The following is a 288,358-nucleotide window of genomic DNA, read 5'->3' as shown; positions in this document are numbered from 1 at the left end:
GGCGCCATGGCAGTGAGTTGACCCCATTGCACAGTGGCAGAGTTGCAGCACCGCGTACCATTTCCAGTACAGCGCTCTCTCTCCAGATCTGAAGTGGGTTGACCTGTCCATGGGCAATCATCTAAGAAACTATTTTGTTAATCTTTAAAGTGCTACAGAACTGCTTTTGTGTTTTGTTAACCACCGCTGGGGGATAGAGGGTTGACCTCGACTTGCAGTACTGAGGGCAAAAATCTACGGTAGCCATCTCCATGTAAAATCCTAGTGGACATGGGGCTATTTCCCCCTGCTTTCATCCCCAGTGAAGGAGAGGTGGGGGAACCCGAACACCTCTTCACTGCCTCCCTGCCTCCTGGGAACTAGACTTCTGGCTGAAGAATCTCTTCTCACTGGCTGTATTAAAGGAAAGGAGACCCAGAGCACGGAGATCCTGGCTACACTAAGACAAAAATAAGGCACAAACAAGCACTGACTACTTTGGACTCCTGGAACTTACACAATGCTGTACATTACAGAACAGCTATCCCAGGCATTTGCAACTGTCCACTACAACCAGCTATTGTAAACATGCCTTTGAACAAGTCTTAAGCTCATTTCCAGCTGCATTGGGGCAGGCTGCATGAGTTTCTCCCCACTCTGTATTTCTGGGTTCTGTCCAATGTCTGTATTAACATTCCTAAATCCATTCTCTAATACAAGGCCTTGCATCTGGAAGTCCCTGCTCCCAGCAATAGCGCTGGGCACTTTAGGACAGTTATTTCAGGAATCCTCAGAATGCACTGGCTCGACAAGAAGAAGGATTACTTTGGGCATCATTATGTGGAATTTCACAGCTCTTCAGTCTGGCTTTTTAGCTGGGATTGTAGAGCTCTTTTATTCTGAAACTTAAGCAAACTGCCACCACTAAAGGTTAAACTTTTTTTTCACACCCAGCTATGTCAAAAGTGTCTGGGAATTCTGTTTAGAATAACTTAAGTCGGCCCAAAAATCATACAGACTATTCTGTATTTTCGGACATTAGAGAGGTCTATAATATCTGCCATTAGCTGTAATTGTTTCCATATGAGCCAGCAATATTCAGCTTTAACGTGTAGCTTCATCCTTAGGTTTGCAATTTGTTTTGACAAATCCCAAAGCATGTAGTCTTTAGCACATGATAAACTAGATTAAGAGAAGACACTATTTTTGTTCAAAGCCCCCAACACTGTTGATTGCTACATGATGGCAAACCCATGAAGAATTGATGCCAATTGCTCCTTTCCACGCCACCCGCCCAAGATCTTGTTTCTTGAAGGGAAAAAAAAGCCACCCACACAGTTAAGGCGTTCTCTGTGACTTTCACAAGATACTGGAAATACAACTGCACAACAGGAAAACAGAAGCCCATTCAGCTTGTCAGAAGAGAAAGGGCCCTCTAGTATGGCAACAATTTCTCCCATGATGTGTCCTATTCGCAGTGCTTCTCTTTTTTGTGCGTGTGGAAAAAGAAAGTGCGGGTACTCACCCCCGGCCAGGGGGACCCTGCAGCCAGGAGGGGCATGAAGCCTTCCTGGCAGTTGCAGCTGCAGGACTCTCATCTCTCCACAGCTGGGAGCCAGCTGGAGTGCGGAGCCCTGTCAGCAGCCCGAGCCACAGGATCCCCAACCAGGGTGCTCTGAAAAAAAGGTGCCGGAATGCTATATTGGCGCACACACAAAAAGAAATAGCACTGCCTACAATAAGGTCCAAAGATGAATCTAATTTTCTTTGAAATCTCACTGACTTCAGTGGAGTTACACACCAAAATTAGTTAGTTTTGGTCTCAGTACACTAGGTGGGCTTCAAGTACTTTTAAACTGGGACGAAATTGAAGGCTCAGTTTATGGGATGAAATCACAGGTAGAGAGACTTCATTCATAAAAGAAGTGTTGATCCGAAACATGGAATTGTTTCTAAAGAGACAAGAAAACTATCTGGTCAAAAAAAAGAGAGCTACTTTTGGTGGGTTTTTTAACAGATGATTTTTTTTTTTAATTTTTTCAGAGGAAAACCACACAGTTTTCAGTTTTTAGAGATCACGTTCCATAACATTTGTTGGTTGTCAACTGGAAAATTTGACCAAAATGAACATTTTCATTTGACTAAAAAAAGTCAAGGAAAAGGGGTTTCAACAGCAGAATTTTGACCAGATTTATCTATCTTCTTGCTCGTTGAACATTCTTTGGAATGAATCCAGCACTCTGTCACAACCCAGAATTTGTGGCAAATGTAGAGGTGAAACATGAGTTTGTTTTCAAGATCAAAAAATCAGCTCCAAGGGCCCCTATTCTCTGTTCTCCGTCACAGTGCTTTCAGCAGGAGCATCACTAGGAAGGGAAGGATGAAACTTAGCTTTAAGTTACACCAATCACATGACATTTAGGATTCATGTAAGGAACCCCATTAGTGTGTTTCACACTGAAGCAAAGAGAGCTTCTATTTAAACTATTAAATTCCTTTTATTCAAAGATTGTGTAACCCATCTGCTAGGTGGAGCCAGCAGCACCTAGGGCCAGGTTAAATATCTTGGGGTTCTTTCTATCCATCCAACATAGAACGGGCTTGAGCCCTTAGCTGGTAACCTGGGAAATTCACACCCCTCTGGAACATCTGAGAGGCAATGCTTCCCCACTCCCAAGCAGAGTCTGTGTGAGAAAATAAACTTTTAATAAAATGGAGGGAAGTAACTTGTGTTAATCCAGAAAACCACAAAGAGGTTTCAAAAACATAAAGAAGGAGTAAAATTCCCACCCCAAGCAGGTTGGACAATGTCCTCTTCCTCTCAGATTCTTGAGTCCAGCAACCTAAATGTCCTTCGCATGCTCCACCTTTCAATGCACCCCTCACAGTTGTTACCCAGGGTCAGTGCAGACCCAGAGTTCAGAGAAGCAGCCACAGACTTCACCCATCATGGGTGGAGGAAAGAAGAGGAGTTACATTGATGCCACTGCTCACTCGCCATCCACCTGCTCCCTGCTGTCTGCCACTGCTCTGCTGGCCGCTCCTCACGCCTTGCAGCCGCCACCCTACTAGCTGCTCACCACATCTCTCCGCTATCACCATCTGCTGCCATCCACTCTGGCTGTAGCCTCTGCCCATTGGTATCAAGTGACTTCAGGCCCCTGTGATTGCTACTTGTCGTGATCAGGGTAGAAGAAACCACCCTAAACAGTTAATGTCAGAAAAAGGCTCGTAATGATACCTGGTGGGGGAGGGTGGAGGAAGAAACAAGTCAAACCAGTTCAGGCAGGGGAGGGTATGCAGTCTCCTGACCAGAATAACCTTCCCTCAGCCCCTCTATTTTCACAGAGCTCTGAAATTCAAGTCCCTGCTTGGCAAGGTTCTCTCTGCTATGACCCCTCCCTTTGGAACAGATTTAGCACAGTCCTGCTTTTCTGCATTCCCTCAAAATCACAAACATCGGTAACCCTACAATCAGATATCCCTACACTTACTACAAACATAGATGGTGTTAGGTCACAAATCAAGTTGACTCCAATGAGCATAAGACCATTCCATCTGGATCTCTAACAAATTCAAGCAAAACAAAAGCAAACTATATTTACAGACAGATCCAGGGCCCCCCCCCCCACCCGCAGCTAGGTGTAAGCAGCATTCCCTCAGAGCCTGCTTACAGCCGCAAAGTGGCTGTTTTCTGGAGTGTTGCACGTTCCTATTCTGCCCTGCCACCCAGAAACCACCCACTCCATCATCACCACCTTCCAGTACAGAGGGTGACCCAGCTCATCTGCACAGCCACAATGGCTGCTCTACACAAGCATGCCTGCCTCACACAGCACTGCATTTTTAACAGGAGACAAAAATCAGACAAGCTCCCTCCCCCACTGAGGTACCTGCAGTTGCTGTGTACGGTACCTCACTCATCCCAATTCATAGGGGAGCTTTGTTGGGTGAGAAGGATCTATGACCTCTGTGGCAATGCAACTGCAAATAGGCTTAGGGGTTCAGTAGGGTTCCAGGCAGGCACCACTTCCTCATCCCCACCAGGAGCCCAGTCAGGGGATTGACCAAGAGGAACTAAGGGAGCTAAGCCCTACAGGACGTCCCGCTCACAAGAATGAGCAGCAGCCCTCTGCGATCCTTGATTGGCTGGCACTCACCTTATAAACTAGACAGCCATTTGTATTGCTCAGACAAAGCCCATAAATCTCTGATGCGTTTCTGTCTTAGACTCTGCTGAAGGCAGTTTGGTTTGATCTCAGACTCCTGATTCATGACCCAGGCTCAGATCCTAATTTATTGTCTCCAGCTTAAAATCAATACTGACCCTAGTGAAAGAACATAGCCTGCCCTTGCTCTCATTCTTGCCTCATGCTTTCAGTTTGGTAATGGACAATCCTGAATTGATCTCTCACCCTCAGTCCTGTTACTTGCTCCATGCCCACAGGTTGCCCATGACCCAGCCCTGATGCTACCAACCCTAGGAGGTGAGGAGGAGAGGTGACAGCTGTTGATCAGAGCACCCAAGTGAATGGGGACGGACAAAGATATATTTAGGCAGGAGGCTGAAATATTATTAATTTAGTGTGTGGGAGAAGTGTCTCTGTCTGATTTCCCTCACACTGGGCATTTAAATAAGTCTCATGCAGGTGATAAGACTCCCACCATATAACCTGTAACTCTGCTCAGGCTGTCCCTAGAATCTGACACACTTCTGAATTTTCTCAGCCTGCTCCTGCAAAGAGGATGGCTGGTACCACAGAGGAAGGACCTCTGTCTGTGCAATCACCACATCTGTGTAACAGACATGAGTTTCACCAGCAAAGTCCCAGATCTTTTCTAGGCACTGAGTCTTTTGGCTTTTTATCTGTGCTGGACCCAGGCTGCAAGTTGCCATGAACTAAACATTCTTAAAGATTAATATCGGCAATTTTTCAGTCCTACTCAGCCTACAGGATGCAGTGAAAAGGGAGAAAAATACCACCATGTTTCAGCCAGTGTGGCCCCTCCAGTGGGAGAAGTTCCTTCCTTATCCCCAAAACAGATAATCAGTCATGCCCACAGCATCCTAAAAACAGAGCCGTAGTATTAGGTCTACAAGGGGTAGGGTTTAAAAACAGAGCTAGACACATCAAGATGCTCAGGCAAAGATTTAAATTAAAGGGCTGTGGATGGAAAAGCAAGTCAGCAAACATCTCCCTCTGGCTGGCCATTAGGAGAGATCCTGGAGAAAGGAGGGGACCATCCAGGCATTCAGCGTGTGCTCCCTCCACATTTGTCCACCACTCAGTGTTCAACTTTCTGTTATGTGAAGTAGGTGGCATTTTATTTTATACACTGAAGCAGCAGCCTTTGCCCTCACAATTCCTGGACAGCACTCCACACACAGCCTGATTATCTGAGCTTTGTGCCAGAAGAGAGAATTTCACCCCGAGGAAAGAGTCTACAGTTTAAAGAAAAAAAATTAACTAAGCCTTTTGCATAGAAGAGATTGCACCTAGGAAAGTTTAAATATAATTTTTTTGTGTTCTTTTACACATAGCTAATAAATCCCTACAGTAGGATAATGTGAGGGAAGGGAACATATTCAGTGAGCCACAGGATTAGAGTAGGGAGAGCAACAAGTTAAACTGGTTTCTACTCATTTTAGTAGACCAACTTAAAAAACCCAACTTCATGACCACGTCTGTCCCCTTAAGGTATCTGCTTTGTAGAAATGGCTCCAATCTTATTTACAAACATGGGAAGACCTTATTCCGCCAGCAACTGAGTTCCCACAACTCCCCATGAGGGAAGGGCAGGCAACTCCCAAATTAACTGTCATAATGTAGTAAGAAAAGCCAAAAAAGAGTTTGAGGAACAGCTAGCCAAAAATTCAAAAAACAATAGTAAAATGTTTTTTAAATACATTAGAAGCAGGAAGCCTGCTAAAAAAGCAGTGGGGCCCTTGGATGATAAAGATATAAAAGGAGCGATCAAGGAAGACAGTGCCATTGCGGAGCGATTAAATGATTTCTTTGCTTCAGTCTTCACGGCTGAAGATGTTACCGAGGTTCCTAAATCTGAGCCAGCCTTTTTAGGCGACAAATCTGAGGAACTCACTCAGATTGAAGTGACATTAGAGGAGGTTTTGGAATTAATTGATAAGCTGAATAGTAACAAGTCTCCAGGACCAGATGGCATTCACCCAAGGGTTCTGAAAGAACTCAAATGTGAAATTGCGGAGTTATTAACAGTGGTTTGTAACCTATCCTTTAAATCCACTTTGGTACCAAATGACTGGAAGACGGCCAATATAACACCAATATTTAAAAAAGGCTCTAGAGGAGATCCTGGCAATTATAGACCAATAAGTTTAACATCAGTACCAGGTAAATTAGTAGAAACACTAGTAAAGAGTAAAATTGCAAGGCACATAGAAGAGCACGAATTGTTGGGCAAAAGTCAGCATGGTTTCTGCAGAGGGAAGTCGTGTCTGTCTAATCTATTAGAATTCTTTGAAGGGGTTAATAAACATGCGGACAAGGGGCACCCAGTGGACATAATATACCTAGATTTCCAGAAAGCCTTTGACACGGTCCCACACCAAAGGCTTTTATGTAAATTAGGTGGTCATGGGATAGGAGGAAAGGTCCTTTCATGGATCGGGAATTGGTTAAAAGACAGAAAACAAAGGGTTGGAATAAATGGTAAATTTTCACAATGGAGGGGGGTAACTAGTGGTGTTCCCCAGGGCTCAGTCCTGGGACCGATCCTGTTCAACTTGTTCATCAATGATCTAGAAAATGAGGTAAGCAGTGAGGTGGCAAAGTTTGCAGATGACACCAAGTTGTTCAGGACAGTCAAAAGCAAAAGGGATTGTGAAGAACTACAAAAAGATCTCAGCAAACTGAGTGATTGGGCAGCAAAATGGCAAATGAAATTTAATGTGGGTAAGTGTAAGGTAATGCATGTTGGAAAAAATAACCCAAATTACAAGTACTACATGATGGGGTCAAATTTAGCTACGACAGATCAGGAAAGGGATCTTGGAGTTATAGTGGATAGTTCTCTGAAGACATCCACGCAGTGTGCAGCGGCAGTTAGTAAGGCAAATCGGATGTTAGGAATTATTAAAAAAGGGATCGATAATAAGACAAAAGATATCATACTTCCCCTATATAAAACTATGGTACGCCCACATCTCGAGTACTGCGTGCAGATGTGGTCTCCTCACCTCAAAAAAGATATATTGGCATTAGAAAAGGTTCAGAAAAGGGCGACTAAGATGATTAGGGGCTTGGAAAGGGTCCCATATGGGGAGAGGCTAGAGAGACTGGGACTTTTCAGTTTGGAAAAGAGGCGATTGAGGGGCGATATGATAGAGGTATATAAAATCATGAATGGTGTGGAGAAAGTGAATATAGAAAAATTATTTACCTTTTCCCATAATACAAGAACTAGGGGACACCAAATGAAATTGATGGGTAGTAGGTTCAAAACTAATAAAAGGAAATTTTTCTTCACACAGCGCACAGTCAACCTGTGGAACTCCTTGCCCGAGGAGGCTGTGAAGGCCAGGACTCTATTAGGGTTTAAAAAAGAGCTTGATAAATTTTTGCAGGTCAGGTCCATAAATGGCTATTAGCCAGGGATAAAGTATGGTGCCCTAGCCTTCATAACAAGGGCAGGAGATGGATGGCAGGAGATAAATCACTTGTCTTCTGTTCTCCTTCTCTGGGGCACCTGGCATTGGCCACCGTCGGCAGATGGGATGCTGGGCTTGATGGACCTTTGGTCTGACCCAGTATGGCCATTCTTATGTTCTTATGTTCTTATGTTCTAACTCAGTCCAAGAAGCATCGAACATTACAACAGATTCAGTATTAGATCCAGAGCAGAACCACTGATTTCACTAGGGTTAACCAGGTTTCACAACAGGATAAGGTGAGTTCAGAGCTTGTTTTTTCACCTCAGCTATATTGAAAGCTCTGGGTCGCTATAATAGATTTCAAATGTTTATATGCTAATGGAGGCTGCTGTGCAATAGGATATAGACTGATTAAACATAGTTAGTAGGTAGTTCGTCATGTCCGACAATTACATCTTGAGCTTGCAGAGGCTCATCGGTTGTGGACTCGCATGTGGCTGAGGAGTCCAAGCTTTGAACAGCCTGGGCGTTCACAGTGGGGTCAAGGGAATTGTCCTGGCTCTGTTGGTGCGGCTGCTGCTGTTGCTTTCTCCCTCTCACAAGCATCAATGAGGCGTACACGTCGCTGCTCTTCAAAGTTGTTGTACGCATGTTGTAGGAGAGCACATCAGCCTGTTTGGTCTTTTGCATGCTGCTCTAGCTGATCATAAAGGGATATTTAGACCCTTTTTACAGCAATGAGTAAAGATCATGCTGGATCTGAGTCGAAGTAGGCCTGGCTAGACCCCAAGGAGACCCCATTGAGATATACACTGGATGTGATAAGCAGAGAATGCTAGTAAAAGGTAAGAGACTTGTGTTATGACAGGTTGAGCGAGCTCTGATTTCACTGCCCAGCTGTTAATTACACATTCACTCTCATATCATGAGAAGCGTCTCATATGCAGTGACAGGAAGAGAGCTTCAATATTTGCACAGAATGAGAGCCACAAAGATACATGTCAGCAGTGATGTATTATTCAGAATATCAACAGGGCAAACAGAGAAGCATGAAATAAAAGCTGAGATTTAATCAAAGGCACAAATGCTGCTGATTTATTGTGTGGGACATGTAACAAGTTTTAGGTTATTACCTTTCTGATTTAAGACCTCTACTTTTGTGTTTTGGAGTTGGGGGATAGGGAATTGATAATAGGACATGGATAGTTTCACTTTCATGTGAGAAGTTCAAGTGACCTATGTATCTACAGTTGGCACTGCTTGGAACTCATACTGGGAATCTTTGGAGATGACCTGGAGTCAGCAGGCCTGGAGACTGAACTACACTCTTTCCTCGAGACAAGCTTCCTCCAGAAGAAGGTCAATGCAAATTGGGGAAAGCTAGTATAGTTACCCCTTGTTGGTGTCCCAAGGGCATCCACTTCAAGAGCTCCCCATCTGGCTCCTGTCGTGAGACCAGGCAATTTTTTAAAAAAATGTTTCAGCCATAATTAGAAAATTTTAGACTGCTTGGAAACTTGTCTAGCTTTTTCCAGGAATTGTTAAGCATTGCAAGTGAACAAACATTTGCAAACTCAGAACATACTGATATCAAACACTTCACCTCCCCACACTATCAGCTCAGCGATTATATAGTGCTTGTTGATGGGCTGGGTGTCTAGACACTGCCCAGAAATTGTCAGTCAGGAGTAAATTCTTTCCCTTTGGTTAAAGAAAAATCTGCCAATGGCTTCATAGAAGTCCTGCTCCAGGAACTATTTAATTTAGTAGACAGATTCCCATGGAGTTCAATAAGCATGGGATCAGGATCTGAAGGGATCTTGGGCAAGTCACGGACAGCCAAACCTAGTAGTCAGAGCCAGACAGAGGTGAAAATAAGCTGGTGTGCCATTCTTGTTAGCCAGATGGCGAGGTTGGCTGCAGAGGAGGGATGGCTGCCAGCCGGGCTCCCAGGACTCTCCTACAGGCTAAGCAGGAGGCAGGGGAAAGGCGCTGGACTGAGGAAATGCCCCATACCATTCTAGAACTGCCCAGTCCTCTGCTCCAGGGCTCCACTAAGACGGACAGCTGGAGGAGATAACATAACAGTACCAGTAAGAAATGTAAGCTACTTTCACCCCCGCAGCCAGGGCCCACAGTCTTCTCTCCCATCCTGTGTCGGCCTGGTCAGGACGCTGGAGGCCAGAAGGAGACAAACCAGAGATCAGAGCTATGAGTCAGACTTCAAGAGTCATGGTCCAGGAACAAGGGAAAGCCAAGCTGCATGAACAATTTCCTGTTCTTTTGCTGAGTTTTAGGTAAAAGCTTTGGACCCCTGATATTGTCCATCAGGCTGTGGGATTTAATCCTCTGCGGAGGTTCAGCTTCTGCCTAGTAACTGTCAACAAGTCACTGGGTGGCAGAAGGGAGCTTACTTATGCCTGGAAGGCATGTAGATTAAGGCTCAAGAGTCCTGGTCACTTATGGGACACCATAAACTTTGGAAGGGGAGGGATGGTGGTGTTGTTGTCATCCTTTGTATAAGCACAGGGCTTCAGGCCCCTAAGCTCACAGGTTCAAGCCCTCTTGCTGACAACCTGGGTCCACCAGCCTTACAAGTGGGGGTTTGTGTGGGATGAACTGCTGGAAGATCTCAGAAGCTTGGGATGCACTTCCTCAGCTGAGGGAAGTCTGTAACCCCCTATTTTCATGTGCCTGTATATTTATACCTGCCTCTGGAAATTCCACTGCATGCATCTGATGAAGTAGGTCTTCGCCCATGAAAGCTTTTGCTCCAATAAATCTGTTAGTCTATAAGGTGCCACAGGACTGCTCATTGTTTTTGTGGATACTGACTAACATGGCAGCCCCTCCAATACTTGTCACTATGCAAGGCGCTGAATTTAGCCATATGAAGTGGAAATCCATCGGCCTCATGAAAAAACGTTCACAGATACAAACAGATATCTTCCTCTCCAAGTGCAAATAGATGGACATCATACCTAATGGATTGAAGGTGAAAAATCCATTGCAACTGACACACTACACAGACTGTGGTGAAAAGTTGTGCCATAGACTCCCAAAGAAACTGCAGAACCACCTGATCAGCATCCTGTGCAACTAACAGGAAAACATCCAGAAAGAGCTCTCAAAACTGGAGACTCATTTAAAAACAAAAACAAAAAACACAACAACTTCCACCTGGCTAGATGTTACTAAAACAAAACAAGAAGTTTACAACACACACTTCACTTCTCTACAGAGGAGAAAGAGTGATCTAAATGCCTGCTTGTCACATGGGGCTATAATAGTGGTACCCTTAACTCACAGCCAATATTGCTGAATCTAGCCAACTACACACTCAGCCCGGCAGAAGAGTCTGTCTCATCTCAGGGACTGTTTTTGAAGCACCACCCCCACAACTATGATACAGTTCTGCAGTGACCTGGAAGCCTGCTTTTGACATTTCTGTCTCAAGGAATACTTGCAACACAACCCTGAATAGCGCACCCACCCACAGGTACCCTCTTAGCTACAGTACAAGAAGAAAAATTTGGATGAAACAAAAGACTGAACCTATACACAGAGTGCTTCCACCAATGTGCACAGGCAGAAATCAAGGAAAAACTGCAACGCTTGCCCCATAACTTCAGCCTTGCAGACTGTGATGCCATCTACAGCCTCAAACAACTGACATTATAATCAAAGCGGCTGACAAAGGAGGTGCTGTTGTCATCATGACTAGGTCAGACTATCAAAAGCAGGCTGCCAGGCAACTCTCCACCACCACATTCTACAGCCTATTATGCTCTGATGAGTACCTAAAGAAACTACACTATCTGCTCAAGATAACCTCTACAAGAGCACAGGAACAATCGACAGTCACACCCCTAGAGCGCCAACCAGGGTGACTCTATCTACTACCCAAGATCCATAAACCTGGAAATCCTGCATGCCTCATCATCTCAGATGTTAGTACTCTCACTAGAGGACTATCTGGATATGTAGACTCTACTCAGACTCTATACCACCAGTACTCCCAGCTGTCTTTGAGACACCACCAACTTCCTGAGGAAACTACAATGCATTGGTGATCTTCCTGAAGACACCATCCTGGCCACCATGGATGTGGAGGCTCTCTACTCCAATATCCCACATGAAGATGGACTACAAGCTGTCAGAAACTGTATCCCTTATGATGCCATGGCACAACAAGTGGCGGAGCTTTGTGACTTTGTCCTCACCCACAACTACTTCAGCTTTGGGGAGAATTTATACCTTCAAATCAGTGGCACAGCTATGGACACCCGCATGGCCCCACAGTATGCCAACATTTTTATAGCTGACCTGGAACAACGCTTCCTCAGCTTTCATCCCCTAGCACCCCTCCTCTACCTGCACTACACTGACGATATCATCATCTGGACCCATGAGAAGGAGGCTCTGGAAGTGTTCCTCTGTGATTTCAACAGTTTCCACCCCACTATCAACCTTAGCCTGGACCAGTCCACACAAGAGATCTACTTCCTGGGTACTACAGTGCAAATGAGTGATGGTAAAAACCACCACCCTATACTGGAAACCTACTGACCACTGTGCTTACCTACACGCCTCCAGCTTCCATCCAGGGCACACCACACAATCCACTGTATACAGCCAAGCATGAGATACAACTCCATTTGCTCTAGTCCCTCAGACAGAGACAAACACTTATGAAATTACAATACCCACCTGAGGAAGTGAGGAAACAGATTGACAGAGCCAGGCCGAAGCAGGGAGATAACGGAACACCACTGGCCATCGCCTGCAGTCCCCAGCTAAAACCTCTCCAGCGATCTACAACCCATCCTGGGCAATGGTCCCTCACTCTCACAGACCTTGGGAGACAGGCCAGTCCTCACCTACAGACAGCCTGCCAACCTGATGCAGATTCTCACCAGCAACTATACTGCACACCACAGTAACTCTAACTCAGGAACCAATCCCTGCAACAAACATCAGTGTCAACTCTGCCCACATATCTGTACCTGCAGCATTATTACAGGACCCAACCACATCAGCAGCTCATTCACCTGCACATCTGCCAATGTAATGTATGCCAACATGTGCCATCAATACCCCACTGCCATATACATTGGCCACGCTGGACAATCGCTTTGTAAAAGAATAGAGACATGCATCAGACATCAGGAACAGTACCATACAAAAACCCATGGAAGAACACTGCAACTTCCCTGGACACTCAGTAACAGATTTAAAATTAGACATCCTGAAACAAACACACTTCAAAAACAGACTTCAAAGAGACACTGCGCAGCAACAATTCATGTGTCAAATTTGACACCATCAATTCAGGACTGAACAGAGACTGGGAGTAGCTGGCCATCTACAAAAGCAGTTTCTCCTCTCCTGGTGTTCACACCTGCACATCAGCTGCTAGATGTGGGCCACATCCTCCCTGACTGAATTTACCTTGTTAACTGTGGTCTTCCTCTTGATTGGTACCCCCTTCTTTTCATGGGCCTGTATATTTATACCTGCCTCTGGAATCTCCACTCCGTGCACCTGATGAAGTGGATCATTGCCCATGAAAAATTATGCTCCAATAAATGTTAGTCTAAGGTGCCACAGCATTTCTAACTGTAACACCAGAGGCACTGAGACCACTGACAAGGGAGCACAAAGTCTCCGCTCTACTAGCCTTAGCTGAGATCCAGCCAGCTTTTAGCTCATTTGGTAGAGCACAGGGCTTTAGCCCCTAAGGTCATGAGTTCATTCTCTCCTGCTGGATCCATCAGCCTGATGTGTGGAAAGTTAGGGCTGGAGTCTGAGGTAAAAAGTAGGAAGTATCTCTAGGAAGATGACTAGAGAAGGACCTCAGTTGAGACTGAGTAATTTAATGAGCTGCTGTCAGCTCTCACAATTAGACTTTAAACTGGATTAGTTAACACAGGTCCCAAATGAAGCAGCACCGGCCTTATTCTTAACCGATATTTCTTTATAATGCAAAACCCACACACATTCAGTAATATTACTGGTCTCTCCACAGGAAACCCAAGACAAGAATAGGAGGTATTTTAGCCCACGGCTGAGGTTTATTCATTTCAAAGGAAACAAACATATTTATCCACCACCACTTCATCCTCTTAATTTTCCATCATGTACTTTGTCCGCTGCTCATGACTAGCACCGTGGCTGGGGGCATGCAAGCATGCATGACTTCTTACATATAGATTCGCCTCGCACAAGCACCAGATTCTTTCCCCTTTTCATAAATTCCACATTAAAAAAAATCTGTTCAGAACATTCAGAGCTCTGGCTCATTAGCAGGAGCCCTTTATGCAATGTTTAATTAAATGATCACAGTGTTTATTTGCCAAGATTCCATCTCACTCAGAGAAGCATCCCTTTCTTGTGCACTATCAATATGGCCACTTTTAACTTCGTTATTCTAAGTGTGATTGTCAAATACATCACACACCTTGCAACCTCCCCCCCATTAACATTCACTGGACCAAGTAAAGCAAGGTTGTACAATCGGCACAAGGAATGAAGCATCAATTCTCTAGAAAGAATTGAAGTGGTCAGGTAGTTCAACTGAAATACAGACACATTCAGAGGACAAAGTGTAATTTGCCCAGGCAAGCTGAACTTTGGCATTCCCAGACTTCTGATCATTTGCAATCCTGACATTTGTTCAGGACAGTTTCTTGCCTAGAATTTTCTTAAAGAGGGGGGAAAAAATCCCATCGTGTGAAATAGTAACAGAGAAGGAGCCGTGCTAGTCTATACACTATCAAAACAAAAAGCAGTCAAGTAGCACTTTAAAGACGAAAGCTCACCTAATAAACTATTCTGCTAGTCTTTAAAGTGCTACTTGACTGCGTTTTGTTTTCATCATGTGAAATGTGTGTGTTCAGTGTGCTGGACAGAAGCAAAATGGTCTCTTCTACGCTACATAGGCTCACAATAAAACCAGGTCTCCTGCAAGATGAGCCAGGGCTCTCTGGAAGCCCTACCTTCTGCCATATGTTCTCAGACTACATTACAAGGGTCTTGGCATATTAAAACTCAACATTCTTATGCATGCCTGGGCAAACACAATGGAATAGAGAGATTGTATATTCAATGGAAATGGCCACCCCATTTATATATGCATGCATGAGCAGTGCTAATGGAAACAGGGAGCACTTGTTTTTACCATACAGCAAAAGCCCTATACACAAAGATGCACTTTGTAAACCTTATAACTCAGCCCAAATCAGAACCTACAGTATTTTCATCTTACTTGTCCCGAACTACAAAGAGGACAGGGTAATGAGGGTGATGGGAGATTATTAATGAAGTGCTGTGATGAATATGCTGTGCTTCATTAGGCTAATTCTCCCGTGGCAACTTTGAAGCGTCAGACTTCGCAGTGGCGGCATGCCGTATAGCACGGGCACTTGGAAGTGCCTTTACTCCCCAGGAGTACGCTGACGTGCCTCAGGAGTACTCCTAATGCTAATTCGAAGTGCCCATGGGTACACGGCATGCTGGCACTTTGAAGTTTGACATTTCGAAGTTACGAGGGGCTGGTGGGGAGAATTAGCTTAATGAAGTGCTGCATATTCACCGCACTACTTCATTATTAATCTCCCATCAGCCTGATTACCATGCTCCATTCAAAGGAGGGGGCAAGTGTAGATGTAGCCTTGGGGTATATCTACACTGAAGCTTGAAGTATAATTTCCAGCTTGGGTACAACGTATCGGTGCTAGCCAACCTGTGGCATTTATTGCCAGGGGATGCTGGAAAGGGCAAAGAATAACTAGGTTAAAAAGGGAATGACATAAGTGGGTCATGTAGGCACAACCTCATGTTCTGGGTCTCTCTAGATCTGACAGGCAGAAGTCAAGACTGCACAACAATCAGTTTCCCAGTTCCATTAATTTCCTCTGAAACATCAGGCACCAGGTGTCAGAAGGCAATTTGTGAGCTAGATGGATTATAGGAATGGCCATACTGGGTCAGACCAATATTCTAGCTTTGATTAGGCTAACTTGGTAAAAGTAACAGTGCAGCCATGGTTACCTGGGACGGACTAGCCACCCTAAGCACAAACCCTAGGTACCTATTTAGGGCAGTTGGCCCATCCCACTCTCCTCACAGTCATGGCTACACTGCTATTTTTGGCACACTAGTTTGAGCAGAGCAAGCACAGTATGTTGGTCCAAGCTAGAAATACACCTCCAGCACCACTGTAGACATATCTACCAGCATGTTAAGTCCATTGCTATTCAGTAAAGCACCACAGCACCATTAAGGTCATGTGTTTAAGTGTCTGACTAAAAGTTGCTTTCCTGAATTGGGACCTCGTCCAACATTATGTTTCTATCCCTTGTTGCTGAGGGTCTGTACCTGTCCATTGAAATGTTGGAAAATTTTGGGGTTTTTTTGCGGGTGGGGGAGGGAGGGAAGGGGCAGGAGAAAGAAGCATTTTTCATTTATGCTTGAAAATGGCCACACTGAATCACGCACCAAGAACAAGCGTGAAGTAGCCAAAGGACATGTGCAATACAATTCTAAGAAACCGAAGCACACCCTTTTGAGTAAAATGACTAACTTTACCGATGGATGTTACTCCATCTGTGATGGGAAAAATGCAAAGATAATGAAACTCTGCTTAGCAACCGTTCGAGGACTTGCATTCTCACAGCTGCCAAAACAAACTAGCATGGAAAAGAACAGCCATTTCCCACGTTTTCTTCAAACATCACTATTGTTTTCACCATTTTGCCTCTTTCCAAAATTTAGCCTCTTTTTTCCTTCATGATTTTATGTCCTGCCATTATTTCCTGCTAAATTCAAACAAAATTGTGTTGAAAAAAATCTGCATGTCAAATGATGGGGAGAGGACTGATTTTAAAATATGCCTCCTAATGTGCAACATTTATAATATTACGAAAAGTCCAGCTGAAAACACACCTGGGAGACAAACATAGGAAGTTGGAGACTTCAGTTTTTCTCTTCTACTCTGACACTGACTTACTGTATGGCCTTAAATCCCTGGAGGTACATCTACACTGCAGCTGATAGAGGGTGCTTCTCAGTGCAGGTAAATGGACACAGGCTAGCTCTGTTTGGACTAGTGGGCATTGTGGTGTAGGCAAGCACATGGGCTATCCAATTACATCCAAGCCTGCTCAGTCCATGGTGCGCTGCATAGTCCAAATCACCCATGCCGTAACAGCCATGCTCCTATGTTTAGGATACATCTACTCTACCAAGTTTTGTTCACAAACCTTATGGCGACACCAAAAATCAACTAATTAAAAACCACCAGAGGGTGTTCACACTTGCTGTCTCAATAGATCATGTCCATAGTGGGGGTACCACCATGGACAGTGTGAGCAATGCACTGTGGGTATTTATCTCCCCACTGCAGAGCTGTAGGAAGACAGAGCTAACCCCTGCGCATCTCGAGATTCACTCAGCGTTCTCCCACAGCCTCCTCAGATCCTGAGAGCAGGACGGTGAGTAGCTCCGTGAGCTCTCCATGCTGAGGATTGTCAAAACAGCCCAGCAATCTGTCCCACTTCCCCTTGAAGGAGCTGTGCTCCTTGTGAAGGGCAGAACAGGAGCAAGCCAATTATTTGCTCTGTCTGTTCCCCAGAACAGCACATTCAGCTGTCAGATAGTTCCTGGAGCTTTGAAGAGGGAGGGGCACGAGCCCACTGGGCAGCAGAGATAAAAGTGACTGTGCAGCGCCAGCAGCACAGGCATTGTGGGATACTGGCAGAAGCCAGTTCTGCCAACACAACTAGAGTCTACACTGCCTTGTCAACAACAGAGGGACGGGAAAAGGAGGGAAAAAACTGTCTTTTGTAGGGATGGAAGTTGTGTCACCAAAACGGGGTGTTATGCCCAACAAAAGTCTCACTGCAGCCATGAACGCTCAGGCCATGTCTACACTAACCCCCTCCTTTGGGAAAGAACATGGTAATGAGGGATTTCAGCAGATGTTTCAGTGGTTTTCAAAACGTACGCTGCCCATGTAGCCAGGCCTTTCGAAAGCCCCTTCTTCCTATTTGGTTTTGGGAAGAAGGAGCTTTCGAAGTCCGGGGATCCTTTCAAAAGGCCCCCTGTCTACACGGGCGGCGTACACTCCAAAAGCATCACTTTCAAATTGTGCACGGCCGCCATTATGTTAATGAGGTGCTGCATGTTCATGGCATCTGCCGAAATCCCTCCATACCATGCCCCTTCCAAAAGGAGGGGGTTAATGTAGACGCAGCCTCACTGTATATCACCAGAAGGCAGTTTTGGTGACAAAACTTGGTAGTGGAGACACACCCTTTGTGCGCTAATTCAAAAAGAGCAAGCTGCGTTTCAGTTTACCCAGGCAGAGGCCTGCTCACAGCTGCAGCATAGACATTCTTTTCTGGACCAGCCCTGCAAGGTACAGAGCATCTTCTAAGGAGGACCAAGCACCCTCATTTCCCTCTCAGGAAGAGGGTCTCACTCTGTTTGCTTCATGTTTCACCAGCTGTAAAAAAGGAGTTAATTGAATATTCCTGCTAGCACACTCAGTAACTAGTCTATTAACAGGGGAGCAGGGGAACCACATAATGAGGGGATTGATCAGAATCAAAATGAGCGTGTTTAAGATTCTGAACAGCTACTCATGGAAGACGTTTTGCTACTTTGCCCTATCATTTGGTAGCTACTGTTTGTTTTGGAATTTCTGCTTTTCCAGACACATTGAGGACCATTTAGCACAAATAATCTAAGGATTGACCCGTAATGGAACTGGAAACACCTGGATACCTACACTACTCAAACTGTGGTCCATGTTTATTAGTCTCTCGATACAGAAATCTAGATTCAGTTTAAGCATCCAAAAAAAGAGCATCTCCAAAAAACAAAACAAAAACACAACACCACACACACCTGGTAATATAAAGGGTGGAGGGAAGCGGGACAAGGAAAAGTTATGGTGTGTGCGCGTTTGACAAGGTAACCTTTGAAATGTGTTTTCCCTGAAGCAGAGATGGGGAAAACAGCTGAAAGTAAACAGGATTAAAATAGGGAAAGAAAGCATTGGAGCTAGATCTTATGCTGCATGCCATGGGGCAAGTACAGCCCATCATCTTGAGGGCGGAACAAGGGCATAGTAAGCCCACAATTAAGTCAGTAGGATTCCCCTTGACTGCAGGGGTGCGCTGCCTAAAGGCCTGAGTCAATAGGAAGGAGGATGGTGGGCCACCCTCTTTGGACCTGGGTCCCCCTGCTCCACAAGGGCCCAAGTAGCAACAAATGGTTTCACCACTAGGTCAGCAGAGAATGCACCCACAACACACTGTCTGCTGCAGGAACACTGCTTAAGCTCTCCTTGGGCTACGTCTGACTCCTACAGTTGAAGTCAGGATGTCTTCAGAGTCTCTGGCCTCCTTAAGTGGCAGGTACAATCTCCCTGGGACATTCACAAGTACCTGGGCATCTACCTAGATCTCAGCAACTCCTGTTCTAGAAGTCCAGGATCCTGGCTGCACTTCAGCTGGCACCAGACAGGCACATCATCCTTCCTCCACGGTGCACCCAGACTGAACGAGGCTGCCCCCTTTTATACTGCCGCAACAGCTGGAGCATGGCCAGCATTTTGGAGGAGGTGTGGCTTCTGCTGCTAAGAGTGACGCCTTAATTCTCCACTCCACTGTGGGATAAGTACACCCTACCACAGTGCGATCTAGGGAGCAATAAGTGCAGCTGTGCAGCACACAGATGGTTTTACATCCCATTACGTACACTCCCAAACTGGCTTGGGGCAAATGTAGCTGCAGCTTCCTCAAGGGTACTCTGGCAATCCCCCTACTCCCACCCCGCACCACACACGCTTATTCAGGGGCGAGGAGTTGGCCTACTGTAGAGCCAGAGTAGTGAGCTCTGTGTCTTCTGGATATTTTCCTACTCTGGGAGAATCCCTGTGTAGTTATTAGGCCAGGAATACGGCTACTTTCCACCACTGATGCAGGGGAAAGCTGCTTCAACAGGGACCAGAATTTCACCCTCTCTCTGGAAGATAAAGTTTTCCCTGTTAAAAGGCCCATTTGGAACAAAAATTCTCGTGGATGGGAAACAACAGAATTTTGGAAGAGAACAGTGCTAAACTTTCCAGAGACATTCCAGGCAGCTGAAAGGTCCAGGCTCACCCAGGCTTTATAGTCTTTGCAGATGATTTGCTGTCTAGTCCCAAAGCTTTGGATATGAGAGCCCCTGTTTACTTCAGATATCGGAGGGGTAGCCATGTTAGTCTGGATCTGTAACAGCAACGAAGGGTCCTGTGGCACCTTATAGACTAACAGAAAAGTTTTGAGCATGAGCTTTCGTGAGCACAGACTCACTTCATCAGATGCTGTGATGCTTCATCTGACGAAGTGAGTCTGTGCTCACGAAAGCTCATGCTCAAAACTTTTCTGTTAGTCTATAAGGTGCCTCAGGACCCTTCGCTGCTGTTTACTTCAGAAGCACTCTTATAAATACATTATAAATAAACTTTTAAATACCCAGCATGAGTCTCTCTCAATCTGCAATTCCAAGTGGGAAGCAACCACACCTAGTTACCACTGCTGCTGACGAGACTACCTCAGAATGAGCTGGACCAGTGCAAGTCACTCCTTGCACCAGTGCATCATGTCTACATTAGTGGTTTGCATTTGTGCAGCTACTTTGGAGTAACTACACCAGCGGCTAAAAACCCCAGAGCAGATAAACCCTGAATTCCTATTGTCCTGCATTTTGTTCAGTCCTCACTGATACCATTGGAAAGATACCACTCTGCTTCCGTACAGCTTTACATCCAGTCTGCACTGACTGACGCAAATGACGACGCAAATGGCAAGACAGCACTGAGCCACCCATGTCTACACGGGCACGTTTAGCCACTGAAGTTGCTATACCAATGTACCTATCAAAGTGCAAACCCCACAGGTGGCCGTGGAGCCCTGGTGTCAGGAGTGACTAGCACTAGGTCAGATCATTCTGAGACTACGAACACCCAGGGGCAAACCAGCCTCAGACCCAAGTCCACCAGTTTTGGGGGCAGTGGCTGACGGTGCTTTCCGCTTTTGGAGACCTGGTTTCACATAGGAATGTAGGTCAGATGTTTATTTAGGATGAAATTCCTGCCTGCTTGAAATCAGTGGCATAACTCCCCATTGATTTCAACGGGACCCTAATCTCTACTGGACACACACGAGGAGAGGAGACGAATACAGGCCTGCCAACTGGGGGCAGTGGGGGAGGTGGCAGTTGCCCTATGGCCTGACTCTGGCTGCCAGAGCTCCAGGCCCCTGTGAGGGAGTGGGGTGCAGGGGGTGCCAGCATCTGACACTACCAACACTGAGGGCCGACTGGCTTAGGCCCCTACACTTCTGCCTTTGGTCATGCCCCTTCCTGGGCACAGAGGTAGACCCCCTCCCACCTCGCTCCAGGGCCCGCGGCAGCTGTTGACCCTGCTACAGGTATAGAACAGAGCTATTGCATGTCAAGACCAAGAAGACAAACCTGCACTAGCTCTGATCAACCTAGCATGCTAAAAATAGAACAGTAGCAGAAGGTCACCACCCCAAACACGCCTGTCAAAGATGTGAGGCGCATGATCCAGCAGCCAGCCCCTCCCACTGCTTGTGCCATTGCAGCTAAATGTTAGTGACAGATTTTAAAAAATTCATAAATCACTGTGTGAAACATATATGCCAATAAAGGCCAGGGTTTCAAAACATGCTAGGGAAGGGATAGAGTCAATGAATGCCCATGTTGAATAAGGATATCTATACTGCTCTGAAGGTACCCCCAGACACAACCAAACCAGTCCCAATTCCCAGATACACGAGCAACCCAGTTTGGTGGAATGAATCTTTCCGAGTGTGGGCACATTACAGATTCGGGCAAGTTATCATTCAAACATCAGGATAAACTTAGACCCACTTCTACCTTTGGTAACTGCACTGATGCCTGTAATGACAGGCTACAGAGTGGGAGATTTATAGCCATTATAACCATCTGTGTATTGGAGACTGCTGAACAAAAACATTAACTCCTAAATATTTGGCTTAAATAATTCAGGACCCCATGGCTTCTCTCCCTCCCTAAACTGCCCATTGTGTGGTTTTATTTCATTGTTGTTGTTTGCTTCCTTCCTTCCTTGTCATGAGAAAAAAGCTCTTCTCAGTAAGTATTTTTTATTTCAATTTAAGAATGTAACTCCTGGGACTGGGAGCTGAACTCTGATTTCTGGAAATCTGATGTGTATGTTTTACTAGACAAAACTCACCAGAATGTCTCCTTGTGACTTAGGAAATGGATCCCTAAATAAAGGGGAAGGGAGTAAACTGGGCCTGACCTGGGAAATGCTGAGTATTTGCCACACCTTGTAAGAGCAGCACTTGTGAACAGCGGGCTCCCTGCTGAATCTAAAGTGTCTGGGAACTGTTCTGTCCGTGTCCAGACACTATACAAAAACCCTTTCTACTTTGTCTCAAAAACAGGGTTCAAACAATTCTCGCACCACACCAGCAGGTGAAGTGTCCTTTTAAATCTCTGCTGCAGAACATTTCCACTTGTTCCCAGTCTGTGGCATGTATGTTGGTAACTACTGGCAACTTGGACGTGAATTCCTAAATAGAACTATTGGCTTCTGAAGAAAAATAAAAATCTATTTTTTGTCCCCGTTGAGCTTCCAAGAACGGATTGCACTGCTGCTTCACAAGTGCCACGCAGCACAAACTGTGTTTTGGCAGCCTTGACCTGTCTCCTACTGTTTACTTTGAGTCTCCCAGAGGCTCGTTGCTTGAAGCCAGCTAATTATTAACTGCTGGGGTAGAGGAGGCAAAGATTAAGGCCACAGACTCCCCTGTCCCACAGTGTGGCAAGTTCACCAAGGAGACTGTTCACGAAGGAGACATAGTACATGCTGAATTTACATGCTGTAAGAGAAGACAGAAAGCACAAAGTGCACAAAAACTTCTTTTATGAGAAAAAATATGCCAGATTCAATAGCACAGACCCAAACACCTTAGCACTGGCCTGATTCACCTCGCACACACAAACCAATGTAAAATGAGCATTACATCACTGAAGTTCACCCAGATTTACAGTAATATAAATGAGAGTAAAATGAAACCCCACTTCCTACTCTAATGGAGTCACCATGTTTGGGACTTATGACCTATGGTTCCTGGAGAGGCTACTCTGAGAACAGTTATTCAGGGCAAACTGAAAGAGATAGAACAGACTGGTGGTTTATTCTGTAATTAGGTTTGACCCAGCCAGTAATCACAAAGCTTCTGTGATACTGCTCTGGTGACCAAGAAGCCAAATACAGTCCCCTTAAAGCAATCCAGGCTTTAGCTCCCACACAAATAGATAAGTCTAATGCAGTAAAAGTGACTACAAACCTTCTTCACAATACATAATGTTCTAACAATGCCAGGAGGCTGGACACATTGGCCCCCAGGTCAACGAATATTTCAGATCTCATGCAATATATGCTTACAGCCAATCCTTGTAAAATAAAGCTACAATTTATGAAGAAAAAGCAAAAGAGAGAATTGCTATGGATAAAGACCAATAGACAGGCAAATCTGAGAACAGCTTTAGGTCAGTTTCATAGCAGAGATGGTTAGGCTGCTGATTTACACAACTTCTAGAATCAGTTTGATGGCTTATAGCCCAATATGCAGCCCACATGCAGAGCTTGTTCAAATTCTTCCATGAGAATTCCAGGGTTAACCTCGAACTCGCTCTTGTGGGCTTAGACGTTCCCCACCCAAGTTTAAGTAGCTCTGAGACAAAAAAAGAATGAGGCCAAACCCTTTTTCTAATTTTATAGCTGAAGCAACTCATGCTTACAGCAGGGCCTTTCTTGGATGAAGACTAATGCTTCATAGGCACTGACTCTGGGACTGGAGCACCCACAGGGAAAAAAATAGTAGGTTCTCAGCACCTACTGACAGCCCCCATCAGCTCCTCCCCTTGCCTCCTGCTGGCTGTGGATCAGCTGTTCAGTGATGTCTAGGAGACTTTGCCAGGGAGGGGAAGGAGCAAGGGCAGGGTTCACATAGACAAAGGGTCAGGAAGAGAAAGGACAGTGTTACAGTGGGGGAGGGGTGGGAAATGTCAGGACAGAGTGGGGCTGGGGCTGGGGCAGGGGATCAAGCATATCTCAGCAACTCATCAATATGCCTCTAAAATACTGTTGATTTGCAGCTAACATCGGTTTCCTGGGCAAACACCAGACACTAGCTGTATTCATTAGTGAGCCATCAAAGAGTTCACCATGATGTAGGGTTACCAATTTTTTAAAAAAAATGAGACAAATAACATCATACCACAAATCCCATCTAAATGATAATATCCTCTTTTGATCTCTGAATCAACAGAACACAGTAATGAATCTTACAGACAGGAACATCTACAAGATAATTAAGCACATTGTTAAACTTCTAACAAGATATAGGTAACTACACAAATACAATTAGTGCCTGATTATGAGTCTCTAACAATACAGGCCTACATGTCAAGGATTCTTAATGGGGATTCACTAATTATTCACAAGGAATGACCCTATTTACCATCTCAATACTCTTCTAAAATATCTCACAGAGGTAGCCTGTTACTCCACATCTTCACAAAATAGAAAAGCATTTATGTAGCACTTTAAAGACTAATAAATACAAAATAAGATATTCAGTGATGAACTTTCCTGGGGCAGACCCACTTATCTGTAAGGCTTGTTTCCAGGTCACTCAGCCTGTTGGTGGCGTAACTACAGCTGGCCCAGTGTCACAGGGCTATTGGTATTGAAAATGATAATAAATGAAATACTAGTTATTTAAAATTGACCACAGACTGTATCTTCACTGGGACAAGAAGCGTGTTCTTACACTAGCTAACACTGGGTAACTAATATAAATTAAAATCCTTCTGAAGACAAGGCAGTTTGTAGTTCTCCCACGAGTTAGCAAATTGACATAAAGACTATGGGAGAGCCTAGGGTTTAACTTCAATACTAATTTACATGGCCAAAGAATCCATCCTCAAGGCCTCCATTCATTGGCTACGTCTACACGTGAAGCCTACATCGAAATAGGCTATTTCGATGAATAACATCTACACGTCCTCCAGGGCTGGCAACGTCGATGTTCAACTTTGATGTTGGGCAGCACCACATAGAAATAGGCGCTGCGAGGGAACGTCTACATGCCAAAGTAGCACACATCGAAATAAGGGTGCCAGGCACAGCTGCAGACAGGGTCACAGGGCGGACTCAACAGCAAGCCGCTCCCTTAAAGGGCCCCTCCCAGACACAGTTGCACTAAACAACACAAGATCCACAGAGCCGACAACTGGTTGCAGACCCTGTGCATGCAGCATGGATCCCCAGCTGCCGCAGCAGCAGCCAGAAGCCCTGGGCTAAGGGCTGCTGCCCACGGTGACCATAGAGCCCCGCAGGGGCTCGAGAGAGAGCGTCTCTCAACCCCTCAGCTGATGGCCACCATGGCGGGCCCCGCTATTTCGAAGTTGCAGGACGCGCAACGACTACATGGTCCCTACTTCGATGTTGAACGTCGAAGTAGGGCGCTATTCCTATCCCCTCATGGGGTTAGCGGCTTCGACGTCTCACCGCCTAACGTCGAAGTTAACTTCGAAATAGCGCCCGACGCGTGTAGCCGTGACGAGCGCTATTTCGAAGTTAGTGCCGCTACTTCGAAGTAGCGTGCACGTGTAGACACGGCTATTGTGTCATATAGTGCTCACACTGTGTAATGGGGATATTTGAATGAATATTGGTGATTTTAATAGTAACTTCTGTTTTTATGCTCCCTAAAGTAGTACTGGGCCTGATTCTCCTCTCACACTAGTTTCACCACTGTGAAACCCTTGTTGTCTTCAGTGGAATTACTCTTGCTTTTGTTCCTATTTTCTGTGTTCAAGGCCCTCCATAAAAAGGCTTGACATCAATGGAAATCCTTGAGGACATCACATGGAGGCAACCTTTGGGGATGAGGCCTCTTCATATGAGCAATAAAAAAGTGGGCAGCTGAATTCAAGCCAGGGAGAATCAGTTTGGAGGATAAGCCAAAGACAGGACACCCCACAGAGGCCCCAGCAAGATGGTGGTGAATGAAGAAGAGTGCTGCAGGGCTCAAAAGCTCAGTTCTCTCACTAACAGAAGCTGGCCCTATAAAACATATCAGCTCACCTAGCAGATCAACAATCAGACAAATAGCTGAGATAGTGGGCATCAGCACTGGGTCAGTGCCAGCCATACTCAATAAAAACTTGGGGATAAGAAAGGTGTCAGCAAGCTGGGTTCTCCGAGTGATGAGAGCAAATCAGAAGAACGTGCAACTTGGCATTTCTGGTGAACTGTTTTGCTTCTCCGTGGCAATGCATCAGCCCTGACATTGCAGCTGCAGTCACCACACCAACCACATGCAGCTTTTGGTTGCTTCCCCTTCCAGCCTATTCACCAGATTTGGCTCCCGCAGACTTCCACCTCTTCTCCATGGGCAGAGAAGACCTTAGTGGAAGGAACTTCAATGGCGACAATGAGGTAATCACAGCACTCAAGTTATTTCTGGCCATGCCTGGGAATGACTTCTACAAGATGTGCATAGCCAAACTGTGGCCGCATTGGAAAAAGTACATTAACAAACAACTGAACGTAAAGTTTGGGTATTTTTTCTTTACCAGGCTAGAAACATTCAAAATTTCCCTTGTTCCTTCCTCATCTCATTCCTTTTCCCTGCTTCTGCATCTGTCTACCTCCATTTCCACAATACGATCTCCATAAATTCTCCCCTTATTCTTCTATAATCTGACGCCTGCCAGCTCCACTCTGTTGAAATGCTCCTTACAAAGATTGTGAAAGTCATTTTCCTGATTAAAGTGCTGCTCCTCTTTTCCAGTCTCGTTCTTAGCCACTGCTTTCAACATAGTTGATGATTTTCTCTTCCTACATACTCTCCGCCCTAGAATCTGTGTCACTGTGCTTTTCTGGCTCTCACCCAAACTCTCCCATTGTTCCCTCAGTGTCGTCTTAGGGAATGTCTACCCCTGCCCTTTGAAGCACAAAAATTCTCTTTTTTTGTACAAAAACCACAGGAGCATCTACAGTTGTCAATGACTTTTTGCGGTGAAACTTGGAAGTTTGACAGATACATTACTGGGTGTGCCTCGGCTTCCTTTTGCCTTTACTGCCTGCTTCTGTCATTGTCTCTGCTGCTTCTTCTCCACATCGAGGCTTACTTGCAGCCAAAGCAAGCCAATACCCATGCCATTATTTTCCTGCGTGGCCTTGGCCAAGTTATAAACAGCTTCATTTCTAGACAGGAAGGTTCCAAGGGCCATGCACAGTTGCAAACCACATTTTTTTCACATTCCCAGAAATGACACAGAGACGTGCGCATACACACAGAGACAGAGAAACGATGTTCAGGTTGAACCTCTGCAATCTGGAACTCTCTTGTCTGTCATCCTCCAAAATCTGGCCAGACAACCACTTATATCATATGTGTGGCCCAGTTTGCTGTGCTCTCATGAAGTTTGTTCACAGCCACTGGCCCTGGCTCTCAGTGTTCTGTGCTCTTATTTAGCTGTAATTTACACCGAAATGTCTTCTCAGAGCCAAGTAAGCAGTCAAAGTGCTGGTAATGGGACAGAAAATACTGACCTCCCGTCATCTGGCAAATTCTCTTGTGTGGCACTGGTCAGGTCCTGAGGGTGCTGGACGAGAGAGGTTCAACATGTACTACCTACCCATTTGCAAACACTTCAGTTGTGTGTGTAATGGCACAAACATTTTCACACACAGCCACCAACAATCAGACTTTTGTTTTCTAATTAAATATTTCTAGAACCCAGAGGCCCACCAAGATTCAGGGATCCATTGCATTAGAAGAAGACACAGTCCTGGACCCAAACAGCTGGCAGTCATACCCCAATGTCTTTGTACAAGTTTCCTTATCAGTCAAATAGAGCTTAAAATATTTACCTTCTGCATCTATTGCTTGTAAAATGCTTGGAGAATCCCAGAGAGAAATCATAGCATAGTCCCAGTCATCAAACCACTTAAGCATGTGACTAACCTACGCATGTGCTTAAAGTTAATCTGGGGCTAATCAAGTGCTTAAAATTATTCACACATTTACTGATTTGCTGGGTTGGTGTCCACTATGTGTGAAGTAAAGCTCATAAAAGAAAATCTAGCATGATACATAAAATCCTGCTTCTTTGGGCATACAATGGAGTTGTCGTTATTTGCTGTTTGCTACAAGTTCTGCAGGAAAGAGCTCCCGTTGAACCAGAAGTCAGTTCCTATGTTTTCAGATGAGAAGGAGTAGATGAAGCACATTAAGTTTAGGCAGACATTTTAAGTTAGGCCGCATATATTTTTAATATTTATTAGTGACACTAACTCCTTTACATTGGGAGTGTTTTCCCCATGTACGATGACACCTTGAGGGACATCAGCTTCCCTCCTAAGTGGTTAAAAAAAAGACAGAGAAAAAACATACACATCTTCTCTGAAGCACTCCCGCTAGGAGCGCTGAAAACCTAAGCTGTCATAATTGCGCTTAGTGCTACAGATGTGCTACACTCCATTGCTTCCTTGTTAGGAGCATCTGGTCCTTTCAGACAACACTTGAACCATTTTCATTTCCTTTCAGCTTTGCTGTTTTGCAACCCACAACAGAATCTGATTTTCCACCCATGCATTTTGCCAGCACTGTGTTTTGTTTTGTTCCTTAAACCCACACAACTTGTCAGCCTGCTATATAGGAACAGCTGTAGCTGTTTCCAAAAAGTACTTATACAACCCTTCTCTTCTTTGGCTGGATGACAGTTTAATTCTTCTCTTTTGCAAACTATCAAATGTAGTAAAAAATTAATGCAACTTGCCATCATTTAATCACTTCAAACATAAAATTACAAAAGGAAAAGAGCATTAGTACTCTTTGCATAATTAATGATTAGGCAGAAAAATAAATGGTTAACTTCCATCTATTGATCATGTTCACAGAGACAGGGATAAGCAGATTTGTGTACTGCTCCCGAACACCCAGTGGTGAATGTGCGCACGGGTTCAAAAGTGAACAATAAGATGCTTTCATAAACCAGCTAGGGACATGTAAACAAAACAGCAGTGCAATTATTTACCCAAGAAAATAGGACAGGCTGGGCCATCTGGATAACATAGGCACACTCTGTAACCTGTGCCAGATTTGTCATTGTTGCAGTCAAAATCCTTGCCACTTCCCAGGGCACGGTTTAAAGGATAAAAATTGGTCAGGGAACTGTGAGGCTCATGTGTGTTAATCCTTTGAGACCCAGTGAGCCTGGGCAATTAACATAAACGAGCTCGCCCCTGTTTTCACTGTTCAGGACAATGAGTCAAATCAATCAGTACCATTTAGCACATGAGACGTTACACTGCACAAAGAAACAGCTGGCAGCAACAAATCTGAAATGGATTTTTATAAAGATAGAAATAAAAATGTGTTGTGATAGACTGTCATTCTAATGACTGCCTGGTTCGCTTGGATGAAGAGTGAGCATTTGAAGCTCTCTCAGTGAAGTGACACAATTTGACAAACGCTGGCTAATGAATGTAAGAGCAGTAGAGGAAGCAGCAGAGAAAAAACACAAAAACACAACCTCAGAAATCAGCCCTTTGTTCAGCTTGACCTGTGCTAACCTTTCAGTTGTGTTCACACCCAGGTAATACTACCACTGCTGCATCACAATCAGCTTTCATTTGGACAAATAATAATAATAATAATGATGGAGTGGTTACACTTATACAACCCTTTTCATCAGCAGATCTCAAAGCACTTTACCTCATTATCATTATTCCTATTTTACACGTGATGAAACTCAGGCATGGACTGCTGAAGCCACTTACCCACAGTCACTGAACTGGTCTCTCTCTCTCTGAATGACAACCATTCTAGCCAAAAATGTGCTCTAATCTAGATTGACCCATGTCAAGGGCTCCTCCCCACTCTACACTCCAAAAACAGAGAGTGGGGCCCCACAGAGACTTAAAACACACCTTGTCTGTAAATAGGGTTTACCTTAAAACTTCCCTAGGTCACAGATTCCCTGGCCCTGGGGGTAGTTTGCTGCCAGCAATGAGTGAGAAAAGACCCCCTGGCCCAAGACGACACACTTGGACATCTTCCTGTGGGGGGTACCCCAAGCTTTTAATCCCCCTTCAGGAGAGATCTCGGACACAAAAACCTATAATTCAGTAGTTGACCATTTGGACTGAAGCACAGACTCTTCTTAGGACACAAAAATCAGATCAGGTACATACAACAGTGATTTATTCACAAAACAAAAGAAAAATAAATCACAGGGTTGCACACAGAGAAAAATATTTCCCTGGGATTCAGCTTAAAAGTTACAGGGGGAAAAATGTCAAGTCAAACACCACCACAAAAGAGAAAAAACAAAGCAGCCAACAACAAAACAAGGTAACAAGCCAACAGTCCATCCAAATTTAAAATAACCAGAAATGTGAAACATCTAACTGTACACTCCTCTTGCACTTACACCTCTGTGGTTGATTTTGCAATGGTCAGGGTATTTTTGATTTTATTTCAATTGCCTGGGAGCCATCTCCCCTCTGGGTCTTTCTCCCTGTTGCAGTGAAAAAAACCCAGGAACTGCAATTGTTTTCAGTTTAAACAAAGCTACTTCACTCCCATTGGCTCACCTGGGATTCAGGTTACCATAGAAGGTTAACCCCATTCCTGCACTCCTTCATGACAACCTGAAAGGGAACTTATAAACTGATTTTTGAACATGGGCATTGTACTTAAAGAAAGTGCAGAGAAGGGCTACAAAAATGATCCCACTGCTGGAAAAAGTCCCTTGCAATGAGGCTGGGTCCATAGTAGGCAAGTAAATTGATTGCAGATATGCAATTGTGCAGCTAGAATTGGCTTACCTGCAATCAACTTACCTAGCCGTCCACATAAAGGGAGGTCAACGGGGAAAAACTCTCCAGTCAACCTCCCTAACTTGTTGTGATAGTGATGGGTACAGGGTCAACTGTCGACTCCAGATAGTTCAATTTTGTGCATCTCTACCAGACACGTGAAATCAAACTCAGAATGATACTCCCTGTAGTACAGGCAAGTCCTGACACGAGACTTAAAAAGGATTATAAAAATAGTTGAGATGACTGGATTATGGTGTACAGGTACCTTCATAGGGAAAAGACACTACATACTAGAAGGTTCTCTAATCTAGCAGAGAAAGGCATGAAACGAACAAATGTTTGGACAAATGAGAATCAGAAATACACAGAGTTTTAAAAGTGAGGTGCTAACCCTCAGAACAAGCTATCTATGGAAGTATTAGATACTTCTTTCGATAGCTTCTTTTGATAACTTCAAACCAAGCTTAAAACAGTTCTGGAAGATATACAGTTTGAACGAAGGCTCGTGTGGAGGCACCATGTCTTTGAATCGAACTCACTAGCCTCCAGAGGCTGACTGGCACTGCTGCACCACTCTCCCACCTCCCTGCCACTCGCAGGACCCAGGAAACTGACCAGCGCAGCACCTGGCTTTCTGCCGCGCCTGCTCCCAGCTCTTGCAAGCCAGGCACAGCAGCACTGGTCACTTTCCCAGCTCTCCCAAGCCACAGGGACCCAGGAATCAGGCAGCAGCGTGAGCACTTCCAGTGGTGGGGGTACAGCAGGGCCCAGGGGGAAGGCTCAGAATGCAGGGCTGCGGGAATTAGGGGCTAGGTTCCCACAATGCACTGCTGCAACAGTCGACATTTAGCCACTCAGTGTGGCAGCACTAACTCAACTTTGTGGGGAAGTGAGGACACTCAAAATTGAATTTATAAAACCCAGCATTATAAAATCAAATGTATCTGGTAGTGCAGATGTAGCCTAAAATTTACTTATGGTTAAAAAGCCGGTTTTTTTAGCATTCCAGATGATAGAATGCCAGTTGAGAGAGAGTTTACTGTGTTAGGGTGTAGTTTCATTTCAGTTCTCTACTCATATAGAGATAATGTAAATTATTATATGGACAGCCAAGCATTTTTCTAACTCCAATCTTTTAACGTGTAAAACACTAACCACTAGCATTCCCACTCCTGGAACTAAAAGACAGCAGGAGATCCTACCTCACAGCAGCAAAAACCTCAGAACAAACCACTGAGTGATCCCAATGAAATGTCCCGTGGCACCTAATAGACTAACAGACTTATCGGAGCATAAGCCTTAGTGGGCAAAGACCCCCTTCGTCTTTGCCCATGAAATCTTATGCTTCAATAAATCTGTTAGTCTGTAAGGTGTCACAGGGCTTCTCATTGTTTTTGTGCACGCAGACAAACACTGACACTCCTGCTTCTGTTCTGGACTTTATGGTATCTCCTTGAGGGTGGAGGGGTTTGGAGCCTGGGTCTGAAATAGGGAGGTCCTGACTACTGTGGGTGACGAAAAAGATGCGACTTCATTGAAGTGTCTCTGTGCCTTCCTTAAGACAAAATGTCAGGTATTAAAGGGCAGTTTAATGACACAGAGAAAAGTAGACTAAGACCTGTGGCTGGAAGGTGAAAACAGACAAATTCATATTCGAAATAAAGGACAGATACAATAGTCCCTTGAGTTATGTGAGGGTTATGTTTCCACACATCCTCACATAACTCAAATTTCACCTAAGTCAGTGGGAGGGCTTTTTCCCCAGAGGAATTCATGTTCTGCAGCCAGGGAAGCAGCAGGAGCACCTGAAGCTCCTTTTGAAAGGTAAGTCCTGGGGCTTGGGGGGGCAACTGGGGAGGGTCAAGCCCGGCAGTGGGTTGGGGCTGCAGGTGGGTGGCGTTGAACCAGGGCTGTGTGGCCCTGCGGGGCAAGATGAGAGCTGGGGCTGTGCATGGGGGGCTGAGCTAGAACTGCACACGGGGAGGGCGGTGAGCCAGAGGCAAGCATGGGGAGGTGAGCCAGGGCTGTGCAGGGTTTGACCTGTGGCCACGGGATGGGGTTGAACTGGGACTGGGGGAAGGTTGAACCTGGGACAGAGGTGTTGAACTGGGGATGTGCAGGGATAGGGGCACTGAACCAGGATCGGAGGGACCGGGATTTTGAGTTGTGCTTAACTTGCATTAATGCAAGTTAAGCACAACTTGAAATCATGCATTTTGAGGGATTACTGTATTCACGAGTGAGGATGATTCACCATTGAAACAAATGACCAAAGCAAATGGAGGATTCTCCATTCCTTGAGGTCTTCTAATGACGACTAGATACCTTTCTGGGGTGTGCTTGGGTCCAAAATTAGCTACTATGATCTTCTGGAGCGCTGGGATATGTAGGGGGTCAGAATCAATGTTCTAATCAACTCTTCTGTTCTTAAAGTCTACTAACGAGTGAGAAACTGAGCGTGGCATAGGGAGCAGTCTCTGGTGCTTTACTGTGCAGCCAGCTTGATCCTCAGGGTCAGCTGTCACTAAGTGGGATGATCCAGGGGAAGCCACTCAAACATCCAGGGCCAGGACACTAGCCTTTCAGAGGAAGGGTGGGTGCGGCAGTGACATCACAAAGACTTGTTGCAGGACCTCAGCCTATTGGGGGACAGGGGTAGGGAAGTGATGACCTCATAGAGAGACCCTGACATCAGCCAGGCAGTACAGAGGTGCTAGGCAGGGGCAAACTCAGAGACCCCGCTGGCTTTGCAGCAGCAAGGCTCATTCTCCGGGTCACTCCTTGGCGACTGAGAGAGAATTAGGATTAATGGATATGAGCACGAGGTGGAACCTTGTTGAAGTTTTCTCCTTCCCTGCTATTAATTTTGTCATCCCTGTTTAGAAGGTAAGAGCCTCAGAGAGATTTTAAACCTGTTCAGTCTGATCCACCTGGTACAAGTTGACTTCTAGGCACAGAAATCACTAGGTTAATATGATTTGTGTTCCTACCAAGGACTCTGAACTGTAGAATCAATAGAGGGAGGGGCCATAAGAGATGACTGATATGGACTTCAGCTGCTCAGGTACTATGACTATTCAAGACTAGGGGCTCAGCTCTAGCATTGTTAATTATATCCCATCTTGAACATTACTGTGATGAATTCAGACAATGGGAGCAGCACACCTTGCCATAGGGAGTGTGTTTATAAACAGAGGCACAGAAGCATTGTCAGGCACTCCAGTCGAATAGGAAACAAAAGGTTAGCTAACAAGGGAGTTTTGTGAAAACCATACTAAGGGAACCAAGAAAGTTCACCATGGTTTAACAACCAAGTAAAAGAAGCAGTGAAATAGAAAAAGCCGTTGTTTAAAAAGTGGAAGTTAAATCCTAGTGAAGAAAACATAGGAACATAAACTCTGGCAAATGAAGTGTCAAATATAATTAGAGAGACAAAAAACAATCTGAAGAACAGCTAGCTAAAAACGTAAGAAGTAATACCATAACTTTAAGGACATCAGAAGCAGGAAGCCTGCTAAACAAACTCCCTCCCAGAGCCTTAGGTGAGGTGGGAGGGGGAAGAAGTTTGGATGGGGGAGGGGCTTGGGCTCTGGGCATTCTGGCACCACCAAAACATTGGCAGACTTGCTGCCCATGCTGGGAGCACTGGGAATCTGTCCTTTCAGGTTTCCTTTTCCTCCTTCCTACCCTCATTTTCTTCTTCTCTTGCTTTCCCTCCACCCCCTTTTCCATTCCTTCCTCCCCCCACCTGCCAGGCAGGTTTAACTGATCCTCTCCAGTGGTGACCTGGACCATCCTTTTGGATTTCTGCTGAGACCCCTCTGTCTCCCAGCTCTGCATCCAGATGCAGATTGGCCAAGTAGATGACCATTGATAGGGAAAACTCAGGTCCTTTTGTTCTAGTTTAAGATCAACTAAGTCACCAGCAATCACATATTTGATTGATTGTGCTGCTTCTCTGTAATTATTATCTCTGCCTACTTCCTGAATCTCTCTAATGTTTCAGTTCTCAAATACTTGCTGAATAATGGCTATGAGCAATTGTTGGTCTGTAGCTCATTTGAGAGCACTGTGTTCTTGTCAATGTGCCCAAAGGGACTGGTTAGGGGCAAAACATCAGCCTTGCACGAAACGTGTGGATATGGGACGAACATCACAAAGGCCAGTTGTGGTGACCTCACAGAGAGAACTGACATCAGCCAAGCAGGACAGAAGTGCAAGACAACAAGTGCAACCTCAGAGACTACCCCTCAGTCATGATGGTTTTGTTGGAGGTCTTCCCAAAGAGGTGGGACTGGAATTGCCCTGAGACTGATCCCCTCTGGTGTGTCAGAAGAGCCCCCCAACTTAGATGCACACGACATGCACAGAAGGAGTTTTTTTCCTACTAGCATAACAAAAATACATCCCCAGACAAAGCCTTCTTAGACTCATAGTTCAGACAGTCATGCCTAGCCCTCAGAGCAGTGGCAGTCAGCAACTGGGATTCAGAGACATGGGCAGAGCTGGGGTAAGGAGTCTCGTCGCAAGCAAGCCTGTCTCATTGACTCAGACTTTAAGGACAGAAGGAATCATCATGATCATCTGCTCTGACTCCCTGTATGCTGCAGGCCACAGAACCTCCACCATCCACTCCTGCCAGAGACCCGCTGTCTTTGATGGTGATACCAAAGTCCTCATATCATGATTTAAAGATGTCAAGTTATGGAGTGTCCAACATTTATACTAAACTGAAACCAGTAAGTGCCCTATGCCCCATGCTGCAGGGGAAGGCACCCTGGCCCACCCAACCCCCAAGATCTCTGCAAATGACCCATTAGAAATTCTCTCTCAACCTCAAACATGGGATTAGTTAGACAAGGAGTATTTTGGCAAAACCCACCAGCCAAACACCTGGGAAAGAATTTTCTATAGTAACTCAGATAGATTGACCATATTTCCCATGCTGAATATGGGACACTTGGTAAAATTACTCATACTCGTACAATCACAATCAATCAGAATGTGCAGCACACGCATTTAAATTAACATCAAGTTGACTGAGCTCCTGTTAAACATAAATACTGTGTAGCTGGAGTATTTTTACTTACCTTCTTATCTTTAAAGTTTGCGTGGAGAGGACACACACAGTCTCACATACCTCTCTCACATGGAGATGGAGGTGACTGACCAACCTGACCCAACCTTCCCTGTCCAGCTCTCCACCTTCCATGCCTGGCTGGACCCCTGGGTCAGACCTGCTTCTCTTGGTACTTGGTGCAGCACCTTCTTGAGGCAACTTGTAAGGGTATGCACGGTCAGAGGCCCCCCGCCCCAGATTTTTGTCAGGGTTCACACCAGAGGATGGCCAGCAGCAGCCTTGATGCACTGTGTGGGAGGAAAGGGATGTGAGCTGCTTCCAGCTGCAGGGAGGCAGGTGTGGGAGATTGGGATGACAGCCTGTGTATTTGAGAGGTCATCTCTTCTGTCCTGTCCCCACCCTGTCCTGCTCTGCTCCCCTGTGGCTGGACAGAGCTTGTCCATTCCTGCCCACAGGGTTGATAGGCAGCAAATATCTCCAAACTGCTGCTAACCACTGACATAACCCATCCCTCTCCTGTTCCTTGGCTAAAGCACAGGCAGGAAGGGGTTAAGCCCTAAGGATGCACTATGCTCCAGGGCTCAAAGAATCCATCTGCAGGATCTTCAGCCAACCTAGCAAGGGAGGTGGCTCAGCAGGGCAAGGTGCCTAAGGGGCAAAGCGGCCCTGCATGCTCTGGAGGCAGGACCAAGGGCGGAGGCAGTACATGAAGAGGTTGCTGTGTCTTTGCCTAGGAGGCTGCTGCAGAGCCTGCAGACTCAGGGCACAAACAGGCTGGAAATAGCTTTCCCCCTGCTGCTGTACATTTCAGCTGAGAGGCAGAGAAGCTTCCCCATGCCCATGCTGTGCCAGGCTTGGGCGCATGCAGGGCTTGGCTCCTCCTGGCCAACACCCTGGGACATAGTGTCCTGAGCTTTCCCTGGCTGCCCAACCCAGCCAGAGGCAATGGGGAACGGAAGGGGCCTGCTACCTGGGGTGCTGGTGAACTCCATCATCCGACCAGGGGCTGGTTCTCTGCACAGTGACCGGGAGCAGAACACGCCCCACTGGTGGGTATGAAGAAGCAGCGAGAGCTGGGGAGGGAGTAGGCACAGCAGGGAGGAGGTTGTGCGAGGGGGATGCATGTAAAGGGCCGATGGGCAGACAACAGAGGTGACACATAACTGGCCACCCTCAGCCCACACTCTCCTGTCACTGCAGAAAGCAGCCAGAGCTGTCTGGAAATGGGACAGGAGGTGAAGTGGGAGGGGCGGTCTGCTGGCCAAGAACCTGGCACATGGCAGGGACTGCACCGATAGGCCAGCTGAGGGAGTGGCCAGCCCCCCATCACACACTGCAGCTTTGTCTGACAAGCAGTCATGCACCCTCAACTGCCTCAGCTGCCACTGGACCCTCCCCCGCCCCACTCAACACACACACACACACACACACACAGCGCTGGGGGGCGGACAGCTGATGAGCAATGATCCAGCCCTCAGCAGGACCTACCAGTCCGGATGGGAGGAGGGAGACAGATAATACGGGACAATTGGCCCATCTAAAAAAAAAATGACACCTGAAGGAAGGCTTAAATACCAGACTGTCCCTTTAAAAACGAGAAGAAGTTGTTCTTAGCTGAACTTGCAGAGTGCAGAGATTTTACTCTTTAACTACAGCCAGTGAGGGGAAACTTTGATTCCTGTCTTTCCATCACAGGCAGTAACAGAGAAGGAGCCGTGTTAGTCTATATATTATCAAAGCAAAACAGCAGTCAAGTAGCAAGAAAGCGCATCACCTAATAAATTATTTTGTTAGTCTTTAAAGTGCTACTTGACTGCTTTTTTGTTTTCATCACAGGCAAGTTTCACTTCGCTACCATTATGATGTTACAGCAAACCCTCAATTCTACAGACCCTGATTTAGCAGACTTTGGCTGCGTCTACACGTGCACGCTACTTCGAAGTAGCGGCAGTAACTTCGAAATAGCGCCCGTCACGTCTACACGTGTTGGGCGCTATTTCGAAGTTGAAATCGACGTTAGGCGGCGAGACGTCGAAGTCGCTAACCCCATGAGGGGATGGGAATAGCGCCCTACTTCGACGTTCAACATCGAAGTAGGGACGTGTAGACGATCCGCGTCCCGCAACATCGAAATAGCGGGGTCCTCCATGGCGGCCATCAGCTGGGGGGTTGAGAGATACTCTCTCTCCAGCCCTTGCGGGGCTCTGTGGTCACCGTGGGCAGCAGCCCTTAGCCCAGGGCTTCTGGCTGCTGCTGCTGCAGCTGGGGGTCCGTGCTGCATATACAGGGTCTGCAACTAGTTGTTGGCTCTGTGTATCTTGCACTGTTTAATGAAAGTGTGTCTGGGAGGGGCCCTTTAAGGGAGCGACTTGCTGTTGAGTCCGCCCCGTGACCCTGTCTGCAGCTGTGCCTGGCTCCCTTATTTCGATGTGTGCTACTTTGGCGTGTAGACGTTCCCTCGCTGTGCCTATTTCGATGTTGGGCTGAGCAACGTCGAAGTTGAACATCGACGTTGCCGGCCCTGGAGGACGTGTAGACATTATTCATCGAAATAGCCTATTTCGATGTTGCTACTTCGAAATTAGCTATTTCGATGTAGCGTGCACGTGTAGACGTAGCCTTTGTGAACAACAGATGTCCGCCAGCTCCCCCGCCGTTGTCCCCAAAGTCCTCTAAATCAGTGGTTCCCAAACTTTTTGGCATCACGTCCCCCTTTTGATTTTTGAGAAACCTTCACACCCCCCACCACCGCTTCTTTACCATCATCCAACCCCCCTTTGACAAAAAATTCAATTTGTAAACACAAAAGCTTGATATAAAAATATTATTTAAAATTAAACATAAGCACAAATAGTAACAGAGAAGCACAAATAATTTTTCTTGGGCCCCTTGTGGTTGCCTGGTGCAGCCCCAGCTGGCCAGCTCCCTGAGCCCTATGCCAGCCTCCAGAACTGCCCATGCCAGCTGCCCGCCCGAGACCTGTGCTGCCAGAGCCCCACACTGCTGGGACTAGACACCGACTCACCCCCAGCTGCTGGGGCTAGCCGTCCACCTACCTGCCATCCACCCAAGCCCTGAGCTGCTGGGACCAGCCGCCCAGCCACCAGCCACCCACCCCAGCCGCCTGCCCAAGCCCCATGCTGCCAGGGCCAGCTGCCCACCTGCCATCCTGAACTGCCCAAGCCCCACACTGCCAGCGCCAGCCACCCGCCCACCAGCCCAAGCCACCCAAGCCCCACACTGCTGGGGCCAGCCGCATGAGCCCCATGAGTCTCACAAGCTGGCCAGCCGCCTGAGCCCCGCAAGCGCTGCAAGCTGGCCCCCCAAGCCCCTTCCCTGCCCTCCTACAAAGCCAGGCACCCCCAGCCCCCCATCTAACCCCATCCTCCTCCTCCTCCCCCACAACCCACAGTGACTCTCATTTGCAGAAGGCAGCCAGCTCCATGTGGGTCTTTGCTGGCTGCCTGCTTTTAATAGCGGCTGCACCCACGTAAAATGACAGGGGCCGAGAGCCAGAAGCAAAGGCCGGATCTTTCTTCGGGGGGCGGGGGAAGAGGGGACGATGTGGAGGCTGGGTCAACTCACACACCCCCGGAATTTCTTCACGCCCCCCCAGTTTGGGAAACTGTGATCTAAACCCACCAACACCACCCCCCCGCCCCCACAAGGATAGTAATAAATGCAACTCACCAGAGATGCTTCTAGAGCCTCTGGAAGAGCTGCCATGGCTGAAGCCTCTGCCAGCTGGAGTGGCCGGAGGAGCTGCCACCACCACCACTGCTGGAGCTGCAGTGGCCCGGACCGCCACTGTTTCTGGAGCAGCCGTGTGCTCCTCCCACTGGGGTGGGGCAGGTGGGAGGAGCATGTGGCGGCTCCAGCGGCAGCAGTCCAGGCCGAGGCAGCTCCAGTGACGGCAGCTCTAGTGAGTCGCCCATTTGTTGGGGGGGGCTGGGGGACGCACTATGTCAAATACAGTAAACCCTCGCGTTTAACAGACAGTCAGGATGAACAGACTCCCTCCTTCTCATTAGTCCATTAAACTGAGGACTTACTGCATTGGCCATTGTGAATTTCAGGGCTTTTATAAGTGGTGATGGACATCTTTGCAGTTTCTGGCTCTGTAAAAGCCATCAGCAAGCTCCCAGAGGATGAGTCCTGCATGGGGGCTAAAGAGAAGAGCTACATAAATGTAAACTTTTCATATGATCTGTTATTTTGTAGATAGCAGGGAGCAGACAGGTCTCACTGAAAGGAAAGTTGTCAAGTTTTTGGAGAATGAGTCTGTGAGACAGGAGTTTTGGGCTCTACTCCTAGATTCTACCAGTAGCTCGCATTGTAACCTTAAATAAAAGTCATTTAAGGTAAAGTTTTCAAAACTGTCTAACTGATTTAAGAGCCTGTGTCTGAATTTCAGGTGACAAACAGGGAGAGGCCTAACTCCTGTTGAGCTCAATGAAGCTTAAATGACTCCCACATGACTAAATCCCTTTTGAAAATAGAACTTTGGCTCTCAGGTCACTTAGAGGCTTTTAAATATTTTACCCTTAAACCTGAACTTTTAAACTGATGTATGTCTACATGGGGGTATACAAGTCCCCTGCTGTCTGAGTGCAATCCTGACCTTTTCCTAACATATATCGGGAGATTTTTTGTACCTGAGCCATACAGCAGTAAAAGCGCATTGGCATCTGTGTATAAGGAATAATTGCTTTCTCCCCAGGTTTTCCCAGCTATAGGCAGAGACAATAAAGGCTTGTCTACATGAGAAAGTTACATTAGTTTAACTGAAATGTATGCAAATTTCTGAGTGCACACTCTGATAGCAGTTTCGAACCGGGTTTTATGTTGATAAACTAAAGAAGGCTCAGAATGATTGGAACATATGACTAATAGTGACAGAGTGAGGGACCTTAATCTAAATTAACAAATTAAAAACTGAGAGGTAACTTGATCCCAGCTTGTTCCACTGGAAACAAAAACATGATAATTGGCTGTTCAGCCTGGCCCAGCGGTTCTCAACCTTTCCAGTAACATGGCACACTTCAATTAGACAATCCATGCCACAGCACACCCATGTTATTTCAGCTGAATAAATTGCTCATAAATGTCGCATTTACTTACATTTACTATGGTTACGGTCTTACTGTTCAGGTTTACAACACAGTAGTCCACACGACAAGCTAAACAAGGATTAAATGGGATGCTGAGTAATCAAGTAAGAGGGCTTGTGCCTTCTGTCTCTGTGTCATTTCCAGTAGCTTCTGTTTCCTCAACAGGCCTTGCTGAGCAGAATCAGTGCTAGAAGATTCCTGCCCAGTGAGTGTTGGGGTAATTGACAGGAGTGTTGTGACCAAGGCATGAGAAGTCATTCTTCTCTCCTACTTTGTGCTGATTAGGCCTCAGCTGTAGTATTGTGTCCAGTTCCAGGCACCACATTTCAAGAAAGATGTGGAGAAATTGGAGAGGGTCCAAAGAAGAGCAACAAGTTCCAGAGAACATGAGCTATGAGGGAAGACTGAAAGAACTAGGTCTGTCCAGTTTACAAAAGAGAAGACTTAGGGATGACTTGGTAGTGGTTTTCAAGTACCTAAAAGAGGGTTACGAGGAGGAGGGAGAAAAATTGTTCTCCTTGGCCTCTGAGGCTAGGATGAGGAGCAATGGGCTTAAACTGCAGCAAGGGAGGTTGAGGTTGGACATCAGGAAAAACTCCCCAACTGTCAGAGTGGTTAAACACTGGAATAAATTGCTGGCGGGGGAGGGGGGGTTGTGGAATCTCCATCACGGGAGATATTTAAGAGCAGGTTAGACTGACACCGATCAGGGATGTTCTAGATGTGCTTGGTCCTGCCTTGAGGGCAGGAGGCTGGACTTGATGACCTCTCAAGGTCCCTTCCAGTTCTGGTGGTCTACGATATGACTCTATGAACCGCTGAAATGTACTTGCAGGATGGGAAGGCAGCTCCAGGGAGCAGCTCCCCTTCCTGCTGGCCCCCTGGAGCCAGGACAGAGCATTTAAATTGCATCCCAGCTTCAACAGGCTCCTGCCCTCCTGCCTTGCAACCGCAGGGATGGGGGCAGGCTCCCTGCCAGCCTGTTGGGGCTGGGAAGCAGCATTTCAGCTGCCTCCCAGCATGAACAGGCTCCTGTGGGTTTTGGATTTCCCTTCGTCCACAAAGAGCCGTGGAGATGGGAAGCTGATGAAATTTCACAGCACCCTTGGACAGCTGTCACAGCACACCAGTGTGCCACAACACACTGGTTGAAAACTGCTGGCCTAGCAGACAAAGTTGTAACAAGATCCAGCTGAAAAAAGTCCAACTGGAGGCAAGGTGTACATTTTTAACAGCCAAGGTAACTAACTGTTGAAACAGCATACTAGGGGTTGGGGTGCATCCTCCACCGTTGGCAATTTTTTAAACCAAGCTGGAGATGTTTTTCTAGGAGACACACTTTAGTTCAAACGGGGATTAATTCAGAGAAGTTCCATGGCCTGTGTTCTGCAAGAGCTCAGAGCAGACTATCACCACGGTCCCTTCTAGCTTTACAATCCACGCACGGTCAATTTAGTTTACATCTGTAAATTTATTAACAGCAGCTAAAGCAACGTAAACCAAGGTTAAACCCAAATCATGGCCTCTGCTACACTTTTAAAATTACAGTGTAGCTCCAGCAGCACTTTACAATGAAAATATGGCCATGGCAAGAGGGCTGGGAGAGAGCTCTCCCAGTGTTCTAAGCAACCATCTCCACAAGGGGAGTAGTTAACAGTGCTGGGATCCCATATACACTGGTGCTTTACTGCTAGGGTGAGCATTAATTCCATATTTGGCGGGACAGTCCCATATTTGGGATGCCACGAAGGCATCCCAACTTATTTTTTAAAAGGGACTGAATCAAACTGAATCAAACTGGTGCCATTTGCTTGTAGATACCCTTAACTCCCCCTCCCCCTGAAAATGACAAGAGCTTTACCGCAGAAAGTGCAAGTGTAAATACTGCTTTTTTTGGCACTGCGTTTTAGCAACACACAACCTTGTTGCTAAAAGTTGCACAGTGTAGAGGCTGCCTAAGACCTACATGGAAACAGAGGAAATAAGGTCTTTGCATAAAAGAACTTACAATTTGCTTACTGTTACAGCCTCAGCAGAGGCTAGTAGTGGTGCTTTGTGTAACTAGTTCTGTATAAATGGTCTTTTCTGACTGGGAGGGAAGGAGAGCAAATTGGAGTACCAAAGAAGGTTTGTGTGTTTAACTCAGTTTTGCTTCCACTTAAACTGCTTAATGACATTCATGCACTGAAACTATTTCCCCTATTTTTATTGCTGCTAATTTCAGCTACCTCAATAGTAAAAGTTACTCACATAAGAGTTATATACATAACTTGTGCATTTAGATGTAAATTAGAGATACCACATTCCAGGCATCCTTTCCAGATTTTCTAGGAATTGGAGTTTAAAGCAACTATGGAAGAATTGTCAAAGAGTTTCTAATTCATGCAAGTACCTGCTCATTCATCTAGTTGTCTTTCAAAATGTTTTAAATTAGCAAACGGTAGGGAAGCCTTGTGTAAGTGACGTTGGACCAATAAATGATATTTCTTTCCCCCATCTTTTCTCTCTAATAATCCTAGGCCCAAAATAATTACAAAGGCCACTATAGTCAATGCCTACACCCATACTAATTACTTTTTGAGACCAGTGAAGAGGATCAAAACTAGAGAAAGAGAACTAGAAGCAATTTCCATTAGATTATGCCATATTCTTATAGAGCTACCACTCAGAAAGATACAACTAAGCACTCACTTCACTCAACAACATCTGTTCTGTCAAAGACTGGTAAACACACAAGATTAGAATCTGGATTCCTAAAGTACCTTTTATTCTCCAGACAATTCATAAACTGGTACTTTAGTCTTTTTAACTAACCAATGATGAACAGCTATGCCTCGCTGTAATCATAATGCAGTTACCAAATCCATGAAAATTAAAACATTTTTTTCTAAAGCCTATTTTTTTTTTTACTCAGGACCCAATTCCTAAACTTCCATCAAACTTGCAAAATACCCTCGGCAGGCAACAACGAGATATCGGCATATTACAACTGTCTACGAACGCCTTCTTGGCCAGACTCCCTAATGATTCAGGCTGTTCTCCTGTCTGCTTTCACAAGGTACCTACAGTTGGGCCTAGCCAGTATTTGCACAGGAAGTTCCAAGAAAAAGCCAGGATTCTACAAGAAGTGGTGTCTGATAACTGACTAGGTAGTATGCCTCTCCCTTTGAGTCATTACTGAATCAATGCCAAAACAAGGCATCAGACGGCGTAAAGGTGAAATCACAAAAGTATCATGTAAGACTGAAATCATGCCCATTTAAGGTAATCAAAAATCCCCCCACACTTTTTGCAAAAACGGGGCTGTTAAACTGTGTTCTGGCATAACCCTAAAAAGAGAACGTAGACATCTAAGGAGCTTTGTGGATATGACCCTAAAATTTCAAGTACAAGTGAAGAACTACTTTGACTCCCCTTCGTATTCACGTGTATCTTCCCTCACAAAAAACAGGACAAACTAGTCGGTACTTACCTCTCTGAAACTGATGAGATCATTGCAAACTGATGAGCTACGTCTACACGTGAAGCCTACATCGAAGTAGCTTATTTCGATGTAGCGACATCGAAATAGGCTATTTCGATGAATAACATCTGCACATCCTCCAGCGCTGGCAACGTCGATGTTCAATATCGACGTTGCGCAGCACCACATCGAAATAGGCGCAGCGAGGGAACGTCTACACGCCAAAGTAGCACACATCGAAATAAGGGTGCCAGGCACAGCTGCAGACAGGGTCACAGGGCGGACTAGCGCTTCCGGGGCAACAGCTAGCCGCTCCCTTAAAGGGCCCCTCCCAGACACACACAGCCTGCACAGCACGCGGTCTGCAGAGCCATAGGCACGCACACCTCGGGCGACGCAGTCATGATGGACCCCCAGCAGCAGCAGCAGCAGCAGCAGCAGCTGCCAGAGGTCCACCCAGCCGCCCCTGTAGGAGCAGCGCTCGCCCTGCTCCATGCCATGCAGGAGACAGCTCAGCACCTCCTTGCCACAGAGGAGGAGATGCCCACAGGGGAGGAGGACGCAACCCCCAACCCTGCAGCACCCCGACCCCCCCACCGCCTCATACGCCACCGGCTATGGAGCTACCCCACCAGCACCGACTGGTGGGAGCGGCTGGTGCTTGGGGAGTGGGACGACGACCGCTGGCTCAGGAACTTTCGGATGAGCCGGCAGACATTTATGGAGCTATGCCAGTGGCTCACCCCTGCACTCAGGCACCAGGACACCGCCATGCGGCGTGCCCTCCCTGTGGAGAAACGAGTCGGCATCGCTGTCTGGAAGCTGGCCACTCCAGACAGCTACCGATCTGTGGGCCAGCAGTTTGGCGTCGGCAAGGCCACCGTCGGGGCTGTCCTCATGGAGGTAAGAAGACCCATGGGGGGAGGGGAGGGAGGCAGCCCTGGCAGGGCAGTGGGGCCCGGGCAGGGGAGGGGGGCCCTGGCAGGGCAGGGCAGGGCAGGGGAGGGGAGGGCCACACACACCCTGCTCACCCCTCATTGGTGCTCTCCCATGTGCTTCCCCTGCAGGTCGTCTGCGCCATCAACGCCATGCTCCTCCACAGGCTCGTGAGGCTGGGGGACCCAGATGCCACCATCGCGGGCTTTGCCACCCTGGGCTTCCTGAATTGCTTTGGGGCTCTGGATGGGACACACATCCCCATCCGTGCCCCGGAGCACAGTGGAGGACGCTACATCAACCGGAAGGGCTACCACTCAGTGGTCCTCCAGGCCTTGGTGGACAGCCGGGGCTCTTTCCAGGACATTTATGTGGGCTGGCCTGGCAGCACCCACGACGCCCAGGTGTTCCGGAACTCTGGCCTGTGCCGCCGGCTGGAGGCGGGGACCTACATCCCCCAGCGGGAGATCCATGTGGGGGACACCACCATGCCCCTCTGCGTCATCGCAGATGCGGCATACTCCCTCCGGCTCTGGCTCATGCACCTGTACACGGGCCATCTCTCTGCCAGCAGGAGCGCTTCAACCAGCGCCTGAACCACGCGCGCCAGGTGGTGGAGCGCTCATTTGGCCGCCTCAAAGGGCGCTGGAGGTGTCTCCTCACCTGCCTGGATGTGGGCCCCACCAACATCCCCCAGATTGTGGGTGCATGCAGTGCCCTACACAATCTGGTGGAGAGCAAGGGGGAGGCCTTCTTTCAGGGCTGGGCTGTGGAGGCCGGCAGGGCCGATGTGCAGCCACCCGCTGCCTCCAGTCGCCAGGTGGACCCCGAAGGGACCCGGGTCCAGGAGGCCCTGCGGGCCCACTTTGATGAGGCCGCGGGGTGAACGCTGGCAGGCCCCCCACTGCCCCCCCCATCCCCCACAGCACTCCCTGCCCCTACGCCCACACCACGGAGCACCCAACAGCACACACCCTCCCCCCACTTTTCTTGTACAAATAAAAGCAGACACTTGTTTGTGAAATCAAACATCTTTACTGCAACTCTTCTTTCTAGTAATAACTATAGGAACTTCTAACTAACTTAATATTATATATGTATGTATATTAACCAAAAAAACCAGGGATAACAAGGAAGGGGAGAACTATTTACAAGGGGGGGGGAAGGATCAGACAGTGAAAACAGGGGTCACAAATAAATAAATACAAACTATGTACAAGGCCGAAAACCAAAAAAGTGGGGGGAATATATACAAAGGGGGGGGGCACATCCTGGGCCCCACGCCCCTACAGTCCAGCACTGGGGGTAGGCGGCCGGGATCCCCGCCTCGGCCGCAGCCCTGGCCATGGCTGGCTGGGGGCCAGGCGGACCGGAAGATACGGCCGGCGAGTGTCAGCTGGCCCCGGGTCTCCCTCGGCGGAACGGCCCTCGGTGGCGGGGCGACGGCGGACAGCACGGCGACTGGAGCAGCGGGTGGAGCACACAGGGCGGGCACAGCGGCAGCCGGCACGGCATGGGGGGCCAGGTAATCTGCTATGCAGTTGAATGCCTCCATGTAGGCCCCCCATGCCTCTTGGCGCCAGGCCAGCGCCCACTCCTGCAGGTAGAGGAGGCATTGCTCCACCTGCAGCCGCTGCTCCGCGACCTCCACCTGCCGGCGGTGGAGGGCCAGCAGCTGGGGGTCCGTCGCCGGCGGCTGCTGCTGCTGGGTCCGCCGTCTTGCCCACCGTGGGGCCGGTCGTTGCTCCTCCGAGGGGCTGGCCTGGAGCGATGGCCCCGGAGGGGATTCCAGGACCACTGAAGCCTCGCTGACGCTCTCCGGTCCTTCCGATGGTGCAGCTGCGGAACACGGGGGGGGGAAGAAGAGTGGAGACAGGCGTTAGTGTGGGCCCCGAGCCGTGGCCCTTGTCCCCCCACCCCTGGGCTGCAGGTTCCCCATCCCCGTCCCCGGGAGATGCTGCTGTGATGGGGTTCAAGGGTCCCCCTGCACTGCACCCTGTCCCCTGGCGGGAGTGACTCTCACTTCACTCAGCAGGTATGACAGGAGAGGTTTCTTAGGCAACAGATGCCCAGTTTCTCCCAGAAGCAACAGTACAGCAGTCAGAGACAGTCCTTCCAACCCGTCCTGGGGAGAAGACCCCGAGGGGTGCCCCCTGGGGTGTAGCTTTCCCCCTCCTCAGGCTGGCTGCCTTCTAGCTCTCCCTTCCCCTAGCCTCTAACTGCAGCCCCCGATTCAAAGCCAGCTCAGCTCCTCCCTCCTCTTTGTTCAGGGCAGAGGTGTAACCTGCCAGTTGTAGCCCCAGGATCATCCTTAGCCACTGGGAGCTATTCTGCTTGTTGCTCATGTCTATCCTGAGTCTCGCATTTGCACTCCCCCCACTCCATCACATGCTGCTGCTGCTGCTGCTGCTGCTGCTGCTGGCTGCCCCACCCGCTCCTCCCGGGGGACCCTAGAGGTTCCGCTCCCCCCTGCCCCGGGGATGGGGCATGGCACTGTTGTGCTGGAGGGGGCAGGGGCTGATGCACTCCTGTGAGGGACATGCCACTGCTGTCCTTGGGGCCATGGTCATCTGGGTATGTGGAGGGCCCTGGCCATATATCTATTACCCCCGCCCCTCAACCCCGGGGGTGTGCACTGGGGGGGGTACATACCTGACGGTCCACTCCCACGGTCGGGGGACACCCGGGGGGCAGACGCCCGGCTGCTGCTCCGGGATGGCAGGAGGAGGATCTGGAGCCCGGTGTCGGTGGAGGAGGAGTCCCCCTCCTCCTGGTCCGGTGTCCCAGGTGTGGGCTCCAGGGGGGGCCCCCAGGGTGCGGGGCTTGCCTCCAGGGCGGACTCCGGCTCCGGGGCCTGCTGGGGCTCCTCAGCCGAGGTGTCAAGCGTGGCCGGACGGGAAGAGGTGTGCCAGGGGCCCAGGATGTCCCTGAGCTCCCTGTAAAAGGGGCAAGTGACGGGGGCAGCCCCAGATCGGCCGGCTGCATCCCGGGCCCGGGCACAACCCTGCCACAGCTCCTTGACTTTACTCCGGACATGGTCCGGAGTGCGGGCAGGGTGACCCCGGGCGGCCAGGCCCTCGGCCAGCCGAGCGAACACATCCGCATTCCGCCTCTTGCTCCCCATTACCTGGAGCACCTCCTCCTCGCTCCAGAGCCCCAGCAGGTCCCGAAGCTCGGCCTCCGTCCAGGAGGGGCCCCGCTGCCGCTTCCCGGCCTGGCTCCTGCCCTGGGAACCCTGGCTCCCCTTCGGGGGGGGGGTTCCCTGAGGGCGCTGGGGGGGCTGCCGGGCGGCCATGAGGTCCTTTGGGGGTCTGGGTGCCTGAAGATGAGCGTGCAGGTGAGCCGCGTGTTATTGCTGCTGACTGCACGCTCTCTCAGCTTCCTACACAGAAAGGGAGGGGGTGGGGACCTTTAAGGGGCCACTCCACGCGGCCACCATTGAGCTGAGGAGCTGGAGAGAGCGTCTCTCAACCCCTCAGCTGATGGCTGCCATGGAGGACCCCGCAATTTCGAAGTTGCGGGACGCACAACGACTACATGTTCCCTACTTCGACGTTGAACGTCGAAGTAGGGCGCTATTCCCATCCCCTCATGGGGTTAGCGGCTTCGACGTCTCGCCGCCTAACGTCGATGTTAACATCAAAATAGCGCCCAACGCGTGTAGCCGTGACGGGCGCTATTTCGAAGTTAGTGCCGCTGCTTCGAAGTAGCGTGCACGTGTAGACACGGCTATAGATTCCTAGGAGGCAGTACTGAAGTGGACAGCCATCGCCTCCTACGGAGCACAAAAATCACAGGAAAATGACCTGGCTTCAACTACACCTTACTATATCAATAGCGGAAAAACAGAGATAGTTGTCAGCGTAGGGGGCAGAGCTAAAGCTTCTGTTGCCCTAATCAACGTAGGGCAATATAAGAACACCCTTAGTAACGTATTAGGCAATGTGACTAAGGTCTAGTCTACACTAGGGGATAGAAGTGAATTTAAGGGTCTTGGGTCAATTTTATAAACCAACAGTCTTTACCACAGTGCTCGATATGTCAATTTTAAAGAGCTCTTAAGGTTGACTTTTGCACTCCCAATTTCACCCGGAGTAATGCCAAAAATCGATTTTTCAATGTCAATGTCAGCATTATTAAAATTGATTTTATTAGCCTCCCAAACTATCCCACAATGCCCCTCAATGTGTCTTTTCTGGTCGTCACTTCACTTCCACTGCTCTCCAGGTGGGCAGGAAGTAGGTGACGGGAAGCAGTGGTTACCAGCCTGGGAATTTTGAATTAATTTCCTTTCCTCTCTGGCCAGCGTGGCAAGCAGATGTCAATTCACAAAATTCCATGAAAGTGGCCTTATACACGTGGAAGTTTTGCAGCCACTGCTGATCATCCCATACCCGCAAAATGACACAGTCCCACCAGTCTGAGCGGGGTTTTGTGGGTCCAGAACCTGCACTCCACAGAGTGCAATGCATCCAGCACTGCCACCAACTCTGTGTTCCTCCTCTCCTGATCTTGACATGCGTTAATGCCCCTCATCTCAATGCACTCACACTCCAGGCCATTAAGTTCAGAGTATACAGCACTGTAGCGTGGGAAGTCAGCATAAAACACTGTGCCAAACATTGAAGTGTCTGTAGATCTATTTTATCCTTTGCAATAGCGTGTGGCAGGCAATGTAAAAACAGCATGACCTTGGCCGTTTTTTTTTTTTTTTCAAATGGCAAGCAGAAAGCAAGGGAAATGCACTGCAGGATGATGACATCAGACTCCCAGAACCACTTTTGATGATTTTTTTCCCCCCCTCACAAGACACTGGCACAGAGACCCAAAACACAGCAGGGCTGCAAGACAGTGGGATAAGCATCCACAAAGCACTGCTGCCGCAGTCAAACTAGGAAATTTAATGGGGACACACTAAGCCGACTTTGTTAGCAGGTGCGGACACTCAGCTTTGACTTTATAAAAATATAGTGTTAAAAAGTTGACTTTAATAAATTCCACTTTACTCCCAAGTGTAGATATACCCTTACATATGTAGCATATAATTTCTTCTCTCCCTAATCCCTTTTCTCTGAGGGGGAATTGTGTGTGTGGAGCAGGTTATTTGTTTTAAAAAAAACCAAAAACCTGCTATGTTTATGCTAGAAAGGGAAAAGTGCATCTTGCATTTGGAAATGGGGGTATGGTTTGCAACAGACCATAGCTCCCGTTTGAGTGACCTTATCTGTAGAGGTCTGTATTTTCAAATGTTGGAGTTCTGCTGCGGTTTAGAATCATAGAAGTAGAAGACTCTGAGAGGTCATCAAGTTCAGGCCCCTGGCCTTGTGGCAGAACCAGACACCATCTAGACCATCCCTGACAGGTGTTTGTTGAACTGTCTCTTAAAAATCTCCAATGATGAAGACTTTTGAACCTCCCTAACCTTAACTCTCCCTTTTGCTTTTTGATAATCTTAAAGGAGATCTTCAATTATTTGTCCCATGAATCATAAATATGTTCCCTAAACTAGGGGTGAGCAAAGTTTTTATGTCAGGCCCCATGTTTTGTCCCTGCAGTTATCAGCCCTCCCCCCATCAACCTGTCTACTGTCCAGAAGAACAGACATTTCAGTTACATTCACATGAAAAAAACCCTTTTGGCATGTACAAGAAAATAAGTTAGTAGAATGTAAAAACTTTGTGAATCAGTATATAAATTTACATTTACATAAAATAGTAACATTTTAATACTTTTAATGAGATGGACGAGCCTGAGAACCAGCAGCTGATCATGCTGCACTCCCCTTATGAAATTTCATGCCCCCACCTGATGGGGCCCTCCCTCCCCTTGGCACACCCACTCTAAACCTTGAATTCATCTTACCAGTTTTGCCAGAATTTAGACCCTTCCTGCCTGAAATGAACAGGCATCTCTACACTTATGTTAGTAGATTTCGCAGGGAACAGAACTCCTCATTCAAACTGCTACGTAAACATTTCACAAGCAGAATGGTATACATCAACTCCTCCCTATTCTCTACTACCGTATTTGTAAAGCAGAAAATAACGTGTGCATACTCTGGTGTTATAATTTACTTGTTGGTGCAACAGAAAGGTATCACATTAGGTGTTTGTGTGGATGTAGCAGTTGTATTTCCTGTGTAATATTTATTACTATTAACAGATGCTTCAAAGTCTCCAATGGCAAAGAACTATGGAGTAGTAGCAGCAAAATATTCATGGGATATTGAAGGTCTGATTTTCATTCTCTCAAAAAAAAAAAAAACCCACCAATTTTCTGTAGCAACTGCAAAGTAGACAAAATACAGATAATTTAAAATCACTTAGGTTGTGTTTACATTAGCTCTCTACTTCAATGGGAGCATAGTAAATAGGGTGGTGGGAGACTATTAATGAAGTGCTGCGGGGCATATGCAGCACTTCATTAAGCTAATTCTCCCCCACAGCAACTTTGAAGCGTCAAACTTCGAAGTGGGGGCTCGTGTGTAGCCATGGCTAACCTGCTGGTACTTCGAAGTGCCTGGGCAACATCAAAGTCCCTTTACTTCTCAAAATTTTGAGGAGTAAAGGGACTCCAAAGTTGCCCAGGCACTTCGAAGTACTGGCAGGACAGCTGTGGCTACACCTGAGATGCCACTTTGAAGTTGTGGCGGGGGAGAATTAGCTTAATGAAGTGCTGCATACGCCCAGCAGCACTTCACGTATCCAGCACTTCATTAATAATCTCCCGACACCCTATTTACCATGCTCCCTTTGAAGTAGGGAGCTAGTGTAGCCACAGCCTTATGTCTTTAAAATCAAGCTTACCTGATGTGTTGGCTATATTTTTATTTTACCATTGATTAATTTCTGATGACACACTTATAACATATTCTGGAGTAGCCACGGAACACTGACATATTTTCTCATAGAACTAATTCTGAGAGCCAGTGCATCATCAGATTTCACTTTCAATCATTTACTTTTAAAAAAATCAGGTACCTCTATAAGCAGCTTTCAGACTTAGAACACAATTGGTTCCGTACAACTGAGTTGTAAGTCACAATGTTGTAATTTGGAGCTGCAATTTATTCCATTGGGGATGGAGCATCATAAAAGCAAAAGTCATAATCTCAAGTCAAAGCAACTGTGCCAATCTAGAAGTGTTGTGAGCGCCATTTAACTTAAGTCAAATGTTGTAAGTTCGAGGACCACTATTTAAAATGAGAGAGAGGACATCCAAGAACCCATCTGGAGAATTCAAGGCACATAAACTGGCATTTCAACAAATTCCCCCTTTCACTGGCAAATTCCCTAATTTCTACTAAAAGGCAAGTCGGCATGAAGTAGTAGGAAAACAGGACTGAGATTCTCAGACCACATGTAAAACAAATTTCCTGACTCATTGCATTCCGTGCTCCTCTCAACAAAACCAGTTATAGCATACACTTTACTACAGTGTACATGAAGCTTCCTGGCAGGACCAGTGTGAGCCTCAGGTTAAATCACATTTGCCAATCCTTTTTAAATCTTCACTGGATCAATTTGTTCTCCTCATCTGGCTGACCTACTGTGTGTAGCATACCAAAATAGTATTAAAAGAGTCCTTTTTTTTATTAGCTGCTCTGGTACACATTTAAGCATGAAGAACCTAACTTTCCACTGGAAATGGTTTGAGGCTAAGAGTGGGCTGGGTGACAATTAATTAAGTTTCTGAACTGAGGGGGTATTACGTGCTTCTGAAGGAGATGCTTGTCAGGGGAAGCATAGCAGCAAAAACTAAAGCCAAATGCCTTGCCAGTGTGATGTCAATGCACATGGAGATCCAGGCTCTTCTTCTGAATGCTATACTATAATGGAAACTTACCAGCACTCATTGGGAATAAACAGCTATTATTGCTAGAGGCTGAACATCTCTAGTCCAGCACGCCTCGGGACTTGACCAATGCTGAACCACAGGAGGTAGATATTGTCTAGCAGTATTACCAACACTTCCACAGCTTACTGGGCTCTTAGAAGACATTTAGGGATAAATAACATCACAAAACACTGAGATCTAGGACTGGTGGCCACGAAGAAGCTATGGGACCACAGGAAACTTGGCCACACCTCTGGTAAGTGAGCATCTGGCTAACTAAAATCACACCGGACCATGGATGTTGCCCGACAAGAGTGCCGGACTAAAGAGGTTCAAAAACCTGTAGTGACTAGAGATCTCAACCAAGATCAGGGCCCCACCATGCCAGACACTGTACAAACATGTAACAAGACTCAGTTTCTGTCTGGAGATCTTATCTAAGAGAGACAAGACAAAGTGTAGGAGACTGAAAACCAAAAGATGAATTTATTGAAAAAAAAAGTGTGTTTTGACTTTGTACTTTAAACTATATTCTCATCATTTATGGATTAAGATAAAAGACCTGGATTCCAAAACAAGAATTTAAGCCATGAGCCAACGACTGTCAGTATTCTACACTAAAACACAAGATCTGTTGCATATTTACTCTGGGTTTCATCCTGCTCCCATTAACCTTACTTCCTTACATTGACCTATACTTAATGTTCACATTAAGTTCATACAAAGAGTTTAAAATTAAGTTAAGAATATCTTTAATGCTCCAATATATTTTGCTATGGAATACAATACCTGCAAGTTTAACTTATACCATCTTATATGGTTTCTTTAGTTGCTTTTTTCTGATATGTAAATTGCACCAATATAGAATCTACATGGCAGTTGATTTGAATAAGCCATACTCTTCAGATTATATAAAATGATTTAGTTCAGCAACATTTCAGGTCTTGGATTTCCAAATATAGAAGTTGAAGAAACAAAAATTTGTGCTGCCAGAGAAAGAAGTTTGTGAGACACACTTTAAAATTCACCACTTTGTGGACAGGTGTCATTGCAAATTTAATCCTACCATTTCCCATTAACTTTAACCATCACCATTCAGGTGATGCTAAGGGTCTCTGCTGAATTCAAGACACAAACAGGTTTTACCCATGGCAGCTAAAATAATTACACATTGCTGTAACTAGCTAGAGTTACCCCAAAGTTTTATTTTAGTCACAAATAAAAATTAGACTAGTGGATAGAACTCAGATATGAATTTACACATTCTTCTAGTTCCTTTATTACAAATTATACCATCTTAGGTTATATGTCCACACTGCAGCCAGGGCAGTATGATTTGAAGCTTGTGCAGACATAATTGCATGAGTTTTAATCTAGGTACCTCACAAAAAACTGTGGTGATGACACAGCAGCACAGGCACCATAGTAAACTATACATACCCACCTGATCCCCTGGATACCTACTTGCATTGTTAGCACATGCTGAAACCTTCAATACTGCAGTCTCATTGCTATTTTCAGCATGCTAGCTTGATTAAAGCTAGCACAGGACTGTTTAAACAAGCAGAATATATACAAATTACACAGAACATTTTTCAGATCCTTATGCTTATAAGTGGGTAATTGGTATAATGAAATTGTGTAACAAATACACCTGTAAAATGTTTTTATGTAAATAGCACTTTCCATGCATGAAACAGAACTCTCATTGAATTTAGTTACTTGCGCATAAGATCCTACTTAATTAGCAATATTAGGATTATTCCACAATTTTGATAGCAGGAATTCCTGTTCCCATAGGTGGGCTCTCACTTTGTGCTCAGGGCTGCCAACTATGAAAGACCTTGGAAAAGTAATAATGGATCTTAACAGCATAAACAATAAAGGTCCATGTGATGGAGTGGACTAGGCCCTAAGGCCTAAAGTGGTTGTATGGGAAGCAGCCAATCAGGAGACAGAAGGACATATGAGCGCTGTAGGGCCAGAGCAAGGACAGTTCCTTGCCAGACCTTGGAAGAACACGTGGCGTTCTGGGCTAGCTGCTAGCACAAGGCCCTGAGGGAAGGTTGAAGAATGTGCTGGAACCATGGGCGAGTGGCCCAGGGAATTCTATCAGTCATGCAATTAACTAAAGGGATATTGCAGACAGGGTCCCTTTGTTGGAATCAGGACCAGAGGATGGGCCTGGGTCCCCTCCAACCCTCACTGGGAGAAGAGACCTGGACTCTGAAGCACTCCAGAACAGGAACATAACTATAGAGGCCCAGCTGGCGTGTTTTAGCCAGAAAGGCCCTAGGAGAACTAAGACACTATGTCCTTTGAAGGAACCCCCAGGCTCTTCTCTACTCTGGAGCAGAGACAAACTGAAAAATAATAAAGGTCCCTTTTGGGCTTGTGTCCTAGAAGGGATTTGCTTTGTTATTCCAGACTGTATGGGACTTGGCTAGATGGCTGAATCACCAAAGAGCCACTGTAAATAGAGTGAGTACAGGCACATATATGTGGTTGGGGGGTGGGGTGGGCACTCAAGAGAGGTAAACAACCTGTTACAATCTACAACTACTTTTATGTGACAATTTTTGGACAATCATCATTATTTGTTGTTGTATTTAAACTTTGATCCTGCATACTTTAACACACATGCTAAGCTTTCAAGCTATGAATGTTCCATTGAAGTCAATGGAAGCACTGTCACTCCCAAAGTTAAGCACGTATGGAAGGCCAGCATTAGGATCTTGTAACAAATAAAAGAATTCCAAACTTTGCAATTTAAACTAATGCAGGTAGTCTTAATGGAAATTAATGAATTTCGTAAAATTAATAAGTCTGATTAGAATCAAGGCCAACATGTCACAAAACTGACAAATCAGTACGATGATTGAAAATAAAATCACAATATATGGTAGTAAAATTGCAGCAGCGTATTTTGTAAATTATTGTCATCATGAGAATCAACTGTAGTGCCCCACTGTTAAAACCTTACTTGACAGGAGAAGAATCCGACAAATTTTTGTGCAGATAGTGTAGTTTGCGCACCTGCCAATGGGGGAGGGGGGCAAAGAGGGCAGTTGCCTCAGGGCCTAGGTTTTCAAAGGGATCCAACACTCCTGGGACTGCTACTGCAGCAGCTGGAACCCAGCATCCCACTGAATTGCTGCTGGACCGCTGCTTTGTGAGACTCTGAAGACCGGGGGTAGGCCAGTATTGCAGTCTGGGCAGTGCTGAAGGCTGATTGTCCTTGGCCCCTCCCCTTCCACCCAAGATTCCGCCCTTTCCAGGGGAGTGGAGCCATCCCCGCCCACCTTGCCTTGGGGCCCCTAGTAGCTGTTGGTAGTTTGGTGAACTGCAGATTAGCAGTATTCTGCTCTAGTTCTGTGCTGTCTTAGGTGACAGAAATATTTATTTTTCTGATGCCCTCCTGTTCTCTTTTCTACCTCATACAGTAGCACAAACATCATTCTTGTAAATTCCAAGTGGGTATCCATCTGCTAATGAACATGTCCTCTTTTTATCTCAGTTTAGAAGTGACTTATCTGCTCCAGTTCTTGAGGGGTTTGTTTGTTTTTTTTCTCCCCCTGGACAATGTTTGGATTTCTTCATTTCAGTGTAGCTGTCATGAAGATTAGAAAGACATTTTTGTTCTTGTTCCACTATTCAGTTACTGCAAAGCTCACAGTGTAGCCTAGGCGTTTACTCTAAGTTGATGGCGATATAACACCCTTCCAACCAAACCAGCCAGCAAATAGGTTTTGTCTGCTATACCCATCTCAGTTTAAACCTTTGCAATTTAAATACCATTTGCCTGTGGGTATTTCACCTAACATACAATGTTCAAAATCATAACATAAAATATTTATTTTTTGTAACCTTAAACATCATTAAATTCTTTGTATCATAAATCAAAATATATTTAACCTTTACCAAAATTACCTATTGCTTGGAGGGTTACCATATTAGAAAAGAAGATACCCCCGAGACGGGGTGTCTCTGTATCAGTATCTACCAGCTCAGTGTAGTAATGTGTTACAGTATATGTAGTACATTAATACAATGTGAGTTGGTAAATATCGATACAGAGACACTCCTTCTCAGGGGTGTCCTCTTTTTGAAAAGGTCGAATACGGTAATCCTATGTCTTGATAGGACATGCAGTACTTTGCTGGGAATGATTAAATGAATGGGAAATGGCTTAAGTAATATGGCAGTTTTCAAATGGGGGTTGCAGGACACTATGAGCAAACTGTCAGCAGAAATCCAGGAGGAAAAGACCTGGTGAAGATGATGCAACAGTAGGAATAGACTCCCATTCACTGAAAGAACATGTTTCTATGCATTCAATCTTAGTCCCAGTGCCTCATGACACACATGCATCATCTCAATCTCCCCTCAAGTGTCTTAATATTCACCCTCTTCCAGTTCTACATGCCCTCCCTTTCAGCCTGTACAATATCAACTGAAATTAAGCAGAAAGAGAGAAAGTTGTTAAAAACATCGATTGAGACTAAGCTGATCATTAGCTCGTCGTATCAAATGACTCCATTTATGAGAGAGACTTTAAATATCTGGCCTCTTATGGATGGATGAGATTCAGAAGCAGTGTTCCTTCTAACTTTTCCAAACTGATGTGCCTAACAGGGGCGGGGTGGGAAGCACAGGGCTCAGAGCATGGGAGAGGACTCAGGGTTGGAGCAAAGCATTGTGGGGAGGAAGGGTGAGGGCTCTGGCTTGGTTGCAGGCACTGGGGTAGGGTTGAGGATGAGGGATTTGGGGTGCAATGAGGAGAGAGGACTCCCCCCAGTCCTCTCTCCCTGCAGCAGCCCAGAGTGCCTGGATGGCCACACAGCTTAGAGGGAATTTAGCTCAGGAGTATGTAGGAAACAATCTTTTATTTAAAAAAAACCCAAAAAAAACAAAACAGTTGTACTGAGTTAAAAATAAATCTGTCCAAGCCAGGGGGACTATTTATACTTAACAACTATAAGGGCATATTTCACATTTGGAGGGCCTCTCACTTGTGTGAATCCTGAATGTCTGCTCAGAGTTTGCATCAACTAAGGCATAAGAGATTTCATGTTTTGAACAGCTTCTCACCTATCAAAATATGGAAAGCAGTGGACATGCGCACATACATGAGGAATGGGGCAGGGTGGGGTTCAAAAGGAAATTACCAGAAGATTTAAAAATTAATCCTTACACTCAGTGGCCTGTCTTGTACATAGCCACATCTGAAATAAGACCACTTGAAAAACCTATGCCAGCCAGGACACAGAAGATTTGGCCTGCTAGCAGCAGCTTACATATCAGGTTACTTGTGGGGTGTCTAACCGCAATGTAGCTGCATCAACAAGAACAGGATTCAAAGGTAGCCAATGTGCCTGTGTTGTTACAGACCTATTAGTTCAGCCCCCGTGTTTTGAGCTTTCATGCCATCTGAAGATAAAATTCAAATTGCTTCAGTTGTAGAGTGAGCAGATGTACTGAAAATGACAAAATGTGGTCTTTGTGACCCTCCTCTTTGCCACTGGGATGCTAACAAGATATAGATAATATACTTGCAGGCAGCATCTATGGCAGGAGCGATCTTGGTTCCCACATGGACTTGCGCAATGCCCTTTCCTCAGGTCCTGAATGGCTACAGGATTTAATTTAATACACTTTACTTTACTTGAATATCTATGTAAAAGCTGTGGCAATCAAAAGCTGAAATAAGTAGTATGTTTTTACACAACAAGACAATTCTAGGTCTAAATATCACTTCTTGACTATATAAATCTTTGACCTTCAGTCAACACACTTGAATATAGCTTCCATGAGAAATCTACTAAATCCATTTCCAAATTTAAAATCAGTTTACTTTTCTGCTAAAAAGACTACTTTACTGAATCAGACCTATGAATACAAATGACTAATTCTCAGTCTGCTTTAAGTCACTTGGTTAAAGCCAGTTAAATTGTTTCTTGCAAACTGAAAAAGATGTGGAAGAAATTCTCAAAAAGCAACAGGAAACAGCGTTACCAGTGAAGCCAGGATTATCATCATTTGTAAAAGATAGTATGGAAGCCTTTTAATAAAAGTTCAAGCAAATAATGCTTAAAAGCAGAGGACATAAAGGATTTCCTCCTTATGGTGTATATGGAAATTTTGCATGCACACCTATCTGTGCACATGCTTCATCTAAACATTTACCTGCATATTTTACAATATTTATCCAAAGGAGGAGACCAAGAAAGTGAAAGACTACACAGAAAAATTAAAAGTATAAAGAAAAATTAAACTATTTTCATGGTTCAAACCCACATGCAAAAACAGCCAATTCAAGTTAATGGTGAAAAGTTAGATTTTTAAAGTAAACTTGTTGAAAATGAAACAAAAATAAATCGCTATTAGTAAGGGAATAGTTCCCCCTCACTATATACACACATTAATTCCCAGGGGAAACTGAATCTCAGAGGCTAAAGCCAAAATTTTCAAAATCGTTCTCAGCGATTGTCTACACTTGATGTTCTACAGCAGGGGTGAACAAACTTAGCCCCGCCCCCCTCAACCTGTCTAATCTAACCTGTTGCTTGAGATGTGGATTTTTCACATCCTTGAGTGATGTAGTTAAGTCAAAAAATTTGTAGTGCAGGCCAGGCCTTAGAGCACCTAGTTCCCCTGGAGGAATTCTATGCCACCGCAAAAGTGCAGAATTAATGTCCGCTACAGATTCCGTGCCCACCCTCCTCTCCAAATAATTGCTTTTTACTGGGGAGGGAAAGAGACACTGAGAGAAGGATCATGCTGCAATTACTCCTTACACCCACCAGAAGCTGCTGTGGTGCCAGAAGAGAAGGCAGTTGGCTCATGGGCTGGAGCAGCCAGCCACCGTGAGGAAGGGAACACAAGCTGCCTTCCTCACAAGTGCCCTGGACGACGGTCCAGGTGGGGAGGCATGGGTTGTCAGTGGAGGAGGGGGAAGAATGGAGCACAGAGGACTGCTTGTGGTGCAGGGGGGGTCGTGTCACACAGACTCTGCTTCAGAAGGGCTACTTTGGGAAGGGGAGACAGACCAGAGTGGGAGCACAGGAGTCAGTGGGGTGACAACACTGAACCAAAGGCTAAATAGTAGCATGTGACCACATGTTGTCCAGGGCAGAGGGTTTGTAGGGAGACACAGGGACGAGGCAAACTGAATGGGAGAGACTAGTGGACAGCTAGTATGTGCATATGGAAGGCTCCCTAACTTTCTAACAATCCTCCTACCCCCAAAAAACCCTTCTTTCATACTTCTCCCACCCACATCCAACCACCATCCAGGCTCACCCTCAGCCTCTTTTCCAGCAACTGCTTCCCTCTCCTTCAGCTTCTCCACTGCTCCTCATGCCCCCAAGCTCTTGCATTTCTTCCGAGAGGTGATGGAAATATGCATCTGTATTTTAAATTTCAAGGAATTGTTACTTGGAGAGTTCTGCAATAATATGCCTAGTAAGAATCCTATATGGCAAAAAACTTTTCCTGAATCTTTTTTGTCTGATCGCTACAGACATATTTCCTGGCAGGTATTTTGAAATTAATTACCAAATAATTGAAAGTAATTACATTTTGTTTAGACAAAAATATTCAGAATTTTAAAATATTTTTGCAATATTTTTAGGCACAGAATTCCTCCAGGAGTAACCTAAAGCTATTTTTAATCATCACACCTAAGTGACTTGCCAAAGCATGTTAGTGGCAAAATGGGCACCAGGCACCAGGTCTGATTTCTAATTCCAATTCCATCCACGAAACATCACATCCTACCCTCCAGTGGTATGTTTGGATAGTGTTAAATTTTTCACAACATTCATTGTCTGTAGAAGTTTGGGAGTTATTTAGAATGTTTTTAGAGATGTGATGACTCATGTATCTGGCATATCCAAAATTTACCCCCTTCAAGTACCCACATAGACTCCAGGGATTCACCACCATAGAATGTGGAGACCCAAAATTGCATTAAACACATGTCAATCAAGTGTCAGCGCTGTACCCTGGCAAGCCACTGAAAGCATTTTTGTTTTTAAAATTTTCTTAATTTTACTGTTCTTAAGGTGGAGTGATGAAGTGGATATTACTACTCAGATTCATTGCTAGGTCCCACACAAATTCTTCGTGCACTGGGTTAGGTAAATATTGTCACAAGCTGCTAATTAATTAGCTCTCTCATTCTGCCTGCCACCCACCCATTGTACATATGATGTGGTAGATTTAGGAATGCCATTCATGTAACACAGAACATGTCATTGTATTGTAGAATTCAAATTCCTACTTCATGACCTCTTAATTGCCTGCTATATGGAAAATATGCAAGAGTCCCAAACCAAGGTAGACAGAGAAAACACTTGTATGGTACCTCAGGATTTGTAATACAGTGTCTTTTATGGCAGGATGATGGACTCAGTATAACCAGGGCCACATAAACTCCATGGGTTTCCTAAAGCAAAAAGAACTCAACAGTATCAGTGAAAAAGGGACGCCGAGACCTGCAGTGAAGAACTTAAGAGTAATAAACCATATAACTGAAGGAGAGAGATTTTTAAAAACTGAACCAAAACCTTACACAGTCAGAATATTGTTACTTTTATCTGAGGCAGACTTTGTTTACTTTCAGGGGAAGAGTGGGGAACTTGCAAACTAGTTCAGAGGAACTTTTAAATACAAAAATTAATAGATGGATTTTAGTACTTCTTGGGGACTGATGCCTCAGGCCAGGTCTACACTAGAGGATAAAGTTAAGGGAATTTTAAGGGACTTTGTTCAATTTTATAATGTACCTGTCTGTCTTCACTACAAATATCATTAGGTTGATTTGAAGGGTGCTAAGGTTGAGTCTTCTGCCCCACCCATTTCACAAGGAGTAATGCCAAGTTTGAATTTACAAAGTTGGCTTCAGGCTAGCATAGAAACAGTGCCATCTGATTTGACTGGCCTCCAGAAGTACCCCACAGTGCCCCCAATGTGTCCATTCTGGCCATTGCTTTCACCTCCACTGCACTCCAGGTGAGCAGGAAGTAGGTAACAGGAAGCAGGTAAGAGGAAGTAGGAATCCACCCAGGGAATTTTGAATTTATTTCCTTTCTGGCCAGCATGGCTAGCACACCTGGCCCTGAGTTCACAGGGTCGCAAAAGAGCCCCAGCCCGAAGTAATTAGGAGATCCAGGATCTCATTGCTGTGTGTGGGGACACATCTGTCCCGCAGCAATTGCGAACTAGCAAAAGAAATGTGGATATCTGTGGCAAGATTTCACAGGGCATGCTAGAGAATGGTTATACCAGGGATGCTCAGCAGCGCTGGGTGAAAATTAAGGAGCTCAGGCAGGCATATCAGAAGGAAAAAATCCAATGGGAGGTCTGAATCATCTCCAAAAACATGCTGCTTTTTATGAGCAGCTTGAGGTGATTCTGGGGACTGACCCAAGCACCATTGCAAAAAACTGCCCGGATTCCTCAGGAGAGACTGCTTGGCTGCCCTGTGAGAGCAGCAAGGAGGAGATGGTGGTAGGTGACAAAGAGGAAGATGAGCAAACCAGCCAACAGGCAACCAATGAAGCTTCTCCCAGAAATAGCCAGGAGCTCTTCATTACTCTGGAGGTGGTTCCTTCATTGCAGGAGGCTCCAGAGGCAAGTGATGCTGGAGAGGGCACTTCTGGTGAGTACCCTTTTTCTAAACTGCTATTAACTAGGTTGCCACTGGGGTGCTGTGGATCTGTGCATGTACAGCCCCAGGCCCCTACAACAGCTTGTTAATGTTTCTGGGGATGTAACACTAAGCCCGTTTAGAAATCTCCATTAAGGTCTGACAGTCACTCTTATTCTTCTCACGAGGTTTTTGACACACACACCAATAGCACACCTTGCCCATGCCAGGCCACCAGTAAGTAATCTGCAATCATGGACCACACAGCATTCTTGCAAATTTCCCAGCCCTGTGCCCAGGAAGTATATTATTCTTAGGAGACTGATGTCTCTTTTTGCAACCTAGAAAAAACATGGGAAGTTTCATGGAAGTTTGGCCCTTGAACATCATCACATTGCTCCCTGTCCATTTAAACTTCCCAAGACTTTCCCCGCCTTCATGTAGCTGGCAGGCTCTCTGACTCACATCCTGCCCCCACATGCAAATGTTAGGCTCTCCAGATCGCCGCGCTCCATGCGACTGGTGCTTTCTCCAGGTCTCCAACCCTCCACTCAGCTGCTGGATTCACTCCCTTCCAAAACCCCCCATGACACTGCCAGGCTGTCCAGACCCTGCTTCCAAACACCACCCTGTCCAGTGAGGGAATTCTGTGCTTTTAAATGCTTTTGGATATGGAAAAAAAAGTCAAAGTTTATTTCTGAGCTTTACATTTCACAACACTGGCTCACTGCAGACTGACAGGTGGTTGCCACGCTTGCTCCCTCTCCCCACGGCACATGGCTGCCAGGCTGTCTGGACCCAACCTGCTGGACACGAACATATCCAGTACAGGGTTACAATGCATTAATGAGAGCCATGCCTACCTCCCTTCCTTACCCGCTAGGCTCTTCCCATGTTTGCAATGTGAAAATGCTCTGGAGTAGATGTAACTTCTTTTTTGTAGAGACTGATTCATTCTCAGTCTTAAGAGGTCAAAAGCGGCCTTGTAAAACAAAAGATGCTGTTATTGTTGAACAGACACCCATTCACTAGATGGCTATATGCATTGTTTCAGATTTAAAAATTCTATCTACATTTTGATCTTGATTTTGTTTCACAGGCAGTGCAAGTGGGAGGGTGACTCCTGTCCCATCCCTGCCTGTGGACAGGTTCACCCTGATGTGCCACAGGAAGAAATAAAGCAAGACCTCATCCTGCAGCAACTGTAAAAGGCTCAGAAAGAAGGAGTGCAAGCCGCTATTGATAGAAAGTGAACACAGCGATGGCAGCAAAGTATGCTCCAGCATAGGATCCAGAACTTGGAAAATCAGGCAGAGCTCCTGTCAGCAATCAGAGACCAGACCAACATCCTCTAGTCCCTGTTGCAATTGGATAGGGGTCCCCTGCACATCATGAAAAAGTTACCCAACTTCCTCACCATGTTCCCTGGCCTCCCCTTGTTGGGGGCCCAGAATGAAGGGAGGAAAAGTAAGAAGAGCCTTGTGGTATACTGCCAGGGGTGTTCCACACCATAGTAGAATGCTTACATTCCCCCACGAATTATGGCAGGATTCCATTGCTTTCACACCCTTTAACCCTCAGCCCGATTAAAAATTATGTAGGTCAGAATAACAGTGTTGTTTATTGGTTAACCTGGATTGGGGCTGGCGGGGTATAGTTGAAGTGGTTTCATCAAGGGAAATCATATCATTGGTGAGGGGGCACACTACTTAAAAGCAGCAGATCCATCTTTCTATTTGCTCATTCGTAGAGCTGTTTTTCAAAGCATCCCTGATTTTCATTGCACTATCTGTGCTTGCCTGATTGCCCTTATGTTCGGCTGTTCATAAGTACTGGCCAGGACATCTGCTTCTGCCCTCCAGCTTGGCATGAAAATTTCTCCCCTTGCCTCCTCACAAAGATTATGAAGCATGGGAATGTTGGCTTTCCTGAGGTCCAAACAGATCAGAAGGCACCTGAATCTGGCTTTTAAATGGCAAAAGGCACATTCTACCACCATTCTGCACATGCTTAGCTGGTAGTTGAAGTGCTCCTTGCTGTGGTCCAGGGTGCCTGTGTGTAGCTTCACGAGTCAAGAGAGCAGAGGGTAAGCAGGGTTGCCCAGTATCACTGTGAGCATCTCCATGACTCCAATAGTGATTTTCTGGTCTGGGGAGAAAGTCCCACCTAGAGTATTCTGTACGGACCTGGATTTCTAAAGATGCACACGGCATGCACCTTTCCCGACCATCCCACGTAGATGTCGGTGAAACAAACTTTGTTATCCAGCAGCTCCTGAAACAGCATAGAGAAGTACCCCTTGTGGTTTATGTACTCTGAGGCCAGGTGGTCCAGTGCCAGGATGGGGATGTGCATTCCATCTATTGCCCCACAGCAATTAGGGAACCACATGGCAGCAAAGCTATCCATTATGTCCTGCACACTTCCCAGAGTCTTTCACAGCAGAAGGGGATTGATTGCCTTGGCTACCTGGATTACAACAGCCCCTACTGTAGATCTGCCAACTCCAAATTGATTTCCCACTGACTGGTAGTTGTCGGGAATTGCAAATGCCACAGAGCAATTGCCACTTGCTGTGCTGTACAGCCAGCAGCTCCGTATTCATACTCTCTAATCTTTCATTGTGCTCTGAATCAGGGTCCTTCTCCTCCTCCTGGTTGCTTAACCTCCCAAGATACTTCAAGTGTCCTGCAGTGACCATAACAAACTGTGCAACAGATTTAAGTCTCTCCAGATCCATGTTAGCTCCTTGTAATGCTGTATGCCAGTGGCAAGCTTTGGAAAAGTGGCCAAAAATTCCTTTGGCAGTTTAGTTCCAATGGGAGCAGGGAGTAAGGGCAATGCACTCTGCAATGATGACATCAGACACCCACAACCACTTGCTGTACATTTTTTCCTCATAACATACTGGCACAAAGCCAGAATGCAACGAGGCTGCACGAACTGTGGGGAAGGTACCCGCAATGCATTGCCGACAGTTCAAGCTTGGCAAAGGTAATGGAGACACACTATGTCAACTTTCTGAACAAGTGTGGACACTCGCCAATTGAGGACACTCACCAATTGACTTACCTTTTTATGGCTAGATTTTGTAAGCTTTAATAAATTTGACTTTATTTACTAATGTAGACGTAGCCTGAGTTGCATCTGCACCAGGCATTATGTTGATATTTCTATAGTGCTAGTGAGTGTGAAGTTTTCACATCCTGGAGCGGCATCGCTATGTCCACCTAAAATTTAAGTGTACACCAGACCTAAGTCTAGATATAAGGGGAAGGAGTCAAAAGTACCTTCAGGAACTAAGAAGTCTAAAACATGGCTGTGAATAGGAATATAGACCTCAATCAGCAATGCACGCAAGAACATTCATAAGGACATCCTGATGCAGGGAAGCTCTCACCCACATCCTTAACTTCAAAGGCATATTTAAGTCCCATAGAACATAAACGTGCTTAGAAGCTAAAATTTTTGGATACTTAGATATTTGCTTACCATTTTTTAACACTCAGACAAAGCACATTTACCAACACCTCTCCAATTCTGAATATTAACATTTAACAGACCAGGCATGTCTAATCAGAGATTTAATTTAACAAAATCCACACGACACTTGGCATAAACATAATAATGCTCTCTCTGTAATATATAATAAACAGATCAGATAACTACAGTAAAACCCCAACTTACATTCAGGTTGAGTTTCTGGACAACCACACTTGAGCTGAATTTTGCGCAAATTGAAGTCTGCATGGGGATGGGGAGGAGCAAAGAGCTAGCCCAGGAAGAGAATGTACTGCCATCTTTGGGTCCCCACAATTGAGCTGCAAGTGGTGGAGGGGCTCAACAGTCATGGCAAAGATGGTTTTTGCTAACAGGAGGGAGTTTTGAGAGGAGCTCTCCTGGTGGCAATTTACAGCACCTTAGAGTAAGGGGCTGTCTGGAGTGTGTGGGAATTTGTGTTTGGGGGTTCTGGGCTTGTGTTTGTCTGTTTTGAGTGCTGAGCTGTTTGTTTGAAAGCTTGTGTGGCTCAGCCTGACAGTTGGAACCTGTGAGCCTTAATTAGGATTTGAAATCTAGAACTCTCTGCTCCTTGGTTGAGCTGTAGCCAGAGAGAGGGACTATCAGAAAGGCTGGAGCTTTAGCAACCCTGCTAGTAAGTGACCAAGGAGCTGCTAACAGGAGGGAGTTTTGAGAGCGGAGTTTTGAGGAGGCGCTTAGAGAGTGCTAGTTACTTCTGACCACCTCTAGATGTAAGACTTTTATAAACTATATATCCCAAACATTTAAATAAAAGCCCCATATATAATCAAATTTATCCTTCACAGAAAATGCAGGCAGAAGCCCAGCAGCAGACTGGGGACGACCCTGTTTATTGTGTTGAGTGTAACATGTACGATTACCTGCCCTGTGGACGGGTGGCGTAGGTGTGTACGTGGTGCCAGGAGCTCCTGACCCTCAGAGACCAAGTTTGGGCTCTTGAGGCCAGACTGGATGAACTGGAGGCCCTAAGGGAGGCAGAGAGATTTGTTGAGGAGATTTCCAGAACACTGTAGTCTTGTCCCACCTCCCGTCTGACAGCCTCGGTGCTGTTAAGGAGGATGAAAAGCTCAGAGGAAGAGAGCGTCAATGGGAGCAGAGGGAAATCATCCCATAGTTGGGACCCTCCTTCCAAAGGGTGCTATGGTGCTATCCTCTCACACTGAGGATACCTCTCCAGGGGAGGGAACGCCAGGTGTTAGGAAGTGGAGTGATTCAATCATTAGAAACATAGATAGTTGGGTTTGTGAGGACCAGGAGAATTACATAATGACTTGCCTGCCTGGTGCGAAGGTTGTGGATCTCTCGAGGCATTTAGATAGGCTTATGTGTAGTGCTGCGGGGGGGGGGGGGCGGGGGGGGGGACTGGTGGTTGTGATACATGTAGGTACCAATGACATAGGGAGGGGTAGGAGATATGTCTTGGGGACCAAATTTAGGCCGCTAGGAAAGAGACTGAAATCCAGGACCTCTATGGTGGCACTCTCAGAAATGCTTCTTGTTCCACGCGCAGGGCCAGGTAGGCAGGAAGAAGTTTACAGTCCCAGTGAGTGGATGAGATAATGGTGCAGGGAGGAGGGGTTTAGATTTATTAGGAGCTGGGGACACTTTTGGGATGGGGGAGCCTATACAGGAAGGATGGGCTCCATCTAAACCAAGGTGGATCCAGACTGCAGGCACTAAACATTAAAGAGGTCATAGAGCAGTTTTTAAAACAAAGATTGGGGAAAGCTGATTAGTGCGGAGGAGCACGTGGATCGGATGGAGACTTCTCTTAGAGTCCATTAATAGAGATTATCTAGATTTTAGTCAGAAATAGAGGAGGGGAGATGATGTGTGTGACGGATCAGAGAAGAAACACTCACATATTAAAGAATCTAATACATCAGGGCAGGGCAGACAAATAAACAGTGGCATTTTTAAAGTGCTTCTACACAAATGCTAGAAGTCTAATAAGGTGGGTGAACTAGAGTCCCTTGTATTAAGAGGAGATTGACGTAATAGGCATCACAGAAACCTGGTGGAATGAACACAGTGGGACATAACCATACAGGGATATAAAATATATCAGAAGGACAGACTAGGTCGTGCGGATGGTGGTGTGGCACTGTATGTGAAAGATGACATAGAATCAAATGAAGTAAAAATCTTAAATGAATCAAAATGTTCCATAGAATCACTATGGATAGTAATTCCATGCTCTAATAAGAATATAACAGTAGAGATATATTATCGACCACCTGACCAGGACAGTGATAGCCATGTTGAAATCTTAAGGGAGATTAGAGAAGCTATCAAAACAAAAAACTCAATAAGGGATTTCAATTATCCCCATATTGATTTGCTGCATGTCACCTCAGGACAAGATGCAGAGATAGAATTTCTTGATGCCTTAAATGACTGCTTCTTGGAGCAACTGGTACAGGTGCCCACCGGGGAGAGGCAATGCTCAATTTAGTACTGAGTGGCACACAGGATCTGGTCCAGGAGGTAACTATTACAGGACCACTAGGAACAGCAATCATAATATAACAACATTTAACATTCCTGTGGTGGGAAGAACACCTCAGCAGTCCAACACTGTGGCATTTAATTTCAAAAAGGGGAATTACACAAAAATGATGAGGTTACTTAAACAGAAGTTAAAAAGGTAGTGACTGGAGTAAAATTCCTGCAAGCTGCATGGAAACTTTTCAGGGACACCATAATAGAAGCCTAACTTAAATGTATACTACGATTTAAAAAAACATAGTAAGAGACCTAAAAAAGAGCCACCATGGCTTAACAATCCTGTAAAAGGAGGAGTGGGCTTTTCTACACTACCTCCTTCCTTCAAAGGAAGGATGGTAATTAGGGTGTTGGGAGTTTACTAATGAAGTGCTGCCGTGTATAGGCAGCACTTCATTAAGCATATTCCTTCCCGCCCCCCCAACTCCAAAGTTTTAAACTTTGAAGTACCGGCATGCGTCTACTAAGAAGTAAGGGGACTTCGAAGTTGCCTCAGCACATCGAAGTACTGGCAGGTGTGCCACAGCTAGGACGTGTGCTGGTACTTCGAAGTTTAAAGCTTCGGAGTTGCTGCGGGGTGGGGGGGTGAATTTCCTTAATGAAGTGCTGGCTATGCACAGCAGCATTTCAGTAAACTCCCAACACCCTCATTACCATCCTTCCTTTGAAGGAAGGTGGTAGTGTAGGCACAGCCAGTGAGAGATAAAAAGGCATCTTTTAAAAAAGTGGAAGTCCAATCTTGGTGAGATAAATAGGAAGGAACATAAACACTGCCAAATTAAGTGTAAAAATGTAGTAATAAAAGCCAAAAAAGATTGAGGAACAGCTAGCCAAAAACTCAAAAAGCAATATCAAAATGTTTTGAGTACATTAGAAGCAGGAAGCCTGCTAAAAAAAGAAAAAAAAACAAACAGTGGAGCCCCTGGACGATCGAGATACAAAAGCAGCAATCAAGGACAATAAAGGCATTGCGGAGAGACTAAATGATTTCTTTGCTTCAGTCTTCACAGCTGAGGATATTTGGCAGATTCCCAAACCTGAACCATCCTTTGTGGGTAATGAATCTGAGGAACTGTCCCGGACTGAAGTGTCACGAGAGGTGGTTTTGGAACAAAGAGAAAAACTTAACAGTAACAAATCACCGGGACCGGATGGCATTCACCCAAGGGTTCTGAAAGAACTCAAATGTGAAATTGCAGAATTATTAACTGTGATTTGTAACCTATCCTTTAAATCAGCTTCTGTACCCAAGGACTGGAAGACAGCTAACATAGCACCAATATTTAAAAAGGGCTCTAGAGGCGACATTGGCAATTACAGACTGGTAAATCTAATGTCAGTACTGGGCAAAGTAGTCAAAACAATAGTAAAGAATAAAATTGTCAGATGTGAGGAAGAACATAATTTGTTGGGCAAAAGTCAATGTGATTTCTGTAAGGGAAATCACGTCTTACTAATCTATTAGAATTCTTTGAAGGGGTTAACAAACATGCAGACAAGGGGGACCCAGGAGACATAGTATACCTAGATTTCCAGGAAGCCTTTGACAAAGTCCCTCAAAGGCTCTTATGTAAATTAGGTTGTCATGGGATGAGAGAGAGGGAGGACCCTTTTATGGATTGACAACTGGTTAAAAGACAGGCAACCAAGGGTAGAAATAAATGGTAAATTTTCTGAATGGAGAATGGCAATGAGTGGGGTTCCCCAAAGGTCAGTCCTAGGACCAATCCTATTCAACTTATTCATAAGGGTAAGCAGTGAGGTGGTAAAGTTTGTGGATGATACTAAACTGTTCCAACATAGTCAAATGAAAGCAGACTGAAGAATTTCATAAAGATGTCACCAAACTGAGTGACTGGGCAACAAAGTGGCAAATAAAATTTAATGTCAATAAGTTTAAAGTGATGCACATTGGAAAAAATAATCCCATGTATACATACAGTATGATGGGGGGTAATTGCTGCAACGAATCAGGAGAGAGATCTTAGGGTTATCATAGATAGTTCTCCGAAAACATCCAGGTAGTGTGCAGTAACAGTCAAAAAAGCAAATAGGATGTTACGAATTATTAAAAAAGGGACAGAAAATGAGACAAAGAATGTCTTACTGCCCCTATATAAAGACTACGGTATGCCCACATCTTGAATAGTGTGTATAGATGTGGTCTCTTCACCTCAAAAGAGATATTTTGGCATTACAAAAGGTTCAGAAAAGGACAATTAAAATGATTAGGGGTTTGTAATCGGTTTCATTTGAGGAGAGGCTAAAGAGACTGGGACTTTTCAGTTTAGAAAAAATGAGACTGGGGTGGGATATGATAGAGGTATATAAAATCATGAGTGGAGTAGAGACGGTGAATATGGGAATAAGTAAAATACCTTTCCTTTATTCTAAGAGGACATCAAAAGCAATTAATGGGTAGCAGGTTTAAAACAAATAAAAGAAAGTTCTTTTTAACAAAGCACACAGTCAACCTGTGGAACTCCTTGCCAGAGGAGGCTGTGAAGGCTAGGACTATAACAGAGTTCAAAGAAGAGCTAGATAAATTCATGGATAGAAGGCTATTAGCCAGGGGGTAGGAATGGTGTCCCTAGCCTTGATTTGTCCAAGGCTGGAGAGGGATGGCAGGAGACAAATCGCTTGATCATTGTCTTTGGTCCACCCCTTCCGGGGCGCCTGGCACCAGCCACTGTCAGCAGATGGGATACTGAGGTAGATGGACCTTTGGTCTGATCTAGTAATGGCTGGTTTGGCAGCATTGCTTGTGGCGCTCACCATGCTGTCTGGTTCCCAAGTCTCTGCAGCATGAGGAAGATGGGAAACTGACTGGAGCTGCTACCCCCGGATCCTGGCTCTGCCTGGCTTACAGCTCCTGCAAGTGGTGGAGAATCCAGAGCCAGATGCAGCAGTGCTGGTCAGTTTGCTGGCTCCTACACTCAGAGGGGAGCTCAGAGCTAGGCACAGCTGTGGGGCGCACAATGGCCCAGCTTCTGCTCGGTTCCCAGCTCCCCGCTGCTTGCAGGATCTGAGAAACTGACCAGTGCTGCTGAGCCTGGCTCCAGGCTCCCTGCTGCTCTCAGCAGCAGGGAGCCAGATGCAGCAGTGCCAGTCAGTTTCCTGGCTCCCCACCACTTGCCCTTGTGCTACCAGCAGCTATGCCTGGCTCTGGCTCCCCGCTGCTTGCAGCATCCAAGAAACTGACTAGTGCTGCTGCACCTGACTCTGGGCTCCCTGCCACTCACAGGAGCCCGGAGCCAGGCTCAGCAGCACTGGTCAGTTTCTTGGCTCCCGCAAGTGGTGGAGAGCCAGGAAACTGACTGGTGCTGCTGCACCTGGCTCCCAGCTGCTGAGAGCAGTGGGGAGTCTGGAACCAGGTGCTACAGCGCTGGTCGGTTTCCTGGCTCCCCCAGGCTGAGGGACCTAGGAACCAGGCAACAGCATGAGCGCCATGAGCAGCACTGCTGCACCAGCCAGCAGGTGCATAGAGCCACCATCGTCATTGCTGCAGCTGCCCATCCCCTGAAGTTTTCAGATGGGGTTCAGCAGGGCCTGACACAAGGGTCGGCCAGGGCACACTGCGGGTGGCGAAGATGCAGCAGGGCCCGGCGGGAGGGCACAGCAGCCAAGCAGTAATTGTTGATTTGAAATCACATTGTTCCAAGAAATGCGTAAGTTGAAATTGTGTAAAATCGGGGGTCGACTGTACATTGTTGAATAATGTCTCTAAACAGACCTTAGACTTATGATTATTGTAACGTGTTTAATATTTACAAGGCAAAGATTTGTAAGTGTGTAATACTTTTTAAATAAAGTTTAAATACTCTGTTAACTTGGATGTTTTCTTAAATGAGGGCCACAAATTGAGTGCTGTCTATTCACTCATAGCCAGAGTAATTAATGGGTGAAAACCTTATTTTCTTTAATAAAAGAGAGGGTCCAAACACTCCTCCTGTGAGGCAATCAACCCTTCAATTTATTGTGAGAACATAACACACACAGAGAACTTACCCGTATGGATGTGTACAGGCAGTACTGCTGAGCCCTTTAGCCTGCTTTGGTGGGCAACGAAAGGGTTTGATGCCAGCATGTATTCCCATGTATCTCTACAGAGCCAGTTTTGAAGAACACTTCGTGCCAGAGAGGAAACAAGCCTTGCCACAACAGGAAAAAAAAAAAAATCTCTTTTTCCCTAGATAAATGCTCCAGAAGGATGATATTTCTCAGTTATATAGTGTCCAATTGTGGTGTTTTATAACAACTTTTATGACTGGTACATACAGCTATTAGTTTAATAGGTAAACATTAACATGAGAGGGAGAATTAAAGAACAAAGATTTATTTAAGTCCTTTAAAATATCAATACACACAGTGACCCAGCTATGCATAATCAGTGCACAGGTAATCCACTGGCAGCAAATACACACCATGTAACGTTCAATTGACAGTACCAGACAGCAAAACACAGAGATCCATTCTGACCATCTTCTGGAAACTGTTGGTGTGAGTACCTATGTTAGGTAGTTGGAAAGGTAGAACATAACCCACATCTTCATTGTTTGCAGTTGTTTAAATTGAAGTATGCAAAGTGTACCTCTGAATAATGTGTTTATACTTCAAAGGCAATTTTTCTACTTTTAAACAGTTGTTTATGTCCACATTACAGTACTGTGCAAATATTGTAGGCTCTATTACCTTTCATGTGAATTCATGGATCTGACACTTCTAGAATCACCAATCCTTCATGCGCATAAACTGCCTGTTTTGAATACCTAAAATCCCTACTCCCGGCAATATTAGCGAGAACTATGCTGAGCAAGTAGTGCAGGATTAAACCTCTACTGCAGTCAATTTATTTGGAATTAAAACTTATAATTGAGGTATATATTATTTAGAAAAAAGTAGAAAAGAGATTTGGGTCAAATCCTGGTCCCACAGAAATCAATAAGTATTTTCCCAATTGATTCCAGTAAGTCCAACATTTGTCCTTACACATTTTCCAGTTTTTTGATCAACACTTATGGAAAGAAATTTTCATTTTAATACATTCCCATATATTAACTGTTCAGGTAAATATTAACCCCAAAATACATGCACTAAACTCATATACAATACCCATATATTATTTTACTTACATCAAGTATATTGAAAATAAAGCTATAATATATCATTCAGATTTACTATTATATTTTAAGTCTAATACTGTGGTACTTTCACTGATATCTGAAATTCACTATGTACAAGCAGTGTGTCTTATCTGAGATGTCTATCATGCAAAAACAAACAAACAGATTAATAAAAATATTCCAGTTTAAGTCTCAATTTATAATGACCTTTTGAAAGGATGTTTGGTTGCATCAAAATTTTAAACAAAAAGATGGAAAAATGGACTCAGCTCTCAGACATGTAATTTAACACTTCCTTGCAGTGAAGAAATAAAGCTTACATCATTTAAGGATAAAAGCCCATCATTTCCACAGGAAAGGAGAACATGGTTAAAAAGCAAATTGCATATATTCTGTGAACAGCCTGGTTTTTAACCTTCTTGAATAAAACAATCATTTTAGTATCAGCATTTCAGAATCAAAAGCTTGAGAATAAGTGGATTTAAATGTCAGATTTTGGTAGGACAGCCATCAATGAAAGCAAGCTGTTCCAAGCAAAATGATATTCACCAATTTTGTCTTTCCACTAAATATTTGTAACCTTTCAATGTAAAGCCTTATTGCAAACAGAGTTTTCACACATCTAGAATTTGAAGCATATTTAAGAGCTACAAAATAGATACATAGCTCTACAATGCAGCTGCTGTCTAATTTCCATAAAGCCTCTTGGAAAGCAACAGTCATGCACATACAGTAAATCAAAGTTTTAAGCACTCTCATTCACTGAATAGGCAATGATTCTTGCTCATTGCTTCTGCTCACTGCAGTCACAATCAAAACACTATGTATTTAAGAATACCTACTGCACAATGATTTAGTAGAGCAACCCAGCTCTGTAACCCCATCATGTGTCTTGAAAAGTAGTACACCTATCAGCCATACAGATTGTTTCACTACAGTTCATGCTACAACACAATTTGTATGGTTCTAACAGTTGTAGATGGTTTAAGAGGTCTGATCTGTTCCTGTGATGTAGAATAAGCCAAAGATCTATAGATCTATGACTTTTTTAATGTAATACTAGAGGTGATGGTTTATGAATGTAGGAATAAAGAGTGAAGTCCTGAGATTCTGTGTAATTGCAGCAGGGACAACTTATTTTCTCCCTTAAAAAGAAAACAAACAGTACACCAGAGATTTTATTTTGCAGGTGGGATATTTTTTATTTTTTTAAAAAAAAAAAAAGGTCCTGTGTCTTTAACGTAAGATTCCCCTGTCTCTTTTCACAGCCTCATGGGTTGCCATGCCTGGCTGAAAAAATCTGAGGACCCATAAAATTTCTACATGCTCACTGTAAGGTATATTATGTTTTTAAAAGGGCAGTGTAAGATGAAAACATAATACACAAATGTCATATCTAACAAAAGAGCTAGGCTTTGAATTTCTCACCCTGGAGAATTAGTGTCCCCATTCAAGAACCCTGTTAGCAGGTAACCTGGCAGCCTTCTCCTTTATATAAGAGCTGGTAGTTAAAGCTCAGCAGGGAGAATTGAAGTTTTGGGGCATATCTACCCTTGCAACTGATTGTCAAAACTTTTGTCATTCACAGGTTCTCATCCCTCTCCCACCCTTGTTCCAACAAGTGCAAGTACAAATGCTGCGAAAGCCACTTGTGGTTGCTAGAAGAAATGTCAGCAAAAATGAAGACCACTCTTTTGTTCTTTGAGGGGTAAGACTAAAAAGCTGAGGAAAATAACTTAATTCAATAGAATGCAGGTCCTTGCTTATTTGGAAAACGATGTCTTACCAAAAAAAAAAAAATTATATTATATAATTACTCCCTAGTATGATCTCCCTTCCCCTAGGTTGCTCTCTTATTTTTATTTCTCTTAGTTACTTATCCTTCTGTGTCGTCATAGACTCCCCAGTGAGTCCTCAGGAGCTGGTTACTTCGAGACCAGCTGAGGGGTGTTAGTCTGCAAGAGCACATCTATACTTATAAGATCCATGCTCTGGGGGCCAATCCTCCATGGTTCAATTTAGCTCGTCTAGTAGGGATGTGCTAAATTGAATGTTGAGGGCACACTCCCATTGACTTCAGTATTCCTCAAAGTCACAAGGAGTAAGGGAAGTCTACTGGAGAGTTTCTCCTGTCAACCTCAACTCCACCCATGCTATTCTCATAGCTCAAGTTACGTATCTTCAACTGACTTCTTCCCCTACTTTAGACCTGCCCTTAGTTGCAGATAAGGTAGCTTAGCAGGTAGCCACTGCCTAGCTGAAAGGAACTATGCCCGTCTACGCTGCACAGCTTTTAGCAACAAGTCTGTGTCAACAAAGTTGGTGCATGTAAAAAGTGTGTACGTTCTGGTGAATCTTAGATGTCCATGACAATATTTTCATAACTTAGTGAGTGGGAAATGTCCATATTTATGCTAATACTTTTGATTAGTAAAATTTAAAAAACAGTCTAGTGTACTTTTCATAATTTATGTTTATTTGTTGACTGTCTCTCAGACTGATCAATGGAATAGACCAAGGTAATTTGTGCTGCTGGTTTTCAGTCAGGTTTACTTTCAGGATATCATATATTTGCATGATATTGCAATAACTGTTGGGCTAACCCTATAGGAAAAATAGTTTTAAAAAAAATGTTTCCACTAGAACTAAAAATATAACCATTTCGTTTACTCAGACTTCATGAAGACTTTTTTAGCGTAAATTAGATAATTATATATAATTTGTCAAAGCTGACCTGACACTGGGCCTCATCTTGTTCTCATTAGCTTCAACAAGAGATGGATTGGTTCCAGGCCACCTTTAAATGCAACCTTGTGACCTGAAATCCAACTTCTCTACCACATGAGTTACAGAAGTTCCAATTTTGGAAACTTAAAATTTTTTTTAAAAGTATGAATATGAGAATTACTGATTGCGATGTGCTAAAAACTCACAGGCTATTCTGCAAAAGTAGGTTTCTGGAGCAAAATGTAAATACGTTCCTTTCAGCAGAATATCATGCATCAAGATAATCAGGAAAAAACAATCTCTCGGGCACTTAAGAAACGTACCCCATTGAGTATCAATTAGGATTTGCTACAGTGATCATTAAACAATATTTACACTCTGCATTAATGATTTGGTTAATTTCTATAAGCTGTCCAAGGACTTGTCCACATGGAGACTTACTACATGGCAAGGCAGGGTTTGAAGGAACTGCATGCTCATGGATCGCACATTAAGTTACCCTGACTCAGACACACAGTACTAGGGAAAAAATCATTTATGAGCCCACTGAAATACAAAGACTAAATGAAAAGAAAGAAAAGCAGTCAAGTGGCACTTTAAAGACTATCAAAATAATTTATTACGTGAGCTTTTGTGGGACAGACCCACTTCTTCAGACCATAGCCACATGGTCTGAAGAAGTGGGTCTGTCCCACAAAAGCTCACCTAATAAATTATTTTGATAGTCTTTAAAGTGCTACTTGACTGCTTTTTTGTTTTGATAGTATACAGACTAGCATGGCTTACTCTGTTACTATTCACAAACGAAAAGAGTGCAGACAGACATCCTTAACTCTGAATCGTCTTAAACTGGAGCTTGGGATTTGTGTGTGTGTTTTTTAATTTCGATTTACATAACGAATGAATGATTAAATTAAAAACAGCATTTGTAAAGTCAAAATAAAACAATGCTAGCCCTTTGCCGCCCCCTTCTGGAATATACAAGAATTCTCTCACAAAATACAGTATTAAGGAATTCAGCAACAAAAAAAATAGGTGTAGATTTCAGCCTCTAGCTTACACCAGGCCTCAAAGGTCTCTCTTGCTTTTTCCAAGGTCACATGCCAAACTGTTTCTTAGGAGTCTTGTCTTTTGCCTCCGTCTTCCTTTCTCACCTCCTCCCTCCTCAAAAAAAAAGCCTGCAAAAGCTGCTCTGCCCACCCAGTCTAAAACCCCTGGGCAGGTTCACATAGCTGTTTTAGATTGTGGGGAACTATCTAGGATTAATTTGTTATGCTAATTAAAGAGTGAATTCATACCCATTTTCATGGGCTCTTTAAAAAAATTCAGTTCACAGCAAAGTTTCACTCTGCACATAACATTATTTAAGATTTAATCTAATATTATAAACCAAATATAGACACATTTGTATACAAAGCCATACCATGAGTGGCTATTTTGAAAGGTTATGTATTGGCTACTCTTTTTGAAAATACCATCAGTGGCAAATAATACTTGAATAACAACCCCAAAATGGAAGTCTATACGACAATTTGCAAGCATAAAGCTGAATGTGAACCAAAGGCTGTGTCTACACTATCTCCCTACTTTGAAGGGAGCAGTAAGTAGGGTGTCAGGAGATTATTAATGAAGTGCTGCGCTACCTGTGCAGCACTTCATTAAGCTAATTCGCCCTTGTGGCAACATCAAAGTGCCAGCTTGTGTGTAGCCAAGGCTAACCCGCCAGTTCTTTTAAGTGCCTGGGCAAAATTGTGAGGAGTAAAGGGACTTCAAATTTGCCCAGGCACTTCGAAGTACTGGCAGGTTAGCACTTCGGAGTTGCCGCAGGGGCAGAATTAGCTTAAGAACATAAGAACAGCCATACTGGGTCAGACCAAAATGTCCATCTAGCCCAGTATCCTGTCTGCCGACAGTAGCCAATGCCAGGTGCCCCAGAGGGGGTGAACTGAAGACAATGATCAAGCGATTTGTCTCCTGCCATCCACCTCCCACCTTCGGCAAAATGCGAGGCACCATACCTTACCCCTTGCTAATAGCCATCTATGGACCTAACCTCCAAATATTTATCGAGCTCTTTTTTAAACTCTGTTAGAGTCCTGGCCTTCACAGCGTCCTCTGGTAAGGAGTTCCACAGGCTGACTGTGCGCTGTGTGAAGAAAAACTCTCTTTATTAGTTTTGAACCTGCTACCCATTAATTTCATATGTAGCGCAGCACTTCATTAATAATCTCCCGACACCCTTCTTACCATGCTCCCTTCGAAGTAGGGAGCTAATGTAGACACAGCCCAAGTGTAGCACAGGCCTTTCTGTTAAGATGCTGCACACCAATTCGTTTCAAATCTTTTTTCTTCTAAGTACTCAAGACTATACTCTATTCTCTTTTATTCATCTTTCACTTTCTCTCTTGGGGTTTTGTCTTCTCATTTGACGTCTGTATTTAAATGCATTGCTACATTAATGGATATAGAAAGGCTATGGGAGATTTGTGTTCTGCTACATCCTCTTATTTCTGGAGAGACAGTAAACACACACACACACACACACACCCCCCAAAGCCTGAATTAGAGTCAAATTAATTTCCCCACCCACCCACACACCCCAAAAAATTGTACATAGATCATAATGAATTGTAATGTCTTCATCTTATTAGTCTGGGATAAAATACTCTGAAAGATACATGAAGATATAATGGTATTTTAGAACTGTTAGTTTCATGAATCAACTATACTCAAAAGAGCCAATGACTTATTAACATATCACACTTTCATACTATATACATGAAGTTAAATAATACATTTTAAAAAGACTTCCCCATGCTACTTGATGTTCAAACATTTAATGGTTAGCCACGGGACAAAGTTATATTTAACTTGTTTCCTTGAAATTATCTAGTAACAGTTTCTCACTTGGAGGAGCTAATTATTTCAGCAACAAACAAAAATCTTGAAAGTGTAGGAAGTAAAGAAAACCAAAAAAGGAGATGTTAGCTGTTACATAATATAACCAACCCCAAGACCACGCAGCATTAGGTGACCTGTAAAATTCCATCAACGTTAGGAGTGTGTGCTAAATGCCCCCAAGAACTTCAAGAAGAGAGGCATTCAGCACATTTTTTCCCTCAAGGTAACAATGTCTCCTTTCTCCCTCACCTCAGTGGGACTGTCAAATTCTCTCGCACTAGGGCTACACGGTAGCTCTAGATTGAAGTAAGTTATGCAAGTTGCACTGTGCACATTACATAACTTATTCCAAGGCATCTTATTTTGAACTTGGTGCAGGCTACAACGCACTGGAGTCTCAACTCCCTGGTAACCCTTGTCATATGTCATGAGGGTTACCAGAAATGAAATACCCCACTCAAAATAGCCTTGCTATTTCAAGCACGGTGTTTGACTGTGCAGTTTCTATTTTGAAATACAAATGTATCCTGAAATAGAAACAACAGCCTAGGCTTAGCCTCGCTGAATAAGTTGGTGCCCCAGCAACCACTGTACTACCGTCACCAAGGCTGGATTACTCAGTCTACGACTTAATCAGATGGGGCAAAAAAAGGTACAGGTTTTATGCACCTCTCCAGTCTGGGACCCAAAAGGGGTAAGAGATGGAACTATTCGGGACAGCATTAAAAATAAAAAGGTAGTGACCTGACCTTCCATCCATACTATATGCCAGCTCCACGTGTCAGTGGGGTGGGCAGGTCAATGTGAGGTGGGAGCGACCCCACACCCCTCCCCTACCTTTTTACCCTGCTCCTGAGCAACAGGGGCCAGGGGATTACCTGGGGCCAAGGACTGCACTCAGCAGCTACAGAAGCGGGTTACCCCACTCCACTCACCTTGGGGGTGGTAGGAATAGCAGCTCCCTCCACTCCACTGCACCAGCCTCTGGGCCCACTGAGCCTGGGCTCTCTACAGCTGGCAGGAGCCGGGGGCACTCTGCTTCCTGTCACCTGTGGAGAAGTGAGGCGCATCGAACTGGAAGGGCAGAGCGCCTGCCATACTTACCACACACATGGCGAGTGCAGGAGGCCTCACCCTGCTGCTGTGCACTACTCCTGGCTGTGTGCGATACCCTAGCCCAGCCCCACGTAATCTTCCCCCTTCCCTTCCATACGCTGACTGGGGCAGGACCACTAAAAGGGCAGGACCGGGGGCAGCTGACCCAGTTCATCCAACATGTCACAGGGCGTAAGGAAGAAATACACAAAGTTAAGCACTCAGAAGAGAAAGTTAGAAAAATGCCAGAATCCCCGTCAGGCTAGTCTCATCCCTCCAGACTTCCTGTCCCAGTCTCCCTCACACAATCTACTCCCAACCCTCAAGTACCTTGTCCACTGATCCACTTTCCTCCACAGCCTCTCCTATCATCTCTCTCCCCCTTTACCCTGGTCACCTGTTGCCCCCATATGACCATATGTCCCATTCCCGCTGGCTCCCAGTTTCAAACTTTGTCCCCATCCAGTTCTTTTCTCAGTCTATTTAACCAGTCCTAGTTCTCCCCTTATCAAAAAAATCTACTTCCTTAGTTCTCTTCCCTCCTTCCCAAACCTCTCTGGTTCCCGGTCTGCTCATGCCCCCAGTCCCCAGTCTACTCTCTCCCCAACAAGACCACCTGAGTCCTCTGCATTTGTATAAGACAGCATCTTTCCTCTCACTGTAACTCAGCAGGAAGGCACAAGATAGAACGGTTCCTTGCTCTCAATTAAGGTGTCCAGAGCCAGACCCAGCAAAGTCTGCAGCAGCCCATAGCTGAAATTGCCAAGAAAGTCCTCCTGAGCACTGGACAGGTGCATGCCCATAGTAGGTGAAATTTAATAGCTAAAAGTGAAGATGTTTCTATTGAATTTAAGTCCTGCCCAGCCATCGTGACTTTTGTGGAAAAACTGGGCATTTGTTCCACTTGTTCTTGTGCGCATTAGCTGGCAAGAACACACAGGATAAATAGCCATTTTTGCCAAAAGAGTTGGGTACAACCCTCTAGCAGTCCACAAAGGAGCATGCAGGGGAGGGCTCAGGAAAGCTTCTTAGTCCAGGCCAACCCCACCATGTGGGTGGTAGAGGGTCTTGGATCAGACTCAGGCAAGGCTGGGAAAGGCGGGGGAGCAGCTAATTGCAAGGTCAAAAAGCAGGGGTGCAACCTAAAACATTTGCTCATCCCTGTTCTAGAAAAAAAAAAAAAAAAGTGGGTTCTTATTGTACCAGTTATACAATGTCATTGGAACTGCAGACTTGGCATCAGAGTAAACCCCATTATCTGCTATGAGCTATTGTAACAGACATCATAATCTGAAAAACCTTTGTGATTCTTATATTGTTTGCCCACTGCAGCGTCTTCAGAATTCAAACAAAATATAATATCCTTTTCAAAGAGCTCAGTTTTATGATCACTTTGCATTTTTGAGAAGAATGGAAATAAGTAGTTATTAAACCTGTTATAATGCTACATAATGACTGTGTCTATGTTAGCTCCCAACTTCGAATGGAGCATGGTTAAGTAGGGTGTTGGGAGATTACTAATGAAGTGCTGTGGTGCATATGCAGCACTTCATTAAGCTAATTCTCCTCCACAGCAACTTCGAAGAGGCAAACTTTGAGGTGCCGGCTTGCATGTAGCTGCTGCTAACCTGCTGGTACTTTGAAGACTTTGAAGTCCATTTACTCCTCAAAAGTTTGCCACTTCGAAGAATTAGCTTAATGAAGTGCTGCATATGCAGTGCAGCACTTCATTAGTAATCTCCTGACATCCTACTTACCATGTTCCCTTCAAATTTGGGAGGTAGTGTACACAGCCAATATAGTTTAGTCGTAAGTGGTTGCGTGTGCTGACATTGGTGGCATCTTTTAACAGGTAGGTCCACTTTAATAAATTAACATTAAGTGAAAAATTTTTTGCAAAACACAATTTTCACCAAAGTTATGTATCAGAGCAGAACTCAGTTTTAAAACGTTTTAGCATTTGCTTTAAGTGACTAGTGGTGGTTTATTTTTAAAGTGAAACAAAAATACCAATTGGATAGAGCGTGTATGTCAAGCATGCAGCTCCAGGGACCAATCGAACTTTTTTTGCAACTACATGTTGATAAAATAAGTGTGGCCTGCAGCCTGCCCTGGGCCTGTGGCAGGGGAGCCTGGCTGCCCCACCTGCCTGGGCAGGGAGCCAAAAGCAATCAGCTGGGGGCTGCAGCAGCTCCTCCTCCTCTCCCTTCCCTCCCATTGGTGCAGGCAGCGGTGGGCTGAGGAGCAAGCCTGGAGCTGCTGGGTGCAAGGAGCCACAGGCAGCCAGCTCTGGAGTCATATACTCTGGGAACAGCAGCAACCCTAGCTGGGCACCTGCCCCGGGGCAGCAGAAGCAGCACAGGTACCTGTTCCTCTTCAGCACCAGCACCTATGAGCTCCTGGCACTGCTCATTGCCACCATTTGCAACCCGGGCTTGTGCTGCAACCTGCTGGTGCTGTATGCCCGCTTCCGGTGCCTGCACATCCCCATCCAGCTCCTCTGCTGGGCATGAGGAGCAGCTGACTGCTGCCGGGACAGCTGTAGCAACAGCCTCTTAAGCAACACAGGGAGCCCCTCTGCCCCTTCCCTACTGTGTACCCCCACTACTGGCCTCCTCCCGTGATGCTCCACCTTCCTCTCACCATTGCCACCCTCCCCAGAGGTAGATTAGTGGATTGCAAGGCCCTGGGTCAGAGCACCCCTACTTTTTACTCTTGCCAGGGAGACGGGGTCAGAGTACGAGGGCATGCCCCACTCTCCAGCAGGAGCACCAGGCAGGTAGAGCAGGTTGGGTACAGGGCTGCCTATTTTACAGGGGCTCCAAACTGGTTGGGACGCCTGTTCATAGCATGTTGGCTCAGTGGCTAATCCAACACTGCTCTCTATCATCCACCTCATCATGAACTCACTCCATTTCCCACCAGCCTCTCTCATGTTCTTTCCCCAGCCCCATCCTCCCACAGCCCTGCTACACACCTATTGTACAATCATCTTTCCTCTCATTTCACTTTCTAGTTCAAACCTGCAACCACACTTTATCCTCTGCCTTCTGCCACCACCTTACTCCAACTCCAGCCGCTTCCCTGATCCTATGACATCCCCATCTTACCTTCCCCCTGCACCCACTCCAACCTCTCCATTTGAGCCACCGGCTCTCCAGATCAGTGTATTTTCCCCATACCCCTACTGACTCTCTTCCATTTTATCTGTCCACCAACGTATTCCACCAGTTTCATTCTCTTATTGATAGTTTCCCCCACCACCTCTTCCTTCCACTTTAGCTCCAGCACCTGACATTTAAGTTAAAAAATACTATATATGAGCAAACAATTTCATATATCAAATTTTATTTTATGCACTATTAATAAAGTTATAAAACAATAGCATTCATATTAAGTATTAAATTCTCAGTTAAAATCATCATATACCTAAAACATATTCTGTAATAATAAATTATGACTTTCTGATAGAAGTATATTTTCTTTGGTGGCCCAGAAAGCTATCAGTTTTTGTTTAGGCTCTAAGTTTGACATGCCTGGGATAGAAAGTCTCAATTAAAAAACACAAAATTAACATTTGAAATTAATAGTTCATTACACTGAATGGATAAAGTTGTATTAATCACCCTTTTATGGTGGAATTGGAGAACCCCAAAACAGGAAACTATAAACTAAATCAAGATGTTTCTCTTACAGAGGAAAATAAATTGTTTGTTTCATAGACTTCTTGTTTGTTTACATTTGTGTATGAATGAATGGAGGTGTTGTGTATTTGTGTGGAAAAAAAAACCCTACCAAGTTTTGAAATTGATTTTGAAAGTAATAAGATTCAGTGGGTTTCTTAATTTCTTGTAGGAATTATGCAGATGAGGACCAGCTCTTAACACTTAAACAGGTACATGTGATCTCAAACAATAACGCAACAGACAAAACTAAGACCTCACCCTTACATGGATCAACACAATCTGGGGGCTATAAAACCTTTGCTATCCAAGATGTTATCCCAGGCAATTTGTCCACCCTGATCGTTATGACAGGAATCTGTTTTACAGGTACTATCATACTCACCTCAGTTCCCAACAGATATTGTAATGCACTACATTTACAAGCTATTACAATGACGACAGCTACAGCCCATTCTTTAAGACACCTCTTCAGAGACAGCTTCAGTTTGCACTTACAAACTGCAACGGGAAAAATGGGAGAAAGAAAACTGCCTGACAAAGAATTTTTGACATTATGTCATGATTTTATATCTGAAGTCAGAAAAGGCAATGTTTATTGGAATAAGAACCAGTCTGGAAGCTAAGAGATCTGTCATTCTGGGTAAGTCAAGTGGTCTTCGTCAGTTTCCCTACTGAAAAGAAAAAAGAGCAGCATCACACAGAGGCTATGTCTACACTAATCCCCAAACTTCAAAATGGCCACGCAAATGGCCATTTCGAAGATTTTACTAATGAAGCGCTGAAATGCGTATTCAGTGCTTCATTAGCACGCGGGCGGCCGCGGCGCTTCGAAATTGACGCGCCTCGCAGCTCGTCCCGACAGGGATCCTTTTCGAAAGGACCCCGCCTACTTCGAAGTCCCCTTATTCCCATGAGCTGATGGGAATAAGGGGACTTCGAAGTAGGTGGGGTTCTTTCACAAAGGAGCCCTGTTGGGACCAGCCGCACGGCAGTGAGGCGTGTCAATTTCAAAGCGCCACGGCCGCCCGCGTGCTAATGAAGCACTGAATATGCATTTCAGCGCTTCATTAGTAAAACTTTGAAATGGCCATTTGCGTGGCCATTTCGAAGTTTGGGACTAGTGTAGACATGGCCTAAGTGTTACTTAACGTTTACAGTTGTCAGGTAGTGGTTTCAGGATGAAAATAGTGTCTCTAGTTTATTAGAGACAGAGTAAATCTACATAAAAGGTACTTTTCCCATAAAATGGGACATGATTTTCAAGTCCTAAGATCCCAGGAGAATTTTAAGTCCTACTTTTTAAACACCTACAAACATCTGTAGAACGCTAATAATTTTCATACAAATACATTTGCAAAAGCCTATTCACAGATTTTTGTTGCTCCTCCCTGTAACAAATTTCTCAGCAACACTAAAAGTATAACTCAGAGATGGTGTCCTACTACTAAATGCTGAAACTCCATAATATACATTATTCTTACTGATAGTTTTACAATGAGGGTACGGCATAAGAAAAATGTTTGAGACTTACCAGTAAAATCACACTGCACAAATTTAAACAAGGCACTCTGACAAGATACATACAGATTTCTCACTTCTCAGCTTCAAAAAGAGATGAATGCTTTGTGCATTGAAAAAGATTGTTTTCCATTATGGTTGTTCTTGTGTATTTTCCTTGCACTGGGCGACAACTCTCCTGCAAGTCAGACATTGATAGCTTTTACTTGTTTGTGTGTTTTTAAATTATTTTCAATTAAGTTCCATTTAGTCATGCATAAATTACAGTAAATATATTTGAAGTCCTTGTCCCCATCATGATATTCAACATGGATTTTTAACAAGCACATTCTGACGAGTTTTTGGTCACATATTGCAGCTTTGTACTCTCAGCACTTGGTTTTAAGCTGTAAAAATACCTTTCAAAGGCTGAGCTAAACCACTCTTTTCAGGTCTGGCCTTCTGACTTTTTCTGTTTTCATGTTTCACTTCAACTTCTGGGTTTTTTTCCATTTAAAACATGAGATGTTCATATTGGGCTTCTGCCTCACCTTTGCCCCTGATTCAGTGGGATCTGTGAAATGAGAGATGGAATAAAGCACTACACAGCAGGACTCCTCAAGTTAAAACTGGCCCACTTCTTTTTCAACAGTGTGTTTTATCTTCCAATATTGAAAGAAGTGAGGATTATTCTGTCATTCCTCAGGTTCACATCACAGTACAGGGCTCATACTAAGCAGCACATGTTAGGTGCGCAACAGAAGTGGTATCTTTGCTACGTTTTCTTCATTTTCTTTGTTTCTTGGCTGATTTCATCCCCTGTGCTGTATGAGTCATTTTTATCTTGATGTGTGCCTATTTCAAGGCATTCATAAATATGGCAAAGTTTACCCTGTTTATGACCGTTTGTCATATGAGGTCTAAATTTATTCTTGATACTGCTTGTGAACTGACAAAGTTTGGGTTGTTGTGGTCTTCTCTCATAAACATGGGCTTGTGGGAAAATATATTGGTATTTAAACTCATTCATCTTCAGAAAGTGTAAACACCTGCCTGTAATAGAAACATAAATAAAGCAGATTACAGATGTTCTACCATCTGCAGAACTGATAGGTCTGCTATTTTCTGCAGAAGAATAAAGTATTACTGAAGGTTCAGAATAAAAGGAGATATACGTAAAGCACCTATTTACATTTTCCCAACAAGAGACTGATGCATACTATGCTGCAGTATACAGTCAAAGCTCTGTTAAGTGCAATTAGCTGACATTTCTGATCTCTCCCAGTACAAATCTTCAATCTAGTCATGGGGACTGCTCAGGAGGTTGTGTGACTACACATTCTGCATTCTTAAGGGAAAGAGGCAGAACACTTGTAAACAAATTGAAATCCAGGATTTATTCAAAAAAGCAGCTTCAAGAGTGCTTTTTTTTTCCAAGCATCATTACAGATTCAGCCTGATCTCCTATACCTTCTACATCTGAAACATTGATAATGATCCTCAGGCACTGCAAGATCCTGAAGTGCCTTCTGCATCAAAAATTAAATTACGTTCAGTACAGTGTTAGCTCTGTGTATTTTAATGACCTGGATGTAGATTTAGAACATACACTGCCCATAGCAATATGGAGTGTCAAAGTTTTCTATACAGTACATTATCTTATCTGTATACACCAAGGTGCTTCAGGAAACCAACTACTCCTACAATGTAGTTCTATTAGGATTGGTGAGTACCTGTATACAGTACTATTTTAGTTAATTTTATTATCATCTCTCTGTCTCTAGAAACTGGTATTTCATCAGTTAAATAACTCTCCAATAACCAGCATGTTCAAATAACTGGCACCACTATCTCCAACATGCAGGATAACAGTGCTTTAGATGTATTGATATTATTTTTACCTTATCTCAGAAGTGTGACAAGAATATGTAGAATTAGGTTCTGATCTAAACTGCATCAGCGTATATAAAATTCAAGGGTAAAAATCAAAACCTCTTGGAAGACAATGGAGATTTTGCCAGTAGAAAGTTTAAACACAAAGCAGTTCTAGAGTTTCAACATTCAAAATTTTCAAACAGGTTATAAAAATCCCAACTCATTTGCTTCTCTATTGGGTTTTTGTTATGTATTCATTTTGGGATTTGCGTAACACAAATCCCATGGCAAAACCTTTTCTACAGAAAAATGCACCATTAAGATACTAACTTCTCAGCATTAGCCTTTCACAAATCTACAGAGCTAAAATACATACACACAGTACACACTATTGAGAAAGGACTCTGTCTTGTTATACAAATCTTTACAGTCCAAACACCCCATTTTTTTACAGTAAACAATAATCCCTAGAATGCATCATAGCACCTAGAAGCCCTATAGATGATCATTTGTAGAACATCTCTTTGCATACCCTCCAGTCCTCCCACCAGTGTAAAATTGCTCCTTTATAATCAGTCTTGAAAATCTGCAGCTATCCAGTGACCATGCTTACAATTCAGGGATCAGGTCCTATTTTTTTAATCCAGGCAGGACTCTACTTACTTGTTGTTCTCCAGTGCTCTGAATTCCCCTTGCACAGAGGATAGGGAAGAACGGACCACACCTGCTACAATGATTCAACAGCAAAAGCAGGGAGGGAGAAGCCACAGAAGCTAGTGCTAGAGAAAGACAACCAGTGGCGAATCCCTCCTGCACCTGGCACGCTGCGCCCAGCCAGGGGCAGCTCGAACCTACTACCTACTCTTACATTGTACCATAGCTTCCCAGCGCACACGTTCGCATATCAGCCCCATTTATACACACCACAGCTACGCCTGATCCTCCCCTACCCACCCAGCCACCTTCCCTACAGCTGCAGCTGCTGACATAGACCCTCCGCTGCACACACGTGCCCTTCGTAGCCAAGGCCAGGGAGGACAGTTCCATTCCGCTCTGTGGGGGTCACTGAGCTACAGTTGCTGACTTAGTCTCACCCGGATTCCGGACCTGCGCGGCTCACACCCCTCCGCTAGCTTTCCAGTTTCCGGCCCGGAAACTAGAGGGCGGTGCTAGAGTGCGCGCCCCCCGCTCCGCTCCGCTCCGCCCCGCCCGCTCCCTTCACTACGGCAGGTGGCCGCCCTGTGAGGGACCGTGTGTAAGCTGACGCGCAGAAAACGCCGAGCTGGGGAAGGATTGATTCTTCTGAAACCCAAATTTCAAAGCTTTAAGACACCACTGCCACCTCAAGGCCCCCCGGTGCCTCTCCGTTCCTACCCCTGCACATTGAGGACTCCCTGTGCGAGTTTAGCGCACAGCCTTTTAAGCCTCTTCATTGTTGTAATCCAACAGGGGGTTATTTGAAGCAGTTGTTGGACAGAACGGTGTTACTGTCTGATACTGTGTACAGGGCCTAGCACAGTTCATGGTTAGGCTTTCAAAACATAGTCATAGCAGTGCAGGTCTGAAAAGGACTTCAGTAGTTCATCTAGTACAGACCCCTGCACTGAGACAGGACTAAATTGCAACTTGTCCATAATCCTGGAACCCTAAAATGAAGGGGGTCCTGAAAGATTGTCCTGTTGTCCATCCTTTTCCACTGTCAAAGCAGGACTAAGTGTTATCTCCGTAGGTAATAACAGTGGAGTACCACTGATTAACACCTGAGATTATTGCAGCTGAAACAATTTAGAAAATTGTTTTAATTTTCTGTGCATATGCTTTTTTCTTACTGCATTTCTTTGCTTTCTCAAAATGGAAACAGGCATTGTTGTACCAACACAGCTGTACCATTTTAAGATTACTCATGTAGCCACCCTTAAATTAATGGGACCTTGCATGTGGCCACTGATACAATTACAAAACCATCTCCAACAAGCTATGTCAAGAGAAGAGCAGTCTCTCACTGCTATAGTGCTGTCCCCATTGGCTCTTCTGTTTGTGTAACTTATGTTTCTCAGCGGCATGTTTTTTTCTTATCTGCAAGCAACACAAGAGTGCCAGTGTAGACAGAGACTCGCTGTTTCCTTCTAATGCAGCAGTGAAAGGCAGGAAAGGACCTGAATATAAGGGTTGGAGGTGCTCATTGGTGCCCGCTCTTGACATTAACACAATTGAAGCCTTGTTTACTAGCTACAAAGTTTTATAAAACATAATTTAAAGATAGCTGCACTTGTGCTTTGGGGTTAAGGTCCCCAGCCGTTCCTCTTTTACTTAACTCCCCACATACACAACTTAATGCAGCTTCTATTGCTTGGGGTTGCACTGCTGGTTTTCATCATTTGCTGTCTCTGGCCACACACCCCAAGGGGTCCTAAGCACCTGCCCGTTCACAACCCTCCCTTTCATAGAATCATAGAACATTAGAACTGCAAGGGCACTTGAGAAGTCATTGAGTCCAGCCCCCTGCACTCACAGCAGGACCAAGTACCCTTTAGACTATCCCTGATCGGTGTCTATCTAACCAGCTCTTAAATATCTCCAGTGATGGAGATTCCATAACCTCCCTAACTTATTCCAGTGTTTGACCACCCTGACAGTTAGGAAGTTTATCCTAATGTCCAATCGAAACCTCCCTTGCTGCAGTTTAAGCCCCCTGATCCTTGTTCTAGCCTCAGAGGCCAAGGAGAACAATTTTTCTCCCTCTTCCTTATAACCCTCTTTGAGGTACTTGAAAACCACTGTCATGTTGTTTCATCCTGTCCCCAAATGCCCTGTCCCGACCCCCAACATCGTCCGTCTCTCAGAAGCGGAGCGTCGCCGGCCCGCCCCATGCAGCTTCCAGTCTCACCGCGTCCACATCACTTGAGCCGCGGAGACAGGTTGAAACGCTCCCCTCCCTGACCCAGGCCTTCTAGCCTTGCGCTGGAAGAGGAAGAGGCACTTGACAGACGCTCCCTGGAGAAAAGAGCCACCGGAAGAGACTCGCGCCCTCGCGGGAGGGTGAGGTTCGCTTCCGGTGGTCGCCGAGTTGGTGCGTTTCCTGGCTTCGACCCTTGACGCCTCGTTGCGCATGCGCTGCGGCCTCGTCTCGCTAGCGGCAGCGAAGGAGTTTGGAAGTTGAAAATGGCCGCCGCGGTGGAGTCTGTGCTGCCGGAGCCCGAGTAAGAGATAGGGCGGCCCCTGGGGGGAAGACGCTTGCGGGGGAGGAGGCGAACGGGAGGGAGAAGCGACTAGGCGCCTGTGCTGCGCGGTGGTTGTAACCGTCTCTAAGTCTCATTTTCGCGGGTGAGGCGCGAGGGCCTCGGCCGGGCCTTCGCCGTGGGACCCAGCGTGAGCCGGGGTAGGGGCACTGCACGTGGGCGTCCGTTGCCCCGGCCAGCACGAGCCAGGCCACGAGGGGAGAGGCCGCGCGTGCGCGCGCTTGGAGTTGCGGCGGGTCCCGGGTTCTCGTGCTCCCTTCCCGCGGTGGGGGCTGAGGGGAAAGCCCCGTGTTCGGGCCTTTTAAATACAGGCGCATTGTTCCCCGCGCACCGCCCTCCCGATTTTATCCCGCTGGCTGTTTGCTGCCCCTGAGGAGGACGTTGCTAATTTCCTCTCACCCTAGAGCTACTGGCGCGGTCTGCTTGTCCCTAGCGGAACTGGGCCCGGCTCTCCCCGAGTTGGGGTATCCAACAGTTTGGAGGCTGTTCCCTCGCAGCTGCCCTTGCGGACCGCAGGCCGTGCATGGGGAGGGGTGTAAGACCAGCCTTGTCTTGTGTTTAGTGCTGCGGGTGTAAAGCACGTTGTGAGAGAACAAGGATCTTTTGGACTTTGTTGCGCATTAGAAACTTTTATTTTGAGTTTAAAAATGGCTGGCTGAACAGTCGCTGGCAGGCGTTGAGGTGCAGGCTAGGCCTGCCACACGTCTGTGGAGTCTCCAAAGAGGCATTTAAATGAATTTCAGCTACTGTACTCTAAGATCGTGGGCAGTCCATTAAATAACGTTGCCCCCCCCCCCCCCCGAAAAAACAAAAACAAATCAACCTTACAAGCCACACAACTCCTTTGTGGGCATAGAGAGAGTTTACACTGGCAGCTTACGTTAGTATAGGTGTGTGTCAGTGGTGTGAAATATCTGCATCTCTGAAAAACATTATTATGCTTTCCCCCAGTATAAACAGTGCTACTTTGATAGAATTCTTCAACATAGCTATTGCATGTTTGGGAGAAGGCTTATCTATGCTGATGGGAGAACTTCTTTCTTAGGTGTGGCTGGCATCTGCTCTAAAACACTACAGCACAATATTTGTAGTTATGCTACTGTAGTGTTTTAATGTCTGGTTACTCTAAAAAGTTAGGTTAAACAAGCAATATTAGTAAGAGATGTCATTAAGCAAACCTAGCACTCTGTGTGGACAGCGTGAAGTCAGTGGAAGAATTCTTTTTTTGATGAAGCGGTTGCTTGTCAGGGAGGTGGAAGAACGCTGATGAGAGAAACGCTCATGTTGGTATAGGTGGTATCAACACTGATACAGCTACACTGCCCTAGTGTAGTATTTTAAATGTAGAGAAGCCCTTATAATGATGCAAAAAGTTTTATTGTAATATGCAGTCAATAGCAAAGTATAATATTGATCTTCGTAGGCATGCATGTGTAATATTAGCTGTGCTGTCAGTTGAAAAAATTTCCTAAATTATTCTTTGAGAGTGGCTACATAAAAGGTTAGCTTGTGTAAAAGTTAAAAACCTTTTTCAGGTTGGGCACCACTGATCGACAGATAAATCAGTTGGGGGCCACAAAAGTGAAAAGCAAAAAAAAAAAAAAAATTCTCACCTATGGGCTCTGTGAGGGAAGGTGCAGTAATGAGCTGGGTGCAAGCAGCCTGGATAAGAGAGGGGTCAAGGAGAGAGGTGGAGGTGTGGGTCTAGGTGGGAGGAAGGGATAGGAGGGTTTGGGGTCTTAAGAGAGGGCAGAAGCAGGGTGCGAGTGGGGAGTCAGAATGGAAGGGAGGTTGCAGAAACAGGGTGGGAGTGGGGTCTGGATGGGTGGGGATGCAGGAGGTGAATGAGGGGGCTCAGGATCTGGGTGATGGGGGAGCATTTACTTGCACACCTCACAATGCAAATGGCTCTGGGCCCCCACCCTCTGTTTCCAGGCACTGTCCTCTGCTGCTGTAATTGACCAGAAATCCAACTGACCAGATCAGAGGTATGATGCCTCCAGGCAGTGCTGCTGAGGTGACTGCTGCTCCCCCTCCCAGATCCAAACCAGCCATGATCCAGAACCAGGCGGAGAGTTCGTCACTCCTGTTTTAAAATCTTTCTGCTAATCTGTGATATTCTAACCTTGTAAAATTGAGACAACACTTCTCCTAGCAGAACTATTGTGGATTTTTTTTTCCTTGCTAGACTCTCTCAGATTTACTTAGCAAAAGTTTGCATGATCTACTTTCTGTCCTTGGTCTTCTGTCTACATTTTCCAACTGATACTACATAACATATAAAAAGACTTGAATTAGGTTGTGTTAGTGCCTGGAAAAAACAGCACAGGAATCCAGACTCTGGTGACTCAAAACACTGCACACATCACTTTTGTTAACTAAAATACTTATCCAGATTCATAAAGATTGTTTTATTTCAATTACGGAGGCTGGCTGTTTGTGTTTGTCTCCGGTTAGTGCTTTGTTGAATTCTGTTCTCTTGCTTCTTCATGTTTGTCAGGCCTGAGTGCACTGGAGAGGCAACAGGATCAAGCTATGCTGAGCTGATGGTGTCATGTTCCTCTGAAACAGTCAGGATAGCAAAAGAGAGTGAGGTTGATGGGCCCCAGGAGCTCATTCACCCTTTTAAAACAGAGGAAAAGATGAAGAGAACATAGGAGGGCAGAAGGGGTTTTTAGAAGCAGGTGTTCACATTGGAAGAACACAGGAGAGTTTGGATGCTGGGGAGCATGTGTCTTATAGTGGGAGATCAAATTGAGAGTTCTCTGTTCTTGATGTTGTTGTTCTGACTTTCCAGTTTCCATCCTTTCACATTCATTGACTCCTCATACCAGTATTGTCCTTTCTTCTCTCTCACTGGAGATCAAGAAATGACAAGTTTGGAGAACAGAATCTTCTAAGAGTGTTGCTCTTTTGAGATTTCTACCAGCATGTTCTATACGTCATCCCTGTCAGATTTTGGAAAGTACTTTAGACTCTTAAATCCTGTATAGAGCTCTGTACTTATCTCTAGAACTCTCACATTAGTACCTTTTGGCTTTTGTCAGATGTGCAATGAAAATATTCTTAAATCAAACAAAATATTCTGGATGGCCATCCAAGCCTGCAGTAACACACAATGACCGTGTCTACACTAGCCAAAAACTTCGAAATGGCCATGCAAATGGCCATTTCGAAGTTTACTAATGAAGCACTGAAATACATATTCAGCGCCTCATCGGCATGCGGGCGGCCACGGCACTTCAAAATTGATGTGGCTCGTCTAGATGGGGCTTCTTTTCGAAAGGACCCCAGCTACTTCGAAGTCCCCTTATTCCCATCTGCTCATAGGAATAAGAGGACTTTGAAGTAGCCGGGGTTCTTTCGAAAAGGAGCCCTGTCTGGATGAGCCACGCAGCTGCGAGCCGCATCAATTTCAAAGTGTCGCGGCTGCCTGCATGCTAATGAGGCGCTGAATATGTATTTCAGTGCTTCATTAGTAAACTTCGAAATGGCCATTTGCATGGCCATTTCGAAGTTTTTGGCTAGTGTAGACGTAGCCAATATGTGGTAGAGTGAGGGTAGAATCACATTTATCTCTCAGAAAGAGTAGTCATAAATTTAATTAACTTTTTTTTTAACAAATGTCTTTATCATGGACACGTTCTCTGGAATGGAGGCTGTAGTATAAAGAGGCCTGATATGTGTTGCATATGTAGCACGGAAGTACTTGGTAATGCTGGCTATGGAAGTGCCATGTCACTCAATACCCATTCTCACTTTTAGGTGACATTGTAAAGAAGCAGTGGGCAACATTTTCTCCTGTAAATGTAAACAAACTTGTTTCTTAGTTGTTGGCTGAGCAAGAAGTAGGATTGAGTGGACTTGTGGGATATAAAGTTTTGCTTTGTTTTAGATGCAGTTATGTATGATTAGGAACACCCAGAGTAGAGAGGTTCCAGTATACTTTGAGAAATAAACAGTCAATATAGCTATGAGTGACCAGATCAGCTGAATTAAAAACACACTGCTTTTATATGTCTACGTCTGTATATAGCCACACCTCAATCACATATTTTTTCTATATTCTTTCCCTTTACCATTGATTGTCAATGTATTTTTATGTAAACAAGCAGCTATTTCTCATCAGATTCTTTCATATGCTTGTTATAATTTGTGACACCAACAAATAATGCTGGAAGAAATAGAGGAACTGGTCATAACAAGGGAAACAAATTTTACACTTCATCTGCCTCAATGGAAACTGAAAAAAAAGGGAAAAAATTTAGTTTACAACTTTTGAAAATTCCTAGTGGCACCTGTTCAGCAAATAGGAATTTTAATAGAAGAGATTATCAAATTAGACATTGCTGTTCAAGTGATAGAGTGAAGAAGCAAGAACTACATGAAATAATTTAATGATGTATGCCAATATCACAAATGAATTCTTAAGGGTATTCATTGATCATAAGATATTTTTACTAGTAAAATTGTTGTGTAGTAATTTCTTGATATTTTAATGGTACTTCAGAATCTTATTTTAAAAGCAACCCAATACAATAAAACAACTATAGCAATTTGTGCTTGTCTGTATAATTTCTCCCTGGACAGTGAAATGAGGTATCAGTCACAGAGCTACAGGTGGCTCAGTCTGGCCATTACCACACAGGTCACTTCCTTCGGAAGTGGCATGCTAATACACAGAGCGAAAGGCGCTAATGAGGTGCAGGTGCAATTTTCCGTGCCTCATTAGCATAACGTCACATGATCTGGAGTCTGGAAGACCATTCTTCTGGACTCCAAAATGCCGTGTAGAAGTGCGGCCCCCGGGGGGGCTTCCAGAAGGAGGAGGTCCTTCCGGAGGCCCCTTCTTCCCAAAAATTTTTGGGAAGAAGGGGCCTCCGGAAGAAGCACGTCCTTCCGGAAGCCCCCCTGGGGGCCGCGTTTTTACACAGTGTTCTAAAGTCTGGAAGAATGGTCTTCCGGACTCCAAATCACGTGATGCTATACTAATGAGGCGTGGGGAATTTGCATCCGCACCTCATTAGCATCTTTCGCTCCATGTATTAGCATGCCGCTTCCGAAGGAAGTGACCTGTGAAGAAACGGCCTCTGTGATTGACCAGCTTTTTCATGTTGTGATACATAACAAGTAGAACTGTCAATTAATTGTGGTAACTCAAGTGAGTAACTCAAACAAATTAACTAAATTTTAAAAATATGTTTCACACTTTACCCCTGTTGGAATGAATTACTGGTGACAAATACCAATTTTATTTTGTATTAGGACATGCGTTTATATAATGAAATTATGTAGTTAATTACTAAATACTAATTTAGTAATTAGTGTTAGTTGCACATTTAAAGACAGGAAATGTAAATTTTAAATTTATCCAACAAAAATTTTAACTTTCAAAATGTACTTAATATAGTGTCCTGAATAACTGTACCCCTTACTATACGGCAGGATTACTGTTTCTTTTTTAATCTATTCCTTTTTATGACTTTTACATTTTCACAATGTTACCTTTATGATGGGTTAGAGATTGTTAGGGACAGGGTTGTCCCAACGGAGGCATGGGGAAACAAGGTCTGGGGCAAACCCACCTCTGGGCCTCCAGACATGGGGCCCTGGGCAGCCTTCCCTGCTCTACCCTGTCCTGGCCAGGGATTACCCGTGACAGGGGATGGGCGGCATATGGCATCAGCAGCTGTAAGGGATTGCTTACCACCACCACCACCACCCCCGCACTTACCACGTGGTGCTTCACTGTGCCCTTCCAGCCTGCTGAGCCCTACTTTTCTGCAAGTGGCTGGAGGTCTCTCTGCTGCTCGCAAAGAAGCGGGGCTCAGTGGGCCAGGATGCAGCAATAAACAGTCACATGTGAGTGCAGGGGTAGGCGATCCCCTGCTGCTGCCGCCACTGCTGTCTGCCTGCGTTGCCTCTGCTGTGCCTCAGGCAATCTTTTCTCAGCTGTCCATAGAACTGGGGTGGCTGCCACAGGCCTATATGGCTGCCCCACATCATCCTACTGATGGGGGATGGCTTTGGCTAGGGGTTAGGATGACTATTTAATATGTAAAAAATATGAATTAATCCATTTCCACTTCTAAAGGGCACTAAATTTGGGTCAGAAATTGTCTTCCCTAGTTTTATCACACTGAGGCTGTGTCTACATTACACCATAAAGTTGATTTTAAGGCAGTTAGTTCGATTTTACAATGTCACTCTCTAAATGGTGACTGCCACTAGGTCCATTTTTAGGGCTCACTAAGGTTGATATTATTATACCCACAAAATGAGTCGGCGTAGCGCCAGGTTCAAATTTAAAAGGTCAGATTAATGTTAGTGTGGAAATGGTGTGAATGCTAATGCGAAAGGGGTAGGTTTAGAAGATAAAAAAAGAACAAGTTAAAAATCACTTAGGAAAGCTAGATGCCTGCAAGTCTCCAAGGCCTGATGAAATGCAGCCTAGAATACTCAAGATGCTGATGGAGGAGGTATCTGAGCCATTAGCTATCATCTTTGGAAAATCATGGGAGACAGGAGAGATTCCAGAAGTCTGGAAAAAAGGCAAATATAGTGCCCATCTATAAAAAGGGGAATAAGAACAACGCAGGAAACTACAGACCAGTCAGTTTAACTTCTGTGCCCAGAAAGATAATGGAACAAGTAATTAAGGAAATCATCTGCAAACACTTGGAAGGTGGTAAGCTGATAGGGAACAGCCAGCATGGGTTTGCAAAGAAGAAATCATGTCAAACCAGTCTGATAGCTTTCTTTGATAGGATAACAAGCCTTGTGGATAAGGGAGAGGCGGTGGTTGTGGTGTACTTAGACGTCAGTAAGGCATATGATCGTCTCACATGATATTCTTATCAATAAACTAGGCAAATACAACTTAGATTGGGCTTCTATAAGGTGGATGCAAAACTGGCTGGATAACCGTACTCAGAGTAGTTATTAATGGTTCTCAATCCTGCTGGAAAGGTATAACAAGTGGGCTTCTGCAGGGGTCTGTATTGGGACTGGTTCTGTTCAATATCTTCATCAATGATTTAGATATTGGTATAGACAGTACGCTTATTAAGTTTGCAGATGATACCAAGCTGGGAGGGGTTGCAGCTGCTGTGGAGGATAGGGTCGAAATTCAAAATGATCTGGACAAATTGGAGGAGTGGTCTCAAGTAAACAGGATGAAGTTTAATAAAGAAAATGCAAAGTGCTCCACTTAGGAAGGAACAATCAGTTTCACACACACAGAATGGGAAGCGACTGTCTAGGAAGAAGTATGGCAGAAAGGGCTCTAGGGGTTATAGTGGACCAAAAGCAAAATATGAGTCAAGTGTGATGCTCTTGCAAAAAAAGCAAACTTGATTCTGGGATGCATTAACAGGTGTGTTGTGAACAAGACACGAGAAGTCATTCTTCCACTCTACTCTGCTCTGGTTAGGACTCAGATGGAGTATTATATCCAGTTCTGGGCGCTGCATTTCATGAAGGATGTGGAGAAATTGAAAAGGGTCCAGAAAAGAGCAACAAGAATGATCAAAGGTCTAGAGAACATGACCTGTGAAGAAAGGCTGAAAGAATTGGGCTTGTTTAGTTTGGAAAAAAGAAGATTAAGGGGGGACATGACAGCGGTTTTCAGGTATCTAAAAGGGTGTCATAAGGAGGAGGATAGAACAAGAAACAATGGGCTTAAACTGCAGCAAGGGAGGTTTAGGTTGGACATTAGGAAAAAGTTCCTAAATGTCAGGGTGGTCAAATGCTGGAATAAGTTGCCTAGGGAGGTTGTGGAATTTCCATCTGTGGAGATATTTAAGAACAGGTTAGATAAATGTCTATCGGGGTGGTCTAGACGGTACTTGGTCCTGCCATGAGGGCAGGGGGCTGGACTTGATGACCTCTCAAGATCCCTTCCAGTCCTAACATTCTGTGATTCTATTTACATTGAATTTATTGGCCTCCAGCGATTTCCCCCATATGTATTCTACAATGCCACACGGTTGTTTGCTCTGGCCGCTTCCATCTCCATTGGTCTCCAGGTGCACAGAAAATGGGCAACAGGAAGCATGCAGTTGAATTTGGCATTGGGAAGCTCAGGAAGTTGAAGTAGGAACCTGGGCCCATTTTGAACTCATTTCTTTATTATCAGTGCAACGATTGCATCTACCCATGAAAAACTAGCCCCAAGATGGGATGGTGGCTTCTTCCCTGCACAGGGTATAGCAGGAGAGGCCAACATTTTTTTCAGCGCTGGTGCCAACCCCCGCATCATATGGTCGCTAGGCTGTGGGGGTCAAGCTTATATGAGAGGCCCAGAAGTTTCTTTTCTGCAGTTCACATTTGTACAGGATCTGCCCCCCTCTTCCACCCCCCCCCCCACCAGCATCATGCAGACAGGGTCTATCCTCCACCTAACCACATCATGTGGCTGGCTCCCAACCCAATAAAAGCACATGCCTGCAGTGCAGTGCAGACCATGCTGCCAGATAGCACCATGTCCTGGCTTGCACGCAGTGAAGGCTCCAAAGGTGGTAAAAATTTTGAGGGGCTGGCTGTTGCTGGGGGAAGTCTTCCCACCCCGCAGCAAAGATTTTGTGGGCTGGCTGTTGCTGGGGGGAAGTGCCCCCCTCTCTCACGGCAAAGATTTTTGGGGGTTGACTGTCTTTGTTGTGTTTTCGGTGGGGCAGCACGTGCCAGGGGCTGCTAGAAAGCCAATGAGGGGGACCTGTCAACAGGTCCCTCAACTACATTCCCACTGCCAGAGAAAGCCCCTGAAGGGACCATCTCAACTGGTCCCTCAACTACCCCGCCCCAGCCCCTGATCATATGTTTGGGGGGCTGGCCCTGCATTCAGTGGTATTCATGGCTCCTCCTCCCTGTCCTCGCCAGAGACAGCCTCTGAAGGGACCATATCAACTGGCCCTTCCACAACACCCCCGCCCTATTGCAGGAGCCATCATACCAAAGCAAGCTTCAGAAATTTGGCTCCATTTCACAAAAGCACATTTTGTTTTCAGGTAACTGAATTGTTTCTGTTATTATTTGTAAGATATCATACCATACATACTGCACTTTCAAGGGGGGAAAGGTAGCTGAGAGACCAGTTGAGATGGCACAGTCATTCTGACGTGTGGGTGTGACAGTCCCCTGCCGGTCGCGTTAGTTGGCTGATCAGGAAGAAGTCGTACCAAAAGGGAATAGTAATAATGTGAAGGTGTTCTTTCAACCGGGGGAAAGCAGCTGAGCAACCGATTCACGTGGTTCAGTCACCTTCTGAAGCCAGCCTATTTGGTTTTCTTTTGCCTGGGATTCCCTACTTTTACTTCTTTCCTTCTGAAAAAATGGCTGGTTGCTTTCCACGGGAAGGGAATGAGGGCAATGCAATGTGGGAAGATGACATCACATACCCACAAGCACGTGCAGGGCATTTTTTTCCCGTACTGCACCAATGGCATGGGGGGAACAGAATGCTACGGGGATGAGGAAACTGTGGGATAGGTTTGGCAATTCAGTGTGGCAGCACTAATTTGACTTTGCCTGGAGGTGAGGATACGCAAATTCAAATTTATAAAACTCAGTGTTATAAAATCAAACTTATACTGTAGCATAGGTGTAGTTTTTCTAATTCTGTGGGTTGAAGCTTGCCTGATAAGTTTCTCTTTAATGCTATTAAGTATATTACACATATTCCTTTTTTTGTTTGGAGAACAATTGCAACTCAGTTTTGTTTATCCAGAATTCTGTGTTCCTCATTATGTTCTCCCAGGAGTGAGGCAAGAGGAAAGTTTTAAATGTATATAGCTGAAGTTATGTGCAATATAGCTTCCCCTCCCTGTTTTACAGATCAGTTATTTTTAGTTTTAATTGAAAGGATTGCCAGGCAAATGTTATGTGTGTCAGTCAACAGTGGCTATTTAGTTAAAATAATTGTGTAATTTTTTTTGCATACAGCCTTAGGTGTCTAAAGATTTCACCCTTTATTTGAGAGACAGATAAGCAGATACATATGTCTTGCTGCAAGGAAGGATTTTCTGATACTCATTCTAAATTGTTCTTTCTTAAGTTATCAGGGTCCACGTAGTCACTTCTACCATATTATAGAAATACCTTTGGTTTCTCTAGTATTTACATCCCCTCTATGTCAAACTTTGTGCACACTTATGAAGAAGAATTAACACAGCTAAATAGTAACAGAGAGGAAGCCGTGCTAGTCTATGCACTATCAAAACAAAAAGCAGTCAAGTAGCACCTTAAAGACTAGCAAAATAGTTTATTAGGTGAGCTTTCATGGGACAGACCCACTTCTTCAGACCATAGCCAGACCAGAACAGACTCCTGGTCGGGCTATGGTCTGAAGAAGTGGGTCTGTCCCACAAAAGCTCACCTAATAAACCATTTTGCTAGTCTTTAAAGTGCTACTTGACTGCTTTTTGTTTTAACACAGCTAAGTAAATCAACCCATATAAGATAATGCACAAATGGCTTCATTAGGTGTTTTGTGCAGTCCTTTGAAACTGACGTACAGATGTGTGTTTTGGTATTTGAAAATAAAGTACATGCTTTTAAAATATTTAACCTTGAACACTCCTGTGGATGGCATAGTGATAAGATACTATTGGGGAAATTCTGCACTAAATAATTAAAAATTCTGCAACAATGTTTTAAAATTTGTCATGTTATCAAAATAACACAATATAATCATGCCAGTTTCTATTATTTCAGTAATTTATTTCAGAATTTGTCATCAAGTATGCCTGTACCAATACAGACCAAAAAAATTATTCAAGAAATTTTTTTTTGCAGATAGATTCTTTTACTGGGCATAATAATAAAGATTTTTGTGTCATCATTCGTATTGTAAATAAACATATTTCCTATGATCCTTTTGAAGCAATGTGAAGGTTTAGGGATGACAGATTTAAACGAGAGAGTTTAAGGAGCAGGAATAAATTTCTGGGAATGAGGTTGGGAATGAACAGAAGTAGGTAAAATTTCAGATTTTTAGCTGAGCAGGTGAAGATTGTTGGGAATATGGGAGTTTCTTCCATTCAGAGACTGGCTGACTTCCAGATTCTCCCATTTAGTAAGAGATACGGGGCCTTGTTCCCTTGTGCACTTGCACTCCACTGTCCATTCATTCAGGTATTTATGCACATGTGTTGGTGTACCTTCTCTTCCCTTGTCCCCATGTAACCCTGCACCCCTATTCCTATTCAGCTCCTGGCTCAGTGTTGTCACTTCATTAGCTCTTGTGTCCCGACCCTGGTCCGTCTGCCCCGTTCCACCCCACTAGCCCTTCTGAACCTCAGTATATGCCCCCAGCAGCCTTATGTGCCCTGCTGTGTCCAAGCCCCCATATCCCATGCTTTCTCACTTGACCCCACAAGCAGGGTGCTTTGAGGAAGACAGCTTCTTCCCGCTCTTTGTCACTGGCTGCTTCAGCTCAGGGACCAGCTGTCCTCTGTTCTAGTGCCACATCAGTCCCCAGTGGGCAAAAGGAGTAATTGAAGTTTCCCTTTCCCTGCCCATTAGAATCAATTATCCTGGGGAGCAGGAGGTGGGGATGAATTCTGCTCTTGCACAGTGCTGCAGAACAATGTTTCCTGATTTTCTTCCATCCAGGTATGGAATAAATTATGTACACCAAGTCATGTGAGTGTGCATCAGCTGTAGAAACAAAAATACTAGCTGTGAGTTTTCTGCTAATTATCTGGGTGGCATTTGAATTTTTCCTGAATGGTTGTACAAGTTCACAAAATTCCCCAAAGAGGAAGTAGTAAGAAGTTAATAGAGGTAAGATTAGGTGGTACATAAAAATATTGCACAGCATAGCTGAGTAATGCTAACATATGAACGCTACTGTCAACGTTAAGCCTAAAAACAGACACAATTTGCATTATAAATTTGTGATGTATATGAGCTAATATACTTGTTGGATCTCCCATCATCAGTACTATTTGGATATCAAAATAACCTGCATGGGTGGGATGTTTACTTGCTGTTACAGCGTGGGTTGTGTGATGATTCTCTAGACAGAAGGTAACTTTTCAGCATCTCAGAATTTTAATCTAATTTAGATTTCTTGATTTTTTTGGAGCATTTTTATGAATCTTACGAAAATTGTCAAGATAATTATTTAAAAAACTTAGTGAAAAGAAGTATTTGATGTCTGCTGATTCTCTATTTTAATTTATTTGCAGAATTGAAGATGCTGATATTTCTGAGAGAAGTGTCAATGAAGAAAATGGGGAAGTATCGGAAGGAGACCAGCCTCAGAACAAACACAGCCGACACAAAAAAAAGAAGCACAAACACCGAAGTAAACACAAGAAACACAAACATTCTTCAGAAGAAGACAAGGACAAAAAACATAAACACAGGCACAAACATAAGAAACATAAACGGAAAGACATTGTTGATGCCTCTGACAAAGAAGATGGACCAGCAAAAAGAACTAAAATTGATTTCTTAGCTCCTCTAGAAGATTTGGAGAAACAAAGAGCATTATTAAAAGCTGAACTTGAGAATGAGTTAATGGAAGGAAAGGTTCAATCTGGGATGGGATTAATATTACAAGGTTATGAGTCAGGCTCTGAGGAAGAGGGAGAAATCAATGAAAAGGTGAGAAATGGCAACAGGTCTTCAACTAAGTCATCAAACAGTAAAGGGAAACCTGAGCTTGTGGACAATAAGACAAGTTCAAAAAAAGCAAGTAAGAATGAATCAAAAGAACGGACTAGGCACAGATCTGATAAAAAGAAAAGCAAGGTAGGAATTGATGGTGTGAAAGAGAAAGCAACTAGGAGTAAATCAAAGGAGAGGAGAAAATCAAAAAGCCCATCTAAAAGAACTAAATCTCAAGATCAAACAAGGAAATCAAAGTCTCCAGCCCTTAAAAGACGATCTCAAGAGAAAAATAAAAAATCTAAGTCTCCTCCAGAGGATAAGAACAAAGCAGACGATAAGAGTAAACTAAGAGATCGCAGAAGGTCTCCAGTTGTAAATGAAAGCAAAAGTCGAGATCGTGGCAAAAAATCCAAATCTCCAGTAGAACTAAGAAGCAAATCCAAAGACAGAAGGTCACGATCAAAAGACAGGAAATCAAGGAGATCAGAGACTGATAAAGAGAAGAAGCAAATTAAATCTCCTTCTAAAGATGCTTCTTCAGGGAAAGAAAACAGGTCTCCTAGTAGAAGACCTGGCCGCAGCCCTAAAGGAAGAAGCTTATCTCCAAAACGTGATAAATCACGAAGAAGCAGGTCTCCTCTTCTTAATGATCGCAGATCAAAACAGAGTAAATCACCTTCTCGAACTCAGTCTCCTGGCAGAAGAGCGAAGAGCAGATCGGCAGAAAGGAAACGAAGAGAATCAGAAAGAAGGCGCCTTTCTTCTCCCAGGTAACTTTAAAATACTAAACACCAGAGATGCTCAAGTCGGTGTAAAAATCAGAACGCTTGAGAATTTCGTACTATCCTGTCAAAGTACAGCTTTATCTAAAAGTGGCTGAGAAAATGGCATTAATTGCATTTTTTTATCTAAACTTAGTTCTTTTTGTGTAGTCAGTTCGCAAATAGATATATTTTCTAACTTCTAGACATTCGTACCTAATCTGTTTTTCTGGCAGTTGTGCTGGATATTTTTGGGGCTGATATTGATCACACCCAGTAATAAAGTTTTGTAGCTCAAATTAGTCTTTGTTTCTGTCAATTGGACACAGAATTTTGGCTTATTTAGAAAGTAGTTAGCAATCCTGCATGTTGGTCTGCAATCTAAATTAAAATGTAGTTAATCCTTTTATAGCAGAGTTCGGTCTTTAATGTTGACAAGAACATTTTAGTAATAAAGTCAGCATATATGACTGAACACACACATTGGAGTAAGATGATGCCATGTTTAGTCATTTATAAAACAAGTAGTTTCACTTTTTAAAGATTATTTGAGCCATGCTAGAATTTATTTTTTTTTGCCTGTGTACTTGATGGTGCGCCTGCTTGGCTCACTGCTGTATCACGCTTCGTTAGCTATACTTAAATGAGGGGTGACAGACTTAAATCTCTTAGTAGGTGCATTCTGCATCTTATGCTTTATTTATGGTAATAAGAGTAGGAAATATTCAGTGTAGTTTTAAATATAAATGCTGTTACAAAATCTGTGTCCTTCTGGTTTTTTTTTCGCTGAGAGAGATAAAGCTAGGGCAATAGCCATCCTAATAGCAGAAATCTGTAAAACAACTTGTATTCTATTTGAAACGAAATAATTTTAAAGAAGAACAAAAACTTGAGAAAAAGATTCAGTGTTTGGTTTATAGAGCTGTCTTTTTTAGAGTGCTTGCAGCTCAGTTGGGAGTTGCAGCCGCTGCAGTGTAGAGCAGCACATTTTAAAAACATCAGTAAGGCTTTTAATTTATATCAATGGGTCCAGTTCAGCAGATAGTTGGCCTTGGATTGAGAATGTAAGAAAATTTGTTTAAAAACTATGTTTTGCAAGCACTGTGTGTGGAGGCTAGGGTCTGCACTAATCAGTCTAGATGTCTGGAATTTTAAAGCCCCTCTAGCTGCTGGAATAGAGAGATTCTCCGCCCCCCCCCCCCCCCAAAAGTAACCACATCACAAGTTGAGAGATGTCTGTACTTATATCTGTCTCTCTCTTTCACCTTCTCATGCCACTCTGCTGGCTGTAGTTATGAAGTGGGCTCTCTTGCATTGTCCTCACTTTGCTTTTGGCTGCTGCAGTGCAATTAACTCCACTGTTCTTTGCCTCCAGAAGCTTCTGGATTTGTTCAGAGTCTTACTCTATAAATTCAGTTTTTCCTGCTCATATATGCTACGTCTACATGTGAAGCCTACATTGAAATAGCTTATTTCGATGAATAACGTCTACACATCCTCCAGGGCTGGCAACGTCGACGTTCAACATCGACATTGCGCAGCACCACATCGAAATAGGCGCTGCGAGGGAACGTCTACACACCAAAGTAGCACACGTCGAAATAAGGGTGCCAGGCACAGCTGCAGACAGGGTCACAGAGCGGACTCAACAGCAGGCCGCTCCCTTAAAGGGCCCCTCCCAGACACAGTTGCACTAAACAACACAAGATCCACAGAGCCGACAACTGGTTGCAGACCCTGTGTATGCAGCATGGATCCCCAGCTGCAGCAGCAGCAGCCAGAAGCCCTGGGCTAAGGGCTGCTGCACATGGTGACCATAGAGCCCCGCAGGGGCTGGAGAGAGAGCGTCTCTCAACCCCTCAGCTGACGGCCACCATGACAGACCCCGCTATTTCAATGTTGCGGGATGCGGATCGTCTACACGTGCCCTACTTCGACGTTCAACTTCAAAGTAGGGCGCTATTCCCATCCCCTCATGGGGTTAGCGGCTTTGACATCTCGCCGCCTAACGTAGATGTTAACATTGAAATAGCGCCCAACACGTGTAGCCGTGACGGGCGCTATTTCGAAGTTAGTGCCGCTGCTTCGAAGTAGCGTGCACGTGTAGACACGGCTATAGAGTTCCCAAGCTGCAACAGAATGAAACTGATGAATCTTAAATCTGATCTGTGCTGGAGATTTGTTTCAGTAGCTGTTGGCCAGCCTTCTGTGTACCTGAACTTGTTGCAGATTCCTGCTGTGGACAAGAGAGGTTCTTTGCACCAGTAGAGCTCACGCTAGTTTCAAGTGGATGCAAATCTCTTCCAGTTTAAATAGTGGGTTTGCTTGCCTGCACTCTAGATTTGCACTAGTGAGGGTTCACTGATGACTGGCCAGTGATCATGGTGAACAGGTAAATCTGCTTGTGGACTAGAGCTTATTAACCTTTGGTTGTAATAAATCTGGAGCTACTAGCTTGATGACTCAGGAAGACAACAGTGCATCATTAACAGCTCCTCTGCTCAGTGCTTTAACTTTTACTTTTGCCCTTTGTTTGCTTTTTTCAGTGAGTTTTCAATTACTCTAATTCCTCATAGGGCTTGTCTACACTAGCTCCCTACGTCGAAGGGAGCGTGGTAAGTAGGGTGTCGGGAGTTAATTAATTAAGTGCTGCGGTGTATATGCACCACTTCATTGAGCAAATTCTCCCCTGCAGCAACTTCGAAGTGCCGGCTCGTATGTAGCCACAGCTCGCCCGCCGGTACTTCGAAGTCCCTTTGCTCCTCAAAATTCTGACGAGTAAAGGGACTTTGAAGTACCCCAGGCATTTTGACGTTCCAGCGGGTGAGCCGGCACTTCGAAGTTTAACACTTCGTAGTTGCCGTGGGGGGGGAGTTTGCTTAATGAAGTGCTGCATATTCATCATAGCACTTCATTGATAAACTCCCAACACCCTACTTACCATCCTCCCTTCAAAGTAGGGAGGTAGTGTAGACAAGCCCATACTGATGCCAATTTAAATTAGTTTTGTAAGTACAGTAAAATTCCTTTAATCAGGCACATCCAGGAACGGACAGGTGCCAGATCACCAAATTTTCCGGACTATTGGACGTCACCATAACCCCCACGCCCTAGTTCAACCCACCCCCTCTGTCACAATTTACCACCCCGCCCGTCCCCAGCTTCTTCACCACCCCCTGCAACCCTCGCGTATCTTGAGGGACTACTGTGTGCTGGACCATAACATTTTGCCAGATCACCTCCGTAAATCGGGCTATTTTTGCCAGATTTTGAGCCATCAGGATTTCCTAGTCATCAGAGGCCGGATTAAAGGAATTTTACTGTAAATATTTCACACAAGCTTTGTTATTTTTATAATATTTACCAAAAATCTGCCTTAATGATCCACACATAGTTATGCAAAGTGTGTCTGACAGTTGGAGCGTAATGAAGGCATGAGAAGTTTATTGAAACATAGTTTTCTAATGGGATTTTGACAGGTGATTCAAATATAATTTTAAACAACTCAGTATTTAAAATAAAAACATTCAATATTTTGAAATTATTTTAAGCATTATAATGTTAAGAGTATAGCTTTCTTTGTCATTGTTGTACTTTTGCTGTGGTTCTTTAACACCGGGTAAACAGATTTGGGCTCGGTCTATAATTGAATAGGAGAACGTCAAAAAAAAAAAGGGGGGGAGCGGTATTTGAGATTCCTTGGGGGAGGCATCTTTTCACTTGGGATGGTACTGAACCAATTCCATATTGTTGGAAAGGACCACAGTTCTGAACATTTGTATCAATTAAGGATGTCTGAGCAGCTCTCATGAGAGTTAATTGGTGGTTCAGACAAATAGGCTATGTCTACGCTAGAGTGATCCTTTGAAAGAAGTTGTTCCAGAAGAGAGCTTTCGAAAAAACTTTTCAAAATATTGCATCCACACACAAAAAAAGCAGCTCAAAAGATCGATCCACTATTTCGATAGAGATCATCTATGCAGCCCCTGCACTTTTGAAAGAATGGGACAGGAATCGAAATCCAGTGCCATGAGGACTACCCTTTCTAAAGAAGGGCCTGCAGCAGGTCTACACACACACTTTTTTTTTATTAAAGAATCTTATGGAAAAAGGCGCTCTTCCTCATCTGGGAGAGGAAGAGGGATGCTGGAGAAAGGGCCGTGTGGAGCACATTTTGTGTGTAGACACTACACTTTTTTTCTTTTTTTGAAAAGTCGTGGCCTTTCTGAAAAAGAACTTGCTAGTGTAGATGCAGCCATACAGATTGAGCTAATCTTATTCTTCCTACCCATGACTAAATTTTCATTATGGTTCTGTTATACATAAAATAACTGTAGTAAATGAAGGGAAAACTAACTGCTTATATAATTTCCTGAATTCTTACATAATTGCTACATTTTATGCCATTTCATTTATGAAGAAGTGATGTCTATCTCAATACACAGTTCAGGGTTATTCTGGACCACAGCCTTCATGTTTGATTGATGTACAAATGCACTGTTGTGTGGCTTACCCGAGAAGTCAGAGAGCTTCACGTGTTCTTGTGCAACACATATCTCTGACTGTGAGGTTGTTTACTCTAGTAATTTCTGTAAAACTTTTGTCAGAGACAGGATGTGAAAAATACTTCCTGACCAATATAAATGTCACCAACAAAAGCACTGGTGTGGACAGTGCTATGTCACTGGGAGATGTTCTCCCACCAACATATTGCCACTAGTTGTTGGGGGTATTTAATTATGCCAGTGTGGAGAGCGCTCTCTCTCATCTACATAGAGTGTCTACAGTGGTGACTTCACAGTGGGGCAGCTGCATCAGTACAGATGTAAGCTGTAATGTCTGTAGTAGAGATGTAGTCCAAAGGACTACAACCCTGCTATTTTCATATGACTGCAATTTAATAAATGAATCAGTGGTATATAGAGGAGGTCACTGAAGCTAGTATATCATATGTAAGATATATCATTACAAAAAGATAAAATACCAAATGTCTGTATATTTCACACACACAATTTTTTTCCCTCTTTAATGATGAAATGTCTAAAAATGCTCCAGAGTTCTGGCAGACAAAATATGTGGCAGAATTAGCCATCTTTCCTCATTTATTCTATTTAGAAGAATAACGGTATTTTCTCTGCGTTACTTTTCCAGCCCCGTTAATTATTTTTGCAACTATTTTAAACTCTCATACTCTACAAACTTGGGCTGTTTTCCCTGAAAATAAGACTTCACTTACAGTTTGTAATTAAGTTAGTAGCCAAAATAATGTGGTGTTTAGACAATGCTTAACTTCATGTGAATTTTCCTGAGTAACAATAATTAAAAATTTAATAGATCTCAGAACATTTCACTATATTTTAAAATTAATTAGCATTTCCAGATTTCTTTGTAAAATTTTGCTGTCATCAGTTAAACTGTGTAATATTTAGAGAGGTGCTTCTTGAATACTTGCTTTTTTTCTGTTACAGAGGTAGCCACATAATGTTGATTAAATCATGGCTAGGCACATCAATTTTCTAAATTAAAATGACTACAGTGGTTTCAGCTCAAAAACTTAACAGAATTTGACCTATTGATTGTAATGTTATGCAAAAGCTCCTCTGAATTCAAATTGTATTTTATGTATCTATTTATTTCAATACTGTTGCAAGTTAACTTAAAATAGGATAATATTTAGAAATTCCTAAACACAAACTTCCTTATGCTTCTGGCTCTGTGATGGGACTTAATAAATTTTCTTGTGAGTTGTGCTAAACTCTCTGGCTATGTCTTATACAGTTCCCTTTCAAAAGGGGGATGCAAATGAGACAAATCAGAAATGCATATTAAGCACCAGTTTGCATATCTCATGCTTCATTTGCTTAATCACATTTTTGAAAGAAAAGCAGCAAAGTAGACGGGGTTCTTTTGAGATAAAACCCCATTTTCGATAGATAGCAGCCTTCTTCCTGGAAAAAAAAAATGAGAGGGAAGGGTACTTTCAAAAACACAGTTTTATTTCAAAAGAACCCCATCTACACCGCTGTTTTTCTTTCAAAAGACTTTTTGAATATGTGGTTATGCAAATGAAGTGTGAGATGTAAATTGGCACTTCATTTTGCATTTCTGGTTTGCCTCATTTGCGTTCACCCCTCAAAAGGTACTGTAATGTAGCTGTAGCCTCTGTTTGGGCAGATATTTTTAGGGATGAGACACACACAAAGTGGACTGGCAGCAGTGAATTATACTTACCCTTCTGGTGGAGTCTCACTTGCAGTAATCTTTTAAAGTGAGCTTTAAAAGAGAGGGAATTGTGCTTTTTATATTACATTTGCCTCTGATACTAGTATCTTTCTCTTCTTAATTTCAAGGACCCGACCTAGAGATGATATTCTCTCTAGACGTGAGAGATCAAAAGAAGCCAGCCCACTCAGATGGTCACCATCCAGAAGAAGATCGAGGTCTCCCATCCGCAGGAGATCTCGTTCACCACTCCGACGTAGCCGGTCTCCAAGAAGGAGAAGCAGGTCCCCTCGGAGGAGGTAAGCATATGTCCTCCAGTGGAACTTTTCAGTATTATCTAAATACAGGCCTGTTGGTCAAATTAGACAGAATAAAAATTAAATATTTTATTACGTCATTCATTACAACTCTGTGATGCATATCTCCTCCCTGCCCCCAAAAGGTATTACATTGGCAGAATCTTTTACTTATCTTTGCCTTTTTCAGATATTATCATGCTTAATGTTAGTTTAATTGTTAAAGCTTACTATTTTAAAGAGTTATGTGGTGCACCCATTTATGTATTTCAGTAAATATTATTTGGACATAATCAAGACTGACACTGATAGGAAAAAATACAGTACGATTTAGTTTGCTATACTTATGTTATTTTTCTTCTGTTCGACAGGGATAGAGGTCGGAGGAGTAGATCTCGACTTAGGAGGAGATCTAGGTCACGTGGTGCTCGTAGACGTAGAAGCAGAAGTAAAGTTAAGGAAGACAAATTTAAAGGAAGTCTTTCTGAAGGCATGAAGGCTGAGCAGGAATCCTCATCAGATGAGAAGTAAGAATGAATTTCTAGCAGGAGGGACAACAGATTTGCTGGGCCCTGGGCAAGAGGGAGGCGGGTGGGTGGGTGGGAGGGTGTGTTTGAGAGAGAGAAATGGCTCTACTTGCAGAAGGGGTGGGTCTGGGGATAGGCAGCCTTCAGTGGCGATTTAAAGAGGTCAGACTAACCTTTATCATCCCTTCTCCACTACTCCCTTGGCCCCCATCAGTTTGATTTCTAGTATGTCATGTCCCAAAAAGTAAAGAATTGGTCCACTAAAGGGGGGAATAAATTACTGAAAGCTTTTTGTGTCCATTTATGTAAAACAGCTGTAATAACCTTTTCTTTCATGTTAACCAAGGCCTTGACTCTTGCATGGTTTCAGTATTAATATATGTGGTAAACTGGTTTTGTGGTGATCAAAATCTTTTTGCATAGCTATAGAGACCTTGAAAACTACCTAGGAGTAGTGTCTAGTAGACACAAGAGGGCTCTGTTCCCAGTCCTGAGTTGCTACGTATCTTGGGCAAATTGCTTAGGTTATATCTACAGTAGAGACCTTGCAGCAGCACTGCTGAAGCTGCATTACTGTACAGTCTCCTGTGTAGCTGTTGTATGCCAATGGCAGGAGAGCTCTCCCGAAGGCATAATTAACGTGCCCAAATGGCAGTAGCTATATCAGTAGGTGAGTCTTCCCACCTACATAGCTCTATCCACACTGATTAGTTTTTTGGTGAAACACACCTGACTAACAAAAGATGTCTTGCTGTACATCAGTTTCTGTACCTCGTTTTTTTCCTCCAAATGAATAATAAGTTTAGAATATTACACCACAGGTGAGGCTCAGTAAATCATAAACTTTTGAGGCCCTCTGTTAAAAAGATATTTTTGTAGTCAGTGGTCCCTTTTAGAATTTCATATCCCTGGGCAGTATACTTTTTGTTATGTGAGCCAAGGTATGTGTTGTGAATGTGAGTGATCAGAAATCTACAAAATATTCCAGATGAGGTCTAACCAGTACCTTGTAAAATGGTGTTAATACTTCCTGTGTTTTGTATTTTAAATTGAATTGAAACCAGTAAATCCATGAAAAAATTAGGAATTGAATGAGTTGTTGATTTTCCTCTCAGTTCCAATTCTTGAAAACGTGAATGTTAAATATAATATTCCCCATAAGCTGAGCACTTGTGTGTGCCACCCAGCTGGTTACCAGAGCACCCACAGTAGGCAGCCTGTCTTTGTGAGGGAGAGAGTTGTGTAAAGGGTCTGAATTTCAGGTTATAAACTCTGTAGATCAGGGATTAAATCTTTTCTAAATTCTATGGAATCGTGTGTGTTTATGGTGTCATATAACTTACTCGTAGCCTTGAAGACTTTGATGTCGAAGAAGAAGATGAAGAAGCACTGATAGAGCAGAGGAGATTACAGAGACAAGCAATTGTGCAGGTATGGGACTGTATTAAAGCCATCAGACTATTGATATTGTCTGTGCATCCAGAGTAAAAATCTTTGGCCTTATTATTTCTTTTAATATGAAATTGGACACAGTGACATTTTTCAGGTTTACATTTCCATTAGTAAAGCGAAAGTTGCCAAAAATCTTCCACTAGTTTTTCAGTGTGGGTGTAAAAATATTGTCTGGGTTGAAACTTAACGTTTTTGGTACACACACTTATTTAAAACAAGCAACCTACACCCAAATGAGTAATTTTTGTGATAGTTGGCTTTTTTGGATTTTGTATAACTTAAATTACCATAAAATTGCATTACCATAGTAATTGCATTGAAGGATAAATCATACACTTATTTTCAGTTGTCTATAGCAGATACCAGAATGAACCTCAGGCTCAGAAATATTGACTGTAATCTGATTAGTGTAATTTGAAATCAAAGGGTTGTTTCCTGTGTAAGGATTTGGAAAGCTGTCCAAAATTGTTTTTAACTTCTGGGATAACCTGTAGTAAGAAGACACAAATTATATAATTTGGCCCCATGTCATTTAGAGCAGCTAAAGAAATTTACAAAAAATTATCCCTCAAACTACACATGAATTAGTTTGGGACAAACCACTATCCTGAGAATAACTTCATGAAGTTTCTTTGCAGAAATACAAGTACCTGACTGAAGACAGTAACATGTCTGTGCCATCTGAACCAAGCAGTCCTCAGAGCAGCACGCGTAGTCGTTCAAATTCACCAGATGATATTTTAGAACGTGTAGCTGCTGATGTTAAAGAGTATGAACGGGAAAATGTTGATACATTTGAGGCCTCTGTAAAAGCCAAACACAACCTCATGACAGTTGAACAGAATAATGGTAAGAATCTGAAATTTCATTGCGCAATTTAAAATGAAAAGTCTAATCTACATTGAAGGCATCTTTTGTTCAGATTTCTTACAATCATAATTTCAGATTTGTGAAGAAGTTAATTCATGAACTGAGCTCAAAAAGTCCAGAAAGTTATAGAATTGATCTGTTGAAATAAAATACTTGGTTATGGGATAATGTGAAAGTTTTTCACTGCAGCACTTACTGATTAACTGGTGATTAGGAACAAAGAGGAAGAACAGACATTAATGTCTTACTTTATATTGAAGAAGGAACTGTCAATTTATTTTATTTTAATATATTTTTGATATGTGACTCTTTCTTGGAAAATCGCAAATAATTTTCCTGATGGTTTCTCCCGCCGCCCCCCCTGCCCCCCCTTCCCTGTTTGGCAAAACTTATTTTAATTTCAGTCATTACCATTGAGGAATGTCTGAATTCAGACGTCTAAGTGTTTTAATGCAACAAAGTCAAAAGAAACTTTTACCAGGATTGTTGTATTTTGAGACACAAAATAATGACTTTTACAGGTGAAAGGATTTTTTTTTTTGTTCTTTGTTTCCAAAAAAAATTCTCAGCAATGTTGGCTTTAAAATAGTTTATATAGAACCAAGTCTGGCTCAGCAAGAGGAGTGAAAACAGGTCTACCCTGCTTCCTAGACACCCATCCCTGCATCCAGATCCGTGCCCTACTTGCTGAGCCCTCTACTTGAAACCTCATCCAGTATTTGAATCCCCCACTGAGCCCCAACCATCTTCACTTGGACCCTCTACTGAGTCCCATTACCCCTGCATCTGGAGTCCCCTGAACTAACCTCCAGTGCTTTCAGATCCACCTTGCACCCAGATTGTCATACACATAACCTGTGATCCCATGCCTGGTACCCTTCCACACTTGGACCCTGAAGGGCTGAATCTGCCTGCTCCATGTCTGGACAGGGGGCCAGAACTGGGTGTGTGCAGAAGACTCTGTACTTCTTGCTTGCTACTGTGGTGTGACTGGCATGGAGGGGTACAGCCCTGGGGTGTTTTTGAGAGAGGCCGAGTGTTTCTGAAGATCAGGTGCAGCCTGACCAAATCTGTGACCCATAGGAGAGAAGTACAGGGTGATCTCTATGTCCATTCAGCCACTGCTTTGCTGGAGCCTCCACATTTGTTTTTTGACAAATAAAATATGTGGAATTTTGCAGAATTTTTATTTTTGATGAACAGTTCCCTCAGGAGTAAACATGTTAACCAGGGCTGTGGTGCACACTTAGTTCTTTTGAGCAAGATTAAAGTACAACTCAGTTGTGCTAGCTGGTTTCAAGGCTTGGGTGCACCCTTTACCTCACAGATCACACACTACTTAAGGTGCATTTTGTTGAGGTTGGTATTTTACCAGTAGTCTATCCTAGCACTCTGCTGAACATTCTGAAAATATCTTGCCCTATTAATGTTTGTAGGGAGCACTGCCAAAAAATCACTTTCTTTAATACCAGTGTGAAAGAGGGACTTGTGTGGCAGAATTTAGCTCAGTCTTTATTTATAATCCAGATAGCAGTCTCAGTAGTGCTTCCTTGGTTTTTTTTTTTATAATTGATTAATGAAATATATTTTTCTAAAGCTCTGTGTAATTCTGCCAAATATTATTTATTGTGGTACAAAAATGTAGGAATTTTACATAGAGAATATGTTGTCTCAACTCTGGAAAACACTCCAAATGATCAATTTGCTTAAATAGAGGAGCTCAGTTAGAAGACACCCTGGCATACTTTTGCTTGCTGCACAATTAAAATACAAAATATATACAAAACACAAAACAAAAACTAAAGAGAAAACAGAGACAGGTAAAGTAATAGTCCTTAAAATTAAAAAGGGATAATTTTGCTTTAGGATTTCTGTTGTGGGTGTTACAAAAATAAAAACAAATTATGAAAGCCAGTTTTAAAAATTGCCCTATTTGTCACCCAAGTTAAATCTGTGTTTTGACTTCCTATAGAGGCAGGTTGATGTGTCATCGGGGACTAACAATTAGCTAGCACACACATGTGGGATGTAATGTATGTGGAGGTGAAGGGAGAAAGAGACTATATGAGAAGAGACATAATTTTTATGCTAGAAGATTAATATTTTGGATTTCTTATTTTGCATAAACAGCTTTTTTAAAAACTGTTTCATGCTCCTATATTTCTGATGTAAATATTACGCGGCAGTAGAAGTGTAAGGGGACACGAGATTTTACAGAATGTAAGTAATTTTGAAACTAAAATGAAATATTTGAGAAGTATGGTGAAGTGCTGTCTATCTCTTAATAGTGCTATCTGCTTGATTAAGGGACCAGTATTGCTTTCAAATTATTCAGATGCAGTCATCCATCTGTAAGGCAACTGGTGGTAGTCATGTGAGGCCTTGAAAATGCAGGATTTTATGGTAAAATGCTAGAGAAAGTTGGTTCCTTAAATCTGTTAGGGGTGCTTTTAATTTACTCTGAAAGATTAAGTTTATTCTAATTTAATATGTTGTTAAATATTTCCAGTTCTGTCTTCCTTGCTACATACCCTTAATTTATGTTTCTGTGATGATATCAACCTTATATATGGTGTTTGGTACATTAAAGATGATTAAAATGTTTCTTTTAAATAGATAAAATAGCATATGGGATTTTTAATCATTTTTAAAATCAAGATTTCTGTTTCTAGCTGTTGTCTGAGGTGAAGCCATGTGAAAGAAACTTCAAGGGAAGGAGGCTTTGGGGGTTTACCATTTTTAATAAAGTACCTCATTATTATTGGCGACAAAACAATTCTAAGTTGTATACTTAGTCTACAGGTTATCCATAGGAATGTATAGAATATAGCATATTTTTTTTCCTGTTTTGTGTATTGTTGGAAAGCCTTTACAGTTAAATCTTCAGTTGAAGTATTTGCACATGAAAGATTTTAACTTCTTTTGCATTTTTAAACACGGTTAATTATGCAAGAGAATATAAATTAAAGCACCATAATCTAGGAGACATAGGCTCTCTTATAACTAGTTGATAAGTTCAGTGCTATATAGTATAGATAGTATAGCTGGTAATATACCAGAATACCTCTATTTGTCGATAATTTGTGTTTTCAGTTTATTTCTTCATTTTTAAGTTGAGTAATGTAAATTTCCTTTTAAGGCTCCGCTCAGAAGAAGCTATTAGCTCCTGACATGTTCACAGAATCGGATGATATGTTTGCTGCATACTTTGATGTAGGTAATTTTAGAAAGATAATTTGTCCACATTATGTACTCATTGCTGTGTTATTAAACGGAAACTGTCAAGGTGTTTGTGCCTGAATAAACAGGACTAGGTTTGTCATACTAATTGAGAAATGTGGTAGGCATCCTGGTAAGTGTCAAAGCTCAAGAAAAAGGTGATAGAATTGTTAGTCACAGGCTGGTTTTGTAGTTATGAAATTGCTTTTGGAAATATGCTGTAGGATTTAGTTACTCTACGATTACTTTGTTCTCCTTATAGGTTCAGGATGCTTTATTTTTTCATAATCATCATGACACTTTAAGTGGCACTTAGCATACTACAGTCTTTCATGTATGCTGTTGTCTTGGACTGCCCTGGTGATTTAATATTTAAAAGTAGAGTGGGTGCATCTGTAACAGCAAACTCCTCTCCTAACCTGAGATTCTGTGCAAACAATGTTAGATGCTTTGTGTGAGTTTGTTTTATATTACCTCCAAAAAACAATCATCATGATCCAGAATAACAACTCTTTCTGCACTTTTCCCTAGTCCTTAGTCCTTCTTCCAGGGGAAGGAGAGGGGAGATACCTGACCAGAACTGAGATCTTTTGTTTTCTGGGGTCCACCAGCCTCCTCTTCTTTCACTTTCTTCCAGTGCTTTGAAACTGTCCCCTCAGATAATGGGAAAATTAACTTCCCAAGGCCTGGTCTATGCTAACCCCTGCTATTGATTTAATCTATGTGAAGTTGATGTATTTACCAGGCATCTTGTGTTCAATAAGGTCTGTTGGGATTGCTGTCCTGTTGACGCCAGCTACTCTTCTTCTGGTGGAATACCAGTGTCAGTGGGCGACCACACAGAGATTGATTTATTTCATCTAAGCAGACTTGATAAATCAACAGGTGTTGGATTGATTGCTATAGTGTGCATTCCTGGTGTAGTGAAGACAATCCCCAAATCTGATCAAATAATTAAATGTTCCTCTCCTGTAGTGGAGAGTGGTATCTGGTTACTACTTGACTTAGAGTGCTGGCATCCAGCACTTTGTCAGAGCTTCCCATATAGCTAACATCAGTCGAGTCCTTAATGTTTTATCTCTCTCTCTCTCGCTCACTCTCACTCACACAATGTCTAATGGGATATCTGGGACTTGTCATGTTTATGTGTATATTCAGTGGCCCATCACTTAGGCCGAGTCTACACTAGCCCCCTCCTTTCAGAGGGGGCATGTTAATGAGGGACTTCGGAAGATGCTAATGAGGGGTTTCCATGAATATGCAGCGCCTCATTAGCATAATGGCAGCCATGCGGGATTCAAATGTGCCGCTTTTGAAATGCATGCCGCCTGTGTCGATGGGTGTCTTTTGGAAAGGACCCTCAGATTTCAAAAGACCCTTCTTCCCAAAACCAAAAGGGAAGAAGAGGCTTTCGAAATCAGAGTGTCTTTTCAAAAGGCCCGTCTACATGGGTGGCTGCATATTCATGGCAGCGTCTCATTAGCATCTTCTGAAATTGCTCATTAACATGCCCCCTCCGAAAGGAGGAGGGTTGTATAGACATGGCCTTACATGCAAACATCCCCAAAATGTGTGAGGGATTTTTTAAATGAAATAATATAAAAATCATGGAACTAATGATTCATATCAAATGTCATTCTTTAATTATCAGTGACATTGCTACAAAGGGATAGCGAAAAGCTATTGTAGTGCCACTCCATTAACAACAAAGTAAAACCCTTTAAAATAAAAAATAGGTAAAATTGGTAGGTAAATATTTTTATTTTCAAGCTTTGGAACCATTTATTTAAACTGGGGGAACAAGCTTTTTACATTGGGCCCCACTTTTTGTCCCTGAAATTGGCAGCCCTCCCTTTCTCCACCATATAAGGTAATCCAAGCTGATGGAAATTTTGGTTATGTTCATATATTTAAAAAAAGGCACATGTTGTAAGAAAATATGTAGAATGTGAAAACTCTATTAATAGGTATATAACTGTGAATACACATAAATAAAAACTAACATATTTCAACACTTCTAATGAGGTGGATGAGCCTGAAGCTTGGCAGCAAATTGGTACTGTGCACTGCCACTCCACCCCCCCACCCACTTTGCACACCCCTGATTTAAATACCAGCAATTATAGATAAAATACAGGAAAATATTTGATATTTCATTTACAACGGTTTTTAAGTGGATGACCGTTTTTGGATGGGAAATGCCTTGCAGAAACTGATACTTACATATTACTTGTACTTATCTTTTAATTTGTAGTCATTATAGTAATATCCACTATGAATGATTAATGTAGTCTGTGAAGTAAAAGGCAAATGAATTAAAAAAAAATGCAAGCATACTACCACCTTAGAATAGCCTGTGCTAATTTTGATAATATGTTTCAATTTTATTTCTCTTGGATCATTTGCTCATATATATATGTGTTTTTTGGTAAAATACTGAATTCAAAATAATATAGCATTTTGCTGTTAAAATGGTCCAGGAAGCTGGGGGAGAGATCACAAGCCTTCTGTATGCCTTACTCTTGATTTACTAAATTTTATTTATGGTAGTAATGAAATCATAACCATCTTTACTATTTAGTAGTGGTTCTAATGATATTTCTCCTCATAATTCTCATATTTGATGCATAAGGGATATTTTGTGTTTGAGACTTCCTTTCCTAAAGGTATGTTTTGAACTACAGAAATGTTGTAAAGTAGAATATTTGTTATAATGAGATGATAGATATTGAATGGATTTCTAGTTTTCATAAGCAAGTGTTAAGAAAAGTCACATTTGTATATAAAAATGCATTTCACATACAACAGAAAAGCTAATTGTCCACTTTCTTTCAGAGTGCTCGTCTTAGGGCTGCTGGTTTTGGAAAAGACTTCAAAGAAAACCCCAACCTCAGGGATAACTGGACTGATGCAGAAGGCTATTATCGTAAGTATTTTTTCATAACTTAGTTTATACTAGTGCGTAAAATAGGGTTGCTAACTGTAAAAGCACTGTATTGAAAAGATCTGCAGAATTGTTTTGAAATTGCATACCACAGTGCCATCACTTACCGTGGCTCACCCAATGCAGCTGCATATTTCTGCACTGTAGTGCTCTTGTCAAGCTGCTCACAGGTGTGTCACAGGATCCATCAGTCGAAATTAAAACCTATCCAAAGTTGTTTACAGCTGTGAGATCTCCCTCCGGAAGGAAGGGTTATGTCTGCACGCTTGCCATGATCTGAAACCAAGAAAAACAGCTTTCAGAGAACCTTGATGCCCATCGTGCTGTATTTGTCACCCAGGACTCAGAGTGGAAGCGCTTCAGTGAGCACATTTCTTCACTACTCAATGTTAAATTCATCAGCAGTTAAGAAAGACCAACTGAAATAGTTCTTGTAATGAGGTGAAATGGGCATGCAACTTCTAACCGTGTTTATTAAAAGATTCCTGACCCAGGGAAGCACAGGTCCCCACAATTTCCACAAAGCTAGGTACAAAGCACTATAGATTTGACACAATAATTGACTGCACTGTATATCCTTGTTTCCTTCATGATCGTACAGAAATTTTTTTTGTCAGTTATTCTACATGTTTACTTAGCTCAGTTTATCTTATTTCCTTCTTCATTTTCTTTCCTAGGTGTTAACATAGGTGAAGTTCTAGATAAACGTTACAATGTTTATGGTTACACTGGCCAGGGAGTTTTCAGTAACGTAGTGCGAGCCAGAGATATGGCGAGAGCAAACCAAGAAGTGGCAGTTAAAATAATCAGGAACAATGAACTTATGTAAGTCACGTTTTGTTAAATAGTAAACTAATGAGATTTGGAGCACTAAATATCTAGTCACGAAAGGTGGGGCTAATAATAATCATACTAATTATAAATATTTGGTAGTAGAGGAGTAAATTGACCTCCATGGAATGAATGTAAATTAGTTGCTGCTCTCTTGAGAACTGGAATCCTTTGCTGTGTAGTGCACATACTACAGTAAACAGTGTTATCTGGTATGGTTGCAGTACTGTGAATTTAAGTTCACTGCTTTTGTAATTTCTTTTCCTTTCTCCATGAAGGGAATTTGCAGTGTAAACCTCCCCAAGCTATTTTAACTTGGAGTTTTAAAATCTCTTACTTCTTATTTAAATTAATGGAGTAACATTGTTGTACTGAATCAAGACCATTAAAAAGTCGCTAAAATAAAATAGTTACAGTGGTGCTTTGATTAGTTCTTACATTATATTTAAATGTGAATCTGGGTATAAATTGAAATATTAAGTGAACTATTTTCATCATGCACAACCATTCAGCAGAAGATTTTCTAACCAGTATAGTACAGTTAATTAAATCAATATTATTTTGATTTATTTTTTTGAAGAGCAAATTTCTTAAACCTCAGTATTGAGCCAAGGCTCACAACCCTGTATGATAGGGCAAAATCTTACTTCAATTTCACTTATGGGAAAAGGAAGAGCGAAGTTTTATGTGTATATATGAACCACAGAAAGGTCAAGTAATTTGCCAAACACGATGTTAAAAATAAAACCAGGATTGATTCTCAGGTCCATGTTAACTATAAAATTGTTACTGTCCCCTCACGTTTTGAGAGCCAGACAACTTGATGCTCATGTTGCATGCGATGTGTTAGAATTTCAGTAAGTTCTGGGCCAAAAATGTTCTTTGTTTTTAGGCAAAAAACTGGTCTCAAAGAACTGGAATTTTTGAAGAAGCTCAATGATGCTGATCCTGATGACAAATTTCATTGTTTGCGATTGTTCAGGCATTTTTATCACAAACAACACCTTTGTTTGGTATTTGAACCACTCAGGTAAATTTAATGTTTACTGAATTGTATGTAAAAATGAAAGTAGATTTAAGTGCATTTTAATCTTTGGTACTCTTCATTTGAATTTCTTCTTTGCACCTGGACTTCATTCACATTCTGTTCTTTATATGTCAGCAAACTTAAGGCATGTGATACCCCACCCCCAAAAAAAAAATCTAGAACCACTTCACAGATACTCAGAGAAGTACAAAAACTCTTTCATGCCCAGCAGCCTTGGGATCAAGGGGTTACTGGATATTTGAATATTCTGGATAATAGAGAGGTATACCTAGCAATGTGTAACACTAAAGAAAAACAAAATTAGATCTTAAGACACAACGAAATGTATGCAGAGTACTTTATTTTCCAACAACAGTATTAATGTGAGCTGTAAACTTATACTGTATAGATTTGTGTTTACTTTCACTATACTGTACTTATGGAAAACATAACTAAAATTTACTTATGGTTAAAATGCTGGTTATTTGAGAGTTCTGTATAATAGAATGCTGGATATGAAAGAGTTTACTATACAACACTATTTTAATGTACTTAGAATGATAGTGTCTAGATGACATCTTGTCCATTACAATTAAAGAGAATTAAAAAGAGTTCATCCGTATTCGTGCCCTGAGTCCTGAAAGTTGGCAATTTTTATCACTATATTGTTCCTTCATAACATTCTTAGTTCTTTCTTCATTTGGGATCATTCTAGAAATTCATAGTGCATTCATATACTTTGAGTATATTTGGGGGCATGTTAACTGTGTGTACAGCTATATAGGATATGTTCAGAGAAAAACAATCAAAAGAGTGACTGGACCTTTAATTTTCCTGTAAAGTGGTATAAATGTTCAGGTTTCTTGTGCAAAGCTATATTCTGTACTTCATGACACCAGACTCATAAGTGTGTACTGTGCAGCTCTTTTTGGGTTACATTTCTACACCATACATGAAGATTTATCAAGAGTATTATGAATCCTGAGTATTGTATGCATATAGTCAGTTAATTTTCTGTGTATCCTTGGGCAAATGGTAATTGGGGTTCATGAAGCAATAATTGTACACTATGTTGGGATCTCTAGGGTACACCCTGGCACTGGGGTATTGGTGTGCCCTCTTAACTCTGCAGCCTAGGATCTCTCTCATAACTGGTGCCCTGACAAATTCACAGCCATACAGAATATATCATGGGCCATGAAAGCTGGTCTTTTGTGTGCTTTTTACCTTATACTACACACATTTCATGGGGGGAGGCCAGTGTTTCTCAATGGAGTTCTGACCTAAAAGGGAGACGCTTTCAGTGCTAGGCTTCTGGCCAGCTGCCACTGCTTTCCAGCTTCCCAGTTTGGAAGGTAGTGCCACGACCAGTAACTTTGCAAGCCTCCCCCACCAAACTTTTTTCTGTTAATACCCCAAAAGTTACAGCTGTTTGAAATTTCAGGTTTAAATAGGTGAAATCATGAAATTTACATCCTGTTGTCATGCAGTTGACCAAAATGTGCCGTGAATATGGTAGAGCCATGCTCATTAGGTTTTTCTAGTGACAAGCCGCAAATCACTCCAGACACAATTATCACTCAGAACAATAGCATATGGAGCCCCACACCCATCTAAGTTGCATGTACGCTCTCTGAGTTGCTCAAAGATCACACAGAGAATCACAGCAAATCTCCCAAGCTCTCAGCCTTGCACCCCAGGACTGTACCCTATTGCACTGGTCAGAAGCTTGACCAGTGTAAGTTCATTACGCAGTCTGCCGCCTTCCTCAATGTGGAGAGGACAGAAACTAGAGGTTGCAAGACTAGTTACAGGGAACAATGGTGACATTTCAGACTTACAGACTCCTTTAACAAACAATTTATGCTTATGCATCAATGTAAACGTGTTACATGGTTCTTTCCAAACATTCAGTACATGGTACAGTTCTACAGCTTTTGGTAGCAGCACCCCATTGGTTACAGCAGTCAGCGTGAGTAATCAGAACAAACCCATTGCAATTGTACATTTACATTGCTTTTTGGTATACCCCAACCATGGCTGAACCTCTTGGAGATTTAGGGCTAAATGACTGGGGCTTTCCTTTGCACAACCAAGTTCTTATCTTTCCCCTTGCCCCATGGGGTGGGAATCTGATTTCTCTGGGTGTGCCCTCCCCTCTAACAAGAGCTAGGCCATTAGTGATCCTCAGGAAGACCACCTCCTCCTGCTTTCTGAAAGTTGCGTTGTGAGTCCAACACAGAATCCCCATGAAGGAATCACTGCTCACCTCTTACTGTCCCACTAGGCCCACAGCTCCTTTGTCCTTCCACCGCCAACTTTTGCTTCCCCAGGGAATCAGAAGTGGGGTCAGTTACGAGAACATAAGTGTTTCCAGCATCTGAAGGTGAGGAACTGCTGGCCCTCTCCTGCCAGCGACCTGGATCAGGACTATACTCCTAGTATGCTGATCACACCCAGTTGCGTGGTTATCACAGGGCTGCTCCCATTCCCTTATAGCTTTCACTTTACCTGGACCAACTTCTGGTTCCTGAGAAACCTTTACACTGTCTGCTCCAGACCCTTGTAGAGCAGAGCCAGTGGTCTTACACTCAGGCAAGTCCTGGCCATCAGGAACTGAGACAAACTTCTCCCCAGACAAACTGCTGCCTTCTACAGACAAGCAACTTCCCTGCCCACTCTCATTTCCCTTGCTTCCGTTCCCTGCAAACATACTGGTTTACGTAAAAATATAAAACAGATTTATTTATAAAAAGGTAGAACTGAAGTGATAAGTGGTGTAGGGGAGAAAGGTCGTGGAAGATAAAAGGTAAGCATGTCATCTAAAACCTTATTACACCATGCACTATTTGAATCAAGCAGTTTTTCTCACCCACTGTTTATTGTGGGTAATAGAGTTTTTATTGCACAGGATTCTCCTTTAACTCTAGGGCTGGTCTTCTCAGTTCAAGTCTGTATTGCCAGCATTGTTGTTGCTACTTGTGTATGTAGGGCAGGAGAAGGTTAAAAACATAGTAACAGAGAAAGCTGTGCTAGTCTATATACTATCAAAACAAAAAAGCAGTAAAGTAGCACTTTAAAGACTAACAAAATAATTTATTAGGTGAGCTTTCGTGGGTCAGACCCACTTCTTCAGACCATAGCCATACTGTTCTGGTATGGCTATAGTCTGAAGAAGTGGGTCTGTCCCACAAAAGCCCACCTAATAAATTATTTTGTTAGTCTTTAAAGTGCTACTTTACTGCTTTTTTGTTTTAATAAAAATATGTCACTGTTCCCTATTTTATATCTTCAGTCTTTGTGCCTAGAAAACATTAGCCCGGACGTGCCATATGGGGTTTTGCTGAGTTATCAAGTTGAACAATCAATCCCTTATTGTGTAGTGCTTGGGTAGAGCTCTGACAGCATTGTGAATCCCTTGATTACAACTCCCCTGCTTACTAACAGTCATGATGCGCCCTGGTATTTGTCACCTCCTTTTTTGTCACTGGAGGCCTAACAGTGAACAACTCCCAAACTTACAACATATTTCAATAATGACCAAACAGCAAAATCTCATAGCTTAATACATACTAATGATATACATATTTTGACAGAACAGTGGTTTTCAGTGGATCGTGACCTTTCATATGATACCTTACTTAGTATGCTTAGTATGACACATTGCAACCACATATGAATGATGAATACGGGGTTTGCAAGATGCTAATTTGAGGTTCAGCCTGTCACAACAGGACTAATAAAGGATGTAGTTATCAGTGCACACAACAAATATTTTTGTCCTCTGTTTCTGTGCTGTGTTTGGCTTCCAATGGTCTCTTTGCTCTGGTAGTTTTATAAACATTAGCCAATCTGTTTACGTATGCCAAAAGCCAACAAGGCCGCCTCAACTTCTGTGTCTCTCCCAAGTTTCAGTCTTGTCAATATATTTTCCTGCCCTATTTTGCCCCTTCTACACACAGACCATACAGTTGTTGAGCAGCTATCATAGTTTTACACAAATAAGGCCCCCAGTGATGGAAGTAGTTGCATAACTGTTAGATAAGCATAGTCATGTCAGGAACTGTAAAGCATTTCTTGCAGTGGTTGGCTGAAATTTTCTATTTTGTAGGCTGATGACAAGGAATTTGTTTCAGGTTGGTCTGATTTGGGTAATCTCTTCCTAATGCCTAAAAGAGAACTGGTTTTTGTACATAAAAATTGATGTTTAAAATAGGAATACACTATTTTTTGTTTAATATTTTTCCCATCATTTTTGTATCTATAACTAGTATGAATTTACGAGAGGTACTGAAAAAGTATGGAAAGGATGTCGGTCTCCACATTAAAGCTGTACGATCCTACAGCCAGCAGTTGTTCCTGGCATTAAAACTACTCAAAAGATGTAACATCCTACATGCTGATATTAAACCAGACAATATTTTGGTAAGTAATATTTAACATGATAAGACAGCGTGTACAAAAGACATGTATGTTTAAATTCAGATAACATTTTCAAAATGCAAATTTTTTCATCCTTTGCTCTCAAAAGAAGATTCTGATTTTGTATTAAGACAAATTCTAATGATCATGGTAAAATGAGTAAATAGGAAAATAAGTAATACAGGTGAATATTCTAGGTTTTTAATTAAAAAGCTCTAACAGTCATAACCAAGACCCTGGGATTTTAACCTTCAAACCAACAGCCACTGCCCAAATTCCCCTTCATGTTGTATTTATACATCTTCTAAAAAGAGGGCTTTAGCACTGCAAAGTAAGGAAGCACCCTTTCTGAGAGGAAGGATTTGGCTTCTTTTGAAATAATGGTAGAAAATGTTCCCCTTTTGTGAGGTTGCTAACAGACATGTATGCTGCAAGAGCCAAATGTGCTAGACAGCTCTACGTTGACATAATTCCATTTGTTTATATGTAGTGAGTAGAAGAGACTCCTTAAACTCTTTCCTGTACTGGCAGCAGAGGATAGGCACAGTATCATGGGAGTTAAACACCATAATGTGGGTTGCTTCTGGTTCACTTAATGCTTCTGGTTCACTTGAGCTACGTGACAGATTAAAATCCTAGAGAATCTAAGCTTTCAGTTACTTAAAAATGTAAAGCAGTCCTATACAACCTTAGAGACTAACAAATTTATTAGGTCATGAGCTTTCATGAGTAAGATCCAGTTCTTCAGATGCTTACTCACAAAAACTAATTTGTTAGTGTCTAAGGCAGTGCTTTTAACTAGTGTGCCATGAGAACTGTCCAAGTGAGCAGTGAAATTTTGTCCAGTTCCCCTCCCTGTGGCTCTTTGCAGAGCCACCACATGGGGGGAGGGGGGGAAGAGTCCCAGCTGCCTGAGTCCCAGCTGGCACGGGGTCTGTCCATCTGTCCTATCCCCCACCCTCTGGGGGTGAGGGAAAATGCTAACCCTGCCCGATCCTGTTCGTGCCAGGAGGCATCTGAAATGCTGCTTCCTGTCCCAGATGAGCTGGCAGGGCGCCCGCCCCCACTCTAGCAAGGAGAAGGGAGGGAGTATGAGTGGGCGCCTGTTGGATCTAGAACACGGTTTAAATGCTGTGTCCTGGCTCCAGTGGGCTGGCAGGTAGGGGAGCCTGCTTTCAGTGGTTGCTCATTTACTCAAAATCCCTAGCATGGCATTGGAGCAAATTTTCAAAATGTTTCTATGCTCATTGTATAACATTGTGTATCTCTGGTGGATTTGAAACATGAATGCATTTGATCCTTGTTTAGCTTGCAAACTATATTGCAAACCTCAATATTAAGACTTTAACCATAGTATATGTAAGCAAATGTGATGTTTATGAGCAATGGATTCAGCTGAAAAAGTGGGTGTGCCATGGAACTGTCTCATTGAAGCGTGTTGTGTTGCTGAAAAGGTTGGAAACTGAAAGGTTGATTGCTCTAAGCTACTATAGGACTCTTGTGAAGCTACATAGCCATCCCTCTGAAGGTTAAAAATGTAAGTTTTTGATTGTTTTGGTTATGAAAATAACGTAAGTATGAACCTAATTTAAGCAATTAACTGTCTTGAGTGGGCATCAATTTGAAACAGTATCTGAGACTCAGTAACTCCCTGTTAGCCTTCATTAATCTTATTGGGGTGTTAATGCTAAAACAGTGGTTCTCAGACTTCACTGCGGTGCAGGCTTCTTTGAGAACAAAAATTATTGCATGACCCTTTTGGGGGGTGGGGGAGACCAAAGCGTGAGCTCACTTGAACCCCACTGCCCTGAGCAGGGAGGGGGGCAAAGCTGAAATCCAAGGGCTTCATGTATGGTTATTAAAGAGTGATTAATTTGTTAACTGAGTAACAGCCAAAATTTGTCACTCACTTGGTTTATTACCCTCCCCGCACCCTGATGCTCTGCATTTAAAAGGCTGATCCGGCACACAGGCTGGTTCAGATTCTGTCCCCACTGTGGGGATCAGGCTCTTCCTCTTTTCCCTGTCGCTCTGCATTTAAATAAGAGCCAGATCTCCACAGTGGGGACAGAAGCTGAGCCAGCCTGTGTGCTGGTTCAGCCTTTTTAAATGCAGAGCAGTACTGGGAGAAACTGGCTGATCCCAGGCTATGAGCAACCGGTAGCACTAAACAATAAGCATATACTTATCAGTTACTTATGTAACCAGATACTCTGTTACATCCCTAGCTTCAGCCCCAGGGAGCAGGGTCTGTAACCTGAACTCCACTACCAAGAACTGAAGTGCTTGAGCTTTGGACCTAGGCATCGAGGCTTGCCTTTCAGCCTTGGGCCCCAGTAAGTCTAACGCCAACCATAGTGATCACATTAAAATGGAATTATGACCCCCTTTGGGATCCTGACCTGCATTTTGGAGAACCACTTTGTCAGATTCATGAAGTGGAAACTACATTTTGGAAGAGATCTGTGCAAAGATGGAAGTGTTACATTAGCTCTGGTCCTCCGCATAGTAATAAGGCTAATTCAGTAGGGGTGGCTGTGGCCCACTCCCAACCATTGATAAGAAGGTGAGAATACCAAAAGGGGAGAAATTACTTTTTGTAGTGAGCTAGCCACTCCTAGTCTCTGTTCCAGGGGTGGGGACCCTCCTGCTCATGGGCAGGCTCTGGCCCATGGCTAGCTTTGATCCAGCTTACAAAGCTTGGGGCTCCCTGAGAACTGGTGCTCTGGCCATTCATGGGGAGGCAAGTGACCTGCTGCTAAGGTTGAGGGGAGCCCCAGTTCTCACAGGCCAGATTAAAGCAAGCCACAGTCGGTGTCTGACCAACAGGTGCTGCAATGGAATAGCAGCACAGGGAAGCTGTGTCCTCTGTGCTGCTTGCAGGCTCCACCTTGTCATTGGTTGAGAGTGTTAGCCAGTGGGAGTGACAGGGACAGAGCCTTCCCTCAGATATCAGTGTGGAGCCATCTGTGCCCTTCTCCACTACCAGAGTTGCACTACCAGATAGGTGCCTCCACCCCAGCCTGCTTCTGCACTACACCTTCTGCCAAGATTCCCTCGGGCACCCTCCCTCCCACCCATGTCCCCACCTTGCTCCTGCACCATACCTTCTGCATCCCACTTCACTTCTGCACTCTGCTGTCTGCTGAGACCCTGCACCCCGAGTCTCGTGCCCCATAGTCCCCTCCCACATACTGAAGCATCATTTTGGGCCCCACCTCCCCAAGCCTTGCTCTGGGGCCTCAGAAGAGTTAATACAGCTCCAGGAAGAAGTAGTGAGTCTTGGTGTCTTCCCTGCCCACCTTCCCATGGGTTTGGAGTGTGAGGGTGACCCTGGTGCCACAAGTTACATGAGAGTGGTGAGTATCTTTTTTTCCCCTGCAGGACACATCCATGAGGTGTATTGTTTTGGTTGCTTCTCACTTGCACGGGGCCCTTGACCCAATAAAGGTTCCCCACTCCTGTTGTATTCTGTCCATTGTGATTGTATCAAGTTTGCTTATGAATTCCAGCTTTGCAGTTTCATGCTGCATCTGTTTTAGAAGTTTTTTTGCTTATGTCTGGCAACTTTCAACTTAATATGGACACTCCCACCTTTGTGCGCGTGCGTCCCCGCCAAACTGTAGTTGCCACTTCATGCATCTGACAAAGTGTGTTCCAGCCCACAAAATCTTATGCCCAAATATATTTCTTAATTTTTAAGGTGCCACAGGACGTCTCGTTGTTTTTGATGAAACAGACTTAACACAGCTATCGCTCTGAAGTTTGAGAACTGCTGCTCTAAAGTGTAATCGTGACATTTTAAATATTAACATTAATTATTTAAGTGCTGATCACTTTAGTGGGTGGGAAGGGGCGGTTGGAATAAAACTCAATGTGAATTTGGAGTTGCTTTAGGGAAGGACATGCAGGGGGTAGAAAGAAAGAATAAAAGAATGGGAAGGTTGAGAAACAAAATTAAGGGAAAATAAGGACATAAGTAGGTTTAAAAGTGAGCTTATAGTTTCATGGACGGATTCTGGGTAGAACAATAAAATACTCAGCAAATAATAAAGCATAGCGGAAAGTTCAGTAAGTAAAAACATCTGAGCTATGTGGAAATCACTGTTTGAAGGATATATGTAGTCTTAAATTTATACTCTGGCTTTTTTTTTAAAAAAAGGTCGGGGCAGGGCAAGCCAAATTTGTATATAGTATAACTCCCTTGAAGCCACCAGTAACCAATATGGCTCTCCTATTTTTAAAAAAAAAAAACTGTTAGAAAGCTGTTTTTAGTAGTCAAGTTAACATTGCACTGGCGGTTTTCAACCTTTTTTCATTTGCAGATGACTAAAAATTTTAAATGGAAGTATAGAGCCGTTTGGAAACTTTAGACATACTCTGTAGTTCCCCGTTAATTAAATGTTGAAAGTCACCATTCTGCACTACAAACTTGTGTCACTACAACTGAAAGTCAGGGATGTGGAAAATCCCTGAGTGATGTAGTTATACCGGTCTACTCCCAGTGGAGGCAGTGCATTGTCAACTGGAGGATTTCAGTGTCAACTGGAGTATCTATGCTGATGGGAGAAGCAGTCTCCCATCAGCATAGATAATGTATTCACTCAGTAATAGGTCTGTGCTATCAGTGAAGTAGACAAACCTTAAGGCACAAGTAGGGTTCTCCCCTTCCAGTTCTGAAGCTTGCATGCATGGAAAATCCAGTTGGCCTAATTATCTTGTTTAATTTAGTATTCGAAGAGATTAATCTTTTCTTAAGTGACTGTATTAGAGATATATCATCTCTCACTCTGGCTGAACTATGTTACAATAACGTAGCTCTTCTCAAATACATTTTTAAAAATAAAATATATTAAGTTACAATCCCCTGAAGGAAATCTCCATTGTTCCTCATTAATGTTTTCTGAGGTAAGAAGTCTGACTAATTTAAACTGATGGATGGCTTCCCTCTATTCTGTTGAAAGCATCAACTAAGAAATAATTTGGGTGCTTAGAAACATGACTTTTAATAGCATTATGAAGTCTTGCAATAATAAAGAGATTAGGTTAAATGGAAGAGGTTCAAAAACTTTGTATACACCAGGGTTTCACTTTATATAGGTATACAACATGGGTCAAGATTACGTTTCAGAAGGGTCACTGTCTGGGCTGGGCAGCTCCACAGGTGGCTATTGAGAACCACTTCAGGAGTATGAATGGTTTCTTAACTTAATTGGATTAACAACCATCAGGCAGTTAAGCTAGTCAATTAAATTGAGAACCACTTCAGCTGCAGGGCAGAGAACTGCATACCTGAGGAGCAGCGCCCAGCTCAGGTAAGGTGGGGGCCTGAGTCTGTGGTTGGGGGGGAGGACAGAGCTGATCAGCTCCCCATCTTCCAGCTTCTGCAGGAGATGGAGTCCTCACAGACCCCAGCAGGGTTCCCACAGCTGGCGCTGCCACCTGGGACTCCTTGCCCCAGCTGGCTTCCAGCTGCGCGTTCCCCTGTGCCTCCCCCAGCTCCCTCCAGCCTGTGAGTGACTCTTTGTCCCTGAGTGAGACACCCTTATCCCTCTTCAGCCCCTGAGAGACTCTTAGCCCTTGGCGTGCGACTCCTCTAGCCCCCTCCAGCCCAGTGTGTGACTCGTCGAGGCCCTGAGTGTGACTTCCCAAGTCCCTGATTGTGAGGTTTAAGCTGTGGGGGAGCAGTTTGGTGGTGAGTCTCTTTCCACCACCACAACTCTGATTAACTATAGTAAATGTAGTGTTGTTATTTGATTAATATATTCCCCTTTTCTGTGAAATAACTATTATGATTATATAAACATAAGGGGGCACAATTTTATATTCTTGCCTCGGGTGTAAAATTAGCTAGTTACGGCTCAGCTCTTCCCCCTTCTCCTCCCCCCCCATTTTTTTTAACTGCCTTGGGTCACCAAGTCTTCCTGAATTGTCAAAATGGGTCCCTGTCTGGGAAAGGTTGGGGACCACTGGTCTACATTATACAGCTTTTAGCAACACAGTTGTGTTGCTAAAAGTGGGACACTCTAACTGCTTTTTGTCAGCATTTTTCCAGCAAAATACTTTCACCCCCAGTGAACAGCATTTGCATTGTTCACAGGTGAACTGTTCACGTTGCCACTTGCTGTGACATTTGTCTTGGGGGATGGGTAGCAACTCTGAATGACAGAAGTTCTGTCATTCACTTGCCAATGTAGACATAGCCTAGCTCTCCATATAAGTATCTGGAAACCAGTTTAAGTTCTGAGATTGACAGGTTATATCCTATTTTAAGGTTCAGTTAGGACTTTTTTTCCATGTTTCACACAAAGTTAGAGCAGCTTGGGCAGCAGATTCCAGCCTTTCTCACCAGGTGTCATTCTTATTGTGTGTACTGCAGAAATCTTAAACATGCTGCTCTTTGACACATTCGTCTGTGATTTTAATATTTTTGATCAATCATGTTAACTCATTGTTTTTGCTTGGCTCGTGCATTTGATATATAGTAAAAGTAGACAGAAAGTGTAACTGTTATTTAATAGTCTCAGTTTGACTTATTTTACAGTGGCTTATAGACAAATTCATTAGTAAAAGTGAATTTTAAATTCTGCAGCTTTTTATGACATAGTGCCATTCCTTGTCATTTCAAGGTGAAAAGAGTATTACAGTGTTCTTAGAATACAAGGAGCCAAGACAGAGATGAACAAATATTAAATTTACTTCAGAGGGTTACTGGATGATTTGATACTGTCTTGTTACTCATGTAAGACAGTTTATGTGCTGTCACGGCATACATTACAATCTATGTACTGTCAGACTGCCAATAAAGTTTTATTTATTTTGCAGGTGAACGAATCTAAAACCATATTAAAGCTTTGTGATTTTGGATCAGCTTCACATGTTGCAGATAATGATATCACACCATATCTCGTTAGTAGATTTTATCGAGCTCCCGAAATTAGTAAGTTTATCTGATGCATTTCTTTATGCGTTTACATTATGTAAATACTTAACTGGTAATTATCGTATCTGGTCATATGTATTTTGAACATTGATGCTTCAGACAAAATTAAAAGCTACAATCAAAGTTAAAACTCTGAAAGTAGCCAGTCCCGTGATCTAGCAGTAGCAGAACACAGTAGCATCTGCTGAAAGAGAGCTTCAGATGCTCTTTGTTTGGACTTAGTCTGGTGTAGATGTAGGCCATTGCCGAAGCAGTAACACCGAATTTCATGAGCAGAAGCTCATATGACATTCCGAAAGGGAGGGGTGATTTTGGTTGGCAGTTTTCATTGTTTTTGGCTAGGGAAGGTTTTAGTTAAAGCCCACTATTAGGGGAAAGTAGAAAAACTTTCATCCTCTTTCTTTTTTCGCTTTACTGTTCTTAGGAATATGAATCTTAAGGTAACTCCTAAATCCAGGTTTTCAGTATCTGTTTGCTCTTGTGGCATTTTGTGTTTATACTTGATTTTGTGATATTAACTGGTTAAATCAGAAGACTTTTTTGTTTCAGTTATAGGCAAAATCTATGACTATGGTATAGATATGTGGTCTGTAGGCTGCACGTTATATGAACTTTATACAGGAAAAATATTGTTTCCTGGCAAAACCAATAACCATATGTTGAAACTTGCCATGGACCTCAAAGGAAAAATGCCAAACAAGGTAAGAAATATATAAATTGTTTAAAATCTCACAAGAAATTGCAGTAATGAACATCATAATAAACACTGAATTCTGTCTGCCTTTTTATGATATGTCCTCTATTAATTGCCATCATATAACAATCTTTTGACTTTTGAATTTGATTATAAATGTTATGATGCAAAAGTACTTCTGTTTTATAGACTGTGTTAAATGAAAGCAGAAACCTCTTTTATACACTGACCTGAAAATATAAAGCATGTAAGTAAATAGAAGATAACTGTGTGTTACCCAACTGGTTCGAATGACTTTTTGTTCAGTCTAATGTTGGCAGAAGCCAGCAGTAAGATGTATCATGTACCTGTTCTTTCATTTGCTTGGAAACATCAGGCATTGGTCACTAATGGAGGGCAGGATACTGGGCTGGATGGACCATCGGTCTTGACCCAGTATGGCTGTTCTTATATTCTAGTAATTTCTCACTGTTGTCTGAAGGAGTGTTAAAGTGTTAAATAATACGTTATCATAAACTCTTGTTTAGCCAGTATTTGAGTAACTAGTAACTTAGAGTCGAGTAGCTCTGGTCAGGGAAGGGAGCGGAGGGGAACGTGGTGAGAGTAGAGAGGCCTGCCAGTTGCACGCACAGGCAGCAGGCTTCAGTGCTCTCTCCATCCCTGTCCCTGGCAGTGGCTACAAGATGCATTGTTAATAAGCTGGCAACAATAAAATCTCATTGGTTTAGTTGGAAGTGACTCTCCTAAAGGGACATTTAGATGGTAACTGACAAACCTCACATCTGGGCATCCTGTTCCCTAAAGAAATTAAAAACAGACCTGCTTAATCTAGCCCCATTAATCATGTAGTTAGCTAACAATTTAAATAGATAACAGGCATGACTTCTCTCCTCTGAACCAGACGCCTGCCTGCTTCCAGCATGGGCTCTGCAGCAATCTGCCTGCTCTTAAAAGGGAAAGCTGGGTGCCAGGGTGGCCCACTCTGTGGAGCTGGCTGCAGCTCCCCCCTGCAGTGCCACCCCTCCTCTTGCCCCGAGGGGTTCCACCTTGGAGGGTTTTTCAGAGCCCTGGCGGATGGGAGATGACAGCTGCAGCCTCCTCCTGCCCAGGCCCAGACCAGTCCTACAACCCAGCACAGAGCCATGAAGTAAAGTACAAGGAGCCGGAACTGGGATTTGTGTACAGAGCATGAGCAATGCCCTGCCCTGTGGGGGAGATCCCACTCAGCACTGCCCGGCATCCCTCCCTGCTGCATGTGAGTGCAACTGTCAGAGTCCTCTGCACTCCTGCCTAGAATATTTGATTATCTGGCAAGATTTTACTGTACTATAAGTCAGTAGATGTAATCTTCCCTTACGGTCTGAATCTAAAATCTGAAATTTTCAAGATAAAGAACTTTACAAAACTCTTGCTCTGTTATTTTCAGATGATCCGAAAAGGTGTGTTCAAAGATCAGCACTTTGATCAAAATCTCAACTTCATGTATATAGAAGTAGACAAAGTAACAGAACGGGTAAGTCTTAAATGACCTAACTGAGCTGTCATTCTTTTAAAAAAGTGTTGTTGTTGTTGTTTTAACTGTAACAACATTTGTTATGAAATTCAGTAAATAGGTATGTCTTAGCTAGTACCAAGACATCTTGTGAAGGCTATTTAAAATCTTTTTTTTCCTTGTAGCAGAATGCATGCAGTTTATTGTGATTGGTTAAAATATGTTTTAGCAAACAAGGAAGTTTTGGGTTTGCCTGTTAATTTAATAAAAAAAAGCTGGTAATTCTCAATCGTAAATTGAGTACATTCTTCATATAACATACCCTTGTATAAAATTAGCTTGAAATTATGAATAAATGTTAAAGATGCTGTCTTCCTTTCATTAAAATTAAAAACCCGCAATTTCCAGGTGAAATGTTTTTCTCTGCTCTACACTACAGAGTTAGATCAACAACAAGGTAGCTTATGTCAACCTAGATGTGTAAATGTCTATCCTGACTTTTGCGCTCTCTGACATCGCTGCCCCACTATGCCATCTCCACAAGAAGCATAGAGTCAGTGTTGATGTAGTTAGGTCAACATAATGTCAGTATAAGCACGGTGTTGCTTATATCGACATTTATTGAGTTTGAGAAGCCATAACACAATGCCACATAACTGCCACTACAGTTGGTACAAGCACTCCTGGTGAGGACACACATCAGTGACAGAAGGAATGCACTGTGGACTGTAAAAGCAGTTTTAATGACTGTATGTCAGTGTAAGCGGCTGACCTAATTTCATAGTGCAAACATACCCTCAGGGCATGTACGGGCCAAATTTGACCCATGGCCCGGCAGGCGCCTCAGGTGGGCTCCCTGCCTTCCCCACCCCTGCAGACTGTTCAAAGCTGACATCTGGATGTGCTCTACGTGCTGTGAGCCCCTGCCAGGAAGGGGAAAACTGGGCTTTGTGTGCTGCCCCCCAACCCCCAGCACAATCTCACAGCTCCTGTTAGTCAGTTTCCAGCCAATGGGAGTTGTCTTGGCCATCCTTGTTTCCCAGGTAGTATGCAATGCATCTCAGTCCCCTGGCGGGGCAGGTGTGTGTGTTTAAATATGTGTGTGTATATACATATGGAGATACACATCCCACAGAACTGGAAGGGACCTCAGGAAGTCATCAAGTCCAGTCCCCTGCCCTCTTGGCAGGGCCAAGCACCATCCCAGACAGTTTTTTTTTTTTTTTTTTTTTAAATCTATTTGCCCCAGATCCCTAAATGGCCTCAAGGACTGAACTCACAACCCTGGGTTTAGCAGGCCAGTGTTCAAACCACTGAACTATCCCTTCCCCTGCAGCGCACATGGCCCTCCACAGTCGGCTGCTTTGAGTGGTATGCAGGGCATGGAAGTCAGGGAGCCTGCCTGAAGGTCACATTGAAATGCTGTCTGGGAATCATCTAGATAAATGCCTCCTAGCCAGAGCCTGCAGTGGCACCCCAGCCCCTCCCAAGCCCCAAGCCTCTGCTTCCCCTCCTGTACCCTGTCGTCAGAGTGCAAACTCTCAGCACCCCTGTTCTTGCATCTATACTCCCTCTGCAACCCTGCACCCCCAGTACTTTGCCCCTGGACACAACCTTCTCCTTCACCCAAATTTCCTCCCAGACCCCACATCCTCTCATGTTCCCCATTCTGGTACGCTGTGGGCTCCCTTCTGCACCCAACCTCTGTCCCAGACCCCATACCTCCATTGATGATATGGAGGAGTACAGCTGTTAACAAACTCTTGAAGTCCCTCCCTCCCCCAACCCCATGAAAAATTGTTTCCAACCCCTAGCTTGGGAATTATGTTTACCATTGCAACATTAGAGTGCATGCTAAGGATACAGCACATTAGCAAGTATAGAACATGCTGTCTCATTTAGAATTCTCAGTATTGTAATCCAGTGAGTCTCAAATGTAGAGAAACACATCTTAAATGAGATGTGCAAGAAATGAATGTATTTGGCGTAAAACACGTGCATTAACTTTCAATTTTCAGTATTTCTTTAAATAGCATTTATAGTAATGAGCACTAAAATACTGAATTTGCATTGGGCAGAAGTAAATTTAAGAGGGATAACAGCAGAGAGTATTCTACCTAATTGAAAGATGTATTTGCATTTGCGTACTTAGTTGTTTTATTAACCATGCTAGTTTATAAGGAAGTAAATGTTGATTGCGCTTTTTATATTAGGAAAAAGTTACTGTCATGAGCACCATTAATCCAACCAAGGACCTGTTAGCAGACTTGATTGGTTGCCAACGACTCCCTGAAGATCAGCGGAAAAAAGTACACCAGCTAAAGGACTTGTTGGACCAGATCCTAATGTTAGACCCAGCCAAACGGATTAGCATCAACCAGGCTCTGCAACACGCCTTCATCCAGGAAAAAATTTAAATCAGATGAAGAAATTCAAAGGGTTTGACTAGTTAAGATACAAAGACTGAAGAAATTTCTCAGCAGTTTATTAATGTATATAAACATAAATATTTCCCCTGCAAAGTTGAGGAAGAATGATATATTTGAATTAACACCAAGGCTGATATTTCTTTTAGAAATGTTAGAGTAATTCTGTTTGTGTCTATGTGAAAATTTTCACTGTAGAACTGTTTTAATTGCCAAGACTGCACAAAAGTACAATGCTAATGTATATGGTTGCAGTTCACATATTATAAAGAAAAAAAAAAGCTTGTTATAAAAAGAACAGTAATACTGGGTGGTTGATTTGTTTTTAGCAGACTTGGCTTCATTTTTGTCTTTAAAAAATGGCCAGCATAAATGCTGTTTATATTCACATTTTCCTAGGTATGTGTGTGCAGGCCACAGCAGCATGCCCTTGGTGTAGTCAGTGCCGAAGGGGGTCTGTTCCTTCTTGAGCCTGCCTGCAGGGATGGTCTCCTCTTTTAAAGCAGGTTGTGTACAACTTTCAGTACACTGAAGGTAAGCTAAACCATCAACATCACCGGTGTTTAAGATGTTATTTTACTGGAACAACTGACAAATGAGAGACAATAGCTTTATGGCAGAATTCGCTGCATGTTTGATAAATAATGTTGTTTTCTTTTCTGGCATTGCAACTGTGGCATAGTTACGATTTCTGTTCCTTTCATCACATTAAAAATTTGGAGAATGCGCACTTGATGGGTAGAGCGCCTTCAGTGTACTGTTATTATTACTTTAATTTTTTTTAATCAACTTGCTATAGACTTTGTATACAATTTGTTAAATATAGTTCACTATGACATAGAACCAATACTTACAGATGAGTTTTCATTTACTAATTACATATGTTGAGATCTGATTCTGAAAGACCTGATATCTAAAGGACAGACAGACAACATAATGAAATTTTTAACTATTTGTATGTCATTTTGAAAGTGTACTGCTTTATGCTAAAAGTGTTTCATTTGTTCATTGTTTTCATTATTTGTGATCATGTTGTCTTTCAATACAGGCATAAACCTTCCACTCTTGAACAAAGCAGCTGCTTTTTAAAAGCGGTAATTGCTTCTTTACCTTTTATTTCTTTTGTAAATGAAGCTTTTCTTTAAGAAATGTGACAAAGTGTTGTCTCTTGCATAAAACAGTTGACACTCACTTATTGTAAAGTGAAGATTGTTCTGCTGCATGTAAAGTGGACCATGCAGATTTCTGTATGTTTTCAGTATGCATCATTAGATAATAAAGTCTTTTGTGACCAAGGCATTTGTAGCCATTTTTAAAAGATTTTGTCTTCAATGCTGGTAAATCAGGTAATACGTAAGAAGAAACCTTTCATTTTTCTGTAAATCCTTTAATTAAAGGGATTAATCAGTTAAGATCTTTGGAAGACGATATTAGATTACATTAAGTAGATCTCTAATTATCATCATTGTAAAAAATAAAACCAAAAACCTACAGATACTGTCTATCTGCTTTCATTGTTATGAAATTATTCCTGTAGGATTTATGATTGAATTCAGGCTTTAACTAATGTTTATGCTGTTTTTCTCACTTTTCCTTTTGATGGTGCTGAAAGAGAGAAAGGAAAGCGAGGCACAGGCCACTCAACGCCTACTCCATGGGTCTGATTTGATGAGACACCAACTTCACCTTCCTAACAAGGTTATTTCTGACAGCATGTGTAGATAAACATTTAGCAGCAAGTTAAAAATACTTTGAAACATTTGAGTTAGGTATGCAACATGAAGAATCCAGAATAAAACTTTTCAAATCATACAGATGATTCAAATATAGTTTGAGACCATAAAAATGCATCTTTTTATTTCCATTTATTTGTATAATACATTTAGAAAAAAACCAGGAATTTGCGGGGGTGGGGGGGGTGTAATATTCCTTTAAAACTGTAAATAGGACTTCTTTACCATCTAGGCACATAATTGCAACAAACATGCACACACAGTGCAATCAAGGATAGAAAATAAGACTAAGCAGTCATTCTGCTGGTGGGGTGTTCCCCACCAAGGAGATGTGATAAACTACAAAGCAGGCAGGTGATGGGTGATGTTACATGCTTATTTTCAACCTTCAACCTGTCTTTTCTCAGTTTTTATTTTAATTTTTAATGAAAAGTATATCTGTTCTGACCTCAACCTATTAAATTTCTTGTTCATACAGGAATAGAATGCAGATTTCACTGTTACTGAAATGAAGAACTAGATACTTGTTAGTTAATTCCACATAAAGTAATTTGTCCTTTTTTAGTGATACCGATAACATACCCAGCACTTCCGGTGGCAATTTTACACAGATATAGTAAAATCCTATTGTTTGTTTTTTGATTTTCACCATTATTTTATGTCCCTATTTAAAAATAATTAAATTATTTGTCAACTCCAGTAGAAACAATGAACCTTATACCTACAGAACTTTTAAAAACTGTTCTTAAGAAGCATAAAGTTGCTCGTTTACTTGTTCTTTGTGTTGTAGGTGCAGCTCAAAAGAAGATGATGACCACTGGAAGACATGAACTAAGGTTTCTGACCTATAAAAGATATGAAAATATTTTTTCATGTTATCCTGTCTAATCTTTCTGTTCACAGCATTTAGACCTAGCTTTCATTAGCACTATTGCAGTACTGGTGATTATAAGAATAGTTCCATTGTGGTGGTATTTATATGTAAGATGTGCTTGTTTCATTTCTTGTCTGTGATTTTGTTGTGATCAAATGCAGAAAGATGAACACTAGTGTATCTCTTTGCTTCTTGTAAAAGTGAGATCTTGAGTGTGATACTCTTCCATTAAGGAGTCAACCAGATGTGAAGGATATCTCTATGTATCTAACTATATCTGTATAGATATATATCTGTCCTTCACATTTGGTTGACTCCTTAATGGAAGGGTACAGTGATTTATAAAAAATAAGCACCACTGATGCTACCAGAGGATACAACATTTTGTTCCCATGTTTCATTGTAGCACATATTACGTATATGCTAAAGTAGTCTCTTAGTTACCTTCAGCCAGCAGACCAAATACTGTTAACTAGGGAGGTTGGTTATGAGAAATTGTTTAAAAACAAGTGGATCCTGATCCTTGACCCTCAGCCCTCCTCCAGCTCCCTTTGTGCTTTTCTGGCAGAACGAAGGAGTTGTAATTCTGGCTTGAACAGTCAGCTAAATGGTTCCCCCAGCACGGAAGATTCCTGAGTGGTGTCCCACAGCATCCTATTTGCCACCTCTCAGCTCTTGGTATAGGGGATGGTTGGATGTGTGACTGGAATGATGCTGCAAATTCCCAGCTGTTGCAAATTGGTACAAATTAGAAGAATCCCTGAAACTGCTCTTAATGTGCACAGGGGCAAGGCCATTCTCAGATGGCTTTTAGATTGGTATACAGCTATTTTTGCTGTGTCCATGCCTCAGGTTCTGAGTCAACTATGAAGGTTGGTTGAATCTAAGCATTTAAAGCATGGTATGTGTCTCATGGTGACTGAAAATAAACAAACTAAAACAGGTTTTGAATCTAGACCATTTCCTCCCCCGCCCCCAAAATGAGAATTAAATGCACTGCTTCTTCGGTGCTGAGTTAGATTACCGGAAATTTATATTATGTCTGTTACCTAAGAGTATACATTTGGTTGACATAATAGAAAATTATTTTAAAATAAATTTAAATGAATTTTGATTGTGAATCATTACGTTTTTTAATAATGTTTTTCCTCCATATATAGGGTAAGTGGCATCAACCCTCTGAAGAACCTTTGAGTACATATTGATCTATAAGGAGGAGGCTGATCATTCTGTGAGAATACTGCAAATATAACTTAAATCTTCTACAGTGTATTAAGTCACCAGCTGTAAGTCATAGCAGTAAATGTTCAAAGTGGCTCTTGCTTCAAGTTAATAAAATAAGATTGTGGAACTGTTTTGTACCTTGTCTTTTTACTTTTGCTCATTTTAAGCTGGTGATATAAAGCCTTTTCCCCCTCCCCCGCATCCCCAAATATTCTCCTTCCTCTGCTGGAGGTTAGGCCAGCATCAATCATTGAGCTACCAGAAATGTTCACTTCCTTGCTCCATCACAAACATCTCTGGAAACCTGGGCAAGAGTCATTTAGTCTCTTTGAGCCTCAGTTCCCTGTCAGTAAAGTGGGGTTATAATGCACAAGATTTTGTGAGAATAAATACATTAAAAAGTGTATTGTAGTTATTGGGCCATGTTAGTGCCTAAGAAAGATGTCTGTAGCTTAATCAGGATAAATGTGTGAAGATGGGAAGGTGGGAAAAGCAGCCTGATGAAATGCAGAAAATTATATTGCCTATCTTATTGAGGAGTTGTGCTTGCCATTTGGTTTTATGTGTATTGCTGATTCTGTAGCTTCTTTTTAAATTAGCATAGCCAGCCATCCTGACCACTGCTGCTACCTTCCTCTAAAGAAATTCAGACTTGAGTGCAGAACTTATTCACCATGTCAAAGTGTTGCTTTGAGGTTGCACAATAGCAACGCAGCCTCAGTGGGACAGTATTATAAATCGACTTAAAAGTAAAGTTGGTTTAAAGATGGCTTATTACTTAATTGAAGTTTCTCACGTGTGAACACGTGAAATAGGTGCTCTGTGCTGGCTGGCTGCTCACTGCCAAGTGAAATTTAACGTGTTGGTATTGACTTCTCAGTTTTTAAATGGCTTGGAGCTACCTACTTGAGAGCATCTGTCTCCTGAGGGTGATACCAGTGCTGCAGTTTTGATTAGAAGGGGGTAGAGTTGAAGCCCCTTCTGTTTAAAAGAGAGAGCTGCTGGAAGGACATTGTCAGTAAAGGGTCTTGAACTTCAACATTTATTCCAGCCTTGATCTTAGGTCAAAAATGCTCAAATCTGATGATCTTCAGGGCAAGCTGCAAAAACCTTTTGGAGGCTTTTGTGGAGGTGGTGTGCAGTCTGGCCTAAGATCTATGTGCAAAGCAATGTTATTTATGGGTAGAGTAGACTTTTCCCCCCTTCGCTTCCTAATTTTGATGAGTCTGTGTTTATTTAGGACTGTACTAGAGTCTTGAATTGACAAAAATACATGACCTCCTGCTGCCTTCAGCTTTCCTTCCCTTCTAACATTCCAATAAGCTCCATCCCATCTTAGTTCCCTCACACTTATTCTCATATCCTCCCTTATGGTTTAATTGCATGCTGTCAGTTGGCTCCTCCCCTCAGAATACAAGAATTGATGGGTGTGGGGACTTGATCAGTGGCCTGCTAACACCAGGGTTATGAGTTCAATCTTTGAGGGGGCCATTTAGGAACCTGGGGCAAATAGATTAAAAAAAAAACAGCAGAGATGGTGATAGGTCCTGCTGTGAGGGTAGGGGACTGGACTTGAAGACCTCTCAAGGTCCCTTCCAGTCCTATGTGAGAGGTAGTCCAATCTTTAAAAAAAAAAAAAAATCTCATTCTTAATCATGCTTGCCTCTCCAGCTACCATCCCATCTCTCTTTCCTCTCTAAGATCATTGAATGTGCTCTTTACAATCCTTTTCTGGCCTTTTCCTCCAGTTTCATTCTTGATTCCAGTCTAGAGTCTGTCCCTTGTATTCCACTGAATCCATTTACCAAAGTCTCTATTGATCTTTTCCTATGACATTGGAGGGACCCCTATTCTGAAATTTATTCCTCGTGAAAAATGGAGCATGTTTTCCACTGTACGCCAGCTTGTGAAGACTGGACGTGCTGAGGATACCTAATTAAATTAACTAAATTTTGGAATAAAAATGTTAGTCACAGTTTTTTTTTATATATCCTGAAGTTTGTCACAGATTTATTTGTAAAAACTTTGTAGGAAGGTCAACTGAGTTGTCCTGCTGAACACAACATTAAATATATGGAATACATGATGGAACTGTTCTGTTTTACATTTTTTCATTAGTATTTCATAAAGTAATCATTCTCGATTGCTACATATTTAAACTCTCTGAAACAAAGACATGAATCTGAGCAGTTTAATGCATTCATAACAAAATTCATTGCTTTTTGAAAAAGGGAACACTTATTTGTGTGATTTTTCATAAGATGTTTGTAAAATTCACTGTGGGTATCTCTACACTAGAATGATCTGAAGACAAGTCACTGTCAGAAGACATCTGACAAAACTTCTGTTGACAGATCGTGGCTACACACAAAAGTGGATCGCTCTGTCGATCTGCTGTCGACAGGGTGCGTGGAGACTGCCTGGCTGCTCTTTTGATGGAACAGCCAACTGGAAGCGCAGCAGACAGGGCTGCCTAGTGACTCGGAAGCCCTGTCTGTTGACAGAGGGCTCCCCAGAGTGTCCACGTGGCTTTTTCTGTCAACAAATTTTGTTGAGAAAGACATTCCACCTCATGGGGGAGAGGCAGAAGGCTGTTAACAAAAGTGTCACGTTCTGGTGAAAGTATGTCAACAGAACACATTTTCAGTGTGGACATTGTGAGAGTTTTGTCAACAAAATGCCTGTTTTGTTGACAAAACCCTCTAGTATAGACGTAGCCTGTATATTTATGTTAGATTATGTTTCCAAAGATTTTAGGCATATCAAAGGATTTTGCATCTTAATAAGGCACTGATTTTGTTGGAGGGTTCTCTTAAAACTAGTTTATCAAATAGAAGTAAAGAGAGGGTAACTCATTTGTCCAGCTATCGGGGGGAAAAAAAGGAATGTTGTCCTTTTAAGGGCTCTCTTCAATGAGAGAGAGGAGACAAACATTAAGGGAGGGTCGGGATGGTTAGAAAGGACAGAAAGACTTTGGAAGCAAGTTTTTGTACTATAGTAGTAAAATTTGTGTATGTTAAATAAGGGTGGTCTTCTGAAGAATTTATTTCAAAGCTATATGTCTGAAGACCCATGTAAATAAGACTAAAGATCAGGCTGAATACTTAGGTTGTGCATCTAAATATCTATGAATGTTTTTTTAGATGTGATTTTATAATCTTCAGCAACAAGCTAATGAAATTATTAAAGCAAATTTTAAACTAAGGTCCTGTAGACATAGTAAGGCATGTGTGACCAAACACTTAACTTCCTTCACCCCACCCCCGCTCTTCTATCTGATTTGCCAACCTTGATGACAATTTTTTTGATTTGTCAACATAACAATTTTTGTATCTCTGTGCTTTACATATTGAGTCTGTTCTGGTATGGCTATGATTTGAGGAAGTGGATCTGTCCCCCAAAAGCTCATCACCTAATAATTTATTTTGTTAGTCTTTAAAGTGCTACATGACTGCTTTTTTGTTTTGATAGAATACAGACTAACACAGCTATCTCTGTTACTATTCAGCTGTGCATTAGTTCAGTACATATTACAAGAAAAAGTCCTACTGCCTGAATCACCACCTGCATTATCTAAAATGCTTTTTCTTGGGACTTAATTTCAATCCTCCCTGAACAAAGGTAACTAGGGAAATACAAGTGTCCTGTCCTGACCTAAGTCTCGTAATAGTTCTGTGGTCCCCTGCAGGAGCGAGCAAGTGTACTGGATAGCACATTTATAGGTGTTTTTGGTTTGCCCACTTCGCCGGTACCCAGGTGCATTTTATGCAATGTGAAGGTTTGAAAATTGTAGCTTTGTGATGCTTCCTGCAAATTTTGAATTTTTCTACTTAGACAGTTTTAAAAATTTGTAAATTCTGGTTTGATGTGGACAAGAATGTATGTTGCATAATCCAGTGCTACCAGAAACTGCAACCTAGAGGGTACTCCTTCCACTGCTTAGCTTTCTCTTTTTATATTAAATTTAGAGTTAGCATGCCTCCAAGGCAGATCTTAACAGGTGCAAGGAGCCACTTTCCCTAAAAGTAGCAACCAAGACATTGTAGTTATGAATAGAATGAAAGGTTTATTTAAAACAATATTTATAGGTTACATAAAGGAAAAAAGCTAAGATTAACTTAAAAAAACCCTATCTGCTAGGGGCCTATCACACAGGCAAGAATTTTACATGGTCTTCATGACATAATTAACAAAAAAGATGGTCAAAACAGAGGTAGTGTAGCAACCTTTGTGTCACGCAAATCTGCCTCTGAACTGAATTCTTTAACTGACATTTAAACTTTTCCCCGCTGCTGCTAAACTTGATGACATTATTTCGCTGCCAACAAATCAGTTTATTATTAAAACATTCCATGTGGGGTTGCAACTATGTTAGATGTTCCTCCTAGCATTAGCTGGTTTCCTGCTTCTCCAGCTCCTGGCACCCAAACATTCATGACCAGCCAGTATTGTTTTAAACTAAAAACTTAAAAGACAGAAGCAAAGTGACAAACTCCAACATACTGCAACCATAACATATACTGTTTGACATTTATCTCAAGCACTGTCTTGAATTTTCTTTAAATGGATACCATTGCACATCACACACAAAGATACAACTGAAAAAGAACAGTGTCATTTTTTCTGCTCGCAATACAAAATTTCCCTCTCCATTAAATTGAGTGTTTTGGGTACTTTAGATGCGAATACTGATACAATTTGATGATAGCTCAGATGTTCATATGGAATGGGCCTGAACAAGTATTTAACCTTTTGCAGCAGTAGTACCCAAAGTATATTAAGTAGCTGTACCCAGAGAGAGAAACAGTTCCTGTTCAGAAGAGCATATTAGATTCCAGTTCTGGAAATTTTCTTTGCACGCAAGTTGTCCCATTTTAATTCAATGGAACTACATTTGTGCAAAGTTGCATGCATATTTGCTGGATCAGGTCCTTCATAGCTAGAGAATACACAACTTGTATTGACAACGATGTAATATACACATCTTACCACTTCCTTCTCTCCTTATGACATTGTGACCTGGCTATCCTACCCTTCCTTTTTAACCCAGTAAGACATTACAGAAGTCTTTGTTGACCACACAGTCTTTTTGTTAAAAAATGCTCCATAGAAAATAATCAAATGGCTAGCTCCTAATTAACTGTAGCCAGGAAAATGGCCAAAGCAGTTCTATGTCGCAGCATAGCTGGAATCAGTTTCTTAAACTTCTGGGATGACTCAATAAGGGTAATTCTTGTTCAGCTGTCTACAGAAGAAAAGGTGGTATTGACACTTGTCTCATAAAACTACGTCCAGGGCAAGTACCAATTGTTTTGACAATGTTAGAAATTAATGTGCGGAGGATTAACATCGAACATAAGATTTCATGGCATGTTAAAAACCAAGCTGTGATAGATGAGGAATGTATGAGGCTTTTTGTGCTGGTACCTTTTTTCAGAGCTCCCCAGCGGGGGCTGCACAGTTCCTCCAGCCAGAGGGTGAGTACTGGAATTTTTTTTAAAAACAAAAACAAACAAAACAAAACAAACAAACAAAAAACCCACCAAGTAGGCATATACTTAAATGGACATCTTTGTTTTGGAAAAAAATTCCAGTATTGATAGTTGACAACAACAAAACAAAAAGCAGTCAAGTAGCACTTTAAAGACTAGCAAAATGGTTTATTAGGTGAGCTTTCGTGGGACAGACCCACTTCTTCAGACCATAGCCAGACCAGAACAGACTCAATATTTAAGGCACAGAGAACCAAAAACAGTAAGCAAGGAAGACAAATCAGAAAAAGATAATCAAGGTGAGCAAATCAGAGAGTGGAGGGGTGGCGGGGTAAGGTCAAGAATTAGACTGAGCCAAGTATGCAGACAAGCCCCTATAGTGACTCAGAAAGTTCCCATCATGATTTAAACCATGTGTTAATGTGCCAAATTTGAATATAAAAGCCAGCTCGGCTGTTTCCCTTTCCAAAACGGAGCGATAATTCCTTTTCAGTAACACTCATACCTTTAGGTCACTGACAGAATACCCCATTCCATTAAAATGTTGACTAACTGGTGGATCTGGAGTGTTTTGATGTCTGTTTTGTGCCCATTGACCCTTTGTCTAAGGGAGTTAGAAGTCTGTCCAATATACAAAGCATCTGGGCATTGTTGCCACATGATGGCACATATAGTGTTAGTAGAGGAGCATGAGAAAGTGCCCGTGATTCTGTGAGTAACCTGGTTAGGACCAGTGATGGTATTTCCAGAGAAGGTATGTGGACAAAGCTGGCAGCAGGCTTTGTTGCAGGGAAAGGTTCCAGGACTGGTATTCCTGGGGTATAGACTGTGGCTGTTAGTGAGGATCCTCATGCGGTTGGGAGGTTGTCTGTAGGAGAGAACAGGAATGTCACCCAAGGCCTTCTGGAGTGTGGCATCCTGATTAAGGATAGGTTGTAGGTCTTTAATAATTCGTTGCAGTGGTCTGAGTTGGGGGCTGAGGTGATGACCAGTGGTGTTCTGTTCTTGGCTTTTTTGGGCCGATCTTGGAGTAGCTGGTCTCTGGGCATTCGTCTGGCTCTGATTTGCTCACCTTGATTATCTTTTTCTGATTTGTCCTCCTTGCTTACTGTTTTTGGTTCTCTGTGTCTTAAATATTGAGTCTGTTCTGGTCTGGCTATGGTCTGAAGAAGTGGGTCTGTCCCACGAAAGCTCGCCTAATAAACCATTTTGCTTGTCTTGAAAGTGCTACTTGACTGCTTTTTGTTTTGATAGTGTATAGACTAGCACGGCTTCCTCTCTCTTACTAGTTGACAACATGTATCTGTGTTGTCTTTTCTTGGTTATCCCTTTTTAATCTTTTGTGAAGTTTCCATTTTACTGCGTGTGGGAGATTTAATAAAAGGCAGCCACGTTTGCTGTTTACTTGTCTGTGCACTAGCTTATCATTTATTTATCACCAATAGCATAGTCTCAGAGGGGTAGCAGTGTTTAGTCTGCATCTTCACAAAACAAACCAGCAGTCCTGTAGCACCTTAAAGACTTAATAGTACTTCTGAAGTGATGAGCTTTCGTGGGAAAGACCCACTTCAGATCTGGAGAATTACTGAGGAAAAAACCTAGTGACATACAAACAAGCTGGTGTAGACACATGCTATTTTGTAGGTTCCCGCCTCTCTGTGTAAAGCACCGTTTTAATTATCTCCAGTTTTGAGATGAGAATGGGTCAGATGCTCCAATTTCATTTGGATCAATTTGGATTTCTTATTTTACATCATTAAGATTTTTGCACTGTCACATGCACAGACACGTCCAGTCAACATAATGGTGACACTCTCCTAGAGTCCTGTTTCCCAAATGGTGTTCTGCAAAGTGAAAATAAGGGTTCTGTGAGATTTAAAAATATTTAAGCACTTATTAACTTTATTTGAAACAATTTTCATTTTTTGGCATATGTGTCCCTGCAAAATTCCAGCTTAGGCAGAGAGTGGGGCTGATGATGTCACTATTCAGCACTGTGTGCGCAGTTAGTGGTGCAATCACCTGTTACATACCAACATAAATCCCTGTCCTCATTCTCAGGGAGCGTCGAGCATTTTGGGGAGGTTCATGTCAATTTATATTTAGCTTTACCAAGACTTGCAACACATCAGTTGCTACCCTTTGCCAGCACATACTTGTGTGAAACTGGGTTCTCGAATTATGCAACAACAAAAATGAAATGCAGAAATCGACTGAATGCTGTGCCAGATACGTGAACCCAACTTTCAAGTATTAAACCAAATATAAAAAGAAATTGCCAAGAAAAACCACTCTTCGCATTGAAAACTGCCAATATACTGCATGTTAGTTTTTGAGCTTTATTTTTTGGACACATTAAATGTGATTTTTGTTTTTAATTATGTGCAATTAAATAATGTTGATATGACCTTGTTTAGCATTTGTTTATTATTATCCTTACTTATTTGTGGTCTGCTTTTTCATTTCCATATATGACTCTTATTAGGGGTTCTACACATTTTTTTTTCCAAGTCTAAGAGGGTTCCGTCACCATGTAAAATTGGGAAACATTGTCCTAGAGAATCTTATCAATCAAAGGATTCAATTTAAGGCCTTGCTAGTAATCTGTTGACCCATTTGGTCCAGGTTCATTTTAATTATCCTAAAAATTGTGTAGCTTCACAGAAACATATCAAGTGTTAACAAGTAATTTAATTAATAAAATACTTGACTACTGTGGAATTGTAGGGACTACTCTGCAAGATAGTGCATGTACTAAATTTGGAATGGTGACTGTAATTTCCTGTCAACAGATAAGTGTAATGAAAAATGATCTGCAAGTGAAAAGAACAATTGTGTTTTGTGCCCTTTTTTGTTTCTTTAGGCTATAGGAAGAAGCCAAAAATCTTTTAAAAATAAATCCTGCCAGTTAAATACAAGTCCTTCCTTGGAGAGACCATTAACATCTGGGCAAATATTAACCAAACGTGTAATTTGAGGAGAAGCATTTTTTTTATTAAGCCTTTAAAACTTTGAGTTTATCTTTGGTGATCCGCATTTAACTCAAACACTTTACAATAAGAAAAAGCTCTTTTGCTAAAATTTCAGTAGCCCTTCAGCGAAGGACCGAGAGTTTCCAATCCACATCTCAGTTTTCAACGGACACCTGCAGCAAAAATGGTGGGGAAAAAAGGACAATGTTCCTGATGGCTCCAAACAGCTTCACTTATTTTTTTAAGTGGGGAGGAGGGACAAGAAGGAAGAAACCCTGCCAGGCCACCTTCATGCATCAGACATAATAAAAATGGGCCCAAATCCATGTATTGTCAAAGGGCTCTGGGCTGGGCTCTCAGCCTCCATTGCTATTGTGCTGCCTGGGTGCTGGCTGAGGTTTCTACAGCTATTAAGAAGGCCACAACTCCTGGCCTCTGCTGCTGTCCCAGCAACAGCAGAGCCGGGAGCCTTGAGCCCTTTAAATAGCCACAGGAACCTGCAGCATAAGAGCTGGGAGCCCTTTAAATGGCAGTGACTTACAGGGCTCTGGATATGCAGCTCCCAGTCCCCACTGCTACCTTGGTGCTGCCCTGGGGTTCCTGGAGCTATTTAAAAAGCCCCCAGCTGCTGGTTCCCACCACTAGCCTGGAAATGGAATATAAATACATAGGCCACAGGCAGCCCCCCTACGCAGGCTCCAGCCTGCAAGCTGTATCTTGCTTGCCCCTGCAATAGTGATTTTTTTCACTAAAAAAAAAGCAGTGGCTCTGACACCGTTCCAAAATTTGTGAAGTGCCCTGCCTCACCCCCCAACAAAATTATTGCACACCCTTGGCTCTAGCTAAGGGTTTTACTGGCACATAAGCAAATGAGTACATTTTGCGTGACCCACTGTGAGATGAATTTTAGCTGAGCCGAAATAAAATATTTCAGGTAACTGTGTGGGGTGCTATGCTAGTTGGCAGCATCTCATCTTTCAAAGATGCTGATGATAATCACTCCATCTTAGTCACTGATAACCTAATCACAGTTTAATGGTTAAGTGCGTTCTGAGATGTCTGTGTTATACTCCACCAGCCAGCTCTCACAGCTGGCAGGATTTGTTCGGAGAACAATGGCACGTTTATTTAAAATGTATGGCTGCATTTTCATGAACTTATAAATAAGATGCAGTTATGTAGCTATTTCAAATTGGAGAACATTTATCGTGAAACATGGTTACTATTAATTTGAAACCCTCTGGGATAAATCTTTATTGTAAAATGATTTGATTTAGCAGGAGAACATGTCACTACTTCTGGTTAACAATTTGCAGTGATCTCTAAGAGCCATTGCCACTTGCTGATCATAAGATCTGAGACACTATGTTCAGCAATAGACCAAATGCAGGTCATGCCTAAATATGAAATACAGTTTCTCTAGATGCAATAATAAACCAGTTCCCAGAGTAGTGATTGGCTGTCCATGAGCAATAGGAGTGCAATATCTTGTCTAGAGGCTGAAAGGGTTCCAGCATCAGCTTTGCATTCAGGAGGTCTTTTGCGTTCCCATTATCGCCAAGCAGTTTCAAACACTTATTCAGGATGCAACTGGTTGTATGTGAACACCTACAGCTGCTTTGAGAAATCCAGTGTGGAAAGTATGGAAAAGAACCCATTTTTAGGGCCAGTTGGAGGTTCTAGATTCTAGCATCCCAATTCACGAGAACTCTCAAGCATGTGATAAACACCACTAATGCTTAAGCACATATTGACTTCATTGCTTCTTAAACACACCTTAAATGCTGTTCTTTGACTAAGGATGTTTCCTTTAATTGCACTTAAGGGAACTCCAAGTCATACAGAAAGCAGCTAAGCTGACCATGTGCACAGCACTCCAGCCACTATTCTGGCTACCACTGGTCCTTGCCTTTGAACTTCAAAGCTCATCACAGGTTAGTTAAGTAGCATGGTGAGACAGAAATCTGAACACTTTATCAGAGAAAGCTTCAGTGAGTGGTGCAGCATTGCTGGCATATTACATGTTCCTTTTCTCTCAATGCAGCCACTGCCTGGGAGTTGCAGGTGCTTTGTAGTTGTCAAGAGCAGGTCCCTGCATGCTTTCAGCAAACTTCCTTTTTAAAGTGTTCATTAAACAAGAAATGCGTTTTGGGACAAGCTGCCTTGCAAGGGTTTTACAGAGCCAGGATAGCACACAGTAGGTGTCCTTACAAATGGATTTATCTGCACTTGGAATATTTGTGTAGTGAGTAAAGATGAGTACTCTGTAGATCTTCAAGGACAGACCCAGTTGACGCTCTGGTGCGGTTTGAGAAAAATCCTCCCTTTAAAAGATGTAACAGTAATAGCAGTAAATGCTAAATACTTAGAAAACATCTTTTCAGACTGAGTAAGTCAATCAATCTGTGATGCAAAAATAGATGGTGGTGACTGAAAAGCCATCAAATTCTTGAATACAGAGGGTTTTAATTACCCTGCTCAACCCAGTAGCTGGGAGTAAGTTGTGCGGTCTGTGTAAATCACCATGAAATCCAGCCAACTGTGTGATTAGAGGAGAGGTAACCCCCAAGAATTCGCTTCAAAACAAGAATTTAAGATCATATGCTCAAGCTATGTTCCTTTGATAATGTACTCTCTTCATGTGTCTACAGGGAAGGAGGGGGGAAACTTGAGTATTTCCCTGCATTCTCCAAGAGCCCTGCCAGCAGACTGCTGCTGCATGACTCCAGCTCAGTGCATCTATTCACAACTCTCTGCTATGCTCTTTCAGTCCCAAAGATGGAAAAAAAACCCAGGGTGTTAAATGGCATTCACCTCTTTCCTTCCCCTCCTGTACTTTTACCTTAAAGTCCAAAATGCTAAGATGGAATTGTAAGTTGATCTAATGAGAAGCACTTGTAGGCATGTATTGTATTACATTATATTGTATTGTATCTATTACATATTGTATATTACATTGTACTCGGCCCTTCTACAAATGAGCTACAGTAGCTAAAATTTTAGGGTATATAAACAATTGGTTCTAGCTTTCATCAATAAAATTATCCGTGAATAATGCTGCAATGTGCAAAGGACTGGTAACCCTGAAACCTACATTGGTTTCTCTATTGACCGAACATTGTCATAGACCAAAATATTGGTATCTACTTCACTGCAAATCATTTAACAAAAATATTTAGCTAATACGGTAACAACCCTTCTCCCTTTTTATGTACCAAAATCCTCCCACTTGCCCCTCTGACAACTTCTATAGTTAAATTACTTTCAGCACCAAAGTCTGTAATGCGTGCTGAAGATGTGAGGGCAGTATAAAAACAAGTTTAATATCTGAACAAGTAACATTGGGAATAATGTATGGACTTCAAACAGAACTACAGAATTCCCACTCTGCTCCCCTGGAGTATCAGATGATAAAGAACCAGTACAGAAGGACTTGATGATATGTAGTAATGTACGTCCCTAGAGAAGGTGATGAAGCCCATAATACATGGCCATTAGCCATGTGTAAGATAATGTGGCCAAGATTCGGGGGCTCATACACAAGGATGACTATGGTTGCAAACAGGAACCATAAATCTGAATATCCTCATTTCTATGCACATACAGCAAACACCATCAATTTAGTTGTTCCATTTAATTTCCTTATTTGAGGAAAAAAAGTGAGTGATTTCATAGTGAAAGAAATGCACTACATTCATTTTGCTTCAATATCTTCCCATGTACATAATCAGAACATTGGCCCTTAATCTATGTATCAGAAAAAAATGACAAAATATATAGCAATTGTATTTTTCTTTTCTCAGCTTTCACATTGTATTTAGACTGTGACTTGTTCATGGCTGACACTGTATCTTTCCATTTATTGATACAGTCCCTAGAACGGGTGAGCACTGATGCTGAATGGGATCTTCTGGATGCTAGTGCAATGTAACTGTACTTTGACATTACTTTTGTAAGCATTTGAAAAAAAAATATAGTTGGCCTCTGGAACAGGATGAGCTGCTGGTATTCTTATATTGATTCAGTTCTTCTAAAGTTACACAAAGGGTCTGTAAAAGATGTCAGCAGGCAGAGGGATAAAACGTGCCTTTTCTAGAACTGGATTCAGTTGTCACGAGTGCTACTTTATATCACTTCTGTCCCATACTATCAAAATTACTTTAACTTGACAAAAATCAAGCTAAAACAAGATTGCTGAGCAAGACTCACTTATAATGAGAAGTATGAATTCAAGACATTACTGTTTGTCAATGTGAGTATATTTCTGCTTTGGCACTGCAGATACAGATTTTAGCTTCTGGCAATGGAAAGTCTTACTCATTACAACATTTTTTCTGTCGAGTTTCTTTTTGGTCCTTGACTGTTTGTATTTTGAACTGTCCTTATCTGGGAAAGAAGTGGTTATAATTGTATTTGGTGACAGTTGCTTTCGGGAAGTCAATTTCACAGCTGATTGGGTTCTTGGTGCTGCCACACAGCATGAGGAAGACCCTTGCGATAGTATGTTGCTAGTGTTTAAAATGATGGGGGTTTTAGATCTGTTAGAAACATCACAAGATGCTTTAAGCTGCTTTGTGGATGAACTTCTACTAGAAGATGTCCCAGCACTCCTTTTGTTGTTATGACAACACTCCCAAGTGCATTTTGAGCTGTTCCACTCATGTGTGCAGAAGCCAGAATGGCATAATTTATTTTTCTCTTGATATTCTTCATTAACAGCTGTCTGAAGACATGGTGGGTCAGACAGTCTTGACGGCTTTAGGTGATGTATGGATTTTGTGGAACTAGTTCTATGGCCAAGCATCATACTCGGAGGTACTGTCAGATCTCTCATCTTCTCTTTTAATATAGTCAAGTGCTGCAACCTTTCAATTTCCAACAGACGAGATATTAATTTCCCAACAGACCTTTCCGGGGGTGGATTAAAGAATTCCTTCCAGTCATCCCATTTTGATAAGGCCAATTTTTGTAAGTCCAGGTTATTGAAAGGTGGTGGGAGAAAATCAGGGTATGGAAAGACTTCATTTTGGTGCTTGGAGGATGATTTTTCAATGTCTTCTACAGTTTCTGGTCTTAAGTTCAGATCCATATTTTTGAAATAACGAAGCAAAACATCACTGACTTTTTCACTTTCAGGTACATGACTTTCCTCTGTTAAAAGACTGTTCTCAACACTATGCTGTTGCAACATCAAATTACATTTGGACACACAGAGAGTGTCATCACTACTGCTTTCAGTAGCAGGATCAGAGTCAGAAGCTGTAATTTCATTTCTGGCCTTGAAAAAATCACCATGTCCGTTTGTCCAATAGAGGCCTAACGGCACCTGCTGAGGTCTTTGGGAAGACACTGGGTGATAGCTGTTCATATGGGTCCCCACCAATGTGGGATGAAAAGTGAAAAAGCTTAAAGAATTACCAGGCGAGCTGGAAAGAGTTTCTAGTAGAGGTTTACTGGAGTCTCTGGAGGGGGGAAAAAGAGAAAATATAATATACTTTTACTCAGGGACTTGGTAGGATAAAATGCGTTTATGGGGGACATTCTGATCACCACTGAAGCCAATGGGCATACTGACTGCCTGAAATGGGGTGAGGATTTACCCTATATTTTTAGGAGAAAGCTGTTAATGTCACATACTAAAAGGGAATAGTAACTCCTCTCAATCTATATTGAAAGGCTAACTGTAGCTTTGGTGCAATCATACAGCAACCACTTGTCAGGCAGATTCTCATTCAGATGAGAATTACTTGCTTTCTCCATACTGATGGTCACCTCCTGTTTGCCTTACTTATGTAAGTAATCCTAGTGTTCCTGACATAAAACGAAAATCACTGTTCTCCATTAATTAAATATACAAAGTGCAACTCCATGATGTTTTCTCCTCCTGAATCTCAGCCCTTCTATTCTTCTTCCAAATGGACTTCAAAGCCAAATACAATGGTGCTGGAACAATTTTACATGGGAAGCAGGTACTAAGCCATTGCATCACACTATAAACTTTGTGCATAATGGAAACCACTTCAAGCCAGTGGGTGCTGCACCAACCTCCACATCCCCAGCACCTACGTTCAAACATTCAACCAGCCACCAGTTTCCTGCTTGTATTGTTATGGAAAATTTAATATTAATTTTACAAGACTTTTATTTTAGATTATTTAGTGTGTACATCCAAAGGGAATGTTTGACCCCAAAGCCCTAAAGGCATTGTACATTCAGATCCAAGTATTGAATCTGACCTCAAAAGAACAAGTCTCTTCTAAATTTTTCAAGACAACCAAATTTACATAAAAAGGAAGTGGTGCCATCTTATTTTCCTGCAATTGTGTGAGTCGGGGGAAGCTCTGCACTACTATTGTTAGTGTAGAATTGCAACCTGGTTTTCAGATCAGATATAAAACAAAATATTCGCTAACACAGATACAATAAGGTTCTTATCACATACAGCAAATTAAGTTTATCAGTCAGTTTTAATTCTGATTCAACAAATGGCAGTGATCCATATAAATAAAAAGTCTGTGTGTGTGTGTGTATATATATAGAAAGAGAGAGAGAGAGAGAGAGACTTTTTATTTAATATATCTATCTCAAAACAGATTACAAAGTAATGAGTTAAATATGATTTAAGGGTATGGCTACACAGCAGCTTTTTTTTCAAATGAGCTATTCTGGAAGATCTATAAAATATAAATGCTTCGACATCTATCCTTTGCCTGGAGTGTGGTTATTGCAAGATAATACCCATCAGTATATACTTGCCCCTGCTTCCATAAGGGCATCTTGCAAATACAGCGCTCTTTTGAGATGTGAAAAATTCCAGCTGTTGGCCACAAGGTACCTAAATACAAGCCTTGTCTGAAACTCCTTCATGTGAAACTTGAGGAAATATATGATGCTGATCTGTGAATGAATCCCTCTGGGAATGTTCTAATGTTTTGACAAGGTCAGATTCAGACGTTGATCTGAAACTTGCGGCTCAGGATGACTTCAAGAGGTCAGTAATGTTACTGACATTTAAAAAAGAAGTTTGCATTAAGCGCTCCCTGATTCTGCAATAAACTTGGTACACTAGTGCTGTGGAGATGGAGTGTCAGTCTGTAAAATCTATTTGCTTGTGTTCTCTTTTTAACAAAAATGTGATTTTGTAAACATACATAAGGAGACAGGTACCACAACTGGACAAATCAAATGTATTTCAATACACTGCTTTGCATGTTGAATAGTAAGAGAGAGATAGCCGTGCTAGGCTATATACTATCAAAACAAAAAAGCTTTTTTGTTTCAATACACTGGTTTGAAATGCTTCCATATATATACACACACATGCTGAGAATAATGATAAAGTACAGTCTTCCACTTGTGTAATTTGCTGTGGGTTGTAGCATCTCTTGCAGGGGCAGGCAAGATACAGTTGACAGGCCATCTCTGGACCACCAACTCTTTTTATCCAGCCCAGGGCCTGCCCACGGGACCATCAGACAAAGAGCAGCTCCACCCCACTCAACGAGCTCACTGCTGAAAGGGTAACTCTGCACACATGCTGTGGGAAGGGGAGGGCTCTGCATGCTTCCTCTGCCCCCAGAACAATCTCTCAGCACCCCCGCCCCCAAGCCAGGTGCAGAGAGCCACATGGAACAGCCAGATGCTTTGAGCAGTCGGGGACTGCTGGCAGTAGCCCTCCCATCAAAAATTATTGCCCTCTCAGGATGTAGTGTCTTCTCTGCGGGATATTTTAAAAAAAAATTAAGTATGAGACATAGTTCAATCAAAAGATGCAATCCAGTCAGTAGTACCTGAGAGACTGTGCTGGGGGCGGGGACAACACAGAAGACTCCCGACTTCTCTAATGCACAGCCCAGAGAGCAACATTCAGTAGTTAGCATGGAGCTGTTCCATGCCTGAGGGCTCTGGGGGCAGGCCACAGGCTGGATTAAAAGGCTTGACAGGCTGAATGCAGCCTGTGGGCTGTATCTTGCCCACTCATGTTCTAGACTGTATGACCACCATTGAATAGAACCCCCCCCACCCTGTCTAACTCATAGGTAAAAAGCCTACAAATTAACTGGACTGACTATAATTCCTGGGAGCATTAAAGGGTACACTAAAGCTTTTTGGCCAAGACAGCTGACACACATTCTAGAAAAAAACACTTAGGTATATGATTATTATGCCCCTTAAAATTCAGATGAATTTGTGGAAATTATGTCTGAGAAACTGAAGCTGCCGGATGGCAGAGCTAAAGAAAATCTTAAAGTAAATGAAGGAAGACAGGATAATCTTTTCATTAGTGATACAAGCTCCTCAGAAAATAGTGCTGCAAAAAGAAGCTTGAGACATTTGAGAAGTCAGTAATAGTGGGCAACTTAGTCTATAATGTTGGCATTAAGGAATTAGAAATCTGGCCTGGCTTTATGACTAGTTTTAGCCCAAAATCCTTAATTCAAATGCTCAGGAAGAGGCTACATATTTGGAGAGGAGATAAAAACTGCTTATTAGGAAAACTTGGCAGGTTAAGACTTGAGAGACATACCAGATAGGGTAAGTATATTCAGCTGAAGAGAATTCTAAAAGCTGCAAGAGATTTTAAAGCAAATTTTAAGATGACTTATACACAATGCAATTCAAGGGAGCTGGACGAGTGTAAATTGTCTCAGAATTTAGCTCGCTGCTTGTGCTAGAAATAGACTATTACTTCTCCTTATTATGCACCATGTAAGCCAGTGTGCCTCACTCTGTTCCATGAACCCCTATTTGCCCATGAAATAGCTGGTGATGGTTCTCCTTGTTTCCATTTACTATATATCATTACAGTTAAATTCAAAATAAATGCCTCACTCATATTACATATTTTAAGGAAACAATTGCAGTAGCTGCTCCTGGAACATTCTGCAAAAGGGAAGAGAAGTATCAGTGAAACTCCCTCTCTCTCTCTTAATATGTGACCTTTGAGAAGACCTGACAATACTTATTACCAGATGTCCTCTATTAGTTGACAGAGTACAAAGCAGTACTACCTGGGAGCCAACATCCCTCTCTGTCTCAAGCTAATGCTTTCCAGGCAGCCCATAAGAGATTCTCAGGATATATTAAATCAGAGGAAGTGGAGGAACAAGGAGAGAGAAAATAATTGGAAAGGGTGTTTTTTTGCAGATAAAGATGCAAATGAAAAAGAGAGGTCGCACATACAGTAGCAGAGCTTTTAGCTTCTTCCTATACATGGCAGCATTCCTTCTTTCCTGCTCATGGGTAGATTAGTGTGAATTAAATTTCACACTAACTTGCTCAAGGCCATGCATGCTCTATTAGGTTTTTACTAAATGAAGATAATTGTTATTAAAATATTTTCTAGGTAATTGTGCAAATACAATAAATATTCTAATAGCAATTACAGTACTTGTTGGAGGACCTGAGTTCAGCAAAAAACACTACTGGAAAATCATTAAAAGAAAATCTTCTTTTAGCCCTTATTAGTACTGTACAAGAGGAAAATTCAGAGCTGCCAGAACCTCAACACAGTTTATTTGGTACATACTAGACTGCGATGACAGAGCAAGAATGGTGACTTACTGAACCTACTGAGAAGCCTTTCAGGAGCTATGCCTCTTTCTCTTTATTCTTCCAGCTATTCACAATGTCAGAAATTGGGGAACAGATCAGATTAACAGTACACTGAGGAGACCTGATAAGCTTTCACCTTATGCTCTTTTAGGAATTTAGCATAAGCCTACAGCTGAGTAAGGACAAATTTCATAAAGTTTAAAAAGGGACCATTAGATGAGACTCTCCCCTGACCTCGTGTATCTCATATGCCTTTAAATTTCACCCAGTTACTCATATACAGATCCCAATAATTTAAGACTAAAACATTTCAGTCCTTGAGAATAAGCAGCTGTGTTACACAGGCAGAGATCATGTGGCATGGAGACGCCACTCAATCGCAATGCTCCTTCAATGGCAGATTGACTGTACCCAGGTGATCCCAGCAGGTAACACATGCCTCATTCTGCACAGGAAGGTGGAAAAACCTCAAGAACCCCACCAATGAAGGTTAAAGGAAAATTTCTTCTTGACCTCAAATCTAGTAATCAGTTTGACCCAGTGCATCTATCTAGACTAACCAGCTAGCATTTGAGAGAGGATCCTCTGTACCACTTTAGAGTGTGAATTCACTCTGTCCAGGCTCCAGCTGTAGGAATCAGCATTGCTTCAGGAGGAGGGAGGGAAAGTTCCAGACTACATCTAGACAACTGTGCACCGGGGGAAAAATCCATAAAAAGGTATACTCATATGTTACGCCTAGTTTATACTCTCAAGGCACCTATAGTACCACCCTCCTGGCAAAAAACAAAAAAACCACGTATCAACACATGATGGTTTGAACCGTTCTGTGGACAGGACCTTAGTTGTTTCTAGTGTTTTCCTATACTTTTAGATGTATTTTAATGTAAAAAGATTCTATAAGAAACTCTTCTTTGAGTCACCTGGTACTTGTAGTACAATTGCTCACACTGCCTTTCATAGAACAATATTACGCCCTGAGGAGTAAAGGCACTTCAAAGTAGCGTGGGCATTTCGAAGTGACCACGGCTACACGGCATGCTGGCACTTTGAAGTTTGATGTTTCGAAGTTGCCGCGGGGCAGAATCAGCCTAATGAAGTGCTGCATATGCACTGTAGCAGTTCATTAGTAATCTCCCATCACCCGGATTAACATCCCCCCTTTGAAATTGGGGGCAAGTGTAGACAATCCCACAAACGTAAGGACATTCTACTTCACACAATGCCGTCAATCTGTAGAACTCGTTACTAAGGGATATTATGAAGATCAAAACCATAATGGGGTTCAAAAAGAATTATATAAACTCATGGAAGATAGTCTATCAGTGGCTATTAGCAAATACGGTCAGGAATGCAGCTCCATGCTCTGGATGCCCAAAACCTCTGACTGCCAGAAGCTGAGAACCAATAACAAGAGACAGCTCACTTGACAATTGTTAGTTCTGTTCATTCCCTCTGAAGCACCTGGCATTGGCCATTGTCATAAGACCAGATACTGAGCTAAGTGGACCACTGGTCTAACCCAGGATGGCTATTCTTATGTTCTGAGTGGGCAAGTGAATGGAAAGCTAAGCTACAACTCGAGATTTAACAAACAGCATACTGAAGTTAGGCTATCTATCCTAGCTACAACAAAAGCAGGTACACTGCTGGTGCTAGGGACAATGGACAAGATAAGCTTGGAATGTTAAGGTAAGTTCTATACAACCGGCATACAATAATACAGGGCATACTGTACAGAGTCTGGTTCCTGAAACGAAACCAAGTCAATCAAAATTTATGATGCAAAGTACAGCTCAGGATACATGTGTTATTAGCACAAGTAAAAATGTATATCAGGTAAAGTTTTGCTGTGTAACTTTGTTGTGTGGTACGCCCTATACCTGCTCCCCATAAGCTATGTCTCATCAACTCAGCAGAGTGCTGCTGTACAACAAATAAAGGAGCTTGAATAACAAGACTGGAGCCTATCTGAATTCCTGGGGAATCAAGCAGAAGACGTCTCAGAAGAACCACAAAAAACTTATGCTAAGAAAGAGGGGATGTAAGAAACTGGAGTTCTTAAAGACCAAAAGGAATATAAAAGACATGTTAACTGTGGGTATAAGAAGCTAGAAATACCTCTGAAATCAATGCAAGTTGTACACATTTAAAATATTGCTGAATATGGTCCACATAAACTAAAAGAGAGGTTACTCAACCTGTGCAGTAAGTGTAGTTCTTTTGGATGGCTCCCCCATCAGTTCTCCACCAAATGAAGCACTCTGCATTGCAAGTGATTTTGTCTGCAATCAGAGATTTTAAATAGCCGTACCTGTTCAGCTTATGCAAGTGCTCTACGCCACTTCATGGTGTGACTTTGGCTACACAGAGCTGTGCAGACAATCAATCCTCCAGTTCCTTCTTCTGAAAAGCTTCACAGTGAGAACTCTGAAGGAGAGTGGAAGGAAGGCGAGTAATGGAGCACCTGTAGGCAGACACATCTCAAAGAACTACAGTTACTGCATAGAGTGAGTAACTCTCCTTCTTCTTCTAGTAATATCCTCGTGGTGCTCCACCTCAGGTGAGTAACAAGCAGTATCTTCTCAGAAGTGGGAGGGATCCTTCGATTCAAGTCCAAAACTGAAGAAGATACAGCAGAGCCAAACACAGTATCAAAAGTTGAGTCATGATATTCAGAAAAAGTGGATATGTCTCCACATATTTCAACAAATACCATCAGACAGGTATCAGTACACACAGGCACTGTCCAACAGCGACCACCCTCACCCTGTAAGAGAAGCAGCTCTTTCCAGCCCCCTCCACCCAGACCCATGCATGGCTGCCAGGCAGAGGTGCCAAGCAAGCCAGAAATGTGCTGGGCAGAAAGTGAGCGTGAGAACGGCTTACTCCCCTGTGCCCTGGCAGGCCGACCAGAAATGTGGGTGGTGGATATAAGCCTCATGTAACCCACCTCATGTGTTGTGCCTAAGTTAAGGTTCTTCTTCATAACAGTAGGAACCCAGAGTAGTTTGTTCAAGTTGAATTTGCTTGGCAAACAGCCATTTCTAAGCCACCTGTGGAGGCAGCACACATGCAATCTGACATGATTATCATAAAAGTTCTAGCAATGAAGTGCCCCAGCAACTGCAGACAGTTTTTGACTTATACAAGGGGGCTGATCTGGACCATAGTGACTAAATTTGATAGGGCTGTAAGCCTATGCATTGGTAATTAAGTGTTGGCACCTACCGCATTGAAACAGGGGTTTATGAACTCCAATCTGAGCCTTGAAGCCAACATGGACTTCGGAATTCATGGCAGTCCCAGGCTGATGTCTATGTCTACACTAGGGAGTTTACAAAGATGCATCTGCCTCAGTATGTACCATGTAACCACTCGATGCCAACAGGAGCTCTCCTGTCAACATGAATAAACCAACCTCAATGAGCAGTAATAGCTATCTTGGTGGGAGAAGCATTCTTACCCACACAGTGCTGTGAACACTACTACTTATGCCGGCGTAACTTACATTGCTCAGGGTGTGTTTTTTTTATCACAGCCCTGAGTGACCTAAGTTTTGTTGTGAAAAGTGGTAGTGTAGAGACAGCCTGAGATACAGTTCTATGACATTCTGAATGGCCACCAAACTCTTGCTGTAGCAGTGTCCCTGTGGCAATCGTCAAGCAATAGGAAAATTAGGATTCTATCTCTGAGAAGGGAAGCTACCACCACTGACAGAACTTTGAACATGAAGAGAGACCAAATGAAGCACTCTGGATTAAAAGTGGTTTTCATCAGGAGTGCAATACAAGTTACTTCTGTGGTGTGGAAACCATCTGGTATAAGAAGCCATTTCACATCCCTTACTTTTGCACGCCCACAAGAGCCTGTATTTTCCTTGACCTATTTGGGAATGGTAGGGAGGATGAGTTCTATGAAATGTGTTAATGAACTGTTTGGAGTCAAAGCTCCAGCCTCCAAGTACCTGTTTCTTTTTGCTGATAACGGTTTCTCTTTGAGAAGTAATTTAAATTGCCTCTGACACTGGGCTTTGTTTGTGTAAGGGTATAAAATACCAGAGTTAACTGCATCAAGCAGCCTTGCTGGACTTGGTTTTACTAGTGTGCAGTTTGGCTCAACTGTTGCCTTATTGAATTCAATAAAGCTGAATGTTAGCTGCCGAAACACAGAGAAGTCTTGTGCTTCAACAGTGGGAAGAGTGAATCACTATATGGAAATTTACATCTTATAGACGGAAGGCCAACCATCAGTCCCTTAGATCCAATGATGGTACTGCTGTAAGTGTTACCAGTAGGAACGTCTGTATCTTCACAAACCTTTGGAGGAGCCTTAGGGCTAACTTACACTACTGTGGGAGATCAATCCACTCAGGTTCGATCTTCAGTGGTTAGATTTCATGCATGTGTGGGGTCAAAGCTGACCCCTGTACTCATCACGAGAGGTGAGAAATAAGGAAGGCTGAAGGGAGAAACTCTCCTGTCAACTTTCCCCGCTAAGACAAAAAAGTTAGCCAAGAACAGATATGTCAATTTTAGCTACGCAACTAGCGCACCTGAAATCATGTATTTGTGGTCAACTTCCATGTCTAGTATAAACATAGTACATGACTGACAGAATATATGAAGGATTTATTAGGAAAAAAGAGTTAATTGCATACCAAGATGGCAAACAAATATATTTTGGGTTTAGCTATAGTGCGTAACAGTTGTGTGTCCAGAAGACATTAAAGATATTATTTGAAGAATTACTGTTACCTCACTCTTAATTAAAATACCTATGCATTAGTTTAAGAAAATCCTTTGAACTCTACTCTGTTAGAAAATATAGAAGCTGACAATAAACCTTCAGTTTTTTCACAGAGTGTTCAATGCATGTCTTAGATGCAAATGTCTTGCTTGTTCAGACTGCCTGGACATCTTTTAATAAAACTATTCAGTTTAAACTAGATTTAGGTGTTAAGAATAAATTTTTCTTTACCTGTTCACAGCAGTATTGCTTTGATCATGTGTATATCTCCAAGGACGAAACATCCCTTCCTTGCTATTATCTGTATTGAGCTGCAATAAGCAGAAAGAACATTTATAAAAATACTAATCATATATTTTACAATAAGCACCAAGGCAAACAGAAATAAACTGCATAATTAGTTATTTGACATAGAAATCCCACCCGTGTTCCTCTAATCATATTTTTGACAACCTAAGATCTGCTAGTTGTTCTGCTGCAGTTGTGTAACCATCCTATAAAACAGAAAAGCAGCTACAATATTTAGTATGCATGAAGGCACTTTTCAGACATGATCGTTTATTTACCTTGGATCTTTTGGTACAAAAATTGTCCGACTCACCCCCATTTGCATGAATGATGTTTCAAGTGTGCAACTAAGGGTTTAATTTAGTGGTAAACATTTAAATGGCTGTGTGTGAATACAGTGCTCATGAAAGTAATGGCTGAGGGGACTAGCATCTCACAGAAAAAGCACAGCACGTGGACAGGGCTTGTTTACACAGCAATGTTGGTTGGGAGAAATCACTTCTCTGTAGAATTAATACTACTCCATATTAGTAGTCCCCATGCTCATTCAATTTGTGACCTCTCTGTTGAGATTCCCAGTTCAAACAAAGCACACAGTCCTGTAGAATCTTAAAGAAGGAAGTAAATAGGCAGCAGGTCAGCAGTGGCACATATACAATCGCCATACTGGTGCCTTTCCAGGAGGCTCCACAACTGATCCGATGGGTACTGCTAGCGAAATCTTTCAGACAATCATGCATTCAACAGACACACGTACCAGAATGGACATTACCAATCACTTGAAGAAAAGAATGTGACAATAACTTTTGCTGTATTAAGAATCACATCTGGAATGTTTCCCAGGGCCTTTCAAGTTTGTGTCAACCATCCTTCATGCCACTATAGCTACTAATCATGGTAATGAGCTTTTTAGTGTTTGTGTGAGCATTTGTGCTTAATTGAGAGCATGCTTGTGTGACAGGGGAACTTGCCAAATTAATTTCACATCAACTGAACAGCCACCAGGTGAATATTTCATTTTGTCTAAGGGAAAAGAAAACCACGTTCAACTATGCATGGGTCTGTTCTCACCTGTATACCCATTAAAGAGAACAGAAGATACAAATATGTATCAAAGATAGCACGAATTGCTGTATTTTCTCAAAAAACTGTATCTTGCAAGTTTGTGAGGTGTCAAGTGTACTGAAATGAGTTTTTACTTTTTAAAACAGTAAGTACAAGTTTGGCCTCATGTAAACCAAAGAGGGATACTATAACTCTTCAAGAAAACTTGGAATATGATCAAGTGATTGGTCATTTGCTATAAAAGAAGCTGTTCAAAAACGCTATTGCCCAGCCATATATTTATTTGAAAATTATTTGAACAGAAACAATTTTTCCTTGTGGAGCCATAATTTTATTTACAGCATTTAAAACAACATAACAGTGGTTTTGTCTTCTTCAATTTAAGTGCCTAATTCGTTTGATGGATTTTAAAAACCAGTATTTAGACACAAAACTTATTAAGTTAATTCCAGGTAAGTTTGATTTCTGCTACTGTCAAAAGACTGACATTTCTTCCCTTCTTCCCTTGTGCAACTTGCTTGAAAGAACTCCTGTAAAAGACCAACAGTTGGTTTGTGCTTACATTAGTTCTTGGAAAAGTTTTCTCCACACAGAATTGTAAATGGCTGGGATTCCTCACCTCCTGCGACAATCTCATCCTTCAACAGAGAGTATTTATTCTCAGGAAGGTGAACATCATGTTCCAAATCTCTGGCATATATATTCTATAACAATATTTCAGCTTCATTAAGTGCAAAAACCACAAAAACGAAAACGTGTATGATAAACCTTTTATATTGTCATGATTAATAACTTCATAAGCTGGAAGGAGGAAGTGGCAAATGGAGAGAGATGTGAAAACAAATAGTTGTGTGATAGAGAAATTATATTAAATGAAAATACATTACTACCACCTGGCCTGCTGGGTGACCATGGGCAAATCACTTCCCTGCTCTGTGCCTCAGTTTCCCAATCTATAAAATGGGCTAATATTGACCTCTGTTATAAAGTGCTTTGAGATGTACTGTTGTTAAGTGATACATGAGAACTAGGTATTATTTTTAATTGTACCAGACTAACAGGTTGAAAAGATCATAAACTGATAAGAACAGATATTGTGCATTCAGCTAATGCCTTTAACCCTGAAATAACCAAAAGGCAATTTACAAATCGCAGTCCCTATCCTGCAACGGGGTTTCTTGTTGGCCTTTTTTTCCCTTTGGACACGCCCATTAATTTGACTGGGGCTCCAGATGAAAGCGTGGGCCTCTCGCTATAGGGTTCACTACAGGAGTGGGAGCTTTAGGGATGCGCACAGGAATTGAAAGCATGAGAATTACCCCGGATTTTTTTTTCAGTAGAAGTCCATTTGTGCGCATTAAGTTAGTATGTCCTTGTCCCATGTTAGCGGAACCCGCTGTTAAATAAAGCCTGTGTTCTCCTCTGCACCGGATCCCCACCAGGGCTCAACATACTACCGCCCCGGCGGCCGATCCCCTCCAGCCGCTAATAGCCGGTCTGCGAGGCGACGAAGGGCGGGCAGCCAGCAACAGGAAGCACCGACAAGGGAGCGCCCGCACCCGCGGCACGTGGCGATGGGCCCAGGCCCCCTCCGGGGCGCCCGGGGGCAGGGCGCGAAGTGGTGTTCACACAGACGGCCGCCGACCCGCCGCGGGAGCTGAGGCAGCCGCGCGGCCAGGCCGCCCCGTACCTGGCGGGAGTCGCAGCCGCTGGCGAGCAGGAGGCCGGTGCCGTAGATGCCGCCGGTGAAGGCCCCTCTGTCCACGGCCCCGCAGCGCCGGCTGCTCGTGCCGCACCTAGGGGGGGAGAGCGCGGGCATGAGGGGGCTGGGCGGGAGGGGCCGGCCGAGCCGCCCGACGCTATCCCGCGGAAGCTCCCTAGGCTCTGCCTCGGCCGCCGCCCCGCGTCACAGGGGGTCACTATGGGAACGGGCCGGGTCCCGCCACCGCCCCGCCCCCAGGCCAGGGAGTCCGCCCTCCGCCCCTCCCTTCCTCCCCCTTGAGGGGGGTTTTAGAGCAGTTCAGCCCCCGGCCCGTGAGTTGTAGAGATTTCAGGGCGGGCCAGAGCCTTTGGCCCCCTGCCGCCCGCTCCTGCTGCGCGCCGCCCACTGTTCCCGTGTGTGAACCCCACCTTCCGCCTCTGCCCCTTCTCTCCCCCCAGTTAAGTCCTGTTTCGTCGCCCTCTTTTCCAACTCTGTGTCACTTAGAACCCGAGCTCCTTTTCTTACTGTCCCTCCCCATGGTCCTCACCACCGGGCTCCTTATAGCATCTAGCTCCTCTGTGCCTCGCCAGCATTTACTCGAGGTTTGGTTCTGCTCCCTCTCCTGATTATCAAGCTACTCCATCAGTTTCTTCCCCCAGTCTCACCTCTTCCAGATGGGGAGTCATGTCTGCTGTTTTGCCGCGCAGGAACAGCTTTTCTCTCTCCTTTCTTCATTAATTTTTTCATTGCATCCCATTCCACTACAAACTTCCATGGTCCTGCTTCCAACAGTAATGCCAGTTTGGTGCAGTTAGCTTCAGTCCAGCTCCCTCTTCTATGTCTATGCCAGCACCAGGATCATTTTATCTTTATGCCTCACTGTTATCAACAGTTTCCTCCCTGAATATTTTTCTACGCTCACCTTTGACACAGGTATCTATCTCTCAACCATTCGCTTCAGCTTCCTCAGTCTCTCTAGAGATCACTGCTTCCTCCAGAAAAGATAAGGTCTGTTCTGTTCTTCTGAGTTTTCCTCTTCAGACTATAGCATAAGTTCTTCTCCAAGGACTGCCTCCTTTCTTGGGTCAGTTCATGAGGAAGAACTAGAGAAAGGGAGGTAAGGGCACTTCTCTCTTTGCAGGATCGCTTCTTCTGGCTGTTTACAAGTTCCATGGATCCCTCTACTATGGCTTTATATGCACTACTCTTACAGTAAGCAGTCCTGGTCTTAATGGCTTTACCCTCAATTTGATTAATCTGCTACATATTCTTTGAGAAATGCTTTGTCCAGGGAGAGGTCATCTCATAGTGTGAAGCCTTCAAGATCAGTGCAGCTTTCTTGACAGAGTGACCCTTGTGATTTGGGAAAGGAAATCCAAAGTGAGGGTGAGAATCAAATATATCCTTTTCCTTTGACAACTCCTCCATTTTGCTAGATGAAGTGGTCAATTTATCTGCGTTGGACCATTTTAAGGCCTTCTTTAGTTTCCACTGAAGAGAATGGCTGACATCTTAGAAATCCTTCGGAAGTTGTACAAGAATCTATAAATAGAGTCTATATGTATACACACACACTCTACTATTTTAGAGATTTTGTGCATCTATTTGTCTATCTATCTGTCCATCCATCTGTTTATTCATGAACTCCTAAATGGTAAGAGCTAGGACCACCAAATTTGGTATGCAGCTACCGCTTATCATAACTTAAAGCAAGGTCAGAGTTTGGTTGTTCCAGGCATTTGGACGGGTGTGGAATGCAATTGTTTCACATCAGATGGAAAGGGAGGAGTGTGATAGTAGGGCACAGTTATATTCACAAGTGACCCTGGGGGACACCAAGCCCTCCAGCCCTAGGGAGCAGCTGCTGGCAGGCAGCATGAACGCTGCTGCCCTGGGCCACTGTGGTGCACAGCCCCTGGTGCCCTGGGCTGCTCTTGGGAAGCAGCTGCCAAAAATGTCCATGGACATCTGCATTCATATCCATGAATGCAACACCTGAGGAATAAAGCACATATCTGCAACATTTTTATCCCCAAATTGAGCTGTTTCTTAATATCTAATCTTGTTTCGCTTTAGTGTTATGCATTGCTATTATCCAGAACGTTTGAAGATCCGGCAACCTCCTGGTCCGGAGGCTGCCAGATATGAAAGACTAATAGATTTTGGAGCATAAGCTTTGATGGGCAAAGACCAGCTTCATCAGATGCATCTGACAAAGCATGGCTTCGCCCATGAAAGCTTATGCTCCAAAATATCTGTTAGTCTATAAGGTGCCACAGGACTTCTTGTTGTTTTTGAAGGTAGAGACGAACATGGCTACCTCTCTGATAGATATGAAAGAGTTTATTGTATTGCTCCTTGGCACTAAAACACATTGGCTGGGTCTACACGAGCCCCTTCCTTTCGGAAAGGGCATGTTAATGAGCGGGTTCAAAAGATGCCCATGAGGCGCTGCAATGAACCCCCGAGTGACATAATTACACTAACCTAACCCCTCCATTGCAGACAGACAGTTCCATCTATTAGCATAGCCACAACCTCTCTCTCATCAGCATAGTAACATCTTCTCTGAAGCTGTGCTGCTGCAGTGTTTCTAAGTGTAGACCTGCCCAGAGGCTGTCATATAAAATCTGGCATCATGGAATTGGTCCAGTACATATGCAAGGGGCGGTGGGGTGGGGGGGGGAGAACAGTTTCTTGCTTCTTGTTTTATGAGGTTGTAATAGTCAGGAATTATATTTTGAAGATTTGGCCATGAATCCAGGCATGGACTGCCCAATTTTTTTTCCTCCAGTTATTGAACCTGTCACTAACACTGACTCCCTTAAGATTGCACAATCATTTTGAATAGAACCTTTTTCTCATATACTTTAAACTATCCCCAATTTCTCTCTTTAAGGTTGACTTTTTCCAAGTTTCTCCTTTTCTTAAAAATTATTTTGTTTCCTCTGAAAGGCTAAGGTAAAATTTTGTCAAGCATTTCTGAGTTAAGAATGTAAACAAGCTGCCCTTGTTCTTTTCAAACTGGAGATAAAATAACTATGTTGAGTAGTTTTATCATCATCTTAAAATTTTTGCCACACAGTGGCCATCTCCCTTTTTGAGATCATTTATGAAGATATTGAATGGCACAGATCCTTGGGAGACCACACCATATACCTGTCCCCATTTTAAAAACCAGCTATTTATTTTTCACCCTTTGTTTCCTATCTTTTAAGCAGGGGATGTTCCCTCTTATCCCATGATTGCTTACTTGATTAAGACCCAGTGGTGAGGGACCATATCAAAGGCTTTCTGAAAGTCCAAATATGCTATTTGGACAGGACCACCCTTGTCCACAAGTTTACTGGACTTTCTCTAAGAATTTTAATTTCACTTTACAAAAGCTGTATTGACTCTTCCCCAATAAAGAAAGGTTACTCACCGTAGTAACGGTGGTTCTTCGAGATGTGTCCCCGTGGGTGCTCCACAATAGGTGTCGGGCTCGCCCGGCGCCGCAGATCGGATCTTCCAAGCAGTTTCTGCCGGACTGCGCATGCGCCGGTGCGCGCCGCTCCCTTGCGCGCTCCTGGCCACGTGCGCAATCCGGTCCCCGCCAGTTCCTTGACCAACCGCCTCGGATGCTCCTGCAAAACACTAAACAAAGATCCGAAGCGGGGAGGATGGGCGGGTAGTGGAGCACCCACGGGGACACATCTCGAAGAACCACCGTTACTACGGTGAATAACCTTTCTTTCTTCTTCGAGTGTCCCCGTGGGTGCTCCACAATAGGTGACTACCCAGCAGTAACCCAAGATAGGAGGTGGGTAATCGGATTATGCGCAGCTTGTACCCGAGAGGACCGCTGTCGCGAGACGGGTATCCTCTTGGAATATCCTGTGAAGGGCATAATGTTTGGCGAAGGTGTCATAGGATGACCAGGTCGCCGCTCTGCAAATGTCTTTTAGGGCAACGCCCTTGAAAAAGGCTGTTGATGCTGCCACCGCCCTAGTGGAATGAGCCCTGGGAGTGGCCAATAAAGGAGTCTTTTTGAGTTCGTAGCACATTTTTATGCAGGATACGATGTGCTTCGAGATTCTCTGCGAAGAGAGACCTTCTCCTTTCGATTTGGGAGCGAGGGAGACTAGGAGTCTATCCGTTTTCCGGAAGCACTTGGTCCTGTCTACGTAGAAGGCTAGCGCCCTCCTCACGTCCAGGAGGTGTAGGCGCGCCTCTTTGTTAGAGTTATGAGGCTTTGGATAAAACGAGGGTAAAACAATAGGTTCGTTAATGTGAAACTCAGAAGAAACCTTGGGAACAAAGGCTGGATGCAGCCGTATGGTTACCGCCTCCTTGGAAAAAACAGTGGAGGGTGGTGTTGCCATAACTGCTGCAAGTTCGCTCACCCTGCGAGCTGACGTGATTGCGAGCAGAAAGGTCGTCTTTATCGTAAGGAGGCAGAGGGAAACCATGGCCAAGGGCTCGAACGGTGGTCCCGTTAGCACATTAAGCACCAGGTCCAAGTTCCACGAAGGTGGAAGCGGTTTCCGAGGGGGGTATAGGTTTACCAACCCTTTGAGGAACCTGGTAACCATGGGATGGGCGGACACCGTGTGCCCTTCCTCTTCGTGTCTGAACGACAAAATGGCGGCAAGGTGGACCTTTAACGAGGATAGTGAGAGTCCTCCTCTCTTGAGGTCCAGTAAATACTCTAATATCACAGGTATAGGCACCGAAAGGGGGGCTAGCTGTTTGGTAGAACACCATGCCGTGAAGCGAGTCCATTTCTGCTTGTAGGTCTTCCTGGTGGAAGTCCTTCTGCTACTTTCTAGGACTTGCTGCACTTCCTCCGTACATGTGCTCTCTAGGGAGCTGATCCATGGATTAACCACGCTTGTAGTCGCAGGCCTTGGGGGTGCGGATGCACTATGGACCCCTGGGCTCGCGTGAGCAGATCCGGCGCCACCGGAAGGGGCATCGGTGGACGGTCCGACATGCGCAGGAGTAGGGGGAACCATTTCTGTCGATCCGACGTTGGGACTATCAGGATCATTCGGGCTCCTTCCCTCCTGGCTTTCTGCAAGACTTTGTGGATGAGCACTGTGGGAGGAAAAGCATAAAGCAGGGGGCCCCTCCAGGAAATCACGAATGCGTCCCCCAGGGACCCCCATCCCAGTCCTGCCGTGGAGCAGAATCGTGGGCACTTCTTGTTGTGTTGAGTGGCAAACAGGTCTATCTGGGGAAAACCCCATGCGTGAAAAATCGGTCGTAGCAGATCGGGACGGATCTGCCACTCATGCGTGAGTGCGAAACGCCTGCTCAGCTGGTCTGCCTTCACATTGTGAGTGCCTAGTAAGTACGAGGCTTTCAAGATTATATTGTTGGCGATGCACCAGTTCCATAACCGGACTGCTTCCGCACATAAGGCACGGGACCGAGCTCCTCCTTGTCGATTTATATAAAACATGGTGGAGGTATTGTCTGTACTGATCCCGACAACTTTGCCTTGTATACGGTCTCGAAAGTGTCTGCAGGCGTTGAACACTGCTCTGAGCTCCAGTATATTTATGTGCAGTGACTGCTCCGTGGAGGACCACAGCCCTTGAGTCACCTCTTCGGCCATGTGTGCTCCCCACCCTATGAGGGAGGCATCTGTAGTAACAAAAACCGATATTTGTGGTTGGTGGAAGGGTACCCCTGTTAGCAAGTTCTTGGGGTTAACCCACCATTGCAGGAATTTGCGCACCTCTGCTGTGGGCGACACCACCCTGTGAACGGTGTGTGTTGCCGGTTTGTATACGCTCGCCAGCCAGTGTTGCATGCTGCGCATGTGTAACCTGGCGTTCTGTACTACAAACATCGCCGCTGCCATGTGGCCCAGCAGCTGTAAGCACGTCAGGACCGGCACCGCAGGGCTGAAGGTGATGACCTGCACGAGGGAGCCGATGGCCCGAAAGCGAGTCTCTGGTAGATATACTCTCACTGTAGTAGAATTTATGCGTGCCCCTATGAACTCTATGTCCTGTGTGGGGTCTATCTTTGATTTTGCCAGATTGATAACCAGGCAGAGTGAAGAGAACGTGCCTGCTGTGACGCGTATCATGCGTAGTACCTCCTCCTTCGAGGCCCCTTTGAGTAGGCAGTCGTCCAGATACGGGAATATAAATACTCCCTGTCTGTGCAGGTAGGCTGACACCACTGCCAAGGTCTTGGGGAAGACTCTGGGGGCCGAGGAGAGGCCAAACGGTAGGACCTTGTATTGAAAATGTTCTTTGCCTACCATGAACCAGAGGAATCGCCGGTGAGCCGGATGGATAGTTATGTGAAAATACGCGTCTTGTAAGTTGAGGGCTGCGAGCCAATCTCCATCGTCCAGTGCCGTAAGGATGGAGGCGATTGTGATCATCCGAAAGCGTTGCTTGCGCAGGTACCGGTTGAGGCCTCGAAGATCTAAGATGGGCCTCCAGCCTCCTGTCTTTTTCTCCGTGAGGAAGTACCTCGAGTAGAACCCTTTCCCTTGCAGTTGCTCCGGCACTCTTTCCACTGCCCCTATGAGCATGAGATAGTCTACCTCCTGCTTGAGCCTCACTACGTGGGAGGCCTCCTGGAGGTGGGGCCTGGGTGGAGGTCGTGGCGGTGGGAGCGACTGGAAGGGGATGGCGTACCCCGGGGCTATGATCTCTAGCACCCATTTGTCTGTGGTGATCCTTTGCCACTGGTCGTAGAATGGTCGGAGGCGATGGTGGAATAGCCGCTTCGGATGACCTTGTGCGATGGTAGTGATGGCGCAGCCCTGGATCTGTGTGTCAAACTTGTGGCCTTTGGCCCTGCCCTGAGGACGCACGGCTCTGTTGGGAACTTCGCCTGGGAGTTCTGTACTGCTGGTGCTGTTGATGTCGCCCTTGCTCATAACCCCTGTGGTACTGGGGATGCTGTTGCTGGTACTGGTACCGTCTTTGTTGAGGGTAGTACTTTTTCTTTCTGTATGGAGGGGCGTAAATCCCCAGGGTCCTAAGTGTGGCTCTTGAATCTTTACTGGAATGGTAAGGACCGAGTCAGTTGATTCAGCAAACAGCTTCTGCGAGTCGAAGGGAAGATCGACTATCTTTGCCTGCAGATCCCTCGGTATACCCGAAGTCTGGAGCCAGGACTCCCTTTGCATCACCACTGCCGTAGCTGTGGAGCGTGCTGCTGTGTCCGCAACATCCAGGGCGATCTGAACTCCCGTCCTCGAGGCCACGTAGCCTTCTTGCACGATGGCCTTGCGCACTGGTTTCTTGTCCTCTGGAAGCGAGTCCATGAGGGAGGTTAACCTAGTGTAGTTGTCGAAATTATGGTTCGCTAAATGCGCTGCGTAATTTGCCATTCGCAACAGTAGAGTGGAGGAGGAGTAGACCTTTCTGCCGAACACCTCTAGCTTCTTGGCATCTTTGTCTGTTCCCCCTGTCTTGAATTGAGATGTCTGATCTTTGTTGCGATGACTCCACCACCAAGGAATTTGGTTGTGGGTGGCTGAACAGGAACTCCATGCCCTTCGCCGGCATGAAGTATTTCTTATCCGCTCTCTTGTGGACAGGCGGAATAGTCGTAGGGGTCTGCCATATCGTAGTGGCGGACTCCAAGATTGCTTCAATCAAGCGGTATTGCTATTTTGGAGGAGGCCGGAGGTCTCAGATTTTTAAGGAGCTTATGGTGTTTCTCTTGCACCTCTGCTGTCTGGATGCCTTGCGTGAAGGCCACCCTCTTAAACAGCTCTTGAAACTGTTTGAGATCGTCTGGAGGATGGACGTCCCCCGGGGCCGTAGCCTCGTCCGGGGAGGAGAGTGAGGAACCACTAGGGTACGCCTCTCTGGACCCTTCCGGTTCCTGTTGGTGATGGTACATCCGCTCGCTGGAAGCTTGCAAGGGAAAATCTCGGGGTTCCATAACCAGTTCCTCCTGAGATACTTGAGTCTCTGTCCCCGTTCACGATTGCCCTCGGGGATACGGGACCGTCTGTGGGGATCTTTCCCTGTAGATTGCCGGTGGTGTCTATGCCCCACGTGATAGGGGCGACCATGGCAGCATGGGCACTGTTCTTGGGAAGGTGACCTAGACCACTCCCTTGGTGCATACCCTCTGCGTCTGGGGGAGCGAGATCGTCAAGAGACCTGGGACTCTGGAGAGAGCGATTTGTGATAGTATTCCAGCGGCTCAAACCCCAGGAAGGGTGAAGGTGGTCCCAGCCAGGGTGAGGCTGGTTGTAAAAATGGAGATGGGGGCTCTGGGTAGGCTAGGGGGGACCCCTGCCTTCTGGTTGGAGTCTGCAGCATAAGCGGAGGGCTGAGAGAAAGCAACTCTGCAGCCCTGTCTGGAGAGGGGCTGCGGTGCCTTGTTTTGTGTGCAGCCTTCCCCCTCCCTTGAGGAGATAGCTCCTCCCCCTGACGTGTAGGGGATCTTGGCCCTGTCCGCGTCATGCTCGGCATGCTCATGGGCGGTGCCGCACGGGCGGTGTCCTCCGGTGCCTGCAGGCTGCGTGCCTGCACGCTCTGCACCGCCGGTTCCCCGCGGGTCAGTGCCGCTGCTTGCGGTGCCGCCAGTACCGGTGCTTGTTTAGCCGCCGCCCTGCCTGCGGTGCGGGGCGGCTGTTTGATTATCGGAGGCTGAGCCACCTCCACGTGGCTCTCCATGCCGCCGCCGATCAGCTGTTGCTGCGGCTGGGGGCTGTGCGCTCCTCCTGTCCCGCTCGCTGTTGCTGCTGGCAGAGATCGGGCTGGGGAGGCTTTCCTCCGTTTTTGCGCTGATGGGGTGAGGGAGGCGGCTTTCCTTTTATGGGCCCTGGAGGGTCCCTCCTGCTGCGGCCGCTCCGGCACGTCTGGCTGGAGGGCCTTGTCGAAGAGCAGCATTTTAAGCTGCATCTCCCTGTCCTTTGTTGCTCTGGCTGTTAATTTTGCACAGAAGGAGCATTTCTGCGTGACATGGGACTCCCCCAGGCACTTTATGCAGAGACTGTGCCCATCAGACGCTGGCATTGCCTCTCGGCAGGACTCACATTTCTTGAATCCTGAAGAGGACGTTGTTGGTGAGTCTTTCAGTTGTTAATGGGTACTTAGCACCTTCTCTGTGCTGTTTTTCCCCCTCTCTGATAGCCTGCCGCGGCAGGAGGGCTAATGGCCCTAGGCCCCTGGCCTCCGGTGCTCCGCTTGTTACTAGGACTGGACTGAATGCTGTCCCGCTTGTTGATTCTTTTTTTTTTTTTTTTTTTTTTTTTTGAAAATAACAACTGGCTAACTTAACAGTAGCCTAAGAACTTGAAAACCTTAAAGAAAAAACAGTTAAAACCACTGAATACGCTAACTTGGCTGTAGCCTAGTCGGATTCCGTCTGCAGCCGACGGCGGTTAAGAGGAACTGGCGGGGACCGGATCGCGCACGTGGCCAGGAGCGCGCACGGGAGCGGCGCACACCGGTGCATGCGCGGTCCGGCAGAAACTGCTTGGAAGATCCGATCTGCGGTGCCGGGCGAGCCCGACACCTATTGTGGAGCACCCACGGGGACACTCGAAGAAGAAGTAGTCTTGTCTGTGTGTCTGATATTTCTTTTATTATAGTTTCATTTTCAGTTGGACTTTTACTGAAGTTATGCTTTCTAATATGTAATTTCCAGGATCACCTCCAGAGTCTTTTTATTAAAAAATGACCATTACATTTGCTACCCTTTAGGCATCTGGTACAGAGGTGGGTTTAAGTGACGACATAGCACAAATAGTAGTTCTGCAGTTTCTTATTTTAATTCCTTTAGAACTCTTGGGTGAATACAATCTGATGCTAGTGTTTTATTACTGTTTAATGTTTCAGTTTATTCTAAAAGCTCCTCTTTTGCTACCTTAGTTTGAGTAAAGTTCCTTAGATTTTTCACCTAAAAAGTATGGTTCAGCTGTATGGCTCCCTCACATCCTCTGCAGTGAAAAGCAATGTAAAGAATTCATTTTGCTTCTCTGCAATTACCTTGTCTTCCTTGTGTGCTCTTTTAGCAGCTCAGTCATCTGGTGGCCCATGACGATTTGGCATGCTTCCTGTGTCTCATCATTATCATCAACCATGGGCTCAGCGCCCATAGGTGCGGATGCCTCCCTCACTATTTCCTTCCATCTTTCCTGTCCAGTGCAGAGTGGCTTAGTTTCTGTAGACTAGTTCCATACCAATTTACTATATCATCTACCCATTCTCTATGGGGTCTGCCTCTCCTATTTGAACCATCTATTATGCCGAATACCTGGGTCTTGACTTTTTGCTCATCCTTCATTCTGCAGATATGCCCAAATAGCTGTAGCTTCTGTTGTATAACCTGTAGTAGGTTCTCTTTCAGCTGTATCTTCCTATATAATTCCTCACTGGTGACCTTCTGCATCCATTGTATTCTCAGGATCTTTCTTTAACTCCTCTCAAATGCCAATATCCTTCTCCTTGAATCTTTCATTATCACCCATGTCTGACATCTGTAAAACATGCTGCTGAATACGCATTTTCAAGACGCTCAGCTTCATTCCTAAGCTAATCGCTTTGCTTTTCCAGATCCCGTCCATCGTCTTCAACTTGCTCTTGCTTTTGCTATTCTAGTAGTTATTTGCTTCTTACAGTCTACAGCATATGTCATATTGCTTTCCAGAAATGTGAACTTCTCTAGTTCAATCCAGTCTACACTGATCTCCCTTTCTGTTTCCTTATCTCTAAATACCAGGGTCTTTGTTTTATCAGTGTTGGTAATCCATCCGTACCGCTTCCCTTGCTCATTTAGCACCTTCACCATTCTATGTTCTCTTCATCGTCCTCAAAGATAACTGTATCATCCACGAACCTCAAAAATGAGTAGAGGTACAAGACAAGGAGATCCAATATTGCTGAGTATCTTCCTGTGTCTGATGTAGTTATTTTTTTGTTGATAGTTTGTGTGTCTAGCTAGTTCGTCTTCAGATTCAGTCTTGGCTCACCTTCTAGTTGTACCCTCTGAGAGCTTGCTGTGGAGTAGGAGTGCTGTGCCATGCTCTCTCTCTCTCTCTCTCTCTCTCTCTCTCTCTGTGTGTGTGCACGCACGCGCCTTCTTCCTGAGGCCATGAGCCAGTAGCCCCCCACATACCTTTCCCAAGGCCCACAGAAGTTGCTGGACCCCTAGCATTCATGCATTGAGACCCTGCAATTTCGCCTGTCTTTCTGGCCTTGCATGTAGAACTGGGAGCAGTTCAGCAAACTGAAAGTCCTGAATTTGCATCTGTTATCAAGCAGCCAAAATTTGACCTCTAGGACCTCTCATCTTTCTCTTCCTCTTTTACTGTCTACATATATCATGACTACTGGCTCTCATGCAGCAATGCAGATATTCCTGTTTAGATGTCTTGTGAGATCCTGCAACCTTTGTGCCCACCACACAATTAAGTATGTGGGTCTCCTGTTCATCACAAACCAAACTATCTGTATTTCTAATAATCAACCCCCCCATTACTGCTACCTGTAACTATTCATCTGACAACATATTAGAAGATCTTGAAACTGAGTCCAGCATGAGATAGCAGTGTCAACTGTCAGATTCCACCTGATGTTATGGACCCAGTATTTGTCCTAGAAGGTGAAGCAGTAGAGCAGAGAAGTGTAACCACTCTGCTCCATCCAGCCCACTGTCTTGTTCATTGGAGCATACATTCTCCTCCTGTTGTCTTTTGTGATGTCACAATTACTGGTGACTTCTGTGATGCAAAGCAGCAAGACCAAGTATGAGAGAGTCCAATTCCCACCAGGTGGGCACTTACTCAGCTTGTCTTTAAAGGAGGGAGGGGAGTTCAGTTTGCCTTGCAAGAGTGTTTACTTACCTTGTCCTGTGAAATGTAGGACCGTCTCTCTTCAAGAAGGATGTCTGAGGAGCGAGCTGTCATGAAACTTCCCCCTTTAGGAAAGTGTCAGAAAGTGAATTTCTGTAACAAGGAGGATGCTATCTACAAAATTTTTATAAAACTGTCCGGACTTCACTGCAAACTTCAGGACCCATTGAAGGAGCTGCTTCATCAGTGTGCTCGTGAGGAGGAAGAGACATGTATGTATGTATGTATGTACGTACACACACACACTCTCTCTCTCCCCCCACCCCCCCGCATATGGGCAGGGTAGGGAGTGTCAAAACTTTGCCTTGCTTCTGAGGAAGAGATGCCAGTTGCCAAGAGCACAGGAATAACAGCACCTAAAATGTGTGAAATGGAGTGGAGATTGCAGGTGCCCTACTCTTGTGATGTAGTATGGACTGTCGTAATGACTAGCCCTACCACTTGGATCAAGATGCAACACTACTTGCTGGGACCTGTCATCTCCACAGGCCACCCTCCATGTTACAAATGAAGGTTGCTGTAGCTACTTTTGGATTGTGAATTACATGTTGTCTGTTTGCACTGTGATACTTAATGCTAGGAAGCAGTCAACCTGTCATTGTTACTAATCATAATAGACCAGATTAGTGACTTGGATAACTAGAAAGGGCGGTGGTTCTGCTTCAGCATCCATACATGGTGCACTAGAATATTTTATATTTTTAAAGATGAAGGGTGAACCAACACAGCTACCTGTTACTATTCATCATTAAAAGGTTCACTTGGCAGCTATTTCTGCTGTTTGATATCTGTTTATACAGAATACCATTAAGAAAATTTATGAAGGGCCATCTACTGCACATCTTCCTCATTAGACATATTAACCTTCCTTGGAATCTGAGTTTCGTTTTAGCTATGCTGATGAAATCACCCATTCAGGCTTTTGCTGAGTATTTCTTACAATATTTATCTTTTAAAATTGCTTTTGTTCTTGTTATAACATTTGCCAGAAGGGTGAGCTTAATGCTCTTACGGTTAGTAATTTTATAGCTAGTAATCACTATTTTCTGTAAAGATTGTGATTTTTGTGCCTGATCCCAGGTTTTTGCCAAAGATAGTTTGTGTCAATCTGTTCCTTAAATTAGCTATTTTTCACCCAAATCATATTCTAATAAGGTTGAATTAGCTCTACATACTTTGGATGAAAGGTGGGTTCTTGGTTCTTGTTTAGACAGAACTACAAGTGTTCATAAATCATCCAATTTATTTTATTTTAAAAATCACATGGGATATACAATTTGTTCCCAGTCCACTTCTAGTTGAATTCAACTTATTGTTGAATGCTGTTCATTGGAAGAGACTCCTGTGATAGGAAAAGCAGAGATCCTATCACAGAACTTTTTCTGTGCCAAATGACCATAACATCAAATCTGTGAATTTCTAAATGTTAGTCTCTTTTCCTGGCTGCAGAATACAAGTTTCTCCTTCTCCTAAAAGACTAATAATTTCTCAATACAACATGGGCTAATAACTGACTGTATCCTAAAAGTCTATTCCTATTCCAAACAAGGAACTGGAAGTTCTCTGTGTAAAGATTTTCTAAATATCATTTGTTTTTTAAATTGCTGTTCAGTATGGGTGCGTCTACACTAGCTGGCTACTTCGAAGAAGCTGGCACAATGTCGAAATAGTACGCGTCGCATCTACACATGCTGTGAGCTATTTCGATGTTGAAATCGACATTAGGTGGCAAGACGTCAAAATTGCTATTCCTATCCAAAGATGGGAATAGCGCCCTACTTCAACATTCAATGTCGAATTAGGGCATGTATAGAAGATCCGTCTCCCGCTATTTCGAAATAGCGGGGTCCTCCATCGCAGCCATCAGCTGAGGGGTTGAGAGACGCTCTGTCCAGCCCCTGCGGGGCTCTATGGTCACCGCGTGCAGCAGCCCTTAGCCCAGGGTTTCTGGCTGCTGCTGCTGCAGCAGCAGCAGCATCTGGGGATCCATGCTGTGTGCACAGGGTGTGATGGAGTCGGGGGGGGGGGGTGCATGGGAGAGTCAGGCTGGATGTGAGAGACAAGCAGAGCAGCTCCCGGTGGCTAAGGATGACCCTGGGGCTATAACCCAGGCTGGCAGGTAACACCTCTGCCCTGAACAAAGAGGAGGGTGGAGCTGAGCTGTTTTTGAATCGGGGGCGGTGGTTAGAGGCTGAGGGAAGAGGGAGCTGGAAGGAGCTGGCCTGGCGAGGGGGAAGCTACACCCCAGAGGGGCACCCCTCAGGCTCCTCTCCCCAGGACGGGTTGGAATGACTGTCTCTGACTGCTGTACTGACGCTTCTGTGAGAAACTGGGCATCTGTTGCCTAATAAACCTCCTGTTGTACCTGCTGAGTGAGAGTCACTCCTGCCAGCGGACAGGGTGCAGTGCATGGGGACACCTGAACCCCATCACACAGGGTCTGCAACCGGTTGTCGGTGCTGTGGATCTCGTGCTGTGCAGGGCGAGCGTGTCAGGGAGGGGCCATTTAAGGGAGCGGCTTGGGGCTTTGCTGGCCCCTTATTTTAATGGGGAGCGCGCGCGCGCGTGCGTGTGTAGACGCTCCGTATTTCCTGCCGGGGCACCCCCTTTTGATGTTGAACGTCGATGGCACCAGCCCTGGAGGATGGGTAGACAATACACATTGAAGTAGCCTATTTTGATGTTCTAACGTCGAAATAGGCTACTTCAACGTAGTGTGCTAGTGTAGACGTAGCCTATATGTTTCATTTTTCTTACTGGAACATGTGAGAATATGAAAATGCATCTATTAAAAAGAAATAAGTTGCTTAATAGAGGGCTTTTTAAACTTTTTAGGCTGCATAGCCCTTTCCAAATAAATGTAGTCTACCATGTACCTCCATCTGAGATAGGGTCAGAATATACCTATGATTTGATTGCTAATAATTATTAAATAAAACATGCAGTCAATCATTGCAGAGTGTGTGTTCCCCTAAGGGTATGAGTATCCTAGTTTGAAAGCCATGACTTTTGAATGTTTAATCAAGTTTACATTTGCCCTAAGAGAAATTAATGTGTGTGATACTATAGCAAAATGGTTGTTTACAATCTAAATGTTTAGCAGAAAAATGTCTTGGGGGTGGTGTGAAAACCCCAACAATATTTAGCTCCTGAAAGAAATTAAATACACCCATCCCTCGATTTACAAACATAATTCATTTGATGAAAATTGTTCAAGGTGAAAATTTGTAAATTGAAAATGAAATTCCCATTAATTTCAATGGGAAAAATTCTGACTGGTTCCCAACTCCCAGAAAAACCACCCAATTTTTTTTCCATGTTAGAATGCTATACAAATCATAAAAATAAGAACAATATTACTTTTTATAATAGTTATTAGCACTCACCAAAACAAGTTTACATTGATAAGCAAAGAAGTGAGAGATGGTGATTGTGGCTGATGAGTCAGTTCTTAGACAATTGAGAAGGTGTGGTGTTGAAGAGAGTCCATAGGATCATGTATGTTGTCATAGGAAGACAGCTCTGTAGGTGACTTCAACCACCTTAATTTGGGTTGTATCATCAGCTTTTGAGGATCAGCTGATATCGAGGGTTTAGGCAGAGGTGATGAGGCTGAGCGTTGAAAAAGCAATAGAATGGAAGTTTGTACTGCAGCCCTCTTTTTCCTGTTGTACAACTCCTGACGGCATCAAACAGCTTCACGAGTTTGTCAGTTGCATGCTGAACTCCATTCTAAGTTTGGGTTGTTGTCAAGAATTTGTGTAGTTGCCTCCAATGCACTGAAGAATTTTGAGAGAGTTTTAGAGTCCAGAGTTTTTCATGGTTCATCCAATTCTTCATTCTCTTTTTCTGATAATCTTCCTGCATCCAGCTGAATGAATTCTTAATCAGTTCTTCACCATGTGATGATTACATGCTTTGAATATCCTCTGGGTGTACCTCATCAAATCCTGCTGGAGTTGCCAGTTGCATGATAGTCTTTTGAATGTTTTTCACTTCACCCTCAAAACCACAGCATTATAAACATATTTCTCCCATAGCTTTTTCCAAACACCATTCATGATAATATAAGTAATTTTATTCCATGCAGTTGCGATATTTTCTATTGCCATTTTGACACTGTAGTTCTTCCAGAACTGCTTAATTGTTGGTTTGTCTTGTCTGCCTGACCCAGATACAAGATACCTCCTCACCAGTTGCAAGTAGTAAACTTTAAATGTAGCAATGATGCCTTGATCCATTGGCTGAAGGATGGAAGTGGTATTTGGGGGCATGTTGCATTCATTATTGTCATCGATCCAATGTATTAAAAAAGTCTTTCAAGTTTACCCATTATTGCAGCCCTGGCTTTGTTATTCAATGCAACTTAGCTCCACCAACATATGTTTCTACCATTTCTTTTATGTTTTCTTTCTGCATGAAGATCCGTGACCAGAAAATCCAGATACTGCACTATCGATGCCACCAAGTTCATTGATAAAAAAAATGTGTGTTTCGATAGCTGACCCTCTTCAATTCTTTTAATAACTTCAAGTTTGGTAGCCATGGATGTTGCTTTCCTTGGAATTAGTAATACCTCCTGAAGAAACTTTTTCATGTTTAGCACCCATGATGATCACAAATAAAGATATTTGAAGATTAATGTCACTGACAGTCAAGATGGCATGAACACAATGAAGCCCGTGAACCAACTGGGAAGAGCAGGGAGGCTGAGGGAAGTGAGTCAGCCTTGCATTGCATACTACTGTATTCCTCCACATTCATTACTTACGAAGGAGATGCTTGGATGAAGGTTGGTTCTCTGTAGCAAAAAAAATGTTCATAAATTGAAAAATAGGTGTAAATTTACAGGGTTCGTTGCAGCAAAAATTCATAAATCAGAAGTATCTAAGTTGAGGGATAGGTGCATTAGTGGCATTAGCCATAAAGTTAGATCAAAATATCAAGAACATCAAGGTTATCACGGCTGAGGCCATAATTACAGAGTATATCTTGTACAATAAATAATATGGCGTGACTGTCAGACGTGCTGAGCACTTACAGCAATGTGCGACTTCAACAGGAGTTGTCGATGCTCAACACTACCAAAACCTTAGATCCATTCTACATAGAGAACTTTTCATCCACAATGATCCAAAATCACAAATGGGTCTGATTCTGCAAGCTGCTCAGTGCTGGCTAAAACTTATGCCTGCATGGAACTGTATTGAAGAGGGCCCCTAAACTAGTAGAAAGATCCCATCTTATTTAGATCAGCTTATAGGCTAAGGTCTATCTAGAGGAATCACTTCACTTACTACTAAAATGAAACCAACTCCATGAGAAGATTTCTGCAGCTGTTTAACACATTATTGCAAAACTCTTCTTTATTTCTTTCCTCCATCGCAGCTGATATAAAACAAAGTTTCCCCTTTATTGAACTATATGCCATCTAAAAAAAAAAAAATCCTTTAAAACTTTAACTGTTATCCTACGGACATGATTAAATAGTGTGGCTAGAACAGAAATATTATATTACTTCATATAGCTAAGAGAATGATTCTCAAATCGTTTCGCCGGTTGCTGTGCTGCCAACCTCAAGAACTCATCATAAGTCAATGTCTATAAAATCATAAGACTTTCATAAATAATATATTTTGGGATCATTTATTTGCATTGATTTAGGGGTCACATTTTCCAACGTCTAGCCACAACCATGAGGGCTAGGAACATATTAGTGAAAAAAACAACAATAGCTGAGATTCTATTATAATGACATGACTTAAGGAACCAAGGCTTTTTTTTTTTTTTTAAATCCAGATATCGCAAGACTCACAATAAAAATCACAGGAGTTGTTAATGTTGCTGGCCCACTGCATGAACTGATGACATCAGGTATCCTTGCCTGAGCATAGCCCACTCAGGAATTATAGTATTTTACCCAGACTTTTTGTTACCTAAGTCATGGAGGTCCAGCTAATAAACTCTCATTTATGTAAATCCCAAATCTGGTGAACTTTCATTCTTTTAAGTGCAACTGATAAACATCTGTTTCTTTATTCCACTCCTTGTGCCATGGACTATTGGTAGTAAACAATTCATCTTCATGTTTAGTTTTATTTCTTGGTCCCCCCCACCTTCAGATGCACCTTAGGGCTGGTCCACACTAGACCTGAAAGTTGATCCTAGATAAGCAATTCCAGCTACAACAATTGCATAGCTGGAATTGACTTATCTGGCCATCCTCACTGTGTGAGGTCAACAGGAGAAACTCTTGGGTCGACCCCCTTTACTTCTCATGATGAGTATCGGTGTTGATGTTCGAACCCTGATAGTTGGATTTCTACAAGGCACGCAAAATCAAACCCCAGAAGATCAACACTGACTGGGTTGCTCTCCCAACAAATGTAGATGTACCTTTTTCCTCTCCATTAGGCAACAAGCATTTAGCCATTTGAATTAGTGATAAGTGATGACTTGCATAGAAACCAATTAGTAGGCAAATCCTACATATATTCATGAAAGCATGTTACTTGAACCTTGTCAGATGTATTAAAGGAAAGCTCTTACTGTAGCAAACCAAACTGAGTTAGTTAATAATAATGCAAAGACAGTTGCCGAGGGAAATACTTGCTCATAAGAGTGATATTTATTCAGACAGCAGAATTCAAAGGCGTTAAATGGAGTTTAATGCTTCTGCTTAAAGTATCATTGTTACAAGCCAAAAAAAATTTCCATTTATGTTTAAGATACACGGATACCAAATGGCCAGCTTGCTCAAGGAAAGTGCTTTATCAGTGGTCACAATAAGCGCTATAAAGACACCTTAAGGGCCAATGTGAGGTCACACCACATCTCTCTCAATGATCTGGAAACTCTAGTTCAGGACAGATTGTCCTGGTGGCAAACCATTGTACAGGCTCTTAATTGCTTTGAGAGTCAGCATATCCAGGCACTACAGGAAAAGCGTAGGATCCAAAAACAACATACAATGCTTGCGGGTGGCAGCTTTTTATGTGACATGTAATCAGCTCTGCTGATCGAGGATTGGTTTAGTTGCTTATTAACAGCAACAGACACAATGAGGTCCCTCAATCGACAGCTCAGTCCAAGACGACGATGACTGCAGAAAGAGACTTAGGGTTCATAGTGGACCACAAGCTAAATGAGTCAATAATGTGACACTGTTGCAAACAACAACAAAAAAACCCTCAAGATTCTGGGATGCATTACCATGTGTTGAGAGCAAGACATGAGAAGTCATTCTTCCGCTCTGCGCTGATTAGGCCTCAGTTGAAGTATAGTGTCCAGTCCTGGGCACCACATTTCAAGAAAGATGTGGAGAAATTGGAGAAGGTCCAGAGAAGAGCAACAAGAATGATGAAAGGTCTAGAGAACATGAGCTATCAGGGAAGACTGAAAGAACTGGGCTTGTTTAGTTTGGAAAAGAGAAGACAGAGGGAACATGATAGTAGTTTTCAAGTACCTAAAAGAGAGTTACAAGGAGGAGGGAGAAAAATTGTTCTCCTTGGCCTCTGAGGATAGGACAAGAAGCAATGGGCTTAAACTGCAGCAAGGGAGGTTTAGGTTGGACATTGGGAGAACGTTCCTAACTGTCAGGATGGTTAAACACTGTAATAAGTTACATGGGGAGTTACATCACTGGAGATATTTAAAAGCAGGTTAGACAGACACCTGTCAGGGATGGTCTAGATGGTGTTTGGTCCTGCTGTCAGGGCAGGGGACTGGACTCAATGACCTCTTGAGGTCCTTTCCAGTTCTAGTGTTCTATGATTCTAAGACGTCATTTGCTTGCAGTGGTAATGCTTAGGTTCGTGGTCTCCTTAATAGTTATAAGATAAGCAGGGTCAAGGGCTTGTCAGTACTAACCTAGATGCTGCACAAACAACACGGAATCCTGTGTTACCTTAGAGGCTAACATTTATGAGGTCATGAGCTGTCAGCAGAGAGTGGTATTGTTCACTCAGTGTCCATCTTCCCCTGGAATCACTACTGACCCAAAGCATGAGTCTGGTGTTGAGCGTCTCTCAGCTAGTAGAAGTGTCATCTTCAGAATAAAATAGAAGATCAAGTTTCCAATTACTCCTGGTTATTTAAAAATTCCAGGATGGCCCTTTTCATGCTGGGTATCTGTCCTCAGCAGATTGAAGAGACTACCAATACAACTTAGTGCATATGTGCTGCAATCGTTTATCTTAAAAATCTTTAAGGGCTATAATTCTTTTCAAAAATGACTAGTGATTGTTTTATTTCTAATTTATGACAACAGTTTTAAGAGGATTGATTTCCTGGCAACTTGTGCTCAATACTTTATGAAAACTGGGCTCTCTTTAGGGTGTCACAAGTTAGTACCCAAACACTAAGACAGACAAAAATCACAACTGGTTCCAAAAATACTAGTGCAGAGAACTGAAGGTTCATCCCATATTTCATTTCTCTCTTGCTTGAATTCAGGTTTCCACAGCTTCAATTTTGAAAATCTTTTAACCAGTAAGGAGCTACCAGGTGAGCTTTATCTTTCACCAGAGCCAGACCATGTGCCACTCAAGAAAAGAAATAATTCCAACAGGCTTGCTCAGGAATACAGGCAATTCAGATTGAACTCAAAGGACACCCCGATGTCTGCAGTAATTGTAAGGTAAAACTCAGTCTTACTGTTCCCAGGATACTGTAAACAGAGGTATCACTTTAACATTGTGAGCATATGTGGGGATATAGCTAAGAAAGCTATTTTAGGAGGGTTATGGGCCAAATTTTGTTCTCACACATCAGTAAGACAGAAATAAATTGGTGGAGTTATTCCAATTTTATACTAGCAAAATTTGGGCCCATTGTGGCGATTTTCCTTTTATGCCCTATAGAGACTGAAAGGCAAAAGGAATTAGAGAGAAAGTTCACAATCATGGTTTTCTTGCTGGAACGCAACTACAGCAAATAGATGTTATTACTCTTCCTGGTCCTAGAAGCAGCACATCTTGTTCATGGCATACTAATTGCCTACAAACCATTTGTCTCACTTGATCTACATCTTAAATGGGAATTTCCATGCTGTTTTTTAAAGCCTGTTCTTGGTATTTATTACACTTAAGCGATAATGAATTCCAAATCTTTGGTCCATGACAGTCATGTTGTTCGATATCTCATTAAGTCATCTTGCCATTCCAAACAAGGAACACTGCAAATGGATGTCCCAATCTGTTCAGCCTCTTTGCAGTTCATGTTACAGAGATTTCGTTTCCATCTGCAAGTCATTTCTCAGCTTGGTGGCACAGAAGATAGTCATGTCACAATATACAACACTGTCAGATCTCTGAGGGGAGGTTTCAGGCAATCCTGAAAAGTACTGAACAAGATGTGGTTTTACAGGCAACAAAACTGTTCAGGCTTCAGGGCGAATTAGACCACAAACAGCAAGTGCTTCGAAAAGGTTCTTCTCAACTCTCTAGCATTGGCTGAGCAAGACAAGATTTTGTTCAAAGGGAACCAAGCAGTGATCCTAACATATGTAAGAGGCGACACCATAGGATAGATACACACTTCACACTTGGCTCTAGGTCTAACCACCAAATAACCACACAAAACACAGGCAATAGTACAAGCCACAGCAGGATACAGCTCACAGCAGGTCAGACTCAGGACAGTAACTGAATAGTGGCAGAAACCAAGCCCAAGACCAGGACTAGTAGGATGTACAAACAGCTTCAGACATCAGCTGGCCTGATGGAGAGTCAGAGGAAACAAGATACATGAATAATGCACAGGACTACAGAATGCAAGTTAGTTGAATGAAGGCATCAGTAAGGTGGAAGCAAGTTTGCTGCACGAGTCATAAGACAAAACAAGAGTGGAAGACATTCAAAAACCGGCATGCTTGAAAGACTGAAGCTCACATACTAGTAACCTCACACCCCAGAAAATGATTGCTTGCACAAAAACTAAGAAAAATTGTGAAGAAAGCTGTAGCAACCTGCATGAAACTTAGAGGAAACAACACAGGTTGGAGGGGGAAAATGTGTCACGGAGGCTCTATTAACATACCCAGCAGAGTTTGAGTGGTTTTCTGAATAAATAGCATCAGTTTAGTTTTAGAAACACAGAGTCCCTTCATGTTGTTACTCAGCATACTGTACATGAAAATTTCTGCATCCTTTCTAGCACACTTCCCGATACTTCTAGTTTGAGAGATGTAGAACCATGGAGATATTGAATATGCTGTGCTGGAAGCTGCTACAACCAGCTTCTTCAGGGTCACAAAAGGTGTGTTTCATCAACCTGACTGCGGAACCCTACATTCAGAATCCGCTAAACTGACAGTCTCTTAACTCATGTGATTGGTGTACATCTTTGCTTAGCTATTAGGTAACATTCAGAAGATGGTGCTTCAGGTACAGAAATATTGTAAAAGTGATTGGATTATTTTTTTTAAATTAAAACAAAACATCAAAATCAGGAACATAATCCTCTCAAGGCTGAATCAGTAATTCTGTTACAGCTTCCTCCTGCTTTTGCCCTGAAAACTAATAATAGAAACATAACCCCTTGCATTCGTTTTGACTTTACACTAGCCAGTCTATGCCCAGTTTCCCCAACATGACTGCTGGCACATATGCAAAGTTTTCCGTTACTGTGCCATTCTAGTACAGTGGAACCAGTGAAATTTGCAAAATAAAAAGGATGCTGGATGGGGGAAACTTAGGCATGTTGGAAAATGGTCAGTTATGAGATAAATATGGTCATGTGCAGGTATCTGCAAGAAAGCAGTTGAAGTGTTTAATCTACCAGTCTTCACAAGTTCTTTTGAAATCCTACGAACCTTGAACAAGTCAATGGAATAATGAGACAGGACTCCTGCAGCCAACAAATTTTCTGGGGCATATAATTCTATAGATGATTCGCTTATTCATGTTGGGGAATATAGAGACCCTCTAAGTGACTGATTTCATAAAAAGCAGAGCTCACAAGAATATAATATGTACTTGACTGGCAGTTACACTTATTTGCATAAAGGTTAGCAGCTTCAGAGCACTCTGGCTCTAGCAATCAATTTTGCTAGGTCAGTGATGAATTTGGCTCTGGGGTGCTCAGCGAGGAAAGGAGGCTAAGACAAAAAGAGAAAAGGCACTCTTCTTTTGCTTTAGCTTTAGCTTTGTTCAACTTAGTCATTCATATCACAATTTATTAACATAGCACCCATTAGTCATTATGATGTCATGCATGGTCAAGATTTTGACGTAGTAGGAAAATTTGCAGTAGTTTGTCCAAGAAACTAGGTACCTTTAATTTTATTTATGGATTAAGGCAGCTTTATCTGTTCAAGTCCCTTGTCTACAGTGGGTATTTTTATTTAAAGGGAAATTTATCATAAATTAACAGGACCTCTCTAGTTCAGTCCTTTTTCCTGGTTCCTTTCTACATATTTCAGTACCAATAAAATGGACCAAATTGATCCCCATTGTAACTCCAATGCTTTCAAATAGACACACATCAGGAATGAATTTGGCTTAGTATATTTACAGTGTTACAGCTCCGATAAACTAACAATACGCTAGAAATTAAGGCCAGTGCACCTACCTTATATGCTTTTACCAAGTACAGAGGGAGTGATGCATAAAAATTTAGAGCAGATCTGCCATCCTACATTTTGTTGGCATGTCACAATCTTATAATTTAAAGTTTGCAGAGGTCTGCAATTTGTTCATCTTATGTGCTAAAAATACATGGCAGTTTCACTGAATCTCATGATACATAGTTTAGTGCAGTTGTATAAGAAACTGTGCCAACAAACTAATTTGTTCTAAATACACTGGATAAAATCCTGATCCCACTGACTTAAAAAGAAGTCAACAAATGAAATCTTGTCCCTATGTTTCAAACAATGATATTTTCTATTGTATTTAGGATTTATAATTCCCTTGTACTTAATTTAGGCCCAAAATTTGTTTTACATTTCACCCTCTATGAAATGTGTCCTTTTAAGATACGGGTCTTGAATGAAAGGAATTAAGACAGCCTCAAAATGCCATCAGACATTTTTATACATATATCTTTCCTGAATGTACTCAAATTGAATGAGGTGTTTATTTTCACAGAAAACTACTATTAGCTACTGATAAGTAAATGACCAGGGAGTTTGACTTAGCCTAGACAGTCAGAATGAGGTATATGGTTGACTATGTAATAGATTCATTTAAAGTGTGCATTCAAATGTGGCCATGTTTGTCACAAATAGGCATGGAAACGTTGCCCACAATCACCAGGCTGAGTTCTGCCAGATGATTAACTTTCAATGCAGGATGTGCTACCATGATAACATGCAGAAGTTCTTCACTTCTCTTTTGAAAATACCAGACTTGAGTCTTTACATAATTTTTTTAAAAATCACTTCAATTTCAAGCTTTTAGTGCCCAGAATTAGGCAAGAGCTTATTTCTAATTTTGTGAATAAAAATAGAACTAGAAGATCTCCATAATGCCTGCCAGGTGAGCACCTTCTGAAGAACCATATTCACTTGGAAGGCCAAGAAATAAAGGTGACATTGATAAAACTTCAGGGAATTATTTAAAGTCATAAGGCCTTCTCTCAATCTCACAAAGCAATACAGAGCTGCAAGACCTGGTAACAAGTATTTTAATATTTATTTTTTACTTATACAATATTTCCTTTCCTCTATTAGATGGATAAAAAGAAACATGTTAGCATCATATGACTATCACTCAGTTATTCAAGAACTATCAAGATTCGGTGCTATTGAATCTGTTACTCCTTCTGGAAGGCAAACAGCTGTAGTTATATTCAAAGATATCATTTCAGCATGTAAAGCAATAAATGCTTTCCCAGCCAATAACCCAGGCAAAAGGATCCAGTGTGGTTGGCATCACAGGTTCATGTCTGAATACAAGAAGTCAAGCCACAGAAAGATGAAAAACTTATGAGTTAACATGTTTTTATGAAATTGTTTCTATACAATACATGTAGTAATAATCAATAAAAAGGCACAACGTGGGTTTACCCCCCAAAAAAGAGTATTCTCTTAATAAAATCTTTTCAGTGAGGATTAACAGATGAGTTTCAGGGGTTTGTTCTTCATCAACAATAAAAATTAGAGCTTTGATTTCTTCTGAAAGAAGCTCATAATAGCATTCATGCATTCGTCAGATAGCCACCTTTCCTTGAGAACTTCACACTCTCGACAGTTCACTGCATGCAGCGTCTCCTTTTCCACACCTCGTATTAACTGCTTTGATAGTGCCAGTGACTGGAAGAAAGGAGGAAAAAAAGCCAAAAGCTCACAATTAGTGAGATATACACAATACAAGCTGTTTATTCTACAATCTCCCTCAGTTCAGCATTCTGAGGTAGCATGTGAGAAGCACTTAATAGACAGTATCTAAACTGAATTGTATTCAAGTCAAATTTTTAATTTATTTTAGTATTTTATACACAAGCTGCTGCTAAAACTACTAGTAGAGTGTGCTTTCAGAAGGGCCAATACGCCATTCTGTCAATGCCCACAATCTTTGTGGACAAACAAGTGTGAATTAGAAATTTGATAGACTATCTGTAGATCCAAATATAAATTGAGTTGTTATAAGCTTTTGGCATGGGAATGTCTATTATGGAGACCAACTAATTATGTTTTTCTACACATTCCAAGCAGTCAAAAAAAAAAAAAAAAAAAAAAAAAAAAAAAAAAAAAAAAGATGGACTGCAGATGTAGGTTATTTTCTTTTGGGAGAGAAATGAGCGTGCAGATCAGAAATTTTTCCATAGGTTGTCTTTGGTTTATTTAGTAATCCACTTTTGAAGCTACTTCACATGACAGTAGCTGCAGGAAACCTGGAACCACTGGATAAATAAAAGCCTGTTAGAACAACTTTCTCTGTTAACCCTGTAAGTGTTACCATCCAAGGCAAATGCACACAATTGTCAAATGGATTAATAGCTCATTTCTTAAAAGGTACTTGGGTGAAAACTGATGACCCATAAATGCAATTGTATCTTGCCAACTTCAACCAGAATAACCTCTGGGACAGAGGGAACTGTGACATTCATTTCTGGAGAGAAAACCTTAGAAGCAACCAATTTTGAGAAGAAAGCTTGAGGTTTTCCCCGTCCCCCCAGTTAGCACTAAAGCTAAACGATTTGGACTCTATATAACAAATACTACAGTGTCTGCTCATCAGAGAACAGGAACTCTATTTGGTTACAAGCTGTACGTGCAAAAATTTTAAATGCTAACATTTTTGGGGAGATTTGCATAAGCTTTAAGTCGTATCCAAACTTCCTTCTGAAAAGCCTTGTCAGGGAAAACCTCAGTCACAAGTCCCCAGGCACATGCTTCCTCTGCTGTCAACTTTCTGTTGAAAAGAAGCATCTCGTTTGCCTACATGAAAGAAAACAAAAAATGAAACGAGAATTAACTAAAAAGAAAATTAGAGAAATATAAACCTCCAGTTCACAGTATTCTTATTCAGAGTAGAAAAGGAATCAAATATTGCCAGTTAATTTCTCTTCTCTGAAAAGGGTCTGGCCACATGTATTCACTGAGAGATTCCATTATTCCTAGAGCACTGTGGGATAGTTGCACAGCTATCAGAGAATCTGGCACAGGAACGGGTGCTTCCTCAAAAAAAAGAAAAACCACCACAGATTAAGTAAGAAAATAGCTTTGACATTAGGTTATTCTAAGTTCTCCAGAACAGGAACTGACATTCTGTAAATTGCTGAAGAGAGATAAGCCTTGTCTTCCTAATGACTACAAAGCACCTATTTTCCCTGTTTCCACAACTGTCACAATTTGTATTATAAAATTTTGTCAAAATAAAAGTTCTTGAAACTGTCAGAACTATCATGGCACACCTAAGTAACAGCTAAATAGAATTATACAACTATAATAGGAAGATAAAACCTGTGCTATTTTATATGCACTTAAGTTTTACTGAAGATTTTTAAGTCCTACTGTAGGATCAGAAAAAATGTGCGAGATAGTGAATAGGAGACTAACAAATCACTCAGGCATTAACAGGTAATAGAGAAAGATTCTGGAACTTGTGAAAAAGTGCTTCATAACAAAACTGAGGAAACAATGACTATATAGTTTTCCGAAAAGTTCAGCAGGAATACCTACAACTACTGCTCCCTGCCTGACAGGTACATTTTAGTATAAATATTCTTCTTTACAGCTGCCACCAGCATTGCAAGTGGTAAGATACAAGCCCTCAGCAAAAGGCTGAGACATATGATCTGGGGGACAGGGTGGGAGAGAGAAAGATCATATAAATCTGGCAGTGCATTTTTTATCTTTAAATTTTGATATTCACTTTTCTCTTTATTTTAGTACATATGGTACACACTGACTACTTTCCTCATGTTTAGAAAATGAAAGTTTTATTAAGCAAAGTGGAAAACACGATAGGCAGGGGTTCCATTTAAGTAACTCTTCCTTAATCATCCTTCACACATGTAGATGGATAACACTACTGTGGAAATTGGAGTTCAGTTAATGTAGGTAGAAATTAGTAAGTTAAAGTACACACTTATGTTCTCTTACCTTAGATAAGCCCATTATCTTTGGAAACATGTAAGAGGAACAGCCTTCTGGACTCTGACCAAGTTCACTAAATGGTGTGTGAAATGTGGCCTATTAAAGAGTAAATCCAGATTTAAAGTGAGGAATCAAACAAATTTATCATTTTAAATAGAAGAAAAATTGTGTAGTTTTTATGTTAAAGTCTTGACTATAGTGGAGTTGCCTAAGATATTAAATTTGACCCATTAACTTTACACACTTTAAAACACAATTTAATAACATGGTATGATAAGATGTTCACCCACACTGTTCCTGAAGAGATTAATTAATGTATCTTAGATGGGCCAACTAACTACACAGGCTGCACCCAAAGGAGAGCTAGGGATCAATAAAGCTAATTAAGGATGAAGATCACCTGAGCAAGAACAAAGTGGGGCTCATATAAAGCTAAGACACTGAAAAAAAGAAGAGGGGGCAGCGGCAGGGGAGAAATAGCATGTAATCACCTTCTGACAACAGGGGGGTTTGTCAGAGATTAAGAGGTTCAGGCAAGAAGCTGAAAGGGAAAAAAGGTACAGCGAGCAGAGGAAGCTTGGATGAGACAGAAAACTAGGAGGTACCCGAGGAATCTGGAGAATAGGACAGAGCATAGGGAGGCAGTAAAGGCTAGGCCTGAGTAGGTCACAGTGGACAGCACTGGGTCTGTGATCTGGCACCTGGGCTCATAGGTGCTGGAACTAGAGGTGCTACTATACCTGCCCCCCCCGCCCCACATGCTTGAAGTGGTTTCTTTTACATACAGAGCTTACACTTTAGTTCAATGGCTTTCAGCTCCCCACCTGTATACAAGTTGTACCAGTGCTCCTGCTTGGAATAGAGGGCAGGTCCACCTACACCTACCACCCACTGGGAAAGTGGCAGAGTCTTGCATGTAGAACAGGGGACTGCCTGGAATAGCTGAGACAAAGCTTGTGCAGAGAAACACAAACTTCTGGAAGGGGAAAACTAAGGAGAGCTGACCAGATGACTGAGTTACAAAGCGAACAACTACTCAGAGTACTAGAGGATAAGATTGAGACAGTGGACTGAATGACTGAAGAAAGGGATGTCTGACTGGTGGTGAACTAATCCCCAGATGAGCCTCAGAGTAGTGATAATGGCGAGTAATGAACCTCATTACATATACCAGAGGGGTAGCCTTATTAGTCTGGATCTGTAACGGCAACGAAGGGTCCTGTGGCACCTTATAGACTAACAGAAAAGTTTTGAGCATGAGCTTTCGTGAGCACAGACTCACTTCATCAGATGCTGGTCTTGGAAATCATCTGATGAAGTGAGTCTGTGCTCACGAAGGCTCATGCTCAAAACTTTTCTGTTAGTCTATCAGGTGCCACAGGACCCTTCGTTGCTGTTCTCATTACATATAGTTAGTTAATTAATATGCAGTCTGGTTCTCTCTTCACATACAAACACCCCATTGTACCACAGAACACAATCCTCCGACTGGATCTTAACAATCCCCCAATGTAACTTGCACTCTTGGCCAAAACCATTCTCCGGGTAAGTAAACTGCAGCAACCATATTTAAACAGTACTTAGCAAAGTTTGGACCATAGTGGCAACACAGCCTAGTAAGAAACAACACAATGGTATAACATTCATTTACAAGAGATCCAAGGCAATATCCAAGAGTTGGAATGAGCTTGATTCCAGCAGTGAATTACAAGCATTGGACCATGAATTTGACTACTGAAAGCCTCTTAGAAGAAAGCACAATCCTAACTAATATGTACGTGCAGCACTTTTCCATACAGAATGTTTACATATATTTCTTTCAGAAGTTAAATAGATACATAGCATGAATACGTGCAAAAATATCACTTCTGAACACACAACAGAAACACATACTCTAAAGGATCATGACAGGCTTTTTTCTTTTAAATATTCTAACTTTTTTTCTCCCCGCTTAAATTCTATTACACACTTGTTTCAGAGCTGAAATCTTGAAAAAATAAAATAAGTTATGGCAAGAGTGCACAATGTGACATTACATGGAACCCAACATTAGCTCCAAGTTAAAACTCAAGGGCTGGGTCTACATGGAGTGGCTCTCTTGGCAGCTCCATGCTAATAAGCAGCCTCAAAATTGCAAATGGCTGCTCATTAGCATGGCCCCATGGCTTAGTAGCATAGCTACATGAGAGTTCACTCTCTGCAGAGGGGGGTGCTGACAGTAAAGAGGCCATGTGGATGTGCCCCTGCCAGCAAAAGCCACTCTGTCACCAGCCCCTTTTGCCTCAATTTTTTCTCCATTCCATGCTAAGTGTTTAAGGGTATAGCACAGAAATAATATGTCGTTTGAGGAGTGTAAAATGGACATCAAGACCAAAGAGAATATTACTGCGTAGAAGCATTAAATAATAATTTACAGCAAATGTATGACTGATGCTTCCATTTTGTCAGAAAAATCTATATTGCATATGTATTTGGATTTTTACATCAAGCCTTAGTTTGGCTCTTTGTATAATAATTTTGATAATCTCTGCCATCTCTGATCTGGCCAAAGAAAAGATGTCATGAAGTCTTTTATTATATATTTGATAAAAATTAATTTGTTGTATTCTGATTCTCTAATGAAATTGGTGATTATGGGTTAAAAATGTCCTAATTGTTAAACACATTAGAAGCATAATATCACATAATCTACCCTGTACTGTGCCAACATGTAATGACTTTTTCTTCATTAGAGTTCATATTGAGTCTCAGCTCTCTGTGGTGGTGTTCAAATTATACACTAGATCTACCTGAGAGAAATCTCTCAGGTGTGAAAACAGTTTACTCACACTGGTGCAAACCCCTACTGTTGATGGGCTGCACTGATGAAAAGCAGTAATTACATAGATGCATCTTACCTGGATAAATTTCATTCCCACAAATCTCTAGTGTAAACACAGATTTACAAACACTGGATTGAGATCAGCCATGCAGTTTACTTACCCTCTCAGTAGCATACACAATGTCAAAGAGCCCAAGAAGAGTTACAGAGATTCCAACAGCTGGACCGTTCACCACTGCGATCAGTGGCTTAGGGAAATCAATAAAGTGGTTGACAAAGTCTCTGGAAAGGGAAAGGAGTAGAATTTGTCAGGATGACCCATAAACTTTTGATGAGGATGACCAGAATTCTTGCTGAAGATGAGACTAGTTATACAGTCTGTGTAATGCCGTACAGGTTGCACTGCCCCAGCGTCCAGCACACTTGGGACCTGAGTGGTCCCAAAATGAGGGAACTTGCTGGACCAAAGAAAGTCAAGCCTCCAGGCTTGCCTAGTGGGCTGCCCCTCCTGGCTACCACCAGCTCCGTGCCACCAGGCTGCTGGGGAGCTCCTCTCCTGGTGGCGATCCATGCTGCGGGGCTCCCAGCCCTTGCAGGGGTGCCTGCCAGAAGGCCCCATGGCCTTGTCACGGCTGCCCCGGCCCAATGAGGCTGCCAGCCGGGCACCCTGGCCCAGTCCCCTGCTACAGGGCTGCTGGTGGGGCTCCCTGGCCTGGGTCAGTCCCCTCCACTGGAGGGATGGGCTCCCTGTCTTGGCTCCCCTACCACCACTGGGCTGCCAGCAGGGATCCTTGGTCCCAGCCAGGCTCCCTGCCACAGGGCCTCCCATGGGGCTCCCCAGCCCCAGCTGGGCTTCCCATAGTCTGGCTGCCAGCAGGACTCCCCAATCCAGAGTGGGTTCCCCACCACCAGTGTGCTGCCAACAGCACTTCCCATCACCAGTGGGAGCAGCCCTTTGATCAAACCAGTTGCAAATCAAATTATGAAAATGCCATCTATTCCTGCCAGAAACAGGGACTAAGTGTCCACAATAGACAAGATAAAGGAGGTCAGGAAGCACATCACTGTTTACTAAACTACTTTTCCCCCCCATCCACTCCATTTCTATTCTTGAGAGAGTCATCCCTTCTTTAGCTGTTTAGCTTTTAATTCTGCCATGATGCCCCAACATGCTCTAGGCTAATGATATCATTACTACTATGGAACCTCACAACCACTTGTACTGTTCAGGCTATAAAATAACTGTATTGACAATACTTTTGTTAGTGGGTTGTCTGCAGCATAATGAATAGAAGCACACTGCAAGAGTAAGGGAGAGAATGTCTGACAGACCTTGAAAGGAAAAATGAACAGGTGAAATTTTAGGCTTTGTGCTGAGTCCCTACTTAGCGTGGCTCCTGGGAAAAAGCAGCTGTCAGAAAAGATCTGGGTCTTGCTGTTGTCTCTTGGGGGGAAAACTGAGGCCCACGGGCCACTTGCTAAGTGAGGATAACTTGCAGTTTAAGTATTGGATAGAAAACAAACGGTACCTAATTGCCTAACTTAGGGTTTTCTAGGGTGCACTACTGTAATATCTAATGCTTCAGATATCTAAGGCAAGAGTATTTCCCAAAGTTTCCCTCTCATATTTATGAGCAAACCAAAGTAATGGTGAAGCTAACAGGTCTCCTAATCTGCATTTTGCTTCAAACTGAGCCACAAAAATATGAAGTATCAGTTTATGTTTGTTTTAAGGTGTATTCTAGCCACAGTGTCAACTCATATGTCTGACCTATATTTGTCCTGCATCTTACTACACTGCACTATCTACCAATGACCCCAAAGACCGAAAACTAATTTTTCACTGTTCAGCATATGAGGAGAAAGTATGGTCTTGCAGTTAATAGTACTAGATTGGGACTCAAAAGATGTGTTCAGTACCAGGCCCTAGGCCTAATCTACACTACGAAGTTTGCTGGTTTAGTTACATCTCCATGAGCAGAGGAATTGCCTCATACCAGCAAAAAGAGTGCTCTTGCCTGTATAGCTTCTACTGGCTTCCTGAACTAAAATAGATTATATTGTAAAACTGTGCTTATAGTAGAGCTTTTGCCAGTACAGTAATGTCATTTCAAAAAACAAAAAACCTTACTGACTGGCAAAGGTTTCTAATGGAGATCTGACCTTAATGTCTGTGCTTCATTTCCTCCTCTGTAAAATGTGGTTAATACTTTCTTTCTTCCGCTCCTCTCCATGCACACTGTAAACTCCTTGGGACTGAGCTTTCTGTATGTACATGTATTATACATAGCATTATTTGGTCCCTGCTCTTGGCTGGAATCTGTAAGCTTGAGTTAAGTCAAGTAAATAATATCCTACTCTCCACAACTGTGTATGCACATACAATATAAAAACATTCCTACTCAAGTAATACTGCACCATCTTTTGCCATCTTCTCTAGTCCACTGGATGGGATATTGGTAAAATTATTCAGGTCATTTCCACTACAGTAATAATCCCCATTTCCTGCGTAAAATACAAAGATAAAAAATCTGAATAGGCAAAATAAAGAAAAACTTTTTTTTCTCATATTTAGAAGAGAAAACTTAACTTAAGACATTGAGATTAAATAAATGTTGCCTCAAAACAATTCCTTGGTAAAGGATATCTTTAACTTAAAAATATTAGCTTTGTTACTTTTAATCTATTATTTGTACAAATAACACCTAAAAACAATGAACATTAAAGTTGGGGTAAAAATATTCCGTTTACTTTTTATAGTTGATCATGCTTTGTGAATATTAAGACTACATGTTAAGTCAGCTTCCCCTGCCCGTATGGATCTTTCACACAATAACAAATGAGAGAAAAATGTAAAAACAAACAGGAAAATACAACTGAACATACTCCCACCTCAAAACTGACATGGGAATCTAAAATTACTGAACAAAAAAACCCCAAAACCGTAAATTTCATGTTGTGTCCATGGGGGCAGGGGGGAGTAGTCTACAGTGAAGACTACAGAGAACAGTGTTTTAGAATATGAGGTAGCCAGGGCGGGGTGAGTTTTCAAAAAGGAAAGGTGTGGATACAGGTTAGAATACCTTGACTGGATGATTCTTTCCTGTTGCTAGAATATACTATATTCTATAATTGTAAACTATAGGCTCTAGTGTACTATATTCTATAATGACTATAAGCTCATTCATAATTCTGTGACCAAGTGGTCCTTTTTACTAATAAGAAGCATAAACTCATGGGCCCAAGTGTTTCCAGAACTGGGTTTCTGACACTTGTTTTAGTTCTGAGAACACCATCCAGCTACCACAGTGATAAGGGGCCTACAAATGGTAATAAGAACCACCTCTGATATTTTCCAGTATCTTTCACAACTTTGGCCTGATCTACACTAGAGGATAAATTCACCACAAGCCGATTAGGTCGATTTTAAAGGGCTCTAAGACCGACTTTTGTAAAGCTGATTTCACGAGTAATGACAAAACCAGTTTTTCAGTATCAACATTATGCTAGTGCAGACAGCAGCGTCATTAAAATAGATTTTATTAGCATCCAAAAGTATCCCATAATGCCCCCAATGTGTCTTTTCTGGTCATTGCTTTCACCTCCATTGTTCTCCAGGAGAGCAGGAAGTATGAGACAGGAAGCATGTGACAGGAAGCAGGGATCATCCGCCTAGGAAGTTTGAATTCTTTTCTCTTCCTTTCTGGCAGAGCTTAGTAGCACACATCAGTAGCACACCCACTAGCCATGAGTTCAGAAGGTCACAAAAGTGCCCCAGCATAGAACTATCAGGAGATCCAGGACTCAACTCTGTGTGGGGGGGATGAATCTATCCTCCTGCAGCTCAAAACCAGCACAGAGGAGAAAAAAAACAACACACCACAGCCAGAGCCAGAAAGCCTCAAACACAACACACACTCCAGGACTCCTAAGTAAGAGGCTGTCTGTATTTGCTTCTCCTTTACCTGGAGGACTCCCTCTCTGAACTCCCTGTTTGCAGTCCCCTGTTCGCTTGGACACTGCTTTATAAAGCCCAGGGACTGAACCATCCATCTGCCGAATGGACCTGGAATCTCAAAGTGTGCTGTTTACTGGGAACTCTAATTCAGGATGTGACAGAGCGTTACAAAACTGCCCAAGCCTTCAGTATACTACCCCTTCCTACTTCTCCATGTGGGAACTAATGATACAACCAAGAATGACCTTGAGCAGGTTAATGCGGATTATGTGGCGCTGGGAAGAAGGGTCAAAGAATTTGGAGTGCAAGTGGTGTTCTCGTCCACCCTTCCTGTCGAAGGGAAAGGGCTAGGTAGGGATTGTCGAATTGAGGAAGTAAATGAATGGTTATGCAGGTGGTGTTAGAGAGGGCTTTGGATTCTTCAGTCACGGGCACTGTTCTGGGCACAAGGATTATTGGGAAGAGATGGGGTCCACCTGACCAAGAGAGGAAGGAGCATTTTCGCAAGTAGGCTTGCAAACTAGGTTCGCTTGGAGGCCGGGAAGAAATGCAGAGAGGAATGTACAACAAAAGTGGACCCCTAGTTCGAGTAGAGAGGGCGGGGAGATCGACTGGTTACCTAAGGTGTTTGTACACCAATGCCAGAACCCTGGGTAACAAGCAGGAGGAATTAGAAGCCCTGGCCCAGTTCAAGAACTATGACTTGATTGGCATAACAGAGACTTGGTGGGATGACTTGCATGACTAGAGCGCTGTCATGAAAGAGTGTAAACTGTTTAGGAAGAAAAGGAGGAGTTGCACTGTATGTAACATAGCACTATGATTGCTTGGAACTCCAGTACATAGAGGGAGAAAACCCTGTTGAGAATCTACGGGTCAAGCTTAGTAGTGTAGGCAACACTGGAGATAGAGAAAAGTTACTCACCGTAGTAACGATGGTTCTTCGAGATGTGTCCCCGTGGGTGCTCCACGATAGGTGTCGGGCTCGCCCGGCGCCGCAGATTGGATCTTTCCGGCAGTTTCTGCCGGCACACGCATGCGCCGGCGCGCGCCGCTCCCTTGCGCGCTCCCGGCCACGTGTGCGATCCGGTCCCCGCCAGTTCCTTGACCAACTGCCTCGGATGCTCCCGAAAAACACCAAACACAGATCCGAAGTGGGGAGAATGGGCGGGTGGTGGAGCACCCACGGGGACACATCTCGAAGTACCATCGTTACTACGGTGAGTAACTTCTCTTTCTTCCTCGAGTGTCCCCGTGGGTGCTCCACGATAGGTGACTACCCAGCAGTAACCCAAGAAAGGAGGTGGGTAATTGGTTTATGTGCAGCTTGCCCCCGAAAGGACCGCTGTCGAGAGGCGGGTATCCTCTTGGAATACCCGGTGTAGGGCATAATGCTTGGCAAAGGTGTCATAGGATGACCAGGTCGCCGCTCTGCAAATGTCTTTTAGCGCGATGCCCTTGAAAAAGGCTGTTGATGCCGCCACCGCCCAAGTGGAGTGAGCCCTAGACGGGGCCAGTAAAGGAGTTTTTCAAAGTTTGTAGCACATCTTTATGCAGGACACAATGTGCTTCGAGATTCTCTGTGAAGAGAGACCCTCTCCTTTTGACCTGGGAGCAAGAGAGACTAGGAGTCTGTCCGTTTTCCGGAAGGACTTAGTCCTGTCTATGTAGAAGGCCAACGCCCTCCTCACGTCCAGGAGGTGCAGGCGTGCCTCCTTGCTGGAGCTATGAGGCTTCGGGTAAAACGAGGGTAAAACTATAGGTTCGTTAAGATGGAACTCTGAAGAAACTTTTGGAACGAAGGCTGGGTGCAGCTGTAAGGTTACCGCCTCCTTTGAGAATACCGTGCAGGGAGGCGTTGCCATAACTGCTGCAAGCTCACCTCACCCTGTGAGCTGACGTGATTGCAAGAAGGAAGGTTGTCTTTATCATAAGGAGACGGAGGGAAACTGTGGCTAAGGGTTCAAACTCCACGATGGTGGAAGCGGTTTCCGAGGGGGGTACAGGTTTACCAGCCCCTTCAGGAACCTGGTAACAATAGGATGGGCAAACACCGTGGGCCCTTCATGCCAAAAAGCCAATATAGCGGCGAGATGGACCTTCAACGAGGAGAGGGAGAGCCCGCCTCTCTTGAGGTCCAGTAAGTATTCTAGTATTACAGGTATAAGCACCTCAAGCGGAGCTAACTGCTTGGTGGAACACCACGCAGTGAATCGAGTCCATTTCTGCTTGTAGGTCTTCCTGGTGGAGATCCTTCGGCTACTTTCCAGGACTTGTTGTACTCCTTCCGTACATGTACTTTCTAGGGAGCTGAGCCATGGATTAACCATGCTTGTAGGCGCAGGCCTCAGGGGTGTGGATGCACTATGGACCCCTGGGCCTGCGTGAGCAGGTCCAGCGCTACCGGAAGGGGAAGCAGTGGACGATCCGACATGCGCAGAAGCAAGGGGAACCATTGCTGTCGATCCCATGTTGGGACCACTAGGATCATGCGGGCTCTCTCCCTCCTGGCTTTCTGCAGGACCTTGTGGATGAGCACTGTGTGGGGAAACACGTAAAGCAGGGGGCCCTTCCACGAAATCGTGAACGCGTCCCCTAAGGACCCCCGCCCCAGTCCTGCTCTGGAGCAGTATTGGGGGCACTTCTTGTTGTGCTGAGTGGCAAACAGGTCTATCTGGGGAAATCCCCATGCATGAAAGATCGGTCGTAGCAGATCGGAGCAGATCTGCCACTCGTGTGTGAGTGCGAAGCGCCTGCTCAGCTGGTCTGCCTTCACGTTGTGAGCGCCTGGTAAGTACGAGGCTTTCAACGTTATCTTGTTGGCGATGCACCAGTTCCACAGCCGGACTGCTTCCGCACATAAGGCACGGGATCGAGCTCCGCCTTGTCGATTTATATAAAACATGGTGGAGGTATTGTCTGTATTGATCCCGACTACCTTGCCTTGTATGTGGTCTTGAAAGTGTTTGCAGGTGTTGAACACCTGCTCTGAACTCCAATATATTTATATGCAGTGACTGTTCCGTAGGGGACCACAGTCACCTTTTCGCCAATGTGTGCTCCCCACCCTATGTGGGAGGCATCGGTGGTGAGAAAAATAGAGATTTGTGGTTGGTGAAAGGGTACCCCTGTTAGCATGTTCTTGGGGTTTACCCACCATTGCAGGGATCTGCGCACCTCTATCGTGGGCACCACCACCCTGCGGACGGTGTGGGATGCTGGCTTGTAGACGCTCACCAGCCAATGTTGTAGGTTGCACATATGCAATCTGACGTTCTGTACCACGAACGTTGCCGCTGCCATGTGGCCTAGCAGCTGCAAGCATGTTAAAACCGGCACCGTGGGGCTGTATGTAATGACTTGTACTAGGGAACCAATGGCGCGAAAGCGAGTGTCGGGTAGATAAACCCTTGCTGTGATAGAATTTATGCGTGCCCCTATGAACTCTATGTCCTGTGTGGGGTCGATCTTTGACTTCGCAAGGTTGATGACCAGGCCCAGCGAAGAAAACGTGTTTGCTGTTACGCATATCATGCGTAGTACCTCTGCCTTCGAGGCCCCTTTCAGTAGGCAGTCGTCCAGATATGGGAATATAAATACCCCCTGTCTGTGCAGGTAGGCCGATACCACTGCCAGGGTCCTGGTAAAGATTCTGGGGGCCGAGGAGAGGCCGAACAGCAGAACCTTGTATTGGAAATGTTCTTTGCCTACCATAAACCGGAGAAAACATCTGAGAGCCGGGTGGATTGTTATATGAAAATACGCATCTTGTAAGTCGAGGGCTGGAAACCAATCTCCATCGTCCAGTGCCATGAGTATAGAGGCGACTGTGATCATCCGAAAGCATTGTTTGCGCAAGTACCGGTTGAGGCCTCGAAGATCTAAGATGGACCTCCAGCCTCCTGTTTTCTTCTCTGTGAGGAAGTATCGTGAATAAAACCCTTTCCCCTGAAGTCGCTCCGGCACTCTTTCCACCGCCCCTATAAGCATAAGCTGGTCCACCTTGTGCTTGAGTTTCGCCTCGTGGGAGGCATCCTTGAGATGAGGCCTGGGCGGAGGTCTTGGCGGTGGGAGCGACTGAAAGAGGATCACGTAACCCGTGGCTATGATCTCCAGTACCCATCTGTCTGTGGTGATCTTTTGCCATTGTGAGTGGAACGGTCGGAGGTGATGATAGAACATTAATTGTGGATGACATTGCGCGATGGTAGTAATAGTGTAGCCCTTGACCTGTCCGTCAAACTTGTTGCCTTTGGGCCTGCCCCGAGGATGCACGGCCCTGTTGGGAACGTCGCCTAGGAGTTCTATACTGTTGTTGCTGTTGATGCCGCCCTTGGTTGTAGCCCCGTTGGTACTGAGCATGCTGAGGTTGGTACGGGTATCGCCTTTGTTGAGGGTAATACTTCTTCTTTCTGTATGGACGGGTATAAATACCCAGGGTTCTGAGTGTAGCTCTTGAGTCTTTACTGGTATGAAGGACCGAATCAGTTGACTCTGCAAACAACAACTTCTGCGTGTCGAAAGGGAGATCGACAATTTTTGCCTGTAGATCCCTCGGGATACCCGATGTCTGGAGCCAGGATTCCCTGTGCATGACCGCTGTCGTAGCCGTTGAGCATGACGCCGTGTCCGCTATGTCCAGAGCAATCTGGACTCCCGTCCTTGAGGCTGCATAGCCCTCTTGCACGATGGCCTTCAGCAACGGCTTCTTATCTTCTTGAAGCGATTCCATGAGAGAAGTAAGCCTGGAGTAATTGTCAAAATTGTGGTTCGCTAGATGTGCTGCATAATTTGCCATTCTCAGCAGCAGGGTGGAGGAGGAGTATACCTTTCTGCCGAATAGCTCTAGCTTCTTGGCATCTCTGTCTGTTCCCCCCGCTTTGTACTGGGAAGTCTTCGATCTCTGCTGAGACAATTCTACCACCAGTGAATTTGGTTGTGGGTGACTAAACAGGAACTCCATGCCCTTCGCCGGGACTAAGTATTTCTTATCTGCTCTCTTGTTTATAGGTGGAGCGGAAGCCAGGGTCTGCCATATGGTGGTAGCAGACTCCATGATTGCTTCGTCGAGCGGGATAGTGATTTTGGACGAGGCCGGAGGCCTCAGGTTTTTGAGGAGCTTGTGGTGCTTCTCCCGCACCTCTGCTGTTTGGATGTCTTGCGTGAAAGCCACCCTTTTAAACAGCTCCTGAAACTGTTTGAGATCGCGCGGGGGGGCAACATCCCCGGGGGCCGTAGCCTTGTCGGGGGAGGACAAGGAGGAACCACTAGGGTAGACCTCCCTTGAACCCTCACGGTCCTGCTGTCGGTGGTACACCCTCTCACTGGAGGCTTGCGAGGGAAAATCTCGGGGTTCCAAAATCAACTTCCCCCGAGACAACTGTGTTTCCGTCCCCGTCCGTGAGTGCCCGCGGGGGTATTGGACGGTTGAGGGGGACCTGCCCCTGGGTGTATGCCTGTGGTGTCTATGCCCAGCGTGATAAGGACTACCATGGCAGCACGGGCACGGTTCCTGGGATGGAGACCTGGACCACTCTTGAGGTGCATACCCCCGATGTCTGGGGGAGCGAGATCGTCTGGATGACCGAGACAATGGTGAAACTGGTTTGTGATAGTACTCCAGAGGGTCAAATCCCAGAAAGGGCGAGGGTGGCCCGAGCCATGGTGACGCTGGTTGGAGGAACGGAGGAGGTGGCTCTGGGTAGGCTGGGGGAGACCCATGTCTCCTGGTTGGTGTTCGCAGCATAAGGGGAGGACTTGTTGAGAGCAGCCCTGCAGCCCTGTCCAGAGAAGGGCTGCGGTGCCGGGTTTTTGCTGCTGCCTTTCCCCTCCCCTGCGGGGCTGGCTCCGCCCCTTCCCGTGCCGAGGATCTCGGCCCCGCTGTCAGCGCTGCGCTCGGCACGCTTATCTGCGGTGCCGCGCGGGTGGTCTCCTCCGGTGCCTGCAGGCTGTGTGCCTGTTGGCCCTGCACCGTTGGTGCCGCGAGGGTCTGTGCCGCTTGCGGCAGTGCCGCCGGTTCCGGCACTTGCCTGGCCGCCGCTCTGAACACTGCGCGGGCCGGCTCCTTAGTAATCAGAGGCTCAGCCTCTGCCACGTGCGATGCTGCGCTGCCGCTTGTTTGGGACTGCGGCTGGGGGCTGTGTGCTACGCCCGTCCCGCTCGCTGTGGCCACCGGCAGGGATCGGGCTGGAGAGAGCTTCCTCTGTTTCTGCACCGAGGGGGTGAGGGACACCGCCTTCCTTTCATGGAGCCCTGTAGGTCCCTCCGGTTGAGGCCTCTCCGGCACGTCTGGCTGGAGGGCCTTATCAAACAGCAGCATTTTCAGCCGCATTTCTCTATCCTTTCTGGCTCTGGCCGTGAGCTTTGCACAAAAAGGAGCATTTCTGGGTGACGTGTGATTCCCCCAGGCACCTAATACATTGACTGTGCCCATCAGAGGCCGGCATAACTTCGCGGCACGACACACACTTCTTGAATCCTGAAGAGGACATTGCGGTGAGTCTTTGAGCTGTTAATAGGGTACTTAGCACCTTCTCTGTGCCTGTTCCCCTCTCACGGACCCCAGCCTGCCGCGGCAGGAGGCCTACTGGCCTTCACGTCCCTGGGTTGCCTCCGCTCCTCCTTCTCGTTTACTAAGACTTTCTACTTATATATATATTTTTTGCAATAAAGAAACAAACAATCTAACTAAGAACTCTGAAAAGAAACTCTAAAAACTCCAAAAACTCTAAATACGCTGGACTCTGGCCACAGCCTGAGCGGATTCTGTCTGCAGTTGATGGCGGTTAAGGAGGAACTGGTGAGGACCGGATCGCGCATGTGGCCGGGAGTGCGCCGGCACATGCGCGGTCTGGCAGAAACTGCTGGAAAGATCCGATCTGCGGCGCCGGGGTGAGCCCGACACCTATCGTGGAGCACCCATGGGGACACTCGAGGAAGAAGTGGTGGTTGGTGTGTGCTACAGGCCGCCAAATCAGGATGATGAGGTAGATGAGGCTCTTTTTGGACAACTGAGAGACGTTTCCAGATCACAGGCTCTCATCGGGGGTGGGGGAGGCTGGCTTTAAATTACCCTGACATCTGTTGGGAGACCAATACAGCAGTACAGAAGCAGTCCAGGAAGTTTCTGGAGAACGCTGGGGATCACTTCTTGGTACAAGTGCAGAAGGGCCCGACCAGAGGTTGTGCACAGCTCAACCTGCTGCTTACAAACAGGGAGGAACTAATAGAGAAGTTTGAGGTGGGTGACAACCTGGGAAGCAATGATCATGAGAAGGTAGACTTCAGGATCCTGACCAAAGGAAGGAAAGAGATCAGTAAAATTACACACCTTGGACTTCAGAAAAGCAGACTGACTCCTTCAGGAACCTGATGGGCAGAATCCCCTGGGATGCTACCATAAGGTAAATGGAGTCCAGGAAAACTGGCAGTATTTTAAGGAAGCCCAACTGAAGGTGCAGGAAGAAACCATCCCGATGTGCACAAAGATAAGTAAATATGGTAGGAGACCAGACTAGCTTACTGGGGAAATCCTTGGAAAACTTAAACACAAAAAGGCAGCTTACAAAAAGTGGAAACTTGGACAGATGTCTAGGGACGGATATAAACGTATAGCTTGAGATTGAGGGCAGTTTTCAGGAAGGCAAAAGCACAACTGGAATTGTGAGTCGTGAGGAATGTGAAGGATAACAAGAAAAGTTTCTACAGACATGTTAGCAAGAGGAAGGTGATCAGAGAGGGCATGGGGCCCCCTACTGGATGAGGGAGGTAACCCAGTGACAGATAATGTAGGGGGAAGCTGAAGTACTCAATGCTTTCTTTGCCTGTCTTCATGGACAAGGACAGATCCCAGACTAATGCGATAAGTGATGCACTGTAGGATGAAGGTGGACAGCCTTTGGTGGGGGAAAGAACAGGTTAGGAGCTATCTAAAAAAGCTGTGTGTACTTAAATCCATGGGCCCGGACCTAATTCATCTGAGGGTTCTAAGGGAGTTGGTGTATGTCACTGACGAGCCCTTGGCCATTATCTTTGAAAAGTCATGGAGATCAGGAGAGATCCCGGATGATTGGAAAAAGGCAAATGTAGTGCCCATCTTTAAAAAAAAGGGAAGGATGATGATCCAGGGAACTATTGGCCAGTCAGTCTTACATCAGTCCCTGGAAAAATCATGGAGGTGCTCCTCAAGGAAGTCATTTTGAGGCACTTGGAGGGGGGAAGTGATCAGGAAGTCAGCATGGATTCATGAAGGGCAAGTCACGCCTGACCAATCTGATTAGTTTCTACGATGAGATAACTGGCTCTGTGGATAGCGAAAAAAAATTGATGTGATTTATCTTGACTTTAGCAAAGCTTTTGATACAGTCTCCCACAATATTCTTGTCAGCAAGTTAAAGGAATGTGGATTGGACACATGGACGGTAAGATGGAGAGAAAGCTGGCTAGAAGGTCGGGCCCAGTGGGTAGTGATAAACGGCTCCATGTCAGGATGGAGGTCGGTTTCCAGTGGAGTGCCCCAAGGTTTGGTTCTGGATCCTGTTCTGTTCAACATATTTATCAATAACCTGGAGGAGGGTTGGATTGCACCCTCAGCAAGTTTGCGGATGACACTAAGCTGGGGGGAAGAGGTAGATATACTGGAGGGTAGGGATAGGGTCCAGAGTGACAGACAAATTGGAAGACCGGGCTGCAAGAAATCTGATGAGGTTCAATAAGGACAAGTGCAGAGTCCTGCACGTGGGCCAGAAGAATCCCAGGCATTGTTACAGGTTGGGGTCTGACTGGCTTAGTAGTAGTTCTGCAGAAAAGGACCTGGGAGTTGTAGCGGATGAGAAGCTGGACATGAGTCAACAGTGTGCCATTGTAGCCAAGAAGGCTAATGGCATATTAGGTTGCATCAAGAGGAGCATTGCCGGTAGATCCAGAGAAGTGATTATTCCTCTTTATTCGGCTTTGGTGAGGCTGCATCTGGGGTACTGTGTCCAGTTCTGGGCCCCCATTTATCGGAAGGATATGGACACACTGCAGAGGGTCCAGCGGAGGGTGACCAAAATAATTAGGGGGCTGGAGCATATGACCTATGAAGAAAGTTTGAGGGAATTGGGTCTGTTTAGTCTGCAGAAGAGAAGACTGAGGGTGGATTTGATAACAACCTTCAACATATGGAAAGGAGGTCGTGAAGAGGCTGGAGAGAGGATGTTCACAGTGGTCACAGATGGCAGACCACGGCGCAATGGTCTCAAGTTGCGGTTGGGAAGGTCCACGTTAAACATTAGGAAAAAACTTTTTCACTAGGAGAGTGGTGAAGCATTGGAATGGTCTGCCTAGGGAAGTAGTGGAGTCTCCATCCCTGGAGGCGTGTAAGTCTCGGCTTGACAAAGCCCTGGCTGGGCTGATCTGATGGGGTTTGGTCCTGCCTTGGGCAGGGGGCTGAACTTGATGGCTTCTTAGGTCTCTTCCAGCTCCATTGTTCTACGATTCTGTGATTTCAACGTGACTGTCTTTCACATGCAATGGCTTTGGAAGTTGGAGTGTGAGGAATGGTGGGCCCCTCTGCCATTCAAGTGAGACTTTCACAGATACAGAGGAGGAAAAAGACAAGACAGGAACTCATGGCTGAGCACTTGGAAGAGGCATGCAACAAACGCATGCAAGCAGCTCTGGACAGACAGCATATACAAGAATGGAGGAACAAAATGCTGGAAATCATGTACATTGCTGCCCCTAATAACAAAGCAGATAGAGCTCATGCATTCATTAACTGAACAAAATAACTTCAGATTCCCCCACGCTATTCATGCACCATTTCAAACCTTTCTCCCCAGATTCAGTCTCCTCCCCTCATCGGAGCGCCAGAATGAGAGTGATAAAGTCACATACATCCATGCAGTCCAATCCCACGGAATCACCACACAGCAAAAGGCTCACATTCCACCACATGTAAGATTATTATTCCCTTGATCTTCCCTCTGGGGCATTAGCACCCTCTGAATAAAAAACAATGTAGGTCAGAAAATAAAGTTGCATTTATTAGTTAACATGCTTTGGGATCCATGCTTCAGGGTTGGATGTGGTGGTCTGGGATGCCACGCAGTTGGCAGCAGTTTCATAAAGGGCAAGCACACATCATGGGGGAGTGCGAGAGCACTGCTTAGCAGCAGCAGATTCTGGTACCCTGCCTGTTCATTCATAAATCTGATTGTCAAGGCATCCCTGATTTGTGTTGCACCTCTCTCTCTGTGTTCTCCTGATTGCCCTCGTGTCTGGCTGCTCATAATTACCAGTGAGGAGATCCGCCTCTGTCCTCCACGCTGGCATGAAATTCTCCCCCTTCGCCTCACAAATGTTAAGAATACAGCAAGCCCCTACAACAAGGGGAATGTCTAAGTGGGTCAGAAGACACCTGAACCTAGCTTTAACATGGTCGAAGGCAAGTTCTACCACCATTCTGCACCTGCCAAGCCTGTAGTTGAATAGCTCCTTACCGTGATCTGGGGTTCCTGCATATGGCTTCATGAGCCAAGAGTACAAGGAGTAAGCAGGGTCAACAAGAACCATTACGGGCACTTCCATGTCCCCAGTGGTGATTTTATGTTCTGGGAAGAAAGTACACTCTGGAGTCTTTTAAACAGACCAGAATTCCTATACATATGCATGGTTCCCGACCATGCCATGCTGATGTCAGTGAAATGACCTCTGAAATCTACCAATTCCTGCAACACCATAGAGAAGTACCCTTTGCCATTTATGTACTGAAGCCAGGAGGTCCAGTGCCAGGACGGAGATGTGCTTTCTATCTATGGCCCTACTGCAGTTATGGAACACCATGGCAGAAAATCCATCCACTATGTCCTGCACATTCCACAGAGTCACTGTCTTTTGCAGGAGAAGTTTATTCATCACCGTGACTACCAGGATGACAACAGCCCGCACCGTAGATTTGCCTGTTCCCAATTGATTTCCCACTGACTGGTAGCTGTCTGGCACTGCAAACCTCCACAGAGCAACTGTCTCATGCTTGTGAGCCATCAAAGCAGGTCTCATTCTGGTATCAGAGCACTTTAGTGTGGGAGACGGCAATTCACAAAGTTCCATGAAAGTCAAATTATGGATGCAAAAGTTCTGTAGCCACTGGTGATCATCCCACTCCTGCAAAACAATGCAGTTCCACCAGTGTGAGCTGGTTTTGTGGAACCCAAACCTGTGCTCCACAGTATACAATGCATCCAGTGCTGCCACCAAATCTGCATTTCTCCTCTCCTGCTCTTGACATGTGGAAATGTCCCCTTCCCCAACATACTCATCATGTTCAAAAGATACTGCAGCATCGCATGGAAAGTCATAAAACACTACACAAAAGATTGAAACGTCTCTGTACCCATGTTATTCTTGTAATGGCAAGAGGCAGGCCATGAAAAAATGGTGCAAAAATTGCCTTGACTGTCTCCCCCCCGCCCAGACAGAAGCAGGAAGTGAATGAAATGCACTCTGGGATGATTACATCAGACACCCAGAACCACTCGTAGTGACTTTTCCCCCTGCACAAAACACTGGCACAGAATCCAAAATGTAGCTGGTCTGCAGGAACTGTGGGATAGGTGCCCACAATATACTGCTGCCACAGGCAATTTAATGGGGACACACTAATTTGACTTTATGAGCAGGTGTGGACACTCAACTTCGACTTTATAAAATCTAGTCTTAAAGTGAACTTTAATAACTCAACTTTATTCCCAGCTGTAGACTTACCCTTATCATCTCAAAGATATTTAAAGTCAGAAGGATGTGCAAATCTTCTGAAGACCTTAACATTATCCTGAAAGTATTCTGCTGTGCCACTTTGGGGGGAAAAAAAGAGCACAGAAGTGTTCCTATATTTATTTCCTTGTTTACACATAGTTCTGCCTTAGTCTGCTAATGTTACCTAGACCAGCGTGTGCAAACTGGAGGGCACAAAAGGTTTGGGGGTGGGGGGATGAAGTGGGGAGAAGACAGGTATAAAGAAACTTCAGCCTTTTGGTCTTTTAAACATACAAATCTCACTGTCCACAACAGACTTACTAGTGCCCCACTGCCACTCTTATATTTGTGCTGCTGCTGGTGCCAGTATACCACTGATGTTTTAACATATGTAGGCATAAGGTAAAATTCACCTCTTCAAAGTAGTAAAATAAATCTGGTTGAGAAGCCCATGAAATGTGATACCTGTTATTACAGTTATAACCGAGTCATCCGTGGCAGCTTCTTCAAGTGCTTGAATAATTTCTCTATACATCTATGTAAAAGAAGAATTAAAAAGGAATGAGGAAAAAAATGTGATGCCACAAAAGAAAACCCACATTGAAAAATCCAGAACTTGGAAGGAACAGATTTTCCAAAGACTTCCTCTAAAATTGGGCCTTCAGGATATGTACACTGAGCACATGTGCCTGCAGCAGTTAAACAGTGCAGGTCTAATAGTTATATCCACAGGGGGCAATAAGAGAAAAGGTTCAGGAGCAAGTCTGGAGGCCAGATTAAGGCCCTTGAAAAGTGCATATTGATTGGATAAATTTTATTTTGAAGCCTGAAAATTACATGTGTGTGTGTGAATTTAAAAATGTTTAAAATACTGTGAACAAAAGATCAGATTCTGGTCCTTGATCTGGCTGCTTTACAGCTCCTGGAGTGTGATTTTCTTGAGCATTCTGTGTTCCTAGAAGTAGTTGCAGAAGCAGTTCTGCTATATAGACACACACACACACACACACACCTTTGCTAAAACCCGTTTAGGGAATTTTACAAATTCCTTGGTTTAGATAAGGCTACAGAGAGGTCTTGTATATGTTTAAGTTAATAATAATGATACCTTAATTCTTATATTAATGTTTTTCCATCAGTAGATTTGAACATACATCACAATCTTTAAAACTAACCACAGTAAAGTCTGTCTGCAGTTTACAGGCTCAAATTAGGGTAGAATTTAGGTCAACACCAAGAGCTTTTGAAAAAAACAGAACCTTAAAAAGCTGCTCATCGCTAGCAAAGTGGTTAGTTTTTGTCCATCTACTCAAAGCTAAAGGAATGATTGAAACGGAAAACAAATGAGAACCTGAATAGCAGCAGAAGAATTACATAAATGAATTGAAAGAGCAGGGAAATAGAGAACACAGCAGAACTGGAGGGAAAACACAAATCTGCTCTTTGCTTTAGAGATCTCACAACCAAAGCATTCTGCTGAGGAAACAAATACCAAGAGAAAGAGCAGCAGCTACTGCTGCTGTAGGCTATGAAGGTGCTTTAACAAAGTACATTCTTCCATCTTATTTCACGTCTACATGCATCATTATAATTAATTGTGGGTCTCAACTGCCTGGTGCTGAGGATTTTGACTCCCATTCCCATGGGCTTCCATGGTAGTAGGTGAATTCAACATCTCCTAGGATCGGACCACAATTTTGAAAGGCTCTCCAAAGATTTATGAAACTTCTCTACAACATGTCAATGAAACAGGCTTTTAACCTGATGTAAGATAATATTTAACCCCTAAAGTCAACCTCTTTACCTGTGTGGTGATAGCATTTTTCTTGCCAGGGCGATTAAACACTATCTTAGTGATGTTATCTGTGGTGGTAACCTGTAGAGTTTCATATCCATGTTTGTTCTCAGGAGCATTCTTTTTTACCTGGCTAGTAGACTCAGAAGAGACCAGACTGGACACAAGGTCAACATATTTCTGTCTGGCATTGTCCTGTGATGAGGAAAACCCAAAATTATTATTTAAAAATGCTGCTTAGCTCAAATGATAAACTAAAAATAGAAATGTCTTGTCAATGCAAAGCAAAACTAGAAAAAAATCTTTTGAAATGGAAGTCATGTCCATCAAGGTGACCAAAATACAGATACGGACATTACTGAATGAAAAACTTTGTATGTTTTGTGTCTGATTAGGAGCAGTTGTGAAGTTTAAGGTGTTCATCACCACCAATTTGAAGGAGAAAATACCAGTCTTGAGAATCCTTAAGGCACAATATGCTAGATGCACAAGAAAAAAAAATTGAGGGAAGGAAAATTTAGACCAGCTTTTGAGTTCCAAAAAGATTTTAGTTCAATTCTAATTTTGCATACATGATTTACACTGGCTTATATCATCTTTATATCCCCATACCTGAGGTTAGGCTTTTTGTTTTCCCCTCCAATTGCCAATCATGGTGTTAGCACCCAAAAGACTTGCATTCTTTACATCAAATTTATTCATTTGATCCCACAAAGCTACAAAAACACCACCACTGAATTTGGATAATTATCCAGAACAGTTATATATATAAGAATTTAAAAGCCCACCCTACCATTTTGGCAGGGTAAATTAAACTGAAAAGTTTTAAGCCTTCATTTTGAAGCCTCTAAATGAATTGCTGTCACAAAACTTAGTACTTGCATCTCTGTCTCTCTCATGGCTGCAATCAGGTAAATCAACTGTAGGAGCAAATTTTACAAGCATTAACTGTGAGCAAAGACAGGCTACTTTCTTGAAATCTTGTCTCAAGTCTAATCAATGGTGAAAGGCACATCAACATGGTTTTAAGGTTGCTTGGTGGTATGCCTTCCCCTTTCAGAATACGGAGCTGAGCAAAATTCAAAGTCTGAAAGTCAGGGAATGCAGAATTCAGTTTTCACAACACAACCTTAAAAACTTTGCCCAAGTTCAGCAATGCCCCAGTTCATTACACTAACATATAGGCTATGTCTACATTACAGCAATCTGTCACAGAAGTCACTGTTGGAAGAGATCTACCAACAAAACTTCCATCAACAGATTGCATCTACACATAAAAGCAGATTGAAAGAGCAATCCACATGCATCATTATGCCGCCTTCTGTCAACAGAGAGCAGCCAGACTGCCCGGACCTCTCTCTGAAGAGCTTCTGGTTAGTCATTCAGTCAACAGGGCTGCCCAGTGAGCTGGAAGCCCTGTCCGTCGACAAAAGGGCCCCAGAGCATCTACACTGCACTTCTGTCGACAGAAGTGTTATTCCTCCATGCAGAGAGGGGCACCACTGTCAGGGAAAGTGATCTGTTTTGTCGAGACTGTCAACAAAACGCCTTTTGTCTGTAGATGCTCCCTGAGTTTTGTCGAAAAAAACCCAGTTTTGTTGACAAAACTCTGTAGAGACAGCCAGCCACTTCCACTTTTCCAACTACGTAAGTTTTACAGTATACAAGCTCTTCACCTCTTCTTACAAACCATTCACACTCACCCTCCAGACACTCAGTCAAAATCCATTTGTGTTAGTCACATACCTGTCCTCAGTTAGGTTAACTGTAATAGGTTCACAGCCATCTGTCTTAATGAGATCTGCAATTCATCTAGTCTTTAAATATCACTCAGGACACACCTACACTACAAAATTAGGTTGATCTAATTTATGTCGGCAAACAGCTATTGCAGTAATTGCATCCTTTGCACAAGTCTACGCTTTGCTCATATCAGAGGTGTCCATTGTTGCCAAAAGTGCTTCACCAATTGAATTGTCTTCTTGGGGCATTGTAGAGTGACTCCTGAAAGCTAGCAAGTGAACATATGCAGTCCAGCATCTACACTGATACTGCATCAGCCTAAACTACATTGACAATGACTTTACATCTCTCATGAAGGTGCAGTTGAGTCGGTATACTGAGCAAGGTATGTTGGCAGAAGCAAAATTTTAGTGGAGAAACTTATAGTCAAGCTGCCTTGCATCAGCCTAACTGGAGTGGAGAGAAGCAGTCAATTTAACATTTTAAGGCAGTAGAAGGAAACTTTTTTTGTAGCTTGGGAACCTCTTAGTCTGACCACTAAAGACTCTCTTCCCATGTTAAATTTCAGGGCAATGTGAATAAGTGTTTGGATTTCAGAACACTTAAGAGTTGAGCTTTAAAGCACAAAATCTGTGGGGGGAAAAAGGAAATTTTGCCATTTTTATGAAATATAGCTCAGTTTGGAAACTGCCAAGAGTTAGTGGTACTATTCCCTACCTTGGGTAATACTTGACAGACTAAGACTTTTTTAAATCCATATAACATCAGTAGTTTGATTTCTAGCTCTGCACAAAAAAACCAAATAAAAACTCTGAAAAATGGCTAGTTAAGGAAGGAAGCTTCTTGGTCTGCAACTCAGTTTAAATGACCCTAATATTGGATCACTAACCTTATCCAAGTACTGTCCTGATAAATACTAAATGTCAAGGAAATCCAACTATGCACATTAGTTTAAAATGTTGACCTTTAAACAGAAGTTGTGATGCAACCTTAACGATAGTGGTGCTGCTGCTGTGATGTGTGTTCTGCATAGCCCATCTTGATATGCGTTAGATTGTCACATATGGTTTTGTTTTGCTGGTCTTGTCATCTTAGCATGCATCTTACCAGCATCTGGTTTGGTTTTATGCTTCTGTAAAAGAGAGCAATATGGTCTGAAAGCTGCTGGTTTAGGCTTGGAGCCACATCAATTAATTCCTCCCAAAGCTGCTGCTTCAACCCAGAACACCACACTCAATGGTTCTACTGCTGGTTGAGCTGGGTCAGATATAGGCCAAGCAACAGCCAGTACGTGCCCATATGTTTCAATATTTTACAGACTTACACATTGCACAGCTTCTTGTGCTCGATTAATTGCTGGGAACATTTGGTGCTGCTGCTGAAACAACAGACGATGTCAATTAGGAGCTCACCATGAGTAAGTATACTGCACTTCTTTCAGCTGTGATGTGGGCAGCTTACCAGACAGATGTTGCTCTTTAATAAGCTTTGAAACATCTTTCTGCATGCTCCTCATGACAGAAGCATGGTCACATCAAACAGCATCCATATTTGAATTTGAATTTGCTGAAAATATTGTCTCTGGTGGTGAAGTCTTTAGTGGCTGATAGCATCGAGATAGCCAGCGTAAAGTGATCATCATTACAATGTCGAATGATGATCAGGAACAGTGGGCTCTCTCCTGTACCACTGTGGCTGTAATTGTCTAGACTAAACAATGCATGCTTTCTGCTAGACAATCCACACTGTCATTTGCCATCTCTTTGATAATGGCTGTCATCTTTGTGCCCATACATGTGTATTTCCCAGTGATTTCCAAATCAGGAAAAACAGCCTTCAGCAGCTTTGAAACACTATTATTGCTCATTACAGCTGGAAAGTCATGCTCGGCAGTGAAGCCCATGAACCACACTTCAGGACAGATCAGACTCTCAGCGATGTTGAAGTGAAGAACTGCTTTATCTGCATGCTGCTAGCTGGTGTTTTTGCTGTTTCAATATGCTTTTTCTACACCATGTAAATTTTCACATTATGACAGCCATGTGTGCTAGATATGTCCATGTGACATATTCACAGTACACAATTTTTACTGTCAGTAGTTTAGGGTTAGGGTTTTTCCGCCACATACTGATCTTTGTCATCACCCACGTAAGCCGTTTTTATCAACAAAAGCAGCTGGAGTATGCTGGGGCAAAAAAGAAATCATGCCTGCTTCCTCTCAGGATATTCCTTCCACCAGAGGTACAAGCAGAATTGTCATTAGGAGGCTGAGAAACTGGGATCAGCAGCCACCATCTAAGAAAGTATCCAGAGCACATTAACATAGTCCATCAGGGACACAGCACAATGCACATCTTGTAACATGGAGTTGTGAAACTAGCACCAAAATCCCATTCAGAACTTCAGAGGATTCCCTCCTATCAGACCCTCTCAGTGCAGTCTACAGCTGTGCCCCAGGGAGAAGAATGACTCCAATAGTCACAACACTGTTTGCTACATTTGTTGGACTTGAATGGTGGCAAGTGACATAAAAGTTGTAATTTAAGGCCTGAAAATTTTCAAGTAAATATAAAAAATTTAGGAGAATTTCTGTCACTGAGCAGGTCAGGTTCACAATCAGGAACTAAGTTTGTTAAATACACTTATCCCTCGCTATAGGAGCACAATTGGTTCTCAACTGTATAGTAGGCAAAAACTCTTAAGAGGGACACTAAATTCCCACTAAAATATGTGGGAAAGTCTTTGATTTGTTCCAAGTGCTCATAATTCAGAGGAGTGGCAGCAGGTGGCACTGCTTTTGAAAGGTAAGTGCACTTTGGGTTTGGGAGGGGTTGGAGAGGATTAAAGGCTGGGGGCAGTTTGCGGCCATGAGCGGGAAGGAGGGTTAAAACCTGGTGGTGGGTTGGGTCCATGCGGGCAGGTGGGGTGTTAAGGCTGTGGTGGGTTGGGTCCATAAGGCAGGTGTGTGGGGGGTGTACAGGCTGTTGAAGGTTAGGTCCATGGGGTGGGTGGGGGGATTAAAGCTGCTGCAGAATGGGTCCATGGGCAGGTGGTTGGGGTTAAGGCCATAGCGCGTTGGGTCAGTGGGGCTGGTGGGGTTTCAGGCTGTGGCAGGTTGGCGCTGCAGGGCAGGGGTTCAGGCTGCTGTGGATTGGGTCTGTGGAGCTGGCGGGGGGTTCAGGGCTGCGGCAGGTTGGGTCTGTGGGGCTGGCAGGGGGTTCAGGCTGCAGTGGGTTGGGGGGTGGGGAAAGGCTTGTACTAGCGGGAGGGAGTTCACTCATCTAATGAGCAAAAGGTAGGTATGTGTCCCTTGTTTTAGTGAGTACTTGTAAGTAAAGCACTCATTTAAACGAGGGATGAGTGTATAGTAATGTGGTTACAAAGAAGGTAATCAGGCCTATGGCACCATAATGCAAACACCTAACTATAGTTTGCATCTGACAGCTCAACCTGGAGTGTACTGATGCAGCTAACCCACTCAGACAATGCACAGAGACATTACTAGTGCTTTCTTTGCGCCAGTAGTTGATGATATCGATTATTAGCACCTCAGCAGCCCCACTCATGGGACTGGCTGGGGGAATGAGGGGGCGTGGGAGCTGGATGAGTACCGGCCCCTTTTTTTTTTTTAAAAAAAAACAAAAAACAAAAAACAAAAAAAACCACAAAAAATAAGGCACTGGGCATTACATTACTAGGAACATCACTGTATAGGATTACTGTTTTGAAGTAATGCAGTCTATATACACATCACTAATTAAGTGCAAGTCCTTTTGAAAGCAGTGCATCAGTGAAAAATGATCAACAGTTCGCAACCTGAGAATCAAAACATTCGAAATAGCAATTACAAGAGCTGCCACAACATAACTGATGCAAAGGAAAGAAATCATTACTCCTCTGACAATGTTGAGTTATGTGATATTGGCAAAGTGAAGAGACGTTATTTCTAATCCAGCAGCCTGTCCATTAGTGCTGGCAAAAGTTGTTTCAGGGAAGTCCAACTGACATGATTCAGGGAGAAGATATTTAAAAGCTCGACAGTATCATTTGATTCTGAAAAAGTGACTCAAAATGGCATAGCAGTGTACCCATTTTTATTCTCTTGGTTCCATATTAAAAAAAAAAAAGCGTGTTTTAAAAATATATATGTAGTTTTCCTATCAGTTTTACAAACTCATCCTTGGGGTCTGGGCTCAAGTTTGCAAAGCTTCCCATTAAAAGAACCACATTTTTACTTGTAAACCAACACCACTCATTGGTATGGAATCCACTGAGACAAAAATATATCTCCACAAGACTGTTTTTACAGTCACTTTTCATAATCTTCTATAGCTGATGACATGTCACCTATTTCATCTGACAAGCTACCAACATCCATGAAGTGCGCATTCATGGTGGAAAATTTCTTCTTCGATAGAAGGAGATAGAAACTACTTTAATTCCACTGGTGAAGTCACAACCTAGGCATGAGTTTGTTGCTGAGGTAGTGTTGTTTATAAGCTAAAAATCAAATTAGACATGGGTCTAAGGATCCTCATCTTTAGCTTCCCTGTGACAATTTCCAATTTAGCCACATACGTTAGCTAGAAGTGCTGGGTAACACTACTGTTTGGAAGAAGTCATTTTCCTTCCTTGCTCAGCTGGTAGACTACCCTATAGAATTAAAGGTTTTTCCCCTAGTTTTCCTGGAAGACAAGAAGAGCTCCTTTCTATTTTTTTCATACATACATACATACATATTCAGCAAATAAGATGCAGAGGGAGACAGACACCCTTGTTGTCTCTCACTCACACACACACTCGGGACTAGCCATATGGCAACAAAAAGGGCTATAAAGCCTCTCTCATCTTTTTCCTAAATGCTAAGCTATGACAATGATAATGACACTTTAAACAAACCAACCAACCAATACTGATGTATTACACCTAAATCTTTTGTAAACTAACCTGCCATCAACTCTTGGTAACATTTTAAATCAAGTTTACAAAACAAATATTTTAGAAGTTTGACATAGTGCAGAATATTCTGTTATCAGATACAGACTTTAACTAACACAGGCTATGATTACACACTAGCCCTTCACTAACGAATATCAAATACAGATTGAATCTCTCTAGTCCAGCAGCCTTGGGACCTGACGTGTGCCGAATGAAAGAATTTGCCAGACTATGGGAGGTCAGTATTGTCTAGTGGCATTACCAACACTTCCACAGCTTACTGGGTTCTTAGAAGATATTTAGGGGTAAATTACGGCTAAAAAGCAGCAAAGAACACAGAGCCAGGACTGGGGACTCTACACAAATTTTATGGGACCATTGGTAACTTCGCCACACCCACAACAAGCAGCTTGCTGACAAACTAAAATCATGCCAGATTATGGATGTTGCCGAATAAGAAAGTGACAGACTAGAGGAGATTCAAACTGTATCTGTTTTGTGAATGAAGTGCTTAATTGAAAGAAGTGCTACATTCACCTTAGACAAACTGCCAAGTGAATTCCATGCGTCCCATTTGGCCTTCTTGACAAAGTCAAGCATGCCAGGCTTCGGAGAACTGCAGGGACCCTCAGTAGCCTGTATAAAGGGTGGAATAAACTCATGTAAAATCTCAAGTCAGTTCAAATTTTTCAACCAGTTGGCTGGGGGCAAAGAACACAAATGCAATCAATCACGACATGATCGTGGCACAGAAGCTCTGAAAACAAACAAGCGTACTCCAAAGAAAAAGTGTACCATGAAATCACTATGTCTATATTATCTTTTAATTTTTTAAGATAATCACTTAAGCCCTCATGAACCCAATCTCAATACAGTACGGACACCACTCATTTTAATTAATTTAAAAACCCATGTTTTCAAAAGTTGTATTTATGTATACATCTTACAGAAATATCACTGTATGAGCTCAATCTTTAAGAAAAGCACATAACATATAAAGGGAGAGAAATATGTAGACCCAGAAAAGTAAGTTTACCAACTTACGTTAGCTGTTCATGACAAGAGCATGTGATCTATCTTTAAAAAAATGTGTTCTCTTATGCTTTAGTAGAAGAGCATAGTTCCTTCAATATAAGATATGTCCTAAACTAACTCCCAGAGATGAATCTTCCAATACACTTTATACCACTGGCTTTCAACCTGCAGTCCACACACCATTTTCAGTTATCTTTAAAAGACCCCTTAGACAAAGTTTCAGATCCCAGAAAAGGCATTCCATTTTTCTGATCATGGTATGTGAATACTTCCGCCTGCAGGTCAAAACTCGTAAGTGTTGTAACCACAGAAGCCCAGAGTTTAGTAGCTTTTCTCACACTGCATCAAATGCTGTACTGAGCACATGCTATATTTATAGCTGAATCCTGTTCAGCCAGTTTTCAGACGGGCCTGGTCTACCCTAGGAGATCAAGTCAAATTTAAGGGTCTAAGGCTGATTCTAAGGGACTCTAAGGCTGAGTTCCATAATGCTGAATTCCCTGTGAAGTAACTCAAGAAGTAGAATTTGCAAAGTCAAACTGTACAAGTGGAGATGGCAGTGTTATTAGAATAAGAGATTTTATTAGCTTTTAAACTGTCCCACAATGCTCCTCAAGGTGTCCTTTCTGGTCATCGCTCCTCCCCAGCTGCTGTCCAGGTAAGCCAGAAGTAGGTGGCAGGAAGCGGTGGTCATCAGCCTGGGAATTTTGGTTACCTTTCCCTTCCTCTCTGGCCAGCGTGGCAAGCAGATGCACAGATCACATCTCTGCAGCACACCTTGTAACCATGAGTTCCCAGGATTGCAAAAAGGGCCCCTGCACAGAGCCAACAGGAGACCTTGGACCTCATTTTGGTGTGGGGCAAAGAAGTTATTTTCATTCAGATTAAATCCAGCAAAAACAACGCTGATATGAATGCAAAAATTTTGCAAGGCATGATCAAAAAAAGAGTACAGCAGGGACACTCAGCAGTGCCACGTGAACATCAAGGAGCTGAAGCAAAGCTACCAGAAATGTAAGACAGACAGTTGGTCTGGGGCATCTCCCCAGAAATGCTGATACTACAATGAGCTTCATGCTATTCTAGGGACAGATGCCACCTCTTCCCCCAAAATTTGCATCGATTCCTGTGGTCATGGGGAGTATGCTGATGAGGAAAGGGTGGACAACAGCAGGGTCCATTACAGCACACAATTGCCTCCCAAGATGGCGTGCTTTAAGAATGCTGTGATGCAGTCTCCCGTTCTCCCATGGGCTGGTGTCCCTCCAACATGCCACACTACCCCTACATCTGCCCCAGTGTTACTTTAAGGAAGTTCCACCCCCCCCACCCCACCTGTGAACCAAGGATAGCTTACCATAGTGTTCAGGGTAAACCTCTGCCATAGAAGATCTGAATCATGCATTCTTCAGTCTTAAGAGTAACCAGAGTGACACTGCAGTTGCAATATGGTCTTCCATAGGGACAGAGACACATGATTTCTGTCACTATGGTCACTGTTCTGAGTAAAGGTAGAAATGTAGCTATTGATAAGGACATTAATATTTCTAAGTTTGTTTTTAATCAGAAAATGACAAAAAAAAAAAAAAAAAAAAAAAAAAAGACAGTGGATGGGGAGTTTCCTGAAAGGCAAGGAAACAGCATGGTGGAGCGGAAGAGGATACCAGTTAACACTCTTCACACTCACTCATAAACATGGTTTTCCAGGCATACCTGACTTTTAGTGCATCTTTCTGGGCTTTCCTGTTTTCTTTTAGGGTTGGCTGCTGCTAATTTCCTGCCAGGATCTCTGCCTCAGCCACCCATGCAAACATGAAAATTTCCCCCCTCACCTTGCAACTGTTATGAAGAACACAGCAGGCCCCAATGACAAAGATATTGTTTTCTTCACTGAGGTACAAGCGTGTCAGAAGGCACCTAAACCTACCTTTTTAAACAGCCAAAGGCACATTCCACCACCATTCTGCACCTGTTCAGCCTGTAGTTAAAGAGCTTATTGGAGTTCAGGGTGCCTGTATAGGGATGCATGAGCCAAGGGAACAAGGGGTAAGCAGGGTCACCCAAAATCGCTATGGGGATTTCCATGCCCTCAACAGTGATCTTCTGGTCAGTCCGGGAAGAAAGTGCCACTCTGGAGCCTTACAAAAAGGCCAGAATTCCTAAAGATTCACATCATGCACCCATCCTACTATCTCCTGCACATTCCCCAGAATCACTGTCTTCCACATGAGAAACAAATTGATCACCTTGGCTATTTGTATGACAACTGTCCCCACCGTGGATTTGCCCACCTCAAATTGATTGCCAACTGACCAGTAGCTGGCATTGCAAACTTCCACAGAGCAATTGCCACACACTTCTCAACTTTCAAAGCAGGTCTCATTCTGGTATCACTGCTCTTCAAGGCAACGGAGAGCAGTTCCTGAAGTTCCTTGAAAGCTGCCTTATACATGCAGACGTTTTGCAGATGCTTCTGATTGCCCCATGACTGCAAAATGATGTGATTGCACCTGTCTGTGCTGGTTTTGTGGCTCCAGAACCTCTGCTCCATGCTGTATAGTTACTTCAGTGCTACCGGAAACTGTGGTTCTTTTCTCCAGAGATTCAGGTCTGTAAATGCTGGTGGAAACAATAAGCTCATTCTGCAGGGGCATCAGTGTTCAGAATATATTACATCACAGTGCAGAAACTGAGCACAAAACACTGCATCAAACTTTGAAGTGTATGAGGATTCCTTTTTGGTGTCTGTATTGGAGTCTGGCAGTCAAGATGAAAATCATATGAAAATGCTGGGGTTTTTTTGCAGCCAAAAGGGGAGGTGAGGAAAATGTATTCAGGGATGACAACATCAGAAACTCAATCACTTGAGGCAACTTTTTTCCCCAGAAAACACCAGCACAAAATCCCAAAATGCAATGGGGCTGCAGGAACTGTGGGATAGGTGCCCACAATGCACTGCTACCATAGTCTGATTCAAAACAGCCATGTAGGGACACACTAAATCCAATTTCTGAGGTGGTCAGGGCACTCATCCTCAACTTCATAAAAGCAAGTGTTAAAAAGTTGACTTTAACAAATTCGACTTTATTCCCAAGTATAGACATACCCTAAGACTTCTATGGCAAGGGTTCCTAAGTGACAGAATGAATTTCCAAAGGGGTCAGATTCTGCATCTCTATTTCAAACTTTTAGGTGTCCATAACAATGTTTCTGCTATTTTCCCCATTATTTTGAGGAATAAATTTTGTTAAGTGCACTGAGGCATGTGTAGAAATACTTGGTGCTAGCTGTGGGTGCTTTGCTACATCAACTGGGTGGCATTTAAATCTGTCCCTGGTGGCCATCCAAGCACACAGTTTACAGGGAATCCTGATCCATAAATTTGGAAAGTGGTCAAGAGCCGCACTCTTCCATGATCCTAATGGAAGAGGTGTGGGATCTGTGATGGAGGTTGGGTACAGGATGGTGTGTGGTGGTTTGGACTGTGACCTGGGGCAGAGATTGGGGTGAAGGGCCTGAAAGGGGCTATAGATGCTGAAGGAAGGGCAGAAGGTTTGAGTTATGTGGATTTTGGGTGGAGGAGGAGTAGGTGCAGAGAATTAGGGCTATGTAGGGGTGGAGGTGGAGGGCCTGGGGTGCCAGAGGCAGGCTCTGGCTGGGACACTTACCTGGGCAGCTCCCAGCCAGCAGCCAAGCTGATTTCACAGGAAGGCTCTATGCCTGCTCAGCTCTGGCAGGGGACATGTGCTTCTGTGAATAGCTATGAGCCGAAGAGAAGGGGTGCTTCAAGCAGGAAGCATCCATTGCTCTGAAGCCAGCCAATGGGACTGTGAAGCCTTCGCCACTGCAGCTCATAGCTATTGAAAAACAAAAGGGCCCCACAGCTGCTTTTCTGAGCGGCATGCAAAGCAGGCAGAAAGCCTGCCTGAGGCTCCCTGCTGCATTCATGGGCCAGATCCAGCAGCTTGGTGGACCACATCTGGCCCACAGTCTGTATTTCTTCCAGACCCACTTTATGTTAACACCACTCACCCCACTATAGAGGGCTTGCAGTCATGAATGGATACTTTTGAGTAATTTTCTACCTTAGAAATAAATTCTGTAAGAATGCAAGACCTGCACACGTTGCACAGCCAATCCTACTAAAAAGGAGTGAATTGAATTCTTTTTGTTCTTCTGCATCAACAATTCCACGCACACTTACAGTCCAAATCCAGCACACCTCACAGCACACTGAAGGTAATGGAATGGTGCAGGTGTTACCAAGAGCATAATATGGCTCACAAACGAGTTAGCAGTGATTATTCATGAGATGAGAAGAACTCAGCTTGACTCTTAGAACTGAGACAGTTTGCAGAGCTGTCACTCATTTTTTGAAAAATTAAAAGCTATTTTTGAAAGGTGGTGAAATTGCTCACACCAAAATGTAGAACCTTATAATGCCTTTTAAGATTTACAGTCACTTTTCAGACTTTAGCAAAAATTTACAAGAGTATTATCTGACCTACCTGTTTAAACAATGCATAGAGCTTCAATTTTACTTCATTACCAGGGTCCTCCTTCAAAAGCTTCAGCTGATCTTTAGCCTTTTCAAAATCTTCCTGACTGATGCGCATGGCAGCTCTACTTGTGTGCAGCTGAATTACAGGAGAACAGATAGCATGCACTGTCCTGTTATAAGGAAAATATCTGCTTACAGCTGGCTGTGTAGTCAGTTTTAACAATAAGGGAGGTTTAACGTTTGCTTTTTGAAAAAAATATTTGCAGGGTGACAAACGTTTAAACCTCTCCCAAGTAAATAGATACAAAGTTACAAAAGGTCACTGTAGAAGTTTGATAAAACTTGTAAAATAAGTAACCTCTGAACAACTAGCATCTAACCCATTCCAGTACAATAACAAGAGGGGCAGAGACGGGAGTCCGTCAGGATAGTGCCAGAAAAGAAATACCAAGTGAGCTATAAAACAAGGATCAGGTTTAAAACAAGGATCCAGGTTAAGTCAAACAGACTTAGAATTAGGACCTAACTCTAGGAAAAAAAAGAAAGGAGAGCATGAATGAACTTCAGGAGAGGGCCAGTAGAGAACTTTTATGAATAGGATGCCAGGAGGGGGACTATTTTATTCACTGATAGGCAGGGTTAGGAGGTAGCCAGCCCTGTTACAATGGCCACAGTCAACTCCCAATATGTGCATGCTACTGTATTTTAGTCAGATTTAGTAAAATACTATGTATTTTTTAAAAGAGGCAAAATGGAGAGAAAAATTTTAGTTATAAAAATATCTGAAGCATAAATACAGACGTAATAATGAACCTAATCAGAAACATCAGGCCAGATCTTGTGTACCTTTTTTCACCCTAGTAACTATATTACTTCTCAAGTAACCCCTCTGAAGTCAGCAAGATACTACTCAAAAAAAAAAAAAAAAAAAAAAAAAAAAAAAAAAAATCAATCAAAATATCAGAATTTGGTCTGTAGAAATCAAGGGCAAAATTCAACCCTGTTCACAATGGAGTAAGTGTCAGCTCTAAGGGGGACAGAAAGAAAGCTCATCTCTAATCTCCCTGCCTAGCTTTTAGTACCACAATAGCATATACAGCAAACTTGTTTAAAGTTTTTAGTCTATGTGCTTCCCCTGATGGTAGTTATTTCCCTCCAAATACAGTTTTTTCATGCAGAGGAGGTATGGGTCGCAGCAATGGACTCAACAGCTCAACACAACTGAATAAGCATGTAAGTTAACATGGAGGCTGCCCAGTCAGTTGAAACAAAGTGGGATGAGGCAGAGAAGTAGAAAAGTCAAGGGGCTTGTCTACACCGGAAAATGCCCTTTAATAAAAACCACACACAGACACAGACACACAGACAACCCCCGCCCCCCAGCTTTCACACAGCCAACCAGGATAATTCGAGATAAGAAATAATTCCCTTGAAATAATTACTCCAGCTCTGCAGATTATTTTTGCCCACTCCCACCACCTTTCAAGGTTAAAAAGGAACGTGTGTGAACAAAGTACAGCTATTACTACCTCACGTGAAGGCTCTTTTTGCAATGCTGTGGCTGTGTGAATGTGATTTTCTGACATTGCCTATTTAGACATTAGAACATTGAAATAAGCAATGTCAGGAAAAAAACCTGCAGCATACACACAGCCTAAGAGCTGAACTTCCCAGCGTAAACAAAGCTGTAATCTTTCACTGGCACTATTGCAAAATACAATTCGCATTTGGCCAGCTGTGTTTTCTCTACATGAAATATCACTGTCCTTGGCCACCAACACCAGAACCTTTAATATTCCTCCTAACAACCATTTCTACTACAGTGCCTTGTTGCAGGCTGCATCTACATTACAAGATAAATTTGAATTTAAGGCAGTCAGCTCGCTATTACCACCTGACTGTCTTCACTGTAAATACCATTAGCTCACTTTAGGGAGCACTAATATCAATATCACAATACCGTTGGTAGCTGATGGGTGTAGCATCAAGCTTGAATTCAAAAGTTCAATTAAAGGCCAGTGTGGAAGTGCCATGTCTCAAAATCTAATTTATTAGCCTCCAGAGGTGTCCCGTATGTTACCAACAAGGCCCTCAAGTGCTCCACTCTGGCTGCTGCTCTCCAGGTATACAGGAATTAGGTAGCAAGAAGACTGACTTTCATATCGGTATCAGGAAGCCTGTGAGGTTACATTTGTATGAGAGCCTGAGAAATGTCTGTCTTTCTTTGATACTAGCACAGTAAGTGTATCTACTCATTACAAATAGCCCCAGCAGGGAGTTCATGGTTCTGTCTCTACACATGGTATTTTTTTCTGTGCGAGCTAGTGCCAGCTACTGACCCACCACACCGCATGGCAGCCAGGCTGTTGTGGGGAACCATGCTTGCATAAGAGGCCAAGAAGCTTCTCCTCAGCAGTTTACATTTATGTGCGCACCCCCCGGCTCCCTCCCACAAGCGCCATGCAGTTGGGGTCTTTCTTGTACTCAACCACATCACGTGGGTAGCCCCCAATCCAATAAAAGGATGTGCCTGCCATTCAGTGCTGCCCATGCTGCCTGGAAGAGCCATGTCCTGGCTTATATATGGTTAGGGCTGCAAGGGTGGGAAAAAGTTTAGGGTGCTTGCAGCCACCAGGGGGAAGTCTCCCCCAGCGGCTAACATTCAGGAAGACTACTTCAACTGGTCCCCCAAAGAAACACCCCCACGCCTCCAGCAATGGACCCGTGGGGCTTGCTGCCACTCGGGTGGGGGGTGTCTCCCCCAGCAGCTAAGATTTTCAGGGGCAGTGGAAAATTTCAACCAGCTCTGCAACCACAGACCACAGCCCCCCCCCCCCCCCCCCAACACTGAAAATATTTTCAGGGGCTTGCTGTCCATTAAAAACACTGCTGCTTTTTACAGAATCTTTCATATTTCAGTTATAAAATCTTTTTCTTAACATTTCCTATCTTTCTTCATGCTTTGACCCCCAAAAAGCAAATGGTGGATGGCCAGTTGAGACTCATCTTTCCATTTTACGTTCAGCATATAACATTTCACTGCCATCCACCATATTGGCAATGTCTACGTAGCGAATAGCAAAGACAAATTTTTTCCTAGCCTTTTCTACCTCTTTCTTCTAACTTTGCACCCCTTCACACACGGAAGAGTAGGTGGAGGGCCAGTTGAGAATACTGTCTGTCTTGGTGTTATTTTCAGGGAATGGATGCATTCCCGGGAGGGGGAACGTGATGGCCAGCTGAGAACACAGACCGTGTACAGAAGCCACATAGTGCACTGGAAAGCCAAATACCCTTCCATCACCAACTCTGTTTTTTCAAAAACTTTACTATCATGTCTTTCTTCAAGCTTTTCAGGGATCAGGTGCAATCACGGGAGTGGGGGGACAGTGAGTGCATAGCCCATTGAGAAGAGACACATTTGCTGATTTTTATGAATTCCTTGATAATTCAGTTACCAAAGAAAGATTTCTGTTAACTTTGTCATCTTTGTTGATGCCCCACTTTTCCTTCTTTCCAAATGGAAAAAATGGACATTTGCTTAACACAGGAGGGAAAGTGGAAAATACAAAGACCTGACAGCATACCCAGAATGCTACGGGGATGAGGAAACTGTGGGATAAGTTCTCACAATGCACTATTGCAACAGTTGATGTTTGCCAATTAAGTGTAGCAGCAATAAGTCTAATTTGTGAGGAGCACATGGGGAGGTGACGATAGTCAAAATTGAATTTATAAATTCCAGAGTTACAAAATCAATAATAAATTTGATTCTCTTGTAGTGTAGACACAGCCTCAGACTCAAGTCCTTCAACGCACTCGCTCTTTTATAACCCAGCAACCTACCCAGTCTGACCTCTCTCTAAGCCTCTTATCTGGGAAAGAATTGGAGCATAAAGCCTCCAATTGGGCTCACATCAGCTCTAAAGCTAGCAACATCCGTCCATTTAGAAGATGACCGAAGCCACTTATTGCACTAGCAGCATGGACAGCCCCTCCTGCCTCTTTGGAAGGCTGTTTTAAATTAGTTTCTACTTATGTTGGAAAAAGTAATTTAACATTGGTGTAAATAATTTTAGACTTTTAAAAACTAAAACATTAATAACATTGAAATGTTAACTCCCTCTTTTTAAGCAGGCTGGTCATTTGCTCAGAAACATTAAACATGGTCTACATGAAATAACTAGAATATGAGTGCACAAGCTGACTGAAACACCATGCGCAAAAACAGTGTGTGTCAAATTGGGTATAATCTAGTGTGGTTCCAAAGGAGTCCGTCCTGGGTCCAGTCCTTGTCAATATTTTCATGAATGACTTGCATAACACAGTATTGAGCACGACAGCAAAATACGCAGAGGACATCAAATTGGGAGGGGTTGCAAGGTCTTTGGAGGACATGTTTAAAATTCAAAATGACCTTGACAAATTGGAGAATGGTGTCTGAATTTAACAAGATGAAATTGAATAAAGACCAATTAAAAGTACTTCACATAGGAAAGGGAAAAAAAAAAAAAAAACTCAAATGCACAACTACAAAACAGGTAGTGACGGTTTAAGTGATAACATTCCAGAAAAGGATCTGGAGATTATAAAAGACCATAAACAGAATATAAGATGTCAGAGTCATGCAAGTGCCCAAAAAAAAAATCCTAATGTGATTCTGGGGTATATTAACAAGAGTACTGTATACAAGACACAATTCTTAACTGCTATGCAAATGAAGTGTATAAACAAGCTTGATTTCACCATTCCTCCTGATAGCAGGAGACTCATTTTAAAGAAGTGTATTAAATATTCTATTCCACAAGTCTTTTTTTACTGGAGAATTTTGTTTCCCAATAATAGGTTCTCTTTTCAATGAAATATCTCACACTTGATTAAAAAAGTTGCCCTTATACCAAGTTAAGGCCATCAAATATATACGCGTTCCTTCTAAGAGTGAATGTCTTTTCCTTACATAATCCAAAATCCTGAAGACAAATCATGTTCCATGGGATTTTAGTTTTGGTAGCTACATAAAAAGTTTATTTCCGATACAGCATGTTACAAAGTGCATCTCCTTTTAGGTTGACAAGCTGAATGAGACAAGGTGCACTAGTCATTTATTTATATGTTAATTGCTTTGAGCCCCCCCACCCTCCATCTCTTAACACCTGGCATTGTTGTGTAAGTGGAGAAACTACTCTTCATAATATAACTACTTTTTCAGTCTTTTCCTTTTGTGCTTGTACTCTGTGTGACAATGCATCATAAAATGCCAATATTCCAGGGTGCCAGCCAGAGTTGTAGCTTTTAGGAAGTTATAAGGGTGATGACTCAATCCAGAGGATGTTCAAAGGCCTGCCACAGCACACTTAACTATTTCACTGAGAAACTGCTGGCAATTTCCAAAAACCATTATCTGCATGGGAGCTCAATACTAGCAACTTTGATGTAAATACAGAACCTTACACATGAACATAAAGCATCACAGAAGCTGTTAATATGGCCCACTTCCTGCCCCAGAGAAAAAATGCTTGCTAGTGCTACTGCTGTTGAGGATTTTTTTAAAATTGTTAATTCCTCCTTCCTATTCTTCCATGAATTATTTTGAGGTCGGGGAGACGCCAAAAAGACTGGTGGAGGGGCATCATGCTCCTACCACCTTAGCATCAATTTATTTGCTCAGAAGAGACCAAAAGACTAAGGGTATGTCTACACTAGCACTTATGTTGGTATAATTTATGGTCACTTGGGATGTGAAAAAACCATCCCTGAAACTGACATAAATTACACAGATTTAAGTGTCAGTGTGGACAGCACTATGTTGCCAAGAGAAGCTCTCCCACTGACATAACTACCATCACTCATTGGGATGGATTAATTAAATCAACAGGAAAGCTTTCTCCTGTCTGCTCAGGCCATTAGAGAATATGCTATAAACTCTGTACAGGCTGAATCCCTTTTGTCCCGCACTCTCTCATTCAGCAACATCCATAATCCAGCATGATTTTAATTAGCCAGGTGTCCACTTGTTGGTATGAACGGCAATCCCATAAAGTTTGTTTACAGCCACCAGTCCCGGCTCTCAGCATTCTGGGCTAATCTAATCTACCCGTTAACTGTCTTCTAAGAGCTCCCTAAGCAGGGGAACTAATGGTAATGCTGCTAGACAATACTGACCTCCTGTGGTTCAACAAATTCTCTCAGTTGGCACCAGTCAGGTCCCAAGGGTGCCTAGACTAGAGAGGTTCAACCTGTAGAACAGCCAGACCTTGAGGTAAGGAACTGAGAAGTGCTGGTGGCTGCTCTTATGCAGCAATCAATTCAGAAAAGTGGGGAAGCTCAGAGCTAGAATCAGTATTTAAAGTAAAACTATTTCCATAGGAAAAAGAAAATTAGGAAGTTTTACACAGAGATGCAGATTCAATCTGAGAAACTTATTTCAATTTAACTTTTCTAAGGACTGATAAGTAATCAAATGAATATCTAACAAAGGCATTTTTGAAGTGATTAAAAGGTTGATAGCCACTCTTGTGAATAGTGTCAAATGATTGTGTACTAAGGCACAGTTAATGACTTGTTCATAATTTTCCTAGCAAGCTGAATGAACAGTTTTGCTTAAGACTTTTACTATCTACCTGCAGAATTTTGTACACACAATACATTCATCATAGCTATGAAGTATATTTTGCTTCGCAATAGACATTTATATATAATTATATGGTCCTTGCAACAACAAACAGCACTTTCCAGATAAAAACCACTTACAATTTTTTGTTCTCCCAGCTACTCTAACACCATGTCCATGGGCCCCCTCAGTGGGGGGTTGGAGGTGAGGGGAGAGGAGGCCTATTACAATATTTACTGGAGAGCCAATATTGAGTGGACATAACAGCAGGGTCTAAAGTGAAAGGGCTTCACCACAAAAGCTCAAGGGATTAGCCAATTAGACACTAGTTCTTCCCCTCATTTACCTCTCTCTGGTTTTGTTCTAAGAGAGTAAATTCACAGCTGGATATCATGGTGCATAACCTCATTGCAGATAATCCTATTAGAATAATAGCCCGCCTGCCAGACAATCCTCTTAGTATAGTCTCAAGTGGAAAGGAGTGCCTTTTTCAGCCTGTAGTAGGGCTGGCCTCTACAACACACACTTGTGGAAGCACTTCTCTCATACTCGCTTTCAGTTCAGGACTTCAGTAGCAATACACAGCAGCTGCCTCCCACATGGTCTGGTGCTGTCAGGACTAGTCACATCAAAGCTCTTCTGTTTTCAGCGTATCTAAGTTACAGAACAAATACAATAAAAACAAGGAGAACTGACTGTTCCAGTTCATGGCTGGATACAGCCAATTTATTTAGTCTGTTTTTCCAGCCAACACTGCTCTGAACTTCCTGCTTCAGACCGAGCTTCTCAGAGAGGCTTCGGAAGGCTGCAGTCTTAGGCCAGGTCTACACACGAGGGAGGTAAAGAAACAATTTTAGATAAGCAAATTCAGCTACAAGAATTACACAGCTGAGTCAACATATCTAAAATCAGTTTTCGCTGTAGCGGGAGGTCAACTGGAGAAAATCTCCCATTGACTTTCCTTATACCTTGTGACTTCCAGGAGTTCTGGGGTCAATGGCAGAGCCATGACAGTTCAATTCAGCACATCCCCATTAAATCAAACCCCAGAAGATTGACCATCAGCAGGTCAATCTTTACCCAAGTGTAGATGTACCCTCACTCAGCTTCCTGGTTCCACCCTGTCTTTCCTCATTACAACTGAGATCTGAGAATCTGCTCTTCTTCCCAGTCAGCCACCAACTGACTTGGGTTATCTCCTTCCACATTCAGTCTTCAGATTTGATGCTTTCTACAGGTGTGGTAAGACATGGGATCCCACACACTCTTTTTAAATCTTTTTTGGTTTGCTCTCCCCATCAGAGAGCTATGCAAGTCTAACACACATAGCTGTCAGTCACAATGCCCTCTTAAAAAGATTTCAGGAGAAGACCCATTATGTCAAAAAGTAGTGTTTCTCACGCTGATCTGTTGGTTTACAGCCATCTTGTGACTTTGTGGTCCTGTACTAGGAAATGTATAGTGATTATAGCTGGTGCAATCTCTTTCTGTGCTAGAGCTTCTCCAAACCAAAACTGCATTGTCGTACCTACTTCACCAACTCTCCCCTCTCTTCTAAAATCACCACTTTTCTCCCTGCCTCTTAAAATTCCTTTCTGCTATTATGCATCTCTAATGCATTTTAGGTTTCAATTGGCATGAAAGACCCATAAAATTATATTCCCTTAACCAGAAGGTGACTAGAACAGAGACATCAACCGGAGCTAACCCTGCTCCGTTAAACTTCACTAACCAATGATAGTTTTGTTACCCCTTTCCCCCCGCGCCAGTGGTGTTGCATAGGACCATAGCTAAGAGGCTGACAGTTTTTCAGTGACAAGCATCACATAAAACAAAAGCCTTGTCCCCTTCACTATATAAAAAAAGGTGTCTCTAACTTACTGTAACTAATCTGCATGTACTGGCGGTAAAATCCTAGTGAGGATAAGGTACTTCATAGCTTCTGTAGGAGTTTGCAGATAAAAACTATGCAGGCTCCTAAAGTTAGATATTTATTCCAATTTCAATTTACCCTACCATACACTTGGGCCCTTAACATTTCACACTATTATGCTGTCTTAGAATACAAGATACACAATATAATGATGTGTCTCTTGACAGTTCAAAGTGCTCCTTCACCATTGTTAAGGGTGAACTGATGAGCTACATTTGATAGCTTTCAAATAAAAAGAAAACAAATAAATCAACAGTGAACTCAAGTGCAGAATTAGTCAAAATGGCATTTTTCTACATAATGTGCACTTGTTAATATTCTTTAATCACAGATGTTACAAAGGAAACTGTAATTATTCCCTTCATCACTTTGTATCCCTAGGAAAGCCTTCTCTTATAATATTCAAAGAACTGAAAAAAAGGAGTGAGAATATTAATGATTAACATACAAAAGGATGTTCTGTTATTTCTTTTATAAGATGCACTTAGGCAAATTGCAGAGTTTCTGAATTTAGGTAACTTAAAACCATTTTCAGGAAAACATAAGCATGAAAATTAGTGCAATAATATAGTATTGTGACTCCCATAAAAAGATTTGGAAGAAAACCGACAGTTAGAAGAGTCCTTTCTTCAGAATCATGGATCAATCAGTGAGAGTGTGTTCTTTTGATGCCATCTGGTAACTTAATAACTGGCTAGAGGTTTGTGCAAGTTATGTACAGTATTTGAATTTGATACTCTTCCCATACTTTTTATTAGAAATCTGAACCATTGATGAAAGTGGTTTTCATGATAACAAGATCCCTGAATTGGTATTGAAAATGGCTTGATCACTAATGTAATGGGGGGGACGGGACAAAACAAAAACCCAAAGACAGTCATGCCATTTCAGAAAACAAATCTCAGATATATGCCTACACAGGGAAAATGTACATACATTTTAAATAAAACCCTTAATGTTTCCTGTTGAGTTCCATCACACATACTTTCAACAAATTTAACTAAAATGGTGGTAAAACCAAATCTAGCTGTTGGAGCCTTGTAAGTTCACCTCTCTTTTCCTAAACTCCAGTTTTAAAAATACATTTACATCTTAACTACTGTCCTGATCACATTTATAAACACAACCAGATTCCTTTTAGGACAACAAAACCATTTAAGAACCTGCTAAAGACAGAGGGCTAAAGAATGTAACTGTTTCAGTTTAATCAATTAATTCCAATAAATGTCTGTTTCAAAGCTCATTAACTGTAAGAGAAAGGTACCTTTCAATTCATGTTCCAAAACAGGTGACTATATAACAACCATTATTTGTAAAAATGCTGATTCCTTTAGAGTTGATGAGATTGAAAAAAAACAAAAAAAAAAAAAATTGATTTTGACTGTTACAGGATAACTGTTTCCTACAGAAATACACAGGAACATCTTCTCCTGTACTGAACATGTATCTAATTTTTTATTTTTTTGTCTGTTCTCTACCTCTGAAATATGGCATTCATTTGTTGTTTAAGCATGCAAATATAACAGTGGCCCAGAACATAGCACTTCAGGTAAGCAAAATTAATGTTAGTACTGTTGCAGAAAAGTCTACCATAGTTTGGCATCCTTACCGCTAATTATTTGTCTCCTCTACAGACTTGTTAGGCTAAATATTTAAACAACAGCAAATCCTGCTGTCCAGTGATTATGTTTCAGGCACACAATATCTATTCACAAAACAGATATTGAAACATGACCACATGTCCAGCCAAATAACTACAGGTATTTCATACTTTCATTTGTGCCAGTCTGCAGAACTGTCATATGGGTATGGTACATCAGGGTGACTGCTCTGGGCCCCATACTTTGTGGAACCTCATGCTTCAGTGTGCATGGTGTGTGCTGTGCAGGACTCAGTTTCTGGCAGCAGCTACTTCAGCTTGCCTCGCTCTAACCCACCAGCTCCCAGAATCAGACACCTCCACTCCAGTGGTCAGCATCCTAGAACTGTTAGAACATACCAGTGCCAAGCTGACCTCATCCATTGCCCACTGTCCAGTGTTCCCTTTAATTTTTTAATATCCATGTGTGAAGTAAATTTTAAGTGCCTAAATATACAAATGTGCAACACATCACTTTCATGTTAGTGCACATAAAATTAACTCAGCACATGGATGATCTGCGGCAGGGATGAGGCCAAGAGGCTCAGAGTTTGGGAGGTGGCTCAGGGTTCTGGGGCGGGGAATGAGGGCTCTAGCTGAGGATACAAGCTCTAGAGCAGAGTTGAGGTGTTTGGGATGCAGAAAGGAGCTCTAGGTTGGGGTGTGGGGTCTGGGGTCTAGCAGAGTGGTGGAGGTGGTTTGGGGGAGGGGAATGGGGTGTGAGCCCTTATCTGGAAGAACTCCCATTTGGTGGTGGGGAGAGAACATGTGTCTGCCCCACTCTCCCAGTGCTTGTGGTGACACTACTCCAGATGGGGGCGGGAAGCCTAGAGAGAGAAATGGCAGCATGAAGAGCCACCATCCAGCCACCACAAGTAAGGGCTAGCCCCCAAAACAGCCTCTTTCTTAATCTATCCCTGCTGCTGGGGCCAGAGAAGCGTACCCCTGTACTGAGCCCTGCACGGGGTTTATTAGGCAGCTGCATGGCCACACATTTTAGAGGGAACCTTGCACAGATTACCTCCACTTATATCCATCCCACCACATTTTTAGGGGGAGCCCATAGAGGCTGATTTCTCTCATGCCCCCATACAGATCGCCCTGGCCAAAAATATATGCAACACACTTAATACAATAATACTCAGAATAGTGGAACACAAATATGTAAGTATGCTGGTTTTACTATGTCCAGAGAGTCTAACAGGCATTAAATAAGTTAGAAAAATGTGGTCATCATACTATCAGTGAGTTATTTGCTGCATAACTACTTTTTCTAAGATCTTTAAAGCTTTCTGGAAGACACTTTTAATCCTAAAATCCATATTAAATTCAAAATCCTGCAAATGCATACACACAGGCTTAGAAGCATGAATATTCCCAGTAATTTAAGTACCAATGTTAGCAGGATCATGACAAATATATTCAAATTAGATACCTAAGAAGTCCATCTGCAATCACATTAAGGTGTTTCTCATGTATCACTTGACTCCTTGTTCTTTGTTTCAATGAAGAACAGACTTAGTTTACAATTCTCTGGAAGACCAAGCCTGGTTTGTTTGTTTTTTTAAAATCAACATTAGGGTTGTTGCTAGTTCATTTCCCCACTCCCACCCCCATTCTTCTTGGCTGTGCCTACACCAACCCCCTCCTTTCAGAGAGGGCATGTTAATGATGCAGTTCAGAAGATGCTAATGGGGCAATCATATGAATATGCAGAGCCTCATTAGCATAATGGTGGCCAAGTGTAATTTGAAAGTGTCGCTTTCAGAACGCATGCCACCCAGGTAGATGGGGTCCTTTTGAAAGGGCCCCATGTACATGGGCAGCATGCATTCCAAAAGCAGCACTTTCAAATTGTGCACGGCCACTATTATGTTAATGAGGTGCTGCAAGTTCATGTCAGAACCTCATTAGCATCTTTCAAACTGCCTCATTAACATGCCCCCTAAGAAGTGGGCTAGTGTAGGCACAGCCTTTCTGTGAAGGAATAACCCTACGAATTCTAATTGGGTAGTACAAGGGACAGGACAAAAACATCATAAGGAGAAAGCCTACAGATGACGTGAATATCTGAAATAACGGTATCTCAATATGTATAAACATGCAAGAGGGAAAGAGCAGGGTTCTTTCTACACCAGTTGGTGGCATTGTCTGTTTTTTGAAAGAATTTCTTTCTACTCCTATGATCCACTGATGAGCGGCACTGTTAAAACAAAGGAAGACATTTGCTAGAGGGTTCTGTGAGCAGGATTCTCTTAGCATTAGATAAATGACACTGAAAATCCTGAAGTTGATGTAACTGGACTGAAATGGTTAATGACTCAAGTTTTATGTATGTTTCAACACCAAACTTTGGTCCAGCTCTCGAAAAGTAGAATCATGTAATCAGTCAGCTTGACGGGAGACAACATTAGTCCAAATGACCTTTCTGGATGACATCCTGTTAAAGAGCCTATGTGAACAATTGATGAAAGGGTAGATGGTAGTTAAGCTTTGATCTGCGTCTATTCTAATATTTTGGAAGGGGGGCTGTAGAATATATCAGTAATAAATGCCCACAAGGCATAACTAGGGAAAATGTGACTCCTCTGAGATCAAAATATATACATGCTAATCTACGTAAGTTAGTCTCAGAGGTGTAGCTTTGTTAGTCTGCAGCTTTACAAAATACAAGCAGCCTTGTAGCACCTTAAAGACTAGCAAATTTACTTATTAGGTAACTGAGCTTTCATGCTTAAGACCCACTTCTTCAGACTGGAATAGATAAGGATGAATGGACATAAATCCGACATCAGGAATTGGAATACACATAAACCTGTAAGAGAACACTTTAGCCTCCCTGGACATTCAATAAAGAACTGCAAGTGGCCATTCCTCTATGTAAGGATTTTACCACAAAATTACAGGAGGAGACATCTGAATTGGAATTTACAAATCTGACACATTTAACTTTGGGTTTAAACAGAGATCTCAATTATCTTATGCATAAAAAGGGCATTTCCCCCACCTTTGGTCCTATTAATGATGGGTGACTCCCCCACCCTTTCCCCCTCTTCCTCCTCACCCCTGCTATCTAAACCCTGGATTCTTATTATTTACTGCAATCTAAAGAAGTATCCCTCTACAATGGCAAATAAAACTGATTATATTTACCAAATCAAGATACTGTGAAAGGCCAACATAGCCATGAGGGTTTATGTTTGGGGGATTAAAGCTTATAGGAAAAGATGTGCACTGCGTATGCTTGTGTGATTCCTTCTCAAATTTCTGTGCATTAAACATAGTGTGCCCAAATCTCTGAATGGTACCAGTAATAACTGGTGAAATGTGAATCATTACATATCTGTTTCAACAGCAGTTTAGTTTGTTGAAACTAAAGCCTGGGAGAAGTTTGGAAAGACCCTAGGGAATTTAGCTATCAATTACCTAAAAGGCTGTCCTTGTCCTGCTGGTAGGATAAGGAGCAGTGAGCTTATAATTCAGCAAGAGAAGTTTAGGTTAGACATTAGGAAAAACTTCCTGTCAGGGTGGGCACCAGAATTAATTGCCTACAAAGCTTGTGGAATATTCATCTATAATGTTACTGGATTTTTACAATAATTATAAAACCATTTCTATGATGACTGCACTAGATTTGCATCACATCTTGTGACAACTAGGCCAAGTGAGGTGTCCACTAAAAGCTGGTAATTCACTGAATCCATTTATGCTACTTGCATATCTATACCATTTTTGTATGTAAAGTTACAGACATTAGCTCTATATCTATTAGAAATGTTTTAGCGCTAAGGATCACAATGGGAGGCATGGTCTCCTCCAGCCAAAGACTCAGACATGAAATACACATCTCAGGAATTTGGGATATGTCATCTGGGATGCAACCAATGGCAGAATGCCACAAGCAGCAACCTGATGAGGTGATCTACCATTTCCTATTGCGTGAAGAAGGGTGTTCCCCTCTACATAGCAAGTCTATAAAGATGTCCCTGGCAGTGACCATCTTGGCCTCCAGTCTTCATGAACTAAGCCTGTGTGGACTGGGGGGCCCATCCCTCAGGGGGATGTACTTTCAACAGACTCAAGAATAGCACACTATATCATTGCTGTAACCTGCTATCAATAGTTTTAGTTGATGTATGCAATGTACCACTTTTATTTCATCAAACCCACACAGATTCTTTCAGGCCCCAAAGGGTCTAGCCACATTCCCAGGTCAATATATGCTTAGATTTTACCCAAAACAACAGGCTTTGCCAATCCTTTAGAATCTAAATGTTTGTTTAATAATGAAAGAATAAAGGTGTGAGAGAAAAAAATTAGTTTCTATAACCTCTCACCTGAGTGAGGAGGGTTGCTGGTTTGGGCATTAGGAGCAGCTGGAGAATCTGTGGGTTTGCTTGTGCAACTTCTAACTAGCCAGATGGGCAGCAGAGGTACCTTTTTTGGCTGGTTTGTCTCACCTCACTGAGAAGGGAGCTGTAACCTGGGCTGTAAGTGGCCTGGATTTAAGCAAGTTGCCCAGGATTGGTTCTCTCAGCTTGGTCCAAAACCTCTCAAAATAGTACATAAGAGGAAATTTTTAAGACCAGGTTAGATAAATCCTATCAGGGATGGTCTAGGTGGTGCTTGGTTCTGCCATGAATTCAGAGGACTGGACTTGATCTTCTGAGGTTCCTTTCAGTTCTATGATTCTGTAAGAATACTCCCTACCTTCTTTGAAAGCCTGTTTTTTTTTTTTTCTTTCGATTCCTTTGAGAGCACATTGGCAGATTAATTAAAAGTTTTAAACATCAATTATGTAATCTGAGATGGTCTATAACTAAAATAAAATGGATAGTAATTTTTAATGCTATTTAGGTTTAGTTTCTGATTTAGCATCTTACAGTGGTTAAAATTAATACACCATTTCCTTCCCTTTCTTCTGACTCCTTTTCCCATCATGTTAACAAGCAAATCTGTAAGTTATCAAAGCATCCTTTTCTGACCTGGATTTGATTAACCAGCTACATTAAATCAGAGTTTTTACCCATAGGCAGTCTGCTTAGAGAGCTGTATTTTTAAATGAAGGCAGAATGCCTGCCAATCACAGAATTTGCATATTCTCAATCTGCGTATTTCAGTTTATTTTTCAGACAGCTTGGTGAGAAAAGCGAACTACATAAATGACTACATTGTGCAGGGCAAAATGCTCTTCTCCCTAATTGAGCTATATGCTAGAGGTTCTTGAGTTAGTATGTTTTACTGATTAAGGTGCATATTTAAATAGTAATATTTTGAATGATTTTCATGTCCTGCTGATCAACCCACATTTCTTTGGTTATGATCAAAACAAATATTTTGAAACCTGCATAATGTATTTGAAAATACATGCTTCACTACTCTGCTTGTGAATTTGCTTATTGAGCTCATTTAATCTTACTGAAAAGATTCTCATTTAAACTGGAAAATTGTTTTAAAGTGCTGTTATTACAGGAAAGTGACTAAAATGACACCTTTTTGTTCCACATCTCTTCTATATAAAATCTGAATTTCTTTTTTAATAAAAAAAAAAAACTGCTAACACAGCAAATTCACCCATGTCTCTGTAAATTAAGCTGTTTGTTCTTTATTCATCCCCCAATAAGAATGAAAGTGTACAGATGCCTAAAGTTTCACATGGAAATATGAAACTTGGCATTTAAAGGTCTAGTTTGCATATTTGAATGTAATCTATATGTAATCATAAACTTTAACAGAAGAAAAACCACTACTATGTAATATTGGTGAAATGCAGTAGCTTGACAACGTTGGTGAATGAAATCCTCTGTTTATTAAACCAAGCTTTTCACATACACCAGAAGGCCTCATCTCATCTCTTGTGGGTAGTGTGCACTTGAGGGGGAAGGTGCCAGTAATTAAGATTTCACAGAGACAGTTCAGTTTTCATGGCTCATGCATTCTTGGCTTTTCTGCTGAGTATTCAAATCAGTGCACAGCATTGCAATAAGTTCGAGATGTGGGAGCTAGAATTGAGATCCACCCAGTTTCTCAAATGGGTTCCAAATAAACAATATTTAATCCCTGCTGAATCTAGCCTACCCCAGCTCTAATTGGTGACTTACAAATGAGAAGCTCTCATACTCCTCAGCAATGCAGTAAGGTATCCAGGCCCAAGTATGTACTAATGCTATATCTTCAACAAGCCTGGCCTTTTGGAAATAAGTTTACTACAACACAACATTTAGTTAACTTTTTGAGCGTCTATAAGCAAGATGTTGCACCATATGCTGTTTTACAATCTACAGTCAAGTGCCCCACCCTATTTGTCTACTGTTAACCAAAATGCAAACTTGCAACCTTTCAGCCCTGTCAAGGCTGGTCCCAAGTGGAGAAGGTGGAGGCCCACAAGAGACCTTAAATACCTTGCCTTCATAGGCTTCTGCATAAAAGCTTCCCAAAAACAATCACAGATTTCCTGACCTCAAGAGATACTTGCCACCCCTGCAGTGAGAAAACCCCTGTTGAGAGCCCAGGAAGACATAGCTAGGATGTCTCTCTGTTGGGTAACACCAAGCTCTTAGCCCTCTGTTAGGAAAGGGTTTGAAAAGAAGAGAAAAACTGCAATCTCTGATAAATGATCTCTCAATCTTAGGCATGCATACATACACTGACCTACTATTTACCTTCCAGGACACAGTACTCAAATAACTGCCTTAAAAAAGATTATTTTATTTAAAAAAATAAAAGCCAAAGTATACTTGTTGTTAGGTGTTACATAACTGAAAAAAGTACTATATTAAAACTCAGGAATTACTTCCCTGGGATTCAGTTTAAAAGTTACAGTATACGGAAGGGTACATCAGCAAGCCTGAGTAGTCCCACACCGAATCCAAAATTAAAAAAATAGCTTGATCTCCTCTGACTAAACACTTCCTTTCTACTCACACATCTGTTATGTTGAGATTCCTCTCAAGGCATGGGTATTGCTGAAAATGTCCAAGCCTGGTCCCAGACTTAATCCATCTCTGTATCTCTCCTCTGACCACACAAAGGTCTCACACAGAAGGCAACTGTTTCAATTCAAAAATCCCCCTTTCTTCCTATTGGCAAGCAGCCACGTGAGCCAATACAGGACATTTCTGGGTTTAACACTTTAAAGGCAATTTAGTTAACTGTATACTGGGATGTCTAGAAAAGGGATAGTAGCCCTCCCATCCATCACAAGTCCCCTTATGCATATTATGAGACAGTCTTTCATTTCAAGTTCATATACTATTGTTTCCCCAGCTCCCATCGTGATGGGGCATCCACCCCACACCAGCATGTAAGGTGTTAACAGACTCCTATGGACTCCCATGAGAAGCACACAATAGGAAAGAAGTTGTAAGGAACAGTCAATTCAGGCCCAACAGACTCATTCAAGAACAACCACAGGAGCACACAGGGTCAGCTATTACCGAGAGCCCAGGAGGCAAGGACAGTCCCTCTAGCTAGCTAAAAGCACGAAGGAAGCAGGAGCCAGTTCCTGGTGGACTGCAAGGATTTAGCAACTGAGTGCCCAGAGGCAACAGAAAAGCTTGCTGGAGCAATGGGGATCACAGCAGAAGGTTCCTATTCACACAGCCACTGGGCTGGCACCAAGAGTAGAGGGTGGGCTAAAGTCCCTCCATTGCCCACAGAGGAAGTGACATTTTTGGACAGACGCTCCTCCCTTCCCCCACCCCACCAAGAGAAAGGGGGCCTTGCCGATGGTGGACAGATACTCCCCTGAAAGAAACAGGGTTGTATGGCCTTAAGAGAAAGGGGTCCAGACTGTGCTATTCATGGTGAGGACCCAAACTGCTGAGTAACAAGGAGCTAAGCCTAACTGGGGTTCTGTAGAGTATAAAGCCCACATGCCAAGGATGATGGGTATATCCTTGACAGCGAGATAAATCTTGGACCTTTTAATGAAGGAAAACAATCAAGCCAAAAAGGAAATGGAGAAGAATAAATAGTAGTCGGGGGGCGGGGGGAGAGAGACTAATAAGAAAGCAGAAGTGATGTCAGGTATTTTCTTTTTTATCAATTCTGAAAATGCAAAATCACCAAAAAAAGAGTTAAACAAACTTTTGAAGTCCCCCCCCGTTCACTTATTACTGAATGCAAAAAAAACCCTGCATTCCTCAGATCAGCTTGTATTCTTTATTATAGATGACCAATCCCACTACAGTCAGTCAGATTTCATGTGCTAATATATAGCATGATTGTCTGAACCTCAAATCCTAAACTACATCAGATTGGGCCTCATATTGGGAAGCGTTCAGAAACAGCAGCTTCCAGACCATTCACCACTCTAGGGAAAATGAAACATATTTCTAATATTTGTTTTCAAAGTGTGCTTTGAAAAATAGATTACAACAATAAAGGATGCAGACTATTAGCAGAGCACTTTGAACTGGATTTCACCCTTCTCATCTACATCCTGCACTCCCACTAAGAGTATGTTTATGTTGGAGGTGTAATTTTCCAGCTGATTCAGCTTGTTCATGTAAAAACAAAAGCATAGCCACAGCACCACAAGTACCAGGAGTGGCTGGCCACTTGAATACATACCTTGAGTCCTGGATAGGATCATATTTGGGGCAGGTAGGCCATCCTCTTCATCACATTGCTGTACCTACTAGAGCTCTATTTTTAGTGTTCTAGTTCAATCAGAGCAAGTGCAGGTATGTCTGTTCAAGCTGAAAAATTACTCCTTCCAACTCTACTGTATTAGCAAGCCCTTATTAACATTACCTATTTAGAGTGATAGCTTTTTAAATAATCCACCATTGCCCTCAGCCTGTGTCAGCTGATCAAGTAACTGGTCCGATCAGCATTCACAATACTGTTTAAAGTTAATATCATGCTCCTCACTAAGAATAGAGTCTGAAGGCTTATAAAATAAAAATCCAAGAACAACCTTGCTTGCACAATCACTTCTGCTTCCCACGGCCCTCTCTGCACAGTACATAGTCTCAAACCCAAATCCTAAGTAAAATTATATTGGACTGTGCCATGTGGTACTACTTTACTATTGATGAAAATATAATTGAGATTCTTTGCTCAGAAACTGGTAATCTGAGAGACTGGATGATCTACCAACATATCAAAATGGTCATTTAAACAGCTCTTTGCAGAGAACCAGATGATTATGGTCACTGTTCTTCTGTCTTATGCATCTTAAAATAAGCAACCGAAACATATTAGATAAGCAGTCATGACTACATATGTAAAACCCAGTACTGCAAACCCTTATGTGTATGCCTAACTTCACAAGTACAAGTAGTCCCACTGACTTTAATTGACAGAAGGCAGAGCAATCACCCTCCTCCACACTCCTGGTCCTTCAGAAACAAAAACAAAATTGTAAAGCAGTTCTCCAACTGTCAGTATAACACATTACACAAGAGGAGTTTTTTGAAAGGATATAGATAAATGCTTTACTCATCTAATGACCAGCCCTACTTTACTGGAATACTTAACATACATATATAAACTTGCTACGTGCGTGCGTGTTTCATTACAATTTTAAGGTGATCCAAAGTTTACGTATACAAGAATATATTGTCTTGCAAACTGGGATCTAAATCTACATCACTTCATCATGATAGGCACTAACTGTGTTCATTTACACTCCAAACTTCTACAGTCCACTTTAACATACCACAGTTTGAAAAAGCAGTATCTCAAAGAGCACTAAAGAACTTGTAGCAGCAAGTTCCATGTGATCTGTGACTGACTACATGGCACACTGGTGTACTACAGATTTACACCTCAGTTTGCCCCCCATACCCCCCCAATGGATCACTATCTTGTCACAGCTGGGGGGCCTGCATGTCTCAATGATGCCTAGAGCTATGTTGGCAGGAGCCTAGTGCCCCTGGTAGGGCCATCCATGCCAAACAGGTCAAAGGGAAGAGACTAGACTAAGTGTGATCCACTGGTCCTTCAAGTTGGGGGTTCTGCTGAAGGCTAATAACCCAGACCTAGAAAAAGATTATGTTACAGAAACAGCAACAAAATTCTCCTACAACTTTGTGTGGTGGCCTCCCTAAGTCTTCTGTGGGGACCCGTATGACTGACAGTAGCGAAAGCCATCAGGAAGCTACTGTCACGATGATGGACACCAAGACAAAGACCAGAATTGGATTCTGGAATGTACAAACCATGTACAACTCCGGCAAGCTAGCACAGTCACCAAAATGACACGATACAACCTACACGTCCTTAGTGTTAGCAAGACTAGATGGACAGGATTGGGGAGACTGAAGACTTTTGCAGGAGAAACAGTGATCTACTCCAGAAGAGACAATGACCAGCATCACGAGGGAGTGACTTTCATCCTCAAGAAGGAGATTGAGAAATGCTTGCTAGAGTGGAAACCTGTCAACAGCAGACTGACGAAGGTCAGACAAAGTGAAGACAAGTAAACCTCATCCAGGTTTATGCCCCAACCAACGACAGTGGGGAAGAAATTAAGTTAAAAGCTTCTATGGAGCAGCTTCAGGCAGAAATGGAGTATACATCACACCATGACCTTAGCATCATCATGGGTGATCTGAATGTCAAAGTGGGAAATGACAACACACGACAGGCCCATGGGCAGACATGGGTGTGGCACTATGAATGACAACAGTGAGAGACTTATAGGGTTTTGTTCCGTCAACAATCTGATCATCAGAGGGACTCTCTTCCCACACCATCACATTCACAAGCTGACTTGGTATTCACCAAACGGCAGAGACAAGAACCAGATTGACTATCTGATGATCAATGGTACATGAAGACACTGCTTGCAAGATGTGAAAGTGAAGCGAGGAGCAGGCATTGATAGTGATCACCACTTAGCGATGGCACTTGTGAAACAAACTGTGAAGAACATGCATTAGGATACCTATAAGACGACACTTCAATGTTGAAAAACTATAAGATGTCACCACGAAGACTGCCTTCACCATTCAACTGAGGAACAGATTCCAAGCTTTGCAAGATTTAACGGATGATGTACCCACCGGTATCGCAGATAAAATCAATATGGTATGAGCAGAGCTTGCATCAGTCTACACAAAGAGCAGCAGGCTTGTCTGGGTTTCAAGACTAGGAAGAGGAAGGAGCGGCTCAAGCCTGGTTCTTAGATGGCTTTCAATGCCAGACAGGATATTAAAAAGACTGGTAGACACTAAATCAGCCAGAATTCAAGAAAGATACAAGCAGAATTACAGAGAGGCAAACTAAAAAGTGAAGATAGTGAGGGCAGAGAAACAAGCTTTCATGGAGGACCTTGCAACAAAAGCTGAAGATGCAGTTGAGCAAGGAGATGTGTACAGAATCTCCAAGCTTGTTTGTGGCAAGTATCATGTTTGGGGCAAGTGCCCCCATCAAGGACAAAAAAGGGCAGCTGACAGAGGGGAAAAAAAAAGGAAGCACACTGGACAGAACATTTCAGAGGAGTTTTGAATAGACCACCACCTGAAGAAGCAGACATTCAGGAAGCTGAAAAGGACCTTGATATTAACATTGATCCACCACAGAAAGAAGAAATCAGTGCAGCCATCAAATCCCTGAAAAATGGCAAAGCTCCAGGACTTGACAACTTGAATGTGGAGTTGTTTAAAGTAGACCCAGAACCTGCAGCCACCTTTCTCCAAACACTATTCACAGCAATTTGGGAAGCACAACAGACATCCCAGGACTGGACCAAAGGAGTCATTGTCAAGATTCCCAAGAAAGGAGACTTCAGCGACTGCAACAATTGGTGCGGGATCGCCCTTCTATCCATACCCAGTAAGATCCTAGCCAAGGTCATCATCCAGCAGATTGCAGATGCTGTCCACAAGTCTCTGAGTAATGAACAAGCTGGATTTGGCAAGAGGAGACGTGTAGACCAGATTTTCACCCTACAAATCATCATAGAGCAGTGCACAGAATGGCAGAGATACTTGTACGTAAACTTTGTCAACTTCAAGAAGGCTTTTGACAGCATACACAGAGGAAGACTTTAGCGCATTCTGAGAGCCTAGGGAATCCCTCTACAAGTGGCCCAGCTCATCCAGAGTTTTCACAACAACTTCACATGCAGCATGGGACACTGCAATCTGTCTGTCAAAGTCAAGACTGGGGTCAGACAGCGATGCATCATGTCTGCACTACTCTTCAACATGGTAATCAAGTGGGTGATGCAGAGAACAGCAGCAGACGCGTCAAGGCTATTAGATGGACACCTTTTTCCACATTGGAAGACATTGACTTTGCAGATGACCTTGCGTTGCTTTCCCACACCCATCAACACATGCAGGAAAACACCTATGCACCTTTGGACACTGGGCTGGACTAAAAGTTAGCACAAAAAAAAAAAAAAACCAAAAAAAAAACAAACAAAAAACCCCAGAGATTAACTCGACATAGGTTCATCAGCACCAAATCAAGACTTACCCAGCACAGACAGTTTTACGTACTCAGGCGGCATCATATGCCATGATGCAGACACCAAGAACGACATCCAGAGCAGACAAAGCAAGGCCAGAAATGTCCTCACAAGAATGAGCAATGTATAAAATCTACATAGTACAGTATCCACACCAAGCTTAAGCTATACCAGAGCTGTGCCATATCAACACTACTATATGGCTCAGAGTACTGGCGGATAAGACAGTGCGATCTTGCCAAGCTCTCGTCCTTTCACATCACTAGCCTTAACAAGATACTTCACATCTTTTAGGCTGAAGACCATCTCCAACCACAACCTGCTCCTGCAATATCACCAGGAGGACATGACCACTATCATAATGAGAAGACCCTGGAGATGGATCAGGCACGTGATGAGAAAGCAGGAAGACACCATTGTCAAGACAGCACTTTGCTGGACACCTGAAGGGCAGAAATGTGGAAGGCCGAGGACAACATGGTGGCGTACTGATGAGACAGATATGAAGAGAATGAACTACAACTGGGACACTCTGGAGAAAATGGCCAAAAACAGACACAAGTGGAGGACCTTCGTTGCTGCCCTACACGCCAACAGCCATAACAGGCTTTAACTAACTTGCCACCCCTTGTAAATGCCAGTATAAAACTATACACTAGCAGTCTGTTTTGCCTGTTACTTTTTGGAGGACTTATATCATTGAAGATTATGTGCGGTCTTTCTAAAAGCTCTGCAGATCTCCTTTTAATTATTCAGCAGTGGAATTACTAGTTTAAAATAAACCCCTCTATTTTGAAATAAAAGATCCACTCCCTTTTGAAAATTTAGAGCTTTAATGTAGTGAATCTGTAACTTTCAACATTGCCTGAAAACTTGATAGTTGGGGGTTAAACATCTATTTTTAAAATCAGTTGATGTTAATAAGAAACCTATTCATTCACTATTAATACTATTCACTTCATTCTGCCTAGATGGTGAAAAGCCATGTCAGTTTCATTTTGTTTCTCAGGAGATACCACAATGCTGAGGATTTTTGGTGACAAACTCTCTATGAGAAATTTTTAAATCTATATTGAACAAGATGCACTCAGGTTCCAAATACTTATACATATGCTAAATGTTAAGAATGAAATTCATTGCAGTACAAAAAGGGGACTACAACCCTGTTTAAGCCATGTAATTGTTTGAAGAGAACCTACCATGTTCTCATTCCTCTTTTAAGAGCTTATACAATTTCTATCACATTTTCGCTTTTGAACATTAACAGCAAGTGCATCAGTGCACAGAATGTGAGAGGCAGCAATGCAACCCTGGAACTGTTTCTGTTAACCGAGCCCTGGGAGTTCATTAACTGTCAACGTCCACTTAAAAACAACCCGTACAACCCTTGCTGGCAAGACCATGACTTTTGGCCTAGAAAGTAATGGGGCTTCATGCCCAAGAAGTGGTTAAAATTCAACCTGACTCCTGTGTAGCACAAAGGACCCTTCAGCCTCCACAACAATCATTTTGCCGTAGAAAACGCCTATTGCCACGCGGGTGAAAAGTAAGATGCTGACGGTTGCAGAGTCCTGCACGAAGAAGAAGTTTGTTACACGCGAACATTAGCACCAGCGTTTCTCTTCCAAGACCGTGGCCCGCCAGAGCCAGGACTCTGCCTGTTACCGGCACATAACGCCACCAGACCCTCTCCCCTCCGCGGGGTTCTCTGGCCCCTACTGTTCAGGAGTCCGTCCTCTCCTGGGGAGTCGCGGGGTCTTCTCGGGCATTGGGTCGGGGGGGGGGGCGGGGATGGGAAGAGAGATGTCGGCGGCTCCCACCTCTCAGCCGGGCAAGGGGAGGCCCAGGCTCGCTCTGACCATGCGCAGGCCCCACCCCGCTCCAGCGGCCGCTCACCTCGCCCCAAAGAGGCAGCGCAGCCGCAGGCTCCGGGCCAAGCTGACGGGTGCAGCCGCCACGGCCATGGAGAAACCGGACGCAAGGAGGCGGCTCCTACCTGCGCCGGGCGGCAAAGACACAGGCGCCACAAGGCGCGGCGAGCTTCGGCTCTTCACGCCGGCGGGAGCAGGCCTCGGCCTCGGCCTCGGCCCCGCCCTCCTGGGAGGAGCCGCCGCGCCCTCCACTTGCTCGCGGGCGGGGAGCGATGCGTGAGGTGATAGGCGCACCGAGAGAGAGAGAGAGAGAGAGAGAGAGAGAATGAAGAAGTGTGCGCGCGCGTGGGAGAGTGTGTGAGAGGCTTGTGTGTGTGTGTCAGAGAGAGAGTGAGAGAGAATGTGTGTGTATGGAAGTGGGCGAGTTCTGTATGTATGAGTTTGTGTGAGACGTGTGTGAGTTGTGTACGTATCTGTGTGTGACAGCGTGTGAGAGGGTGTGTGTGAGAGTTGGGTATATATGAGTGTCTGAGAGTAAGTTGTGTGTGAATGAGAGTGTGTGTGTGTGTGAGAGAGAGAGAATTTGCGGGGGGTGGGGCAGGGGTGGTGTGAGGAGAAGAGATTTGTGTAGGGTGGAGAAAGGCAAGTCAGGGAGACGCCAGCGTTGGCCGTGCAAGAGAGTGGTGACTGTTTCACGAGTGACTTTACCCCAATTTGGTGGAGTCGGTCAGGACTCTGCCTTCAGGATGTGTGGGGGGGAGGGCAGAAAATGCAGTATCCTTTAGAGGGGGATTACGGTGGAAGACCAGTTCTGCACTCATTCTCCAAACCAGACCACGCTCCAAGGGTATGTCTGCACTAATGTAGCTGGGCTTACAGCCTGTGTTCCTGCTTATTTTTTCCATCCATGGGGGGAGTAAATTTTGTAATGTGCACCAAGGCATATATAGATGTGCACCACCAGTAGAAACACATTCTGTCTGCTGCTGGTGCTCTGCTAATCAACTGGGAGGCCCCTGAATCTCTCCTGAATGGACCCATGCACTCAGCTTACAGAGAACATGGCTTACATGGCCACTGCAGGAATTGTTGTGGTGGTGCATGTCATGTCAACACTACCCTCTGTGGGTTGGTTGTGCCCTTCCTCACCAGGAACCCTCCCACAGATCTAAGAGGGGCAGTAGCTCCCTGCCAGGACCTCTACTGCACCATATGGCACTGGGGTCCACCCCACCCCGTCCCAGTTCACCATTATGTGCTGGGAGTGGGGTGGGAGGACACCCAGGGACTTCTTGGCCTCAGTGACTGGATTCAAGCCACCTAGGACTTCTTGCCCCAGCTCCTAGCTGGGAACAGTCCAGCCATCCAGCTTTCTGAGGAGGGCTAAGGGGAGAAGCTGGGCTCTGGCTGCCTGGTTTTCTTGTCAGAGTCAGGGCTCCTGCCATGAAAATGACAAGACAGACAATGTAGGTAATGCAGTGTCTTCAGCAAAGGTAGGCTATAATGTTTCATGGGCGGGGGGGACACCAAGATTTTGGTGAGTTTTTCTCTGGAGGGGGTGCAGGGTCTGGGAATGGGGATTAGGTGTAGAAGAGAACTCAGGATAGGGGATTGGGATGCATAAAAGGGTATTGCATAGTGACAAGTATCAGGGAGGTACCCATGTTAGTCTGTAGCTTTGAGAACAACAAGAAATCTTGTGGCACTTTATAGGCTAACAGATATTTTGGAGCATAAGCTTTTGTGGGCAAAGACCCACTTCATCAGATGCATCTGATGAATCAGGTCTTTGCTCACGAAAGCTTATGCTCCAAAATATCTGTTAGTCTATAAGGAGCCACAAGACTTCTTTTTGTTCATGAAAGGGTATGGGATCTGAGAAGGAGTTTGTGAAGAAGGGGGTTGTGACCTGGAGCAGGGGCTTGCGGTGCTAGGTCGACAGGCCTGCATGCAGGAATTTCTGGGAGGGGGTGCATTTTATTTTAAAAGTGTGGACCACCACCCCTAGCAGTTCATGTCCCCAGCCCTGGCTTTCCAGCAGGCTCTGTCCCCCTTACCCTTCCAACCAGCCTGTCCCTGCCTCTCTTCCCCAGCAACCGTGCTGCCAGTAGCCACTCCTGTGCACATGGGGGTGGGAGTCCTGCTTACCTACTTCTCTCCCTCCTTCAACCTCACCTGCACACCAGGGTCCGGACTGCTGTGCACGTTGGCTCTTCTAGCTACACCTCAGTGCCAACCGTGCACTGGGAAGGGCAGGGGAGTGCTGTTCCCTCTAAGATTTTCCATTATTGGATGGGTTGAATTTTCTTTTGGCGGGGCGGGGGTGTAGAAATTTCTAATGTGCAACACCAGTACTGAGGTAGCGTGTGGACGTGCATCACCAGTACAAAAAACAAACCTCTCTCTCTCTCTCTCTCCCTCCTCCCCCATTGTAAACAGTCCATCGAAGAAAATATATTAAAAAATGGATAATGAACAAGGAGCAATGCTTACAATGTTTATTTAATATGAAATCAGAAAAAAACAAAATGACTACTACTCTTGGAGTACCTGTATTATCTGAGCTAACAACTCAAGATACTGAACACATCAAAATGCATATTATCCACAAATAACTCAGCTTTAAAATGCGAAACAAATCTATGAGTCTATTAGAAATACTTCAAAAATTATGGGATTGAACACTGGAGGTTCAGAGCAGTGGGCAGGGGATGTGGGAGCGCAGGAGTCAGAGGTGAGGAAAATGAGGTGCTCACGGTGCAGGATTGGAATGTGTAAGGGGTACAGCAGCTAGGCCAGAGTGCTGGTGACATTGAAGTACAGGAATCAAGGCTGGGGTGTGTGGGGCCCAGAGCAAAGCATCAGGATTCCTGAGGGGCTCAGAGCATGGAGCTCTCTCAACCCTCTTTCAAAAAAAGTGTAATTTAGTTAATTAAACTGAGGATAGTTGGCAAAACTGACAATGTCAACACTTGTTTTTTTGAGCAGCTACAGTAAGAACTTACTTTGGAAATACTGTCCCTCTACTCTCACAAAATAATACATTAATGATTTCCATCAGAGAATCCAATCTTTTTCACTTATATTTATAACCACTGAGGAGATGAGACGAGAACAACATGCAGATACCAAGCTCCCTGTATTTCTAAAACCCCAGTAACTTAAACTGATGAAAACACAGTGCGAAATGCTTCATCACCATACACATTTCTCTCACAACTCAAGAACCCAAACCTGACACAGAGTAAGTGACACTGTGTAATAAATGAAAGATATCTAAGTTCCTGTGAAAACAAGTGAAAAATACTGGGATGCTGGAACACTGAAAGTGCATCTGCCCAGGAAGAAACCACGTCATAGAAATAGAATTTACAATATGATTTCACAAAAAAACTTCTTCAGCAAGGAGCTCATCACGCATGAGTTAACAAATTGTGTTAGCACTCCAGACGATTAAATACCCGCTTACATATTTTACTCAGGAATTCAAACATTCCCCGTTACCTTCCCTCCCACACAGTACAGGCAGGACTGCTGGCCATATTCTAGTGTGAGCATCTGACCCTACGTACCCTCTCATGTCTTGCCTCAAGAAGACGCAGTGACAGATACGAGAGACTTAGGTCTGTCCTGGGAGGCCAGCTGGGCATGGAGAGTGTCAACACAGCACAAACCCCTCCGAGAAAAATCCTCACACTAAAGCGTACGGCAGCGCCCCTTTCTGCACTGCCGGCATGGTGAAGAGCTGAAGAAACGCTGGCCTGAGGTGGCTGTCCAGGAAGAGCCAATCTCTGCACGCGCCAGAGCCTAGCCACAGGAAGAGTCTGTGCTCCTCGGCTAAGCTCTGGAGCGCTGGGAGCTCTTTGCAGCCTGTTCACGCTCCGCCTCCACAGGCTTTGCGGTAGCCCCCCGGGCAGGGTCTTAGCACCCACTTCATGTGCCAGCCCTGCCTAAGTCTTGCCCCCAGGAAGTTGAGGACTTGTCTGTGTCCGAGGCATCCTCCCCTGCTGAGCCACCTCTGTGGACAGGTGCACTGCAGACTCTGTAGGCAGGCTCCCCCGCAGGGCCGTGATGCACAGTTCACCGCGTGTGCTTAACCCCTGCCTGTGCACCGTGTGGCCAGGGGACAAGAGGTGGCTGGGTTATGTCGGTGGCCAGCAGCATCTTGGAGAGGATAGCTGCCTTTCTACGGGCAGGAAGGGACCGGCTGGTTCCGGCCACAGGCTAGCGGGAGGAGGGAGAGTAAGGGGAAGAGACGACCTCTTGAAAGCCGTGAGCCGAGTCATGCCTGTCGTCCCCCTCCGCCCGCCTGCATCTGGAAGCCCTCCCCTGTTGCCTTAACTCCCGCGCAGTGGAAGAAGGCTACGGCTGGCCATGTTGTGGTGTGAACCTTGACAGAAATCTGGGGAGAGAGGCCTGTGACCCTACGTGCCGCCCACATGTTGTCTCAAGAAGACGCAGCACCAGGTCCTAGAGAGGCGGGTCTGTCCTGGGAGCCCAGGTGGGCATGGAGGGTGAAGAGCACTGGACAGGGAGGGTTGGGTCAGGCCAGTCGGCGAGCCGCATCTTGATGTGCGAGAGGTGTACGGGAGTGCGTGTGTGTTTGTATGCGTGTGTGAGGCCCCTCCCTGCGCCAGCCGTAGAGATCAGAAGGTAAAGAAAGAGGCTCCAGCTGCTCAGCTTTTCTTTTTAATAGGGTCTCGGTGAACTCGATGTTAATTTGAACTTTTGTACCGCATAGTACTGCTTGCTGTTGAACTTGCTTGATTAGAAGTAACTGGAGCAGGTGTCCCATATTCAGCAGAGGGAAATACGGTCACGCTAGTGTTATGTGGAAGGCGCCCTGCCAGCAGGGGGCTAAATGGTACTTGTGAGGCCCGAGGTCGACAGCTGGATGCGTAGGCAGGGAGCGCGGGAGGTGAAGAAAAGGAAGTGTGCCGATCAAGCGATAAACAGTGGCCTTGGTATTTGGAAGCAGGTGTGGTGGATGAAAGTAGTAGGAAGTGGTGCTTCCAATAGAGCACATTACCAGCGGCCAGCCTTGCACGCGCGGAGTCAAACATGGCAGTGGCCAGCAGGGGAGCTCTAAGGCCTTGTCCACGCTCAGTCCCCACCTCCAATGGAACCTACGGAAGCTCAGCTGCGCAAATGGCGTAGCTGAGGTCGGCGTACTTGCCGCCCTATGGTGTGTGCAGTAAGGCCAGCGGGGGCTGCTCTCCCATTGACTCTGGCTAGTTTTCTCACCCTGGTGGAGTATCGGAGGCGACGGGAGAGCGCTCGGAGATCAATTTATCGCGCCTAAGGAAACGGGATAAATCCAGCGCCGGCAGAGCGATCGCTGCAGCGTCGATCCACCGCGCGATGAAGAGAAGGCCTAAAGAAGAGGCTGTACTGACGGAAACAAAAGCCCACTCCTTCGAGCCGGAGTTGAACCAGCGACCTAAGGATAGCCAAGGAAAGAAGACTACAGTCCTCCGCTCTACCAGCTGAGCTATCGAAGGAGCCCAGCAAGGAGGCTGTCCAAGTGACTCAAAGTGCCAGGGAGGAAGAAGTCCCTCTGGCACTAAGAGCTAATTATAGGCTTGCCTGTGCCCCGCCCTCGGACAGGAACGAGCCACAGACACGTAGCTCTCCCATCCTCATGGCTGCCTCAGCTGTGGGCAGCTGCCTAGGAAGAAGGGAAGCCAAGGGTGGGTGACGCCAGCCCTGCCTGCTGGCTGGGATACCGCAACTTCTTGCCCCGGCCCTCGCTGACCCGCAAGGGCCCTGAGATCGTCTCGAGCAGGCGCAGCACACTGTACGCACCGCCCCACCCCTCCGCGCCCCCCATTCTGGCGCAGAAGAGGGAAGTAGGAGCAACGGCAAACGTGTCTGACGCCGGATCCTTCTGCCCGGCTCGAAAGGACGCTTGAAGTCATGACATTTTTTCAGTCCATTGCCCTTCGCCTTCCTGTGTGACCGACACATTCCTGCTTTCACAGCTGACTCGGCTTCCCAGGCCTCTACCTGAGGACAACACACACAAGGAGCCTTTGAAATGATAAGAACTCAGGCTTGCGCTCTCCTGGAAGGGAAGCTGCTCCTTTTACTCCCTCCGAGCAGAATCCTCACCCTAAAGCGTCCGGCAGCGCCCCGTTCTGCACAGTCATAAGTCTGTGACGGATGTGGGTGGAGAAGAAAGACACGGCTGTTTGGAGGATGCAGGCATCCATCCTGCTACTTCTCACATGCACAGCGAGCACAGTAGCATTTGAGCTCATCCCCCATGCCTTTTCTGTTGCTTCCTTCCCCTCTCCGACACAAACTGTCAACTCAGCGCAAACCCCTGTCCGCACATCTCTTCGCACCCCTAAAAAGATTACCTTTGGCCTTGCAGAGCACTTGGGACATGACCTGCACCCAACGCGGACAGGTGACGCGGCAAACTACCCCGCTCCCTTTCTTGTGTGTAAACAAAATACGTCTTTCCTGAGCCCATCAGAGAAATTCAAGCATGCCCCCTGCCTTGCGGACCCACACATCCCTAGCGCCTGATATCGTGACCGCAAGAAGAAGAAAAGCAGGCAAGTAAAGGGGACGCGTCGCCTCCCTGCCCGCCTGTTGGGGGCGCGGGCCAAGAAAAGCAAAGGTTCACGCTGTCTGCGGAGAACCCTGCAGGTCCTTCTGAGAAATTCCACCAGATTCGGATGGTAGCAGTTCTGCGCCAGAAGCCTGTTACGTGCTATGTGCAGTCACGCTTGCCTAAAGAAATCGCAGCTCTCCAAATGTGATGGACCAAAGGCCCAAGGTGACAGAAATGGAACTGCTCGCTCACGCTGCTCCTTGAACTGTGCTCTACGACGCTGAGGAAGGACGGCCGAAAAGTGAGCAAACCGCAGAAACGCGGACGTTGCTTCTCCGTCAAACGTAAGAGCCCGCCATCAGCACCGGAGACGCTCGTTTGACCTCGAAGGAGAAGGGACTGTCGGGGACGGAAGGGCCGTTTCTACTCCCCCTGTGTTCCCCTCCTGCTTGCCACCTGAAAGAAAGTCCTCCCCGGCGCATCTGCCCCCTAGCATCCGCTCCTGCAAAGGGAGCTTTGGGAGTTACGTGCGGACACTGTGTTTTAGCTAGGGTGACCAGATACTGCGTTTTGAAAGGGTCGGTCCTGCATGTGAGCCGTCCTGCGGGTGTCCCGACTTGCCCTGTATTTTCTGTCTCTCCCCTTCCATGTGTACACGTGAGTCCTAATGCTGGCCTCATGCTTGCTTTGCAGCTGCCCATCCAGCAGCGGTGAAAGGTGGGGTGTCCTGTGGATGATGATGGGGGCGAGTGTGCAAGGCTGACGGTTGGGCAAAGCTGCAGCGTGCAGGGCTGGCCGTTCCCCCTGCCGGTCCATCAGTGCAGTGCCTGGTGTGTGCCAGCAGGCTCCTCATCCCTGCCCCGTTTCCAAGCAGCAGTGGTGAGTGTGGAGAGGAGGTGGCCGGTTATGTGGCACCTGTGCTGCCCGCCCACCTGATGTTTACATGCTCTTCCTCTCCAGCTGTGTCCCATCCCTGCTGCTCATCCACATCCTCCCCAGGCGTCTGCAGCAGGATGCGTTCTGCGCCCAGCGCTTGTGCAGAGGATCAGCCCCCGTTCGGAGCAATCAGTTAACCACTAGTCGGGCAGGCTGGCAGGCAGGCAGACCCTTTCCTTTCCCCCACTGCCTCTGCCGGCGTGGTGAAGAGCTGAAGACCCGCTGGCCTGAGGGGGCTGTCCAGGAAGAGCCAATCTCTGCACGCGCCAGAGCCTAGCCACAGGAAGAGTCTGTGCTCCTCGGCTAAGCTCTGGAGCGCTGGGAGCTCTTTGCAGCCTGTTCACGCTCCGCCTCCACAGGCTTTGCGGTAGCCCCCCGGGCAGGGTCTTAGCACCCACTTCATGTGCCAGCCCTGCCTAAGTCTTGCCCCCAGGAAGTTGAGGACTTGTCTGTGTCCGAGGCATCCTCCCCTGCTGAGCCACCTCTGTGGACAGGTGCACTGCAGACTCTGTAGGCAGGCTCCCCCGCAGGGCCGTGATGCACAGTTCACCGCGTGTGCTTAACCCCTGCCTGTGCACCGTGTGGCCAGGGGACAAGAGGTGGCTGGGTTATGTCGGTGGCCAGCAGCATCTTGGAGAGGATAGCTGCCTTTCTACGGGCAGGAAGGGACCGGCTGGTTCCGGCCACAGGCTAGCGGGAGGAGGGAGAGTAAGGGGAAGAGACGACCTCTTGAAAGCCGTGAGCCGAGTCATGCCTGTCGTCCCCCTCCGCCCGCCTGCATCTGGAAGCCCTCCCCTGTTGCCTTAACTCCCGCGCAGTGGAAGAAGGCTACGGCTGGCCATGTTGTGGTGTGAACCTTGACAGAAATCTGGGGAGAGAGGCCTGTGACCCTACGTGCCGCCCACATGTTGTCTCAAGAAGACGCAGCACCAGGTCCTAGAGAGGCGGGTCTGTCCTGGGAGCCCAGGTGGGCATGGAGGGTGAAGAGCACTGGACAGGGAGGGTTGGGTCAGGCCAGTCGGCGAGCCGCATCTTGATGTGCGAGAGGTGTACGGGAGTGCGTGTGTGTTTGTATGCGTGTGTGAGGCCCCTCCCTGCGCCAGCCGTAGAGATCAGAAGGTAAAGAAAGAGGCTCCAGCTGCTCAGCTTTTCTTTTTAATAGGGTCTCGGTGAACTCGATGTTAATTTGAACTTTTGTACCGCATAGTACTGCTTGCTGTTGAACTTGCTTGATTAGAAGTAACTGGAGCAGGTGTCCCATATTCAGCAGAGGGAAATACGGTCACGCTAGTGTTATGTGGAAGGCGCCCTGCCAGCAGGGGGCTAAATGGTACTTGTGAGGCCCGAGGTCGACAGCTGGATGCGTAGGCAGGGAGCGCGGGAGGTGAAGAAAAGGAAGTGTGCCGATCAAGCGATAAACAGTGGCCTTGGTATTTGGAAGCAGGTGTGGTGGATGAAAGTAGTAGGAAGTGGTGCTTCCAATAGAGCACATTACCAGCGGCCAGCCTTGCACGCGCGGAGTCAAACATGGCAGTGGCCAGCAGGGGAGCTCTAAGGCCTTGTCCACGCTCAGTCCCCACCTCCAATGGAACCTACGGAAGCTCAGCTGCGCAAATGGCGTAGCTGAGGTCGGCGTACTTGCCGCCCTATGGTGTGTGCAGTAAGGCCAGCGGGGGCTGCTCTCCCATTGACTCTGGCTAGTTTTCTCACCCTGGTGGAGTATCGGAGGCGACGGGAGAGCGCTCGGAGATCAATTTATCGCGCCTAAGGAAACGGGATAAATCCAGCGCCGGCAGAGCGATCGCTGCAGCGTCGATCCACCGCGCGATGAAGAGAAGGCCTAAAGAAGAGGCTGTACTGACGGAAACAAAAGCCCACTCCTTCGAGCCGGAGTTGAACCAGCGACCTAAGGATAGCCAAGGAAAGAAGACTACAGTCCTCCGCTCTACCAGCTGAGCTATCGAAGGAGCCCAGCAAGGAGGCTGTCCAAGTGACTCAAAGTGCCAGGGAGGAAGAAGTCCCTCTGGCACTAAGAGCTAATTATAGGCTTGCCTGTGCCCCGCCCTCGGACAGGAACGAGCCACAGACACGTAGCTCTCCCATCCTCATGGCTGCCTCAGCTGTGGGCAGCTGCCTAGGAAGAAGGGAAGCCAAGGGTGGGTGACGCCAGCCCTGCCTGCTGGCTGGGATACCGCAACTTCTTGCCCCGGCCCTCGCTGACCCGCAAGGGCCCTGAGATCGTCTCGAGCAGGCGCAGCACACTGTACGCACCGCCCCACCCCTCCGCGCCCCCCATTCTGGCGCAGAAGAGGGAAGTAGGAGCAACGGCAAACGTGTCTGACGCCGGATCCTTCTGCCCGGCTCGAAAGGACGCTTGAAGTCATGACATTTTTTCAGTCCATTGCCCTTCGCCTTCCTGTGTGACCGACACATTCCTGCTTTCACAGCTGACTCGGCTTCCCAGGCCTCTACCTGAGGACAACACACACAAGGAGCCTTTGAAATGATAAGAACTCAGGCTTGCGCTCTCCTGGAAGGGAAGCTGCTCCTTTCACTCCCTCCGAGCAGAATCCTCACCCTAAAGCGTCCGGCAGCGCCCCGTTCTGCACAGTCATAAGTCTGTGACGGATGTGGGTGGAGAAGAAAGACACGGCTGTTTGGAGGATGCAGGCATCCATCCTGCTACTTCTCACATGCACAGCGAGCACAGTAGCATTTGAGCTCATCCCCCATGCCTTTTCTGTTGCTTCCTTCCCCTCTCCGACACAAACTGTCAACTCAGCGCAAACCCCTGTCCGCACATCTCTTCGCACCCCTAAAAAGATTGCCTTTGGCCTTGCAGAGCACTTGGGACATGACCTGCACCCAACGCGGACAGGTGACGCGGCAAACTACCCCGCTCCCTTTCTTGTGTGTAAACAAAATACGTCTTTCCTGAGCCCATCAGAGAAATTCAAGCATGCCCCCTGCCTTGCGGACCCACACATCCCTAGCGCCTGATATCGTGACCGCAAGAAGAAGAAAAGCAGGCAAGTAAAGGGGACGCGTCGCCTCCCTGCCCGCCTGTTGGGGGCGCGGGCCAAGAAAAGCAAAGGTTCACGCTGTCTGCGGAGAACCCTGCAGGTCCTTCTGAGAAATTCCACCAGATTCGGATGGTAGCAGTTCTGCGCCAGAAGCCTGTTACGTGCTATGTGCAGTCACGCTTGCCTAAAGAAATCGCAGCTCTCCAAATGTGATGGACCAAAGGCCCAAGGTGACAGAAATGGAACTGCTCGCTCACGCTGCTCCTTGAACTGTGCTCTACGACGCTGAGGAAGGACGGCCGAAAAGTGAGCAAACCGCAGAAACGCGGACGTTGCTTCTCCGTCAAACGTAAGAGCCCGCCATCAGCACCGGAGACGCTCGTTTGACCTCGAAGGAGAAGGGACTGTCGGGGACGGAAGGGCCGTTTCTACTCCCCCTGTGTTCCCCTCCTGCTTGCCACCTGAAAGAAAGTCCTCCCCGGCGCATCTGCCCCCTAGCATCCGCTCCTGCAAAGGGAGCTTTGGGAGTTACGTGCGGACACTGTGTTTTAGCTAGGGTGACCAGATACCGCGTTTTGAAAGGGTCGGTCCTGCATGTGAGCCGTCCTGCGGGTGTCCCGACTTGCCCTGTATTTTCTGTCTCTCCCCTTCCATGTGTACACGTGAGTCCTAATGCTGGCCTCATGCTTGCTTTGCAGCTGCCCATCCAGCAGCGGTGAAAGGTGGGGTGTCCTGTGGATGATGATGGGGGCGAGTGTGCAAGGCTGACGGTTGGGCAAAGCTGCAGCGTGCAGGGCTGGCCGTTCCCCCTGCCGGTCCATCAGTGCAGTGCCTGGTGTGTGCCAGCAGGCTCCTCATCCCTGCCCCGTTTCCAAGCAGCAGTGGTGAGTGTGGAGAGGAGGTGGCCGGTTATGTGGCACCTGTGCTGCCCGCCCACCTGATGTTTACATGCTCTTCCTCTCCAGCTGTGTCCCATCCCTGCTGCTCATCCACATCCTCCCCAGGCGTCTGCAGCAGGATGCGTTCTGCGCCCAGCGCTTGTGCAGAGGATCAGCCCCCGTTCGGAGCAATCAGTTAACCACTAGTCGGGCAGGCTGGCAGGCAGGCAGACCCTTTCCTTTCCCCCACTGCCTCTGCCGGCGTGGTGAAGAGCTGAAGACCCGCTGGCCTGAGGGGGCTGTCCAGGAAGAGCCAATCTCTGCACGCGCCAGAGCCTAGCCACAGGAAGAGTCTGTGCTCCTCGGCTAAGCTCTGGAGCGCTGGGAGCTCTTTGCAGCCTGTTCACGCTCCGCCTCCACAGGCTTTGCGGTAGCCCCCCGGGCAGGGTCTTAGCACCCACTTCATGTGCCAGCCCTGCCTAAGTCTTGCCCCCAGGAAGTTGAGGACTTGTCTGTGTCCGAGGCATCCTCCCCTGCTGAGCCACCTCTGTGGACAGGTGCACTGCAGACTCTGTAGGCAGGCTCCCCCGCAGGGCCGTGATGCACAGTTCACCGCGTGTGCTTAACCCCTGCCTGTGCACCGTGTGGCCAGGGGACAAGAGGTGGCTGGGTTATGTCGGTGGCCAGCAGCATCTTGGAGAGGATAGCTGCCTTTCTACGGGCAGGAAGGGACCGGCTGGTTCCGGCCACAGGCTAGCGGGAGGAGGGAGAGTAAGGGGAAGAGACGACCTCTTGAAAGCCGTGAGCCGAGTCATGCCTGTCGTCCCCCTCCGCCCGCCTGCATCTGGAAGCCCTCCCCTGTTGCCTTAACTCCCGCGCAGTGGAAGAAGGCTACGGCTGGCCATGTTGTGGTGTGAACCTTGACAGAAATCTGGGGAGAGAGGCCTGTGACCCTACGTGCCGCCCACATGTTGTCTCAAGAAGACGCAGCACCAGGTCCTAGAGAGGCGGGTCTGTCCTGGGAGCCCAGGTGGGCATGGAGGGTGAAGAGCACTGGACAGGGAGGGTTGGGTCAGGCCAGTCGGCGAGCCGCATCTTGATGTGCGAGAGGTGTACGGGAGTGCGTGTGTGTTTGTATGCGTGTGTGAGGCCCCTCCCTGCGCCAGCCGTAGAGATCAGAAGGTAAAGAAAGAGGCTCCAGCTGCTCAGCTTTTCTTTTTAATAGGGTCTCGGTGAACTCGATGTTAATTTGAACTTTTGTACCGCATAGTACTGCTTGCTGTTGAACTTGCTTGATTAGAAGTAACTGGAGCAGGTGTCCCATATTCAGCAGAGGGAAATACGGTCACGCTAGTGTTATGTGGAAGGCGCCCTGCCAGCAGGGGGCTAAATGGTACTTGTGAGGCCCGAGGTCGACAGCTGGATGCGTAGGCAGGGAGCGCGGGAGGTGAAGAAAAGGAAGTGTGCCGATCAAGCGATAAACAGTGGCCTTGGTATTTGGAAGCAGGTGTGGTGGATGAAAGTAGTAGGAAGTGGTGCTTCCAATAGAGCACATTACCAGCGGCCAGCCTTGCACGCGCGGAGTCAAACATGGCAGTGGCCAGCAGGGGAGCTCTAAGGCCTTGTCCACGCTCAGTCCCCACCTCCAATGGAACCTACGGAAGCTCAGCTGCGCAAATGGCGTAGCTGAGGTCGGCGTACTTGCCGCCCTATGGTGTGTGCAGTAAGGCCAGCGGGGGCTGCTCTCCCATTGACTCTGGCTAGTTTTCTCACCCTGGTGGAGTATCGGAGGCGACGGGAGAGCGCTCGGAGATCAATTTATCGCGCCTAAGGAAACGGGATAAATCCAGCGCCGGCAGAGCGATCGCTGCAGCGTCGATCCACCGCGCGATGAAGAGAAGGCCTAAAGAAGAGGCTGTACTGACGGAAACAAAAGCCCACTCCTTCGAGCCGGAGTTGAACCAGCGACCTAAGGATAGCCAAGGAAAGAAGACTACAGTCCTCCGCTCTACCAGCTGAGCTATCGAAGGAGCCCAGCAAGGAGGCTGTCCAAGTGACTCAAAGTGCCAGGGAGGAAGAAGTCCCTCTGGCACTAAGAGCTAATTATAGGCTTGCCTGTGCCCCGCCCTCGGACAGGAACGAGCCACAGACACGTAGCTCTCCCATCCTCATGGCTGCCTCAGCTGTGGGCAGCTGCCTAGGAAGAAGGGAAGCCAAGGGTGGGTGACGCCAGCCCTGCCTGCTGGCTGGGATACCGCAACTTCTTGCCCCGGCCCTCGCTGACCCGCAAGGGCCCTGAGATCGTCTCGAGCAGGCGCAGCACACTGTACGCACCGCCCCACCCCTCCGCGCCCCCCATTCTGGCGCAGAAGAGGGAAGTAGGAGCAACGGCAAACGTGTCTGACGCCGGATCCTTCTGCCCGGCTCGAAAGGACGCTTGAAGTCATGACATTTTTTCAGTCCATTGCCCTTCGCCTTCCTGTGTGACCGACACATTCCTGCTTTCACAGCTGACTCGGCTTCCCAGGCCTCTACCTGAGGACAACACACACAAGGAGCCTTTGAAATGATAAGAACTCAGGCTTGCGCTCTCCTGGAAGGGAAGCTGCTCCTTTCACTCCCTCCGAGCAGAATCCTCACCCTAAAGCGTCCGGCAGCGCCCCGTTCTGCACAGTCATAAGTCTGTGACGGATGTGGGTGGAGAAGAAAGACACGGCTGTTTGGAGGATGCAGGCATCCATCCTGCTACTTCTCACATGCACAGCGAGCACAGTAGCATTTGAGCTCATCCCCCATGCCTTTTCTGTTGCTTCCTTCCCCTCTCCGACACAAACTGTCAACTCAGCGCAAACCCCTGTCCGCACATCTCTTCGCACCCCTAAAAAGATTGCCTTTGGCCTTGCAGAGCACTTGGGACATGACCTGCACCCAACGCGGACAGGTGACGCGGCAAACTACCCCGCTCCCTTTCTTGTGTGTAAACAAAATACGTCTTTCCTGAGCCCATCAGAGAAATTCAAGCATGCCCCCTGCCTTGCGGACCCACACATCCCTAGCGCCTGATATCGTGACCGCAAGAAGAAGAAAAGCAGGCAAGTAAAGGGGACGCGTCGCCTCCCTGCCCGCCTGTTGGGGGCGCGGGCCAAGAAAAGCAAAGGTTCACGCTGTCTGCGGAGAGCCCTGCAGGTCCTTCTGAGAAATTCCACCAGATTCGGATGGTAGCAGTTCTGCGCCAGAAGCCTGTTACGTGCTATGTGCAGTCACGCTTGCCTAAAGAAATCGCAGCTCTCCAAATGTGATGGACCAAAGGCCCAAGGTGACAGAAATGGAACTGCTCGCTCACGCTGCTCCTTGAACTGTGCTCTACGACGCTGAGGAAGGACGGCCGAAAAGTGAGCAAACCGCAGAAACGCGGACGTTGCTTCTCCGTCAAACGTAAGAGCCCGCCATCAGCACCGGAGACGCTCGTTTGACCTCGAAGGAGAAGGGACTGTCGGGGACGGAAGGGCCGTTTCTACTCCCCCTGTGTTCCCCTCCTGCTTGCCACCTGAAAGAAAGTCCTCCCCGGCGCATCTGCCCCCTAGCATCCGCTCCTGCAAAGGGAGCTTTGGGAGTTACGTGCGGACACTGTGTTTTAGCTAGGGTGACCAGATACCGCGTTTTGAAAGGGTCGGTCCTGCATGTGAGCCGTCCTGCGGGTGTCCCGACTTGCCCTGTATTTTCTGTCTCTCCCCTTCCATGTGTACACGTGAGTCCTAATGCTGGCCTCATGCTTGCTTTGCAGCTGCCCATCCAGCAGCGGTGAAAGGTGGGGTGTCCTGTGGATGATGATGGGGGCGAGTGTGCAAGGCTGACGGTTGGGCAAAGCTGCAGCGTGCAGGGCTGGCCGTTCCCCCTGCCGGTCCATCAGTGCAGTGCCTGGTGTGTGCCAGCAGGCTCCTCATCCCTGCCCCGTTTCCAAGCAGCAGTGGTGAGTGTGGAGAGGAGGTGGCCGGTTATGTGGCACCTGTGCTGCCCGCCCACCTGATGTTTACATGCTCTTCCTCTCCAGCTGTGTCCCATCCCTGCTGCTCATCCACATCCTCCCCAGGCGTCTGCAGCAGGATGCGTTCTGCGCCCAGCGCTTGTGCAGAGGATCAGCCCCCGTTCGGAGCAATCAGTTAACCACTAGTCGGGCAGGCTGGCAGGCAGGCAGACCCTTTCCTTTCCCCCACTGCCTCTGCCGGCGTGGTGAAGAGCTGAAGAAACGCTGGCCTGAGGTGGCTGTCCAGGAAGAGCCAATCTCTGCACGCGCCAGAGCCTAGCCACAGGAAGAGTCTGTGCTCCTCGGCTAAGCTCTGGAGCGCTGGGAGCTCTTTGCAGCCTGTTCACGCTCCGCCTCCACAGGCTTTGCGGTAGCCCCCCGGGCAGGGTCTTAGCACCCACTTCATGTGCCAGCCCTGCCTAAGTCTTGCCCCCAGGAAGTTGAGGACTTGTCTGTGTCCGAGGCATCCTCCCCTGCTGAGCCACCTCTGTGGACAGGTGCACTGCAGACTCTGTAGGCAGGCTCCCCCGCAGGGCCGTGATGCACAGTTCACCGCGTGTGCTTAACCCCTGCCTGTGCACCGTGTGGCCAGGGGACAAGAGGTGGCTGGGTTATGTCGGTGGCCAGCAGCATCTTGGAGAGGATAGCTGCCTTTCTACGGGCAGGAAGGGACCGGCTGGTTCCGGCCACAGGCTAGCGGGAGGAGGGAGAGTAAGGGGAAGAGACGACCTCTTGAAAGCCGTGAGCCGAGTCATGCCTGTCGTCCCCCTCCGCCCGCCTGCATCTGGAAGCCCTCCCCTGTTGCCTTAACTCCCGCGCAGTGGAAGAAGGCTACGGCTGGCCATGTTGTGGTGTGAACCTTGACAGAAATCTGGGGAGAGAGGCCTGTGACCCTACGTGCCGCCCACATGTTGTCTCAAGAAGACGCAGCACCAGGTCCTAGAGAGGCGGGTCTGTCCTGGGAGCCCAGGTGGGCATGGAGGGTGAAGAGCACTGGACAGGGAGGGTTGGGTCAGGCCAGTCGGCGAGCCGCATCTTGATGTGCGAGAGGTGTACGGGAGTGCGTGTGTGTTTGTATGCGTGTGTGAGGCCCCTCCCTGCGCCAGCCGTAGAGATCAGAAGGTAAAGAAAGAGGCTCCAGCTGCTCAGCTTTTCTTTTTAATAGGGTCTCGGTGAACTCGATGTTAATTTGAACTTTTGTACCGCATAGTACTGCTTGCTGTTGAACTTGCTTGATTAGAAGTAACTGGAGCAGGTGTCCCATATTCAGCAGAGGGAAATACGGTCACGCTAGTGTTATGTGGAAGGCGCCCTGCCAGCAGGGGGCTAAATGGTACTTGTGAGGCCCGAGGTCGACAGCTGGATGCGTAGGCAGGGAGCGCGGGAGGTGAAGAAAAGGAAGTGTGCCGATCAAGCGATAAACAGTGGCCTTGGTATTTGGAAGCAGGTGTGGTGGATGAAAGTAGTAGGAAGTGGTGCTTCCAATAGAGCACATTACCAGCGGCCAGCCTTGCACGCGCGGAGTCAAACATGGCAGTGGCCAGCAGGGGAGCTCTAAGGCCTTGTCCACGCTCAGTCCCCACCTCCAATGGAACCTACGGAAGCTCAGCTGCGCAAATGGCGTAGCTGAGGTCGGCGTACTTGCCGCCCTATGGTGTGTGCAGTAAGGCCAGCGGGGGCTGCTCTCCCATTGACTCTGGCTAGTTTTCTCACCCTGGTGGAGTATCGGAGGCGACGGGAGAGCGCTCGGAGATCAATTTATCGCGCCTAAGGAAACGGGATAAATCCAGCGCCGGCAGAGCGATCGCTGCAGCGTCGATCCACCGCGCGATGAAGAGAAGGCCTAAAGAAGAGGCTGTACTGACGGAAACAAAAGCCCACTCCTTCGAGCCGGAGTTGAACCAGCGACCTAAGGATAGCCAAGGAAAGAAGACTACAGTCCTCCGCTCTACCAGCTGAGCTATCGAAGGAGCCCAGCAAGGAGGCTGTCCAAGTGACTCAAAGTGCCAGGGAGGAAGAAGTCCCTCTGGCACTAAGAGCTAATTATAGGCTTGCCTGTGCCCCGCCCTCGGACAGGAACGAGCCACAGACACGTAGCTCTCCCATCCTCATGGCTGCCTCAGCTGTGGGCAGCTGCCTAGGAAGAAGGGAAGCCAAGGGTGGGTGACGCCAGCCCTGCCTGCTGGCTGGGATACCGCAACTTCTTGCCCCGGCCCTCGCTGACCCGCAAGGGCCCTGAGATCGTCTCGAGCAGGCGCAGCACACTGTACGCACCGCCCCACCCCTCCGCGCCCCCCATTCTGGCGCAGAAGAGGGAAGTAGGAGCAACGGCAAACGTGTCTGACGCCGGATCCTTCTGCCCGGCTCGAAAGGACGCTTGAAGTCATGACATTTTTTCAGTCCATTGCCCTTCGCCTTCCTGTGTGACCGACACATTCCTGCTTTCACAGCTGACTCGGCTTCCCAGGCCTCTACCTGAGGACAACACACACAAGGAGCCTTTGAAATGATAAGAACTCAGGCTTGCGCTCTCCTGGAAGGGAAGCTGCTCCTTTCACTCCCTCCGAGCAGAATCCTCACCCTAAAGCGTCCGGCAGCGCCCCGTTCTGCACAGTCATAAGTCTGTGACGGATGTGGGTGGAGAAGAAAGACACGGCTGTTTGGAGGATGCAGGCATCCATCCTGCTACTTCTCACATGCACAGCGAGCACAGTAGCATTTGAGCTCATCCCCCATGCCTTTTCTGTTGCTTCCTTCCCCTCTCCGACACAAACTGTCAACTCAGCGCAAACCCCTGTCCGCACATCTCTTCGCACCCCTAAAAAGATTGCCTTTGGCCTTGCAGAGCACTTGGGACATGACCTGCACCCAACGCGGACAGGTGACGCGGCAAACTACCCCGCTCCCTTTCTTGTGTGTAAACAAAATACGTCTTTCCTGAGCCCATCAGAGAAATTCAAGCATGCCCCCTGCCTTGCGGACCCACACATCCCTAGCGCCTGATATCGTGACCGCAAGAAGAAGAAAAGCAGGCAAGTAAAGGGGACGCGTCGCCTCCCTGCCCGCCTGTTGGGGGCGCGGGCCAAGAAAAGCAAAGGTTCACGCTGTCTGCGGAGAACCCTGCAGGTCCTTCTGAGAAATTCCACCAGATTCGGATGGTAGCAGTTCTGCGCCAGAAGCCTGTTACGTGCTATGTGCAGTCACGCTTGCCTAAAGAAATCGCAGCTCTCCAAATGTGATGGACCAAAGGCCCAAGGTGACAGAAATGGAACTGCTCGCTCACGCTGCTCCTTGAACTGTGCTCTACGACGCTGAGGAAGGACGGCCGAAAAGTGAGCAAACCGCAGAAACGCGGACGTTGCTTCTCCGTCAAACGTAAGAGCCCGCCATCAGCACCGGAGACGCTCGTTTGACCTCGAAGGAGAAGGGACTGTCGGGGACGGAAGGGCCGTTTCTACTCCCCCTGTGTTCCCCTCCTGCTTGCCACCTGAAAGAAAGTCCTCCCCGGCGCATCTGCCCCCGAGCATCCGCTCCTGCAAAGGGAGCTTTGGGAGTTACGTGCGGACACTGTGTTTTAGCTAGGGTGACCAGATACCGCGTTTTGAAAGGGTCGGTCCTGCATGTGAGCCGTCCTGCGGGTGTCCCGACTTGCCCTGTATTTTCTGTCTCTCCCCTTCCATGTGTACACGTGAGTCCTAATGCTGGCCTCATGCTTGCTTTGCAGCTGCCCATCCAGCAGCGGTGAAAGGTGGGGTGTCCTGTGGATGATGATGGGGGCGAGTGTGCAAGGCTGACGGTTGGGCAAAGCTGCGGCGTGCAGGGCTGGCCGTTCCCCCTGCCGGTCCATCAGTGCAGTGCCTGGTGTGTGCCAGCAGGCTCCTCATCCCTGCCCCGTTTCCAAGCAGCAGTGGTGAGTGTGGAGAGGAGGTGGCCGGTTATGTGGCACCTGTGCTGCCCGCCCACCTGATGTTTACATGCTCTTCCTCTCCAGCTGTGTCCCATCCCTGCTGCTCATCCACATCCTCCCCAGGCGTCTGCAGCAGGATGCGTTCTGCGCCCAGCGCTTGTGCAGAGGATCAGCCCCCGTTCGGAGCAATCAGTTAACCACTAGTCGGGCAGGCTGGCAGGCAGGCAGACCCTTTCCTTTCCCCCACTGCCTCTGCCGGCGTGGTGAAGAGCTGAAGACCCGCTGGCCTGAGGGGGCTGTCCAGGAAGAGCCAATCTCTGCACGCGCCAGAGCCTAGCCACAGGAAGAGTCTGTGCTCCTCGGCTAAGCTCTGGAGCGCTGGGAGCTCTTTGCAGCCTGTTCACGCTCCGCCTCCACAGGCTTTGCGGTAGCCCCCCGGGCAGGGTCTTAGCACCCACTTCATGTGCCAGCCCTGCCTAAGTCTTGCCCCCAGGAAGTTGAGGACTTGTCTGTGTCCGAGGCATCCTCCCCTGCTGAGCCACCTCTGTGGACAGGTGCACTGCAGACTCTGTAGGCAGGCTCCCCCGCAGGGCCGTGATGCACAGTTCACCGCGTGTGCTTAACCCCTGCCTGTGCACCGTGTGGCCAGGGGACAAGAGGTGGCTGGGTTATGTCGGTGGCCAGCAGCATCTTGGAGAGGATAGCTGCCTTTCTACGGGCAGGAAGGGACCGGCTGGTTCCGGCCACAGGCTAGCGGGAGGAGGGAGAGTAAGGGGAAGAGACGACCTCTTGAAAGCCGTGAGCCGAGTCATGCCTGTCGTCCCCCTCCGCCCGCCTGCATCTGGAAGCCCTCCCCTGTTGCCTTAACTCCCGCGCAGTGGAAGAAGGCTACGGCTGGCCATGTTGCGGTGTGAACCTTGACAGAAATCTGGGGAGAGAGGCCTGTGACCCTACGTGCCGCCCACATGTTGTCTCAAGAAGACGCAGCACCAGGTCCTAGAGAGGCGGGTCTGTCCTGGGAGCCCAGGTGGGCATGGAGGGTGAAGAGCACTGGACAGGGAGGGTTGGGTCAGGCCAGTCGGCGAGCCGCATCTTGATGTGCGAGAGGTGTACGGGAGTGCGTGTGTGTTTGTATGCGTGTGTGAGGCCCCTCCCTGCGCCAGCCGTAGAGATCAGAAGGTAAAGAAAGAGGCTCCAGCTGCTCAGCTTTTCTTTTTAATAGGGTCTCGGTGAACTCGATGTTAATTTGAACTTTTGTACCGCATAGTACTGCTTGCTGTTGAACTTGCTTGATTAGAAGTAACTGGAGCAGGTGTCCCATATTCAGCAGAGGGAAATACGGTCACGCTAGTGTTATGTGGAAGGCGCCCTGCCAGCAGGGGGCTAAATGGTACTTGTGAGGCCCGAGGTCGACAGCTGGATGCGTAGGCAGGGAGCGCGGGAGGTGAAGAAAAGGAAGTGTGCCGATCAAGCGATAAACAGTGGCCTTGGTATTTGGAAGCAGGTGTGGTGGATGAAAGTAGTAGGAAGTGGTGCTTCCAATAGAGCACATTACCAGCGGCCAGCCTTGCACGCGCGGAGTCAAACATGGCAGTGGCCAGCAGGGGAGCTCTAAGGCCTTGTCCACGCTCAGTCCCCACCTCCAATGGAACCTACGGAAGCTCAGCTGCGCAAATGGCGTAGCTGAGGTCGGCGTACTTGCCGCCCTATGGTGTGTGCAGTAAGGCCAGCGGGGGCTGCTCTCCCATTGACTCTGGCTAGTTTTCTCACCCTGGTGGAGTATCGGAGGCGACGGGAGAGCGCTCGGAGATCAATTTATCGCGCCTAAGGAAACGGGATAAATCCAGCGCCGGCAGAGCGATCGCTGCAGCGTCGATCCACCGCGCGATGAAGAGAAGGCCTAAAGAAGAGGCTGTACTGACGGAAACAAAAGCCCACTCCTTCGAGCCGGAGTTGAACCAGCGACCTAAGGATAGCCAAGGAAAGAAGACTACAGTCCTCCGCTCTACCAGCTGAGCTATCAAAGGAGCCCAGCAAGGAGGCTGTCCAAGTGACTCAAAGTGCCAGGGAGGAAGAAGTCCCTCTGGCACTAAGAGCTAATTATAGGCTTGCCTGTGCCCCGCCCTCGGACAGGAACGAGCCACAGACACGTAGCTCTCCCATCCTCATGGCTGCCTCAGCTGTGGGCAGCTGCCTAGGAAGAAGGGAAGCCAAGGGTGGGTGACGCCAGCCCTGCCTGCTGGCTGGGATACCGCAACTTCTTGCCCCGGCCCTCGCTGACCCGCAAGGGCCCTGAGATCGTCTCGAGCAGGCGCAGCACACTGTACGCACCGCCCCACCCCTCCGCGCCCCCCATTCTGGCGCAGAAGAGGGAAGTAGAAGCAACGGCAAACGTGTCTGACGCCGGATCCTTCTGCCCGGCTCGAAAGGACGCTTGAAGTCATGACATTTTTTCAGTCCATTGCCCTTCGCCTTCCTGTGTGACCGACACATTCCTGCTTTCACAGCTGACTCGGCTTCCCAGGCCTCTACCTGAGGACAACACACACAAGGAGCCTTTGAAATGATAAGAACTCAGGCTTGCGCTCTCCTGGAAGGGAAGCTGCTCCTTTCACTCCCTCCGAGCAGAATCCTCACCCTAAAGCGTCCGGCAGCGCCCCGTTCTGCACAGTCATAAGTCTGTGACGGATGTGGGTGGAGAAGAAAGACACGGCTGTTTGGAGGATGCAGGCATCCATCCTGCTACTTCTCACATGCACAGCGAGCACAGTAGCATTTGAGCTCATCCCCCATGCCTTTTCTGTTGCTTCCTTCCCCTCTCCGACACAAACTGTCAACTCAGCGCAAACCCCTGTCCGCACATCTCTTCGCACCCCTAAAAAGATTACCTTTGGCCTTGCAGAGCACTTGGGACATGACCTGCACCCAACGCGGACAGGTGACGCGGCAAACTACCCTGCTCCCTTTCTTGTGTGTAAACAAAATACGTCTTTCCTGAGCCCATCAGAGAAATTCAAGCATGCCCCCTGCCTTGCGGACCCACACATCCCTAGCGCCTGATATCGTGACCGCAAGAAGAAGAAAAGCAGGCAAGTAAAGGGGACGCGTCGCCTCCCTGCCCGCCTGTTGGGGGCGCGGGCCAAGAAAAGCAAAGGTTCACGCTGTCTGCGGAGAACCCTGCAGGTCCTTCTGAGAAATTCCACCAGATTCGGATGGTAGCAGTTCTGCGCCAGAAGCCTGTTACGTGCTATGTGCAGTCACGCTTGCCTAAAGAAATCGCAGCTCTCCAAATGTGATGGACCAAAGGCCCAAGGTGACAGAAATGGAACTGCTCGCTCACGCTGCTCCTTGAACTGTGCTCTACGACGCTGAGGAAGGACGGCCGAAAAGTGAGCAAACCGCAGAAACGCGGACGTTGCTTCTCCGTCAAACGTAAGAGCCCGCCATCAGCACCGGAGACGCTCGTTTGACCTCGAAGGAGAAGGGACTGTCGGGGACGGAAGGGCCGTTTCTACTCCCCCTGTGTTCCCCTCCTGCTTGCCACCTGAAAGAAAGTCCTCCCCGGCGCATCTGCCCCCGAGCATCCGCTCCTGCAAAGGGAGCTTTGGGAGTTACGTGCGGACACTGTGTTTTAGCTAGGGTGACCAGATACCGCGTTTTGAAAGGGTCGGTCCTGCATGTGAGCCGTCCTGCGGGTGTCCCGACTTGCCCTGTATTTTCTGTCTCTCCCCTTCCATGTGTACACGTGAGTCCTAATGCTGGCCTCATGCTTGCTTTGCAGCTGCCCATCCAGCAGCGGTGAAAGGTGGGGTGTCCTGTGGATGATGATGGGGGCGAGTGTGCAAGGCTGACGGTTGGGCAAAGCTGCGGCGTGCAGGGCTGGCCGTTCCCCCTGCCGGTCCATCAGTGCAGTGCCTGGTGTGTGCCAGCAGGCTCCTCATCCCTGCCCCGTTTCCAAGCAGCAGTGGTGAGTGTGGAGAGGAGGTGGCCGGTTATGTGGCACCTGTGCTGCCCGCCCACCTGATGTTTACATGCTCTTCCTCTCCAGCTGTGTCCCATCCCTGCTGCTCATCCACATCCTCCCCAGGCGTCTGCAGCAGGATGCGTTCTGCGCCCAGCGCTTGTGCAGAGGATCAGCCCCCGTTCGGAGCAATCAGTTAACCACTAGTCGGGCAGGCTGGCAGGCAGGCAGACCCTTTCCTTTCCCCCACTGCCTCTGCCGGCGTGGTGAAGAGCTGAAGACCCGCTGGCCTGAGGGGGCTGTCCAGGAAGAGCCAATCTCTGCACGCGCCAGAGCCTAGCCACAGGAAGAGTCTGTGCTCCTCGGCTAAGCTCTGGAGCGCTGGGAGCTCTTTGCAGCCTGTTCACGCTCCGCCTCCACAGGCTTTGCGGTAGCCCCCCGGGCAGGGTCTTAGCACCCACTTCATGTGCCAGCCCTGCCTAAGTCTTGCCCCCAGGAAGTTGAGGACTTGTCTGTGTCCGAGGCATCCTCCCCTGCTGAGCCACCTCTGTGGACAGGTGCACTGCAGACTCTGTAGGCAGGCTCCCCCGCAGGGCCGTGATGCACAGTTCACCGCGTGTGCTTAACCCCTGCCTGTGCACCGTGTGGCCAGGGGACAAGAGGTGGCTGGGTTATGTCGGTGGCCAGCAGCATCTTGGAGAGGATAGCTGCCTTTCTACGGGCAGGAAGGGACCGGCTGGTTCCGGCCACAGGCTAGCGGGAGGAGGGAGAGTAAGGGGAAGAGACGACCTCTTGAAAGCCGTGAGCCGAGTCATGCCTGTCGTCCCCCTCCGCCCGCCTGCATCTGGAAGCCCTCCCCTGTTGCCTTAACTCCCGCGCAGTGGAAGAAGGCTACGGCTGGCCATGTTGCGGTGTGAACCTTGACAGAAATCTGGGGAGAGAGGCCTGTGACCCTACGTGCCGCCCACATGTTGTCTCAAGAAGACGCAGCACCAGGTCCTAGAGAGGCGGGTCTGTCCTGGGAGCCCAGGTGGGCATGGAGGGTGAAGAGCACTGGACAGGGAGGGTTGGGTCAGGCCAGTCGGCGAGCCGCATCTTGATGTGCGAGAGGTGTACGGGAGTGCGTGTGTGTTTGTATGCGTGTGTGAGGCCCCTCCCTGCGCCAGCCGTAGAGATCAGAAGGTAAAGAAAGAGGCTCCAGCTGCTCAGCTTTTCTTTTTAATAGGGTCTCGGTGAACTCGATGTTAATTTGAACTTTTGTACCGCATAGTACTGCTTGCTGTTGAACTTGCTTGATTAGAAGTAACTGGAGCAGGTGTCCCATATTCAGCAGAGGGAAATACGGTCACGCTAGTGTTATGTGGAAGGCGCCCTGCCAGCAGGGGGCTAAATGGTACTTGTGAGGCCCGAGGTCGACAGCTGGATGCGTAGGCAGGGAGCGCGGGAGGTGAAGAAAAGGAAGTGTGCCGATCAAGCGATAAACAGTGGCCTTGGTATTTGGAAGCAGGTGTGGTGGATGAAAGTAGTAGGAAGTGGTGCTTCCAATAGAGCACATTACCAGCGGCCAGCCTTGCACGCGCGGAGTCAAACATGGCAGTGGCCAGCAGGGGAGCTCTAAGGCCTTGTCCACGCTCAGTCCCCACCTCCAATGGAACCTACGGAAGCTCAGCTGCGCAAATGGCGTAGCTGAGGTCGGCGTACTTGCCGCCCTATGGTGTGTGCAGTAAGGCCAGCGGGGGCTGCTCTCCCATTGACTCTGGCTAGTTTTCTCACCCTGGTGGAGTATCGGAGGCGACGGGAGAGCGCTCGGAGATCAATTTATCGCGCCTAAGGAAACGGGATAAATCCAGCGCCGGCAGAGCGATCGCTGCAGCGTTGATCCACCGCGCGATGAAGAGAAGGCCTAAAGAAGAGGCTGTACTGACGGAAACAAAAGCCCACTCCTTCGAGCCGGAGTTGAACCAGCGACCTAAGGATAGCCAAGGAAAGAAGACTACAGTCCTCCGCTCTACCAGCTGAGCTATCGAAGGAGCCCAGCAAGGAGGCTGTCCAAGTGACTCAAAGTGCCAGGGAGGAAGAAGTCCCTCTGGCACTAAGAGCTAATTATAGGCTTGCCTGTGCCCCGCCCTCGGACAGGAACGAGCCACAGACACGTAGCTCTCCCATCCTCATGGCTGCCTCAGCTGTGGGCAGCTGCCTAGGAAGAAGGGAAGCCAAGGGTGGGTGACGCCAGCCCTGCCTGCTGGCTGGGATACCGCAACTTCTTGCCCCGGCCCTCGCTGACCCGCAAGGGCCCTGAGATCGTCTCGAGCAGGCGCAGCACACTGTACGCACCGCCCCACCCCTCCGCGCCCCCCATTCTGGCGCAGAAGAGGGAAGTAGGAGCAACGGCAAACGTGTCTGACGCCGGATCCTTCTGCCCGGCTCGAAAGGACGCTTGAAGTCATGACATTTTTTCAGTCCATTGCCCTTCGCCTTCCTGTGTGACCGACACATTCCTGCTTTCACAGCTGACTCGGCTTCCCAGGCCTCTACCTGAGGACAACACACACAAGGAGCCTTTGAAATGATAAGAACTCAGGCTTGCGCTCTCCTGGAAGGGAAGCTGCTCCTTTTACTCCCTCCGAGCAGAATCCTCACCCTAAAGCGTCCGGCAGCGCCCCGTTCTGCACAGTCATAAGTCTGTGACGGATGTGGGTGGAGAAGAAAGACACGGCTTTTTGGAGGATGCAGGCATCCATCCTGCTACTTCTCACATGCACAGCGAGCACAGTAGCATTTGAGCTCATCCCCCATGCCTTTTCTGTTGCTTCCTTCCCCTCTCCGACACAAACTGTCAACTCAGCGCAAACCCCTGTCCGCACATCTCTTCGCACCCCTAAAAAGATTACCTTTGGCCTTGCAGAGCACTTGGGACATGACCTGCACCCAACGCGGACAGGTGACGCGGCAAACTACCCTGCTCCCTTTCTTGTGTGTAATCAAAATACGTCTTTCCTGAGCCCATCAGAGAAATTCAAGCATGCCCCCTGCCTTGCGGACCCACACATCCCTAGCGCCTGATATCGTGACCGCAAGAAGAAGAAAAGCAGGCAAGTAAAGGGGACGCGTCGCCTCCCTGCCCGCCTGTTGGGGGCGCGGGCCAAGAAAAGCAAAGGTTCACGCTGTCTGCGGAGAACCCTGCAGGTCCTTCTGAGAAATTCCACCAGATTCGGATGGTAGCAGTTCTGCGCCAGAAGCCTGTTACGTGCTATGTGCAGTCACGCTTGCCTAAAGAAATCGCAGCTCTCCAAATGTGATGGACCAAAGGCCCAAGGTGACAGAAATGGAACTGCTCGCTCACGCTGCTCCTTGAACTGTGCTCTACGACGCTGAGGAAGGACGGCCGAAAAGTGAGCAAACCGCAGAAACGCGGACGTTGCTTCTCCGTCAAACGTAAGAGCCCGCCATCAGCACCGGAGACGCTCGTTTGACCTCGAAGGAGAAGGGACTGTCGGGGACGGAAGGGCCGTTTCTACTCCCCCTGTGTTCCCCTCCTGCTTGCCACCTGAAAGAAAGTCCTCCCCGGCGCATCTGCCCCCTAGCATCCGCTCCTGCAAAGGGAGCTTTGGGAGTTACGTGCGGACACTGTGTTTTAGCTAGGGTGACCAGATACCGCGTTTTGAAAGGGTCGGTCCTGCATGTGAGCCGTCCTGCGGGTGTCCCGACTTGCCCTGTATTTTCTGTCTCTCCCCTTCCATGTGTACACGTGAGTCCTAATGCTGGCCTCATGCTTGCTTTGCAGCTGCCCATCCAGCAGCGGTGAAAGGTGGGGTGTCCTGTGGATGATGATGGGGGCGAGTGTGCAAGGCTGACGGTTGGGCAAAGCTGCGGCGTGCAGGGCTGGCCGTTCCCCCTGCCGGTCCATCAGTGCAGTGCCTGGTGTGTGCCAGCAGGCTCCTCATCCCTGCCCCGTTTCCAAGCAGCAGTGGTGAGTGTGGAGAGGAGGTGGCCGGTTATGTGGCACCTGTGCTGCCCGCCCACCTGATGTTTACATGCTCTTCCTCTCCAGTTGTGTCCCATCCCTGCTGCTCATCCACATCCTCCCCAGGCGTCTGCAGCAGGATGCGTTCTGCGCCCAGCGCTTGTGCAGAGGATCAGCCCCCGTTCGGAGCAATCAGTTAACCACTAGTCGGGCAGGCTGGCAGGCAGGCAGACCCTTTCCTTTCCCCCACTGCCTCTGCCGGCGTGGTGAAGAGCTGAAGACCCGCTGGCCTGAGGGGGCTGTCCAGGAAGAGCCAATCTCTGCACGCGCCAGAGCCTAGCCACAGGAAGAGTCTGTGCTCCTCGGCTAAGCTCTGGAGCGCTGGGAGCTCTTTGCAGCCTGTTCACGCTCCGCCTCCACAGGCTTTGCGGTAGCCCCCCGGGCAGGGTCTTAGCACCCACTTCATGTGCCAGCCCTGCCTAAGTCTTGCCCCCAGGAAGTTGAGGACTTGTCTGTGTCCGAGGCATCCTCCCCTGCTGAGCCACCTCTGTGGACAGGTGCACTGCAGACTCTGTAGGCAGGCTCCCCCGCAGGGCCGTGATGCACAGTTCACCGCGTGTGCTTAACCCCTGCCTGTGCACCGTGTGGCCAGGGGACAAGAGGTGGCTGGGTTATGTCGGTGGCCAGCAGCATCTTGGAGAGGATAGCTGCCTTTCTACGGGCAGGAAGGGACCGGCTGGTTCCGGCCACAGGCTAGCGGGAGGAGGGAGAGTAAGGGGAAGAGACGACCTCTTGAAAGCCGTGAGCCGAGTCATGCCTGTCGTCCCCCTCCGCCCGCCTGCATCTGGAAGCCCTCCCCTGTTGCCTTAACTCCCGCGCAGTGGAAGAAGGCTACGGCTGGCCATGTTGCGGTGTGAACCTTGACAGAAATCTGGGGAGAGAGGCCTGTGACCCTACGTGCCGCCCACATGTTGTCTCAAGAAGACGCAGCACCAGGTCCTAGAGAGGCGGGTCTGTCCTGGGAGCCCAGGTGGGCATGGAGGGTGAAGAGCACTGGACAGGGAGGGTTGGGTCAGGCCAGTCGGCGAGCCGCATCTTGATGTGCGAGAGGTGTACGGGAGTGCGTGTGTGTTTGTATGCGTGTGTGAGGCCCCTCCCTGCGCCAGCCGTAGAGATCAGAAGGTAAAGAAAGAGGCTCCAGCTGCTCAGCTTTTCTTTTTAATAGGGTCTCGGTGAACTCGATGTTAATTTGAACTTTTGTACCGCATAGTACTGCTTGCTGTTGAACTTGCTTGATTAGAAGTAACTGGAGCAGGTGTCCCATATTCAGCAGAGGGAAATACGGTCACGCTAGTGTTATGTGGAAGGCGCCCTGCCAGCAGGGGGCTAAATGGTACTTGTGAGGCCCGAGGTCGACAGCTGGATGCGTAGGCAGGGAGCGCGGGAGGTGAAGAAAAGGAAGTGTGCCGATCAAGCGATAAACAGTGGCCTTGGTATTTGGAAGCAGGTGTGGTGGATGAAAGTAGTAGGAAGTGGTGCTTCCAATAGAGCACATTACCAGCGGCCAGCCTTGCACGCGCGGAGTCAAACATGGCAGTGGCCAGCAGGGGAGCTCTAAGGCCTTGTCCACGCTCAGTCCCCACCTCCAATGGAACCTACGGAAGCTCAGCTGCGCAAATGGCGTAGCTGAGGTCGGCGTACTTGCCGCCCTATGGTGTGTGCAGTAAGGCCAGCGGGGGCTGCTCTCCCATTGACTCTGGCTAGTTTTCTCACCCTGGTGGAGTATCGGAGGCGACGGGAGAGCGCTCGGAGATCAATTTATCGCGCCTAAGGAAACGGGATAAATCCAGCGCCGGCAGAGCGATCGCTGCAGCGTTGATCCACCGCGCGATGAAGAGAAGGCCTAAAGAAGAGGCTGTACTGACGGAAACAAAAGCCCACTCCTTCGAGCCGGAGTTGAACCAGCGACCTAAGGATAGCCAAGGAAAGAAGACTACAGTCCTCCGCTCTACCAGCTGAGCTATCGAAGGAGCCCAGCAAGGAGGCTGTCCAAGTGACTCAAAGTGCCAGGGAGGAAGAAGTCCCTCTGGCACTAAGAGCTAATTATAGGCTTGCCTGTGCCCCGCCCTCGGACAGGAACGAGCCACAGACACGTAGCTCTCCCATCCTCATGGCTGCCTCAGCTGTGGGCAGCTGCCTAGGAAGAAGGGAAGCCAAGGGTGGGTGACGCCAGCCCTGCCTGCTGGCTGGGATACCGCAACTTCTTGCCCCGGCCCTCGCTGACCCGCAAGGGCCCTGAGATCGTCTCGAGCAGGCGCAGCACACTGTACGCACCGCCCCACCCCTCCGCGCCCCCCATTCTGGCGCAGAAGAGGGAAGTAGGAGCAACGGCAAACGTGTCTGACGCCGGATCCTTCTGCCCGGCTCGAAAGGACGCTTGAAGTCATGACATTTTTTCAGTCCATTGCCCTTCGCCTTCCTGTGTGACCGACACATTCCTGCTTTCACAGCTGACTCGGCTTCCCAGGCCTCTACCTGAGGACAACACACACAAGGAGCCTTTGAAATGATAAGAACTCAGGCTTGCGCTCTCCTGGAAGGGAAGCTGCTCCTTTTACTCCCTCCGAGCAGAATCCTCACCCTAAAGCGTCCGGCAGCGCCCCGTTCTGCACAGTCATAAGTCTGTGACGGATGTGGGTGGAGAAGAAAGACACGGCTGTTTGGAGGATGCAGGCATCCATCCTGCTACTTCTCACATGCACAGCGAGCACAGTAGCATTTGAGCTCATCCCCCATGCCTTTTCTGTTGCTTCCTTCCCCTCTCCGACACAAACTGTCAACTCAGCGCAAACCCCTGTCCGCACATCTCTTCGCACCCCTAAAAAGATTGCCTTTGGCCTTGCAGAGCACTTGGGACATGACCTGCACCCAACGCGGACAGGTGACGCGGCAAACTACCCCGCTCCCTTTCTTGTGTGTAAACAAAATACGTCTTTCCTGAGCCCATCAGAGAAATTCAAGCATGCCCCCTGCCTTGCGGACCCACACATCCCTAGCGCCTGATATCGTGACCGCAAGAAGAAGAAAAGCAGGCAAGTAAAGGGGACGCGTCGCCTCCCTGCCCGCCTGTTGGGGGCGCGGGCCAAGAAAAGCAAAGGTTCACGCTGTCTGCGGAGAACCCTGCAGGTCCTTCTGAGAAATTCCACCAGATTCGGATGGTAGCAGTTCTGCGCCAGAAGCCTGTTACGTGCTATGTGCAGTCACGCTTGCCTAAAGAAATCGCAGCTCTCCAAATGTGATGGACCAAAGGCCCAAGGTGACAGAAATGGAACTGCTCGCTCACGCTGCTCCTTGAACTGTGCTCTACGACGCTGAGGAAGGACGGCCGAAAAGTGAGCAAACCGCAGAAACGCGGACGTTGCTTCTCCGTCAAACGTAAGAGCCCGCCATCAGCACCGGAGACGCTCGTTTGACCTCGAAGGAGAAGGGACTGTCGGGGACGGAAGGGCCGTTTCTACTCCCCCTGTGTTCCCCTCCTGCTTGCCACCTGAAAGAAAGTCCTCCCCGGCGCATCTGCCCCCTAGCATCCGCTCCTGCAAAGGGAGCTTTGGGAGTTACGTGCGGACACTGTGTTTTAGCTAGGGTGACCAGATACCGCGTTTTGAAAGGGTCGGTCCTGCATGTGAGCCGTCCTGCGGGTGTCCCGACTTGCCCTGTATTTTCTGTCTCTCCCCTTCCATGTGTACACGTGAGTCCTAATGCTGGCCTCATGCTTGCTTTGCAGCTGCCCATCCAGCAGCGGTGAAAGGTGGGGTGTCCTGTGGATGATGATGGGGGCGAGTGTGCAAGGCTGACGGTTGGGCAAAGCTGCGGCGTGCAGGGCTGGCCGTTCCCCCTGCCGGTCCATCAGTGCAGTGCCTGGTGTGTGCCAGCAGGCTCCTCATCCCTGCCCCGTTTCCAAGCAGCAGTGGTGAGTGTGGAGAGGAGGTGGCCGGTTATGTGGCACCTGTGCTGCCCGCCCACCTGATGTTTACATGCTCTTCCTCTCCAGCTGTGTCCCATCCCTGCTGCTCATCCACATCCTCCCCAGGCGTCTGCAGCAGGATGCGTTCTGCGCCCAGCGCTTGTGCAGAGGATCAGCCCCCGTTCGGAGCAATCAGTTAACCACTAGTCGGGCAGGCTGGCAGGCAGGCAGACCCTTTCCTTTCCCCCACTGCCTCTGCCGGCGTGGTGAAGAGCTGAAGACCCGCTGGCCTGAGGGGGCTGTCCAGGAAGAGCCAATCTCTGCACGCGCCAGAGCCTAGCCACAGGAAGAGTCTGTGCTCCTCGGCTAAGCTCTGGAGCGCTGGGAGCTCTTTGCAGCCTGTTCACGCTCCGCCTCCACAGGCTTTGCGGTAGCCCCCCGGGCAGGGTCTTAGCACCCACTTCATGTGCCAGCCCTGCCTAAGTCTTGCCCCCAGGAAGTTGAGGACTTGTCTGTGTCCGAGGCATCCTCCCCTGCTGAGCCACCTCTGTGGACAGGTGCACTGCAGACTCTGTAGGCAGGCTCCCCCGCAGGGCCGTGATGCACAGTTCACCGCGTGTGCTTAACCCCTGCCTGTGCACCGTGTGGCCAGGGGACAAGAGGTGGCTGGGTTATGTCGGTGGCCAGCAGCATCTTGGAGAGGATAGCTGCCTTTCTACGGGCAGGAAGGGACCGGCTGGTTCCGGCCACAGGCTAGCGGGAGGAGGGAGAGTAAGGGGAAGAGACGACCTCTTGAAAGCCGTGAGCCGAGTCATGCCTGTCGTCCCCCTCCGCCCGCCTGCATCTGGAAGCCCTCCCCTGTTGCCTTAACTCCCGCGCAGTGGAAGAAGGCTACGGCTGGCCATGTTGCGGTGTGAACCTTGACAGAAATCTGGGGAGAGAGGCCTGTGACCCTACGTGCCGCCCACATGTTGTCTCAAGAAGACGCAGCACCAGGTCCTAGAGAGGCGGGTCTGTCCTGGGAGCCCAGGTGGGCATGGAGGGTGAAGAGCACTGGACAGGGAGGGTTGGGTCAGGCCAGTCGGCGAGCCGCATCTTGATGTGCGAGAGGTGTACGGGAGTGCGTGTGTGTTTGTATGCGTGTGTGAGGCCCCTCCCTGCGCCAGCCGTAGAGATCAGAAGGTAAAGAAAGAGGCTCCAGCTGCTCAGCTTTTCTTTTTAATAGGGTCTCGGTGAACTCGATGTTAATTTGAACTTTTGTACCGCATAGTACTGCTTGCTGTTGAACTTGCTTGATTAGAAGTAACTGGAGCAGGTGTCCCATATTCAGCAGAGGGAAATACGGTCACGCTAGTGTTATGTGGAAGGCGCCCTGCCAGCAGGGGGCTAAATGGTACTTGTGAGGCCCGAGGTCGACAGCTGGATGCGTAGGCAGGGAGCGCGGGAGGTGAAGAAAAGGAAGTGTGCCGATCAAGCGATAAACAGTGGCCTTGGTATTTGGAAGCAGGTGTGGTGGATGAAAGTAGTAGGAAGTGGTGCTTCCAATAGAGCACATTACCAGCGGCCAGCCTTGCACGCGCGGAGTCAAACATGGCAGTGGCCAGCAGGGGAGCTCTAAGGCCTTGTCCACGCTCAGTCCCCACCTCCAATGGAACCTACGGAAGCTCAGCTGCGCAAATGGCGTAGCTGAGGTCGGCGTACTTGCCGCCCTATGGTGTGTGCAGTAAGGCCAGCGGGGGCTGCTCTCCCATTGACTCTGGCTAGTTTTCTCACCCTGGTGGAGTATCGGAGGCGACGGGAGAGCGCTCGGAGATCAATTTATCGCGCCTAAGGAAACGGGATAAATCCAGCGCCGGCAGAGCGATCGCTGCAGCGTTGATCCACCGCGCGATGAAGAGAAGGCCTAAAGAAGAGGCTGTACTGACGGAAACAAAAGCCCACTCCTTCGAGCCGGAGTTGAACCAGCGACCTAAGGATAGCCAAGGAAAGAAGACTACAGTCCTCCGCTCTACCAGCTGAGCTATCGAAGGAGCCCAGCAAGGAGGCTGTCCAAGTGACTCAAAGTGCCAGGGAGGAAGAAGTCCCTCTGGCACTAAGAGCTAATTATAGGCTTGCCTGTGCCCCGCCCTCGGACAGGAACGAGCCACAGACACGTAGCTCTCCCATCCTCATGGCTGCCTCAGCTGTGGGCAGCTGCCTAGGAAGAAGGGAAGCCAAGGGTGGGTGACGCCAGCCCTGCCTGCTGGCTGGGATACCGCAACTTCTTGCCCCGGCCCTCGCTGACCCGCAAGGGCCCTGAGATCGTCTCGAGCAGGCGCAGCACACTGTACGCACCGCCCCACCCCTCCGCGCCCCCCATTCTGGCGCAGAAGAGGGAAGTAGGAGCAACGGCAAACGTGTCTGACGCCGGATCCTTCTGCCCGGCTCGAAAGGACGCTTGAAGTCATGACATTTTTTCAGTCCATTGCCCTTCGCCTTCCTGTGTGACCGACACATTCCTGCTTTCACAGCTGACTCGGCTTCCCAGGCCTCTACCTGAGGACAACACACACAAGGAGCCTTTGAAATGATAAGAACTCAGGCTTGCGCTCTCCTGGAAGGGAAGCTGCTCCTTTTACTCCCTCCGAGCAGAATCCTCACCCTAAAGCGTCCGGCAGCGCCCCGTTCTGCACAGTCATAAGTCTGTGACGGATGTGGGTGGAGAAGAAAGACACGGCTGTTTGGAGGATGCAGGCATCCATCCTGCTACTTCTCACATGCACAGCGAGCACAGTAGCATTTGAGCTCATCCCCCATGCCTTTTCTGTTGCTTCCTTCCCCTCTCCGACACAAACTGTCAACTCAGCGCAAACCCCTGTCCGCACATCTCTTCGCACCCCTAAAAAGATTGCCTTTGGCCTTGCAGAGCACTTGGGACATGACCTGCACCCAACGCGGACAGGTGACGCGGCAAACTACCCCGCTCCCTTTCTTGTGTGTAAACAAAATACGTCTTTCCTGAGCCCATCAGAGAAATTCAAGCATGCCCCCTGCCTTGCGGACCCACACATCCCTAGCGCCTGATATCGTGACCGCAAGAAGAAGAAAAGCAGGCAAGTAAAGGGGACGCGTCGCCTCCCTGCCCGCCTGTTGGGGGCGCGGGCCAAGAAAAGCAAAGGTTCACGCTGTCTGCGGAGAACCCTGCAGGTCCTTCTGAGAAATTCCACCAGATTCGGATGGTAGCAGTTCTGCGCCAGAAGCCTGTTACGTGCTATGTGCAGTCACGCTTGCCTAAAGAAATCGCAGCTCTCCAAATGTGATGGACCAAAGGCCCAAGGTGACAGAAATGGAACTGCTCGCTCACGCTGCTCCTTGAACTGTGCTCTACGACGCTGAGGAAGGACGGCCGAAAAGTGAGCAAACCGCAGAAACGCGGACGTTGCTTCTCCGTCAAACGTAAGAGCCCGCCATCAGCACCGGAGACGCTCGTTTGACCTCGAAGGAGAAGGGACTGTCGGGGACGGAAGGGCCGTTTCTACTCCCCCTGTGTTCCCCTCCTGCTTGCCACCTGAAAGAAAGTCCTCCCCGGCGCATCTGCCCCCTAGCATCCGCTCCTGCAAAGGGAGCTTTGGGAGTTACGTGCGGACACTGTGTTTTAGCTAGGGTGACCAGATACCGCGTTTTGAAAGGGTCGGTCCTGCATGTGAGCCGTCCTGCGGGTGTCCCGACTTGCCCTGTATTTTCTGTCTCTCCCCTTCCATGTGTACACGTGAGTCCTAATGCTGGCCTCATGCTTGCTTTGCAGCTGCCCATCCAGCAGCGGTGAAAGGTGGGGTGTCCTGTGGATGATGATGGGGGCGAGTGTGCAAGGCTGACGGTTGGGCAAAGCTGCGGCGTGCAGGGCTGGCCGTTCCCCCTGCCGGTCCATCAGTGCAGTGCCTGGTGTGTGCCAGCAGGCTCCTCATCCCTGCCCCGTTTCCAAGCAGCAGTGGTGAGTGTGGAGAGGAGGTGGCCGGTTATGTGGCACCTGTGCTGCCCGCCCACCTGATGTTTACATGCTCTTCCTCTCCAGCTGTGTCCCATCCCTGCTGCTCATCCACATCCTCCCCAGGCGTCTGCAGCAGGATGCGTTCTGCGCCCAGCGCTTGTGCAGAGGATCAGCCCCCGTTCGGAGCAATCAGTTAACCACTAGTCGGGCAGGCTGGCAGGCAGGCAGACCCTTTCCTTTCCCCCACTGCCTCTGCCGGCGTGGTGAAGAGCTGAAGACCCGCTGGCCTGAGGGGGCTGTCCAGGAAGAGCCAATCTCTGCACGCGCCAGAGCCTAGCCACAGGAAGAGTCTGTGCTCCTCGGCTAAGCTCTGGAGCGCTGGGAGCTCTTTGCAGCCTGTTCACGCTCCGCCTCCACAGGCTTTGCGGTAGCCCCCCGGGCAGGGTCTTAGCACCCACTTCATGTGCCAGCCCTGCCTAAGTCTTGCCCCCAGGAAGTTGAGGACTTCTCTGTGTCCGAGGCATCCTCCCCTGCTGAGCCACCTCTGTGGACAGGTGCACTGCAGACTCTGTAGGCAGGCTCCCCCGCAGGGCCGTGATGCACAGTTCACCGCGTGTGCTTAACCCCTGCCTGTGCACCGTGTGGCCAGGGGACAAGAGGTGGCTGGGTTATGTCGGTGGCCAGCAGCATCTTGGAGAGGATAGCTGCCTTTCTACGGGCAGGAAGGGACCGGCTGGTTCCGGCCACAGGCTAGCGGGAGGAGGGAGAGTAAGGGGAAGAGACGACCTCTTGAAAGCCGTGAGCCGAGTCATGCCTGTCGTCCCCCTCCGCCCGCCTGCATCTGGAAGCCCTCCCCTGTTGCCTTAACTCCCGCGCAGTGGAAGAAGGCTACGGCTGGCCATGTTGCGGTGTGAACCTTGACAGAAATCTGGGGAGAGAGGCCTGTGACCCTACGTGCCGCCCACATGTTGTCTCAAGAAGACGCAGCACCAGGTCCTAGAGAGGCGGGTCTGTCCTGGGAGCCCAGGTGGGCATGGAGGGTGAAGAGCACTGGACAGGGAGGGTTGGGTCAGGCCAGTCGGCGAGCCGCATCTTGATGTGCGAGAGGTGTACGGGAGTGCGTGTGTGTTTGTATGCGTGTGTGAGGCCCCTCCCTGCGCCAGCCGTAGAGATCAGAAGGTAAAGAAAGAGGCTCCAGCTGCTCAGCTTTTCTTTTTAATAGGGTCTCGGTGAACTCGATGTTAATTTGAACTTTTGTACCGCATAGTACTGCTTGCTGTTGAACTTGCTTGATTAGAAGTAACTGGAGCAGGTGTCCCATATTCAGCAGAGGGAAATACGGTCACGCTAGTGTTATGTGGAAGGCGCCCTGCCAGCAGGGGGCTAAATGGTACTTGTGAGGCCCGAGGTCGACAGCTGGATGCGTAGGCAGGGAGCGCGGGAGGTGAAGAAAAGGAAGTGTGCCGATCAAGCGATAAACAGTGGCCTTGGTATTTGGAAGCAGGTGTGGTGGATGAAAGTAGTAGGAAGTGGTGCTTCCAATAGA

The 288,358-nt window shown here is 45.1% G+C and overlaps 4 protein-coding genes, 1 long non-coding RNA gene and 8 other non-coding genes across 19 annotated transcripts; 2 read left to right on the top strand and 11 right to left on the bottom strand.

The window, feature by feature from the left end:
- Positions 1–72,769: 72,769 nt before the first annotated feature.
- Positions 72,770–88,600, bottom strand: LOC142008671 (uncharacterized). Of its 3 annotated transcripts, XR_012644201.1 has the most exons (4): positions 88,272–88,600; positions 86,153–86,786; positions 85,768–85,932; positions 83,922–84,907 (listed from the first exon to the last, which is right to left on the bottom strand). It is a non-coding gene; the product is annotated as an uncharacterized LOC142008671 (long non-coding RNA). The 3 variants fall into 3 exon arrangements; XR_012644202.1 differs by lacking the exon at positions 83,922–84,907 and adding an exon at positions 72,770–72,855 and having other exon boundaries at positions 85,768–86,786; XR_012644200.1 differs by having other exon boundaries at positions 85,768–86,786.
- Positions 88,601–90,733: 2,133 nt separating this feature from the next.
- Positions 90,734–141,683, top strand: PRP4K (pre-mRNA processing factor kinase PRP4K). Of its 2 annotated transcripts, XR_012644505.1 has the most exons (20): positions 90,734–90,808; positions 103,036–104,232; positions 110,574–110,744; positions 111,113–111,268; positions 112,618–112,699; positions 113,359–113,569; positions 116,730–116,803; positions 119,645–119,735; positions 120,431–120,578; positions 121,477–121,614; positions 125,883–126,036; positions 132,859–132,973; positions 133,526–133,677; positions 135,097–135,183; positions 137,376–137,610; positions 137,988–138,122; positions 138,637–138,682; positions 139,201–139,286; positions 140,112–140,157; positions 141,356–141,683. XR_012644505.1 is itself a non-coding variant. In XM_074987736.1 (15 exons), the coding sequence occupies exons 1-15, from the start codon at positions 90,771–90,773 to the stop codon at positions 137,577–137,579; spliced, it is 3,018 nt and encodes a 1,005-aa protein (XP_074843837.1). In that variant the 5' UTR covers positions 90,734–90,770; the 3' UTR covers positions 137,580–137,894. The 2 variants fall into 2 exon arrangements, 1 of the variants encoding a protein (XP_074843837.1); XM_074987736.1 differs by lacking the exons at positions 137,988–138,122; positions 138,637–138,682; positions 139,201–139,286; positions 140,112–140,157; positions 141,356–141,683 and having other exon boundaries at positions 137,376–137,894.
- A 12,009-nt stretch (positions 141,684–153,692) lies between these two features.
- Positions 153,693–167,359, bottom strand: FAM217A (family with sequence similarity 217 member A). The gene is given in 7 exon segments (XM_074985464.1): positions 153,693–155,345; positions 164,419–164,498; positions 164,611–164,636; positions 164,639–164,681; positions 166,024–166,070; positions 166,160–166,244; positions 167,231–167,359. Coding segments are annotated over 7 exon segments (1,635 nt in total). The 3' UTR covers positions 153,693–154,120.
- Positions 167,360–179,076: 11,717 nt separating this feature from the next.
- On the top strand, positions 179,077–192,004 carry LOC142009527 (testis expressed protein 56-like). Its single transcript, XM_074987735.1, is given in 3 exon segments — positions 179,077–179,284; positions 187,527–187,710; positions 191,746–192,004. Coding segments are annotated over 3 exon segments (651 nt in total).
- Positions 191,686–251,837, bottom strand: ECI2 (enoyl-CoA delta isomerase 2). Of its 4 annotated transcripts, none has more exons than XM_074987731.1 (10): positions 251,652–251,837; positions 227,154–227,316; positions 222,148–222,246; positions 214,939–215,124; positions 213,600–213,669; positions 199,840–199,942; positions 197,599–197,719; positions 194,623–194,712; positions 193,312–193,455; positions 191,686–192,327 (listed from the first exon to the last, which is right to left on the bottom strand). In XM_074987731.1, the coding sequence occupies exons 1-10, from the start codon at positions 251,717–251,719 to the stop codon at positions 192,172–192,174; spliced, it is 1,200 nt and encodes a 399-aa protein (XP_074843832.1). In that variant the 5' UTR covers positions 251,720–251,837; the 3' UTR covers positions 191,686–192,171. The 4 variants fall into 4 exon arrangements, with proteins under 4 accessions (XP_074843832.1, XP_074843833.1, XP_074843835.1 ...); XM_074987732.1 differs by having other exon boundaries at positions 251,752–251,836; XM_074987734.1 differs by lacking the exon at positions 251,652–251,837 and adding an exon at positions 251,475–251,509.
- A 5,201-nt stretch (positions 251,838–257,038) lies between these two features.
- On the bottom strand, positions 257,039–257,127 carry TRNAY-GUA (transfer RNA tyrosine (anticodon GUA)). Its single transcript is given in 2 exon segments — positions 257,039–257,074; positions 257,091–257,127. It is a non-coding gene; the product is annotated as a tRNA-Tyr (tRNA).
- A 3,875-nt stretch (positions 257,128–261,002) lies between these two features.
- Positions 261,003–261,091, bottom strand: TRNAY-GUA (transfer RNA tyrosine (anticodon GUA)). Its single transcript is given in 2 exon segments — positions 261,003–261,038; positions 261,055–261,091. It is a non-coding gene; the product is annotated as a tRNA-Tyr (tRNA).
- Positions 261,092–264,966: 3,875 nt separating this feature from the next.
- Positions 264,967–265,055, bottom strand: TRNAY-GUA (transfer RNA tyrosine (anticodon GUA)). The gene is given in 2 exon segments: positions 264,967–265,002; positions 265,019–265,055. It is a non-coding gene; the product is annotated as a tRNA-Tyr (tRNA).
- Positions 265,056–268,930: 3,875 nt separating this feature from the next.
- Positions 268,931–269,019, bottom strand: TRNAY-GUA (transfer RNA tyrosine (anticodon GUA)). The gene is given in 2 exon segments: positions 268,931–268,966; positions 268,983–269,019. It is a non-coding gene; the product is annotated as a tRNA-Tyr (tRNA).
- A 3,875-nt stretch (positions 269,020–272,894) lies between these two features.
- TRNAY-GUA (transfer RNA tyrosine (anticodon GUA)) lies at positions 272,895–272,983 on the bottom strand. Its single transcript is given in 2 exon segments — positions 272,895–272,930; positions 272,947–272,983. It is a non-coding gene; the product is annotated as a tRNA-Tyr (tRNA).
- A 3,875-nt stretch (positions 272,984–276,858) lies between these two features.
- Positions 276,859–276,947, bottom strand: TRNAY-GUA (transfer RNA tyrosine (anticodon GUA)). The gene is given in 2 exon segments: positions 276,859–276,894; positions 276,911–276,947. It is a non-coding gene; the product is annotated as a tRNA-Tyr (tRNA).
- Positions 276,948–280,822: 3,875 nt separating this feature from the next.
- On the bottom strand, positions 280,823–280,911 carry TRNAY-GUA (transfer RNA tyrosine (anticodon GUA)). Its single transcript is given in 2 exon segments — positions 280,823–280,858; positions 280,875–280,911. It is a non-coding gene; the product is annotated as a tRNA-Tyr (tRNA).
- A 3,875-nt stretch (positions 280,912–284,786) lies between these two features.
- TRNAY-GUA (transfer RNA tyrosine (anticodon GUA)) lies at positions 284,787–284,875 on the bottom strand. Its single transcript is given in 2 exon segments — positions 284,787–284,822; positions 284,839–284,875. It is a non-coding gene; the product is annotated as a tRNA-Tyr (tRNA).
- Between the last annotated feature and the right edge of the window lie 3,483 nt (positions 284,876–288,358).

Source organism: Carettochelys insculpta, chromosome 2, assembly GCF_033958435.1.
Source record: "Carettochelys insculpta isolate YL-2023 chromosome 2, ASM3395843v1, whole genome shotgun sequence".
In the NCBI taxonomy this organism is placed as follows: domain Eukaryota; kingdom Metazoa; phylum Chordata; order Testudines; family Carettochelyidae; genus Carettochelys; species Carettochelys insculpta.
This window is presented reverse-complemented; position numbering and strand designations above follow the sequence as displayed.

Bases quoted from the DNA above. Each gene is read 5' to 3' on its own strand.
- PRP4K (XM_074987736.1), top strand. From the start codon at position 90,771: ATGGCCGCCGCGGTGGAGTCTGTGCTGCCGGAGCCCGA. The intron at 90,809-103,035 runs GTAAGAGATAGG...ATTTATTTGCAG, and splicing joins TCTGTGCTGCCGGAGCCCGA to AATTGAAGATGCTGATATTT. The intron at 126,037-132,858 runs GTAAGTAATATT...TTTATTTTGCAG, and splicing joins TTAAACCAGACAATATTTTG to GTGAACGAATCTAAAACCAT.
- ECI2 (XM_074987731.1), bottom strand. From the start codon at position 251,719: ATGGCCGTGGCGGCTGCACCCGTCAGCTTGGCCCGGAGCCTGCGGCTG. The intron at 197,720-199,839 runs GTAGGAATGTTT...TTCCCTTTCCAG, and splicing joins GATGGTGCAGTATTACTTGA to AGACTTTGTCAACCACTTTA. The intron at 193,456-194,622 runs GTAAGAGAACAT...TCTTTCATGTAG, and splicing joins AGATAATGGGCTTATCTAAG to GCAAACGAGATGCTTCTTTT.